Source organism: Culex pipiens, chromosome 3 (assembly GCF_016801865.2).
Source record: "Culex pipiens pallens isolate TS chromosome 3, TS_CPP_V2, whole genome shotgun sequence".
Taxonomy (NCBI): Eukaryota; Metazoa; Arthropoda; class Insecta; order Diptera; family Culicidae; genus Culex; species Culex pipiens.
Genome location: NC_068939.1, coordinates 91,921,984 through 92,165,776, shown reverse-complemented (window position 1 = coordinate 92,165,776; position 243,793 = coordinate 91,921,984). Strand labels below are relative to the sequence as shown.

Sequence of the window (243,793 nt, the reverse complement as noted above, 5' to 3'; positions counted from 1 at the left end):
TCACGCACACTAGCACACCATTTGATTTGCTGGTCGGTACAAAATTTAACCTCACTTTTTTTCGTGTACGTACACGCAATACATGCGCACGTAGATAACTCTATTTGTTTTGCTGGCTGGTACAAAATTTAACCTCACTTTTTTCGTGTACGTACACGCAATACATGCGCACGTAGATAACTCTATAGAGTTATCTACGTGCGCATGTATTGCGTGTACGTACACGAAAAAAAGTGAGGTTAAATTTTGTACCAGCCAGCAAAACAAATGGTGCGCTAGTGTGTGTGAGATCGGGCTTAGATAGCTCTATGGCGGCTTCCGATTTGCCCGCCTTTTGTTTCATTTGACAGTTTTGTCGTTTCTCTTCGCAGAGAGTGCGCAATTTCAAAAAAGCTGAAAAAACGGTTGTGCCGTGGCCATCGCGCTCTTTAATTTTGTTTCAGCGTGAATTTAAGTGAACTTTTCGTTTCTATTTTCGTGAAATTTGTGTGCTGGTCACTTGGTTGTAAAGTTTTCGTTGTTGATTGGGTGAAAGTTTCGCGTGTTGGGTTAAAGCTTGCTTACGGTTGGCAGTCCATGTGATTCGTCGGAACAAAGACCGTTGAAAAAGATTCAGTCCCAAACAATGGACTCGCGAGCGTCCGACGTTCTGAAGAAGCAGCGCTATTTGGCCGCTCAAACGCTGCAGAAAGCCAACGAAATGTTTGACCGCAGTCCGTTGCGGAATAGTAGCAGCAGCAGCAGTAGCCGGAAGTATTCCGCTCACACTCCGCCAACGCAGGACCAGCTTCGGTACGACGATGAATCGGGCGGTGAATCGATGCTGTCGGTGCAACCGCGTCAGTACCGGTCGATCAACATCACCGAGCTGGAGGAGGAACACACGATCCACATGCAGGCCACTCCGCAGAAGGTTTCGTTCGAACCGACGGAGATGACGGCGCGGTCAACGGGCGAGATGGACGCGCTCCGTCGGAGACTTACGGTGGACGCGTTGGCGCCGGACATTCAGCAGTTGCTGCACGCAAGTATTTCCGACGAGGTGCGGGAGTTTGCCGGTGGTAAACCGTCGATTGATTCCGCGGTGCACTTGCTTCAGCACGATGACCGGCCGGATTTGAGTCTGCCCCGGACGGCCGACATGAGCCGACTGTCGTCGATGCGGGATTCACTTAGTTCTAATCCGCGGCAACCCAAGACGCAGGACTTTTGGGACGTTTCCGCTGCGCCCGCGTTTGGTGAAAGCTGGATGAAGAAGGAACTGTCCCAGCTGGAGGACATTAGCTTTCGGCCGGCCGACGAGCAACAGTCCCGACTGATGGAAGACGAAATGGCCTGGGAGCAGGAGCAGGCGATTATTCCGGAGATGAATGCGGCCAAGGGTCATCCAGCTCCGAAAGGAGCGTCCCAAAAGCTGCCGAAAAATCTTAAGAACCACGTCGATTTCTCCTGCTTTTCGGGCTTTTTGGGGCAGGAGGCGACCCGCATCGAGGACAGCAGCTACTGCTCGGTGGGGGAGTACTTTAACAAAATGTCCGACGACCTGAAGGGGATGATTCCGGACGATGCGAGTCCGCCCCGGCGAACTCCGCTGCCGCTGGTGGACATGAGCAATCTGGGCACGCCCAACGAGACGACGACGGCACGTGGCGGTGCAAGCCCGGGAAAGCGACAGCACGGTGGACAGAAGGTGACGTCGGACAAGGAGAACAGTACGCTGAACATGTCGAGCATCATGAATGTTATCAGTAAGTTTTTCAAATTAAATGTAATCAGTTGTTTGAAAACAGTACATTTAATTTCAGACTCGATGGGCTCGGACGAATCTCCCTCCGCCTTCTACGAGAAAATCCGACAACTGCGTGCCGCCAAGGCTCCTCCCGCCACCACAGAAACAGCGCCCGCAAGATCAGCACGCTCCAGCGTTCCCGCCCCGGAGAAACGCCCGTCGGCCAAACCCATCCAAAAGACAACTTCGCTCAAAACCGACCTCAGCTCAGTCACCAAAACCCCCTCCTTTGTGCGAGACCTGAGCGAGGCCCAGTCGAAGCTTTCCGACACCGCAAGTTTCACCGAATCGCTCCTCGAATCATCGGCGTTCGTGCCAATCCGAGTCACCGGTCGAATCGCCACGTCAAGCCCGATGACGGCACCACCTTCAGCGGCGAAATCCCTCCAAAGTGAGGCCGAAGGAACGTACCGCATTTCCACCGCCAAGAAGCCCCTCCTCGAAACGTACCGCGTCTCGACGGCCACCAAAATGTCCGAGCACCAGCTCGATCTGCCGCCGATTCCGATGATCCCGCGCGGCGACCCCCCCAAGTGTCAAAAGCAGATGACCTTCCTGGACGTGCCTGGCGCCAAACCGAACCGCAAGCGGCGCTCGAGCTCGGCCACGCGCCAGGAACTGCTCGAGGCGCAGGAAAAGCACGCCGAAGTGGTGAACGAGGTGGCGGCCGCCGCTCAGAAGCGATCCCGTTCGCCGGCCAACGGCGCCGAGCTGCGGGTCGTGGCTGGTGGGCCGACGGTGGGCTACCACGAGACGCCCAAGAGTTCGATGGCGTTCGGGGGGAGGCCACAGGCGGCGGCACAGCAGGTGAACAAGTCGTACCTGTCGCCGGAACCGCGCTCGAGGGAATTCAAGGTTCGATCGCCGTACTCGTCGCCGAAGGGGGAGCAGGACCGGAACGAGCAGAGGTGAGGACTATTAGTTTTAGCAAATTTATTATTTTATTTTTCGTTGAAAGGGTGAAAAGGTGGATTCCAATCACCGACCGAATGTACTTGTTGAGGGTTAAGGGCCGTTTCTTCAACATCAGCATCATAAACGTGCAAAGCACACCCTCAGGAAGCGAAGATGAGCAGGACAAGGATGCTTTTTACGAGCAGCTGAACTGGACGTACAGAAGCTGCCCAAAACATGACGTCAAAATCGTCATCGGAGCATCTGAACGATCAGGTTGGCCAGGCTGAGGAAGTTCAGCGCCCCCACTTCCAAAATCATGGTCGTACGAAGTAAAACCTGTAAAGTTCACCTGGAGATCACCGCAAGGAAGCAACCTTGAACCGATTCTATCCTTGCTGAAACTCAAGGAGACGACACCTCGGTATTTTATTACGGGAAAGACGGTGCTTTGATTCAATGCCAGATAACCCAGGACTTGAAACTCCTTGACGACTACTTCCAAGCAAACCTGCTCTCCATGAACCTGTCCAAGACATAGTACATGTTGATTCGATCACCCCGGGGCCCGGAAGCAGCTTCTACCACGCCAACCCGTAGTTATCAACGGCCAACAGATTGAAGAAGTTAGCCAGTACCCATTCCGACTATCTGGTTACGACCTGGGGACTTGCTTATGCTGTACACCTCTATGACCAGCAAGTGATACAACACAGGAGTAGCAAAGCCGTCTTTCGCTAGCCGTACCTGTACCCAACTAGCCTCTTGTATTCCAACCCGGCCGAATCACGACTCACCTTCCTCTTTGAGCGGCTTTAAAAACCCCCAAACGCTGACCCACGTCCGAAAATGCCACCTGAACACCACCACCGCTTCAACGTTTCCAATAAGAGAGCAAACCTCAGAATAAGATCGAGCTACAAGACAACTAGGTGCCTGTCCTTACCGAGAACCGAGTTTGGTGTGAAAAGGGACTGTTTGCAAAAATGCGAGTCAGAGTGCTTTCAGCAAAAAATAATTGACTACCTTGTCTCAACCCCCGCCACTAATGTGGTTTCTGCTCCGGTCGCCACCGCCCACTTAATTTAAAAAAACGTGAGGAGTCCTGTTTGCACCGATTGATAGTCAGGATCTTGGAGTCAGAAAAGCTACCGGAAAGGGTGAAAAGTGGGAGTAATATGCCCGATCTGCAAGAAGGGAGACAAGTTGGAATGTAAAAACAATCGTGCCATCACTATTCTCAACGTCAGCCTGTCGCAGGGACGTACCAGTTTCGTGAAGGGGAAATCGACGACGGACCAAATCTTTTTGCTCCTCCAAAAATGTCGCGAGTACCAGCTCCCGACGCACCACCTGTTCATCGATTTCAAAGCCTCGTACGACTCGGTCGATCGCGATGAGCTTTGGCACGAGAACGGCTGATCCGGGAAGCTGATCAGAATGGTGAAATCAACCATGGATGGGGCACGGTGCAGCGTGAAGATTTCGGGGGCGATGTCGGACTCGATCGAAACGCGCAAGGGACTGCGACAAGGCGACAATTTTTCCGGCCTCTGTTTCAAGTTTCAACATTGGGCTTGAAGGTGTTATGAGGCGGGCGGGCTTGAACATGCTGGGCACGATTATCAACCGGTCCAGCCTGTTCATCTGCTATGCCGACGACCTGGACATTGTCGGCAGGACGTTCGAGGAGATGGCTAGGCGGTACATCGAATTGAAGCGGGAAGCCGTTAAGGTTGGATTGAAGGTGAATGTGGTGAAAACGAAGTATCTGCTGGCAGGAGGAACCGAGTCCCTTTGAGCTCGCTCTGGCTCAAGCGTTACGATCGTCGGAGACGGGAAATTCCGGCATTTTAAACCGGTTCCGTGTGCATCTCGAAGCCGATTTTAATTTTTGCCTTCCTCACCTTACTGAGGAAGGGCTATAAAATCACTCGGAAAATGAACTTTTTAATTAGACCTCCTAGACCTACCTTCATTTGTACATATCGACTCAGAATCACTAGCTGAGTAAATGTCTGTGTGTTTGGCTGTATGTAGACATGTGTACCAAATCAATGTCACTGGAATATCTCGTCACAGGCTCAACCGATTTTGGCCGGTTTTAATCGATCCGTCTTAACGTCCCCTAAGTTGCTATTTAAATTCATGCAGTTTTATCATGTATTTAAAAAGTTATGTTAAAAAAACTGTTTCATATTAAATTAAAATTATGGAAAAAGGTGGTTTTTTCATGAAACCCTCACATGTTATATATTTTTAGAAAGCATATGAGAAGATCTTTTAGGTGGAGTAAGAATTTTCAAGATCTGACTTACCTATCTTAAATTACAAGCAGTTTAAAAAAATGGTCTGAATTTACATAACCTCAACTGGCCGGGTCTGATCGCCACGAAAAAGCCGTGAAGAGGGATGCCATTTTCCTCAAAGGCCGTGTCTGTATAATCTTGACAATAAGTCTGTAGGTGGTCTGTTTCTTACTCATCACTTATTTTTATTAGGACTTCTTAGGTGCTGCGAACGTTAGGGGAGATCCATAAACATGTGGACACTTTAGGGGGATTGAAATCACTATAAATGAGAGGAAGGCACCAACCACCTAAAGGTGGATTAAGTGACGTTTTTCAATTGAATTCGAAAAAAAAAACAATATTTTTATGCTTTTCATGTAAAAAAATCGCCAATTTTTCATTTCTGTATTTTTTAAAATGCAAAATTTTCAAATCGGGCTCCGTCATGACACGGGATAGGTCCTGCTTGACAGCTCGTTTCAAGGGGACCACAGTTGATTAATCGAAAATCGTCTCTTAAGGTAAGAACAAGATTGTCCGTCAGACCTGGACGCAAACGCAAAATTTTGCGCCTGTCATCATAGCCTGCCAGTCATCGACCATTGAACAATGCAACCCCTGCAGATTGTTCGACTGACAGTTGATGGAAAAATCGAACTGGCACAGCGTTCTGCGTTCACCACTGCGTCCAACGGACAATCTTGTTCTTAGCTTTACTCAGTTTTAACATGAAATATCTTCATGAAACTTTCAGAAGTTATTGAAAATCATCGTTTAAGTAGGTTAAATAAATTTTCTGTATTATGAAATTTTGTGATTTTCTACATAAAGAAAGTATGTTTACATTTCAGCTGGAGGTTTGTTTGCATCAGGTTTTCTATCTCTTTCAAGCAAAAAAATGTTGTCAGGCGACTTCTAGCTGTTTTTTTACTGACCGCTTAATATGTCAGACAACATACTTCGCAGGGCTCTGACAACTCGAGCTCGATCATTTTTCGCATCAGGACACGAGAAGTTCGCCATTTTTGGGTTAAAATAATTTGTATTTCACTGGGCCTAGAAAACCTTATATATGTAACCCCTAAATTGATCTTCACACCTATTTTAACCATAAAAGTCGCTGTCATATACAGTTTTTTGCAAAATATTAATCAGAGCCAAGATCAGAACAGTTTTCTTTAAATAAAAAAATCAAATCAAAGTTAAAATGCGTAACCGGAAAAGAAGGTGTGCATGCCTGGCACGAACACTCAAAGCGTGTTCTAGCGTGCTGCTCGTACTGACTCAGAGCAAGGGTGAGATGTAGGTGTAAGGGCAGTGCGTGTTCGTCGGGAACCTAGTGCATAAGATCGGTCAAGGCCCGTTCTTACACTGAAAATTGCGAATTGCGAATTGCGAATAAAAAAATCAAATCAAATTATTCGCTCTACAGCATTGCCTTGGCGTTCTCGATTGCGAGAATCCTACTCGAAACTAGGTGTCCGAAGGCTTGATTGTTGAGGCAATTGCAAACCTCTTTTACACCATAGCTTCCATCCACCCCGGGATTCGAACTTTGGATTGTGAGTCCAACTACCTACCAGCGACTCCACCAGGACAGGACCCAGGGAGACGACTCCTGCACCTGGACTGAGAAAACGACCTAACATTTTTGGGTTAGTCCGGGGCCAACATTTACTTCCCGTCCGACGGAAGGCGTAAGCAGACAAATCTCGTCTCAAAATTTGCCACCGGGACCTTCTCGGATCGAACCCAGGCCGGCTGGGTGAGAGGCAATCACGCTTACACCTGCACCACGGTCCCGGCTTTTTTTTCTTTAAATTGGGTCCTTAAATGAAGCTAAGATTGCTTATATTATTGTTTACAGCGATGAAGCTCATTTTCATGAGTTCAATGACCTTTGGATTTTAAAGTAAATTTTGAAAAATTAACCTATTCAAGGACCTTGACAGAAAAGGTCCTACTTGACAGCTCGTTCCAAGGAGACCATAGTTGATCCATCGAAAAAATGTTTTCTTGTCAATTTATTTTTTACATTAAAATGACAAATAGTGACCAGAAATGGTTTTTAATCGTGTTCTTTACCGTTGTTTTTGATGATTTTGATTTGATGTGATAACCAACAGGGCCACAAGGATGTACTTTTTTGAAGCCGGATCTCAATTAAATGTATGCAAAAGATGTCCGGATACATCATCCGACCCATCGTTGATTAGGTAATCGAGAGACCTTTCCAACGATTCCACAACATTGAAGATCTGGCAACCCTGTCTCGAATTATGACCACTTAATTAATATCTGTGTACTTATTTTTTTGGATCTAAAAAAATAGCTGAAATATGTGTCCAAACCACTTATATTACCCAATGTAAAAAGTGAGAAAGGCATCAACTACGTATGTGGATTAAGTTAGTTTTTAAATTAATTTTGAAAAATTGACCTCGCGGTCCTTCTTGACAGATAACTTACCATCGAGAACTTACGATCGTAATTTGTAATACCATTTTTTTTATTTAACGAAACGAAACTATTGGCACTACGCCCCCCGGGGCATGGCCTTCCTCTAACGTGGGATTTCTGCTCCAGCGCCTCTGACGAGACAGGAGAAACCGGGACCGACGTTTTACTTCACCATCCGATAGAAGCTCAGTGGATAAGGCGGGAATCGAACCCGCGTCTCATAGCATCATCGGGATCGGCAGCCGAAGCCGCTACCCCTGCGCCACGAGACCCATTATTTAAACGGAATATAAAAAAATATAAGTTTTTTTTTTACTATGAACAAGTTACAAAATAAAAACAAATCTAAATCAATTTCAAAAATTTCAAAAAAAAAAATATAAAAATTTTAAAATTTCTAAAATTCTTGAAATTTTTAAAAAATTTAAAATTTTTGATATTTTTAAAAAAATTAAATTTTTTGAAGTTTTGGAAATTTTAACAAATTGTGCAAATTTTCAAAACTTTTAAAATTTTTGAAATTTTTATAATTCTTTGTAATTTTTGCATTTTTTTTAAATTTTTAAAATTTTTAAAAATTTTGAAATTTATGAAATTTTTTGAATTTTTTTAAAAAATTTAATTTTTTTAAAATTTTTAATTTTTTTAAAATTTTTAATTTTTTTAAATTTTTTTAAATTTTTTTAAATTTTTTATTTTTTTTTTAATTTTTAAAATTTTTAATTTTTTTGAAATTTTTGATTTTTTTTTAATTTTTGAAATTTTTAAAACTTTTGAAATTTTGTAAATTTTTATAAATTTTGGAAATTTTAAAAAATTTAGTTAGTTTTGAATATTTGAAATTTTTGAAACACTTATCGAGATTTTCTCGATCGTCCGTTGTAATTTGTCAATGGTAGATTGAGAAATTACAATCGAATGATCTCAATCTAATATCAACAAATTACGACTTACCATCGACAAATTACGATCAAATGCAATAATCACTACGATAATCTTCCTGTTTCCCGAGAAATTGGACGCTCTACTCGGATCGTTGGTAACGTCGGACATCAAACGCAGTAGGGAAATTCGAAGGCGCATCATCGCTGAAAGACTGGAAGAGGGACGGTCTCCACAAGGACCTAAGATCCTATCCTAAATAGATAGCAGCGCAATATTTTACCTGTTATCATTCGACGATCTTTTGTGACAGTTTGCTGAGCTCGGCATTCTTTCGTGTCAACTTCGTGTGTGTCAACTGACGGTCCCATCCAAATGACGATCATGACCGGACGCGGTCATAGCTGACTAACGAGCTCTTTCAAATATCGGATAATCACTCTCAGTGACTGATCCTTTTTCAAGCTCCGGTTTGGAGCCTCATTGCTAAGAAGTTTTTTATGAGGGGGCGTTTGGTACGGTATGTCCACGCATCCTTTCTCCCCTGTAGATTCTGTGAAATTTGATCCGTTCTGCAATATTTACAAGAAAAGTGCTTGGGGCGTGCTCTAATCACAAGACGTTCAAGCGGACTGATTGTGTTTGTGTTAGTTTAGATTAGACATTGCTAATAAGTATTTGTGCTTGTGGGATCTTCAAGGATTAGATATGGGACACCGTAATTCCATGAGTGGCCTGGTCACTAAAAGTTTCTTTTTAGTTTAATATATTATTTAAATATATTTTTCACATTTTCCTCCCCAGGTACACCTTCGGCTCGCCCAAATCGGTGGCGTCCAGCGTGGACTCGGGCATCCCGGAGTTTCCCAAATCACCGGTGTCGGACGCGGGCCGGTCAAACCTGCTCGCCTCGGCGGGTCGTTCCGCTTCGCAGTGTTCCGTCGCCGGCAGTGAGTACAGCCACAAGGACGGGGTGCTGCCGTTGAAGGCCACCCACACGGAGATATCGTGGGGCAGTACGAAGCTGCGGCAGAACGCGCGGAAGATCATGCAGATTAAGAATACATCTGGGAAGCGGTTGGTGATTCGGGCGTGTATTTCGGGGCCCGGGTTTCAGTTGGGGGGGATCGAGCAGAGTGAAATGTTGACGCTGCAGAGCCAGGAATGTCGTACGATTGTGGTGAACTTTTGTCCGACGGTGATTGGACCGGCGATTGGGTGTGTTTGTTTTCAGCCGCCGCACGATTGTCACTCCCAGCGGGTGGTTACGTTGTACGGGTACGGCGGGGAGGCGTCGATCAAGGTTGAGGGAATTCAGAAGGGACCGAGCGGACCGTTTTTGGAGCTTGGCCAGGCGCGCAACTTGGGACGTCCGTTGGAAAAGTCGTTTTCGTTGTACAACAAGGGAAGTTTGGCTGCGTTCGCCCGGATTGGGATCGACAAGAAGGGTCTAGATCAGGCGTTTCTGGCTACGGCGGTTTTCGTGCAGCCCCAGAAGGTCATCATCCCGGCGAACAGCTACGCTCACATCCGAGTCACGTTCAAGCCTCGTCGCCAGGACGTGGAGAAGATTCTGCAGAAGCAGGTCGATGTCCTCTCGATTACCAACCTGCACATCATGTGGGGTGACGAACCGACTCGGCATCGCACCCGCAAGATCATCACCACAATCAAACAGAACGAACTGCAAGACCGGAACAAGATCACCCCGTACGGCTCGGTCTGCGACACCTTTCCGGGCGAGCGCGAACTCGACGAGTTGGACAATTTCGCCGAACACATGTTCGAGACCATGCACGAGCTGTTCCTGACGTTCCGCGAGTACGAACTGGTCCTGACCGTGGATCGCGCCCTCGACGACAGCATGGTGCACGATCTGTCCCTCTCCGAAGACAGCAGCGCTCTGTTCAAAACCATGTACGCCACCAGCTCGGAAGCCGGCTCGCCTCGTCTCCCGGATGAAATCTCGCCGGGGATTCCAGCGACCTGGTCCGCCAAGCGAGACAGCGGCGAATCGTGGAGTGTCCGCCCAACCCGGCTGGACTACCGGACCAACGAGCGCACCAAACAGTTCGTGATCAAGAGCAACTTTTACACCACGCAGTTCTTCGAGCTCAACTCCAACTACCGGCCGTTCTTCAAGTTTTCCCCGATGGAGGGCCAGATCCGGCCCGGCCAGGAGGTGGTCGTGAACGTGAGCTTCCAAATGGGACCGCCGCAGGCGCAACAGCAGCACGAGCAGCCCATCGTCATTGTGGTGAGACTGGGAAATCTATTACGAATCCTGATTATTTCAATAATTTTCTTTTTCTTCCAGGTTTACATCGAGAACGAGAAAATCACCATTCCAGTGAACATCATCACCAGAAGCCGACCCGGCGTCGGATCGTACTGATAGCTGGCACCCTTAATTTTAATGTTTTGTGATTTGTTTTATTTATTAAATTGTATGCATTTTTGCCCCTATTTTATGACTGCTTATTATAAGAATCCTTTTTCCTCTCAATTACAATTAACAAATGCAGCTAAACAAAATGTCGTCTCTTTCTTTTGAAATCCGAATTTCTGCGCAATGTCGCACCGTGTGCGTCACGTGGTAACGCGGCGGCGCTTTGTTGTAACAAGTACCGACTAATTAGGTCAGTTTGTGGTTTATTCCCCTTTGTAGTCACGATGCGGTCAGATCGGGGTTGCGGGAGCAAAATGCAACACGTGACATTGTTAAAGCTGCTCACCTGCTGCGTGATTCGACCCAGCTTACCGTTAAGGGTGGGTTGTGGTGTCGTCCCTGTGCGGTATTTACTATTTCAATAAGTTAAATTTCAATCTCGCCATCGCGGTTGTTGGTCTAGCGTTCGCTCCTCGAATCGTCTCTTGATAATTCGTCGCTGGTGTGCTGACTTGTGACGCGTCTGCTGTGAAAAGATGGCGTGCGTAGTTTAGAGGTCATACTTAACCTCGACAATCACAAATTAGACAAGGATTTTTTTTTTAATTTTTTCAAAGTTTCGATTATCCGAAGTGAAATTTTCAAACAATTTAACAATAACTGTTACAAAAATCAAAAAAGGTGCAAAAAAAGTTTGTACACCTTTCGAAAAATTAACATAAATAAAGTTATTTGTTGACAAATCACCATAAATCCAGTCTCCCAACTCCAAATAGGCATCCTTGACTGATGGAAAAATTATTTGGATTGAATATAAAGTTTACTAACTACTTAGTATAAAAGTTTATATAACTCCGGAAAATCTAAATAAAACGAATCTAAACTTAATTTTATAATTCAACTAAATGTCAATATTTTACCATAGAATTGCTAAATAAATATTTTGGACTGGTATACTGCCGTTCTACGCATAATTGTCCCATGTTCAAAAAAGGGCACCTGAGAAAAACGCGATTGAAATTTTTCGATCGATTTCTGTGTTTCTACGCATAATTGTCCCGTAGGTCCCTATTCGCCCTATATGTCCCTAATTACCCCGGTTAACATTTTATCACCCTTATTTGTAATTCTCTTGCAGGTAAACAGGTAAGCAAGATGAAATGCTTCGTAAATCTCATGATTTCGTGATAGAAAATAATTGATGGGACAATTATGCGTAGAAGTTCAACGATGGGACAAACAGACTTGGTGTTGTTTTCAATGATTTTCTGAACAAAGTATTAGATTTTATGTGTTTTTCTGAAAGTATACGTAAAACTAAGCTTAAAAATGATAAAAAGTCGGAATCGTCCAAAAATGACATGGGACAATTATGCGTAGAACGGCAGTATAACACCGTTTTGGGGGTCTTTGTATCGATGGAATAGATTTTTCGTTGGAATTGGAATTACGTCGTCGGAAAATCCGCCGGCATCCGAACCTGTCTACGATTCACTAGTCAACCTATGTGGCATCGGAAAGGGCATAAAGTTTCCGATCTTTTGATACCCATACATCTAGGTGTTCTATAAAATCCACGTTTTAAAATCCGGAACCGTGGTGTAGGGGTAAGCGTGGTCGCGTCACCCAGTCGGCTTGGGTTCGATCCCAGACGGTCCCGGTGGCATTTTTCGAGACGAGATTTGTCTGACCACGCCTTCCGTCGGACGGGGAAGTAAATGTTGGCCCCGGTCTAGCCTAGAGGGTTATAGGTCGTTTTCTCAGTCCGGGTGTAGGAGTCGTCTCCCTGGGTCCTGCCTCGGTGGAGTCGCTTGTAGGCAGTTGGACTCACAATCCAAAGGTCGTCAGTTCGAATCACGGGGTGGATGGAAGCTAAGGTGTAAAAAGAGGTTTTGGATTATTTATTTTTTCTGTAAATTCAATTCAATTTGGTTTTATTTGTGAATAATCAAGATACAATGAGTTATTTTGAAGTGCATAACAGAGTTTTGGAGTTCCTTACAGCTGTGTGTTGCATCATAATCCATTTAGGAACAATTATTTCTTTAACTAAAGCACTAGCAAGAGTAAGAAAAAACTATAAAAAACTTACAGAAATTGCAAAGGAAAGGGGATAGAGGAAGAGAAAGCTTATATCTAGATCACAGGTAATTTATCCTTTGTAGATGTGTTTGATCATCAGTTCCCCAAGGGCCAGGAATTGTTCTGCCTTGTTCCGGCAGCTCCGAAACCGCGTCATCATCTCCCCCGCGAGAGCAAAGAATTCCGGCAGGGTGAAGAGATCTTCCCCGGTGACTTCTTGCTGGGCCGTACTGCCGCTACCGGCAGCGACAACACTGGCGAACGAACGCCCCCAACCAGGAGGGAACGCTGAGTTTTCCGCTGGAACCGTAAGCTGTCCAGCTGCAGGAACGGCTGCGCTCGTACTTCGCTGAGGAGAGTGGGACGCTGCTGCTTTCTTCTTTCTCTTTTCCTGCTCCTCGAGGTAGGCCTTGCGCGCGATGCATCCGCGGTAATTGCCGGTATGGTTGCTGTCACAGTTCGCGCACTTTACGCGCGGCTTGGTTTGTTCTGCCTTGTCCCCCAAGTCCGCCTTTCGTGGCAGTGCGCACGCCTCCGAGAGGTGTGACTCACCGCACTTCACGCAGCGGGGCCGGAGGTTGCAGTTCCGCGAGCCGTGGCCGAATTTCTGGCAACGTCCGTCGGGTTCTTGGTGTAAAACCGCCAGTTTACCCAAAAACCGTCCAACGTTTTAGTCCGCCGAAGGTCTTGGACCTTGACGGTGCCGCGGTCGAAGTACAACAGGTACAGTGTGTGTGTACCTGTTACCGTTGTCTAGCGCGAGAGCACTTTAATCTCCCGCGGTTTTATTCCGGCGTCCGAGAGGTGACCCTTCAGGTCGGAGATCGGACGGTCTTGATAATCCTGTAAGACGACCTTAACAGGGGGCTTCTCGGGGTTGAATGTGTAGAAGTTGAAGTTGCTACGCTTCAATTCTTCAAACACCAGGTCGAAGCTCTTTTTATTCAGTGTGATCACTTGCACTGCTGACTTACCGATTTTCAGACAATATCCGAGGCCTTCAAGCAACTCGTCAACATCTTCCGCCAACGTGTCCAAAACAAAAATTGGAGGTGGTCTTCGTTCCGTTGGAGAATTATTCTTTTTTGGCGTCGGCACTTTTTTCCGTGCACGACCATCGTCGTCGTCGTCGTCGGTAGTGGTGCTACCGTCGGTGTTGCTGTTTTCTTCGTCGTCGCTCAGCATCTGGAACTCGTTCCTGATGGGAATGTTGGCGGATGTTGATGTGCCACTGGTCGTGGCACCGGAGGTACCCGAACGGGCTCGCACTGGTGATCTTGGAACATATCCGGGGTGTAGTAACTTTTTGTCGATTCCTTCTGCGCTCACGCTCCCGTGCGCGATGGCGGCCGACACGGCGTTGGTTTGTTTACCTTTTTGCACAGGGCCGGTAGACGAACTTCGCGGGTTTTTCGAGGCCGCACTCGAACTGCCACGGCCACGGCCGGCCTTTGGCATGCTGCAGGAGCAAACTCGCGGGTATTCACAATCAACTACGGCGAAAAAATCCGAAAAAAAACGATGGAGCACTGAGCACTAGCTGCATGCTCTCGTGCGTACACGGAGGGAGCTGATTTTTTCTGTAAAAAAAAAACTAAATTTATGATTTATTCATTTTTTTTGCGAAGCGGTGAGTCTCGACGCGCAAATCCTGGATTTTTTTTTGAAAATTTGAAGGATGACCTCTAGGTTTTTTTTAAAAGATCCTTCAAAAATGTGAAACACAATAGCTTATACGACCTAAAAAAGACTATAGACCTATACTTTGTTTTTGTTTTTTTTTTAATTTTTGCGTATTATAAGTTTTTAACTCACCTTTTTGAATATAAGGCAAACAATGTTAAACTCTAAACATTTTTTTATAAGCCCAGTCAATCAAATTACTTCCAATAGAATTAAAGTCGGAGCTATGATTTTTTAAAACATAGGTATGTTATGTTTTTTTGCGAAAATTGACGAAAATTACCATTTTATGGACCACTCTTACAAGACGTAGATCACCATAATGGCTTAACAAAAAAAATTGGCTCTAATTATTTCGGCCAAGGAACTTCCACTCCATTTTTTCAAATCTTTTTTTTTCGTGTGAATTGGGCCCTAAAATTAAGCTTAAATTTGTGATATTATTGTTCACAACAATAAAGCTTATTTTTATGAGTACTACGACCCTTTGTACGATCGCAAAGGATTTAAAATGGATTTTAAAAACAAATTGAAAAAAAAAACTTCGTGGCCCTTCTTGACAGAAAATAAAAAATGAAATAAAATATTGAAAATCTAGATTTACCAGAGTACAAAATAAAACAATTGTCTCGGTTTCAGCAGTTCAACTAAACCTATCAATAAAAATTAAGATTGACTAACTATTTCTATTTATGCTTAGTCCTTTATTTCAAGTACTTACCAGGTCACTAAAATTATAAATATTGGGAATTTCGCAAATTATCAGTGCGTAATTTGATGTTGCATGGTACATCGTTAGGAGGATTCAGATATGTTTCAGGTACAAAAAAAGGAAGCTCAACAACAAAACGTTACATTTCAAGTGTAAGTTTTTTTTTTTATTTCAATTATACCCTCATCATAGGCTAGTGCTGGTTGACTCCACTTACAGAATAATAATGTTTGTTCTGAACAGTAAACATTAAATCCCTACACGGTGTTCAACGAACGATACAAATATAATATTTTATTCCAATTTCATTTGCAATCTTTTTTTCTAATGCATAAGTTAACTCTCTTCCGCTCGATCCCGACGGCATTTCTTTCCCTACGTACGATGTTTCATTTCCAGCAGTAATGTATAATTTTTCATCAAATATTTGAGCAAGCTCTAAATAATGTTTTCCTCCCGCCACGTGCTCCGCGATTGATTTTCTTCCCTGCTCTGAAACGCAAAAGTGAACTGCTAGAGAACAACCCTCTAGAGAAAACCCCTCAAATTTAAGGAAACAAAAATCTACGAAATTTCTTTTCTAGGAAACGAGTCCTAATCTAATCGGTGTAGGTAATCATTTACTTTCTCTTTTATTCTTTTTTCCCCTTTTTACTCCGGACGTAATTATTTGATTTTTGCTTTCGACAACGAAAATTTTGGCAATAAAACCCGGAAGGAAACGTTCAGCTCAAATGCGGATTTTTTCCCTCTTTTTCAGGAGGACGCAGCATCGGATGGTTTCCTGTTTTATTCTTCTTTTTTTCTTACTATCTCGTTGTTTGTGACCACGTTCAATATAATGGATACTTTTTTTTATTTTGCTTTATTTGTTTATTATCTATAAACGGTGTTGGATGTATATCAAATGGTTAGTTACGATTGGTGCATACATTTTCTTGTTTTGTCACTTGTTTACTTTTAATTACTTTATTTTTTGTTTAACACTTTAGGTGTGGACCATTTTTAAGAAGAATACTGGATTTAACAATTTATGGGGCAGCAAATAATTGATTTTTGTAAAATAGCCAAATAATAATTTTCTCAAAGTGTATTTTTGAAATTTTTTCTGAAACAAAAAGAACTATTTGAAAAATAAGGCTACACTTTTTAACGGGCAATTTCAATTGAAAATTTGTTCGGACACATAGATTGTAGAGATAACATTCAAACAAGAGGAAACATGAGGTATTACATTTGTGTAAGTTGTTGGTGCACGAGGGCTGCCACCATATCATATCATGGTGAGTTTTTTTTCCGTATTTGAGGTTGAGGCGTGTTGTGGTGTGTCTGTGTCTGTGTTAAAGGTTATCAAATTGCTTAACTATTCTATACTTTCTATTTATGCTCTAAAATGGATTGTGTCTTAGCTTTGGAAATAAGGGGACATTTTTCGAAACGTTCATGCCTGCACAGTTTTATTTATTTGTGATAATACTGGATCTTTCTGATTGACCCTAGCCTGTTCCAAAATACACCCTAAAAATGATTGAAAACCCATACTAGGCACACCTGATATCATTATGGGAACAATACTACACATTAAATATGAATCGATGCTTTGCTTCAAAGTGGCCAATGCGTTGATGGTTTCAAGAATTGCGACTGTCAGTGTATTGTGCCAACATTTTCCATCAAGCACCGAAAAAAATTAAACCAAAGCGGTTCAGCACCTAACCGAGAGGAAAAAACTCAGAATCAGAAAATAAATTGATTCACTCCTTAAAAAGTTTAGTCTCACCACATCTACCGAAATTCCGATCACTTGGCTCATGACTGCATTCAAACGATTGCTGTCACCACATCTACTCGCACAAGCAAATCGCCAGGCTGTTGAGCTCGGCATTCATTCGTGTCAACTTCGTGTGTAGCAATCATTAGCGGCGCATTCAATAAACATTCAACGATCGGGTCGATGATGATAGCAGACTCCCAAGCTCTGTCGAATATCAGCACTTCAGCAGTTTCTGTCAGTGACGGAATCTTTTTGAAGCTGTGGCTTTTTTGCAAAGGGGGGGGGGGGGGGGTTCCAGATTACCAAAAAAAGTGTCCACGTGGTAGACTGGAACAATGCGGGTGGATTTTTTTTTTTGCTAATTCAGCGGTATTTTTGCAGGACACCTCAATTATTATAATGTTTTTTTGCGAGTTTGGGTAACCTAAACAATAAAAAAAATTAGCATTTTTTGTATGACCCAATCATAACCTCCAGATCCAATGTCATCCCTGATGACGGACCTGGAAGCTTTGACAGACGAAAACATGATAAATATCTGTAAAATTAAATAAATACACTCCATTTTTTTCAGTAAAATATCACAGAATTTTTAACAACTGAAGTTAACAATTCAGCAATTTATATTACATTGAACTCTCAGCTAATTGTTATGAAGCTTTCTAGACAGAAATTTGCCAGCAGATTCAAATTCTGTTTACATAGCGGCTGCGGGGTTGTTTGCATCAGATTTGCTTAATCTTTCTAGCAAAAGTTTGTTTTTGTCTTGCGACTGCTTTTTCAGCCGATATTTGGGCCAACATATGCCAACATTGTTTGCATCATGACACTGTAACGAGGAGTTCGCCATTTTTGAGTTAAATTATATTTTTTCACTGGGCCTAGAAAGCCATATTTGTCATTTTGACAGATGATTGACTGAAATTTCAGTAAAACTGTTGTCAAAACACCTGAAATTTTATCAAAAAAAAATGTCAGTTTGTTTTGCTGAAAATTAAGTAACATTCTTTTGTCAGTTTGACAGATCATTTGCTAATGATTCAGCAATCGATACTGGTTTTTCAGTTATCATGATTTCTAGATTACTTAAACAGTCCAAACTTATGAGTCAGTTTGACAGATTTACTGTTTACTGTTTACTGATTTTTCACCAATGATTTTGTTTCATTTCCGAATTTCAACAGAAGTGATGGTTACTGAATCGAATTCATTCATTTATTTTGCTGAAATTGTAACCCAAAATTTTGTGTGTATGTTTTGCAAAGTTTGTAAAAAAAGGTTCTTCTTCACACTGCGGTTTCTCACTAAGTTTTTGTTTACTTACGCGATGGTATTGTTGATATTTTTGATTAATCAGCACTATGTAAACATTCAAATTAGTGATCAATTCCATTGCACTACCACTTCACTACACAAATTATGCTTTTCAGTTTCAAAAACTTGTTGAGTTACGACAGTAAACTCTGAGATGAGAACGGCAACTCACATTTCTGCAGCTTCCACTTACAGTAGAATTTGTGCCAGAGTAGCAGAGAATCACGCTTAAACAGCCAAAAAAAAGTTAGATTTTTGCCTTCCTCACCTCAATGAGGAAAGGCTATAAAATCACTCGAAAAATGAACTTCTCTATTCGACCTCGTAGACCCACCTTCACGTATCGACTCAGAATCAAATTCTGAACAAATGTCTGTGCGTGTGTCTGGATGTGAGTCCGTGCACCGAAAAATATGCACACGATTATCTCCGGACTGGCTTAACCGATTTGAACCGTTTTGGTCTCATTCGATCCGTCTTGGGGTCCCAAAAGACCCTAGTTAATATTGTGAAGTTTAGAAAAGTACTTCAAAAGTTATGCTAAAAAAACGATTTTAGCTAAACTTCGAAAGATTGTAAAAAGGGTGGTATTTGTAAGAAAACTCGCCATGCTAAATATTGTTAGAAAGGTGTTTGAAAGACCTTTCCAACGCGTTCAAAACATTGAAAATCTGACCACCCCATCAAAAGTTATGAGCACTTAAGTGTCATTTATACACTTTTTTGAAGCCGGATCTCAAATACTTTGAAGAAAATGTTGTCCGGATCTATAATGCGACCCATCGTTGGATAGGTAATCAAACCTTTCCAACGAGCCTAAGAGATTGAAGATCTGACAACCCTATCTAAAGTTATGAGTACTTTAGTGTTTTTGATACATTTTTTTTGAGGCCAGATCTCAGATATTTTGATAAAAATTAATGTGTTATTTAGTGTATTCACTTAATGAATGCGAGGAAGGCACAAACTACCTAAAGGTGGATTAAGTAACGTTTTTTTTTTGCTGTCAGATATTTTATGCAGTTATTTTATTGAAAATAAACCAGCAGAAGTTTCTGGTTTTAGTAAAAAATTACGCTGGATTAACCAATTTATTGGCAGGTCAAATCGATTTTTTCTGCTGACATTTTCGCTGTAAAATCGATTTTTAATGCTGTTTTAAACATTTTTTTAAATCTCCTAACATCAGGGATGGAATAATCGTATACAAATCTTTTTCGCTTGCGAACTTTTTTCACCCGCGAAAGAGAGAGGAGGCAAATCACGCAAAAGAAAATCGCTCCCGATTTTCTCCAAGAAAATCAATCTATTTATGATTTTTTTGTGATTTTCCATGTCAGCACAACTTAAAATTATTTATTTCGCTTTGTTTACACACATTGTTTATCTACAAATAGTGACAGTTCTTTTTTCGACGTGTAACGTTACAGTTGCAAGTGTATTAGTGAAAAAGATGTTCCGCCGAATAATCAAGATGATGATTTTTTTGCTTCTTTTTACCGATCTTTCGTGCACGAGAGAGGAGAGTCAGGTTCCTTTTAGGATTTTTCTTTTGATGAACGTTCAAAGATTTTCTTTTGATGATGATTCTTCCATCGCTGCTTAACACTGGAACGCCCAACGCATGCCCTACTTACTCGGGCCTAACTCAACCAATCAAGATGATTCTTCTTTCCAGTGATTTGTTAGGATTTCTAGATGATTCTAGAACTTTGCAGAACTTAATTTGAACAAATCTGTAATTTCTGCGACCGAAAACATCGTTCCACCTTTTTTAAAAAGACTGCCTCCGAAGATTTTTTGGCGAATTGTTTTTTACACGCGAAAAAAAAAAGTTGGAACGATCTTTTTGATCACAAAAATTACAGATTTGATCAAATCAAGTTCTGCAAAGTTCTAGAATCATCTAGACATCCTAACAAATCACTGGAAAGAAGAATCATCTTGATTGGTTGAGTAAGGCTCGAGAACCATTGAGTTGAAGTTACCGTTCCAACTTTTTTGGAGCCTTGGGCGTTGGAATGTTAACATGTTTAGAAAAAAATAATAAATTTATTGGTAGTACAACTGTAAACATGTATAAATTATTTTGTGATACTTTATGTTTCAAAATTTCAAACATCAGGGATGAAATGTCGTTTTTTTTAAAAAATATTAAAGACACATTTTTTTGAAAACTTAACAAAAAAAATAACAGAGGCATAGAAAATTCCATCAATCCTACCGTGCCATTTCAACAAGTCGCAATTCTTGAAAGAAAAGCGAGCTTTCCTGTATTCTTTGAGTGATTTTTTCGAGTGGCAAACAAAACACGACAAAAATCTGACTTGCGCTTAATTATCTTACCGTCTGGTCGGAAACCATTTTGGAGGCAAGTCCACGGATGCTGCTGCGGCTGCGGTTTCATTTTGCAACGTTTGAATAAGCCATGTTTGAGTGGCATTTTTTTTGCTGTTGCTGTCTCTGTTTGTTTGGGAGGACAAACCTTAATCTGGTTTTCTCGTTGCATGACTCTCGTGACATTATAAATACAGTTAAGCGAGAGGGGGGTTCTCGCGCACCGCACATTCCTTCTCCAGTGTGGCTTTGCTCACTTCCGGTGCATACCTTAAAACAAATGTTGCATTTTTGCATATTTCTCGAGGTTGTTTATTTTTGTGTAGTAATACTATGTGTATCGTATAAATATACGCGATAGGGCTACAGAAACCGATTGTTTGAACAAGCACACTCTAAGTATGAGGGGGGAAAAAGAGACAACAAAACTGTCAACCTAAGCTAAAGCACAAAAATTCTAGCATCAGAACTTGAAGAAGATCAGAACAAACTAAGTGTATTTTGTAAGTTTGTGTGCGCGCGAACTCGTCGTCGTTTCTAGTCGTTGGCCGGAACGGAACGAAACACGGCCCTGCTCTCCTCCCATCCCCCTCGGGTTAGGTAGTGCAGATCGCCGACTCCTAGCCCTAGTGGTGCAGCAGCCGGGAGCTGTCCGGGGACTTGCAGTGCGGCACCATCGACGCGATCTCCTCCCACTTGCAGTGCTTCTCGGGCGTCAGATGGGTGATCTGGACGTGGATCGCTTGCGTCTTCTCGAACTTGGGCGGGATGAAGCAAAGGCGGTAGCTGACCTCGTCGCCGGGCAGGGGCACGTACTCGCCTTCGACGCTGGGTGAGAAAGAGGAAAGATACATAAAAGAAGCATTAATACCAGCGAAACGAAAGCGTCATTGCTGAATAACTCATTAGTTGACTCAAAGTGAGGAATGAACCAATCGTTCTCAAACTTTGGGGAGTTGTTTAGGACCCCAAAATGAACTGAAAAATTGCTGTGCTGGAAAATCGTTGTTACATCCTAATGGGTCATTTGGCTTCAACTGTACATAAAAAAGTACAAATTCGAAATCGACTTTTTCTGATCAAGCTCAAATTTGGTGGAGCTATTGATACTATCAAAAAATGTAAAAATCCTGATTTTGGATCAAATTGGCCCACCCCTTCTTTTGGCACCGCTCCAAAGTTTTGCGATTTTCGCCATTTTTTTTTCAAAAAACCTCTTTTTTCAAATGACCATATCTCAGAAACAAAAATAAAACTTTGTTGCATTTTGCGCAATTGAAAACTTCACACGCAATTTTCTCAATATGTTCCCCAGCCGATTTTACGATTATGGTGATTCATGGTCACTATTTTTATAAATCGAAAAACTGCAAATATTTCGCTAAAATAAATCTTTCGGTGGTTATATCTTGAAAACGGAGCCCTTTATCAAAAAATCTGTAGAGTACTTTTCGATTGCAAATTCAATTTTACATAAACAAATTATGTCAAATTTTGTTTTGTATTAAATTTCTATTTTTTTTTCAAAAATCATATTTTTTTCAAAAAATCATAACTAGGCGGCAGATTTTTTACCATACCTCCCTGACTCAAAAGTTGCGGATTTTTGTCCCCTAAAACATATCAAAAAATCTCGAAAATAAAAAAAATACGTATTTCGGGAAATTGAGTTTTTTTGAAAAAAAAAGTTAATAAAAAATCGGCATTTTTTTGTTTTCGTGTACCTATTTTTTTCTCAATAGTCCTCAATAGAGCGTCTAATTTCCCGGGGTTACAGAATTCCCGGGAAACGGGAAATCTTTTAACAAATTTCCCGGGAAATCCCGGGAATTCGCGGGACATTTTAAATTTATCGAAAATTGTTCTGATCTATACTCTTCAACAAAATTGTATAAAAGAGCAATTTAATGATCAAAACTAGTGCGAGGATCAATTAATGCCTAAACCACTTGCAGAAAAAAAATCAAGAAAATATATAAATATTCTAAATTTATAGGCTTGCAATTCGTACAACAGTGTTGTCAATAAAATAATCATTAGTATTTTTTGTGCAGTTTTATTTTTCTAATCACAGTGTTTAGACAGCGTGTGAAATGAATCCATGCTTCAAAACCATAAAATTGCAATTAATTATGGAGTTGTGAACAGTTTGAGAGAACATGATAAAGAATAATATTGAGATGACGTTGAAACACGAAGAAAATATGGATTTGTTGACAAATCTTTTTTTCCATAACAAATCTTACGCATTGAATTCACCTCAAAACTGTCTTTTCACAAAAAAATATATCTTTTGTGAAATCACAACTCAAAGTTTTTAAATATTTGGAGCAATAACAGTAGTTTAGACGCTGTTTCATATTAATTCCGCTTACGCTCTGTTTGCTCAAGTGTAAATTCTTTATATTAAAGTGTAAACACTTTTAAACAAATTTACCAAATTCTTCTTGAACAACCCTCTTTGAAACATCAAATGATATTTTTTTTTCAATTTTCATCCAATTTGGCCATTGTAAACATAATCGTGAAAAAAATAAACTTAATTTTGATCTTGGCAAAAAGAGGTACCATATTTTCAGATGATATAACAACAATTTTCGTTTGAAAAACTAACCAGAATTATAATAGTTAATTTTCATTCCAAAATATCGTAATTTTTGTTGCTTTACGAATAAACAAGATCCCAGTTGTGAAAGCTTCAGAAACCAAGTCAGAAACTAATATTATCTGAAACCCCTTGACGTGAAATTTTCAGACGAACTGATAAGTTATAAGTACATGAAATTGAATTAAATCAAATAAAATTGAGTGTTTTCATTATTTTTGTAAATTAAAAAAAATGTGCCAAGAAGTTAGGAAAATGTATACTTCCGCTTGAATTTCGGGAATTCCCGGGAAATTTACAAATTTCCCGGGAAACGGGAAATTTTTTTTTCAGGAAATCCCGGGAATACCCGGTATTTTTTTCCCGGGACGGGAAATTGGACGCTCTAGTCCTCAACAATACCTACAACTTTGCCGAAGACACCAAATTGATCAGAAAATTCACTCTAAAGTTACAGTTGTTTGAATATTTACGTACCATTTTTGTATGGACAGCTGCCAAAATTGTATGGAGACTTTTGTTGCTGAACCAATGACGCAAAATAGCTTCTTTGGTCATAGGGAAGGCCCCCACAAAGTTTGAGCCAAATAAAAAAAAATACAAAGAAAATCCATTTCTGGTTTTGGTAGAGAAATGCTCCATAGTAGAATCAAAGAGTACTGAAAAAAATAATCAAATTTGAAGGTGAGCCAACGATTTATTTTCGTTTCAATTTCAAAAACTTATTGCGAGAATTGATCCTCCAGGCAATTTTACATAAAAGTCTCCATATTGACCTGGGTGCTAAATAGTGGTTCGCAAAACGGCCTCAATTTCGAACTGTCAAAGTGGAACCAATTTACTGTTCGCCAAAAGTAGAAAGTCGTCGCCATCGTGCTAACTTGTCGTACGTGCATTTTGGGCCAAATTGAGTTAAGAACGCCATTTTGTGCAGCTCACAATGCCTCATTTTTTTACCTTCACAGATCCCCAAAATTCGATTTCAATCCTGAGATATTCAACAAAAACCGAAAAAACTCCGTGCATTTTTGTCACTTTATATATGAAAGTAGTTTCAATCTTGTCGTGCTATCTTGTCACTCCATGAAAATTGATGTAAGTGCGACAAAAGGCCAAAGGGATTTCAGGCCAGGAAAGTCAGGATGCGTTTGTCGCACGTACAAGCTAGACTACCGTAAACATTTGTAATTATAACTCGGGACTCCAGCAACCAACTTCAACCAAACTTCGGGACAATGCACAGAATGAAAAAAAAAAACGAAGGCGATTTTGTTATAATTATTAATTATAAATGGAATTTGTTTATGGAGTCGATGCGGTTGTATCCATCCAGAAGCTGTCTTTATTGTTTGATTCCGTTTGAAAACCTACTGGTTTCGTGAAAATCTTCGCTGCTTGTTGCTTCGCTAGAATTTGCGATGTTTTTTTTTACTGGACAGAAAGAGCTGCAGGATTCCAGAATCAGCCAGGGAATTTATCTGCGACATCGCAGAATGAAACTCTAGCCGCAGTTCTTCGTCACCCGTAAAAAAACCTCTTATAATCGATCGAAACATGAAAACACACACAAAAACTAGACAAAATAAAACACACACTACTGATTATAAAACAGCTCATTTACCAATAAGAAGAAGTCATGATTGTGCTTGAACAGTCTGCTACTTTGTAGATGTAAACAATGTGGGATCATTCGAAAATCACGTTACGCATTCTCTCTATTCATCACCCAGATATTGACCTGGGTGCCCCTATTGCTCCCCACTAATACAACTGCACTACAGCTGTAAACACAAACAAAGTAGAAGGCTATGTTCAAGCTCAAGCGTGACATATTTTAAGCTGCTAAAGTGACTTGTTTTGAAACATTTTGGATCTGTTGATCTTTTCGCTCAGAAATTAAGTGCTTCGCGCGTGTTTTGTTCATAGACTAAACGATGGGCGGCTTTTTGGTTTCCACGTGACGAAAAATAGCGTCAGAAGTGGGTGGAATTTAGTAAATCATAATGGATGTTTCGAGTCTATGAGTCTTTGAAGCGCAGTGGCAATATTGGAGTAAGATTATTCTATATTATGTTGCAGGTGCCATTTATAGTTATTTATAATTTGTCGTTAATATTTCAAAATGCATCATAAACATGGGATTTGCGTGAGATAAAGCGCTAACTGAAATGTAAGTGACGAATTATGCCAATCTTGATTTTAACCCTCTTAACCCCATCGACTTTTATTTATTTCAGACAAAATAAATTATTGATCGATTGCAATACCTGCTACTTCTTGGAAGCATTTTGCAAACAGTAAATTGGTTCCACTTTGACAGATCTAAATTGAGGCTACTTTGCGAACCACTATTCAGCACCCAGATATTGACAATTGTCCTAGGCCCAATCCTTGTGAAGATACATTGGTTTAAAAAAAGCTTGAAAAACAGCAATTTGGTCATATTTTGGTGGTTTTCGGCAATTTGTGTAGGGACCATCCATAAACCACGTGGACACTTTAGGGGGGGGGGGGGGGTATGGCGATTGTCCACGCTCCATACAAAAAAAGTTTTTTTTTGTATGGACAATTGTCCACAAGGGGGGGGAGGGAGGGCGTTGAGATTTGTGATTTTAGCGGATTGCAGACTGGATTTCGCCATGTGAAGTGATGATTGTCTAAGTCCATGTTGCCTAGGAAAAGATAGCTGGGAAAAGAATCAATTCCACCTGAACCAGATTTTCACCACCATTTTTTTGGAAAACGCGAAAAAAAATCTTGTTTGTATGGGAATTATGTCCTTGTGGCACTTGTATCTTGTGACATTTATTACATTTTTCACTTTCAAGACACACTTGTGACACGTGATTATCTGATTTTTGTTTGCATTGTTTACTGTATCTTTGAACTGGCGTTATAAGGGCCACATAAGTTGAAACTTTGAGTGTTTGTTTAGCAATAGCATACAAACCGTTTGCTCTAAAAAGTTTGACTCCATCATTCATAGTTCTGAAAATATTTACCATCAAACTTTAAAAATCGATTTTCTCATTTAGTACTTAATGGTTGTTGGGTAATTCTCCGCCAACTCACACAGCAGTTGCCCCGACCCCTCTTCGATTTGCGTGAAACTTTGTCCTAAGGGGTAACTTTTGTCCCTGATCACGAATCCGAGGTCCGTTTTTTGATATCTCGTGACGGAGGGGCGGTACGACCCCTTCCATTTTTGAACATGCGAAAAAAGAGGTGTTTTTCAATAATTTGTAGCCTGAAACGGTGATGAGATAGAAATTTGGTGTCAAAGGGACTTTTATGTAAAATTAGACGCCCGATTTGATGGCGTACTCAGAATTCCGAAAAAAACGTATTTTTCATCGAAAAAAACACTAAAAAAGTTTTAAAAATTCTCCCATTTTCCGTTACTCGACTGTAAAATTTTTTGGAACATGTCATTTTATGGGAAATTTAATGTACTTTTCGAATCTACATTGACCCAGAAGGGTCATTTTTTCATTTAGAACAAAAATTTTCATTTTAAAATTTCGTGTTTTTTTAACTTTGCAGGGTTAATTTTTAGAGTGTAACAATGTTCTACAAAGTTGTAGAGCAGACAATTACAAAAATTTTGATATATAGACATAAGGGGTTTGCTTATAAACATCACGAGTTATCGCGATTTTACGAAAAAAAGTTTTGAAAAAGTTGGTCGTCATCGATCATGGCCGTTCATAGTCACCCGCGACAGACACGGACGACGAAACGAAGAAAAACGCAAAAAGTAACTTTTTCAAAACTTTTTTTTTCGTAAAATCGCGATAACTCGTGATGTTTATAAGCAAACCACTTATGTCTATATATCATTTTTTTTTTAATTGTCTGCTCTACAACTTTGTAGAACATTGTTACACTCTAAAATAAAAAATAACCCTGCAAAGTTAGAAAAAACACGAAATTTTAAAATGAAAATTTTTGTTCTAAATGAAAAAATGACCCTTCTGGGTCAATGTAGATTCGAAAAGTACATTAAATTTCCCATAAAATGACACGTTCTAAAAATTTTTATAGTCGAGTAACGAAAAATGGGAGAATTTTTAAAACTTTTTTAGTGTTTTTTTCAATGAAAAATACGTTTTTCGGAATTCTGAGTACGCCATCAAATCGGGCGTCTAATTTTACATAAAAGTCCCTTTGACACCAAATTTCTATCTCATCACCGTTTCAGGCTACAAATTATTGAAAAACACCTCTTTTTTCGCATGTTCAAAAATGTAAGGGGTCGTACCGCCCCTCCGTCACGAGATATCAAAAAACGGACCTCGGATTCGTGATCAGGGACAAAAGTTACCCCTTAGGACAAAGTTTCACGCAAATCGAAGAGGGGTCGGGGCAACTTTTCCCGATTTCGTGTGAGTTGGTAGAGAATTACCCTGTTGTAACAAGATAGCATACAGGCAACGATTTTTTACATTCTTTTTATTCAAACAACAAATACAAACATTAACCGTTTCTGAAGTCAGAGATAATTTTTGTATACTTAATTAGCAATTGGTTTAGACGATGTTTAAATTATGATATGCATAATTGAAAAATCTGGCTTGGAATTTTACTTTTCAAATGAAATCTGGCCCGCTCGGATAAAAGGTTTCTAAAGTAAACAAATATGAATATGTATCAATTTCAAATCCCTCTCTACGAAAATCATAGAAAAGATTTGCTAAAATATGATACGGCAACGACCCATTGTGCCCTCGACTGTTTTTTTACCGACCTCTTGCCCGCGTGGGTGCGGCAAACTAATAACATAAAATATGACACTTTTCACCACTCTTCGTCCCGTCGCCTATTTGGGAGGACAAAAAAAAACTTACTCCGAAATGTGCACGAAAATGTCGTCGCCTCCGCTGGCGGGCTCGATGAAGCCGTGTCCTTTGCTCCGGCTGAACGACCTCACTTTTCCCTCCTCGATGGGGTTACGCATGGCCCGGTCAGATCTGGCGGGGGAGGAATGAAAAAGAAGAAAATAAGATGAAATAAGTTATGTAGGTCGGCTCTTTTTTTTTTGGAAGGGGAGGCTGGCGAATAATAGATCCTAATTGAGTACCATTATTTGGGATCATTTAATTTCGGTTAGTCGCGTAGAAGAAAAAGCAGTGTTTGCAACTTTTTGCTCTCTTATCGCAGAGTTCTCTTATCTGAGGCAAAAAAAGAAACAGATACACAGAAGTTATTAGCAATGGTGTTGTTTTGATGAGGGTTTGCCATGAATAGAACAGCAAATGCAATTAGCAATTCGTCATAAACATTGGAACGTATAGCTAGCTGGAAGTGTGATTTGGTCATGTGAACAGTGTTCATTTGTGATGCTTGTTTGTTCAGATACCCATGCTGCATTTATAGTTATGTTTGTGGACAATTGTGACTAGAATGCGAAATAAGCTTGGGAATAATGTATAATATTAATTACTGGTATACAAGGCTTTTGGTTGGATATGTTGAAATATGCTTTGAGCACTATCATTAATTTGTTTTGACTTACACAGTCCAAACTCTCAAAATTTGTCAAAATTTCACCTCCGATAAGGCCAACGCAAATATTTTTCAAAGTTTTTTTTTTATCTCGGCTCTGGCCAGGGTCGAGGGGAGGAGAAAAAAATAAATAAAAATTTAAATAACAAGCCATAGTTTTAACATTTGAATGAAAAATTAAATGCATTTTACACTAGTGAGCAACTCTCTACGAAATCGGTCTTTTCTGCCTTTGGTGCCTTCGGTATGCCCAAAGAAGCCATTTTGCATCAGAGCAATTCTCTACCAAAACCGGAAATGGATTTTTTTGTATTTTTTGATTAGGCTCAAACTTTGTGGGGGCCTTTCCTATGACCTAATAAGCTATTTTGTGTGATTGGTTCATCCATATGTGGTATGTAAATATTCAAACAGCTGTAACTTTTGAATGAATTTTTTGATCAAGACACCAAGTCTTCGGCAAAATTGTAGGTATTGTTGAGGACTTTTGAGAAAAAATAGGTACACGGAAAAAAATTGCAGATTTTTTAATCAACTTTTTTTTCACTAAAACTCAATTTCCCAAAATACGTATTTTTTGATTTTCGAGATTTTTTGATGTTTTTAAGGGGACGAAAATCCGCAACTTTTGAGCCCTAGAGAAATATGGTCAAAAAATCTGCCGCCGAGTTATGATTTTTTGAAAAAATAGTGGTTTTTGGAAATAAATCGAAGTTTCATGCAAAAACAAATTTGACGTTATTTTTTAATGCAAAATTGAATTTGCAATCGAAAAGTACTCTACAGATTTTTTGATAAAGGGCTCCGTTTTCAAGATATAGCCACCGAAAGTTTGATTTTAGCGAAATATTTGCAGTTTTTCAATTTTTAAAAATAGTGACCGTTTCTAAAAATATTTTTTTTTGAAAAGTTCAGAAAATTTGCAAAAAAAATGTCTAAAAGACATTGAAGATTGGACCTCGGGATGCTGAGATAGAGCCGCTTTAAGAAAAAGAATCATGAAAATTGAAGTTTTCTTAATCTCACCAAAACAACCCACCATTTTCTAATGACCATATCTCAGCAAATAATGGCCCTATTTTCAATTTTAATACGTAAAAAATCGTAAAATTTTCCGATCTTTTCGAAAAAAATATTTTGAAATTTCTTAAATCAAGACTAGCATTTTGAATGGACGTAATATTCAATGTTTGGCCCTTTTAAAGTGTTAGTCCTGATTTAAAAATTTTCAAAATATTTTTTTCGAAAAGATCGGAAAATTTCACGAATGTTTCATGTATTAACATTGATAATCGGACCATTAGCTGCTGAGATATCGTCATTAGAAAATGGTGGGTTATTTTGGTGAGATTAAGAAAACTTCAATTTTCGTGTTTCTTTTTCATAAAGCGGCTCTATCTCAGCAACCCGAGGTCCAATCTTCAATGTCTCTTAGACAATTTTATAGCAAATTTTCTGAACTTCTCAAAAAAAATATATTTAGGAATGGTCTCTATTTTCAAAAATGAAAAACTGCAAATATTTCGCTAAAATAAAACTTTCGGTGAATATATCTTGAAAACGGAGCCCTTTATCAAAAAATCTGTAGAGTACTTTTTGATTGCAAATTCAATTTTGCATTAAAAAATAACGTCAAATTTGTTTTTGCATGAAACTTCGATTTTTTTCCAAAAATCACAAATTTTTTAAAAATTCATAACTCGGCCGCAGATTTTTTGACCATGTTTCTCTATGGCTCAAAAGTTGCGGATTTTCGTCCCCTAGAACATATCAAAAAACTGAGTTTTAGTGAAAAAAAAGTTGATAAAAAAATTTGCAATTTTTTTTAAGTGCACCTATTTTTTTCTCAAAAGTCCTCAACAATACCTACAACTTTGCCGAAGACACCAAATTGATCAGAAAATTTACTCAAAAGTTTCAGCTGTTTGAATATTTACATACCATATTTGTATGGACAGCAGCCAAAATTGTATGGAGACTTGTATGGATGAACCAATGACGCAAAACAGCTTATTTGGTCATAGGGAAGGCCCCCACAAAGTTTAAGTCAAATCAAAAAATACAAAAAATAAAAATGGTCGAAATCGGCCGATTTCGTAGAGAGTTGCTCATCATTAGTTTGTGCATATAATTTTCCATAGCAGCTGTCCATAAAAAATGTATGAATGTATGAAAATTTAAAAATGTGTAACTTTTCAAGTAATTTTTTGATCGATTGCGTGTCTTCGGAAAAGTTGTAGTTCTGGATAAGGACTACACTGAAAAAAATAATACTTGGTAATTTTTTTTGGTGATTTATAATTTCCCTTTTTGTCACTAAAACTTGATTTGCAAAAAAACACTATTTTTTCTGATATGTTTTAGGGGACATCAAATTCATACTCTTCAGAAATTTCAAAAACGGGCAAAAAATCTTTGACCGAGTTATGAATTTTTGAATCAGTACTGATTTTTTGGAAAAATCGAAATATTGGTCGCAAACATTTTTCAGCTTCATTTTTTTTTCGATGTAAAATCGAATTTACAATCAAAAAGTACATTATCGAAATTTTTATAAAGTGCACCGTTTTCAAGTAACATCCATTTCTAGGTATCTTTTTTGAAAATAGTCGCAGCTATTCATTTTTTCAAATAAATGCCCATGTTTGCCCACTTTTGGAAAAAAAATTATTCGAAGGATGAGAAAATTCTCAATATTTTGCTTTTTGAATTTTGTTGATACGACCTTAGTTGCTGAGATATTGCAAAACAAAAATTTAAAAACAATAAAATTGATGTTTTCTAAGACTCACTCAAATAACAAACCATTTTTAAAAGTCGATATCTCAGCAACTAATACTCCGATTTTTAATGTTTAAATATAAAACATTCGTGAAATTTTCCGATCTTTTCAAAAAGAATATTTTCAATTATTTTAAATCAAGACTTACATTAAAAGGGCGTAATATTGTTTGACCTTCTGAAAAGTTGGCATTTGATGTCCCCCAAAACATATCAAAAAATGAAAAAAATAAAAATAGTGTTTTTTTGAAAATCAAGTTCTAGTAACAAAAAGTTAAATTAAAAATCACCAAAAAGTTAATCCCTCAAAAGATACAGATTTTTGAATTTTCATGCATCATTTTCGTTGGACAGCTGCCAAATTTATATGGAAAATTATAAGGACAAACTAATGATGCATAATGGCTTCTTTGGGCATACCAAAGGCACCAAAAAAGTGTCAGCCTGATTAAAAAAAAAAAAAAAATCGAATGACCAAAATCTCAGAAAATTGCTCTAGTTCAGTTGTTTTGCAATGAAAAGTTTAAAAAAATGTAAGATATGAAAAAAAAACATTTCTTTAGCGAAAAACAACTGTTTGCGGTACTGTAAATCAATTTTTGAATAAACTCCAACATTCAAACCATGATTCTAAGCGCAAGATAATACATTTCAAAATAATTTCAGAGCAATTCCATGTCAAATAGGGAATCGGTTGTCCCGGACCCTCTCCGATTTCAATGAAACTTTGAAGACATGTTATCCTAGGCATATATAAGGCATTTTTGTGTACATGAGGCCAGTTTCACTCGATATTGACATTTGAGAAGAGCGTAAATGTTTAAAATATTTTTGTGTTTCGTAATTTCAATATAGCTGTACTGCCGTTCTACGCATAATTGTCCCATGTCAGTTTTTGACGATTTTGACTTTATGCCATTTTTAAGTTTAGTCTGATGTGTACTTTAAGAAAAACACATAAAATCTGGTACTTTGTTCGGAAACTCATCAAAAACAACACCAAGTCTGTTTGTCCCATCGTTGAACTTCTACGCATAATTGTCCCTCCAAGTATTTTCATACACGGAATCATTAGTTTTACTAAGCATTATTCCTTGTTTACCTGTTGTACATCAAGAGGATCACAAATAAGGGTGATAAACTGCTAACTGGGGCGATTAGGGACACATAGGGTGAATAGGAACCCACGGGACAATTATGCGTAGAAACACAGAAATCGATCGAAAAATTTCAATCGCGTTTTTCTCAGTTGCACTTTTTTGAACATGGGATAATTATGCGTAGAACGGCAGTGTATCTCGAAGCAGTTGCATCGTATCAAAAAGTTGTCAAAGACAAACTTGTAGGAAATTTAACGGGCTTTCCGAAAAAAATACACTGAAAGAAAAAAACAAGCGACTTTTATAAGATTTTTTTTGTTCAAAATTTTTGTGAAAATAGTCCAAAATGCGAAAATTGTTTGCAGACCTGATGCCTATTTGGGATGCTACGTACATTTCTCGTTGGATTAAAGTATTAATTTCAAGGAATTCTTCAGAAGAGAAGAAGGTCTAAATCCACTGTCATTTTCACGTTTCCCGAGAAAAATCTCCAGCCTTGACTTTGTTATGGTAGGTTAGCAGCAAAAAAGGAGATTCAAACCAATTTTAAGCAGATTTTTGCCTTGCTCAAGGCACAATCAGATATAGAGCTGAAAACTCGTGTTGATGGCACTTCTTTGTTCGGGATTTTGGGACTCTTTCCTCGTACTGTTCATATGTATAGATTAGGATGTAACAAAATTGACTTTTTGGCGGGCATTCAAGGGTTTGTTCCGGTGGGCATACTAAGCCCAAATCCAAAATGTGAGCTTGATTGGACGTAACAGGAGCTGGCGCTCCGCCCTTCAATTTTAAATGGGATTTAACCAGTAAAAAAAGATTTTTTCAAAAATGTCACTTTTTGAGGCATTTTGGCCACCAATGCGTTTACCAAAAACATCACTGGCGTGTAGGCCAGATCCTTGCGCATCTTTTGGTATATATAACATTGACATTTGGAGCACCCTGGAGCTCGGTACAGGCCTTCAAAGTTTGGCATTTTTTCGAAAAATCGGTCCCGGCAAAAAAGATATGCGTCGCGCCTCGCGACGCCCTAGACGCCATTTGATTTTGCCAGGGCCGATTTTTCGAAAAAATGCCAAACTTTGAAGGCCTGTACCGAGCTCCAGGGTGCTCCAAATGTCAATGTTATATATACCAAAAGATGCGCAAGGATCTGGCCTACACGCCAGTGATGTTTTTGGTAAACGCATTGGTGGCCAAAATGCCTCAAAAAGTGACATTTTTGAAGAAATCTTTTTTTACTGGTTAAATCCCATTTAAAATTGAAGGGCGGAGCGCCAGCTCCTGTTACGTCCAATCAAGCTCATATTTTGGATTTGGGCTTAGTATGCCCACCGGAACAAACCCTTGAATGCCCGCCAAAAAGTCATTTTTGTTACACTCTAGTATAGATGTAAACCAGGCGCGAGCGAAAGGTCTCTTTAAGTTCACTCCACCCGGGATTGCGTGAGCGACGTTATCACAAATCCTTGACGTAATATGAATTAATTTGTTTCTCTGTGCGCTAGGTTTGGTTCGGATGTTCGGGAAAAGGTCTCGAATTCTGCTTGCAAAAGCAGAAACCCTTGTCAGTAAGAGATTCAGCAGATTTTTTTCTTCTGTTTTTCAATTAAAGGATATGAGTTTTGGTAAATTGTTTTGAAAGTTGGTTTTTTATGATTTTTTCCACTGTTAAGTGGATTTATTTTCTACCATGAAACACTCAAAGTGCTTTCAAATTTCCTTTAGACTCATCACAAATGCGACGTGATAAATCTGCAAAATGTAAACGCACACACAAAGTAACGCCACTTTCACGGACCCCAGGAGCCCCACACTGGCTGACTTTCGGCCACGCGCGTCATGGATGGTTCCCAAATTTAGTGTCAAATTAAGCAGGGAAGCAAATAGGATTAGCGTTATGATTTATTCACGGAACGTGCCACGGCCACGCTGCTTGGAGCGCCTTCGTCACGCCATCACCGAGGCCGGGATTTGACCTTTGGACCTAGCCCCCCTGCCTCCTTTCGGAACGGGTCATGAAGGCGAGGCGGGCTGGGTGGTAAAAGCTAAATTTAATTATCAACTTGTATGAGCGACGGCCATTGTCTCTGAGGGCGGCACCGGGCAGCTGACAGCTGCTAATGTAAACAAAATCATCGGGGAAGCTCATGGAGGGATTGTGTATGTGTGGAAATCGTGACACGTTAATTGATGGTGGACACGGGAGTTGGAAATTAACAGTGATTTAGAACATTCACGTTGATTAAAACTACACCCAAAACTGGCAGCGCTAGAATGATGGTCTCGAGTCGAGAGAATAGTGGTACCATTCACGGACGCAGAGAACACAGCTCGAGATGGGCGATAGAACTATTCTCTCGAGGTTCATTTGCAAAAAAAGTTCATCCGTCAAACAAAAAACCAAAAGTGTCGACAATGGGAATCGAACCAGAGACCTTTGACAAACCAATCCAATGACTTAGCTGCCTCGGCCACCACAGCTTGGTGACCAAGGAGAAGTCAGAAGTCAATGTATGACACTTGTTGGAGATTTATTGATTCAACTAACGAATGAACTCATTTGTTATGATGGTGTGAGTTGGTACCATTATTCTATCGATTTTGGCACTGAGCCCTCAATAAATTTTGAGAGAACGATTATCTCGACTCTGAATTTACACTGCTTTGGAGGAACTGTAAACTGATACAACCAGAAAGCTTTATAAGATGAAGATGTCCTGATTTTTTCAACCATTTTCCATCTTCCTAAAAAAAAATATTTTGGAAGCTACCTACCTCTTGAATTTTTTTTTAAAACGGTATCAAAACCGTAATAGTTTGAGTAAAGCTAAATAACTGCTCAACTGAAAAAAGCTTACAATTTTAGGCTTATGCACAATAAGCTACATTTTCTCAAATCGACTTTCCATTCAAAAAAGTGATTTAGTGCACCGTTTTCAAATAAAAAAAAGTATTTTTCACATACTAGAAATAGTGTCTATTTCCGTCAATCTTTGAAAGAATGTATTTTTTTAATTTTCTCTTATTTTCTTTTTTATACGTGCTTGATCCGACCTCTGGTTGCTGCCTTAAATATTTCTGTTTATCATAAATGTTTTCGTTCTTTAAAAAAAATCAAGCTAGTCAAATTAACCTTAACATTTGAAAAGGACGTAAACCACTTGAGCAAATCTCTTCGAAATCGGCTGATTCGGCTATTTTTATTTTTTGTATTTTTTTTAATTGGCTCAAACTTTGTGGGGGCCTTTACACTATGAAGTTTTTTGTGCCATTGGTTTACACATGAGCAACTCTCTACGAAATCGGCCGATTTCGACCATTTTTATTTTTTGTATTTTTTGATTTGACTTAAACTTTGTGGGGGCCTTCCCTATGACCAAATAAGCTATTTTGCGTAATTGGTTCACCCATACAAGTCTCCATACAATTTTGGCTGCTGTCCATACAAAAATGGTATGTAAAGATTCAAACAGCTGTAACTTTTGAGTGAATTTTCTGATCAATTTGGTGTCTTGGGCAAAGTTGTAGGTATTGTTGAGGACTTTTGATAAAAAATAGGTACACGGAAAAAAAATTGCAGATTTTTTTTATCAACTTTTTTTTCACTAAAACTCAATTTCCCAAAATACGTATTTTTTTATTTTCGAGATTTTTTAATATATTTTAGGGGACAAAAATCCGCAACTTTTGAGCCATAGAGAAACATGGTCAAAAAATCTGCCGCCGAGTTATGAATTTTCGTTTTTCTTTTTCTTAAAGCGGCTCTATCTCAGCAACCCGAGGTCCAATATTCAATGTCTCTTAGACAATTTTATAGCAAATTTTTTGAACTTTTCAAAAAAAATGTTTTTCGAAACGGTCACTCATGGTCACTATTTTTAAAAATTGAAAAACTGCAAATATTTCGCAAAAATCGAACTTTCTATGGCTATAGCTTGAAAACGGAGCCTTTTATCAAAAAATCTGTAGTGTACTTTTCGATTGCAAATTCAATTTTGCATTAAAAAATAATGCCAAATTTGGTTTTGCATGAAACTTCGATATTTTTCAAAAATCACTATTTTTTTAAGACTCCCTTGTGGACCACCGATCAGTGAGGTACTCCTAGATATTAGCTCCTGAAAAGTGCTAAAAAATTGCAAAAAATGCCTCACGGCAAGAAAAAGAGGCGGTCCTCACCAGCAGGATCGGCAGATTTGAAGAAGCTAAAGAATGCCGAAGCGCTACCTGCAAAGCAAGGCAGTTTGAGCAAGGACGCTCAAAATTCGTCTGGAAACCAGTTCGCTACCCTCCCTGTGGGCGTGAGCGAGAAGGAAGAATTTGAACGACGGGAAAAGTTGCCACCCATTTTTGTGAAAACATCGTCATCGGATTCCGGTGCGTAAGTGGCTGACCGGGTTTATCAAATCTGGTGATTTACGAGCTTCCATTCGCTTGTGTGCTGATGGACTCAAAATTCTGCTACCTACCAGAAAGGATTACAACTACGTTCGGGATTTCCTGAACAACACAAAGATTGAATACTACAGCCATGACGATCCAGGTAAACGCCCCATGAAACAGGTCCTCCGAGGCCTGTACGACATGGATGTGAGTGTGCTGAAAGAAGAGCTCAAAACTCTGAAGTTGAACGTACCGTAAACCGGGGTGACTTTGATAGGATTTCAATTTGTTTTTAGAATATTTTCCAACAGGTATGGTTTTTCTCAAGATTATTATTTTTAAAACATGTACTGGGGTAGACTACACAAAGTCCATGCACTATTTCGGAAAATAGTTTTTTCAATAATGTTTAGAAAAATAGTTACGTTAAAAATTCTTAGTTTAAATTCCGGGGTGACTTTGATAGTCATAGTTTTTTCTTGATAAAATCATATTTAAGATGTTCAAACTTTATTTGTATGCTAAATGTACCATCACTAAAGTAGCTGATATAGTTTTTAAGAAAAATCAATGTTTATATTTAGTTAACTAAGTGTATAATCTTTTTAGCAAAATACATATAAATTTTAGGTAAAATTGTTAAAAAGTCGGAATTTTGCCTAAAATTTGTTAAAACTAGTTTTGTTTATAAAATTATCGATTTATATTGCATTCTATACTGAATTCAAAGCACGAATCACAAGTTTTCACATTTTACATGAAATTTGTTCAACTGAAATTGCCTATAAATTTGGAGATTTTTTTATGTTGTGTTTTAAAAACACATATTATTTATTATTTACAAACTTTTTAAACCTTCTCCTAGTGGAAAATTGTCAAAAGAATCCGAAAATGCATTCCGTTTTCCGATTAAAAATCATTTTCATTGAGAAAATCATGACACTTTGAGAAGTTTAAAATAATGACTTTCATCAACATTTTCTTAACTATAGTTAACTAACTTTTTAAACTTTTCAAAATTTTATGAAAAGTTCTGCTTAAGGTAGTTTGAACACTTCTCTACCACGGTCAGTATGTTTCTAAACCATTCCTTACGTATTTTAATTGTACTCTTCATTTTGTGGAAAAATCGCAAACCTATCAAAGTCACCGTGTTTTACGGTAATCGAAGTCTTCAAGATGACGAGACACAACAAGGACATCAAGTATCGTGATCAACTGTACCTGGTTCATCTCGAGAAAGGATCGACAACGCCGTCTGAGCTGAAGGCAGTTCGGGCAATTTTCAACATCATCGTGACTTGGGAACGTTATCGTCCAGTACACCGTGACGTGACACAGTGTTCGAACTGCTTGCAGTTTGGACATGGTGGAAGGAACTGTTTCATCAAGAGTCGTTGTGCAACCTGCGGAGGTGAGCACAAAACTCAAGCATGCGAAACAATCAACGAGAACATCGAAGCGAAATGCTTCAATTGCGGCGGCGACCATTCTACCAAGAATCGAAGCTGCCCAAAACGAGCTGAGTTTGTAAAAATTCGGCAGCAAGCGACGACGAGGCACCAACCAAATCGTCGCAAAACACCACCAGCATACACGGACGTGGATTTTCCTGCTTTGGCGTCACCAGGAGCAGGATCTGTTCGAGTGGTTCCAAATCTGCAGCCATTGCCGTTGAATCAGCGACAAAAAGTTGCAGAGAACACAACACCTCCTGGCTTCAGGCAGCAACCGAGGGAAAACCAACCAGCATTAACGGATGAAGGCAGTAGTGACTTGTTTTCACCACAAGAGCTTCTGAACATTTTCATCGAGATGACAACAACACTGCGTTGGTGCAAAACTCGCCAGGAACAAGTAAGAACGCTTGGAGCATTCATCTTAAAATACAGTTCATAGTTTACTCGTTCTAATGATTTTGAATAATTCAAAGAATTTTTATTTTAGTTTTAAGTTAGGATTAGTTGTTAAAGTGATTTTTTCTTGCTTATCTTTTTTTTACCCAAATGTATTCGATTAAATGCAAAAATGTAAAACAATTTGAAGTAAATAAAATAAATGTTATCAGTTAATAATAAAATGAAAAATACAACAAAGACGAAGAGCATTAGGCCATACCACTTAGCATGTTTCTATATGGCTCAAAAGTTGCGAATTTTTGTCCCCTAAAACATATCGAAAAATCTCGAAAATCAAAAAACACCTATTTTGGGAAATTGAGTTTTAGTAAAAAAAAAATGATTAAAAAATCTGCAAATTTTTTTTTCCTTGTACCTATTTTTTTCTCAAAAGTCCTCAACAATACCTACAACTTTGCCGAAGACACAAAATTGATCAAAACATTCACTCAAAAGTTACAGCTGTTTGAATATTTACGTACCATTACGTACCATGGACAACTGTCAAAATTGTATGGAGTCTTGTATGGATGAACCAATCACACAAAATAGTTTATTTGGTCATAGGAAAGGCCCCCACAAAGTTTGAGCCAAATAAAAAAATACAAAGAAAATCCATTTCCGGTTTTGGTAGAGAATTGCTCACTTACTTCTACAAGTAAAAAAATAGTGCTAAGCAAAGTCACTCATACAGTCATAGACATTCTCTTTTTTTTAATTTATATTTATTCAGTTTTCTTTTCCATGTACATTCATTTAGTTAAAATATTTTTGAGTGTCCAATCACAATCGATGACTTTTCACCTCAATCTTAAATACTAGCAATTTTCATTTATTCATGAAATCATAGACTTTCTCTAGAAATCACTTCGCTCAGAGAACGGTCGTTTGACATTCTACCGGGATTTCGATCGTCTCTCCCATGATCGCATTCAAATGACTTCTGTCACCACGCAGCAAACACAAGAAAGAGAGAGAGAGACGAAAAACGAGAGAAAGAGAAAAAGCACGTTGTCTCGTTCGGGCGGCTGCTGAGTGGTGCTCATCCTGTCCCCAAATAAGTTTCGCTTGTAGTTGAACGGTCTAAGTCTAGCCGGGAACCTTGGTGTAGGGGTAAGCGTGGTTGCCTCTCACCCAGTCGGCCTGGTTAAGATTCCAGAAGGTCCCGGTGGCATTCTTCGAGACGAGATTTTTATGATCACGCCTTCCGTCGGACGGGGAAGTAAATGTTGGCCCCGGTCTAACCAGGTGTAGAAGTCGTCTCCCTGGGTCCTGCCTCGGTGGAGTCGCTGGTAGGCATTTGGACTCACAATCCAAAGATCGTCAGTACGAATCCCGGGGTGGAAGGAAGCTAAGGTGTAAAAAGAGGTTTGCAATTGCCTCAACAATCAAGCCTTCGGACACCTAGTTTCGAGTAGGAATCTCGCAATCGAGAACGCCTAGGCAATGCTGTGGAGCGAACAATTTCATTTATTTTAAAAAAGGACTGGGCTCGTTAAAAAAGATAACGGCAACCACCGCCTTCTTCTCAAAAACCAGTCGAGCGCGACACTTTAGCCTGCGTCACTTTCGTGAGACTTACACGTGCCGTTTGAGGTGTGGATAGATATCACTGTACATTAACGGAAGTTAACACTTGACAGCTTAAAGCACTTTCTACAACGGGTGCCACTAGTACAACACGATGAAACGCGCTGGGGCTAGGGTGTTTCCAAATCATTGAACAATGTTGTAAAAAAAAATATAGATATCTTGAAAGGCATCTGCTCATCACAGATACGTTCATCCTGCCGAAGACAGTTGATTGATGACGTCGAAATGTTCTCCGCGCACATTGAGATAACCTTTGGACTTGTTCGCAGAGCTATAAAGGACAGCTTTCTGACCTCAAGCACTTCGATCTTCCTTTTTAATAGCTGAACAGAGCGGTTCGCCCAGCTGAAGTATCCCGTCGAAGAGGATTACAGCTGACAACTTTCCTTCTAGCTTTCTTTTTTTTCTAACCCTTGTCTATTTTAGTCTGATATGTTATGTCGTTCACTATAGCGGACGGAGGAGCCACCAGGAAATGAATGCTTTTTATCACCATCACCAATTGGCGCTTTGCACCCTGGAAAGAGGAGCATTCTTTTTTGTTTTGTTACGGCATTTTTCCACCGGTACAGTCGGAGCACGACGAAGAGAATCTAGTGACCCTTGAATTTATGTGTTATGTGAACTAATAGCGATTCAGCACAAACGGTGCCAACCGAGCAGCGATGTTATGAGAAGGACTTGTTTGATCCTGCCGTACACAACTTTTTCACCCCAAACGAAGAACGGTTCGTGCCAAGGGTCTCAATCGAGTCGACAGGCCATTGTCATGGTTTGGAGGGGGGAAAGAAGTGGATGTGCGTGAAGAGTGTGAGTATCGTGTCCCTTGGCTTCAGCAGCGTGCGCGCTTCTATCGTGAATTGATGAAGAGGATTGGGATCGGATCCCCGGGACCGTTGACGGCAGCATCCTGACACACAGCTGACTGTCGGACGTCATGTATGAAGTCAGAGTGTGGGGACAAATGAGAGGGCGTGGGAAAATCATCAGACTGCAAGCCTCCAAGTCAAAGTTTGTTATGGTCCCATTAGTGTTCGTCTGTGTATATACCGACAGTATGTTTTGTGTCAATGTGTTTTTTCTCTTTCTCGCTCTCTTATATATATGTACAAACTTGAGTAATTATATAAACGGATGGGACAATAGAAAGCCCACAAACAATTCTAGAGAGCGAAACGCACACTTCTGGGTTGCAATTTCTGATAAAAGAGCAATTTTTCGTTCCGGCAGGGTGCTCGAGGGTTTCGTTATAGCGATGGAGCATGCTTTTTAGTTTTGCTTTATTTTTTTCTGCAGCTTCCAGCTGCTGGGATATAAAAATAGAGCATTTATGATCCACTGTATACAGCAACGGTTGCCAACGAAGAATTGTAGCGAGTCTTTTCCACAATAAGTAGGTCGAGAACGTAAGTCACTTGAGATCTACCGTTCTAGATGAGATTCTTGTCATTTTACCGAAAAAAGACTTATTCAAAGCTTAGCTTAGTTGACCGTACAGATACTAGCTGAGCATTAGCTCTCAATAGCTAGGTATTTAACATAACAAAAAGTTGAAAAGAGCTAAAGTTGTTTTTTACATATTTATAAATTTTGTAAGTTTTTTTTATAACATTTCCAATTGCTCAAAAACTAATTATGATGCAAAACACAGCTGAAATGAACTCAAACTCTATAATGTATGTAAAACTAACCTGTTGTAACTTGATTATTCACCAATAAAACTGAATTAAAATTGACATACATAATTAAATTTTAAAGACACTTTTTATTTTTGTGTCATGATTTCTGACATCTAGGAATGTTTACAGATTTTGCGTCAGAAAAAAATGTGTCATATTACCTCTAAACTAGAGCGTCCAATTTCCCGCGGTTAAACAATTCCCGGGAAACGGGAAATATTTAACAAATTTCCCGGGAAATTTTAAATTTATCGAAAATTATTCTGAACGTGCTTCTGATTTATATCTTGCAACAAAATTGTATAGAACAGCCACTTTAATGATCAAAATGAGTGTAAAGGTCAATTAATGGCTTGACCGCTTTTAAAAATCATACAACTTTATAAAAATATTAAAATTTTCTAATTTTATATGCTGTCTTTCAAATTGTACCAAATCAAAAAATATCAAGTGTATTTTTTTTAAAGTGTTATTTTCTAAATCAAATTTTGAATCACTGAGTAAAATCCATGCTTCTCAACCAGAAAAATGCTTTTGAATTTTTCTCTGTTATTATTTCAAGGGAATATGTTTAAGAATAATATTGACTCATAAAGTAAAAAAAATAATATCATGCAGAAATTATGTTTTTCATGGCAAATAACTAGTTCTAGACCGTAATTTTTTCAACAAAACTAATTTTAACGAATTTATGCAAAATTTTGACTTTTTAACAATTTCTCCATAAATTTATGTGTATTTTGTAAAAAATCTTATAAATTTATAAACTGAATTTACACATTGATTTTTTCTTCTTAAAAACATATCAGTAACCTTAGTAATTGTACATTTGACGTAAACATAAAATTTGAACACCTTAAATCTGATTTTAACAACAAAAACTTTGTCCACCAAAGTCACCCCAGAATTCTAAATAAAATTTTCAACGCCACTACTTTTAGATACTGTTGAAAAACATTTTTTTCCAACAATAGTGCATGGACCTTCTGTGGCCTACAATAGTACATGTTTTAAAAATTATAATCTTGTGACAAACCTTACCAGTTGGAAAAAAAATATTAAAATAGAATGAAATCCTTCATTGTACGATAAATATTATCTGAAATAAACCTGAAATGGACCTGATTTTTGAAATGAATAAAATCAAGTAGGGTTTTCTCTTTATATTTTTGTGAATTTTCAAAAGTTGGGACAAAAAAGAAAGGAAAATATATACCGTAAAACGGGGTGACTTTGATAGCCGGGATGACTTCGATAGGTTTGCGATTTTTCCGCAAAATGAAGAGTACAATTAAAATACGTAAGGAATGGTTCAGAAACATACTGACCGTGGTAGAGAAGTGTTCAAAGTACCTCATGAAGAACTTTTCATAAATTTTTGAAAAGTTTATAAAGTTAGTTAACTATAGTTAAGAAAATGTGGATGAAAGTCATTATTTTAAACTTCTCAAAGTGTCATGATTTTCTCATCCAAATTTATAGGCAAATTCAGTTGAACAAATTTCATGTACCTAGAATGTGAAAACTTGTGATTCGGGCTTCGAATTCAGTATAAAATGCAATATAAATCGATAATTTTATAAACAAAACTATTTTTAACAAATTTGAGGCAAAATTCCGACTTTTTAACAATTTTACCTAAAATTTATATGTATTTTGTTAAAAAGCTTATTAATTTAGTTAACTTAATATAAACATTGATTTTTTTTTCTTACAAACTATATCAGCTAATTTAGTGATGGTACATTTAACGTACAAATAAAATTTGAGCATCTTAAATATGATTTTAACAAGAAAAACTATGACTATCAAAGTCACCCCGGAATTAAAACCAAGAATATTTAACGTAACTATTTTTCTAAACACTATTGAAAAAACTTTTTTTCCAAAATAGTGCATGGACTTTGTGTGGCCTACCCCAGTACATGTTTTAAAAATAATAATTTTGAGAAAAACCTTACCTGTTGGAAAATATTCTAAAAACAAATTGAAATCCTATCAAAGTCACCTCGGTTTACGGTACTTTTGCTTGAATTTCGGAAATTCTCGGGAAATTTACAAATTTCCCGAGAAACGGGAAATATTATTTTCCGGGAATTCCCGGGACGGGAAATTGGACGCTCTACTCTAAACATGTGTAAATTTACATCATTTATGTGTAATTTAAGTTATCCACATAAATTGAGGTAAAATTAGACGATTCCCAGATATTTAATCTACTCTACAGTTCATCACTATACAGGACTACAGGCGCCGCTCTGACCAATTTTACTACAATAGAAAACTGTCATCAGCATCAACCAGCCCGTAAGTCCAGCACACAATTCTATTATGGGCTATTGTTAGGGGTTCGCCCTGGTTAACCGAGCCCAATTCAATCGCGCCCTTTTGAGTTCCAAAATTGGTCGCCAGCAACACGAACATTAAAGGAAACGCCGACCGTGAACTAATATTTCAACAACATTTTTTCTTCAACATGAAAATCGATTTCCTTCGCCTATTAAATTTTCTCAGCCACCTCCTCCCACGCCGCTCCAAATAACTCTGTTTACGTTTTGAGTGGTCCGCCGCAAAAGGTAAACAATCGGCAAATCATGACGGGCGAAGAAGCGTTCAATCACATATTTTACGGGTGCTCGATTTCTCTGGAGTGTGTGCAGGATTCCGAGCCATAACGACGGTTTCTGCTTTTCCAGCTTCCAGCCAATGTACCGTAAAAGATGTAAACAACAACCCCCCGTATCACAGACCATCAGCAACTCGAACATCTGCAATGCATCCTGAGCTCGTTAGTGTGTTTTATCCCTCTCGAACTCGGGGTTCGACTTTCGCTTTGGCTTCGTTTTGCCGATCTGAATCAATGGTTTAATAATCCATCAGTAATTCGAAGGTATTCAGGACAGAGAGGCAAAAAAATTCGGTATGTAAATGCTCAAGCTCAAAGATCTGGACATAATTTCCATAGTACAATTTATTAAATCTTTGAATATCAAGTGCACAGAAAACTCTGCTCTTTGTTTGGGACCAACAAGACCGTGCCCACCAGGGTGACTCGATATGCAGAAGAGCAATTATCTGAGATTTCGGTCATTCAATGTTTTGCATTTTTTAATTCGGCTGAAACTTTTTTAGTTCCATGCGGTATGCCCAAAGAAGCCATTTTGCATCATTAGTTTGTCCATATAGTTTTCCTTACAAATTTGATAGCTGTTCATACAAAAATGATATACGGAAATTCAAAAATCTGTTTCTTTTGAAGGAATTTTTTGATCGATTTGGTGTCTTCGGCAAAGTTGTGGGTATGGATAAGGACTACACTGAAAAAAAAAACGATACACGGTAAAACATTTTTTGGTGATTTTTAATTTCGCTTATTGTCACTTAAACTTGATTTGCAAATAAACACTATTTTTATTTTATTTTCTGATATGTTTTAGGAGACGTCAAATGCCAACTTTTCAGCAATTTCCAGAACGGGCAAAAAATCTTTGATCGAATTATGAATTTTTGAATCAACACTGATTTTTCCAAAAAATGTAAATATTGATCGCAAAATTTTTTCAACTTAATTTTTTAATGTAAAATCTAATTAGCAATCGAAAAGTACTTCAGTGAAATTTTCATAAAGAGCACCGTTTTCAAGGTATAGCTATTTTTAGGTACCGTAAAACGGGGTGACTTTGATAGCCGCGGTGACTTTGATAGGTTCGCAATTTTTCCGCAAAATGAAGAGTACAATTAAAATACTAACGTTTAGAATCATACTGACTGTGGTAGAGAAGTGTTCAAAGTACCTCAAGAAGAACTTTTCATAAAATTTTGAAAAGTTTAAAAAGTTAGTTAACTATAGTTAAGAAAATGTTTATGTAAGTAACTGTTTTAAACTTCTCAAAGTGTCATGATTTTCCCAATGAACATGATTTTGAATCGGAAAATGGAATACATTTTCGGATTATTTGGACAATTTTCCACTAGAAGAAGGTTAAATAAGTTTTTAAATAATCAATAATATGTGTTTTCGAATCACAATTTCAAAAAATCACAAAATGTATAGGCAATTTCAGTTGAACAAACTTCATGTAAAATGTGAAAACTCGTGCTTCAAGTTTAGTATAAAATGCAATGTAAATCGATAATTTTATAAACAAAACTAGGTTTAACAAATTTCAGGCAAAATTCCGACTTTTTAACAATATTTTATCTAAAATTTATAAGTATTTAGTTAAAAAGCTTATAAACTTAGTTAACTAAATAAAAACATTGATTTTTTTTCTTAAAAACTATATCACGCTACTTTAGTGATGGTACATTTGAAGTACAAATAAAGTTTGAACATCTTAAATATGATTTTAACCAGAAAAACTATGACCATCAAAGTCACTCCGGAATTTAAACTAAGAATTTTTAACGTAACTAGTTTTCTAAACACTATTGAAAAAAACTTTTTTTCAAAATATTGCATGGATTTTGCGTGGCCTACCCCAATACATAATTTAAAAATAAAAATCTTGAGAAAACCCCTACCTGTTGGAAAATATTCCAATTTCCAAAAACAAATTGAAATCCTATCAAAGTTACCCCGGTTTACGGTAACTTTTGGAAAAAATATTTTTGAAAAGCTGAGAAAATTTTCTATTTTTTTCTTTTTTGAACTTAGTTGATACGACCCTTAGTTGCTGAGATATTGCCATGCAAAGAAAATGCAGGAAAATTGATGTTTTCTAAGTCTCACCCAAACAACCCACCATTTTCCAATGTCGATATCTCAGCAACGAATGGTCCGATTTTCAATGTTAATATATGAAACATTCGTAAAATTGTTTTTTCAAAAACAATATTTTCAATTTTTTTATCAAGACTTACATTTCAATAGGGCCAAAAATTCAATATTTGATGTGAGTTCAAATTAAAAGTTTTTAAAATCTTAAAATCCTCTAATTTATTTAAAAAGTACGCCAATTAACGTAATTATATTATAAATAGTTTACAACTGATTGTTCAAGTTTTTTTTATATACATGTTTTTTTTGCCCCTTCAATTTTTGAGGAAATTTTGACATAAAATTTGGAATAGTCTAATCGATTCTAAAAAATATTAATTTAAAATAAAAAAAGAATTTATGGCAAACAAAAAACATCAATATTTGATTGAACGAGAAACAGAAATATTTATAAAGGCGTAAGTAAAATCCAAATAACAAGTTTGATTAGCAACATAAAATTTCAATGCGCAAAAAACAAAAAAAAACTTATTTAATTTTTGTTGTCGAATGTAAATTTTTCATCTCAAGCATTTTTACCCGGGCAGACGGTAATAACAACATTCATGCCATTTCAATAACAAAAACTGTTAAAATAACAGAAAGTATTATGGAATATTCTTGCAAAATCCATTTTTGCATAAGGGTTGAATAACAGTTCTGGAGTTTTTTTTTGGAAAGGTTCAATAAACCAAATTTTCAGTTTTTGCTTTTTGAGTGTTTTTTAATACCCATGACTCAAGGCAGTTTCAAAAACACCTAAAAAGCAAAAACTTCTAAATTTGGTTTACTGGACCTTTTCAAAAAAACTCCAGAGTTTATGTTATCATAACACATTTTGTTATTGGTCTGATATTGGTTGAAATCCAAAACAACTTGGGAATAACATTTTTTGTTATGGAAGAATAACTCCAACTGTTATTGGGATGATCAGATTAGTTGTTGAAATAACAAAAAAACTGAAACTGTTATACGTCTGTTATTACAATAGGGTAATTCTCTACCAACTCACACGAAATCGGGAAAAGTTGCCCCGACCCCTCTTCGATTTGCGTGAAACTTTGTCCTAAGGGGTAACTTTTGTCCCTGATCACGAATCCGAGGTCCGTTTTTTTATATCTCGTGACGGAGGGGCGGTACGACCCCTTCCATTTTTGAACATGCGAAAAAAGAGGTGTTTTTCAATAATTTGCAGCCTGAAACGGTGATGAGATAGAAATTTGGTGTCAAAGGGACTTTTATGTAAAATTAGACGCCCGATTTGATGGCGTACTCAGAATTCCGAAAAAACGTATTTTTCATCGAAAAAAACACTAAAAAAGTTTTAAAAATTTTCCCATTTTCCGTTACTTGACTGTAAAAAATTTTGGAACATGTCATTTTATGGGAAATTTAATGTACTTTTCGAATCTTCATTGTCCCAGAAGGGTCATTTTTTCGTTTAGAACAAAATTTTTCATTTTAAAATTTCGTGTTTTTTCTAACTTTGCAGGGTTATTTTTTAGAGTGTAACAATGTTCTACAAAGTTGTAGAGCAGACAATTACAAAAATTTTGATATATAGACATAAGTGGTTTGCTTATAAACATCACGAGTTATCGCGATTTTACGAAAAAATGTTTTGAAAAAGTTACTTTTTGCGTTTCTCTTTGTTTCGTCGTCCGTGTCTGTCGCGGGTGACCATGAATGGCCATGATCGATGACGACCAACTTTTTCAAAACTTTTTTTTTCGTAAAATCGCGATAACTCGTGATGTTTATAAGCAAACCACTTATGTCTATATATCAAAATTTTTGTAATTGTCTGCTCTACAACTTTGTAGAACATTGTTACACTCTAAAAAATAACCCTGCAAAGTTAGAAAAAACACGAAATTTTAAAATGAAAATTTTGTTCTAAATGAAAAAATGACCCTTCTGGGTCAATGTAGATTCGAAAAGTACATTAAATTTCCCATAAAATGACATGTTCCAAAAATTTTTACAGTCAAGTAACGGAAAATGGGAGAATTTTTAAAACTTTTTTAGTGTTTTTTTCGATGAAAAATACGTTTTTTCGGAATTCTGAGTACGCCATCAAATCGGGCGTCTAATTTTACATAAAAGTCCCTTTGACACCAAATTTCTATCTCATTACCGTTTCAGGCTGCAAATTATTGAAAAACACCTCTTTTCTCGCATGTTCAAAAATGGAAGGGGTCGTACCGCCCCTCCGTCACAAGATATAAAAAAACGGACCTCGGATTCGTGATCAGGGACAAAAGTTACCCCTCAGGACACAGTTTCACGCAAATCGAAGAGGGGTCGGGGCAACTGCTGTGTGAGTTGGCGGAGAATTACCCAATAACAATCCAATAACAAAAATTTCATAACGATTAATAACAAATCTTGTTATAAATAACATAAAATGTTATTGGCTTAGTATTTTTAAATATCAAAAAAAAATTATTCTCAAGTTATTTCCGTCTGCTCGGGTAGAATCGGCCTAAAGGGACAGTCATTGAGAATTTTTCAAAAATCGTCGCGGAATGGATGAAATGAGTACCCCTGGTTTAGAGTCTACCTTGGTCAAGATTATCGTTGCGAATCCAATGTAGTTTGGCCCAGACTTAAGACCGAGGCTTCCCGTAAGAAGGGGCTCTCATTTTATTTTTAATTTATGATACTTAAAAATAAATGAAACATCAATAAACACACAAAAAATCACTGCTTTTACTTTGCTCCATCAAACGCATCAACCTTGAGCCATGTGTCTACAAATTTCACAGACTGTATGATAAACGCATTTTTGCTGACTGATTGCGCCAAGATAAGCCAAGTCAATTCTGCTGAGTCAGAGCCCAATCACACTTTCCAACGCTGCTCGCTTGCGGACTGATGAAATTGCTGCTGACTGCGCGCGTTCTGTATTTCATCCTGGTGAGACTATTATATTAGCACCACATCTCTCTGTGATGGTTGAAGGTGACTGATTGTGCAATATCTCACCGCAAAACTGGACTGGACTACTATCGAATCTAAACGGCGTTGTTTCAAGCTTAGATGTATTAGTTCGGACATTTGTTGTGAATTAAGTTTTGCGAATATTAGGCGATTAGTACCTCTGTCAAATATGACACAAAAGAATTTTGCGATATTATTGGCTTCAAAAACGACAAGCATGTTTGTTCAAGTGCCTGCAGCGAATTCTTCCAGTTATTTTGCAAAGCATTACCATGGACAAGACGTTCTATCCCGTAACACATGCCATTCAAAGGAGGTTACTTTACGGGGAACGACAACATTGAGCAATTTGAAATATTTTGCGCGATACACATCGTTTCAGCGTGGCAAACCAGCAGCGTGTCAGGTTGACTTAACCGGGGAGGACTCAGTTGCTGGCATGAAGGAGAACCAGAGAGGGATCTTTCATTGTTCCACATAAATGCACTCATAACTAATTCATGGAATCCACATGACGAAGGAAACAGCCAGCGCCGCCACCCAGAACCCAAAGCACATGGGGCTCCGACGAAATGGTGCTTGCCTTCACTTTCGGACGACGACGAGGTGTAGTACATTTTATATGCTTGGTTGCTGTCTGCAGGTGACGTATGCTCGAGTGGGGTACTTCATATTTATGAACTCTGTAGAAATAAAAAATCATTCTCACCCGTGCTAAATGCTAGGTTGCAGAATTACAAAGTTTACAAGTTTTGAACGATTTTGCTTGGCTTTAAACTGAAAATTTGCTGCTTCTCAACTTTCAATTGAATTTGCGCATTCCAAAAAACTCGACATCACTTACAAATATCGATTCACCTCTCTCTCTCTCCCACCGTCGAATCAATCCCCCAATCCCTGGGCCAATCAGTTTTATCTTTTTAAGTGCTGTTTACCAAACACACAGAGAGGGAGAGGGCATTTATCCGTTCAAACATGCAAATCCCTACAACACTAACCGGATGCGGAAATGTAAGTATTGCAGCCGGTGCTTTATTATGCGGAACGTAAATCTGGCAATCAGAGAGCAGAGGATAGCTTGACTGTAGGTTGGAGTTGGTTTGGATAAGTTCTGAACATGATTACAGAACTCTTTAACTCTTTTTTATAAGTTCACATAATGAATGACAAAACTGTGTTATTCGATTAATTCTAACATCAACTTTCATTTAAAGTTTGTTTGAACGCTGTAGTCAATGTCAAAACAATTAAATAAAATGAAAATTGTTTGTGTGTGTGTGCAACCAACCAAACGGGACCACGCGGCCACTTCTTACAAATTGAGTTGTTTGTACACCCAAAGGAAATATATAGATCAAAATCTGCAACAGTGGATTTGCTACAGAAAATGTTACGTTTTATAGCAGTTTTTGCAGCAAGATCATAGCTCAATTTTGCCCGCGTGCAAACATGTCAGCGATCTGCAGTTCTCACCAACACATGAGCAATTCTCTACCAAAACCGGAAATGGATTTTATTTGTATTTTTTGATTTGGCTCAAACTTTGTGGGGGCCTTCCCTATACCCAAATATGCTATTTTGTGTCATTGGTTCACCCATACAAGTCTCCATACAATTTTGGCAGCTGTCCATACAAAAATGGTATGTAAATATTCAAACAGCTGTAACTTTTGAGTGAATTTTTTGATCAATTTGGTGTCTTCGGCAAAGTTGTAGGTATTGTTGAGGACCTTTGAGAAAAAAATAGGTACACGGTAAAAAAATTTGAGGATTTTTTAATCAACTTTTTTTTACTAAAACTCAATTTCCCAAAATACGTACTTTTTTGATTTTCGAGATTTTTTGATATGTTTTAGGGGACAAAAATCCGCAACTTTTGAGCCATAGAGAAACATGGTCAAAAAATCTGCCGCCGAGTTATGATTTTTTGAAAAAATAGTGATTTTTGGAAAAAAGTTTCATGCAAAAACAAGTTTGACATTATTCTTTAATGCAAAATTGAATTTACAATCCAAAAGTACTCAACAGATTTTTTGATAAAGGGCTCCGTTTTCTAGATATAGCCACCGAAAGTTTGATTTTAGCGAAATATTTGCAGTTTTTCAATTTTTAAAAATAGTGACCATGAGTGACCATTTCTAAAAAATATATTTTTTGAAAAGTTCAGAAAATTTGCTATAAAATTGTCTAGGAGTCATTGAAGATTGGACCTTTGGTTGCTGAGATACAGCGGCTTAAAGAAAAAGAAACACGAAAATTGAAGTTTTCTAAGTCTCACCCAAACAGCCCACCATTTTCTAATGACGATATCTCAGCAATTAATGGTCCGATTTTCAATGTTAATACATGAAACAATAGTGAAATTTTCCGATCTCTTCGAAAAAAATATTTTGAAAATTTTAAAATCAAGACTAACATTTTAAAAGGGCCAAACATTGAATATTACGCCAAAAATCAAAAAAATACGTATTTTGGGAAATTGAGTTTAAGTGAAAAAAAAGTTGATAAAAAAATCCTCAATTTTTTTTTCCGTGTACCTATTTTTTTCTCAATAGTCCTCAACAATACCTACAACTTTGCCGAAGACACCAAATTGATCAAAAAACTCACTCAGAAGTTACAGCTGTTTGAATATTTACATACCATTTTTGTATGGACAGCTGCCAAAATTGTATGGAGACTTGTATGGGTGAACCAATGACACAAAATAGCATATTTGGTCATAGGGAAGGCCCCCACAAAGTTTGAGTCAAATCAAAAAATACAAAAAATAAAAATGGTCGAAATCGGCCGATTTCGTAGAGAGTTGCTCACATATAATGCTGGCGCGTCTCCGAGCAACACTCCCGAGAGAACATTATGTTCACGCTCTGTCACTCACAATTCAACAAGCGTCCATAGGGACGTGGCGTTACATCGTGCTGCCACCTGGTTTTTTTAAGCGCAAGAGTGTAAAAGTGCTGAGTCATCGTCTAAAAATAGACGGCGTCCTATCTCGCCCAGCAAAATTAGGTCGATAAAGTAGTCGGTTTCGATGAGCAAAAGTGGGAAAAGTGGTCTAAAAATAGTGACGCCATCTCCCTATGGTGCGGTGGTGGCGTGTCGGATCAGCAACCTAGAAGTTGATGGTTCAATCCTCGTTCTGTTAAGTTTTTTTTTCTGCAATACAATCAATCAGCCGTCGGTAATGTCGATAATTGTCGGTAACGGGCAAAAATGTCATACCCCTATATCGCAAAAAATGCATGAGGACAGATTTCATGCAGATTCTGATATACTTTCATGCCGCCATGTATCACAATCATGCGACCGATTGATTTCTTTAAATTCTAGCAAATTTTTGAATAAAATATCGATTGTTTTGATGTTAACAGCTTAGTTGAGACCTAAAGAATGCCATTCACTAACATTTCAGTCCAAAAGTGTCCGGATTTCGAATTAGCTTTTATCAGCGCCGAGATTCGAAACACAACAAGTCATTTTAATTTTCAAATTGTGATGAAAAATTGTTAGAGAAGACGTATTTTGCATGCATTTTCTTAAAACTGACTGTTTATAATACATCCTGATGAAATTTCTACATTTCAAACTCATTACATGATTTTTTGTCAGCTATAACAAAAATGAAATGCTACTAAGTGTACGGATTTCGAAACATAACGTTATTGCATCTGAATCTCTTTTTTTATTTTTTATTATTTTTTTTTTGTTTTTTGGGTGTGTATTTGAGACATATTCCGAGTTACGAAATTTATTCTTCTTATTTTAAAATAAAAATTATGATTTTTCATTGACGGGATTTGTGCAATTATAAATCTTTAAAAAACATAAATTGTTAAAAGGTATAACTTTTCGAAAAAAGAAATAAATCCTGAATATAGTAATTTTTGACAAGTTATATAATATTTTTTTAAACTCATTTAAACTAACATAAGCATAAACATAGCATAGGTGCCCACCCGCAGTTGCTACTCCGTTATTGACCAGGACCTCCAGAAGTTACATCCACGAGCCGTGGAAGATAAGTGGGAGCTATCTTTCCTCGCTTCGCATCTTCTCAAAGGCCCCTATCATGCTGATCAATACCGGCGCCGGCAACGACCAGTGGTAGGGTCACGGGGAAGTGCATGGGAATGTTAGTCCGATACTTGAGTGATAGAGACCGCCCAATCGACTGCTTCTCCGACAAAGTATCACATGAGTTTTGAGGGGGTTGAGTAGATGGGTATGAGGTCAGGATTCACGAGTGGCAGTGACCATGAGCATTTTGTTTATCGGTTGAAAATATTAAATCTTAGGCAGCACGCTCCATACAAAAAGATTTGTTTTGTATTAAATATTCCACGAAAGGGAAAGGGGGTCTGAGATTTCAAAAAAAAATTCCACGTGGTTTATGGATGATCCCTTTGACTAACTGATGTTTTTGTAATAAAAAGTTGTTTTAGAATATGAGCATTTTTATTTTTCAAGAATGTATTTTTTTCTGAATAGTCCCAACCTACTTTTTCAAAGACACCAAATCATCAGAAAATCTCTTCTCAAGGTATATGAATTGTATGTTTTCATAGCACTTTTTATGGACAGCTCCCTAGTTTGCATCGGGAAACTATAGTTATCATTATATAATGATGCAAAATAGCTCAACAAAGGCATTAAGGACATAGAAATCGAAAAAATACAAAGATAAAAATCAGTATTTTTTGTTAACTTTTTTTCTAGAAGTTGTATATTTCTTACATGCAGTCAAGCCATTTATTGATTCTTGATTCTTTTTACCATTACAGTTGCCGTCCCATACAATTCGTAGCAAAATAATAAATAGAATCATAATCAGGACAATTTAAAAAAAAATCAAGTTTCTCGGGAAATTATTGAAAATTTCCCGTTCCCCGGGTACAAAAACCCCGGGATTTTTTTTAAATGTTTCGATTATTTTTGTCCTCATGCAAACTCAAAAAAAAATGGTCTCCCAAAAAATCAGAAGGCAAAAAATACTTCTTTACTGCAAAAAACTTGCACATCAAATGTAGATATGTTGTTCATATTTGTAAAACATGAGTAGTATTTAAGTAAAATAAATAAGTTTATTTTAAGTTATAATATTTGTAACACTCGCTTCAATTTGTCATTTCAACCACAAATTACGGTAAGCTCGCTGGCTGATCCGCAATCGATTTGCATTGCAGACAGTGTGGCATTTCCGGTTGGGGCTCCCACGAACGTGCACGGAGGGAAATGCAACTCCCACATTCCAGTTGTGCGATTGAGATGCTTTGCCGAGCTCAATACATCAAACGCAACCACAGACTTCCAGGTACAAAACATCATCGAATCAATTTGCTTTAAATGTGTATTTTTGTTCGATGATGGCAACTGTCCGAAAAAGCTTGAGCAAACTTTGCACAAGTTGCAGTTTCCGGTTCCGGAAAATGTCGTATGATACGTTCTACCAGCTGTGGAGCAAATAGAAGGACCATCCCCCAACCCGTCAATTTGTGGTAATTGGTTTAGTCGCATTTAATTAGATATCTCTACATACGACGGGGCACACACAGAAAGAGACTCCACGCCGGAAGTGTGTCTCGTTACCAGCTTGAATTTCAGCTGGTACGGTAAGTGTGTTAGCAATTAATTGGAGTACGCGATAAAGTGTTTTTGTTTTCTTGAAACGTGCTTTGGCGTTTGGATAGAGTTAGGCTTTGATGAACAAAATTAAGCAATTTAATGGAATTAAATTCTCGTTAGTGAGCTCAAAGGAATCCTCAGCATTTGGACTTTTTGAAACTAATTCAAAACTTTTTTTGTTTTTCTTGAAAGTCTGTCAACTGTAAAGAACCACACGCACTCGCACTTCAATTTTTTGTGCAGTTCTCCGGGGATGAATTCAATTTCAACTTGACGTTTTGGTACTTCTGTTTACATAAGTTAGCAAAAAACAACCTTTTTTTCGACGAACGCTCTTTTTCAGCTGAGAAAACGAAATTTCCATAAAGCAAAGCCAAACTTTTGGTCGCCTTTTGCGGAAGTTCGCTACGCAATATGAGTGAAAAGTTGATGCTCGCTTGTCTACTTTTCACTTCCGTTGTTTTCCCATGAAACTCACTCTGCCCACACTGCTTGTGCTGCTGTATTGTTCAACTTTCGGAATAAAAGGACTCCGACGAAGGAGTTGTGCGAAGTTAATGATAAATTGATACGCGGATTACGCTCGGGGAACGGGGAAAGATGGAAAATGTGGAAAAGTTTGAGAAGGAAAAAAAAGGTTCCGCGGGAACACATTGTGATGAGAAATTAAGAGGTTTAAAAGAATGTTATGAAAAGGAAAAATCATTTTTAAATGAGGTATAATTAAATGAAAAAGTCAAGCAAAGAATATCCTTGAGGAAAACAATAATAATTATATTAACAATATTCAGCAATTTCACGCAAGACCAGCACTGGTAAAAATCAAATCGGATCGAACCCGAAATTGGACATTAGGTAATAAGTTTTTTTTGTCTACGCCGAGTTAGGGTGGTCCTAAAATTACTATTTTCGTCCACTTTCGTAAAGGTGCCACTACGTCGCAAAAAAATCCTGAATTTAATTTTTCAAATGGACTAAAAATCTGAAAATATATTTTTTTCAGAAAATTCTAGACTTTTTAACCAAGTTTCACTTTTTTAACATTAAATATATGATCAATGGTTTCCAAGATATCATCGATTGAAAATCGACTGGGCACAACTCATTTATGATAATTTTCATCAATGTTCCCACCAGCAAGTTGTTGAGAATTTTCAAAGCTTTTCGAGTGCTTTTTTTAAGTTCAAAGATGGACAAAGATGGATGGACACTTTTTTTTATTTTTTAAAGGTAATTTTGATGAATAATTTAACCAAAAAATGACTAAAATAAAAAAAAACGGTCCCCTTTTTTAAATTAGAAAACGTAATTTTCGATTGCAAATTCCAAATTTTTTAAAATATTTTTTTGTTTTTTTTTTTGTGTGAACTTTCAATACTCTTAAAAAACACTTCAAAATTGACACTTGGACAAAAGCAAAATGATTGCCATGCCCTATAGATCAAAAGTTGGCTATTTTTTATACTAAAATAAATCAAAATATGAAAAACGGGTAAGGGACTATCCATAAACCACGTGGAAACATTGCACAGTGGTCCGAAACCGAAATCTAGCGTGACAAAATTGATACCGGCTACACGTTAAAATTTAGAGCTTTGGTGTCTTCGGGACAAATGATCAGGGTCAATAGGGTCATCTTTTGGTATGGTGGACATTAGGGTGGTCCAAATTTCAGGGTGGTTCAGAATTTTTATTTTTATTTGATGACGAGATAGCGCTTTGGTGTCTTAAGAAAAGTTGTAGAGAACACCATTCTGAGCAACTTTGCTGAAGAACACAAAGCTCTATCTTCAAACGGGAAGTTTCTAGAGCCATTTTTGTAATTTAGGTTTAGGTGTTTATGAAAAAATGAATTTTTTGAATTTATCAACTCAGGCTTGTGTCGTAGCGAGAAGCATCTGAAAGTACACATTTTAGAGTACATTTGCTGAAAATATCGCGGGGGTCTTTTTTGTTTAACTTATTTAATCTCAATTTGAAAATGAGCATTTTTCAATCGTTTTTTGCCCATAACTTTTGATAGAATTGACTAAAAATCATTTTTCAAGAATAAAAATGTTCATTTTGACAAGCTCTACAATTGTCTAGAAGGGCTCAAAAATGTACAAAATGATCTAGTGGTTGTAATAGAAGAAACAAGTTTTGGCTGAAATATTTCAGGAATCAACAAAATAATTAAATTTATTCCTGAAATATTTCAGACAAAACTTGTTTCTTCTTGTGGTTTGTGGATGGTCCCTAATTGTATTTTTTTTTCTCTCTGAGTAGTCCAAATCATAACCTGCAACTTTACTGAAGACGCCAAATTGATCTGAAAATCTCTTCTTGAGATGCAGATTTTTGAATGTTTTCATTAGCATTTGACAGCCTCCAAAATTGTATGAGGAAACTTTTTTTTTTATTAAGGCCGTTGCAAAAAATTTGTTTTTTTTTTTAAGTTTATGTCCCTCAGCTCTGGCCAAAGTCGCAAATTTAAAACACTTTTTTCATTCAATAGTTGAAACCGTGGCCTGTAATTTATCATTTAACCGTAAGATTATCGTTTTAACCCAAAATATGACCAAAAATCGTTTTTTTGACATTTTGGCTCAACTCTGAGGACAGATTCAGATTCAGCGGGCAAAAAAACACGGAAAAACATATATTTGGACAATTTTCGAATTTCGTAAACACGTTTTTTCAGCGTTTGTAGTGCTGGATCTCCTCTTTCAAATGCTCCGATGCTCTCTACAAAATTTGGTCGTAGAAGGCGTAGATTACGAGATAAATTTATGGTGTTTTGGACAAAATTGCTTGGATTGGCAAGGTCAAAAAATTTTTAGAAGACAAAAAAATATCCCAAACATATTGCTGAAAAGTTAGATTCCCCTTTTCATTTACATCAATTTGCTGAAGACACCAATGCTCCAAAACTTCAATTTTTTTTTGGAATACATATCTATTTTCCACCTAATTTTGCGATCTGAAACAAAAATCGTGATGACTGTTGATGGCTGGCACTTTTTCAGTGTTTTTTTTTTGATGAAAAATACGTTTTTCCGGAATTCTGAGTACGCCATCAAATCGGGCATCTAATTTTACATAAAAGTCCTTTTGACACCAAATTTCTATCTCATCACCATTTCAGGCTACAAATTATTGAAAAACACCTCTTTTTACGCATGGTCAAAAATGGAAGGGGTCGTACCGCCTCTCCGTCACGAGATATCAAAAAACGGATCGGATTCGTGATCAGGGACAAAAGTTACCCCTTTGGACAAAGTTACACGCAAATCGAAGAGGGGTCGGGGCAACTTTTTCCGATTTTGTGTGAGTTGGCGGAGAATTACCCTTGTCTTTCAGTTTCAGTCACTATCCATTAAATTTTTGTGGATTTTCTGGAAAAATTTCATCGCACGATGTCTGTAAAATTAGTGGTTAATATTTAAAAGATTTCTACGATTTTGGTAGCATAATCCCAGACATAAAACAACCAAAAAAACGATTCAATTTACAAAGTGGCTGCGAAAGGCAGAACTTGGTGTAGGTGGTTAAGCACCACGCAAAGCTGGCTTACACACATTCGCTGTTTATGTAAATATATCACATTTTTTTGGGTGGTGTATGCTGTATTTACCTATGCAAACCTCCCCTCGCTCTTTCCCCCTCCCAAACTGAAGCATTTGTAACGCTAATTCCTTTTCAGAGGATGTTTGGGCACGCTTTTGATACTTTCAACCTGCCAAACACGAAAATTATCTGAGCTTCTATCATTTATCCTGCTTGTATGCCCTCGCACAGTGGGTTAGATTTTTCTTAGATTTTTTTGGAACAGATTTAATCAACAATATATTTTTGGATGAACGTCAGACCAAGGAAGCCTCTACCACAACAACACAAATAAATCAAAGATAATTGTGAAGATTTGCCAATGTTTACCCAATCTTCTGAGATTACTTCAGCACTGTGTGCAAGCTATCACTTTCGTCAACGGTATCAAAATTTAAACAAGTTCCAGGAATCCTGATACAAGTACACCTAGGTCTAGCTGCTAGGCCTTCATCCCCGCTTCAAGCTTTGGGACAAATTAAATTGTCGTTCGAGGAGAATCCTCGAATCTATTTTTCTGTTTTCATCCTGTCGTTCATCATACCGCTCTGACGTAGACGACCCTTCAGCGAGCTTAACATGTTTATTTCGGGGGAGCCTGCCGTCACGGAGAGATCGAGTATGACGAAGTAGCATCTCTCACATTAAATGTACATCCCACGGGGGTGATTACGTCTAGACAGCACACAGGTCTACATAGTGGCGAATGTTGTTGTTGTTTTTAGCTCCAAAAAAAGGGACTAAGACATATTTGATGGGCTCGTGTAATTTCAGGGGAGGAGCAATTTGCCAATTTTGTTTTTTTTTGTGCTGACGAAGAATGCTTTTAAAATGAGCTGTTTGTCTAACGAAATAACGAGGGAATTCGATTTTGTTTCTGAATCGTCCCTCCATGATTAGTTTATTGAGTTATTTTTAGAATTGTTCAATAAACTCAATTTGAAAAGGGATAAAAAAGTTGAATAACCCGCTAAAGTAAACGTAATCCGGTTTATGTTCCTTTTCGACACAAACTTTAAAGTTCACCGGAAGCGTCCAACAATAGCCGATATTGATTGATCCCTGAATATTCATGAACTCGGCGCTCCTCCTGACCATCAACACTCCTCCCTTTTTTCCAAACCCATCCAAGTGTTATGAACAAGGCTGGGCTGCGTGGGAATCGATGAATATTAACACTGGGTTCGATTTTCCACATCCCTGGGCATTCCAGGGATAGAAACACACTTGACGTTTCTACCTCCACCCTTTAATACGTCAAAGTCCCTTCACTTGTTGTTATCAGTTCGAGCCCAGGCCAAGCACGCATGTTGTTGCTGGTCTCAACCCCTGTTTTGACCAGTCGAGCGAACTTTATTGTCGATTATTCATTGTGTTGCTGTCGGAGGCTTGTTCACTCTGTGGTAAATGTTACGACCATAAACTAGACGATTATCAACCTCCAGAACATGGGTTAGAAGTGTGTAACGTTCGACAGACTTCTTCGACACCTGGCGACATGCCTTCCTAGCTTTGAAGCTGTTGAAGGGATATAAAAAAGTAAATTAGTTAAAAATTACAAAAAAAAATATTACATTTGAGTTCACCATGAACTGCAGAGTCTTCAGAACAGTAATGCTCGAAGCAATTCTTCATGTAAACTAATGTCAAAAACATAAACAATGACTTTTATATCCCGCCGTTTGACTTGTGGGTTGGGGTCATCCCGCCAAACAAATCCTAGTAAACTTGGGGTTGCGATGGGAAAAATCATGTCAAATATTTTCGGTTTGTTGTTTTAGACAGAGTTTGGGAAAACTTCCTTCGAAAATGATTCTAGAAATCCCTCTCGGTTTAAATTGTGGCATTGGAATATCGGCGGATCATTTCCTCTCCTGAACACAGAACACGAAGGAACTGCTCCGTTTCAGAAACGGACTTGGCTGCCGAAGACACGCAACCAGCGGAAAGTAGCGGAGCGGAACGGAAGGGGTGCTACCGATTAAGAAATTGATCAACGATGAGCCACGGGTGGCGCTGGTGGCAAGCTTGTGTACATTTTAGCCTTGGAAAACATGGAGCTGGTTGTCCATTCCCGATTTTTCTGAGGATTTTATCTATGTCCCAAAAAGACCAACGCCATGTAGTAAACCCTGATAGTGAAAGTGCGTCAAGCTCCATTAAGACACAAGAAAAACTCTTTTAGATTAACAAAAATCATGGGAATACAAGAAGCTCGAGCCTGTTGCAGAAATCAAAGCTGGTTCTAAGATTCCAACGGAGGAATCATCACGGTCAGAATTCTCCAGCAGCAGAAACTTATTAGCAGATGGAAATCTGCATTTGGTACACTTCCACGGGCAACGGGTGGGTCCGTCGTCAACGTCGGCTGTTTCAAGATTGGCGATGGAGGTTTAGCGGATCGCAAGTTTAACAAATCGGACACCCGAAATTCAAATGAAGCTTGTCTTGAAGATATTATTATTCGGTGAGCCCGTTCTTTTTATATAAAACAGAAAACCCTCTCACTAATATTCTAACATTCGCTCACACCAATTAAGACATCCATCCAAAACAAACATAAAAATAAAAATCTGCTTACTAAATACGCGCTGATTTCTTATCCACAGATAAGACATCGGAAGTTCTAAATAACGTTTGTATCCAATTGATGCAAACGTTCTTTAGAGCGGGGCTTGTCGGTTCAAGCTGAGGTACCTCGCGTACGGCTAGCCTACGTAGAAATGGGTCACCGAAGCTCGGCAGAGCTAACACCCTCCAAATGCCTATGCGAGTTATTTGCATGTATAGAATGGAAATCTAAAATACATGGAAACAACTCAATTTGTAAGATGCGACCGCGTGGTCCCGTTTGGTTGGTTGCACACACACACACACACACAAAAATCATGGGAATACAAATAAAATCCTTTACCAAAAAAGAAACATCTTTTTTTTTGTTCACGATTTTTCAGTAATTATTAAAAAAAAACTTTATTCGTAAATAATCATTAGGAATCGCATAATTCCAGTTTTCTTTTCTTGATTAAAAATTTCTTCAATTCGGCTTGAATTAACTAATCTACGGCAGCAGGCAAATCCGTAACGGCCATCCTTTAGCGTGATGACGGGCAGTTGACATGCTTACGTTTATAAAGCTTCAGTGTTTTGTAAATATTAGACCCCCGTCCAACGTTGGCCAAACACGTATGTTTTAGGACAAACTAATGATTCGAGGGCTGTGTTTCAGTTGAGTGGTTCTGGTGACCTAGCTGACAGGATAACGTTTCCCTGTGCAGTTTCACGCGTTCCATTGTGATCAAACACGTAGTTGATCTTCCGATAGGCCGTGTTGGACTTATCGTTATACACTCGAGCCAAATTTTCGGCAGAAATGCCGCAACCGAACCGTACTTCCAGTTCCTTAATCTGAAAATAATAATCCGTCCAAAACAATAAACTGAACATGTTTGGCATGATTTTTCCCATCGCAACCCCAAGTTTACTAAGATTTGTTTGGCGGGATGACCCCAGCCCACAAGTCAAACGGCGGGATATAAAAGTCATTGTTTTTGTTTTTGACATTAGTTTACATGAAGAATTCCCTGTCGTTGTCTACTGGCATCCCAGTTGCCATGAAACAAATCAATTTCCATGGAGACGTGTGGTACTTCAAATCCTGAATGAGCTTTCTGAATATTTACCCTCGACGCACCGGTAAACCGATTCCTGTTTCCACAATGCAATCATCCGAATACAGTGCATACAGATCAAATTGGTCGGAAAACTTTCATCCAGCTCTATAGCCGGCAGCGAAATTATGGTAAAGTATAGTTTGCATCAGACTTACAAATAGCTGATGCAGCTTACCTCAATTCTCGCGCTGCTTTTAATGACTTATTTCAGAATGGTTTGGAAGCCAAATTCCGAGGCCATTAAACCTTGTGTATTGATTTTTTTACTCAGATATCAATAAATAAAATTCTTTGATATTTGTTGGCATCAATTAATCCCATTTTCTCATGTTTTGAACAAAAGCTCCCAAGAACCCCTGCCATCCAGAGCAGTTCGAGTCGTGTGTCGATCGCGTGCGTAATGAACTTTGAGAAATTGAATCACGGCGGGAAGCCAGCAAACATCACGCACTCGCCGTACTCGCAAATATATGTCTGGTTTGGGGGTGGGGGCGCGGTGGAAATCGAAAACAAATCTTTTTTCCAGTCTGGCCAAAACAGCCGGAAATCAGCTGGCAGCTGGTGACTGTGTGTGTGTGTTTGTGGTTGTGCGCCGACAACCTCGCTACAGCTTTTGAGATTTTCTAGCCTTCAGCTTTATTCCTTGTTCAGTCATGTGTTGGTACCGTCAAAGTTGGAAGGTTGGGTAGGAAAAGAGAACATTCGTCTTCCGCGCTACCGGCAAGGTCTCGTAAATTTAGACAAATCGAATGAAAGCCCACAAAACTACGCCTTGAGCTTGCACAGCACGAAAGCGTGCCCCTCGACATGGTGTCTACAAGTTGTTAAAAAAATTGATAGAAAAATTTTGTACAATTGCTAATTTATCGTTAAAATCAAGCTATTCGTTTGCATTCTCGAATTTTCAGCTAAAAATTCAAATGAACTAAAAATATTAGTCACGCTTTCAAATTTGCCGCAAATAATGATTTTATCATATGTGGCAACACTGCTTTTAGTCCTGCTATAATTGTTTTCTGAATTAAGTCAACTTTTAAGAAGGAAAAAAACTAACTTAAACCACCTATGTGGTTGGAGCCTTCCTCACTCATTACCAACAGTAGCTGTACACAAATTTCATCTATTTTTTAGATCTGGAATAAAAAAGTATTTAAATATCACTTAAGTGGTCAAATCTCGAGACAGAGTTGCCAGATCATCAATGTTTTGGACTCGTTTGAAAGGTCTTTTGATAACCTAACTAACGATGGGTCGGATGGTGGATCCGGACATAGTTTACATACATTTAAGTGAGATCCGGATATATGTGAAAGGTGAAGCCGTTGATCATTTTCGAAGAAAATTAATCATCACTATAAAAAATTGTGCATTAAATTCCATTTTACGAATTTCAGCACCAAAAGGAATCAGCATGTGCCGGTTGTTGCCTTCTTGAAGCCACTGAAGGAATTTTTGATCTAAATCAATTGTGCTTCAAAATTTATATAATTTTTTGGCACAGTCATTGACGTCCTAGTTAGCAATCATTGATTAATGACGATTTCCATAACTTAACAAGGAATGGAATAATCGTTACCAAAAGGAATCAGCATGTGTAGGGCACTATTCTAAACAACTTGTTGAAGGAATTTTGTCAAAATATTGAAAGCGACGTAAAATTTATATCTTTGAAGGAAAAATCATGACAATGATGGAAGTCTTCTCGTGAAAACATTGTCATTTTTTTACATAACTTTTAAACTACTTATCGAAACTTCAATCTGTATAAAACTCGATCTATGGGACCCTAAACCAAGTAGAATGCAACAGGTTCGGGCCACAAAATACAAAATTGTATCAAAAGGGTATTGCAAACATGCGAGCATTTTCTGAAACATAAATTTTTTTGGACTGTTGACATAGGACTATGTCTCTACTTACTATATTGGGGGGCCAGTTCAGAAATTCGATCCAAAGTGTCACTTTAAGCGTTAAAAAAGGGGACATTTTGAACGCTTATATCTATTTTCCCTGTGAATCAATCCAAATCCAGGTTGGACCACCAATCGAAAGAGGAAGACTTCAGTTATCGTTTAACTACATAGATAGTTTGACTAAACATAGTTAAAGCACTTAAAACATGCAATCAAAATGAGTAATTTTTCAGTACAAATCGGACAGATGACCAATCAGAGCGAGCGTATGCATTCGAGACCGCGCCCCTTTTGTGCCGTTCTGCGGCTGTGCCGCTATTTAAGCAGAAAATTTCGCAAAAGCAAGTCACTTTGGAACGAGCACTCGAACTGTGCACGTCGAGCCGGCGCGGAGCAGCAGCAGCAGCGGCCAATAGAAGAAGAGGACCAGCAACCAGAAGGAAGAACCACCGGCAGCAGAAGGAGGAAATTCGAGCGAAGCGGACCGCGTTGAAGTCACTATGATGCGGCGGTTCTCATGAAAAATGGCCAATTAGACTGTGGTGGAAAAAACCTGGAGTGGCCGGTGCAGGTTCCTTCGGGGCCTGGGGGGACATTTACAGAACCATACTAGTTGTAGCAATAAAATTCATGGTTTTTGATACTGTACATGAAAATTGACATTCCGACCGTAGTGGCCACAACCTGGAGTTGCCGGTGCCCTCATGGAAGGTTCACCTTGGGAGAACATTTATGACAGTTTTGCCGACAAATCTATGAAACAAAATAAAATAATCTTATTCCATATTTCACTAGCAATCCAAAAACACATTCAAATTGTTTTGTCCTATGTCTTTCGGTTATGTCTCTGACATACCATCTTGAACTTTTTTTTTGTAGTTTTGTATTTTTGTATTTATGTATTTATGTATTGATGTATTTTTGTATTTGTTTATTTTTGTATTTTTTTTTTTGTATTTTTTATTTTTGTATTTTTGTATTTTTTTTTGTATTTTTGTATTTTTGTATTTTTGTATTTTTGTATTTTTGTATTTTTGTATTTTTGTATTTTTGTATTTTTGTATTTTTGTATTTTTGTATTTCTGTATTTTTGTATTTTTGTATTTTTGTATTTTTGTATTTTTGTATTTTTGTATTTTTGTATTTTTGTATTTTTGTATTTTTGTATTTTTGTATTTTTGTATTTTTGTATTTTTGTATTTTTTTATTTTTGTATTTTTGTATTTTTGTATTTTTGTATTTTTGTATTTTTGTATTTTTGTATTTTTGTATTTTTGTATTTTTGTATTTTTGTATTTTTGTATTTTTGTATTTTTGTATTTTTGTATTTTTGGATTTTTGTATTTTTGTATTTTTGTATTTTTGTATTTTTGTATTTTTGTATTTTTGTATTTTTGTATTTTTGTATTTTTGTATTTTTGTATTTTTGTATTTTTGTATTTTTGTATTTTTGTATTTTTGTATTTTTGTATTTTTGTATTTTTGTATTTTTGTATTTTTGTATTTTTGTATTTTTGTATTTTTGTATTTTTGTATTTTTGTATTTTTGTATTTTTGTATTTTTGTATTTTTGTATTTTTGTATTTTTGTATTTTTGTATTTTTGTATTTTTGTATTTTTGTATTTTTGTATTTTTGTATTTTTGTATTTTTGTATTTTTGTATTTTTGTATTTTTGTATTTTTGTATTTTTGTATTTTTGTATTTTTGTATTTTTGTATTTTTGTATTTTTGTATTTTTGTATTTTTGTATTTTTGTATTTTTGTATTTTTGTATTTTTGTATTTTTGTATTTTTGTATTTTTGTATTTTTGTATTTTTGTATTTTTGTATTTTTGTATTTTTGTGTTTTTGTATTTTTGTATATTTGTATATTTGTATTTTTTATTTTTGTATTTTTGTATTTTTACAGCAAGTCAGTTAAATAGAACCAGCTTTTAAGGCACAATCGGAAATAAGAAAAAACTTGATAAAATTATTGAAAAATTGCCTAAACTAACAAAAAAAACTTTAAAGAATGGCAGAAAACGGATCTTTGAAGGCAGCAATGGAATGTTATGAAAATAATTCAAAAAAGAATAGTTAAAATAGTCCAAAAACTAGCTGGAATAACAAGAAAAAAGCTATCACTATCATAAAATCTAGCTAATCTACAAAATTATTATTTTTTGTTCCTTTCTGAGCGTAAGTTTCCACCATGTCCCAAAGGTGAAGTCTATTTCTAAAGAAGTCGAACATATGTGCAATCTACGGGCGTGATACCAGAGTTGTAGCACAATGTTGTTTATCGTTGTAGGGGCTATATTTTTGAGCTGCGCTGTTTATTTGTGTTTGTATATGGCGATATGGGATACACATCCCATCAGTTTTCGTCTATTTAAAGCCTTTTCTGTCTGACGCTTTTTAAAATAAGTCGAGACGTAACCCTTTTCCGTGCGTCTTTTGTTTAGGTGGTGACGCATTTGGTTAAATTTTGTAGACTTTTTTTTAATGGAACCAACATTGCTGATGCTACCTTAAACGGTTCTAGCAATTGATTGCATTGTTTCAATTTGTAGACTACATTTGGTTCGACCTTTCGCTCGCGTGGGCTATTTATAATTAGAACCGTAGAAATTAATCGCTCCTCACGGTACAGGCATTGGCGATACTTCGCAGCATGATTCCTTTCAGGGATACAGAATTCGAGAGTGAGACGGACTGGCCACGGAACCACTTAATATATTACCACCGAAAACCAATTCCCTGTCAGCAAGCCAAACACGATAATACGATTTCCGAGTAGTACCACTCAATCAGCATGCCAGCGACGACCCAATCAAATTGTTCCCGCACCCCCCAACTTCTTGTCCAAGAAGCCATACCGGAACAGAACAAACGTGGGCCAGGAAACCGGGAGGCATTGGTAATGGCATTTTATTACGTTTTCTGCGTGCCCCCGGAACTGTGCAAATGTAAATAATGTAATTTTCCCTTTTCCCCAATTTACCCATTTCCCACTGGTGAAGCTCCAAAATCAAAGGAAATGTGTCCTGCTGGCTAATCCACGTGGTCTCGCCGGGTGTGAAGCTCAACAGTTGAGTCGGTGGTGGGAAATGTGCGGGATTTCATTCGAAAGGAGCCGCATGGTGAGTTCCCTTTCCCAACACTGAACTCTGTAAGCTCTGCAAAGTGTCAGTGCGTGACGAGATTGCCATGTACTGAAACCGGCCACCCCTCCCGGGGTGAGATCATTTCACTAAAAGTAATGTCGACTGCGCGAGAGCTCATAAAATATGGAACAACACAGCCAGCAGGTTAACTGGGCCGTGAAGGAGAAACTCATGAAGTGTCAGCTGGAGGTCCTCCGCCGGAACCAACAAACGAACGGAAACGGAATATGGATCCTGGCATGGGTGGTGCGTTTTATGGCGAGCTGCTTTTTAATTTACACAGTTGTGCTCAGGTTAGCTGGCTTGCACTATTTACCATCGTTCTAGTTTTGTTTCAGCTGCGAGGTTTATTCAAGGTTTGCTACTTCTAGAACAAGCAACAAGCACTATTTTTGAAGAAGAGTTAACTAAACTGATAACTGAAAAAATTAAAAAACACTTTTTGTTATTTTAACAGTATTTGTTATTGAAATGGTATGAATTTAGTTAGAACCGTCTGTTGGGGATCGTACATGAATCACGTGGCCAGCATTTTTTTTTTATTTTAACAAAAAATAGCATAATTAGCTCGCCTTTACAAAGCTCCATACAATTTTGTTGGCTGAGCCATTCTCTATGATTTTTTTTTTATTTTTAATGCTATTTTTGCAAAAAAAATATTTACCTGAAACTGTGACTAAAGAAGACATTTTTTGTCATCGATTCGTCCATAAGTTTTCCATAAAAATTAGACAGTTGTCCATACAAAAATGGCATGTAAATATTCGAAATCTATATTTATCCAGAAAACGATTATGGTCTTGATTTGGTAATTAGTATCTTCGTACAAGTCTCCATACAAATTTGGGGACTCCATCGAAAAGTGCTAGGAAAACATTCAAAGCATTGTATCTTAAGAAGGAATTCTCTGATCGATTTGATGTCCTTAGCTCCCAACGAGAAAATTCTGAACTCATTGAATTAGAAAAGAATGAAAAACATGCAGCTCACGTTGGGGTTCGATCCCCTGCCCTTTGGGTTGGCAAGCAAAAATGCGTTCCGTTTGACCGTGGAGCATTGGTAGCTCAAGGAGGACTGAATATACAGCAATTCCCCACGAAATCAGCATGATTCGAAAAAAAAGTTCTCCGATCGGGCCCAAAATTTTTCTGGCCGAAATAATTAGACCCGTATCTTTTGTTTGGCCATTGCGCCTAACATACGCCGTGTTAGAGTGGTCCGAAAAATGGCAATTTTCGTCATTTTTCGCAAAAACCGCATTTTTCAAAAAAAAAATCATTACTACGCGCCATTTCATCCGATTTTAGCTGTCTTAGACGCAAAAGAAAGGTGATTAGTTTGGCTATTTAGGAAAAATAGTAAGAAGTTTCAAAAATCTAGCTTAACATTTGAAAAGGTCGTATGAAAACTTAAAATGCTGTTTTGAAGGTCTTGGGACCAAAGAGCCTTTGTCTGAAAATATTTTTATCGGATTCCTCGGAAAATTTTACATTAGATATCAAAAAATGGTTAAGTAATGAGCAGTTCTCCCAGATTTCGGTCATTCGATTTTTTTGTATTTTTTAATTCGACTGAAACTTTTTTGTTGCCTTCGGTATGCCCAAAGAAGCCATTTTGCATCATTAGTTTGTCCAAATAATTTTCCATCAAATACCAACTTTTCAGAAATTTCCAGGTTGTACAAAAAATCTTTGAGCGAGTTATGAATTTTGAATCAATACTGATTTTTTCAATAATCGAAAAATTGGTCGCAAAAATTTTCGATGTAAAATCAAATTTGCAATCAAAAAGTACTTTAGTGAAATTTTGATAAAGTGCACCGTTTTCAAGTTAAATCCATTTTTAGGTGACTTTTTTGAAAATTGCCGCAGTTTATCATTTTTTTTTTAAATTAGTGCATATGTTTGCCCACTTTTGAAAAAAAATATTTTTGAAAAGCTGAGAAAATTCTCTATATTTTGTACTTTTGAACTTTGTTGATACTACCCTTAGTTGCTGAGATATTGCCATGCAAAGGTTTAAAAACAGGAAAATGGATGTTTTCTAAGTCTCACCCAAACAACCCACCATTTTCTAATATCGATATCTCAGCAACTATAGGTCCGATTTACAATGTTAAAACATGAAACATTCGTGAAGTTTTCCGATCTTTTCGAAAACAATATTTTCAAATTTTTTAAAACCAAGACTAACATTTCAAAAGGACCAAACGTTCTATATTACGCCCAATTTTTTAAAACCAAGACTAACATTTCAAAAGGACCAAACATTCTATATTACGCCCTTTTAAAATGTTAGTCATGGTTTAAAAAATTTAAAAATATTTTTTTCGAAAGAACGGAAAATTTCACGAATGTTTCATAGTTTAACATTGAAAATCGGACCATTAGTTGCTGAGATATCGACATTAGAAAATGGTGTGTTGTGTGGATGGGACTTGGAAAACATCCATTTTCCTGTTGTTAAACCTTTGCATGGCAATATCTCAGCAACTAAGGGTCGTATCAACAAAGTTCAAAAGTACAAAATATAGAGAATTTTCTCAGCTTTTCAAAAATATTTTTTTCAAAGGTGGGCAAACATGTGCACTAATTTAAAAAAAATTAAAAACTGCGACAATTTTCAAAAAAGTCACCTAAAAATGGATTTAACTTGAAAACGGTGCACTTTATCAAAATTTCACTAAAATACTCTTTGATTGGAAATTTGATTTTACATCGAAAATTTTTGCGACCAATTTTTCGATTTTTGAAAAAAATCCGTATTGATTCAAAAATTCATAACTCGCTCAAAGATTTTTTGCACAACCTGGAAATTTCTGAAAAGTTGGCATTTGATGTCCTCTAAAACATATCAAAAAATAAAAAAAAATAAAAATAGTGTTTTTTTTTTGCAAATCAAGTTTTAGGGATAAAAAGTTAAATAAAAAAATCACCAATTTTTTTTTACCCTGTATCATTTTTTTCCAGTGTAGTCCGTATCCATACCTACAACTTTGCCGAAGACACCAAATCGATCAAAAAATTCCTTCAAAAGATGCAGATTTTTGAATTTTCATACATAATTTTTGTATGGACAGCTGCCAAATTTGTATGGAAAATTATATGGACAAACCAATGATGCAAAAGGCACCAAAAAAGTTTCAGTCAGATTAAAAAATACAAAAATTAAAATTGAAGAAAAAAAAGACCGATTTCGTAGAGAATTGCTCATTTTTCAAAAAAATCATAACTCCGCGCCATTTCATCCGATTTTAGCTGTCTTAGACGCAAAAGAAAGGTGATTAGTTTGGTTATTTAGGAAAAATAGTGAGAAGTTTCAAAAATCTAGCTTAACATTCGAAAAGGTCGTATGAAAACTTAAAATGCTGTTTTGAAGGTCATGAGACCAAAGAGCCTTTGTCTGAAAATATTTTGATCGGATTCCTCGGAAAATTTTACATTATATATCAAAAAATGGTGAAGTTATGTTTTCGATACTCTGAGACACGATTTTTTGAAAATAAAAACTGGGTTTTTCGATGCGCCACGCGCAAAAATGGGAAAATGACGAAAACGGGAAAAAATCGACTTTTTCCACTAAAACTGCGATAACTTGAACATTTCAGCGATGACGAATACGCAACTTTTGGTACCCTAACATGTACACAGCTAAAATCGGATGAAATGGCGCGGAGTTATGATTTTTTGGTTCCTGCCTCGGTGGAGTCGCTGGTAGGCAGTTGGACTAACAATCCAAAGGTCGTCAGTTCGAATCCCGGGGTGGATGGAAGCTAAGGTGTAAAAAGAGGTTTGCAATTGCCTCAACAATCAAGCCTTCGAACACCTAGTTTCGAGTAGGAATCTCGTAATCGAGAACGGCAAGACAATGCTGTAGAGCGAATAATTTGATTTTTTGCCTTCCTCACTGAGGTAAGGCTATAATCCTGCTCTAAAAATGAACTTTGTATTAAAACGTCGTAGACCCACCTTCATGTATACATATCGACTCAGAATCGAAAACTGAACAAATGTCTGTGTGTGTATGTATGTATGTGACCAACAAACTAGCTCATGTTTCTCGGCACTGGCTGAACCGATTTAACCCGAACTTGTTGCATTCGACTTGGTTTAGGGTCCCATAGATCGAGTTTTATACAGATTGAAGTTTCAATAAGTAGTTCAAAAGTTATGTATAAAAATGTGTTTTCACATATATTTGGATCTCACTTAACTGTATGTAAACTATGTTCGGATCCACCATCCGACCCATCGTTGGTTAGGTTATCAAAAGACCTTTTCAACGAGTCCACAACATTGAAGATCTGGCAACCCTGTCTCGAGATATGGCCTCTTAAGTAATATTGATGTACTTTTTTGAAGCCGGATCTCACTTAAATGTATGTAAACTTTGACCGGATCCATAATCCGACCCATCGTTGGTTAGGTTATCAAAAGACCTTTCCAACGAGCCCAAAACATTGAAGATCTGGCAACCCTGTCTCGAGATATGGCCACTTAAGTGATATCGATGTACTTTTTGGAAGCCGGATCTAAAAAATAGATGAAACTTGTGTGCAGCCATTGTTGTGAGGAAGGCTCCAACCACATAGGTGGATTAAGTCAGTTTTTTTTTTGAAATTTTGATATTTTGCAGCGTTTCTGTGTTATAGTATACACTTTTAGGGTAAATTCAAAAATCGACATTTTGTGTAGTTGTGTAAGTGATCAATTATTTGCTCTTTATTATTTGATTTAGTTTGACCAGTTCGTTGAGCAGACAAACAAAAATTCTCTCAAGATGATAACAGACCAACAACAAATCAAATACATTCCATCTGAATGGTTATCCGAACCGCATTCTCCTAGAGCGATGTGTTCCTCTGTAAGTTTCCCACAGCTAATTGAAAGATTCCAAACGCCTTTTTCACCCAACTCTGTTCTTCCACACCCACAGATTGGCACAGATTGCCCTCGCTACATCTTGGGCTCGAGGCAAAGCATGAATCAATAAAGTTATGTGTTCTTCTCTATTGGTAAACGAATTTCCAATTTAGCGACCAGCTACTCTTTTTTGCTGCTGCTGCTGCTGCTCTAGGGGTTGACCATCACAGCGCTCTGCTCTATATTGAACCCAATCTAGTGCCTCGCTGGACCAAAAAGAGTGTGTTTACCAACGAATCAATTTTGATTGGACGGAATGGGGGAGGCGGGTGCTTCAAAACGCTTTGACCTTGCTAATATCCCAGAGACGCCGAGAAGCGCTTGGCCAGAACTTGGTTGGTTTGAGACGAAGTCCCCCGAAAACGCAACAAGTGGACACTGATTGCGACACTGGCCCTAATTAAACCCATTTTTCATGGCTTTTGTATGTTTGGTCCTCACACGTCCTGTCGGGATTACGTCGAGTAAAGGCCAAAGGGGCAAACCGAGCACCGTTTCTATCTGTCTCTTTTGCCGGGTGTAAATCAAGAGTGAGACTAAAACAACAACCAGAAGTCAACGTGGGGAAAGGTATGCGGAACGCGACGACTCTTCCTTTCAACCTAACTTTTCTCATCCTTCTGCGAGTCATCTAGGGATGCGAGCTGGTTTTGTTGCTTGGGGGCGCAAACCACAATCTAGGCGACGAAATATTCCTGTAAAAGGATTCCAAGGAGCACGTTCCACTCGAGCTTCACACATTCCATTGTCGCCCGGTTTCATAATCTTTGGCGAGAGACGACGGGGGACGAACAGTGGGAAAATGTGTAAAACATCAAGAAAGCTTTAAAGAAGCTCCTGAAAAAAAATCAGGTAAATAATTAAAGCATGAAACAAATTATGCATTTGTTTTATTTGTTAAATTATTGAAAAAAAAATCGGAAATCATCAGTGATTTTATTGGGTTTCAGACTTAGCTTCGTCATGTTTTTATGAAAGCAAAATAGCAAAGCAATCCACTTAAACGACCCCCGGGTCTTTTGTGGTCTCTGTTGCAAGTTTCTGTCCATTTCCAGGCGTCCGAAGGTTTTGAGTAGTGAGTCATAAAAGCAATTCCAGCCCAAAACAGGATTTTTAAAGAACTTTTTTATTTTATTAAAATTTGAGTACTTTTGAAAAAATACGCTATTTTGTGAAACTCTTAGTGTTTCCAAAAAAAAAATGGCCCGTTTAAATTAAAAAAAAAATGCAATTTTTTTTTCAATATTTTATAACCGCTATTTCTAAATCACTTTAGAGCAGTTTATGGGTCATACTTTATCTCAACAATCAAAAATAGGACAGCGAAAAAATATATTTTTTTTGTGTTTTGATTACCATCATGTGGGTCGAATCGGGACTACAATATGAATAGGGACAGCACGTTTTAAAGCAGTTAAAAGTTTTAAATTTGGAAATGGATGTACACTAGGGTGCCCAGGATATGGGACTTATATTCGAAACCTCGCTCCACAAGCTGAATATTGTTCCTTGACCTTTTTAGGACTCTCGCAAAATCGTTGATACTCGATGGTGAGGTTTGTATGTAAAAAAATCCCAAATGTGAGGTTCTTATTAGAAATTTAATGCTTTGCAACTTTGTAGAACATATCAAAGCTGCAAAACTTGATCCTGAAAAGTTATAAGAGATTTAAAAAAGTCATTTTTGTATGAAAAACATTTTTTTCGCCAACTTCAAGATCGGGTATCAATAGGCTAATCTCAACCAAAATTTGCACAGATTCTTAAAATGACCCAAAAACCGATTTCCGCTTGTGGAGCAGGAAGTAATTTTTTTCTGGGCACCCTAATGTACACATTTTGTTGGTATGATCAGACCCGAAACCACTCAAAAATATCAAATCAGCTGTCCCAATTCACCCCTTGTGTCCCGATTCGCCCCAGATGACGGTATCCGAAGTTTCGATTATCCGAAGTGAAATTTCGCCAAGGCCTTCGGATAATCGAGTCTGGACTGTACTTTCAAAAAATACGGTATTTTGTGAAAATTCGAGAATTTTATTTAAAAATAACTCTGATAATGTGAGAATGCATAACAAATTTTGCTTCGTTTGAACCCATATGAGCAATTCTCCACAAAATCGGTATTTTTTTTAGAATTTTCATTTTTGTATTTTTTTATCCGACTGAAACTTTTTTGGCGCCTTCGGTATGCCCAAAGAAGCCATTTTGCATCAGGTGTCCATACAAAAATGATGTATGAAAATTCAAAAATCTGTATGTTTGAAGGAATTTTTTGATCGATTTGGTGTTTTCGGCAAAGCTGTAGGTATATCCAATATGGACTACACTGAAAAAAATAATACACGGTAAAAAAACAATGGTGATTTTTTATTTAACTTTTTGTCACTAAAACTTGATTTTCAAAAAAACACCATTTTTATTTTTTTTTATTTTTTGATAGTTTTTAGAGAACATCAAATGTAAACTTTTCAGAAATGTCCAGGTTGTGCAAAAAATCTTTGACCGAGTTATGAATTTCTTTAACCAATACCATTTTTTTTTCAAATGGCGTCTCGGGCGTCGCGAGGTGCGACGCATATCTTTTTTGCCGGGGCCGATTTTTCGAAAAAAATGCCAAACTTTGAAGGTCTGTACCGAGCTCCAGGGTGCTCCAAACTTCGATGTTATATATACCAAAAGATGCGCAAGGATCTGGCCTACACGCCAGTGATGTTTTTGGTAAACGCATTAGTGGCCAAAATGCCTCAAAAAGTGACATTTTTGAAAAAATCTTTTTTTACGGGTTAAATCCCATTTAAAATTGAAGGGCGGAGCGCCAGCTCCTGTTACGTCCAATCAAGCTCATATTTGGGATTTAGGCTCAGTATGCCCACCGGAACAAACCCCTGAATGTCCGCCAAAAAGTCATTTTTGTTACATCCTAATAAATATTTAAATAACATGCCATAGTTTCAACATTTGCATGGAAAAAGTGTTTTAAAATGTATTTTACACTAGTTCAATTGTTTTGCAATAAAAGTTTTCAAAAAATGTTAAATTTGACGAAAACAAAAATTTTAGCGAAAAAAAAACTTTAGCGATAGTAGACATCGAAAATTTTCAAAAATTCAAATGATTTTTAAATCAACCCAAACATGCTAGAATTGGTTTTAACTAATTGCACTTAAATATTCATAAAAATAAAATAAAATTTGTACCAGCCTTAGTGACAAAAAGTTAAATAAAAAATCACCAAAAAATTTTTTACCGTGTATAATTTTTTTTTTAAATGTAGTCCATATCCATACCTACAACTTTGCCGAAGACACCAAATCGATCAAAAAATTCCTTAAAAAGGTACAGATTTTTGAATTTTCATACATCATTTTTGTATTGACAGCTGCCAAATTTGTATGGAAAATTATATGGCGAATCTAATGATACAAAATGGCTTCTTTGGGCATACCGAATGCACCAAAAAAGTTTCAGTCGGATTAAAAAATATAAAAAAATCGAATGACCGACATCTGAAAGAACTGCTCATATTGCAAATTATGAAGTTTTGTATATTTTCTTAGAAACACAACATTTTGTGAACATTTTAGTTTTTTTTACAAAAAACTCAATGTTGAAAAAACAGAGGTGATTTATGTGCTTGCCATTTTCGGCAACTTATATAATGTGAGACTTGATTTTTTTGTGATTTTTCATATTTTTAAACAAGCTATCAACGTGCCTCCCGAGCAACGGTGCTATGAAAAGGATTTCTTTTTAGGATACAATTCAGGATTCTTGCCACTAAAATCGACATTTTAAAGTAATGGGTAATTTTAAGCAACCCTCAATTTATTTTAAGAACAAAAATAATTTAACCGTATCACTTAGCATTGTCGCTTATTGAAAATAAAAAGCTTCTTCGCTTCATAACTCCACTGTGTTTATTCTACTCCAGCATCTTAAAAGTCCCTGTCGATCATCCCTCTCAGGTGGGTCGAAGAAAACCGCAGCGTGCGATATTTTCCACCATAAATTGCTCCCCTGCCGTGGCCCACGTGGTTCAAGTTATCCACCAGTCGCCATCCCAACACCTCCCCACCTCTTCCTTGGTTTTAATTATAGCTTGCAGGTCGTTAAAGAGTAATGGGAAAACGATTTATTAAAAACCCCTTCAGGGAGGCACTTCTCTCACCGGCATCGCTGATAGATTGGAGCCGTTGTTGATGGCTTTGCTCGGCTTTCAGTGCGATTGACGTGGTACATGGTTTGGAAATTAGTTTCAAAGCTGATTCCGATTACCGATCGCCGACGTGCCAACGGAGCTACGACGCTATGGAAAGAACTGTTTACATCAAAGTTAGGGTGACTCGTCAATGGCCAAGATTTGGTAGAAAATATAAAATAATGATAAAAATTTTCAAATAATACTGTTCAACTCAAGAAACTAACTTTTTTCGACTATCCCAGAAAATCGGAACAATGTAGAACATCCAATTCTCCCTCCATACCATCTATCTTAGTTTCACCATCCAATCAGTCCAAAAAACATACCAGAGAAGAGAATTAAAGCCAATGAACACCTGCGCTACCTGGCGTGCTGCAAATGATCCCGACTACAACTCGGCCAAATCCAATATTGGCTTCAGGACTCCGGGGCCCGGGACCCGTTATCACCCTTTGCTTCTGTTGGCTCAGGCCAAGGAATATCACATCGACATCGGCAAACATTGTTACACAAAGAGACATATAGAAAGCAGAAGAACGAAAGTCAAGTCAAGTCACTGCCGTCGTCGTCGTCGTCCTCCCTGAAGGCGTGTGTAAATATTTTATCATAACAAACAAGAACGGACGCTGACGACAAACGAACATTTGCTGGCTGTTGATGATGATGATGATGGTGACTATTGGAATGTACAAAGGAGTCCTGCCAGGGTTGTAAATAGTAAGGTTAGAATGGCACGCGTGGTTGGAAAGGAAAGCCCACATGAACAATTTGAGGGATAGGAGAAATCGTGAAGGAGTTGCGTGAATATGGTCAAATCTGTTGATTTATTTTATTGTTATAACTGTGCAATAACAATATAATCAGGTTATCAGAGCCTTGGCTTGGCAGTGCCAGCACAGATTCAACTGACCTGGGGCTTGTAACTTGCAAGGACAATTGCAACTAGTATGACTTTCTTACCTTTGGGGCAGAACAAGATACCAACGACACTTTATTGTTCTTTGGTGATTCCTTAAAAATAAATAAATAAATAGGCTTAACAGACCGAACAAGTGTTTTGCCTCTAATTTTTAATTGCACAATCATTATGGAGTGGTACTTTTTGTTGCTATTTATAATTCTTATTAGCATTAAGTGATTGTTATTTTTGTACGACAATGGATTTCTGATGACTCCCGATCAGCGACACTATGGTACACGGCTAAGGTAATAACGATACACAAAAAATACACAAAGTGACCGAGCTGCCCCACTGCTGGCACTAGATTTTTAAGCAATGTCAAAATAAGAATAAGGTTTTTTATTGGTATTCTGTATTTTAGAAAGAAATTTTCTTATCGGTATCTGGTGTCTTCGGCAAAGTTGCTGGTTATGATTAGAACTTTTCAGAAAAAAATCTGCATTTTTTTATTTATTTTTTTATGACAAAAGTTGAATTCTCAAAATACGTATTTTTCTATATTCGATTTTTTTATATGTTTAAGAGGTACTAAAAAGGCATCTTTGAGCAATATTGTACTGTTTTCAAGTTATAGCTTCTTTTAGGTATAGATTTACCATTTAAAAAAAAAGATTTTTGAGTTTAAAAAAATAATTCTTGAAGGAAAGGAACCTCTGAAAAACTTTTTTTTTTGTAAAGCTGAGAAAACTTCCAATAATTTTCTCTCTGGAACTATAAGTTTCTGAGATACAGCAACACAAAGGAATCGAATGGATGAAAATGAATTTCTCTAAGTGTCACTCAATAATCCTGTGATTTTCAACTGACGATATCTCGCAAACTCGAATTTTAATGTCAAAAATTTAAACTTTTGTGAAATTTTATGATATTTTCAGTATCACCATGAATTTCCCATCAATTGAATAATTTGATAGACTTTTTTTTATTTTTTAGGTTTTGTTACTTTTTTTTACAGGAATATGGGATTAATTAAGGTAGAATATAGGAATACTTGTGATCATTTCAAAATATTTTGAAAATGTATTACAATGAGATAAATATTATTAAAAATTTAGCAACTTTGTCCAATATAACTATTAATTTGTTTTTTTTTAGAATTTTATTTTTTGTATTTTTTAATCCAGCTGAAACTTTTGTGGTGCTTTTGGTATGCCATTTTGCATCATTAGTTTGTTCATATGATTTTCCTTACTAATTTGGAAGCTGTCCATACAAAAATGATGTATGAAAATTCAAAAATCTGTATCTTTTGAAGGAATTTTTTGATCGGTTTGGTGTCTTCGGCAAAGTTGTAGGTGGATAGGGACCATCCATAAACCACGTGGACACTTTTTTGGGAATCTGTTACCCCCCCCCCCCCCCTTCGTGGACAATTGTCCATACAAAAAAATTTTTTTGTATGGATCGTGGACAATCGCCATACCCCCCCCCCCCCCCCCTAAAGTGTCCACGTGGTTTATGGATGGTCCCATAAGGACTACACTGAAAAAAATAGTACGCGTTACAATTTTTTCATTAAACTTTTTTTTACTAAAACTTTGTTATTTGTTATTTTATTTTTTGATATGTTTTAGGGGACATCAAATGCCAACTTTTCAGAAATTTCCAATTTGTGCAAAAAATCTTTGACCGAGTTGTGAATTTTTTAATCAATGCTATTTTTTTCAAAAAATCGTAATATTGGTCGCAAAAACATCATTTTTCGATGTAAAATCAATATTGCAATAAAAAATACTTTAGTGAGATTATGATATAGTTCACCGTTTTCAAGTTAAAGCCATTTTTAAGTAACTTTTTTGAACATATTCTCAGTTTTTCATTTTTTAAATTAGTGCACATGATTGCCCACTTTTGAACTAAATATTTTCAAAAATCTGAGAAAATCCTATATGTTTTGCTTTATTGAACTTCGTTGATACGACCCTTAGTTGCTGGGATATTGCCATGCAAAGGTTTAAAAACAGGAAAATTGATATTTTCTAAGTCTCACCCAAACAACCCACCATTTTCTAACGTCGATATCTCAGCAACTAATGGTCTGATTTAAAATGTTAAAGTATGAAATATTCGGGAAATTTTCCGATCTTTTCGAAAAAAATATTTTTTTGAATTTTTAAATCAAGACTAACATTTTTAAAGGGCCAAACATTCAGTTTTACGCCCCTTTAAAATATAAGTCTTGGTTTTAAAAAAAATGAAAATAGACACATACCTTTACTTTCAGTCGTAAGTTCTTTAAGACTTGGCAACCCTGATGTTGATTAGTTTGGATGAGAGTAACATCTTGTTTCAATTTTATATAACCTTCTACAGTCTAACTTTTTGAAAGCTTTATTTTTTCTCCTGAAGAGGAGGTCATTTTGAGCAAATTTTGTTTAACAAACAGGTGGACATTTTCTAAAATTCCCAGACCCCCTTTTCTCCCCATGTGGACCATTGGTTTATGGATAACCCTTATGCATTTTTGTATTGTTTAGTGGCGTAATCAGCAAACTCTGAGATTTTTTATATATTTTATTTTTTATATTTTTACATATTTTGCTATGAAATTAATTCTTTAGCTTTTAAGTTGCAACAATAAATCTCGTTTAATTTTTCAAAAGGTCTTATGTACATAGAAAACACATGTTGGCAAGGGTTCAATCCTAGTCGACCCCGGATTGCATTTCGTGAAACGAGAAATATATGATAACGTCCTACGTAGGATGTCAATGTATGTAGATTATTAATAAGGTAAGGCGGGTTTTCCAGCTGTCAAAAAAGTTAGTTAGCACGAAACCCAGATTTTATATGGAGATTTTCAGAAAAGTGAAAATTTTACCATTTTACGGGCAAATTTCACCGCATTTTTTCTGTAGGGTTGTTAAGCATGCCAAACTAAACCGAATACGCTCTTAGAATAAAAATATTTTTTTCAAAACAATAAATTCAACTAAACGCGTGTTTCGTTTCAGTCCCTTTGACTGTCAGTCATTTTCAGGCTGTGTTAAGATAGCACGATCAGATCGAAACTTTTTCCACATTAATAGTCACAACAAGGCACGAAGTAGGGCTCCTCGGTGTAAAATTAAGTTTGAGTGCCCTACCCCAAAGTGACACAATTTGAAAACATGGATTTTCATTCAATGTTTTAAATTGTACTTTGTCTTTAGACCAAGTTGGTTTGTAGATCAAAAGATGAAAGTTATTCTGGCATGCTGGTAACATTGCCAAGAGATAACAATCAATATCTGAGCAATTCTCTACGAAATCGGTCTTTTTTCTTCAATTTTAATTTTTGTATTTTTTAATCCGACTGAAACTTTTTTGGTGCCTTCGGTATGCCCAAAGAAGCCATTTTGCATCATTAGTTTGTCCATATAATTTTCCATACAAATTTGGCAGCTGTCCATACAAAAATGATGTATGAAAATTCAAAAATCTGTATCTTTTGAAGGAATTTTTTTATCGATTTGGTGTCTTCGGCAAAGTTGTAGGTATGGATACGGACTACACTGGAAAAAAATAATACACGGTAAAAAAAAATTGGTGATTTTTTTATTTAACTTTTTATCACTAAAACTTGATTTACAAAAAAACACTATTTTTAATTTTTTTAATTTTTTGATATGTTTTAGAGGACATAAAATGCCAACTTTTCAGAAATTTCCAGGTTGTGCAAAAAATCATTGACCGAGTTATGAATTTTTTAATCAATACTGATTTTTTCAAAAAATCGAAATTTTGGTCTTAAAATTTTTCAACTTCATTTTTCGATGTAAAATCAAATTTGCAATCAAAAAGTACTTTAGTGAAATTTTGATAAAGTGCACCGTTTTCAAGTTATAGCCATATTTAAGTGACTTTTTTGAAAATAGTCGCAGTTTTTTATTTTTTAAAATTAGTGCACATGTTTGCCCAGTTTTGAAAAAAATATTTTTGAAAAGCTGAGAAAATTCTCTATATTTTGCTTATTCGGACTTTGTTGATACGACCTTTAGTTGCTGAGATATTGCAATGCAAAGGTTTAAAAACAGGAAAATTGATGTTTTCTAAGTTTCACCCAAACAACCCACCATTTTCTATCGTCAATATCTCAGCAACTAATGGTCCGATTTTCAATGTTAATATATGAAACAATTGTGAAATTTTCCGATCTTTTCGAAAAAAATATTTTCAAAATTTTCAAATCAAGACTAACATTTTAAAAGGGCGTAATATTGAATGTTTGGCCTTTTTGAAATGTTAGTCTTGATTTGAAAATTTTGAAAATATTTTTTTCGAAAAGATCGGAAAATTTCACAAATGTTTCATATATTAACATTGAAAATCGGACCATTAGTTGCTAAGATATTGACGATAGAAAATGGTGGGTTGTTTGGGTGAGACTTAGAAATCATCAATTTTCCTGTTTTTAAACCTTTGCATTGCAATATCTCAGCAACTAAAGGTCGTATCAACAAAGTCCGAATAAGCAAAATATTTTTTTCAAAACTGGGCAAACATGTGCACTAATTTTAAAAAATGAAAAACTGCGACTATTTTCAAAAAAGTCACTTAAATATGGCTATAACTTGAAAACGGTGCACTTTATCAAAATTTCACTAAAGTACTTTTTGATTGCAAATTTAATTTTACATCGAAAAATGAAGTTGAAAAATTTTTACGACCAAAATTTCGATTTTTTGAAAAAATCAGTATTGATTAAAAAAATCATAACTCGGTCAATGATTTTTTGCACAACCTGGAAATTTCTGAAAAGTTGGCATTTGATGTCCTCTAAAACATATAAAAAAATAAATAAATAAATAAAAATAGTGTTTTTTAGCAAATCAAGTTTTAGTGACAAAAAGTTAAATAAAAAAATCACCAAATTTTTTTTACCGTGTATTATTTTTTTCTAGTGTAGTCCGTATCCATACCTACAACTTTGCCGAAGACACCAAATCGATCAAAAAATTCCTTCAAAAGATACAGATTTTTGAATTTTCATACATCATTTTTGTATGGACAGCTGCCAAATTTGTATGGAAAATTATATGGACAAACTAATGATGCAAAATGGCTTCTTTGGGCATACCGAAGGCACCAAAAAAGTTTCAGTCGGATTAAAAAATACAAAAAAAAATCGAATGACCGAAATCCTAGAGAACTGCTCATCTGAAAAAAAACGTCTCTGGACACATTTTTTTTTAATTTCAACATGCAAACAAACTGTATTGAGAGCAACTACAGACTTAACAAACACAGACGGGGTTAAGTCCGAGGTAAATAAAATTTTAATTTCTTTTATCGCTGTGCACGTTTAGTTTTTTCACATGCTCAGTTTGTGCAATTTGCCAAAAGCAGAAGTGAGATGACCTAAACCGCAAAAAAAACGCAATAATTTGCATCATCTTTTGCGCGCTTCATTCGCCAATTTCGTGGTTTCTTTTATGACAAAGTCAACGAGGAGGGGAACCCCGGGAGTACCGGCACATGCACTGCGCCATCATCATTGACCCTGTGGCGTTGCCGGCTTTTCAACCGGAGACGAGTGGGTATTGAAAAGAAAGGTAAAGCAACTCACGTGGAAGCGGTCCTGGTGCGCCGGGTGATGATCGGCGACGGAAGCTGCAAATGGGACGGGCTCGACGGAATGCTGGCCACCGGCTTTGGCGGCGTCGTAATGCCCGTCGATGGCTTGTCGTCTGCCGTTATCTGGATGTTGCTGGACATGATGGTTACGGCGCTGTTGCTGCTAATACTGGCCAGGGCTGAAGCGTGTTTTCTCCGGTGATATTCCGTTTATCTGTGCCGTTGAACTCTGACCCAAAACCGGGATATTTGCTATCGATTTGCTACCTCTCGAGGGCAAGCTGACCAATTTACACTTAATTAAGCCTTTACACCTGGCGGCTTTCCGCACTCACACAGCAAACCGCGACAATTTCCACGGAACTTTCCGGAACCACGAAACAACCAATCAGATTATAATTGCACAAAAATAACCGGAATTCTTCCCTTCTTTTCACTTCACACAAACCTGACGGAAAGATGAAGGAATTATTTTCCGAGAAACACTGTCACAAACACCGGATGGACTTGGATAGACCGGAACACGCGCGCGGAACAATCCTTCAACGAGAACACTCCGAAGAACAAACAGGACTAACCGTTTCGAACCGAGGATGATCGAAGACTGACGCAAAAGAGCGAAGGAATTTTGAAAGAACGCGACGCCGAAGAATGACAGGTGGTGAAACGACGATGAAGGCCTCGACTGTGTGGTTTGTTTTGACTTTTGCGAGCGCGCGCAACGTCCGATTTATCGGTAAAGTATATTTTGCAGACTTTTCAATAAAATCATTACAGATTATTGTTCCGAAGAAATCTGTAGATAAAAATGTTCATTTATTTGAACAGATTGGACTCGCTAATTTGACTGTGTTATTCAAGGTGTTTTTTTTTCATAAAATTCTTTTTATTAGGTCCTTTTCGGTCAGCCGTCCCCTAACATGACAGTTTTCGTGAGTTGCGCATATCCACGGACAGGTGGACCTCGTCGGAGTCCGCCCATTAAAAACGCAACTCAAAATTTGCATGGGAAACTTTTTTTTCGTGACGGCTTTCGCGGCACGCTCCCTCCAACTGTTCGAGACTAATATTTTAACGTGGCGTATCTTAAAACACGTTTTTCAAGAAAATGATTCCAGAATGCTTATTATGTCGTTTTAAACCGAAACAAGACAAAAACTATATTAATTTAAACTATTCGCCATTTTCAAATGTTTGGCTAGATGATAGCAAAGGCCGCCATCTTAGGCCCACTGGGCCCACAAAAAGGGGTACGCTCAGTTTGTATGGGAGCTGTCAACATGCTCCCGGGTTGTTTTCGGTGCTGGGACCTGGTTAGGACCAAGTCGGCTTTTGTTATGACATTTTTCTTAAAGCTAAGAGTAATCACAGAGGATCTTGTGTGTAAATGTTAAAGGGAGGGGAGCCGATTACCCGCGGCCTACTCGGGGTTAGTAGGGAAGGGATTGATGTTAAAAGACAAAAAATTCAAGGTGTTATTCGTATGCATTGGAACCGAGGGGTGAGACACAAGCCCTAATTGATTAAAAATAATTGTTTAGTTAATTAGAATTTACGATTAGTTGATTAGGATTATCGCCAATCAATTAGCGTATTCCTACCCTTCAAATTTTATCTTGGATTGACGGACAAACGTCAAAACATCAAAACAAAACAAACGTAAAGTAAACGTTTGCAAATTTAAGTGGCCAACCTGGTTCGGAACGAAGTCTACGTGTGGTCTTCTTCCGGCCGACCGCAGTCACGGCTTCGAGAAATCAGGGGATACTTGCCCCGTCAGGAACTGGAAGGAGGAGGAGGAGGAGGGCCCGAGCTGAAAAAAAGCATCATAAAAACGGAGTCGCCGGTACAGATTCCGCGGGCAACGGTGTATCGTCGTCGGTGTTTGGTGCGTTCAAGGGATTTGCCGGAGTGACGTAGACACCGGCGTTGAAACCGGCCGAGGAAGGAGCCAGTCCATTTTCGCTTTCGCGGTGGCCACGATGTCCGCGCTTGGAGCCAGCATCTTTGTCACGACCAACCCGAGCAAGCAGGTCTTTTTCGGGGTTGGAAGCCCTCCGGAGGAGGACACACAGGCTCCACCCGCAAGGGCACCGGGGATGAGGAGTATACCTGCCAACGTGAAGGCGTTCAACCTGGCCGTGGCCACTAGGATTTCGGAGAAGGTCAAGGAGACTCCGGTGTGCAAGTTGACGCCGATCTTCAAAATCACGAAAAGTATCTGGATGAGATCGAGGCCAAGGAGAGTAGCAGCAAGGTGGACACAAAGGAGTCAACGACCACAAAGGCGACGCACCAGCGACGACGACAAACACGACCGTGGCACCGACTCCCGTGGCAGCCAAACCATTCAGCTTCGGGATTGGATCGACAAGTTCCATGACCGGAACCGTCCTCAGCTTCCCCAACGTGGGCAAACCCACCGAAGACAGTAAACCGGACGAAAAGGCCACCGCCAATGACGACGTGGACGAACCATCCAAGGTAGAGTTCACGCCAGTCATGGACAAGGACAGCATCTTCCCTAAGCCGTGCAAACTGTTCGTCAAAGCCGACGGCAACAACTCGGACCGTGGCATCGGAACGCTGCACATCCAAAAGGTGGACCCTGGTACGGGCTGACACCAGCATCGGCCAGATTTTGCTTATCATTCTTAACAAGGCGGTGCCGGTGCAGGGGATTGGCAAGAACAACGTCACGATGGTGTGCATTCCGGAGATGAAACCACCGCCGACGTCGGTGTTGCTGCGGGTCAAGACCAGCGAGGAGGCCGACGAGCTGATCAAGCAAAACCCCAACTAAGGGTTGGAAATTTGTTTAATGTTTTACTAAATAGGAATTAATCTTAATTTAAAAAAAAACAAGAAAAATGTTCTCATGCAAAAGGCATTATTGGGACGTAGAGCCCGATGTCATGCTAAATACTGTGTCATGTGATCCCACATTCACTTCTACGACAACCATCACAACCGCAGAATCTTCTCCACCAAACCTTCACAGAAAAGACCATCTTGTACCTCAGCTCGGCCGTAACCCATGATCTACGTGCAGATCCGCTTTCATCCGGCGCGTCAACGCTTGGACGATTTCTAGAAAAAAAAAACATCGAAACGCAAACGATGACCTTGCAGACGATGTCACCTCCACCACACCAGCACCACGCTGCGGTACATCCGCCGGCCTTTTGATCAAGGGCGAGGGCAAAAAGTATGTTGTCACCGGAACAAAATCGCAGCAGTAGAACTTGAAAATTCAGGATGATGAGGACGATGAGACGCGAAAGACAAACCGACATCGGTGGCTGGGAGAATGCCAAACATGTCGGTATTCCGACGTCGAAAAAGGCGTCCATTTCGGCGCCGGAGTTCTCATTACTCCGTCAATGAAGCCCTTCTTGAACAAGGGATCGCTTGTGGAAGAGAGACAGGCGGGAGTTTGGCCGCGGTAGTAGATGTTGCACACTTGATCTGTTTGTCCTAGGTCAGCTTTGTTGGTCCCTACAACATCATGGGCGTGTCCTGCCTCCAGCTTCCGCATCTAGCAGGCCTGCTGCATCTATCCGCGCTCCTCCTGCTCTCGTTTGGCCAAAATCTTCCGATCTTTCGCCGACAGCTTCTTGTCATTGGTCTCCTTCTTCTGCAGCACCAAGTTGGCCGGATTCAGCAGGCCTCCAATGAGAGTTTGCTACTGGTTGAGGTCACGCCGAAATCCATGCTCCGGCTGTGCCTGGAACCTGCCTGCACCGAATAAAACCGCACAACAGATTAGTTTTAAAGTTTGGTGTTTTCCTGCAGTTCAGATCAAAGATAGAGACATTTTCAAGCTGTCAAAATGACTTTTCTCAACGCCAAGATAACTCAACATGAGATGGGAATGAAATGTCAAATCAGCGCTAATCAATTAGCTAGTTGACGAAAATCAGCGCTAATTAATTAGTGTAAACATGATTGATTAACTGTGTCCTGCCCTTCGATTGGAACTTTAAATTTGTTTTTCAAAAGTCCCACAAACTACAGCAATTGGGTTCTGAAATGAAATTTAAATTGCTGATATAATTGTTCACAACGATAAAGCTTATTTGTCTGCGTATGCGACCGCAAAGGATTAAAAATGGATTTTAGATTTTATTTGCCAAAAATAACTTTGACAGAAAGCATAAGAACTGAAAATTCAAAAATACAAAACACAAAAAGAAAACAAAAATACAAAAACACAAAAATACAAAAATACAAAAAAACAAAAATACAAAAATACAAAAAAAACAAAAATACAAAAATACAAAAAATACAAAAATACAAAAATTCAAAAAAAAAAAAACAAAAATACAAAAATACAAAAATACCAAAATACCAAAATACAAAAATACAAAAATACAAAAATATAAAAATACAAAAATACAAAAATACAAAAATACAAAAATACAAAAATCAGTTCAAAATGCATTCCCCTGTGTTTAGAATCATTTTTAGCATGTTTGGGTTTATTAAAAAATCTCTTGAATTTCTGAAATTTTCGATGTGCAGTACAGCAAAAAGTTTTATTTTCGATGAAATTTTTGTTTTCGTCAAATCTTCCATTTTTGAAAACTAATGATTGCAAAACAACTGGTTCAGAACCAGTGTAAAATGCATTTTAAATCACTTTTTTTTTCAAATTTTGAGACTGTGGCTTGTTCTTTTAATTTTTTTTTGAAGAGAACCTATAAGCTATTGTCTTTCATATAGAACCTCTGGATTTTTTACTGTTCCCCACCCCCCTCCACTCCACCAACATTTCATTATTACACCGCTACGTCCTCTGCGCACGACCCCTTCACAGCCAGCCCTCTGTCATTCAGTTCAATGTTCTTTGTTTACGAACTTCGTCCGAGCCAGCAGCAGCAGCATAAAATCGTTTCAAGCAACATTACGGGACAGTGCACAGTGGAAGTGGCAGCATCAAAATCAGAAGTGCGTTTTAATTGTAACAAGGATTCCTAAATAGAACCTGGTCGCCGTAGCCGTTACGGTCCCACCAAGGTAAGTGAGTTCTCCTTACCCGGAGACATCGCGGATTCCGTTGAACTTCCTCGAGTTGGGGTTGCGAGATTTCTGTGTGTGTTATTTTGCTGAGTCGCTTTTCCTCCTCCCCCAGGTGAAGCAGCTGATTTCTGTGTCGTAGCATCGCAAAAGCATACACAAAACAAGCGCCAGCCCACGGAGAAAGTGCGTCTCGGTTAAGAGATCGCTGGATGGGGGGAAGAACCCGCGGGTCGACGTCGGTCCAGCGTGATGGAATCGGCTACGGAAGGTGATCACAATTTGTCCAGCGAGTCGGACCAGCTGTTTGGTGAGGACCAGGAGGAACCTGTGCTGGTTGAAGTGGCCACCAACACGGAGATGGACGAAGAAGCCCTCGTTCCGGAAGGCGGAGAATCGAGGGACGACGACGAGGAAGAGGTGGAGTATGGTGATGAGGAAATACTGCTTGAGGAAGAGAGCGAGGACGAGCAGCTTTACCACCCCGCAAATTTGGTCCCAGTCGCGGAGACATCGGATCCTGCAGAGTCCGCGAATGCGCTGGTGATCGAGCAACCAACGGTCAACATGGAGATTGACCTTGCCCGCATCCAACAGCCCGGATTTCTCTCCCCGGTCATAATCTTGAACAACAGTATGCTCATGGATCCCGTTCCGGAAGCGCAGGCCACAATTGAAATCGTAGAGGACGACGGGGGAGCAACGGAAGAAGCGACGGCGAACGATGAGCAGAGAACGGAAGAACCTACGGCGACGGCGGCTGATGAAGCGATTAGAGCCATCACGGCGGAGCTGAGAGCCACCAGGGAGGGGCCAATTGTACTGATAGAGGACACGTTACGAATGCAGGGAGGTGCACCGGGGCAGCAGGACGTGGCGCTAGCGGGCCCGTCATCGTCGTCGGTGGTGCAAGTGATCTCCGAGTCGCCCCGGAATCGTGAGTAATGATTAATGTTTTTGTCGATTCAATGTTTAAAATTCAAATTGAAAATTGTTCAAACTCGTCAAACTTGTCATTCTTTCCAGGCAAACGTCGCCGAACTCTCACCCCACCCAAACCTCCGCCCGTGTCGTCCTCCGGCGGTGGCCAACAGGCGCCGGACGACGACGATGACGACGGGACGATCTGTTCGATTTGTCTGGACAGCTGGACGTTGACCGGCGAACATCGGCTGATCTCGCTCAAGTGTGGCCACCTGTTTGGGTACATGTGCATCAAGCGCTGGCTGCAGGACAATCCGGTGCAGAGTCGTTGCTGTGCGACGTGCAAGACGAAGGCTAGCCTGCGCGACATCCGTCCGCTGTACGCGAGGGCCGTGCGGGCGGTTGACAACTCGGAGGAGATTCGACTTAGGCAGCAGGTCGACGAGGAGAAGCTGAAGGTTAGCAAGCTTGCGGGTGAACTGCAGGTGTCTCGGATGGAGCTGGAGGTGCAACGGACGGTGGCGAGCGAGTTGCGGGCCAGGTTGAAGGATTACGAGCAGCGAGGGGTTGCGGGCGAGTTGCGCACGAACGCGTCGTTGATGGGCGAAGTGTCGAGTATTGCACGTATGGTGAAGAATTACCGGATAGCGTTGGACAAGACCATTGAGCTGTGTCGAGAGCCGGGCTGTCGCGTGATGGCTTACGGCAGTAAACGGCAGCACTTGCTGGTGTCGCAAAAGTCTACGCAGAACCTGTTTCCGGGATATTCGATCAAGTTTCTTGACATTCCATCGTTCCAGTTTTCGTCGGTGCTGCACATCTCGGGGAAGATGATCCGAGACATTACCATTGATCTCGAGGACGAACTGTTCACGGCGGCCACCAGCGAACGGTGCGTGAAGATGTTTACGTTCAACAGCCGGTCCGTGATGACGTTCACTCCGCCCGACTCGAACGTGTGGTCATGTGCCTTTGACCGAGAGCGTAGCAAGTTCCTCTACCTGGGCACCCAGTCCGGCGGGACGTACGTGTACGATATTCGGAATAATCAGCAGCACGTGGAGGAGTTCCGCACTGAGGGCGACTGTTCACCGATCATCAACATCTGCCCGGTGTCGCCGACCAGTTCAATCCCATTTGGAGGCTTTCTCGTCTGTAAGCTGACGTCGTGTTGGTTCTTTGAGTACACTGCCGCGCAACGGGTTGAATCCACCCGCCTGAACGTGGACGGGCCCTTCACGGCGATGAACTTTTGCGAAAAGACTGGCTACATCATGCTGACGACCCGGCCCAGCAGTAGACACCCGCGTGCCCGTTACATCCTCGCCAGTCTCGTCAAACTGGACTCGATCTGCGCGCTTCACATCGTACACACGATCGCCGGCTCAAAGGTCGAACCCAACATGATCCGCAGTGCCCAGGTCAGCGTGGACGACAACAATACCCTGGTCGCGGCCTACCTGCAGGACGATCGCCAGCTGGCCACGTGGAGCGCCAGCAAGGGCAACCAAAGACTGCAGAGCTTGCCCGTTTCGGACGTGCTGTGGGACATCTGTCCCGTGTACACCGACAACCAGGCCTTCCTGGCGGCGCTGTCCGACACCAAGTGCCGCGTGTACCGGGCCTACACCGAGTAGCGAGGCCCGGCGCGACCCATTGTTGAGCGTAAGTACGTTTTGTTGACAGAGAGTTGATGATGATAGTTTCCAAAGGTACCGTGTATTAGGTTGACCATGTTGCTCCTGCTAGGGATTAAGTTGCGTGCGTGAGAAAGTGGATCTTTTTTTACCACCACATTCGTACAAATAAAGCCATACAGATGTACGTTTGTGGCGTTGCGTGCTTTATTGGGATGACAGCCTTTTACGGATCGAACTGCGAAGTGAGAAGCCAGGAGATGTGGAGAAGTATTTCCCTTTGTGTTGATTTGTAACGGTTTTTCAGACTAATGGTACGTTCGTTTGATGGCTAGTTTCACACTGAGTGTCACACTCAGAGCTGTCAAAGTGTCAAAGTGTGCCTGCGAGCCGACATGTGCAGGGACAGCGGGAGAAACCTGATTGTAAACAAAAGTGGGGTGTTGGGTAGGTGGATCAGTACCTTGGTGCATCGACAGGTGACGGTAAAATAAGAGATTAGGTACCGAAACAGAGAACAACAGAGCTGCCATTAAGGATCGGTTACCCGGTGAGCTTTTCAAATATGGAAGAGAGAAACGAAACGTGATTTCTAAGATCTGGTAGGAGGAGAAGCTACTGGAGCAGTGGCGTGTCGTAGTGGTGTCGTTCATCCTATCTACAAAAAGGGCTCTCCCAGATCAAGTTATGTAGATTAGATAAGTTAAGGCGGGATTTCCCAGCTGTCAAAATAGTTACCACGAAACCCGGATTTTATATGGAGATTTTCCTCACCTCCGTGTACGCACGAAAACAAACAGCAGTCAAGAGTCTGAGATCAGCAGAGAAGCGAGTCAGACGTGCGTCCCTCACAAACCAAAAAAGTGCAAAAATGCCTCACGGCAAGAAAAAGAGGCGGTCCTTCCCAGCAGGATCGGCAGATTTGAAGAAGCTAAAGAATGCCGTAGCGCTACCTGCAAAGCCAGGCAGTTTGAGCAAGGACGCTCAAAATTCGTCTGGAAACCAGTTCGCTACCCTCCCTGTGGACGTGAGCGAGAAGGAAGAATTTGAACGACGGGAAAAGTTGCCACCCATTTTTGTGAAAACATCGTCATCGGATTCGGTGCGAAAGTGGCTGACCGGGTTTATCAAATCTGGTGCTTTACGAGCTTCCATTCGCTTGTATGCTGATGGACTCAAAATTCTGCTACCTACCAGAAAGGATTACAACTACGTTCGGGATTTCCTGAACAACACAAAGATTGAATACTACAGCCATGACGATCCAGGTAAACGCCCCATGAAACAGGTCCTCCGAGGCCTGTACGACATGGATGTGAGTGTGCTGAAAGAAGAGCTAAAAACTCTTAAGTTGAACGTCATCGAAGTCTTCAAGATGACGAGACACAACAAGGACATCAAGTATCGTGATCAACTGTACCTGGTTCATCTCGGGAAAGGATCGACAACGCCGTCTGAGCTGAAAGCAGTTCGGGCAATTTTCAACATCATCGTGTCTTGGGAACGTTATCGTCCAGTGCACCGTGACGTGACACAGTGTTCGAACTGCTTGCAGTTTGGGCATGGTGGAAGGAATTGTTTCATCAAGAGTCGTTGTGCAACCTGCGGAAGTGAGCACAAAACTCAAGCTTGCGAAACAATCAACGAGAACATTGAAGCCAAATGCTTCAATTGCGGCGGCGACCATTCGACCAAGAATCGAAGCTGCCCAAAACGTGCTGAGTTTGTGAAAATTCGGCAGCAAGCGACGACGAGGCACCAACCAAATCGTCGCAAAACACCGCCAATTTTCACGGACGTGGATTTTCCTGCTTTGGCGTCACCTGGAGCGGGATCTGTTCGAGTGGTTCCAAATCTGCAGCCATTGCCGTTGAATCAGCGGCAAAAAGTTGCAGAGAATACAACACCTCCTGGCTTCAGTCAGCAACCGAGGGAAAACCAACCAGCAACGGATGAAGGCAGCAGTGACCTGTTTTCACCACAAGAACTTCTGAACATTTTCATCGAGATGACAACAACACTGCGTGGTTGCAAAACTCGTGCGGAACTAGTAAGAACGCTTGGAGGATTTATCTTAAGATACAGTTCGTAGTTTACTCGTTCTAATGATTTTGAATATTTCAATGAATTTGCTTTTTTAGTTTTAAGTTAGGATTAGTTGTTAAAGTGATTTTTTTTCTTTTTTACTCAAATGTATTCGATTCAATGCAAAAATGTAAAACAATTAAAAGTTAATAAATGAATGTGAACAGTTAATAAGAAAACGAAAAATATAACAAAGATGAAGAGCATGTAGCCATACCACTTAGAATGTAAATGAAATGTAATTATTATAAGAAAGTTCAATAAAGACATATTTAATCTCAAAAAAAAAAAAAAAAAAAACAGCAGTCAAGCGCTCAGTGCTCCATCGTTTTTTTCGATTTTTTTTTCGCCGTAATTGATTGTGATTACCCGCGAGTTTGCTTCTCCAGCATGCCAAAGGCCGGCCGTGGCCGTGGCAGTTCGAGTGCGGCCTCGAAAAACCCGCGAAGTTCGTCTACCGGCCGTGTGCAAGAAGGTAAACAAACCTACGCCGTGTCGACCGCCATCGCGCAGGGGAACGTGAGCGCAGAAGGAATTGACAAAAAGTTACTACATCCCGGATATGTTCCAAGATCACCATTGCGAACCCGTTCAGGTACTTCCGGTCCCACAACCATTAGCACATCAACATCCGCCAACATTCCCATCAGGAACGAGTTCCTGATGCTGAGCGACGATGACGACGACGATGGTCGTGCACGGAAAAAAGTGTCGACGTCAAAAAAGAATAATTCTCCAACGGAACGAAGACCACCTCCATTTTTTGTTTGGGACACGTTGACGGACGATGTTGACGAGTTGCTGGAAGGCCTCGGATATTGTCTGAAAATGGGTTAGTCGTCAGTGCAAGTGGTTACACTGAGCAAAAAGGATTTCGACCTGGTGTTTGAAGAATTGAAGCGTAGCAACTTCCACTTCTATATATTCAACCCCGGGAAACCCATTGTTAAGGTTGTCTTGCAGGGCTACCAAGACCGTCCGGTTTCTGACCTGAAGAAACACCTTTCGGACGCTGGAATAAAACTGTGGGAGATAAAAGTGCTCTCGCGCAAGACAACGGTCATGGGTATGCACACCCTGTACCTGTTGTACTTTGACCGCGGCACCATCAAGACCCAGACATGCTACGGACTAAGACGCTGGACGATTTTTGAGTAAACTGGCGGTTTTACTCCAAGAACCCGACGGGCGCAGCGCAATGCCAAAAATTCGGCATTAGTAACTCAACAAGACGGGATAATTTGGCGGACACAGAACAGCTACCAGAGGAGTGGAAAGAGGGAGTCATATGACCGATCTACAAGAAGGGGGACAATGTGCGAACCACCGAGCCCTAACCAGACATGCATTGGCACGCTCTGCACTGGCACTTCAAATTAGCACTTGTCGTGACTTTCACCCGATTTATTCCACGATTTACCAATATTTCGGATTCAAATAACAAGACGCGTCTTTTCATGCCCAAGCAAAACACACGACTGATTTATTTCTCGTTTTCTCACGCACACATTCTCAACATCTCTCTCGGCTGACCTGCTCTCTCATTACGCTACATGAACGCTCTCTCTTCTCACTCTCTCTCTCTTCCCTGCCACACTCATTCACTACATCCTCGTTCTTTCCTACTCTAAAAATTCAATCATTTATTCAGATTAACATCAGCTTGGTGATCCTTTTATGCGGAAAATTCAGCTCATCTCAGAATTCGGCTTCAGCAGATGCTTCTCCGGTATCCTTGATCGTGACACATATCAGCCAGAACCCCAACGTCAACGTGGTTACCTGCAATTAAAGAAATAAAAAACGACAACTTGGAAAGCTATCGTGTAATTAATTGATTGAATAATACAACTGGAAATATACCCTACAATCTTCCCAGAAATTCTATTAGGAGCTCTGATTCAAGTCGTGTAGGTTACAGCCTATCGTTTCTTAAATCATCACTTCAAAAAGATTGAAAATCTAAACAATTCCTATAAAATTCCTAAAATTGTTTTGCTTCATCTTCCCTGAATCCAATCATAACCTTACATTTAAGTTTTGCAAGTGATGCCTATCGATTCTTAAACCATCACTTTAACAATATTGAAATTTGAAAACAATTTTCCAACTTCCTAAACATCGATAAAATTTACCTCTTATTAAATCTTCCCTGAATTCCAATCATGAGCACGAATTTAAACCTGTCTATTCATAAATCATTTCTCAAAGATATCTAAAAAAAAGTCTTCTCAAACTTTTCTAACAATCGATAATATTTATCTATTAACAGATCTTCCCTGAATCCAATTATAAACTCAAATTTTAGTCGTGTAGGTTACAAGCCTATTGTCTGTTAAATCATCACTTCAGCTTGTTCAGCAATCGATAATATAACAATATACGAATTCCAATCATTGTCGAGCCCAATTTTCCATGAATTTTGAATATTTCGGACACAAAATTAAGCTCTAAATTAGGTCGTGTAGGTTATGAGCCTATCGATTCTTAAACCATAACTTTAACAATATTAAAATCTGAAAATTTCATTCCTAACTTCCCCAACAATCGATATTTATATTTTAAAATCCAAACATGAGCTCAAATTTAAGCCGTGTAGGTTATAAGCCTATCGATTCTTAAATCATCACTTCAAAAGATTGAAACTTCGTTAAAAATTACATACTTTTCCAACAATCGATTATATTTATCTTTCAATATAACTCCCCGAATCAAATCATTAACTCAAGTTTAAGTTTTAGCCTATCGCAATCACCACTTCAATAGATTGGAAATCTTAACAATTCCTTACCCAGCTTGTTCAACAACCGATAATATACCAATATATGAATTCCAATCATTGTCGTGACTTTCACCCGATTTTCTATTTATTTTGAATATTTTGGACAAAAAAAATTAGCTCAAATTTAGGTAGTAAAGGTTATGAGTCAATCGATTTCAATTTATTTCTCCAACAATATTGAAAATCAGATTTTTTTTAATTCCAACTTCTCCAACAATCGATAAAATTTATCTTTTACTAAATCTTCTCTGAAATCCAATCATAAAGTCAATTTAAATCGTACAGGTTATGAGCCTATCTATTCTTTAACCATCACTTCAACAGTATTGAAAATTTGAAGAAAGAAAAAAAAACTTTTCCAACAATCGAAAATATTTATTTCTACTATACCTTCCTTGAATCCAATCATGAGCTCAAATTTAAGTAATGTAGGTTATGAGCCTATCATTTCTAAAACTATCACGTTAAAAGATTGAAGATGTGAAAAATCTTTTACCAACTTTAATAAATCGATATCATTTATGTTATACTATCTTCCCGGAAATCCAATCATGAGCTCTAATTTAAGTCATGAAGGTGATTTAAAATTCTACCCTCTAATGGAATTCACGCTAAAAGACTCCCACATCGAAGCTTTATAATCACAAAAACTCAAGCCAAAAGCTCAAACATCCACGCGCTTCCCTATAGGGTACTCAAGCTCAGAGATTTGTCCTTCACGCTCTAACCTCTCATGGGACTCAAGGTAAAAAATATATCATCTTCCATGCTCTACCCTCGCAGGGGATTCAAGCCCACAAACTCAAAAAATTACGCTCTACCCTCACAGGGGACTCAAGCTAAAAAAAAACTACAGCAATCACGCTTTACCCTCTCAGAGGACTTAAGCTCACAAACTCCAATAGTCATGCTCTACCCTCACAAGGGACTCAAGCTCAAAACTCCAGCAAATACACTCTACCCTCACAGGAGACTCAAGCTAAAAAAAAGTCATCATCCAGGCTCTACCCTCGCAGGGGACTCAAAGCTCAAAGATTCATCTACCAGGCTCTAACCTCGCAGGAGACTAAAGCTAAAACATTCAATATCAATATTATATTATTCAATATATCACTCTACCCTCACAGGGGACTCAAGCTAAAAAAAAAATCATTTTCCATGCTCTACCCTCGCTGGGGGCTCAAGTTTAAATATTTATGATCCACGCTCTACCCTCACAGGGGACTCAAGCTCAAAACTCAAAATATCACGCTCTACCTTCACAGGGGATTCAAGCCCAAAAACTCTAACAATCACAATCATCTTCCATGCTCTACCCTCACAGGGGACTCAAGCTCAAAGTTTTTATAATCACGCTCTACCCTCTCAGGGGACTCAAGCTCAAAAACTCCAACAATCACGCTCTACCCTCACAGGGGACTCAAGCTCAAAACTCCAAAAATCACGCTCTACCCTCACAGGGGACTCAAGCTCAAAACTCCAGCAATCACGCTCTACCCTCAAAGGGGACTCAAGTTCAAAACTTCAACAATCACGCTCTACCCTCACAGGGGACTCAAGCTCAAAACTCAAAATATCACGCTCTACCTTCACAGGGGATTCAAGCCCAAAAACTCTAACAATCACAATCGTCTTCCATGCTCTACCCTCACAGGGGACTCAAGCTCAAAGTTTTTATAATCACGCTCTACCCTCTCAGGGGACTCAAGCTCAAAACTCCAACAATCACGCTCTACCCTCACAGGGGACTCAAGCTCAAAAACTCCAAAAATCACGCTCTACCCTCACAGGGGACTCAAGCTCAAAACTCCAACAATCACGCTCTACCCTCACAGGGGACTCAAGCTCAAAACTCAAAATATCATGCTCTACCCTCACAGGGGACTCAAGCTCAAAACTCCAACAATCACGCTCTACCCTCACAGGGGACTCAAGCTCAAAACTCCAGCAATCACGCTCTACCCTCAAAGGGGACTCAAGTTCAAAACTTCAACAATCATGCTCTACCCTCACGGGGGCTCAAGCTCAAAACTCAAAATATCACGCTCTACCTTCACAGGGGATTCAAGCCCAAAAACTCTAACAATCACAATCGTCTTCCATGCTCTACCCTCTCAGGGGACTCAAGCTCAAAACTCCAACAATCACGCTCTACCCTCACAGGTGACTCAAGCTCAAAAACTCAAAAAATCACGCTCTACCCTCACAGGGGACTCAAGCTCAAAACTCCAACAATCACGCTCTACCCTCACAGGGGACTCAAGCTCAAAACTCCAGCAATCACGCTCTACCCTCTCAGGGGACTCAAGCTCAAAAACTCCAACATTCACGCTCTACCCTCACAGGGGACTCAAGCTCAAAACTCAAAATATCACGCTCTACCCTCACAGGGGACTCAAGCTCAAAACTCCAGCAATCACGCTCTACCCTCACAGGGGACTCAAGCTCAAAACTCCAACATTCACGCTCTACCCTCACAGGGGACTCAAGCTCAAAACTCCTACAATCACGCTCTACCCTCACAGGGGACTCAAGCTCAAAACTCCAGCAATCACGCTCTACCCTCAAAGGGGACTCAAGTTCAAAACTTCAACAATCATGCTCTACCCTCACGGGGGCTCAAGCTCAAAACTCAAAATATCACGCTCTACCTTCACAGGGGATTCAAGCCCAAAAACTCTAACAATCACAATCGTCTTCCATGCTCTACCCTCACAGGGGACTCAAGCTCAAAGTTTTTATAATCACGCTCTACCCTCTCAGGGGACTCAAGCTCAAAACTCCAACAATCACGCTCTACCCTCACAGGGGACTCAAGCTCAAAAACTCAAAAAATCACGCTCTACCCTCACAGGGGACTCAAGCTCAAAACTCCAACAATCACGCTCTACCCTCACAGGGGACTCAAGCTCAAAACTCCAGCAATCACGCTCTACCCTCTCAGGGGACTCAAGCTCAAAAACTCCAACAATCACGCTCTACCCTCACAGGGGACTCAAGCTCAAAACTCAAAATATCACGCTCTACCCTCACAGGGGACTCAAGCTCAAAACTCCAGCAATCACGCTCTACCCTCACAGGGGACTCAAGCTCAAAAACTCCAACATTCACGCTCTACCCTCACAGGGGACTCAAGCTCAAAACTCAAAATATCACGCTCTACCCTCACAGGGGACTCAAGCTCAAAACTCCAACAATCACGCTCTACCCTCACAGGGGACTCAAGCTCAAAACTCAAAATATCACGCTCTATCCTCACAGGGGACTCAAGTTCAATAACTTCAACAATCTATCCTCGCATACTCAAGCACTCAAGCACAAAAAACAACGACATTGCTGTTTTCAAGGTTCAACGTGATAATGTTCAGGCAAGTTTAACACGAGTCTTCCAGCCCAATGACCGGCAAACAGATCGTTCACATTTTTCTGCTGAACGATAAAACAAGGAAACCTTAAAATCGCATACAAAATGTTGTAAACTTTTATACAGCCTTTCAATTATTAAACAATTTTAACCGCAAAACTAACCCGAACCAATCCGGGCCTCTCACAAGAAGCAGTCCAAACATTATGCATTTAAATTACCCATGATTAAATCTCAACAACGTTTATCTTGTTGTTAAACAACAACACTCGAGAAAAGTATTAGTCGTACATAACTCTTCAATTCCAGCACCGGTACTACAAAAATCGAAAAATCGTGATTACTACACAAAAACCTTCGTGAAAGGCCGGCCCACATTTATCTGTACTTTGTTCGTCTTACCTTAGCGGGGGAAACGCATCCACATAGATGTCATCTTTTTTTTTCTCCTTTTCACTTTTTTTCTTTCGGGGGCTACTGTAAACTTTCATCAAAAAAGAACCACCCAAACACAGCACACAAAAAAACAAAAATCGCCACTATGTCTTTCCCCACAACACAGTTCCTTTGTAACCTCTCTGCTGCCACCAAGGTCACAGGCGTCAGATTTTCAACACTGCTACAACTTCAAGAAAAAAAAAAAACACAGACGCCATCATGGCGGCTGCTCAAAACCGCACGCCAAACAATCTCACAAACACAGCTGCTGTAAATTTTCTTCTTCAACCATCCAAACACAACTGAAGGAAGTGAAAAATCGCCACTCCGTCATTCCAAACAATAAAGCTCGGCTGCAAATCTTCTGCTACCACCATGGTCAAACAAAAACCGACGCCATCATGGCTGCTGCTGCTGCTGCTGCACTGCAAATACGTTTCGCCTAGCAAAAACGCAAAATTCACTTAATTTTCACAAAATTACTCTACGCACTCGCGATGGGAGCAATTGCTGCGCCATTGTCGTGACTTTCACCCGATTTATTCCACGATTTACCAATATTTCGGATTCAAATAACAAGACGCGTCTTTTCATGCCCAAGCAAAACACACGACTGATTTATTTCTCGTTTTCTCACGCACACATTCTCAACATCTCTCTCGGCTGACCTGCTCTCTCATTACGCTACATGAACGCTCTCTCTTCTCACTCTCTCTCTCTTCCCTGCCACACTCATTCACTACAGCACTTACCGTAAAACGGGGTGACTTTGATAGCCGGGGTGACTTTGATAGGTTTGAGATTTTTCCGCAAAATGAAGAGTACAATTAAAATACGTACGGAATTGTTTAGAATCATACTGACCGTGGTAGAGAAGTGTTCAAAGTACCTCGAGAAGAAGTTTTCATAAAATTTTGAGAAGTTTAAATTGTTAGTTAACTATAATTTAAAAAAGGTTGATGAAAGTCATTATTTTAAACTTATCACAGTGTCTTGATTTTCTCAATGAACATGATTTCGAATCGGAAAACGGAATGCATTTTCGGATTCTTTGGACAATTTTCCACTAGGAGAAGGTTAAATAAGTTTGTAAATAATAAATAATGTGTGTTTTTGGAACACAATTAAAAAAAATCCAAATTTATAGGCAATTTCAGTTGAACAAATTTCATGTAAAATGTGAAAACTTGTGATTCGTGCTTTGAATTCAGTATAAAATGCAATATAAATCGATAATTTTGTAAAAGAACTAGTTTTAACACATTTCAGGAAAAGTTCCGACTTTTAAATAATTTTACCCAAAATTTATATGTATTTTGCTAAAAAGCTTATAAACATAGTTAACTAAGTATAAACATTGATTTTTTTTCCTGAAAACTTTATCAACTACTTTAGTGATGATATATTTAACGTACAAATGAAGTTTAAACATCTTAAATATGATTTTAACAAGAAAAACTATGACTATCAAAGTCACCCCGGAATTTAAACCAAGAATTTTTAACGTAACTATTTGTCTTAACACTATTGAAAAAACTTTGTTTCCAAAATAGTGCATGGACTTTGTGTGGCCTACCCCAGTACATGTTTTAAAAATAATAATCTTGAGAATAACCTTACCTGCTGGAAAATATTCAAAAATCAAATTGAAATCCTATCAAAGTCACCCCGGTTTACGGTACCTCAAGTTCTACGCATACTGCGCATTGCACAGTGCTAGTGCTATTTTTTAGCACTCCCTTATAGCACGCCCAAGAAATTTCAAAAAAATAATTGGTTAGCACTAGCCTTGGCGGTCAATTGGGTACATTTCAATAAACTGGATTAATTTTTGCGAGCTTCTAAGGCTACAGGCGGTTGATCCATTCACGCAAGTGGTCAACATCTAACCAATTTTCAGTTTCTCTTGTCATTCCGATTCCAATAATCTAAAAGAAAAAAGCTGGTACTTTTATTACACCAACATAAAAAAAAACTTTACCTTGTAGAGAATAGATCCATGAACCTTTCAATACCAAGTCTTGAATGCAAGCACTACACCAAACTTTCAGATGAAAGTTGATGAAATTATTTGCATAACTTTCGAGTGGTCGACGTCACTCAAATCCAGATAAACAAATAAAAAAAAACGTCTTAGTTACCAGTTTAGTTAGAGTGCAAGGGCCAGGCTATGATTGAAAACGCAGTGCTATTCGCTAAAATAGCACGCGTGCTAACCGCGCGCAGTGCCAATGCATGTCTGCCCCTAACTATTCTTAACGCGGTCTATAATGTTCTGACACAGATCATCTTCTGTCATGCACCAAATATTTTTGCTACACCAAATCCCCCAAAAATGTCGCGAGTTTTAGATCCCCACGTCCAACCTGTTCATCGATTTTAAAGCTAAAAAAATGTGAAAAATGCCTGAAAAAGTTACAAGAATACCGAATAGACAGGATGAAACGTTGTTCGATGTGGTGACACACCAAACTGAAAGTTGAGCAGTTAGCAGTTAGTGCATTTCTTTCAACGTTAAAAATCAAAACAAAGTTTGTACAATCCCAAAAAGACGAATGTATATTTCTAGCTTTTTCTTGACCTTCTTTACACATTGCATTCCTATCATATAATGCGAATTTCTATCAGTGTTGTGTGTTTTTGTTGTTGTTTCATTCTTATTTGTCGCAAAATGTGTTTTTTATGTAGGGGATTACATGGAATCATCATTACCTTTTACTGAGTTGAGTATTTTGTTTTTCTTTTTCTTACGGAACAAAAAAGTGCACGAATGTTTTTTTGAGGGTGGCATTTGTCGCAATCAAATCATCGGTTGTACTGTTACAGTTAAAAAAAATCTTCGTTTTCGACTTGCTAAAATAGTTGCATGTGTGTCTGTCTATGTGTGTGTGTGTATTTGTAAAACTTATATCCTCTCTTTTGCTGTGATGAATTATTCGCGCACTTTGCGAATTCTAAAACTATTTTTCACTTAAACTGCATCTTCATCTTCTTCTACTGCTCAGGAGGGACAAATTGAAGTTGCCTTACTTAAAAGATCACTAAATTGTCATGGAACTAAAAAAAAGCGAAAAATAGTACATAATAATTACATATTACATATTAGGTATAAATTACAACAATATGCGTTACCGGCTAAAATTATGATTTTAGCGTGTCGTTTTATTTGTTCATTCTATCGTCGTTTTCACTTCTTCTTTTCTTTTTTTCCGTTGAACTTGTTCACGTTTCTTCTCTTTCTCTCTTCTTATGCTCATTTTCTGCTATAAATTAGTGAGATTTGTTTTAATATATTACGGCTCCCAATACGATACTTAGTTATTTTTTAATATTTAGAAGCTATAACTTTTTACAGCCTTTTCATTATTATTAATGTTTTTTTGCTTTATTCATTTGTTTTTCTTCAATAAAAAGGGACTAACTATAATGACGCGCGCACGCACGCGCAGCTTCACGTTCTTCTTACTTTCTTATGCGATGATGGATTCATGTGGATTAAAAATGCGTTTCAAAGCGGGCTCGTCACTACGCGATGGGGTTTGTTTTAGTGAAATCTACGTGTGATCGATCGGGGGTGTGTTTGTGAGTGTGTATTTGGTCAAAACTGTTCTGAAACGAACCTCCTCATTTTAAGGTTTAATATTTGCTTAATACTGGAAGAGATGACCGGCGGTTAAGAGGGGGAAAAGGGTTCGTCCCGCCAAAAAAGAAACCGGGCGCGAATCCCCCAAAAAACGTGTTCGTATCAAAAGGCTTTCGAGGAAAAATGTCTATACTCTGAGGAAAGAGAGAGAGCTACATTAAATATAACTGGTTCTGTTCTTGGCGCTTGGCGTTTAATACCTAGAACAATGCACACGCTCGTACACACGCACACAGCTTAGTCGAGTCGCGCGTACCGCGGGACGACGTCGTTCTTGATCCAGAAGTCGCAGTTGTCCGAGTTGTACGTGGGCAGCGCGTCCTGGCCGATATCGAGCAGCTTTCGTCGCAGCTCGGACTTGATTTCGCCGTGGGAGACGTAGTGGTAGAACAGCTGCTGGATCGCGGACACGTACCGGCGTTGTTCCGGGGTTTTGGGCTCGTAGCGGCCGAGGATGGCCTGGATGTCGGAGTCGACGTCGGCAATGTTGAACTCACCGCCGGTTTGGCTGACGACGTAGAACTGGGACGTGAGCAGCTTCTGGGACAGGGTGTAGAGTGGGCAGACTGTTCGGATGTCCGAGATCATGGCGGCCAGTCCCTTGTAGGTGGCGTTGTATCGCTTGATGGCTTCCTCGGTCAGTCCCAACTCGCCAATCTTGCTCTCGTTGACGTGCTTGGTGACCAGTTCGGGCGTCCATTCGGTGTGCTTGAGATACAGCTTGCTCGAGTGACTCTCGTGGATCGTCGAACCGACCACGTACTTGATCTTTCCAGTTTCGGTGTTCCACACATCGGCCGGGTGCTGCTGCAGAATGTGTCCATCCAGGACGAGCCACTCGTGGTTAGCAGTGGCATTCTCTTCGCTCGTCGGCAGATCCGGCAAGATACGTCTCCAGGTGTCCGGGACGGCATCCAAAACATCCTCATCCTCCTTTTCACGCAGACATTCAGCGTTCTCGCACTTGATGCGACCCAAGTAAGCACTGTTCTCAGCTTCCGAATCGGCCAGCGGATTCCCTGGGAAGATCGAAGACGCAGAAGAGATCCACGAGCGCGCAAACAACTTGGAGGTCTTGTTCGACGAAGCCAACGCAGCCACAATCGATCCACCGGCACGATGTCCAAACAGCGTCACCGACTTCGGATCACCACCAAAGTGAGCAATGTTCAGCTGAATCCACTTCAAAGCCGCAATAATGTCCGACAGTCCGTAGTTGCCCGAGGTCGGCGGATGCACGCTCTTCGTCAGCTGATCCAACGCCAAGAACCCAAACACGTTCAACCTGAAGTTCGGTCGCACAAAGATCACATCCCGAGCCCGGGCGTAACGCGTCGAAGGGCGCAGCTTTCCAGGCGAGTCCCCAGTGAAAGACTCCGCCCCGATCAGCACCACAACCGGCAGCGGATTGTCGTAACGCACGTGCGGCGTAATCACATCCAGCGTCAAGCAGTCCTCACTGCCATCGACCTTCCCATCAGCGTAAAACTGCCAGCAAACCGGCGTCGAGTTGTGCGCCTTCAGCGTATCGTTCCAGCAGTAGTTGATGTTCTCGATCGGTTGAGCCGCCTTCCAGCGCAGCGGTCCCACCGGTGGAACCGCGTACGGAATTCCGCGGAACGCGAACGCACCGTCCTCCAGGATACCTTCGACCTTGCCGCACGACGTAACCGTTTCGATGTACTTGCCGTCGCGAACTGGCGCCGTTGCCGGTTCGCCCCGCCCGATGAAGGTAAACGCGATGATGAGCGCGAGCAGCAGCAGGAAGATCACGATGCCGGCGATGATGGCGATGTCGTCTGTGCAGGAAAAGAAAGGGGAAAGTTGGTATTAGCACAAGATTTGTCAGATAGTCGTAGGTTTGGTCAAATTAATTCCTTTGAAACACTTTTAAGTTGTTGTTGCTATCCATGATTGCAGTTAACTTTACGCAGTATGCCTGGCCAACGAAAAATTACCTTTCCCACACGAAACGGTATGGAAAATGATTTTTGCTTGGGATGCTGGAGTTCTCGTCAAATCGAGCTTATATTCGGGATTTAGTCAAATATAAATCACTTTCAAGGAGCTATTACATTACGACAAATAAACAAACTAGCACTTTTTGACAGTTTGCAAGTTTGCCTGCTTTGCTTGTTTGCCTGAATTTGTTTGTACAAACGCGAGCCTGCATACATTTTCCCTTGTTTGCGAGTTTGGCAAACTGTCAAACACGAAAAAGTGCGAGTTTGTTTGTTTGCGGTAGTGTAATGGCTTCTTCAGTGTTTTTCGATATAGATTTAGATTTTTTTTGAAACCTAGGCTTGGTTGTGAAATCTTGAAAAAACTTTCACTTGAGAGATCAGAAAGATCAGATCAGGGACTTCAGCAACCAGAACTTCAACTTTTAAAGTTTTTGAAAAAAACATAGAAATTTTTCTTATCCTTTCGAGTCGACTTTGGAAGCGTTCTTTTATTATGTAACGGAAAAAAAAAAACATTTATAGATCTTATTTATAATTTTATAATTAGGAATTTTCCGAATTTTCAGAAAAAAATACGAACACAAAAAAACTGTTTTTTTATTCTCAAATAAATTTATGAACAAAAATTTTTTTTAAGAATATCGAAAATCTGGACAAAACATTGTTAAACATAATTTTTTGAAGCAAATTCGAATTTGAAATCGAATTTTTTTTTGATAAGAAGTACCGCTCTCATGTTATAGCCACTAATTAAATATTTAATTTCTTTTTTGCAATTTAAAATTACTTTTTGAAAGAAAAGCACATCTGAGTTTTTTGAAAGGCTTACAAAATGTCCTATAATTTTCTCTCTGGAAATTTGCAAATCGATAAAACTATTTAAAAAATGTATAAGAAATAAGAAAATTATCTGTTTTAAGACCATTTGAAACGTTAAGCTTGATTTTAAAATTTGGAAATTATTGTCAACCAAATAAAAAAAATAAAAATTTGCGAATCGCGAATTTTTTTCGAAATTGTAGAGAAGTACAGAGCGGATTTGTTACAGTCGTTCCTATGGAGTAATCTACGTGCGCATGTATTGCGTGTACGTACACGAAAAAAGTGAGGTTAAATTTTGTCCGGCCAGCAAAATCCAATGGTGCGCTAGTGTGCGTACGCGAAACGTCATAAAGCTCTATAAGCGAGTTTGGATTTTGTATAGATGATTCTAATTTATGAAGGTCAAAATTAAAAGTAAAAAAAAAATGGCGTTGTTAAAAAGAGGATTACTCACCAACAGAGCACTTGTACGTCCGGAAGCGCTCCCAGCACGGGTACTTGGACGGCGTCGGCTCCTCCCCGTCCTCTCCCTTCTCCGCGTCCTTCTTCTCGTCCGGCTTGACTAGAGCTTCCGAGTCGGTTCCGTTGGCTGCCGCCGCGGCCGGCTTATCGACGGTATCCTTCGTCTCCGTATCCTTCAGCGAGTCGTCCAGCGTTTCCATCGAAGCCAGACCGGCGCGGTTCTTTGGTCTCTTGCCGAGCTCGAGGTCGTCCTCGCCGCCTTCACCTCCTCCGGATTTGAATCGCTTGGGGATGATGCTGGCGAGGGGGACTTTCAGGGCGTCGAGGAGACCCTTTTTGGGTGCGGCTACGCCGGCTTCCTCTTCCTTGGTGGTCGCTTCGGTGGCGGGCGTTTCCTCGTCGGGTTTCTTGTCCGTGGCTTCGGCGGTCACTTCGTCGTTTTCTTCCTCTTCGGGTTTGGTTTTGGTATCGTCGGCGGCGGCAGTGTCGGGTTGCTTCTTGGCGAACGGGTTCCGGAGTCGCAGGTTGGCGAAGAATCCGGCCCGTTTGGGTTTCTCTTCGGCGGCGGCTTCGACGGCTTTGGGTTCCTTTTCGGTGTCCTGCTTCTCGAGCAGCTCGTTGTCGGCGCCGTCCGCTTCCTTGGCTTTGCTCTTGTTGAAGAAGCCGGGCAGCTTGAACGCACCTGCGGGTACTTTTTTCGGCTTGACCTCGCGCTCTTCGGCTTGCACCTTGTTCGGTTTGTCTGTGGGCTTTTTCTCGTCGTCCGCTTTGGCCGTTTCGGTGGAGGTTTCGTCCGGGATGTTGATGATCTCTTCGCCGTTCGTGGTTCCGTTGACGTTTTCGCTGCTGCTCTTTTTCTTCTCTTCTACGGTGGGCTTTTCCGTTTCTTTGTCGTCAGTCTTTTCCTCGCTGTTGGCCAGCAGTTTTTCCGTTTCCTTTGCGTCCGGCTCCGGCTCCTGGACCTCTGTGATGGCGGCGGGCGTCTCGACGGTTCCCTTTTCCGTTGCCGTTGGTGGCGCTGTATCCTTGTCGTCGGTTTCACCCATGGCTGCTGCTCTAGTGTCGAAGCTTACGTTCGGCAAATCTGGAAATAAGAAGATAAGGAGATCGTTATTGAATCACGTCGTTGATCGATATCGCGGTTTAATTTCGCGGATTAAGTGTGCGCGAATTGCCTAGATTGGAAGCATGCCCATGTTCGGGTGTAACTTGGCGCGCAGTTAGAGACAGCTACGAGAGATAAAGGGGAGTCAGATAACAGTACTCTTTCTCTGCCATTACAGAGCCGGATAAATTGAAGTTTGTGCTGCTCCCATTTCCCGAGTTTCTAGTGCAGAGGTTCCTCCGTACAAGGTAGTGCATGCAACTACCACGTGCACTCCGGAGTTGCAATGTTTCTTTTCTCTTTAGTACTTTCTTTTGCTGCACCCGGGAATGGATGGTTCGTTGGAAGGTTCAATTTAAATTTATTTCAACCTCGCGTCATTCGTGCCGGATTGGACGTGTGGACTTCTGGACGATCGGGAAGGAGTTGAACAGCTGGGCCCAACAACCGTAATCCCTTCATTGAAGCAAACTGGGTAATAAGCGCTCATAATCTGCGCTACTTGAGACCATGTGTCATAAGGGAGCGTTCTTTTATTACGTAACGCGAAAAATCGGACTTTTAGACCCCCTCCCCCCCCTCGTAACAAAATTTCCATACAAATTTTAAAAATTTTGTATGGAGCGTAACACGGCCTCCGACCCCCCCTCCCCCCCTACTGCGTTACGTAATAAAAGAACGCTCCCTAAGGTCTATTCCCGTACTGCAGAATTCTGCAATTCTGCACAAAAACGGCAGCAGAGCGTTCCCGTACTTTTCTGCAACAAAAGTAACTTTTCTCTCAGGCAGAACTTCTGCAATGAGAGAGGTAGAAGTTGCAGCAAAACCGTTCCCGTACTTTTCTGCAAGCTCTCTCTTCTCTTTCTTGTTGAAAAGTTACTGCAATTTGGTGTGATGGAAGTTGAGTACACGCTTACATAAAATTTGCAAGTTGGGTGAAATCAAGCATTTTATTATTATTTGTAATAATAAATGATTTTGGGGTTGTTTTTTTTTGTCTGTTTTTATTGAGAACGATTTTTTTAGGTTAACGATTTCAGGCTTAGCTCATTCATGTACACTCAACCCCCGGTGGTTGGTCACTTTTTCGTTTGACACTTTTTTAGTGTGTACCCCGTTGGTTGGTCAAAGTCAAACTAAAAAGTGACGAACTGTCACTTTTTACACGGCGCTCACTTACACTATCAAATCAAACGTTTGGTAGTGTGTGTGAACCCCGTGTAAAAGGGGTGTCAAACTAAAAAGTGATCCCGTTCGTTTGACAACAGTTGGTGTCAAACCATCGGGGTTTGAGTGTAAATGATAAAGCGATTTTTTTAGTGTTAATATTTTTACCTGATAAAACTTAAGCCATAGTGTTACAGCACGGCTAATACCCCAACAAAAATGTACTTTAAAAACAAATAGTTTTTAAAAACTTTTAAAAGACGCATTTCTTTTGAGTTTAATAATTTCAAATAAATATTTGTTTAGGAATTATTTTTGATCATAAATTGATTTTGAAGATACTCAATATGTGTGTTGAAATAATAGGTAAATTTAATTGGCAAATCATAAATTGTACCTTTAACGGCGCTACCAATTTGTATTCTTATATGAACCAAAAAAAATAATGTAATTTTGTCGAAATTAAAATTCTGAAATTCTGAAACTCTGAAATTCTTCAATTCTTCAATTTTTAAATTCCTAAATTATTAAATTCTTAGTTTCTTCGCCATCTTGAATCATAAAAAATACACATTTTTTGGAGTCATATTTAAGGTTAGAAACACAAATTTAGACGATTTAGAGATTGGAAATTTTGACTGTTTCTATTTTATTTATATTTCTGTTTTAAAATTTTTGATTGACAGAATTTTTTAATTTTACTTATTTTTGAAGTTATAATTTCTTTAATTTTCTATCTTATTATTTTTAAGGGTGCACAGCAACGAAGGAAGTTGTTGTCTTGTTATTCCAAAATTGTCAAACATACGGACCCAATCCTGCAACAAAAGAATTGTAAAATTAGTCAAACTTTGTTGTAAATTACTTTGTGGACAGTACTTTAGGGGATGAATAAAAAAAAATTTTCGGTAGTACACTCAACCCCCGGTGGTTGGTCACTTTTTCGTTTGACACTTTTTTAGTTTGTACCCCGTTGGTTGGTCAAAGTCAAACTAAATAGTGACGAACTGTCACTTTTTACACGGCGCTCACGCACACTATCAAAACAAACGTTTGGTAGTGTGTGTGAACTCCGTGTAAAAGGGGTGTCAAACTAAAACGTGACCCCGTTCGTTTGACAACAGTTGGTGTCAAACCATCGGGGTTTGAGTGTACCCGTAATTTTGAAGATACTAAAATGTCTGTAATAAAAATCTGGGTGCAAAAGCTGTGGTTGATGTGCACCGTTAAATATAGCTTTTGAATTTTTGGTGTTCTGCACACATAAATATTCAAACTATTGTTTTTTTATTTCGATTTTTTTCGACCTTTATTATATTTATTTTGAAATTTTAAAATTAAGATTTTTTTGAAATATTAAACACATAAATATTTCAAAATGTTTAAAAAAAATTAATTATCTGAATTTTTAAATTTTGGGTTTGTGATTTTTTTTTCTGATATAATTATTTGCATTTTTAAAATTCTCAAATATCTGATTTGTGTTTTTTTAAAGTTTCTCAATTTGAATATATGAGTTGTTTTATATTTTTAATTATGGATTTCTTAATTTCCAGATTTTTTAATTTATGTGTTTTAATTTTTTTGAGTATGTGATTCATTTTTTTTGCCAATTTCGCTGCGACACCGTTGTTCTCTCATGTGACATCCAGTCATTATTTATTTATTTTATCCTGAATAATCTTTCAAACATTCTGCTATTAAAACATGTATTTTTGGTCCCTTCTATATTAATCCTTTGTTTGTCTTTTTCTAAATCATATTTATTAAACGTACCTGCCACTCTCATTTGTAAAATTGTTTACCTATTGTAAAAGTTTTGAGTTGTTTCTAATATATAATTTCTACCTAAGCATAATTAATTTCTAGTTACTTAATAAATAATACAAAAAAAAAATCAAACCATCCACATTAACGACCCCCGGGTCTTTTGTGGTCTCTATTGCTTGAATGGGGAGAGCGCCCAAACCTCTTTTACTCCAAGGAACCTTCCACCCCAGTGTTTGGACTGACGACCTTTGGATTGCGAGTCCAACCGCCGCCAGCGATTCCACCGGAGTAGGCTTGGTTTGGTGTGTTGTTTGTACTTATGGCATGGAGATGACTCCTACACCTGGAATGACTTAACGGCCTAACAACAACCAAGGCCGGGACCGACATTTTACTTCCTCATCCGATGGAAGGTTGGAGCAGATGGGAATCGAACCCAGAATCATCCGTTTACAAAGCGAACACCGTAACCATTCGGCCACGCACTGCCACATCCTTGATTTTTTAAATAAAATGTTGTGCTGCATAAAAAAATAATTTCCCTTTCCTAGAGGCGTGTTGTTTCAATTACTTTTTTGGCAACCATTTTTTTTAATATTTTGAAATAATTAAAAAACTTTAATACCCAATTTGAGTGATTCCACTCAACTGTGTACAATATTGCAGAAAAAGTACTGGAACGCGCTACCCAGGCAAAAGTTTTGCCGCTTCTCTCCTTGCAGAACTTCTGCAAAAGAGAGAGATGAAGAGAGCGAGCTGAAAAGTACGGGAACGTGCTGCAAAAAAGTGACTTATGCTGGCTGCAGAATTCTGCAGATCCTGCAGAAATTCTGCAATTCTGCAAGTACGGGAATAGACCTATAGACAAGTGGGCAAGAATATCAGGGTGACATCTGTTGACCATTTTTAGAACTCAAATTGTGGTGCGTCAAAACTAGAAATGTCAAATAGCTGATAACAAGCGTAGGGCGTCGACTTTAGATTCAAAATGACCGTTGACGACGAATCAAAATCAAGTTTCACGTGTCTTTATCTGTGATTAAGGTTGGTGAAGGAAGTGTTCATTCGTGCTCACCTCTCCTTTAACGGGGAGGGCGGCTCGCACCATTAATCCAATCTCTTGTTTTGCTACTCTTTCGTGCGCTGATTGTATGAACTCGTGCCTCGCGGTCTTGTTAGCAGTTATAGGTTAGGTTCGCCACGAGCGTTGCGATTTTTTTCTCTTCATTTCCACAGTTGCCGACACTAAATAATGTGCTGCCCATGATGAGGTTGTAACGAATATCTCCTCGGAGCCAAAACAAAATCATGTCTCCTCTATTTCCAGCAGCATTTCAAAAGTAGCTACTTTTTATTGCTCTCATTAAAAAATATCACTGTCACGAAGCGATTTTTGTTATGATTGAGATGCAGATTTCTGGCGAATTTGGAGTGGAAGAAGTGAAAGGAAATGGCACGTGGTGATTTAAATTTACACCGGATTTTCATACTGAGTGACAGGCCCCTCGCACCCCGAAGGGTGCTTGTACGACGTGTGGAACGTAAACAATTTGCTGCTGTGAAATTGACAACATTAGTTAAGTGGATTTGCATGAAATGATATACGAATGAAGAAAGTCGAGTGTTATTCTGTTGAGGAATGGTTGGAAATGAAGAAAAACATATTTGCATTCTAATAAACAAAACCGAATTCGTTAAATGTAACGAATGACAGCTGTCAAATGCACGAAACCACGTGCTTGGAAATCTATGAACAAAAGAGTGTAAACATTATTTTGATCATTCAATTTTGACGTGTGAGTGCTTTTTAATTCGAATACCTTCGAATTAGCAGACATTCGAAGTGGCGAAATTCGAATTAACGAATCCGCTCTGTAGTGATGACACTTTTCCTAAAGGTGGTAAAACTTCCTCCAAGGGAGTGATGACACTTCCTCCAAGGGAGTGATGACACTTCCTCCAAGGGAGTGATGACACTTCCTCCAAGGGAGTGATGACACTTCTGTCAATAACATGACAGTAAAATGTATGGTAGCGAAGGTCTGAAGATATGCGATCGAGGGGCGTGACAAAGGCCTTAATATATTTATTTTCGGTATTTAATACATTAAGGAATTAAATTCCTCATGTCATTTGAGATTTGACAGCGCCACACCTGCTTTGAAAACATTGGTTTGCTTCGTATCTCTTTCGCGCGCTCGTCTGTCAAGTTTGTTTTGGTTTCGCGCTTGTCAAAAAAATGGACTTGTTAATTATTGTACTATCGAATATTTCAATAAACCGCTGAGTTCTAGACTTTCCTGATCGCGTTGAATAAAAAAGAAAGATGCGGAGAAGATTCTGGAGCAGGAAGGTGTAAACGTGCCAAGGCGGAGAAGAGTTGGAGCCGGCAGAATTTGATTACATTGGCCAGTAGCAAATCAAAAAGCTGCGAAAGTGTGGTTTCATCGATGCGCCTTGCAGGGTTGCAGGATGCAATTCAAGTTTAAAAATAACAATCAGACGTCGAACACTACCAATATTTCGTTGCAGCTGGTGGTGGCTTGTGACAGCGATGCCTTCAACAAGCCGGCACCGGGGGAAATGAAATCCTGTGCATTTACGCTCGGTTGCTGGAGTCATTCATCCGGCAAATGATTCAGGTAGCTGGCCACTTTAACGCTCGCAGGTTCAGGACCGTGGGCCAAGGAAGAGCAAACATTACCAGGGTTAGTTTCTTGGAGTGGCATCTAGTTAGGTGATGACTTTTTGGTAGATTTGATGGAAAATGTTGGTTGGTCATTTCTTGAAATGTCTGGAACAGCAGCGCCGAGTTTCAACTGAGCATGGGGAGGGGGAGGCAAATTGGAGGGCAGCCTATCTCGTCAAGGAAAAGGTCAAAAAGGGGGGGGAAGGGCCCGTGCCCCCCCCCCTCCCTACTAAGTCAACCCCCTGGGTCTGGAACAAAAATGCCACATTGCCGATCGCTAAGGACTTTGGTTCATAAGCTGGATGTGAACAAATACACAACATTCTGTTCCCGGAAAGAGTCCTCATTACTTTCAACCGGCGATTGATTTTCCGCCGGGTGATGGAGGTTGTCACGGGTCTAATGGAGGTCGAAAACTCGATAGTGATGTGGTTGGCAACGGCCGGCAACATCAGGGGAAACCACTTCTGGTGGGCCGCGTAGGACCTTTTTCTCCGAAATATGTGGCCCATGGCACATCCGTGGAACTCTGAACAAATTTCTGCTCAAAAAGTGTGACGAGAAATCAGTTCATTAGTGTTCTACGATAAATTTGTCCTGGATGATTTCTCAGCACACTACGATCTCATAAAAGAAAATGTATACCAGTTAGACTGACATTCGTGGCAACGAATCAAAACAAACAAGCTCATCACGATTTGCACCTTTTTATCAACTAAAAATTGAGTGAAAATGTGTTTCCGTTAAACTGGCCATCACACGCAATGTTAAGCGTTTTGCGTCTTCCATAAACAACCATCTTAACAAGAGTACAGATTGAAAGTTAAAAAAAAAACTTGGCCTGGTGACATCAACTAAGACAACAGAAGTGATCACTTGGAGGCACATTTAAAATTGCTTCATTGAACCACTTGTTTTCAAATAACTACCGTACCTTTCAAGCGTAATGTTTATTTCAGTTCAACTTATGTCTTCTTTGTACAAGATTCATAAAAATAATGCTCGTAACAAATCCAACTATCCCCAACCACCGGAAAATAATCCATTCAGATGGCACTTCTCTGGTTCTCGATCAAGTGATGTTCACACTAATCATTTTTCATCACATTTTTTTTATGGAAATCCGTTTCTTTTAGGAAGCAATGGAATATGAACGAAAATGGTCCCAGAAGATGGACGGATATTTGTAAACATTAGAAAATTGTTTTTTTGCATGGCCAGCTACGATGTTGTTTTCTTTTATGTGTATAACAGTTTATGCCAGTTTTTATCAGTCAAGGGGTTCTAAAGTTGTGTTTCGAGTTATTTGCTCAGGCTGGAGAAAAAATCGTGCTGTTGATCAACCCCTCGGTTAAATCTATTATAAAATCTGTTATAAAAGTTGGAGCTCTCCACCGCTAGAGGCAGCACTGTATAAATCCGTCTTTTTGAATCTCAAGTTCTACCAATGTGCCCATGGGAAGAATTGGAGTCGAGGATCCGTTTCAGCAAACGCAGCATCCAGGTGCGTCTCAATGTGCCACATGATGGCCTTCTCCAATGAATCTTCCGCCTGGGCCAGCTTCGATATCGTCCAGCACGTCCTGTTTACCACCTTGGATGGCGCTGCGTACTTTTCCGGTTCGCCTGTGCTGCGATTGCACTTTGCTGCTCGACCTGCTCTTCGAGAACGCAAATTTTGCACCAAAAACAACAACAAACACGCGCGGTGTCAAACTGTCAAATCAATGTAGTGTAAGGAGAGGTAGCGATGTTTTGACCGTAAACAATCGTTAATGTATTTAATTTCTGCCGTTAATTAATTAAATAATTTAATTTCTTACTTTTGTCGCGCCCCTCGTATGCGATATTAAATACAAAGTAGAGACCTCGACATTGATTTTTCATGAAAGTTCACATCAAAATCACCTACTCGCTAATTGATTGATTACTACCCAGCACTCTGCAGTTGATTAAGTGCTTCCAAAACATCGCACTCTCGTGCTCCTGGAATGGAAATGTCGTGTCTCACGCGCTCGTTCCGGCAAAGAAGCCGGCAGCGGCGGCTGTTCCCTTCAATCCAACATTCCTGTGAATTAAACTTTACACACCTCTTTCCTTCTAAGCGTTCTTGCCGTGTTTCAAGAATGGAAAAATGACACATATTAGCGGCACACTACTAAAAGGCCGAGAGTTAATTTACACTCACGCCAAAGAAGTCGTCGCGGCATTCCTGGACCTCCCCCACCTCCGGACTGTTTAATGCTTATGCTGGGAGTGCGCGCATATTTGTGTTTTAAATTTAGAGCATAGCTTGCACACGTGTGCCGCGCACAGAAGGGCATTCAATCAGCCCATTGTTGAGGGAAAGAATGACAAGCTTTCCACAGCCCTGCGCACAGCTAATAAGGAGAGGTGTGAATAGATCATCTCTTAAATGGGCAAGGTGACCCGCGACTCGACAGTTTCTCACCACTTTCAGTGAAACTCCATCTAAGTGCAGAATTGAGCCGTCTCTGTCGCGTTATTTATGGTCATAGCTGAGAGTTACCGTCAAGCCCAGGAGGAGGTGGCCCCAGCTTGAACTTATCCGGCCCCGAAGATCTCGGTCATGTTCTCTGTCGTTCACACCTCGGGCGAAAACAAGGTGCGACCGTATTTACAATGCAGCAGCAGGGCGAACGAAAATAAACAAATGGATCCGTTGTAACCGAATTTGAGGGGTCGTGAGATAGACCCGCGCGGCTTATCCAGCGGGGTCGCGACAGCGCGGTTAACCCGGGATCATCGCGTAAGAATGATGGGTTGGATCGAAGATTAGATACTAGCATGACAGGGTTGAAGTTGGTTCGGTTCTGAGTTCAGCGAAATTAATTCTTTCGCGATGTCAGAAATTTCCATTGCTGACTGACAGTTGATTCGTTTGATGTTTTCCACCTCTGGAACTCCACAAAATTAACGAGTGATTCATTAAACTCTGAGTTAAATAGAATCGCCAACAAATCGCGAGGATACTCGCGAACGAGTGATCCCTCGCGATGCCGAATATTTCCACCACTGACCGACAATTGGTTGCTGCGATGTTTCCATCCCTGGAACCCCACAAAACGAGCACTATCTAACATTACCCGAAAGGTAATTAAGGTTACACGGGTGTCAACCCGTGCATCATTACCGCGGGTACGTCTCGAGGATCTGGCCTGGAGAACCGGCAGGAACCAAGAGCGAGGAGGAGGAGAAGGGTGTCGTCAGCCCACGCGCCGTAAACAAGTCTCGGAATGTCTGCGGTCCTTCTTTCTACGAGTATCTCTCCCTGTGTGAAGAGGGTCCACACAACCCGAGAAGAAGGTAGACATCGTCGTCTCGGAGACGTGTTTGTAGTGGGAGGATGTTGAAGAAGAACAAGAACGACGAAAATCTACGCTTTTAGGAGCGTCGTCTCAAGCGGGGCGCATAAATTACCCTCGACTTAAATGCGAGGTTCTGGTTGGGAGTATCTCTCTTTTGGAGATTTTCCTTTTTTCCATGAGCTGCTGCTAATCGATTGAGTTATGGTCGATGTTTATTGACAGTAATGGACGGTGTTGCCGCGCCGTGGGGACATTAACGACCATACCACAGAAGATCCGGACAGCGGTTTCGTTCGCTCTGTTTGATTAGTAACGACGGTTTTAGGTCGGATTAATGAGTTCGAGCGTAGCTCCGTCCTCCTCCTCCTCCACAACTTCCGGACGGTCGAGGCGCGTAATTCAATTATGACGCAGCGATGCTAAACAGAGTATCAAGAGTTCACACTTTCGCTTCGCGATCCCGTGAGAAATGCCTCGCCTTTTGTTCGGAATTCATACACAGAAATTCCTTATGGCTCGGGTCACAATGAAGCCATTATTTTCAACCATTTAGCTGCGTTTTGTACCCCTTTCGAGAGTGAGAGAGGCCTCCCCAAAGGCCACTTGAAAGAATCTCTGAAGAAGAAAATGTGCTAACGAGCGTAATTGCTCAACCCGACCCGAAACCTATGCTGGGGAAGCATCACAAGAACCGATGCCAGGAGGCTGCACCAAAAGTGCTTCAAGTTTTAGACACAGTAGAACTTTACTGACTTGATTTTCACTTGTTTTGTTCCATTTTGCTAGACATTGTTCCGATTTTCGTCAATGTCGACAACAAAACATGCAAATTTCTTACCGGGTTGTTTAGACCAAGCTGTCAAAAAGTGACTTTGTCAAATCAACTTGAATGTCAAACCACCGGAGTTCCACTGTACTTCCTCAGCAGACGCCGTTTAGATAACTTATGAATATTCATAAGGTTGACTTCCAAACTGCAGATCAGCTGATGACCAACGACTCGGAACCTGCCTCGGTGCCGATTTTCCCATGGGGGCATTCAGATTAGCCAACGATTATAATCCAATTGAAGGCGGTGACCGTTCGGTGGGTCCCCCGATGAAAGACGGCCCCACAATAATTGAACCATAAAAGATTGTGTCGTTTCAAGTACTCCGAAGTCGACAATAGGGTCATCTCAACGCACACCACAGGCTAATGCAATTTGAATTGATTTTTATGACCGGAGGTCGTCGTCGTCGGGGAGAAGAGATCCTTCGATGGCGGTGGTGTCGATAGATGTCGGACATTCTTGTAAAGTGCCGATTTTGCTCTGGAACAGTAGCGGTAGATGGAGTCATAAGGGCGTCCGCTCGATTGATTAATCTGTTTTTTATTCAATCAGAGCGTGATAAGTTAGATTGGAAGCTGAAAGGGCACGGCTTCTTCGTAGATCAGTGATTAATTCGGGGATGGTTATGCGGGAACATTGAAGCGTACTTGATTTTAATTGATAAACAATTTCTGATTTGATGAAGCGTTATTGTAGGCAACATTTCGGTAATTGACACTTCGGCAAACTGAACAAAATTTTTTGACGGTTATTCAAGGTTTCAACTTCAAAATGCCTTGGCGTCACAACAACGCAGTGTCCAGCATTCAGAATTTCAAAATTTTGACGTGAAACACTTTTATGCCTGAGCATCTCATCGTTCAACATCTAAGCGTCTCATTTTTTAATGTACCAGCGCCTTAATATCACATTCTCTCATAATTATCGCAGACATAATTTCAGCGACACAATTGATAACTAAACAGTATCTGAACGTCTTAGAATATCAACATCCAGCGTCTCAACGACATAACATCTAAACGTCTCAGCATCATCTTTGCGTTCAAGAATTTAATCGTCTTTTTTCAACATTTTTGCGTCTCAGCGTCTCAACTTCACAACATCTCAAAAACTAAGCTCAACGTCACAACTTTTCGGCGCTTCAATTCTAATTCTTCTACGCCTAGACGTCTCAAGTGGCTTGATGTTATTCATTGCAGCGTCTCAATGTAGCACCACATGAACTGCGTCTCAGCTGTACGATATGTCAGCAAACTCAGTAATTTAGCGTCTCAAAATTTCAAGTCACAATGTCTTGTCGTCTTATCGTGTCAAAGCCTTTAGTTCTTAGCGTCTCAACTTTTTGTTAGGCGTCTCAGTGGAACTACATCTCAGCCTCACAACGTCCAATCGTCTGAAGCGTTTTAGCGTCTCAACGACTCAAAGTATCAATATCTTAGCGTCTCAATTTCTTGACGCATTAATATCTCAGCGATTTAGCGTCTCAGTTACGCTTCAACTTAGCCTTTCAGCTTCTTAGCGTCTCAACAACAGGTTTGTAAGAAGTTCTTGCATGAAAGGTTAGAAAACAACACAGATTGTCACAATTTCTCCAGATTTGTTGACCATGATGGTTACTGAAATCCCCCAAACACCACTCAACTATGGAGAATCAATTTAAAAAATTTAATCTCTCCAAAACACGACACGACCTCCCCATCCAACTCCGAGCCGAACTTCCCGCTCAACAACCGTCCGATCGTCAGTCGTTACGATTGGGCGACTGTATCGCGTTCCTCCCCTGCTTGTCCAGTGTTCAGTCTGATCTGACCTCTTCGCCGCGGTAAATTACCCTGTCAGGGTCTCCTGTTGCGCTTGGCCTATCGAATAAATCTTGTGTATCGAAAACTTTGGAAGAAAGTATAGCGAGGGAGAGAGGAAACAATTTTGTTTAATTTTATACATAAACAATCCGCGCTCGCAAGGGAGGAATTCCATGTGCGAGGTTCACTAGACCAGAGAACCCTATTGAACTTGGGTCGGCCCGTAGCGATTAAAGTTATGATTTAGGAACATTTCTCCGTCCCTTTAGGGGGCCACGCGATATACTGTCCAGAGGGGGACACACACATAATGATTCACGGAAGTGACAAATAAAAGCGTTTTCTTCTTCGGAGGGCGTAGAACTCGTAGGTGGGCCTTGAAAAATGATCGTCGTTGGTCCGGTGGAGGTCATTGGACGATGTTGGTGGGTAGCTATGCGTGCGGCGAGAGAAATGGTTGACATAGCTGAAGGTTTCCCTGAGTCAGCACTCCGAGTGGCGTGGTTATCGCAGATTTAGATTGGTTTTAGTACCGCCGTAGAAGCCTAATTTAACTGGTCGGTTCTCGGAATCGGAACAATGCAACTCCCTAGCAGCGCAACTCATCTTTTCTCAAGTCGGCTTCTAGAGATGCTATCGAAGGAGGACAATCTCTGCCAACCAAAGTTTCTCACGTAAAACCAACGCGTTACAAAACTCACGCGACTCCAGAGTTCCCAGAACCGCCCAAGTATGCTTCATTACCGCGCGAAACCTCTCAATTGGCCATCAAAGCTTGTCGTCAACGCTGTCAACCGTTCCCGTCGCCACCGCTAATGAGCATTGATTTGTTGTGTGTGAAACGTTATGCCACAAAGAACTCGCACGGCCGTTTGATGTGGTCACCAAACCACGAGGTTCACAGTCAGTGAGTCAGTAAACCACCGGCGTGAACCGCTAAGTAGTACAAATAGTCTCACCTAGTTCGACGATTCCCGGTAACGCGTCCTGTTCCGAGGAACCTGCGAAGCAGGAAGTATACCAACCGGGCGTCATATTTCATACATCGCTACAACGCCACGACGGCAATATTGCCCCGTTTTACGGGGCTATTAAAATCCCCACGACACTTGTATCGGGAACCGATACCCGTTGCACCGTATCAAGTGTCCCAACGTTCCAGCTCTTCGAGCACCTGCTGTCTCACTTTTTGCGCTCATCTCCCCGGCCTGTGCACCATAGCGGTAATGAATACTAATCGTCGCTATCCCTTTTTCTTGCGGTGTTGTTCAAACTATCATTAACCATTTGTCGGAACCGATCGGTGACGTTTGAAACCCCGTTGAAGGGAGCGCGTGCCGGGTTTGTCTGGATGCGGGTGGGACGTCTACACCTCAAGAGATGATGGTAATTTGATAGGGTTTTGACTGCAGGATGAGTCAGTGTGTATGGGAGTTGTTGACATTTCGTTGACAAGACTCATAAAAAGTGGAGAACAACAGTTTTCTATTCAGCAGTTACACTCCACCGATGAAAGTTGGAGTAAAAGCTCGGTGTTCTACACTCAACCCCCGGTGGTTGGCCACTTTTTCGTTTGACACTTTTTAGTTTATACCCCGTTGGTTTGGCAAAGTCAAACTGAAAAGTGACAAACTGTCACTTTTTACGCGGAGCTAACGCACACTACCAAAACAAACGTTTGATAGTGTGTGTGAACTCCGTGTAAAAGAGGTGTCAAACTAAAAAGTGGAGCCTAACATTTCAAAAAGGCCAAAAACTTTTGTAAACTATAGTGTATCCCTTTCACTCAAATGACAGTTTTCATAAGGTGTGAGAGGGATACACTCTTGTTTACAAAAGTTTTATGCCCTAAAGAAATGGAAAGCACGAAGTGACCCCGTTCGTTTGACAGCAGTTGGTGTCAAACCATCGGGGTTTGAGTGAACTTCAGAATCAAAAAACAATCAAACCATCCGCTTTAACGATCTCCTGGTCTTTTGTAGTCTTATTGCAAGTTTCTGCTCGAACCTAGGAGCGCCTCATCGTCTATACGTTTCAATGTCTCAAAATCGCAGTACCAGTACCTATGCGTCTTACTTCCAACGTCTCATTGACACTATATTTCGTAAACTTTGTGTCTTAGCGTCTCATAATATCAAAGTGTCCGTATCTCAGCGTCTCAATGTCTTAGCACTTGAACGTCTCAACGTCTCAGCAACTCAGTGTTTCAAGGTCTCAGAATCTCAAAGTTTTTGTTCCTTTGCGTCTGAACGTTTGAATATCTCAGAGTCTTGGCATCACAGCAAATAAGCAACTAAGCATCTCAAAATCTCAGTATTTTTAAGCCTCATTGACACAATATCGCAGCTAGCTTAGCGTTTTAGAATCTCAAATCACCTCATCACCTCAGGGTCTCAACGTCACCATTCTATATGTATAAACATCAGTGTTGGTAGAATCATCATGAAAGTTTTTTTTTTTTTGAGATAAAAAACGCCATCAAGAGAAAAAACGCACAGTAACATGGCTCTTCTCTCTCTCGCACGAAAAATCGGTAAAAGGAGTCTCAAAATATCATCATCTGAATTATTCGGCGGAACATCTATTTCACTACTACACTTGCAGGTGTTACGTCACACGTCGAAAAATGTCCTGTCACTTTTTGTATATGGGCAATGTGTGTAAACAAAACTAAATAAATAATTTTAAGTGGGGCCAACAAGGATATTTACAAAACATCTTCAACTGATTGATTTTCCCAGAGAAGTTCGGGAGCGATTTTCATTTGCGTGTTTCGCCTCCTCTCTCTTTCGGGGGTGAAGAAAGTTCACATGAGAAACTGCTTTTTTCGATTACTCCATTCCTGCTAAACATCTTTAGGTCGTCCCAAAAAAATTAAAAGTTGTCAAATCTTTGGTGCTCACCCCTAGAATGATAGATTAGGATGTCAGGAACTATGTTTCCATACAACAACAAAATCCCAAAAATGGTTTACAACTCGCGCGCGGAGCTTGAATGAAAAAAAGTGCATTTTTCGAGTATTTTTGAGACAATCATAATAAAGTCATTCAAATTTGGTCGCCTTGGGCTTCAAGTTATAGTTTAATGTCCCCTGAACAAATTCCTGTACAGACATGGTCCATAAAAGCTTGTGTTTGGGTATGGCAGGGAGTTTTAGAGAAAAAAACTAACTTAATCCACCTATGTGGTTGGAGCCTTCCTCACAACAATGGCTGTACACAAGTTTCATCTATTTTTTAGATCCGGCTTCCAAAAAGTACATCGATATCACTTAAGTGGCCATATCTCGAGACAGGGTTGCCAGATCTTCAATGTTTTGGACTCGTTGGAAAGGTATTTTGATAACCTAACCAACGTCGGGTCGGATAGTGGAGCCGGACATAGTTTACATACATTTAAGTGAGATCCGGCTTCAAAAAAGTACATCAATATCACTTAAGTGGCCATATCTCGAGACAGGGTTGCCAGATCTTTAATGTTTTAGACTCGTTGGAAAGGTCTTTTGATAAACTAACCAACAATGGGTCGTATAGTGGATCCGGACATAGTTTACATACATTTAAGTGAGATCCGGCTTCAAAAAAGTACATCAATATCACTTAAGGGGCCATATCGCGAGACAGGGTTGCCACATCTTCAATGTTTTGGACTCATTGGAAAGGTCTTTTGATAATCTAACCAACGATGGGTCGGATGATGGACCCGGACATAGTTTACATACATCTAAGTGAGATCCGGCTTCCAAAAAGTACATCAATATCACTTAAGTGGCCATATCTCGAGACAGGGTTGCCAGGTCTTCAATGTTTTGGACTCGTTGGAAAGGTCTTTTGATAACCTAACCAACGATGTGTCGGATGATGGACCCGGACATAGTTTACATACAGTTAAGTGAGATCCAAATATATGTGAAAATACATTTTTATACATAACTTTTGAACTACTTATCGAAACTTCAATCTGTATAAAACTCAATCTATTGGACCCTAAACCAAGTCGAATGCAACAAGTTCGGGTCAAATCAGTTCAGCCAGTGCCGAGAAACATGAGCTAGTTTGCTGGTCACATACATACATACAAACACACATACACACACACATACACACAGACATTTGTTCAGTTTTCGATTCTGAGTCGATATGTTTACATGAAGGTGGGTCTACGACGTTTTTATACGAAGTTCATTTTTAGAGCAGGATTATAGCCTTACCTCAGTGAGGAAGGCAAAATGTATTTTCTGGCTAAAAAAAATGAAAAATCACTTCCCAAAACGAGCCAAAACTAAGAATTGTAAGTATGTTTGTTCCATGAAAACAAAAATTACGAAATTCCATACATTTTAAATACTTTTTTACATACTGTAGTGTCTCATAAGACTAGCGTCTCAGCATCTTAACGTTTTAGCGTGTCAAAGTCGTAGTATTTAGCGTCTCAAGCTGGTGTAACACCAATCAAACAAACTCGCACTTTTACGTGTTTGACATTTTGCCAAACCTGCAAACTTCTTTGCGGAAAACACAAGGCAAAATGCATGCAGAAAAACCTACAAAGCAGACAAACTGCCAAACTGTCAACTGTTATTTGTTTTGTTGTAGTCTAATAGCTCCTTCAGTTTTCAACGTTTTATTGGTTCAATTGTTCAACATTTCAACCGGGATTAGTGATCTGATTTTGAAGGGAGGAGTTCGTTTTCAGCTTTTCTTCCAAAATGTTCAAGATAAGGTTTATGCAGCGATCCATTTCTGGCCAAAAAAACAAGGCATATTGCACATCAGCTCGCTTGTGTCACTTTGCCTCGGTGAGATCAAGTCATTTGTCTCGGGCCAAACACATGTTCCCCGGTATCGTTGTCTGACATTCCGCCACTCGGGGGGTTAATTAATAAACGTTGCGTGACCTTTTTGTCCTCCTTGCTTCCATAAAAATGCTGCAACTTAAGCCGTTGCTTTCCCTCCAAAACGATACACAAACTTGGGAGATAATTATCTTCTCTCTGGCGAGATGAAAGCCGTGCGCATATTTTTGGAACTGGGCCTGCCCTTTTTGAGTGTTGTTTTACGTTTGTGTTATGATTTATGCAAAAAAATAAAAAAAAAATGTAAAAAGAATGACGGGTTGCGTTGCACAACTGCTGCGCAATCTTGAGCCCCGAAGTTCGGGAAGTGTCTTTCAAGTCGGATTTTTGCGCGACATAATAAAAGCCAACAAGATGAGTGCACACACGTCACTGCAAATTTAAGCAGAAGGAAGAAAAATTACGAACGCTCATGAATGGGAAGGAAATAACCTGGCTTTGTGGGATCGGGGAGGAGGCCGGGGGTAAACGGGTTAAGACACGTCGCCGTAATCAGAATCAATTGAGACTGACTCAACTGGGCCATTCAGCGCAGAACGGAACTGAAGGAAGCTTATAAAAGGCGGGACAGGACGTACGGGATGGGCTCTGAGCGCTTGTGAGAGGTTATTAATCTTTGGAGAGCGATTCTGGAAGTATCGCCAGTCGTGCAATTGAACAGTGGGAGAATGTTGCTATTCATGCTGAATGTCTCAATGTATAAGCGTCTTGGAACTTATCAACGTCTCAACGTTTCAGCGACACAATATATAAGTAAACATTGCCTGAGCGTCTCAGAATCTTATCATCTCAGCGTCTCAACGTCACAACGTCTAATGGCCTATCTACAATCACTTTACTTAGAAAATTGTACTTAGCGTAGGAATTTGAATCCATGCAAAGGAATCTGATCTTCCACAATGATAAAGTAAGCAAATTGGTGACTTGACGTATGGTTTGGAAAATTTCAAAACCTACGGCAAGTTGACGTTTCTATATCAAAGGTAAACAAACAAGTGCATAGCAACGTATAACAGCCCAGCAAGTTTGCTAAGTTGATTGTAGATGACGACAGTAAGTTACGTACTATTTCTAAGCAATTTATCTGTTCTACGCAACTTAACTATTCTAAGTAAAGTGATTGTAGATAGGCCATAAATGTCTCAATGTCTCAGCGTCTTGGTGTTATTCATCTCAGCGTTTCAATATCTCAGCAACTCAGTGTCTCAGCGTCTCAAAATCTGAACCTCACAACACCTCAATGAATCATCGTCTTTGCGTCTCAGCAACTCAGCGTTCAGGCGTAACAAATTGAATTGAAATCTAAGCGAATCAACTTCACAATGTTTTAATATCTATGCGTTTAAGCGTCCAGCGACGCAACATCTCAACCTTACAACATTCAACCGACTAAGAATTTTAGCATTTTATCGTCTGAACGTCTCAACGCCTTAAAATCTTAGCGTCTCAACTATTCAACGTTTCAATATATGTATTAAGATCTCAGAGTCTCAGCGATGGATTTGTGAGAATTTCTGACATAAAAAAAGTTGTAAAACGACTCATTGTCAACACAATCTTGCCAGAGTTTTTGACCGTGATGGTTATATTGAATGGGTTAAAATAGATGAAAATAGCATTTTGAAGAATTTTTTATATAATTTGAAACATTTAACAATACAACCTTAACTCACTGTGTACACGTTGAGGACCCCTGGAGTGTCAAAGTCAACACGCGTCTTGTTATTATTGCTCACCGCGCACCAGTTTTGAAGGAAATCGTACAATCTCCTTCTCCGGTGCATCAACTGCAGAAGAAGGTCCCGGATGACTGACTGGCCGAACCGGTTCCCCCCGGAGCCGGAGGAGCAGCAGTGGGCCAATTGAGACGATAATAATTGCATAAATGTATACGCGATGAGGATGACGAAGATTTAAGTTGGGGAAGAAGACGAAGAAGCAGTAGTACACGCTTCAACGAATGCTGACAAAACGCACGCGAGCATTGGAAGTTTGTATGGTGAGGGAATGCAACATAGTGTTACAAAATCTTGGCCTCACGAAATTATGTGAAGAACAAACATCCCAAACATAAGTCAAATCTCACTTGTGCTAGATATTATGTATGAGAAAGAAGAAGACAAAAAAAACAGTCGTCTTGGGTTTCATCTTTCATTTTTGTTCTCAATCTTTTTTTGTCGAGCCGAGAAGAGTAACAAATTTCTGGGACGTGGCACATAAATAATAGTGGTATAATTCATATATGATTGCCCATAATTATGCGAGCGCTATTTTAGGCCTGGAATAAAACGAGCGATGAAAATGCTAGAAGGCGGCGGGTTTCGGTGAAAGAAATCTCCGCCGAATCGTTTTATGAGGTCGTGTCCGATTGTGGGGCCGATTTTTGTCCCAATAGTGGAAAGCATTTACGCTAGTATTTTATGGGCTCTCGGAAGAAAACAGTGAGGCCTTTGTCGGAAGGCTTGTTTTGATGATGTTCACTGAAACAAACATAAATATGTTTCTTATTCACTTAGAAGAACATGTAAATACGCCTCAAGTTCTTTTTCTTGTTAATTTTAATGATTGTAGTACGTTCGAATATCAACAAAAAGGCCAAGTTTACTGTTTTGCATCAACCGCAGAGAGGATTCTGTGAACAGATCACATTTTACAGAATTTGTATAGGAGGAAGGATGCGTGGACATACCGTACCAAACGCTCCAGAGAGCACCTAATTAATTTCAAAACTGTTCAGGAACATACGAAGACAACATTGTAGTTATCGGGTTTGTAACAGAATTTCTACCCATGTGATGAATCGTTCGACACTTTTTTAGTTTTTACCCCGTTGATTGGTCAAAGTTAAACTAAGAAGCAGTGATGTCAACCATGTTTGGTTCGCGGCACATTTTTTGTTTGTAGTGCTTTTCAGTTACGGAATTTGACAAAGTTGTGTATGAAGGACTTGTAGAACACACCGAATCGTACAACTTTGCTGAACATAGAGTTAATTTTTGATGAATACAAAAAAGTTACAACCAAAAATGCGTTAGGCAAACAAAAGCATCGCGAACCATTGGTCCTGAGGTCTGAAATCTTCTTGTAACTTTTTGCGTAAGAATTTTACAGCTATACAATGTTCTGAAGAAATGTTGCTGTTGGTGAGTTCTACAAATGCTTCGAACACCATTTTGTCGAATTCCGTAACTGAAAAGCACCACAAACGAAAAATGAGCCGCGAACCAAAAATGAGCGCCGCGATGGTTGACATCACTGCTAAGAAGTGACGAACTGTCACTTATTACACGGCGCTTACGCACACTACCAAAACAAACGTTTGGTTGTGTGTGTGAGCTCCGTGTAAAAGGGGTGTCAAACTAAAAAGTGACCCCGTTTGTTTGACAACAGCTGGTGTCAAACCATCGGGGTTTGAGTGTATATATAAAAAATATTGTTCTCTACGGAAATTAATCAGTAAAAAAAAACTTGAGTTTTTTTAATTCAGGAAAAAGCACGTGAATTCAGTGGAATGTTTGCATCAACAATTCTTCCAAAAAAAGTGTTCACCCTTCTCGAAATCCTTCCCCCCATCCACGTCGGAAAAACAACCAACGTCGACCACAGCCGAGATTGTATTTCGCTGGAATTGCAAAAATATGACGCGCGATTCTCCGCAAAACATAACCATAACATAGAGCTGCAGCAGCACGCATATGTTGACGATGGTGGTGCTGGTGGTAGCACACGACGACGTGCAAAAGCAACAGTTATGCTGCTGATGTTGGCATGTTTCAGTACCACCCATTCGCCGTTAAAATTCCACCATTCGAAACCTCGGTGTTCTAAGCGATATCCTGAACACAGCAAACAAAGTTTAAAAATTTTGTGATCAGATTTTTTTCAATCTAAAAAAATTGAACAAGTTTGCTACCATCATTTTTTTTACAGTGCACAGTACATGGAATCATATTCATATATGTGATACAATTCGCGCTATCGCAGGGGAAGGCCCCCCTCTTCAAATCGCTTGACTCAGCAACTTTTTCTTCCCTCGCGAGAGAAGAACCCCGCTTTTTGAGCCTGGTTCTGGTGGGCGCACCGCGAAATAAATCATTGTAATTATGTTTTAATAGCCCCTTGGGGGGACGTGCACTTAGCGGGTCTCAAGGCGCAGGGGTAGCGGCTTCGGCTGCCGATCCCGATGATGCTATGAGACGCGGGTTCGATTCCCGCCTTATCCACTGAGCTTCTATCGGATGGTGAAGTAAAACGTCGGTCCCGGTTTCTCCTGTCTCGTCAGAGGCGCTGGAGCAGAAATCCCACGTTAGAGGAAGGCCATGCCCCGGGGGGCGTAGCGCCAATAGTTTCGTTTTTTTCGGGGACGTGCACTGCATGTGTTACAAGCCAGCGCTTTCTCTCGCAGTGTGTTATCACACGTGGTGTGAGGGGATTAGGTACCTACTGAGAAACTTCATGAGGTCGCTACGGATGCGTTCAACAACACATGGACACGTGGAGTTGCACGGTGGACAGGGTGGGGACACATTTTTTTTTCAAATTTAGTTGTTTGGGGAAAATTTACCAAAAAATAACTCAAATAAGACAACTTTTAATTCAAGTTTAGCCCTTCTGGTCTTGGTCGAGGTTCAAATGAGTGAAAAACCTTACTTCAAGTTCAATCAAAATTCTCAAAATGTGGGACCAAAAAGAATCACAATATGCACAAGGATACATTTATACCTTGTTGCTCCAAGAAATTGCAAAATATTTTATATTTCATGAAAACAATGTTTAACTAGTTTGACGTCTTTTCCAATTTGTTACACGCAATGGTTTTGAAGATCCCGAATTCCGGTTCAAATAGCATAAAACACTCGCTCAGTACCGATCAAACGCGTGACCAATCGTGGGCTACCACGATTCGCAAGCAGTGAGTGATTTGTTCGATAACTTTGCTGATTTTGAATCAGTTTGGAGCGATAAAGCGCGATCTGATCTAATCGTAGAACTCTCGATCAGAAAAAGAGCGAAAGAGAGCGGAAGAGAGATTTTTCAGAAGTGATCAACCATAGCAGTTTTCGTCGCGTCCGATTTGTGCTGGCGATTTCCTCTTTCCCAAACCAAAATAGGTTACATGATGGGAGCTGGAGAACATTTTTATAAAAACTGCTAAGAATCAGTATACATCTGAAGTTTTTCTTTTTTCGCAATAAAAAAATTGAGAGGTGTATGGTGTAATACTTCCTACAGGTGATGGTGTAATACTTCCTATTTTATTTTGTAGTATTACCTCGACTCAAGTTGAAAAAAGTGACCATACTCCGAAAAGGTGGTAAATTTACACATTTTTTGAGGTATTTGTTTTTTAATGTGTTTTTCAAAGGAGCTTTAGATACATGATACATTTATCAATATTGTTTAGTTTTTAGTTAAAAAACTAACTTAATCCATCTATGTGGTTGGAGCCTTCCTCACTTATTACCAACAATGGCTGATATGAAATTTCATCTCTTTCAGATACAAAAATTTCATCTCTTTTTTAGATCCGGAGTAAAAAAGTACATCAATATCACTTAAGTGGCCATATCTCGAGACAGGGTTGCCAGATCTCCAATGTTTTGAACTCGTTGCAAAGGTTTTTTGATAAACTAACCAACGATGGGTTGGATGGTGGATCCGGACATAGTTTACATACATTTAGGTGAGATCCGGTTTCCAAAAAGTACATAAATATCACTTAAGTGGCCATATCTCGAGACAGGGTTGCCAGATCTTCAATGTTTTGAACTCGTTGGAAAGGTCTTTTGATAAACTAACCTACGATGGGTTGGATGGTGGATCCGGATATAGTTTACATATATTTAAGTGAGATCCGGCTTCCAAAAAGTACATCAATATCACTTAAGTGGCCATATCTCGAGACAGGGTTGCCAGATCTTCAATGTTTTGGACACGTTGAAAAGGTCTTTTGATAACATAACCAACGATGGGTCGGATGATGGACCCGGACATAGTTTACATACATTTAAGTGAGATCCGAATATATAGCAGTGCTTCTTGGGACGCGCAGTCCTGTTTTTTCGTGATAATTTTCGTCTCTTTTGTGTCGCTCTTTGTGTGCATGGGGTGATTGGGCATAATAATTGAATAATGCATTCAAAAGTGCAGTGCAGTTTTATTTGGTGAGATCAATCCGATAATGTATCCTAATCAAAATAAACCATTTCATATTTAATATGCACTGGGTCTTTGTGAGATGATCTTGTCATCCCATCAATTGAAATCTTGTGTTTATAAGAGTTTTATTAATGTTCTTTCTGTCACCAACAGTGGGCGAGTTGTGGCGCTATAACCACGGCAAATAGTGTCCAGGGCATTCGTGGAAATACAGTGTCCCATCCTCGAGGGTCCCGGAGCACCAAAACTTCTTAGCTGGTGGCTCCCAACGATTTATTGCTTCTACAAACAGGAACGTGAGCGGGGGATCCCCACGTTTCTTCCTCCCCTGTCGATTCAGAAATGTGTTGTTGTTTGAACATTCGTGTTCAAACTCAATCCAATTCAAAGAATCATCTTTGCGGTAAACTTTACGCAGTTGGCCTGGCCGCTTTAACGTTTGTGATGTTTCAAAGCAATTTATTGCATTGGGCACTGCAATTGTTAATAATGACAAGAGGATGCTAGGCGTTAATCAACCTAAGGCATTTTCCAGGATGCCCTCGAAAGACTGGCTGCGCTAGGGTTAGATTAGATTAGATTAGATTAGATTTAAGTGAGATCCGAATATATGTGAAAACACATTTTTATACATAACTTTTGAACTACTTATCAAAACTTCAATCTGTATAAAACTCGATCTATGGGACCCTAAACCAAGTCGAATGCAACAGGTTCGGGTCAAATCGGTTCAGCCAGTGCCGAGAAACATGAGCTAGTTTGTTGGTCACATACATACATACACACACACATACACACAGACATTTGTTCAGTTTTCGATTCTGAGTCGATATGTATACATGAAGGTGGGTCTACGACGTTTTGATTCAAAGTTCATTTTTATAGCAGGATTATAGCCTTACCTCAGTGAGGAAGGCAAAATCATGGTGATATTACATTATACCTCTAAAAATGCATAAATTCATCACTATTTCAATATTTTGGAATTTATTCAGTTTAAATTGATGTGATATTACATCATAGAAGAGGTAATATTAAACTTTCAAATATCAAACCTTCGAAATTTACACATTTTTTACTGTTTACTCTACAACTTCCGATCTCTTACCTATTTAAGCTAAGAACAAGATTGTCCGTTCGACGCAGTGGTGAACGCAGAACGCTGTGCCAGTTCGATTTTTCCATCAACTGTCAGTCGAACAATCTGCAGGGGTTGCTTTGTTCAATGGTCGATGACTGGCAGGCTATGATGACAGGCGCAAAATTTTGCGTTTGCGTTCAGGCCTGACGGACAATCTTGTTCTTACCTTAACTGTTTTTCATGATTTTTCAGTAACGTTTTCGTATTTTTACAGTTTTCACATTTTTCGGGTTGATTGTAACTTTTTTTTAAAGTCTAAATTGAGGTAAAATTACGTCATGAAAGAGGTAATATTCAGCCTTACAACATTACACCTTCCAAATATAAACAGTTTTTTTGGAACAACTTTCCGACAACATTGAAACAAAATACTTCTAAAAATAATTTCAAGCAGAGTTTAGTCGCAACCTCCACATGAACCATTAGTTAAATAAGAGAATCAAATATAATTTTATTTATTTAGTTAGTTAATTTAAATTGAAGCAGAACTCAGTAGAACACACACTGTAACAAAAAAAAAAAAAAGACTATGTCTTAAGTACTATATGGAACAAAAAAAATATGCTGCATTCGAAATCTTTCAAAAGACGCCTTTAAAGCTACACAGAAAAAAAAAATAATCGTAATATTCATCAGAAAATGGTGACAGATTTTGTGGCAAAAAAATGTATTATATTACATCAGAAAATGATGAATTTTGATCAGTTTCTGGGGAATTATCATAAGGTTTACATTTTTACATATTTTTTATGTAATATTGCTCAAAAAAGAGGTAATATTCAGCCTACCAAATTTTCAACATTCCAAAATTCAACTTTTTTCTGCTGTGTATGGCCACAAGTCGGGTACACAGCAAAAAAAAAGTTGAATTTTGGAATGTTGAAAATTTGGTATTTTTTTGAAATATTCAACCACTTTTTTGAGCAGGTTATATTAAAATGTGTAAAATTGTGAACCTAATGAATATTTACCAGAAAGTGATGAAAATTCATCTTTTTCGGATGTAAAATTAAATTGTTTTTTGACACAAAATCTATCATTTTTTGTGTAGTTGCAGCATTTCGTCGCTTGCATGCTATCTTGTGACAAGTCTTACTTTCTACAGCAGACGTGTCACAAGAAATGACACAAGACGCAGTGTCTGGGTCTCTTCTGGAATAAGTCTGTATTAATTATGTTGCTAAACACATCATTTTGTCTCGACAAAGATTTACACGAACTTTAACTGAAATATACAATTCAAAAGACATTGTTTACTAAGACTGGGGGGACAGCATGCAATTCCATCGTGCACCTAATGTTGACATATCAGCACTTTTAAATTCAATTACAGCCCCCCTTTCTCCTTTATTTTGGAGAGTTGGAAAAAAGGATTGTAAATTGGTCTGGTAAAAAATGAAAAAAAAAAAAATAAAAAAAACTTAAATTAATTTGTAAAAACAACCTAACATACAACATAATGTGAGGAAGGCACCAATCACCTCAAGGTGGATTAAGTAACGTTTTTTGTCAATTTACCGTCAAGTCGCCACCCTGCACTACCGGTCAGTGCGGCCTCCACTGCCCCACCGCCGAGAGGTGTGAAATTTAACGTTGAATAGGGAAATTTCGTATGCAACGGGGCAGTGTTGCCTTCTTCCCGTTATTAGGGCAATGTTCAACATACATTATGCAGCCAGTAATTGCCCGGTTGTAGACTGGATTGTTAGGAAGAATAAAAATACTACCAGTCACACGCGGAGCTCATTGATGCAAGACAGATGTTCAGCAAGTTAGTTTTTCCCTTCGCGCTACCATTTATAGTCCCTTAGAACAGTGCGTGCACTGCGGTTGCGGTTTGTCAACATTGCTTTGAATTCACTGTGCAACCACCGGCACTTTCTAAACAATATTCAAATTTTTAACCGGGGGACCATTAAAAGTCCGCTCGACCGTTAACAAAAATTGCTTGAGGGGGTTCACGTGCGCGGTATGTCCGTGGAATTCAATGGAACAGTTCCAAAAGTATAACGACTTTTCCGTTTAAAAACGAATAAAAATGCTTACCTTTTGAGTTTTGCGTGCGGGGGCGCGCGTTTACTTTGCGCGGAACCTCGAACTGGTCCGCTCTGTTATGATTTGCCCGGTAACCTGGAATTTAGATGAAAGGGGAAAAATAATCTAATTAGAGGCGGGTCGGTTTTTGCCGTTAAAAGTTTGATTTTGTGTGTGTGTTTTTTGTTCTCCTAAGCTGATGGGTTGAATGAGGTGAAAATGGGCTTTGAATGGGGTAATTGCTCAGTGTGCTAGAAAGAGTTTTTATGTTTAAAGTTTTTTTTATGAGCACGAGTTTCGATTTTATAGCGCAATTGATTAGAAGTTTTCATTTGATAACATCAGTTGAGTAGACTTTCAATTTTATTTAGTTTTTAGCGAGTTTAATGTTGAACAATTCCTTACAAAATAGGTCTTTTTTTAGCTGAAACTTTTTTGGTGCCTTTAGTATGCCCAAAGAAGTCATTTTGCATCATCAGTTTGTCCATAAAATTTTCCATGCAAATTTGGCAGCTGTCCAAACAAAATTGATATACACTCAACCCGCGGTGATTGGTCATGTTGTAACTTTACCGTTGGGGGGACGTTCCTGGACCGGGGGCAGTAATAAGTAGCAAGCGGATAACTTAAGACATACTTTTATTAACTAATTAGATATAAGAACTAAGATGTTGAACTGCATGGCTTGGCTGCTTATCGGGGAGTGACGTTGTTGTTGTTGTGCTGTTTGCGCTGCATCTCAGCTGTCAGCGCGCACGGCCAAGGTGGTGTAATCAAGGTGCAGACTGTTAAGCTGGTGCAGTGATGCCAGGATACAACAGCTCTCCCCTCCGTAGGTGATAGTTTCTTGATCTGTATGGCAACGCCACAAATCGCCTACTTCCCTGGCAAGTCAGTTGAATCCGGATGATCTTTGTTTGTTGAACTCGGCATTCGAAGTAGTCGCAGCAGGAATGAGGATCGTTTCGTCGGGCAGTCCGATGGCATAAAGTTGAAGCATGTCCGGGCACATCCGGTCGTGTTGGCTCCATGAGCCCTGGAGGAAAGCAGTCTCCGCAAGTACCGGGAACATCGGCGTAGACTCGTAAGTCCGGTGGAGATGCCTTTTGAGCTTTCGCAGGTGCTGGGCAATCCGGTGGAAGTTGCTATCCGAGCAGTAGCAGGTGCTGGGTACCTCCAGCGGAAGTTGCTCCGTATGCAGTGGAGTCTTGTAGTAGTTGCAGCAGTAGCTGGGCACGTCCAGCGCAAGTTCGCTCCTTGAGCGGTTGGAGATTGGTTGGCGCAGCTGCCTCTCCGCAGAAAGAATTACCGGGCACGTCCGGCAGAAGTTGATCCGTGAGCACTTGAAGGGTTTAGTATAACCTTCGCAGTTGCTGGGCACGTCCAGCGCAGGTTCGCTCCGTGAGCGGTTGAAGGTTAACTTCGCAAATTGCTGGGCAAGTCCAGCGCAGATTGCTCCTCGAGCGTTTGGAGATGGCGCAGCTGCCACTCCGCAGAATGCTGGGAAAGTCCAGCGAAAGTTGCTCCTCGAGCGATTAAAGTTGGCGCAGGTGCCACTTTGCATTTGCCGGGAAAGTCCAGCGGAAATTGCTCCTCGAGCAAGTAGAGTAGGTGTAGGTTCGCCTCCGCAATTTGGTCCTGTTGACCGCACACGACATTTTTCGATAGCAGTGACGTAACAGAAATGTGAACTGATCACCACTTGTGACGAAATCCGTCCGAATCTTACCGCAGTAGCAGCGACGCGCCACCCGCACACGTGTGCACGTTCGCCGGAGCAGCAACTCGTCCGCATCTTCGAACGCGAAGAATCCTGATGACGTCTTCTGTTTGCAGCGCCTTCGCCTCCGGAAAGCACAGAAGATTGTAAGGTGCACTCCCCGCGCACAGTCCTGCTTGTCCGCAGCAGCATCTTCCGGCAAACCAAAGGCAGCAGCAAGGATGTCCAGATCGCATTCGGACGGCAGGTTCTTGTTCAGCAGGCACGGCATTCCGGGTAACAGCAGGAGGAACTTTCGAATTTGAGGTTACCTCTTGCGCAGGAACGAACACCCAGAATTGCGCCGGCCATCCACTTCCTCGTCGCCAATTGTTGTAACTTTACCGTTGGGGGGACGTTCCTGGACCGGGGGCAGTAATAAGTAGCAAGCGGATAACTTAAGACATACTTTTATTAACTAATTAGATATAAGAACTAAGATGTTGAACTGCATGGCTTGGCTGCTTATCGGGGAGTGACGTTGTTGTTGTTGTGCTGTTTGCGCTGCATCTCAGCTGTCAGCGCGCACGGCCAAGGTGGTGTAATCAAGGTGCAGACTGTTAAGCTGGTGCAGTGATGCCAGGATACAACAGGTCACTTTTTCGTTTGACATATTTTTATGGTACGTTCGTTTGATGGCTAGTGCCACACTGAGTGCCGCACTCAGAGCTGTCAAAGTGTTTCTTTGAAGAAACTTGCGCTAGTTCCGCACGAGTTTCGCCGCCATCTTGGAACTGAAACTCTAGTGCCGCACTCGATATTTTTTCAGTTTCATGCGAGTTCCACGCGCACTGACAAATGACGTTCGATTGAACCAAAACTGACACCGACGAGTGCGGCACCGGTTCTTCAAACGAACGTACCATTAGTTTGTACCCCGTTGGTTGGTCAAAGTCAAACTAAAAAGTGACGAACTTACACTTTTACACGGTGCTCACGCACACTATCAAAACAATCGTTTTGTAGTGTGTGTGAACACCGTGTGAAACTAAAAAGTGACCCCGCTCGTTTGACAACAGTGTATGAAAATTTATAAATCTGTATCTTTTGAAGGATTGTTTTGATCGATTTTGTGTCTTCGGCAAAGTTGTAGGTTTGGATAAGGACTGCACTGAAAAAAATTATAAACGGTAAAAAATGATGATTTTAAATTTAAATTTTTGTCACTAAAACTTGATTTGCAAAAAACCACTATATTATTTTTTAAATTTTTTGATATTTTTTAGAGGACATTAATAGCCAAATTTTCGGAAATTTCCAGGATGTGCAAAAAAACTTTGACCGAGTTATGAATTGTTGAATCAAAACTGATGTTTTAAACAAAAATCGAAATATTGGTCTCACAAATTTTTCAACTTCATTTTTCTTTGTAAAATCGAATTCAACGAATGCATCAAATGAAATTGCGTGAACACACGCATTCGACTGCATTATTATCCCGGTGGTAGCGCAAACCTCTCAAAAAAAATCGAGGCCATTTTGCTCTCGTTTGGAAGATCGGCTTGAAGTTTTTACAATTGCTAGTCAGTAAAAAATATATTGTATAACAAGCCACAACCGCAAGAACTAGATTCGCAGCTGATGCTAGTGTGTACTAAATCACGACCCGTAGCACCAAAAATGGCCGCATTCATCGCCACAGAACAATAAACTCGCGCACAGGAACGCCATATTCGGCCCCAAAATCGCTCATCCAATCGCGCATCAGGTCGACCCATCACGTGTGGCAATCTGCCAGCACGTTACATAATTACGATAATGAGAGTCGTTCTAAAGTTTTACAACGCTTTCAACGCGAAACCTCCGAAAAAAAAACGAACTAACCCAGTAGAATTACCGCATCGCTAAAGGAAGTCGGTGCTTGGGTAAACAACCATTAAGTTCCAAACAGAGCCAAACGGTGGACCGGTGTAGTAATCGTGATGATCATGTTTTGAGGGTAGGGTGACCAAATCGAAATCTTTAACACGATAAATGAGACTTTCTTGATCAGCGTGCACACTTTTTGTGTAGTATACAAACAGCTGTCACTTTTGATTGTTCGACGTCAAGCTTATTTTGGTTGATGTCGGTCCTGTAAGCAAAAATCTATCAGATTTCTTACGGGGTACTACTTCGTACATCAACATTCAAAGAACTTGGTCACCCTGCGCGCAGCGATCATCGCTTGGAAGCGTCCAAAGTCTACCCATACGTGAACCCACGGGACCCAGGGGTCCGATTCTTCACCGGCACAAAAAACGTGGAGCTGTTCATGTTCTACCCCTGCTGTAATGAGTCACAGATGGGGCTTACATTTGTCACGGTTCACGGTCTGGCGGAGTGCCGAGCAAATCTGGCGCGCGTGCCCGCTTTCATAATGACGGATTAGCCGCCACGACGGGGGACCTACCAGAAGAACTGCTGAACAACGGGCGAGAATCTGATTGATCGTGGGTCGAGCCCGCGTCACGTGGGGACGAGTACCTTGGCGGTGAGAATGCTGCGATTGTTTGAGTAATTATTCCTGACATCTTTGAACCATCACGTCAATGTCTTTGTTCCGAGCGGAGATCTCAATTATGAGCGTTCCGTTAGGGCCATCAATTGTGCGCGGCTCATGCTGGCTCATGAAGCTAGGAGGAGTTGAAGAGAACAATGCGCTCCCACTTGGAAGAATTGACCCAGGAGAACCTCAGGAGAGGGAACGATCAGTTGTGAAAGCAAATTTGAGTGAATTACAAACTAAAACTGTCACCAACTCTCTCTCTCTGTCTCTCGGTTACATTATAACTCATCAAAATATTTCAATACTTGGTTATTTTAAAACATTTACGGTTGATGACGTAAAGACTAGAAGACATAAAGATTTGAAGACTTGAAGACTTTGAGACGTTAAGACTTGATGGCTTATAGACTTAAATACTTGAAGTATGACTTCAAGTCTTAATAGCTTAATGTCTTAATGTCTGGATGTCTTAATGTCTTAATTCTTAATGTCTTAATGTCTTAATGTCTCAATGTCTCAATGTCTTAATGTCTTAATGTCTTAATGTCTTAATGTCTTAATTTCTTAATGTCTTAATGTCTTAATGTCTTAATGTCTTAATGTCTCTATGTCTTAATGTTTTAATGTCGTTATATCCTAATGTTTTAATGTCGTAATGTCTTAATGTCTTGATGTCTTAATGTCTTAATTTCTTAATATCTTAATGTTTTGATAATCATTTTAAATTAAAAATGTAATATTTTAAATTGAATACTATCCTGAAACTACTTCTGAATGCATTTTTTGCTCCCTCCAAACTAAATGCACATGGCAGAACGCTCAAACCTTGCACCTTCCCTACTCGGGGAGTCCTCTTTTTTTGTGTTTTGTTTCCCGCCATGCAGACACCCTCGCTCGACACAACAGTGGCAGAGGACGAGACAAATGCGCGTGCAGTAAAACATGCAACTTTAGTTTTAATGTGAGTTTAGCACGAGCTACCAACTTGCACCGATAAACAACATCGATTATTGCCCGGGGTTCGCAGGGTTCGCCGGGCTATGTTTGACCCAGCAACTTGGTAATCATTTTCTAGGACTTCAAACGAACTTCCGAATTAAATAATCCGTAAGTTCTCAACAAAGCTGATAAAAAATGTCAATTTAACTAAAATTTTAGCCATCTTAGCAAAATTTTAGTAAACTCGACCATTTGGTCTAAGTTTTCCGCAAATCTACCAAATCCGATCCAAATATAGGACAGCTAACCCCAAACATGTACCCCGACGCCTAAAAACAAATCGCCCAACCTTAGTACAAACGTTCACAGGCACCCATACAACACACCCGAGCAGACCACAAATGCAAATTTTACCTCGCCAATGTACATGTATTGCTAGTTTTTCCCCCCTCTATCCAGCAACCAAGTTGAAGTAGGTTCGGGACGCGGGACGCGCGATTGCCTGCGGCGTAATTATTCTGACGGGACCGGAAAAGTGGGAAAACTAATGGCCAAGTTCAATGTGAGGAATGGCAAATACAAAAAAAAAAAAAATGGCCGGTATTGTCTGCGAGCGTCAGTGTATGTGATTTGACACGGAAAAAGGGGTAAGGGTCGATTGAAAATTTGTGAGGTTAGGTTGTAACGTTGATTGAGTTGAACAAATTGAAAATTTTGTTGTTGTTGTTTATGATGCCAAACTTGCCAAAATTAAACATCTCCACTGTTCAAAACCTTTTAAAACAATCTCCAATGAATCATCTCTGCGGTATACTTGACGCAGTGGGCCTGACCGTTTTGACGTTTATGATGTTCCAATGTATTGTACTTTCAAATTTTGACAGCTTTGCCGTTCTTTAGTTAACGAAAAGTTAGTACAGCTCGCTTACAATTGACCACCATCCCCTACGATTGAAAATTTTGCCCAAAGCCAGACGGAAACGCACACGATTTGCCGTCTGACATAGAACTTGAATTAGTTTATGGCAGTGGCGTTGCATTTCCAAGAGGGGGTGTGGGGTGGTCATGAAAGGGTTTGAAATTGAATTGTGGGTGTGGGAGTGGGCGGTCTGATGGGTCCCGTCATCAGCACACACACACACAGTTGCACTGAAGACCAGTCGTCTGACCGGCAAATTGGCAAAGCGCCGTGAGCGATTTCAGAAGGGTGCGGAGAGCGAGGGAAACTTCTGGGTAGCATCATCATCAGCACCATCAACAGCATTCGATTAGACTGACTAGTTTTGATTGGCTATTGGCAGCTGGAGGTGGAATTTTATGGCAAATAGCCTGTAAACTCGATGAGGGCTGTTAACGAGCGTTAGATTGGATATTCGCGGAGTGGTTTGCCGCAACAGATGAGATTTGATGGTGCATTGTTGCGGAAATGTTTGGCAATTGATTTGAGCTTTCAAAGGTTGAAATTTACTGGTTAAAATATTCTGCGATTAGAATTTATCCTAAATGTATCTTCAACACATTTTAGAAGATGAGAGTTTGTTGTAAGATAAGTTTTCAACAATCTTAATGGTGTTGAGAGTAAAAAGGCCTCGGATTTGTCTGAGAGAATAATGGTGTTCGCAAGAGGAAAAAGATCTCGAAGTTCGGCCGCCAGGTTGCTTGCCACTCAGAAACGTCATTTGAAGCAGCGCGAGGGCTATCACCACCTAAATCCCTGGAATGAGATGATTTGTATCAGCGCAATCCAAGTCTGGTACAAATTACACTTTCCCATAGTTTCGCTGCCGGTCAGCAACAATTGGACCGATGAGGGTTTGTAAACAAACATTACACGTTAGGCTCCATTAAATGCGGTTACTGCCTAAGATTATGTAGTTAAAAATGATTTTGAGTTGTATCTGGATATGGTGACAGACTTTGTGTGAAAATAATTAATTTTTATAAGTTTCTGTTGAATTTTACATTTTTACACAAAATTTAGATAAAATTGTAAAGGAGGTAATATTCGACCAACCAAACTTTCAACCTTCGAAATTCAACCAAAATTCAACTATTTTTTACTGCTTCGCTTCGCTTGGAGATAGTGATTTCAGCGAATTGCAGACTGGATTTCGCCATGTCTAAGCCAAAGCTCAACCAATTCCACCTGAACCAGATTCACATAACCATGGCAGCCATCCATTGCCGGCTGCTCCTTTCTCAACACTTCTCCTTGGGAAGTGTTGATGTTCCACTTATTTAAGGGGATAAGGAAAAATCTCCCAAATAAGTTTCGCTTGGAGTTGGAAGGTCGAGAACCTTCTTAACATGACAACCGGACGTTTAAACTTTGGTGGGACTCAAAAATTCAACTATTTTCTACTGCGTAGGCAAAACTGAAACATTTGAAGCAATTTCTATTAAGGCAGATTGTTCAACAATTGGAAATATGATTTAACAAAAAAGGCAATAAACAACTGGTTATCTAATCCGAATCAAACCGAACCGGTCAAATCGTAATCTGGGCAAGATTAATGTTGACCCTCGCGCGGCCACATAAATCACGACGGGGCGTTGAAAAGAGTTAATTATTTTCCGTTTAACCCTCCCGACTGGGAACCACCGTCAGATGATGGGCTTGTGGCTCAAATAAATCAATGGTTCAAACTGGATCTGGGCCTTTGTTTTTTGTTATAATTTGAAAAGGTGCTGAACTGAGAAAATTGGTGGTTTCACGTTTCAGGTGGATGACCATCTCGGCACACCCACATAAATCATCGGAAGATGCTTCGACCTGGCGAGATTTGAGGTTCTTGAACTTGGCCATATCGCTAGACTCGAGTTCATCGAGCGACCATTCATTACGACTTCATTTGTATAGCTTCCTTCTTGCAGAGACAGGGAGAAAGAATGGTTTTGCATGTCGGCTTTTACTGTGGAGATTTTTGAATGGTCCATTCTGTAGCTTTTTGTAACAATGGAGTTCTTTGGTTGGCACAAGAAAGCGAAGGGAGGCCTAGCTATTCATAATGGTCGCAATAAATCACGTGGCCATTTGGTTTGCGAGAGAGGGAGAGAGGGAAAAACTTCAACTTTTCCAATAAGTGGGCGGAAATCGCAGTACTAAATTGAGTCGTCGGAATCGCTTAGATTTATCAGCCCAGATATAGCGCGATGGGGAACGCGATGAATTCTTTATTTTCACTATTCCAAACTGTTTGTGTTTGTTTTGCTCTTCCACCTGCTACGCCAACTTTAGTACTCCCATAATGGGCAAAGTTTCCAACTCCAACTCTCCCCGGCAGAAGCGGCAGAGAAAGAAGTAGAAAGTTTTTCCGTTTTCCTCATTTTTCACATCTGGCAGCAGTGGTGGTGTGGCAGGCAGGAAAATATGTAGTCCAATAGCCGCCAAGGCGCACATAGTTTCGCGTCCCAGGGAAAGAAAACTACTTGAACAGCTGAGCTCCACTTCCACCGCGACTTCAGAGTCCGGGATTGTTTGGTTATCTTTTCCCGCCCCGGGGGCTGCGCTGAAATGGCACAGAGGAGAAGCATAAAAGCAGCATAGATTGCACTGTTTATGCTGCTGCTGATGTAGCCAGTCAGTCGGTAGCAGTAGCGGCTAATGGGGTTCCTGTTTTTACTCCGGAGTTTATTGACCGGATTGAGCGCGGTTGTTGGGAGTTTGTTGTTTTTAAAACACGGCAGCACACTATTTTTCCATGTGGACGGTCTGAAGAATGGGCGAGTGTCGGGCGGAAGATCGGTGTTTTGTGTTTGGTTACCGGTTGCGGATTTGTTAGCTTTGCGGACATCATTAGGGTTATGGTGGTGCCCCTTGTAACGAGCTGAAATTGGGTTGGAGTTGAAGACCTTAGCGCTTTTTGCAGCATTAAATGGATTGCTCAAAATACTTTAAGAGATATAAATATTGATAATCTGACAGCACAGTTCCCAAAATCGTGTACAAGCGTTCATGACTTCGGGAATCAAGAACAAACTGTTCATGGCCGTTTTTAAAAACGTAACATGAAATTCGAACAGTTTGTTCTCCGATTGTTCTCCGTGTAAATTGTAATTTAAGTGTGAGGGAGCTTACAGCCATTAAGCGACTTTCATTCTAATTTCCCTCAAGTAAAAAATTAAATTTGAGCGTCAGTAAATACCGTGAAACACCGCAATTTCCGTTTTGTTTGATGTCAGTTTGAAAAGCCCCACTCCACAACGCCAGACAACTCCCTTGGCGGCCCCCTTCTCCCAGGACGCCCTTCGCTAGCATTCAATCCAAGGATTCAATGAACCCTAACCGGGCCACCATGGTGCTGCCAACGCCGTGCCGGCAGCCGGCACAATTTTTCCGGCTTTTCCGCAAATAACTCTCCACTCCACCCTCCTCCTACCCTTCAGACTGTTTTTGCCTTTATTACTTTGGAAGGTTCGTATCATGTTCTGGCCTGCTTCCTCCTTTGACCACGTGGTCGTCGTTATTCTCCCCCACCGAAAGTGGCTGCCATTCACCTCAAGAATTTCGATTTAACAATCCATTTTGGTTTTTTTGAGTCCAGATTCTTTGAATAGGCACAGTAAAAAAATGATTCGATCTCACCCTTGTACTCTATGTATTTGACAGTTCGCGAATCTGAATTTACGTTACCTCCATGTTGATTCACATTGAACCACCTTGAGTTAAGGCGCTACCAAGATCAATCTTCCTTGAGGTAACATGACTAGAAGTGCAAACAAAGATCGAGCTCGAACTGTCACTTTCCCTGTGAAATTTGCCAGCTATAAGGTTTTACGCCGACTCGATTTGGAGGTTAGAAAGGAGTGCACTGTTTACAAGACTATGTAAATAGAGCACACGAGCTGTCAAATGACGCCACGGCGTAAAACCTAATAAGTCACATGACAAACAACGTTTGCAAGAAAGAGAAAGCAGATTGTGATGCAATCAAACCAACGTCTGTGGCATTCAGAGCTGTGAATGTGTTAGTAAATGTTCGACTAGAAAGCCTTCTAATGAATTAGCTTTCTAACTGTGTCACCAACTTCAGTCCAACAACTTCTACTGCAGACCATCTGTCTGCGATAGAATTGATTGTGAGTTGGTTCTAAACAGTGCACGAACCTTCACCCGCCAATTCTACGTGACGACACACATCCAATGCGGAAAGAACCAAACCTTTGCCAGGGTTTTCCTGGCATTCAACTTCCGTCTATCCTAATACGGTTCGGAATTCTTCAACAAAACAAGCCACAAATAAATTGAACTTCCTCATTACTGGGCAAGACGCTTCCGCTGTTGGACTTTCTCATTCTTTACATGGTCGAGTCCGGCGCGGGGAGTACAATAGAAAGAAAAATTGAAGACCCCAAACCCCTGACAATTCCCTGCGGAGCTCTTGCCCTTAACGACGATCGATGGCGTCCAGTGTCAAACGTATCGTTGGTGGCGTGCTTGCTTGTCATATTGTGTTATTTATTGGGTTTTGAGATAAACTCTGGAGTTTTTTTGAAAAGGTCCAATAAACAAAATTTTCAGTTTTTGCTTTTTGGGTGTTTTTAATACCCCTGACTCTAGGCGGTTTCAAAAACCCCCAAAAAGCAAAAACTGGAAATTTGGTTTATTGGACCTTTAAAAAAAAAAACTCCAGAACTTAATGTTGGGAATAAGTACAGTAAACCATTCTTGCTTGACAACACTAAGTGTGACGCTTCAAACTAAATAGTAAAGCTCTGCCAATTATCACTATACTTCTATTTTGATGATCGCACGATAGCCAATTTATCTTAGTCAGTTTGTAAACAAACAGTGCATTCTGATCATTCTGTTCCTTTCATCGTCATCTGTCAAATCGTCTTACCAAGGTTCATCAACAAAAGGGTAGTGCGTGGTGAGATATTTTGGGTTGCACTCTAAACAAATGTCAGCCAAGAAAAGTGTAATACTGAAGTGTAAAGGTACAGTTTGAATGACCAAAATGACGTTTACGACAAGTCAGCACTACACCGACGATTTCTAGCAAACCAGGAGGGGAACAGGGAGGATTGAATGGGACCGATAATCACTCAAGCGAGTAGTCGTCGAACTCCTCGGCAACTCCGGGTGACGTCGGCGGTGTGGTCGATTCCGGTGTCGATGGTTTTAATCGAGGGCACACACAACACAAAGAACCCAAACAACACCCGGCCAACGCCGGTAGGGGGGAGGAACAGTAGAACCCATTCTGAAGGAAATGCACTCGACCTGGCAGTCCCGATGGGGACTGCCGCTAATGCAAGTGTGAACTACTGAACTGTACTGCTGCTGGTGCAGCAGCACCTTTATGAAGTGGAACTTGGTAGCGTGTCCCCGCTGCCAACGGGAACAACAGGAAAGGGCGCAAGAGTGCAAGTCATGGGACCGTGTCGGTTGGATGGGTTCGTCTGGAACCAACAACGAGAGCGGGAGTTTTAAACTGGTTGGGCTTCCAGGGAGTTGAGGGTGGTATTCAGCTAACATTTCAAACATTTAACAGTTGTTTAAAACTTGACTCAAGGTCAATCAACCATCAGGTTTACAAGAGTTTTTAACTGAAACTGTCAAATCCAAGTACGTGAAAACACGTGTTCGTAATTATGCAAGCAAATTTCTACCATCTTCACTGTTTCAAGCATCTCTTTAATGAAAACAGTCTCAGCTTGATATACTTTGGCAAGTCCCAACCTCCGAGTTGATGTCTTTACCACAGCGTGTACAACATTAGGATGCTTTTTACGACCTCTTTGCCGGTCACAGAACTCCACACAGTTTGGTCCATAAAACGCCACATAACGATGCTGAACTCCACTTTGCTGATGTAACCGCGGCAAAGATCGGCATCTCGCCAAGTCATCGCTCCAAAAAGTTATCTCAAACGAGCTGGCACACTGTCCTGCTGGTTTGGACACCAAAAAATGGGGGTCAGTAAATGGGTCAAAGCTCGTAAAATTAATCTTGGACGGGAGTTGTTAATATGTATCTCGTGGGCACCCACGTGCGTCCATCAGTCATACTGGAAGGCCTCTTCCCCCTATTTTCTTTCATAAACTCCACCACGTGGTGCCGCTGCTCCCGCGCCCTTTTCCAATAAGTTATTGAACCCGTTCGTCTTCATCATCGTAAACGATCCTACATGTCATCGCGTCCATTAGGAGATTTCGGCTTCCAACGCGCGGGGCATATTAGATCCACGCGTCTCATCGCGGTCCACCATCATTGGAGGTCCATTTAGTTTGATTAGAAATTTAATTGAATACAAATTTTGGTCTATTGGGGCGTGTTGCGGTTGAAATCTTACTCATATAAAATGAGTTGGATGCGAAGGGAGATAAGTTGGGAGATTCCTCAATGTAGACGCCCTTGTTTGCCCGTCAAGAGCGAATCGCCCTTGATTTCTATTATAGGCGATAGTCTCTCTTCTGTGTTATCACGTATATTTGGGAGCAATCTTACTCAATTAAACTGAGCTGGATGTGAAGGAAGATACTTTGGGAGATTCGTCAATGTAGACGCCCTTGTTTGCCAACCCAGAGCGAATCGCCCTCATGAATGTTTGAGAGCATTCTTATCGAATTCTGCAATCGCTAATGTCATATTGGTTTGACTTTGGTGTAAAGTCATGATTAAAGTTGACTTATTGAAACAATTTTGAGTAGGGTTGTGAAGTTGCCGAGCTGGTGTTGGAATCGGTGAAGTCAAAAATCAACAAGTTGTGCGCAACTTTCCAAGAGCCTTAACTTGAAAAACCTCCCATTTCGCAGCACAAAAGAACCCCCCACCTGGATCGAATCGGACCGCGCCCCAGAATTGATTGGCCGGCGTGGATTCGTTTCCCCCAATTTCCAGCGTTCCGTCGGATTTCCACACTTTGCGATTACCACGCCAGACTGCTCGGTTTTTTGGCGGGCAACAACAGCTTCCGAGATGGAAAAAAAAATCGCCAATCATCCTCCAAGAACCTGCCTGCAGGCCCAGATTCTTCTTAGAAAGATAGTGCGTTTGCGGAGAGCATTGCTCCGAAGCTTACGGGAAATCTAATCGATCTAACAGCACTGAACAAACAAAAATCTCGGGGAAAATCTCGATCTGCTTCGGATGTTGAGATGAGGCGAAAGCAATGGAAGAGGCCCGGCGAGCTCTCGGGGTTCTTTTTTTCTGGTAATTTTAAACTAATTATTAAAAACATGATTAATGACGTGTTTATTAAGCTGGGCCTAGCCAAAACGTACGAAAGAGGGGGAAAGAGTTGAACTGACAGACGGTCAGTCTGAAATTGATTGAAGGAATGGGGGATTCGGAATTATGCTCTCTGTTGCTGACTGCGAAGTTGAAATGTTCTGGAAGATGATGAACAGAACGTATTTTTTACGTGTAAGATCCAACGATAAACGCTGGGAGCTGTGGGGTGAAGTAGTCTGCTGAGCATATTGGTGAGAGTAGCCGACTAACTACACCACGAAAGGGCACGAGAATGACAGTTCCTCCTGAGTAACTCATTTCATAGTACACGAGATGGGTTCCTCAATTCAAAAGAGTGCGGGATTTGCGTAAATCATCTCAAGAGTGTTTGAGAATTGTATTAGTCGATGACTAACTTTATATCTAAACTGCTCAAGACTGACCATAACTTTTGAGTTAATTCAGAGTAACTCATTTCAAAAGTGTGCGAGAGTGACAGTTGGATATTCAGCAACTTATTTGAAAAGTAACTCACCTCGTGATACGTTTTCAAGAGTCCATTTAACCCCAACAAGAACAGTAGAGCAAAAAAACATTGCTTTAAATTACTATATCTTCAAATTGTACATCCATACAGGTACATCGACATACGATCGAAAGAGTGAAAAGGAGTTGAAAAGTAGCACAAAAACAAAACTCAAATAATGACACAACAAAAAAGGAGGAAAGAACACTGAAAAAGAGGCAAAATATGACCAACGGAAATGTGCTGTTATGCAACCTGGCAACGCTATGTTCTCGTGCTGTTTCAGCAACATCATCATCATCAACCGAGAGTCTGCTGCAGGCTCTTTAAACTGCGCAACGAGATCCACGTTTCGTGACGTTGAGGGGTTCTCCTGCGAAATAATCCACGCTTGGCAGTTTTGGACCTTTTTGATCGCTGAACTGGTTTTTATTGCCTCGACGACTTGAATCGCGCGCCCGCGCCAAATTTATTGACCTTTGGGGACACCCAAAAGCGCGCTACAAACTCGAAAACATCAAAAAAGGAGAAAAGGGTTTAGGCCTGGGAGTTTGTTCAACATGTCGTTTTGGGAAAACTGCCATGTTTGGGAAAATCCCCTGTTTCTCCTCGTTTAAAAAAATCAACAAACCGTTATATGTTCTGAACTTGGTTCAGACACGCCACCCTCGGAACGACTGTTTAATCGTTCCTAATTTACCCGCTAATCCGACGAATTAGTCGGGCGATGGAGTTTGGAGCAAGGCGTGTGTGACCTACTAATTTGTTCCCCTTGTTTAAAATTCAATTTTTCTTTTTGGGCGAAATTTGGTCGCCATCAAGTGGCACCCATCTTGCATCATTTAGAGGCGTCACTTTTCGATGGTGAGATGACGATCATAAGTTCGGGATTGTTTATTTTTCTTCTAAATCCATCCAGGCATGATCGGGTTACATTTGGGAAAATCTGATTCAAGTGATCCACTTCGATGTGGGTCGTTTTCCTTTACAGAGCGGATTCGTTAATTCGAATCCACTAAATCCACTAAATCGAATGCTCGCTAATTCGAACGCATTCGAATCAAAAAGTAATCAAACGTCAAAACGACATGTCAAAATGATGTTGACAATTCAGTCCGATTGTTCGACGATTTCCGAGCACGTGGTTTCAAGCTTTTTGACAGCTGTCAGTTGTCAATCTGTACTGTAAAACCCCAATAGTTTTAAAATAAATGTTGTCAAATTGAAGTTGACACTTTTAAATTCAATAACAAAAATTTCACTGCGTGTATCCTTGGATAAAAACAAGGAACTCGTCCAACTAATACTCAATGATAATCACTCAGACTGAGGAGGGGGCAAGGGAGAGGCGCTCTTACATCTAGAATAACTGAAGTTATGGCTGTAAACTCTTCAATCGATATCAGAGCAAGATTTGCGGTGTGGCGTTACTTGCTAGAACGTAAATACAACCATTTTAAAGGGTAAAAGGCAATGTAAACATTTCACGCTGTCAATGGTCTTTTGCAAGCAGTCACATAACCCCACTTTTTCGACACCACTCTCAAACGTCAAACTATACAAATTTGTTGCCAGGTCTTTTCCAGAGACCCGGCAACGAATTAGCATGGTTTGATGTTTGATGGTGGAGTAGAAAAAATGTAAACAAATCACTCACTTAGTGAGAAATCAAAAATGCAATGCATTGCCATTTGTTTATTTATCCTATATAAACGAGTTTGCTTATAACCTTTTAGGAGGACTAAATTTTGTAGGTCAGATTGGACTAAACTGTATCCAGATTTTTAAGCAAAGATGGCGCTAAAAATCTGGATACATAGACTCAAAAGTGCCTTTGCCAAATTAGTTCGAAAACACGGTCAAAATTAGCTAAGACAACGTAAACAATTGCCGCGAGTTGTCAAATTGGGCATTGCTGGCAAGTGAGTGAAACTATTTAAGGTATGGTAGATTATTTAACTGTTAAAAAAGATCCAGTGGAAGATTTTTATGAAGAATTTTTAAAAAGGATTTTTTTTGACAATTTTCCGGCAAAAATTTCATTTGAATGTTTTATGTTTGTTTGCTTATTTTATCATTACAAGATTTGTGGAACTGATTAAAGCTTTTTCTGTTCCACATTTGATGGTATATTCTGGCGTCTTTGCTTAAGATAAACACTTAGCCAGTGATTAGTTCGCCAAAGTTCGACCTACCCAAGTGAGATGCCCACTTGATATGCATCTAGGGAGCAGACTTTCTAAACCAGTTCCAATTTCTCCATGATTGATGGGCTCGAGAAAATTGGAATAATTTTCAGAAGCCACACATGGCATCGGGATAGTTTCCAGAATAACCGATGACTTTCGCGAGGCGCCCAATCTGTCCAACAAGCTATTATTAAAAGCCCATTATTCCTTCTTTGGCGGGGACACACACCAAAGTCCTATCTAGCAGCGTAGCAAAAAAGAAAAACAACCTTTTTTCCTTGAAGCGATTTTAGCTCCCTCCGATTACATCATTATACCAACTGCTGTTATCTGGCCTGCTGGCGAAGAGGAGATTCTAGAATCAAGTCTCCAACCAGGCCGCGGCAATCATCAGCCGCAACATCTTCCTCTTCTCGTAGACTCCTCCGTACACCGAGTGGAGTCATAGCTTATCACCGGCCAGGAATCTTCCTCTCTGTGATGCCAAAGACCGCGCAGTGTAATTTGTGGCTCCCTTTCCCGCTCCGGGATTGCCTGAAGTTCGCGCTGAACCTTTCGGGAGGCTCCTGGCCTCAGAAACCTCAACTAGGAGGTGTGCATGAAGGAGGCGAAAGAGTTTATTTTGGGTCTTTTTAGAGAGCTCGCACTATTTTTGGGATGTTCTTCGAAAAACATTTGCAGAAACTGCTACCGAAATGGGTTTGAATGTAATTTAGAATCAAACAGTGTTATTTGGATTGTTTGCGGCCCTAATTCTTGGCATTTTGTACTTTAAACTTGAGAGTACAGAGGAGATTCTGCCTTATCCTCTTAAAAAAGGAAATTCTGACCGCAAATTCTCCAGTGAACACCAACTCCATCTACCTTCAGGTTCGCTGAACTAATTCTCTCTTTCACTCATGTTTTCGATATTGCGACTATTACATCAATTTGTAATCTGCGTCGTTTCAAAAAAGGATGCGCTCAGAACGATTTTAGAGCGCGTTGTTCGTTTCGGCGAAAGCGTGTGTCAGTTAATGCTGACTTCAACAATACATTGCATGTAAACATTGGCGCGAAGCGAGAGAAGAGAGCTAGTAAGAGAGAAAAATCGGTTGACAGATTGTTCGCTAGAAGCCAAACTTGTCTTGCCAAACAAGAAGAAGACAGCTGCGGTCAAAAGTGGTTTGCGCGTGGTACGTCAGTTCGTCAGTGGTTTAATTGTTTTTGAGAGAAAGATTTTATGACTCAAAAAGGGACATTCGTACAATTTTCCGGCAAAGATTACAGGAAATCAATCTTATATCGATTGAAGTGAAGTAGATTTGTACACGACATTGTATAGCAATTTGTTATATCGTCTACATTGGTGAATGAACTAAGTTTGTTTGTTTGTTTGTCATAGTGTAATAGCTCCTTAAGTGATGCTGATTATCAATAGGCTATGATCACTAGCCGAAGATCAATACGTTTTCTTACAACTTTTATTGTCAGTTCTGGTCATAGTTCTAGTTGTTCTTCGAGCCAATTAGCCCCTCTCTGACGTAGGTTCTCCAATCTCAACGACTGTTTCTTTTTCCCGCAGTTCAGTGAACTTCTCGCACCGAAGAGAAATTATATAGTGCTTCTCGGGAATCGTCCACGGCCAGGTAGCTCTCGTCATCCTAGAAGCACTTCTCCTAAAGTAGGATTTTACGACGCACCCCGGAGAGTGTTTTTTACCTGGTGAGATCCTACAATCAAGAAAGAAATAGACACCGCGCGGGAAGACAAATGTCTCAAAAATAAAAAAAAGGGTTGCAACTGTTACCTTCAATTTGGGCTTCATTCGTTACACAGAAACAGGGGAAGGATTCCAGGATCGTTGGAGGTAGTCGTAATGCGTCATAGTCACGTGCAGGTAGTTGGATCGCTATTAACAGCCTGACGCGAAACGAATCCGTACGTGTCGTTGCTGGCACATTTTCAAAAATGTAATTTCCTTGTCAAATACACTCGTGGGACGGCCGGGAGCACTTCATTCCGGAGGTAGAGATTTGCGCTATGATCCAGTTTAAGTCTGAACGCAAGCTCACGATTGAAGAGCACCCCTCGGTCAAGATTTATGGCGGTGGGAAAATCCACCGTATAAAGACGCTCTCTAAATAATGCAGCCATGTAATAATCGTTTGCCCAATTTCAATTCCCGTCCCAGACGCGGAAGCACCCCTCTGATTAAAAATAAATTTTCATTGGTTTCCTCACTGCAGGGACGAAACCGTTCACCCTAGTGCCACATCCTGGCGATTCGCTCTAAGGGGGAAGTTTGCAGCAGACAGGGCCAAACCTATGAGTAATCATGGATTCGCACATACAAACACCAATACCAATCAAGGGATAAAAGGATATGCATGCACATTTTGTAGTTTGTTCGATGGTTCGGAAATAATCGTACCAATCGTCGGGAAACCTTTTTTTATTAACTACACTGCCGGCCCAACGTTTCCGACCATGCGGCAATCACTACTAAGGATTCATCAAACGTCCCCGAATTCGTTTTTTTTGGCTTCCCGACCACTTCTTCACCACAACCGCCAATAACTTCCTCCCTCGAAGGCTTAACAACGGCAACGATAAAAAACAAGGCGCTCTTAGCAACGCTAAGCTCCGGGTTAGTTCAAGTTTAGAATTAACGGGAAGAGAGGTTATCCCTGGTGTGGGAAAGTCGTTGTCTGTCGGCGGGATGAGTCAACCATCGTCGCCGGATACGCGTGCCTTATGGAGCTACTACAGTTGAACCTCGTTAGTTTGACAGCGGAGGTTCATATGTTTTCAAATAAAAAGAGAAGCATTGAAACTTGTCAAACTAGCGGGGTTGTACAGTACCGGGATTGGTGGCACCGATCTGGAAAATGGAATCGCTTGGGTCACAAACACGTTGTGAATAGCAAGTGTGGTGTCCTGGTTATAGAAGAAAAGAGGTCCTTGCATCATCGTTTGGGGCGACTCCTTTTAAAGATAATGAGAAGAAATGTTGATGGTGATGCAGGACGACTAGTGAGATGACTTTGAAGGGTTACGCTTGCGGAATGATAATTTGGCGCGGGTTGAAATTTTATATATGTGTTGTAAAAAAACGTTATCCACTTCTTTGGTATTGAAAATTTGTTTCATTTTTTTAAATGTTGAACAAAAATGATGAGGTTTTGGGTTGTTATTTATATACAATTTTTCTATAGATTTAAACGATTTTAAGAGTTTTTTTTTCAATTTTTTGTCCTCCCTTCAAAATTTCCCAAAAAAGTGAGGGGCAAAAAAATGACATTGACATCATTGAAAAACTTCTTATACCGATTTTCAATTAATCTGAGTACATTGTATTACGATTATTGATGCATTTTAAATCAAATAAAGACTTTTTATATATTTCTAAAATTCCGAATTTTGTACAATTTTGGTACAATTCGTATCTGTAGGTATTTTTATAAATTAATTGACATTTTGCAATTACTTGAAAGTAGCACAGTTGTAGTGACATGACATTTAAAGTTACAAAATTTCGAAATTTCGGCTTGAAGTTTGATTTTTTTATTTTGCCAACCTATTCCCCCGGTCATCATCGAAAAAAAAAAAAACATTTGATTTAAGGTGAAGCCGTTGATCATTTTCGAAGAAAATTGATCATCACTATGAAATATTCTGTTCTAAATTCAATTTAACGAATTTCTGCACCAAAATGAATCAGCATGTGCCGGTTGTTGCCTTCTTGAAACCACTGAAGGAATTTTTGATCTAAAGCAATTGTGTTTGAAAATTTGTATAATTTTGTGGTACAATCATTGACGTCCTAGTTGGCAATCATTGATTAATGACGATTTCCATAACTTTACAAGGAATGGGATAATCGTTACCAAAAGGAATCAGGCACTATTCTAAACAACTTGTTGAAGGAATTTTGTCAAAATATTGAAAGCGACGCAAAATTTATATCTTTGAACGAAAAATCATGACAATGATAAAAGTCTTCACGTTAAATTGCAATCTAATACAGATTAAATTCAATCGTTTCTTCAATTCTTATTTATCATTTTTTGATAATTTTTGATTTTTTTTAAAATTATTGTGGCAAAGCACTTTGTGAGTAAGAATCAAATAGTTTGATTGATATTAACTTCACAGCTTATTTTTTTATTACAGTCCAGACTTGCTTATCCGAAGCCTCGTTCATCCGAAGTTTCGATTATCCGAAGGTTTATATGGGACTTTGGATAATCGAATCATGAACCAAAAATATTTTTTCCAAATTTTAAATTTGAACATTTTTGAATGTTTTGGCACTTTTGTTTATCAAACAAAATTTCTTTAAGAAATTTCGGCGTGTTACTTCGATAATAAGTATTCAATGTTTGTTTATTGTAATGTATTTAATTTTTGCAAATTAAAAGCAGTTAGATCAATTTTACAGAGCAAATATGCAAAGAACAAACGAAAAATATTTGAAGCTCCAAATTAGGTGTAGATTGAAGAAACAAGAAAAACAACTGTTGTCAAACGAACGGGGTCACTTTTTAGATTGACACCCATTTTACACGGAGTTTACACACACTATCAAACGTTTGTTTGGATAGTGTGCGTGATCGCAGTGTAAAAAGTGACAGTTGAAATCAATGACAGGTCTTATCTCTGGACCACATTGTTGATCTCAATTGCAGTTTCCTTTCAAACCGCATGACTTTGAGGTTATATCTGAGGCAACAAGTGCTTTAGCTAAGATATGACATACATAAATTAAGTATACATTCGTATTAGATGTTACTGTTAAGTATTTGTAAATATATATGGTCTATTTGGAAACAATATTTCAAGAATAATGCATAAATAATTAAATAAATACACGCTTGGATTTTAAAAGTTGAAAAATTCTTAGATTCAAGTCGGACTACCACTTGTTAAGAACAAAGATTTTGTTTTCAAAATCGCTAATAATTTCTCAAAATCGCTAACATTTTCTCAAACTCAATTTCAATGTAAAATGGTACCAATTACATAAAGAATACGTGATTTTGATTTTTTCTGTATTGATTTTACGAATCGTGAAAAGATTTCAATTCGTGTACAAAAATGGTACCATTATACCAAATTCAATTAAAAATTTCAGTGTACAATAACAAAATTTATACGTTTGATTACCCTCAACTCTCAACCGGACCAGGTACACTCTATTCCCATATCCGTTCCAATAAGCCCTCCACGATAGAAGACACACTCCGGTGCAACAAATTCTAGCACCGAGATTCTGGTTTGTCTCAAATCACACGTCCAGGATCAGGCAGCGAGAACCATTCCAGCGTGTGCAGCATAGCACGTTGTCGAAGCAGCATCAATACTGCAACCGAGAAGAGGATTCCAACGAACAAAAAAAAACGAGGCAAAAGCATAACACGGCATAGTCGTCGAAAGCTGCCTGTCCAAAGCCGTTGTCGATGGTCGATTGGTGGTAGTGTGGCAACCCAATAAAATTTAATGCCCTGCCTGGCTCTCTTTCTTTTTTTTCCTAAGGGAGGATTTGGGCCGGGGGAAAAGCCGGCGTGAAGGGATACAACACAGCCGTCGACACAGGACTATTGGGAGTCCGGAGGTAGAGGCAGCTCGAATAGGGACAACAACAGAACACAGGAGAAGAGAGAAAAAAAAATCGAATAAATTTCATAGAGACGAACTGGGAAAATTAGAAATGGCGCTCACACAGGCCTGGAAGGCCTGGAGTAGTTGGAATTCGTCCGGGTGTTCCTTGGAAAGGAATCGTTTCGGAAGATTTTTATCAAAACTCCAGAAAGAAACCCAGCAAAGGAGGAGCAATTAACAACGCAGCTCAAATCTCATTAAAAACGTTTAATCCAACTCTTTATGGTACCTCCGGCCCTGATTTGTGGGTTACGGGGAGGAATGAAAGACGAATATTTGATTTGTACGCTGTTGCCTATTTATAGCAGCGCGATGAATAGTAAGAAAACTAGATCGAATCTGGTGAGATTCGGACGAATTGCTGGCGGCAGTACGTGCTTGCATTCAGTAGGACGATATGTAGCCAATTCGCGCTCAATTTTAGTTTGGTTTTCCCACCGCACCGCGTCGAACGGCAGCTCCTAATCAGGGTTTGTTGGTGAGGGTAGTAAGGGTGTTTGGTGCGATGTTGGACTGTTTTACGACGATTTTTGTTTCGAAATTTTCTTATTAGATTAGAATTGAATTCAGGCAAGCCGAGGTGTGTAATTTTTCAGTTTGAAAGAACCCATGTTCTGACAACGGAATAATCTTCACAGCTGTAACAGTCTTAGTGAGGTGCTATTTTGCAGATTATTCATTACATACACGGAGAAAAAAGAGTTCCCAAAATCGTGAACAAGCGTTCATGAAAATGGGAACCACGAACAATGTGTTCAAATGCCATGTTACGTATTTCAAAATTGTTCCATGGTATAATCAAACAAGTAACTATTAGGCTTATTTCAAATTTAAATTGTTAAGACCGCAGATCGGAAAAAAGGCCATAAAACTTTAGGGATATTTGATATTTTGTAAATGTTTGCTAGAGAACCCAATTTTAAGTTAAAAAAACAATAACATTTTGAAATATAAGCTAAATTGAGTTATGTTTGTAAGTTTGTTACATTACTATTAGGGATAGTGAATTTTCACGATTTCGCGGAAAGGGAAATCCCGTGAAATTCTAGAATTTTCTGAAATAATTGTCAATCATAAAAAAATATTTTATCCACAAAGGTTTTAAATTTTAATTTGGTAAAAAATATGTTTGCTTAAATCATATATTTTCATAGAAAAAAATATTATTTTATTTCGATTATTTCAGCAATATAAAAGAAATTTGGCATTTTTAAGAATTTTCCGAATTTTGAGCTTCGAGACCACAGATTGGATATATACCCGTAGAATTCCGGGATTTTTTTTAGAAAACTTCATTGATATTTCGTATTTTTATCCAGTGTATTATGTTACTTGAAAGTATAGAAAGCATTTAAGTATTATTTTGGTTTCAATCAAAATAAATTCAATTAAGTAAATCCAGAAATTTAACATCTACATAATTGAAAAAATATCGTTGATATGCAATTATCATCATTTTTTTCGCCGTTTATTCAAACTCGGTTTATTAAATAACTTGGACTTTATAATATTATATGTATTGATTTAAAAAAAACAGCAATTTTCTGAAACATTGTTGTTTTTTCTTAATCCCGTAAAATTTCCACGAAACTTGATGGTCTCGTGAAACTGAAAATTTCCAGCTTGCAAAATCACTTAGCTTATTTGCTTAATTAATAATTAAATGCACAAAAATCTTTCCGGTTGTTTAACCTAAGATTGTATAGGTTATTACCGCATTTTTCACGTTCCGTGAAATTTTCGTGAAATTTTGTGTTTGCGAAGATTGGTCGCCGTAAAAATAGCATTTTTTTAGCGTGAAAAATCACTAAGCCTAATTATTATAATTGCATGAAAAAAAATGTTGGGATTTTTTGTTGATAATTTTTGTTTATTTCAGCAGACAAAAGACACAAAAATCAGCTTTCAAAAATACCCGCATGGATTTTTTTAAAAACAAATTGAAAGATGTACTCATGCACAGTAAAAATAATGTCAATTTGGAAGGTAGAATTTTGGATGGTTGAATATTACCACTACACCATAAAGTATTTTTCCACAATTAGGACCAAAAAAGTGGAAGTGGAATGAAAAATTGCACCAGATAACCTATTATCTTTTTCGTAAAAATATGATTCATTTAAAAAAAACTTAGAATGTACAAAAAAAACTTGATTTAACTTTCAATTAGTTGAATACTGAGTGAGCTTTAAATTTATGTTTCTTGTTTTTTGAAAATGAATAAAATTTATTTTTTTAGGAATTTGTTAACTAAAAGATTTTTGTAAATTTAATTTATTTTTTAAATAAATTTTCATTATAAAATTTTGCTTGAAATAAGCTTTACATCCTTTGTTTTGAAAATAAAGATAGTTTCAAATAATTTTCAGAGATTACAAATTTTTTTCAAAGTCAGGAAGCAAAAATGTGTGCAAGTTACCGAAGATTTTTTTAAATGTTTTTTCAGTTAATGTTAACAGGCATTTTCATTGCTATCCACAAAAAAGATCAATATTGAAATAAACCGATGAACTATTTTTTCAGAGTTTATTTTTTCTTCTTTTTTCTTATCATTAAAAATACATGAATCTTTTTTGCAACATTTGTTCATTGATTAGTTTTATTTGAAAAAGATCCTACTAAGCAAACTTGTAAATCATAAAACCATTAAAAACCTGGACTAGTAAAGATAGCTCGATAGCTGTAGTTTGACTCTCGAATATCAAAACAAATTTTGTTCCGATTTCATTTGATTTGGAAACGATTGGTTTTTTGTATGACTCAAGAATTGATTAGAAGTAATTTCAGGTAAAATCATCAAAATTATTCTTTAGGTAGAACATCTGTGCATTTACCCTACTGAAAAGAAGATTGTTTACGCCAACTTGTCCGATCGATACGTGCATTTTCGCATCAACTTGTGCACTCTGTGCCAACTTTTTCTCAAACCACACTCTCTTGACAGCTACGTACTTTTATCATTCATTTCGCGCGTACCACGCGCTTATCAATTGCGCAGCCCTTCCAACTTCTTATTTCCTTATTTTTCCCGGCAATTTTTCCGCTCGCTTAGCAACGACCTGGAAATACTGGAACCGCTTGCCTTTGTGCGTTACTTACCGGCAGGAATAAAATCTCCGTCACTAGTTCGTCGAGGTAATCCTTGTTGGTGCAATAGCACTCTTCCAGATGGTCGTCTTTGTTGGCTTGGTTTCTTCTACGCACTACGCAAAAAAAATGCAGTAAATTCGTTCCAAATTGTTTCACTACAAATATCACACGGTGACAAAATTCACTTTTGAGCACTGCTTGAAACCCCTCTTGGTGAGAAAATTCCCCTCGAGTGGCACACCACCACGTAAAACGATCCTCCTAATTTCACTTCAAAGATTCACACTCGCACAAGAAAATCTGTGAGCCAAGCTGCGTTTCTCCTTTCCAAAAAAGGATCCGTCAAAGCGACGCTGCTTTCCCTTGTGATCCTTGCAGCAGGCAGGACCATCAACCAAAAGTGTATTCAGGAAAAAAGGAGGGAGAGCAGCCCTCCGCTAGTTCCGTCTCGTTCTCTCTCACGTTCTCACAAAGCAGGCAGGCAGGCAGGCACCCCTCTTAACACTACACTAGCGTTGTCGCAAAAGCTTCTGAAGCCAGGATCTCTCGGCATGGACACCGCCGTGTTCCGCCGTAAACAACGTTCAAACATAAACTAAAGCCGCTCGTCGGGACGCCGCCCGTTGTCTATGCTCGAGGTTCAGGTCAGGCAGAACAGGCTTGGTTCTCACTCAGGCGCTCTCTCCTCACATGCGGGAGTTGTTGCTCTCTTCTACGCGCTCTCGATTTTTATGCTGGCTTCTGTTGAGAGACTATGTTTTGCCGGTTTATGCTAAGGGTATCAGGTTCGGTGGGTTATGTTGATCTGGGCGAAGGGGAACTGGAGATTTGAGTGACTCATCGGGGTCATACCGAGGAGTAGAAGAAGCTGATTCTGGCCTATCATTGATGATAACGATTACTTGATCCATATGGTGGTAGTGTTCATCAGTAAGTGTTCGGGGCTGGCCGATTGTGGGTAGTGGACTGTATTTCGGGTTAGGTGGCGGATTTGCAGCGGGACCGCAGGAGGGACGAAAACACCGGGAAACTTGGATTTTCTTGTTTTATTTTCTCCTTCTTCTTCCTCTCCTACTTCTCACTACACTACACTTCTTCTTCTTCTTCACTCACAGCTGCGACGATTGCGTGTTGTCGCTTCGATGGTCGGACGTGTTCTGACGCGAGCGCGTTTCGTGGTTGACGTTTCGTTTGACGTTTTGACGTTGGCAGCTGCTGTCACTTCACAGTGGGCGCAGGGGTGTGCGCGCGATGGGGTTAGCACTTCGGTGACACCGAACATACTCCCCCCGGTTGAGGATGCTCAACAAATCCCTTCTCGTTCGGTGGAGGACTCTCAGGTGGAACGGTTGGATGCCAGCCTTGACGCCGACACTGGATCAGCGGCTCAGAGCGGTCGGGTTGACCACTCCGAATAGTTCGTGTGGACTCACCTGGGACGTCCTTGTCCGGCGGAACAGTTGGAAACCAGCCTTTGCGCTGGTGTTCGTGAGCTGGGCGACAGCAGCCCGGTTGGCGATCCTGGTGAGCGCCGTCATCCGGATGGATGCGGCAGGAACGAGGTTGACTGCGCTTGGCAGGGGCTTTAACCGTCGGCAGCAGCATCGGTGTATGCTCCGTGACGATTCTCACTTCTTGGCCGTTGTCCGGATGGACACGACCTGGACGGGTTCGAATCTTGGCTTCGGGTTCATGTGCTGGATCTGGATCAGATTTCCACTCGGATCTAGCTTCCAGGTGGCCAAAGCACTGGACCACTGCTGGCAGCAGCTGGTCGATGACGTCTTTCGGGCTTCCGACAGACGCTGGATGGTCCTCCGGATCAACCGCCTCGGCTGGTTCTTGTGGCCCGTGGTTGGCCACTTCGAGAGCGTCGGACGTGGTGTCCGCACGCGCGTTCTTGGCAGGCTTCTCCCTCGGCCGGGAGTCGCTTGTGCTCGGTTGGTTCGAGGCGGTCGGTGGAGCGTAGTCTCGGGGAACTGCCTCCTCGTAATCAAGGGTTTGAGACCTGGTCTTCTGGGTTTCGACGGTTTGCTCCGGGATGTCCGCTTGGATGGACTCCCAAGCACTGTACTGCTGAATCAGCCATTCTTCGGCGGCGATCTGGTCCGCCTCGCCGGGTGGTTGAGCTGATCTCCTTTTGGCGGCAGCGTACTTCTTGGCCATAGCGTACTGCACTTCGTTGTACAGCTCATCAAAATCTTCGTAGTCCATCTCATGTTGTTTGAGATCTTCTTCCGGGAACATTCCGACGGTTTCGAGATTCTCGCTGTACGCGTTTCGCTGGAAGTTTCGAAGCACCGCTACTTGCGCCAGCGTCGGCTCCTGCAGGGACAGAATCGTTGCCTGGACGAAAACGACCTTCTGCTCCGCCTGCTGGAACTGTCGGATCGCATCCTTAACGTTTCGGGTTGGGGACATGGCCACTGGTCTGGGAAAGTCCACGTTTGACACCTGGCACCGGTTGGGCAGGTTCTGCTGCTTGGCTGCAGCACTGGTGGGTGGATTGCTCGTCGGCCGGTTGGACGACGACGCTTTGTTGCTGTCACTTCTGGCGTCTGTGACACACGCTCACACACACGCACACAGGTTGTTGCGCGGTGTTTCTCCGGGAAAACACGTCCGGACACGCAATTGACGGGCAGAGGGGAACAATTGAACGGGAATTCAACTCACCTGCTCTCCACAGCCCAAAAGTAGTTCGGTTGAACCACTTGGTGGAAGCTCCTGGAGCGGACACTTCCGGAATCCGGCTTCCGACGGCGTAAGTCCGCGGCTGGACAAACGCTCGGAATCGGTTGGCTGAAGAGGTAGCGGAGGGTGACGTTGAACTGCAGCGCTTGATCTGGAAAGTTCCGGCGGTTTCCGGCAACTTCAGATCCTGGCCTTGAGCGGGAACGGCGTTCACGCATCCGGTTCGGTACGGACCATGTTCGGGGCTGGCCGATTGTGGGTAGTGGACTGTATTTCGGGTTAGGTGGCGGATTTGCAGCGGGACCGCAGGAGGGACGAAAACACCGGGAAACTTGGATTTTCTTGTTTTATTTTCTCCTTCTGCTTCCTTTCCTACTTCTCACTACACTACACTTCTTCTTCTTCTTTACTCACAGCTGCGACGATTGCGTGTTGTCGCTTCGATGGTCGGACGTGTTCTGACGCGAGCGCCTTGCGCGCGCGTTTCGTGGATGACGTTTCGTTTGACGTTTTGACGTTGGCAGCTGCTGTCACTTCATAGTGGGCGCAGGGGTGTGAGCGCGATGGGGTTAGCACTTCGGTGACACCGAACAGTAAGTGTGCATTTGTTATGTGAAATCATATATTCAGTATTTTTTTTTATTATCACAGACTATGCATATACGCATTATTTTTCAATTTAAATGATAATGATATCACTCTGTCGTAAAAAAATATAATGTTAATGACGCAAATGAAACTAAAATAAAAAAAATGTGGAAAAGTAAAATCGCAACATTTGATTAAATTTTTAAACCAAACTTTATCAATTTTTATTCTTTATATACACTGCCGTACCCGAGCAGACGGAAATAACTTGGGAAGGTTAGTTTTTGATATTGTGAGAAGATCGAAATATGTTATTGGGATAATTGGATTAGTTGTTAAAATAACAAAAATCAATAACAAAGATTTGTTCGAAGAATAACTTAAACTGTTATATGTTGTTATTGCAATAACAAACCAATGACACAGAAGGAATCATGAAAGAATAACAAGATTTGTTATTTTGTGCGGAGAGGTGGAGCAGCATAATAACAAAAAATGTTATTGAACTGGTATGTTTCCATAACAAAAAAAGTTATTGTTTTGGTATATTTGTAATTTGCAAATAAACCTGCAGTTGCCATAACTCCTCTGTACTAGTCAGGGCTGCAGAGTCGGGTACCTCCAAGCGACTTTGAATCCATACTTTGAAGACAACTCCGACTGTGGATGCAGGATATGACGTCAACGACGACTTCAGCTCTCCAAAAATACCCGACTTCACAGATTCCGACTCCAAGTAAAAGTTGCTGAAAATTTGCTGAATCTGATGCAGTCTCCGAGGTCTCACTCCAGCTTGAACTTCAACGTCAGCTCCGACTTCCTGGCTCTGTGAAAATAATAACAGTTTTTGTTCACACTTCAAAAATTCTCAATAAATAAATCAATTCCGTTAGGGAACATAACAAAATTAAAAAAATGAACTCTAAAAAGTTAATTTTATCGGATTAATTTAAGCTTGATACCCCATTTCATGGTGAAATAACTGACCCCGATGAAATTGGTCAAAATTATTTCATAGTTTTAGCCAATTTTAGTAAAATCCCTTAGGAGGTATATCAAATAATTCAAAAATCAAGAATCAATTTAGAATAATTTTGGCTTAAGGACCCCATTTCATGGCCAAAATAATGACCCTGACGAAATTGGTCAAAATTATCCCATAGTTCTAGCCAATTTTAGCAGAGTCCCTTGGGGGTATCAATCAAACCATCCACATTAACGACCCCCGGGTCTTTTGTGGTCTCTATTGCAAGTTTCTGCTCGAACCTAGAAGTCCGAAGGCTTGAATGGGGAGAGCACCCAAACCTCTTTCTACTCCAAGGAACCTTCCACCCCAGTGTTTGAACTGACGACCTTTGGATTGCGAGTCCAACCGCCGCCAGCGATTCCACCGGAGTAGGCTTGGTTTGGTGTGTTGTTTGTACTTATGGCATGGAGACAACTCCTACACCTGGAATGACTTAACGGCCTAACAACCAAGGCCGGGACCGACATTTTACTTCCTCATCCGATGGAAGGTTGCAGCAGATGGGAATCGAACCCAGCATCATCCGCTTACAAAGCGGACAGCGTAACCATTCGGCCACGCACTGATATACCTTGGGGGTATTCCAATTAAAAAAAAAAACTTTCAAAATTTCAACTTTTTAGGATAATTATAGCTTAAGGAAACCCATTTCATGGCCAAAATAATGACCCTGACGAAATTGGGCAAAATTATCACATAGTTCTAACCATTTTAAACAAAGTCCTTTAGGGGGTATATCAAATAATTAAAAAAATCAACTTTAAAAATTTCAACTTTTTAAAATAATTTTAGCTTATGGACCCCATTTCATGGCCAAAATAATGACCCCGACGAAATTAAACAAAATTATCCCAAAGATCTAAACATATTTAACAAAAGAAAAAATAATAACAGATTGTGTTATGGACACCTAAAAACTGTTCCATTTGTGCGATTTATGGTAATTTTATTTTTTTTAAGTCAGTATACCGAACGAATAACAAATTTTTGTTATTAGGAGAGTTTTTGAAATGTATAATATTTCCTCTTATTAGCGTGTTATTAAACATTTTCAATATAATGTCACTTCAATACCAAATTTTGTTATTTTATCAGAAACTGTTATTATTTTTTCTTCTTGAAGTTGAACTTCAAGATAAAATAATAACACTTTTTGTTATTTTAACAGGATTTGTTATTGAAATATTATTAATTTTTTTATTACCGTCTGCGCGGGTAGAAGGACAAAATCTTCAAATATATATTTTTTAACTTATCAAAATAAAAAAAAATCAATTTACTAAATTGAGTTTAGTTTATAAGGTAGGTTTGATTCAATTTTGCCATTCTTAAAAAAACAAAAAAAAAGTTCTTGACAGAACAAAAATACTTCGAATACATTTCAAACAACAATACAATACAATACAACAATACAATACATTACAATACAATACAATCATTATGATTCTTCTCTGAATTTAACAAAGTAAAAAGATAAATTATAATCAATAAGCTGAAACAAACAATGCTTTAATAAAGATTTTTAGTTTTTAAGTGTCACTCTATGCGAAAATATAATTTCAGATGAAAATTTCACATTAACATTAAATTGAATACTAACGCAATTTTTTGTTGTGCTCTCTCCTCCCTGCACATATTCAAAAACACAGGGAGCAAAAATAATATTCATTGATTACAAACTTTAAAACGATTTTATTAATTTTGAAGAAAAAAGATTTTTGTAATTTTCAAATTGTAATCTTAAAACGTCGTAACTGATTTTGACATTTGAATGGAAAAAGAGTTTTTTTGTTTTGCACTAATTAGTTTTCCAAATATCTAAGCACTAATCATATCTCTGATTTACCTTAAATGCAATTCACATTGTTTCAGTTGATTACAATTCGACTTCCTTTTAAATTTTGATTTGTTCCAAACTGTTAAATTGTTAAGTTTGATATCTGTGAAAAGAAGAAGAGATCAAAGTCTGTGTGGATCAATCTGACCGCGCACTGGATTCACAATCCAGAGGAGGACGCAAAAAATTCTAAGTGTAAATAAAGGTTTTCGGTGCAGAGCAATTCTCTACGAAATCGGTCTTTTTTCTTCAATTTTAATTTTTGTATTTTTTAATCCGGCTGAAACTTTTTTGGTGCCTTCGGTATGCCCAAAGAAGCCATTTTGCATCATTAGTTTGTCCATATAATTTTCCATACAAATTCGGCAGCTGTCCATACAAAAATGATGTATGAAAATTCAAAAATCTGTATCTTTTGAAGGAATTTTTTGATCGATTTGGTGTCTTCGGCAAAGTTGTAGGTATGGATACGGACTACACTGGAAAAAATAATACACGGTAAAAAAAAATTTGGTGATTTTTTTATTTAACTTTTTATCACTAAAACTTGATTTACAAAAAAACACTATTTTTAATTTTTTTTATTTTTTGATATGTTTTAGAAGACATAAAATGCCAACTTTTCAGAAATTTCCAGGTTGTGCAAAAAATCACTGACCGAGTTATGAATTTTTTAATCAATACTGATTTTTTCAAAAAATCGAAATTTTGGTCGTAAAAATTTTTCAACTTCATTTTTCGATGTAAAATCAAATTTGCAATCAAAAAGTACTTTACTAAAATTTTGATAAAGTGCACCGTTTTCAAGTTATAGCCATATTTAAGTGACTTTTTTGAAAATAGTCGCAGTTTTTCATTTTTTTAAATTAGTGCACATGTTTGCCCAGTTTTGAAAAAAATATTTTTGAAAAGCTGAGAAAATTCTCTATATTTTGCTTATTCGGACTATGTTGATACGACCTTTAGTTGCTGAGATATTGCAATGCAAAGGTTTAAAAACAGGAAAATTGATGTTTTCTAAGTTTCACCCAAACAACCCACCATTTTCTATCGTCAATATCTCAGCAACTAATGGTCCGATTTTCAATGTTAATATATGAAACAATTGTGAAATTTTCCGATCTTTTCGAAAAAAATATTTTTGGAATTTTCAAATCAAGACAAACATTTTAAAAGGGCGTAATATTGAATGTTTGGCCTTTGTGAAATGTTAGTCTTGATTTGAAAATTCCAAAAATATTTTTTTCGAAGAGATCGGAAAATTTCACAAATGTTTCATATATTAACATTGAAAATCGGACCATTAGTTGCTGAGATATTGACGATAGAAAATGGTGGGTTGTTTGGGTGAAACTTAGAAAACATCAATTTTCCTGTTTTTAAACCTTTGCATTGCAATATCTCAGCAACTAAAGGTCGTATCAACAAAGTCCAAATAAGCAAAATATAGAGAATTTTCTCAGCTTTTCAAAAATATTTTTTTCAAAACTGGGCAAACATGTGCACTAATTTAAAAAAATGAAAAACTGCGACTATTTTCAAAAAAGTCACTTAAATATGGCTATAACTTGAAAACGGTGCACTTTATCAAAATTTCAGTAAAGTACTTTTTGATTGCAAATTTGATTTTACATCGAAAAATGAAGTTGAAAAATTTTTACGACCAAAATTTCGATTTTTTGAAAAAATCAGTATTGATTAAAAAATTCATAACTCGGTCAGTGATTTTTTGCACAACCTGGAAATTTCTGAAAAGTTGGCATTTTATGCCTTCTAAAACATATCAAAAAATAAAAAAAATTAAAAATAGTGTTTTTTTGTAAATCAAGTTTTAGTGATAAAAAGTTAAATAAAAAAATCACCAAATTTTTTTTACCGTGTATTATTTTTTTCCAGTGTAGTCCGTATCCATACCTACAACTTTGCCGAAGACACCAAATCGATCAAAAAATTCCTTCAAAAGATACAGATTTTTGAATTTTCATACATCATTTTTGTATGGACAGCTGCCGAATTTGTATGGAAAATTATATGGACAAACTAATGATGCAAAATGGATTCTTTGGGCATACCGAAGGCACCAAAAAAGTTTCAGTCGGATTAAAAAATACAAAAAAAATCGAATGACCGAAATCCTAGAGAACTGCTCTGCAGTCTCGTTCCTCAGCTTGACAGAAGAAGACGTGTTTTGATTTTTATTGCGCGGCAAAGTGCTTACGGATGGAGGTGGAAGAATCCTCCGATGGGGACGAGTTTCGTTCTGTAAACGGAACGCGGAAGCGGAAGAAGATCAGCGACGGAGTCGTTGGCGGAAATGGCCAAGAGGAGCATCTTCTCAACAACAACAAGTTCAGCCCGCTGGTGAAGAACAACAACAACAATGGTAAACAAGCCGGGAAAGGAGACGTCCCAACGGTACCAGTTGTTCAAGTGGCCAAGAAACCACCACCTCTGGTGGTAAAGAATACGAGCTACGCCAAGCTGAGGAGTGTAATGTCGCCGTGCACAACCAAGCCAAGTTACAAGCTAACTCCGTTTGGGATCAAATTGCTGTGTTCCTCCGAGGAGCGTTTTGAGACCGCGCGGGCCCATTTGATTGCGAACAAAGTGGAGTTCTACACCCACGAGAAACGAAGCGAGCGGCAACTCCGCGTCGTCGTCAGAGGACTTCCACCGGCTTCACCTGAATTCGTCAAGAAGAACCTCAAGGAATCGCAAAACCTGGATGCTGTGGAGGTGCACGCCATCAAGAGAAAGGGAGAGTCCGCCTCGTCAGAGGAAACCCCGTACATTGTTACGTTCCCCAAGGGGTACACCAACTTGAAGCAGCTGAGTGAGATCAAGCGCTTGAGGAGATTTCACATCCGGTGGGAGGCCTACCGGAACAAGCGACCGAACGTGACCCAGTGCAGGAACTGCTTGCAGCTGGGTCATGGAACCAGGAACTGTCACCTCAAGGGGAGGTGCAACAACTGTGGGGGTCCCCACAAGACGGACGAGTGCGAAGTCCAGGAAGCCCAGCCAAAGCGGTGTGCCAACTGCTCTGGAGCCCACGAAGCTACGGACCGCAGCTGCCCCAAGCGTGCGGATTTCATCCAGCGGCGCCAGCAAGCGTCGAAACCGAAACCGCCGGCAAGGAAGGCGGAGAAGCAGAATCCAGCAGTTCCGGCGTTCACGCCAGCGGAGTTTCCTCCGCTGCCGGGCGCAGTTCCGGACGGAAAATCGAAGGATCGCCCTCGACCCGCAGAAAGCAGCCAAGGTGGCTCCCGAGACGGTGGAGCCACGGAGGAGGAAGCCGGGGAGGTGCTCTACAGTTCGGCTGAGCTGTGGGGCATTTTCTCCGAGTACATCGGCAGGTTCAAGACCTGCAAGACCCGCTTGGACCAAGTAACCCTAGTCAGTTACATGATCTCCAAGTATGGAATGTAAGGAGTTGTTTTTGTTGTGTATATTTAATATGTTGATCGATCCTCGGTCCTAACCTGGTCTTAGCACCTAAGAGGACCTAATAAAAATAAGTTTAGAATAAAAAAAAAAAAAAGGTTTACGGTGCCCTCTCCCCGTGCCATACTTTCACACTTAGGAGACCCGGGAGGCGGAGTCTTGTCGCAAAAAGAACGATAACGCCTGTGAATCCGTTGACGAAACCGCAAGGTTTTAAGAGGGCCACTAGTGCGTCCATCCCGGGAATTCCCGGGATTTTTCCAAAACCGGGAATTTCTGAATCCCGGGATTTTTTTATAATTTGTCCCGGGAATTCCCGAAAATTAAAAAAAATCAAATTTTGGTCTAGAAATTCAGATTTGTTTGTGGAAATAGATGAATAGATGAATACCTCATAATCGAGATTAATTTTAAAGCATTATAATTTGTATTCAGCATATATCAACATTAATTTGGTTCATCAGGGAAAACTGTTAAAATTTTAGCTGACCGATCTGCAAATTGTCTTGCGCTTTAAATATTTCTTATTTGATTATATATATTTTTAAAAGATTGAGGTTTCTACGTATATTTCTGATTTAAAATTTGGAAAAAGTCAAATCAAATTATTTTTAAGTAATCCACTTTAACGACTCCCGGGTCTGTTGCAAGTTTCTGCTCATTTCTAGGCGTCCGAAGGTTATGTGTGGTGAGTCACCCATAACCTCTTTTACGCAAAATGGACCGACGTTTTACTTCCCCATCCGATAGAAGGCGTGGTCTGGCAAATATCGTCTCGAAAAATGCCACCGAGTCCGTCTGGGATTGAACCCAGGCCTTACTGGGATGAGAGGCTACCACGCTAGCCACTACACCACCGGACCTCGGCTCAAACACCGGCATGTGGGACAAATCAGGACAAATGAAACGAATTAAGACAGTAAGATATTTTAAATGACTTTGGTTAAAATAGGATCTATATATAATAAGAAATATTTAAAGTGCTAGACATTTTGCAGATAGGTCAACTAAAATTTTAATAGTATTCAAAATGTATTCCTGTTTTTTTCCTAGTTGGAGGTAGTAACTTTAAGATAATTTGTAAAATATGTTTTTGTGCAAAAGTTTTTTGTTGTGAAAGTGGAACTTTTCAGCACTAGTACTTTTTTATTTCATCGGTGAATTTATTTAACATATCTGGAGTTTTTTTTGAAAAGGTCCAATAAACCAATTTTTCAGTTTTTGCTTTTTGGGTGTTTTTTAATACCCCTGACTAAAGGCGGTTTGAAAAACACCCAAAAAGCATAAACTGGAAATTTGGTTTATTGGACCTTTTCAAAAAAAAAACTCCAGATATGCACCAAGACATTCATATGTACATAGGACATTTTGAAAAGTAATCGAGATTCATCCGATAAATGTACGACTCGTGCTGAAAAAACTTTCAAAACATATCTTAAATTTTACATTGACTGGTGTCATTTTATTTCTTGTTTTTTTAAAGATATTCTCAAAGAAATTTATCAAGCTTTTCTGGTCATGTCATATAAAAAATAAAAATATTTATATAAGATTTAAAAGAACAAATAAAACTAATTTGAATTTCATTTAAGCTATTCAAAAACTGTCGTTCTTGTTTAGATTGAAGTTTAGATTATCAATAGGGTTAGTGAAATTTCACGATTTCGCAGACAGCGTTAAATCCGTGAAATTTGGCTTTCTTCCGCGAAATCCCGTAAAATTTTATGTTTGGGTGAAACTGTAACGATTTTTTTCCAAATGATTTATCAAACTCAAATAGGAATGAAAATAATCTTATGAAATACTGTAGAATTAAGCGAGTGAATATCCTTGTTTAATTACTAACATAGGGTTAGTGATTTTTGACGATTTCGTGGACGGCGTAAGATTCGTGAAATTTATCAATTTTTAATTTTTTTCGCAATAATAACATAATAAATATTTTATCCATTCAGACTATTAAAGTATATTTTATTAGTTTACAATTAAAAAAACTTGATATGAACCAGTTGAAGGATTGTTCAGATTTTTCAGTTTTTTTAGAATCTTAGTTTTGTAATATTGTATAGTATAGTATAGTTATAAGAAATCAAAAGCGTTTTGTTATTCAAATTAAAATAAAAGGTATTTTTTATCTTTGAAATCAATATTTATAAACATTTCAGATTCCTGAGTTCTGTTTGATTTCAACAATATTTGATTATTTGAGTGGATAATTTCCGTGAAGGTTTAAAAAATACTTTTTTTTGTTTTCATTTTGAATAATACTTTTGATTTCATTACAAATATATTATGTTTGCCTATTGATTAAAATTTTTTAATAGAGAGATAAAAACATTGAAAAATATTTTTAATGTGCTTAATTTCGCAAAAAAAATCCAATTATTTTACTCATTTACGCTGGACAAGATTGTTAAATCTTGCTTTGATATGAAATTCAATAAATGAAGCAAATCCGGGAAAACTTGTTGTGTCTAATCTAAAAAAGTAATTCAATTAGAGCGTCCAATTTCCCGGGGTTACAAAATTCCCGGGAAACGGGAAATTTTCAACAAATTTCCCGGGAATTCCCGGAAAATTTTAAATTTATCAAAAATTGTTCTGAACCGGGTTCTGATTAATATTTTGCACTTTTTTTTGTAAATTTGCAACTTAAATGGTCCAAATAAGTATAAGGATCAATTAATACCTTGACTGCTTGTAAAAAAAATATAACTTCATGAAAATACATAAATTTTCTAAATTAAACAAGTATTTTCTTATAGGAAATCATTTATATTTTTTAAATCACAGTGTGTGGACAGTGAACAAAATCAACCCATGCTACAAAACCACAAAATTGCTTCCAAATTTGTCTCTGTGACTGTGATTGTTAAGTCTAAACTTAAAAAATAATGCAGAAAATATGATTTTTATGAAAAAATCTTTCTGAAAATCTTTCTAAAAATCTGTTTTTTCTCTTGAAATACTATTTTTATGCAATCACAAGTTTTCAAATATTTTGAGCGAGTTTCTGAAATATGTTTGCTTTTTTGTTGTTGGTACCTTATTACACGAAGTAGTTTTTTAATGATTTTTTGTATGATTCAGCCTAAGAAATGACTCCAACAAAAGAATTTTCATAGTCAAAAAAAGGAGTTAAAAAGTATCATATTTAAACCTCTTACGCCCCTGGTAGCTCTACTGCCCATAATTTCGGATATTATCTAAGACATGTTTATTGTTTATTCGTCAAGCTTATGTAGACTACTTACAATTTTCTTACATACTAGATATTATTTCTATTGTACAGATTTACAGTACAGTATTATCTAAGAAAATGGGTTTTAGTGTTCACCGTAATTCTTTTTTCGCATCGACAGCCAAAAATAACCTTTTTTAGTTAAATTCATGTTTCAGAAGATTGGATCATCCCTTACTATTCAATTCAATTTTCACCAAAAACGTACACAAATCTCAATTTTGATCTTGGCGGGAAGGGATACTATATTTTCAAATGATATAACATCATTTCATAACATTCGTTTAAAAACGTACCAAAAATATAACAGTATATTTTCATTCCAAAAAATCATAATTTGTGTTACCCAACAAATAAACAAGATTTATTTCTAGTTATAATTGCTTCAGAAATTAACATCATCTAAAAAAACCCTTGTCATGAAAATTTCAGACAAACTGATAAGTTCAATATAAACAGTAAATTGAAATGAATAAAATAAAATATAGTTCTTTAACAATTTTTTATTAAAATAAAAAAAAATGTGCCAAAAAGTTAAAAAAATCTATACTTTTGCTTGAATTTCGGGAATTCCCGGGAAAATAACAAATTTCCCGGGAAACGGGAAATATTTTTTTCGGGAAATCCCGAGAATTCCCGGGAAATTTTTTCCCGGGACAGGAAATTGGACGCTCTAAATTCAATAAATGAGAATACGCATGCCCTATATTTTGTTTCAAAATATATATAGAGCCCATCCATAAACCAGGTGAAATCTTTTTGAAAATTAGGAGAATTTTTTGTATCACGTTCAAATTATTGAAATTGTTTTAAGTTTATTACAATAATATATAATGAAGCATAAAATGAGTTTCTGTAATTTAAACATAAGTTTTTCAGAGCTATTATATACCATTTTTCACGTTCTTCGAAATTTGCGTGAAATTTGGTGTTTTAAAATTGAGGTCCCCGTGAAATTTGCAATTTTTGAGCGTGAAATATCACTAAGCCTATTATCACCAATGAATATGATTGAGCTAATTCTATGGTTTAAAGAAAAATATAACAAATATAATGAAAACATATATTTAATGGCAGTTTAAAAATTTTCCCGGGATCCCGGAAATTCCCGGGATTTCAAAAATATTTTTCCCGTTTCCCGGGAAATTCAAAACCCGGGAGATTAGGGTGTTAGTACGATTCCGTTTTTGAGATCAAAGTTAACCATTAAATTGAAACCTTAGAGTTTTTGTTAATTTGAATATTTTTTTGAATTTGATCTGTTGTATTATAAGGCTCTAATAATAGAACGATTTTTTATTGATAGAATAAGTATTCTGTGACGTTATGATTTATTTTTGTGTAAAGTTGACTAAAATAAACTAAACACGTGCCATAATTTATCTCAACGATGAAAAACTCTGAAAACGAAGCCTTTTCTTCAAGTCACTCACGAGAAAAATTTCAGCACCTCTCTTATGCTCATCTCTCGTTTTCCCTTCAATCTCTCTCTACTTTTCTCTCCCGAGAAGTTCCACTAACCGGCTTTCGATTCCGTTCGCGTTTGTGTTTGTGTCCGCGTGGTTGCTCTTGGTTGCTGTTTGCGCCCGTACAAAACATACAGCTCAGCATAACGGACAATCAGCGGAAAAAGGACTCACCAACACAGTTACGCAGCATGCACGTACCACTACCTGCGAGCATAAGCATAATGAGCATATTTTGTGTAGTAGGGAAAATGTGTATATGTGCGATGGAAAAAACGGAGGCATTCTTTTATTTTCTATTTGGATTCTCTCGGGTGCTCGGGTAGGCAAGAATCTCACCCTCCATTTTTTGTGTTTGAGTCGGAGTAATGTTTTGGCACAGGGTGCCTCGAAAACTTGGAAATGTCCAATGAGAAGCATAACTCACGGGTGGAAGAGCGTTGGGATGAGGTTTGAAAAATCGTTGTCCTGTCGCTGGAGAATGGGAATATTTTGACGGATTTGGTTGGGTTCACCAGACGGTTTTTAGACAAACTCTACTCTTCAGGCTAGACGCCGTTGAACTTTGGGTTTGATTTTTTTTGCCAATGGACTCTTTTAAAAAGAGAGAGAATCTTGTGTTTGTTGTGCTTAACTGCTTCCAAAAACATAAAGCATGATCCCACACACTCTCTTTCTCTTACTGTGGGTATCACTTTCAATGCAGTTGGATCTCTTCAGTGATGAGCTGTTTTTCAATCTTCTTTCTAATATGCAAAGTAGAGTTTTCTTCGCTGTGAATCACCATCAAAGGCAGAATTGCCTGATGCCGGCATGTAGTTTTATTTTACATATTTTTTTCACTCCGCGGTACAGATGGTATCGCACAGAGTAATATCGATTTTTACTTGGTTTGTTTTTGAACGCGGGGTTTTTTTTCTCTATTTAAATTTTAAAGAGCCAGCAGAATGTGAGTGCAGAAGGTGGGAGTTTGAGGTGCTGCTGCTGTGAAATATGCGGATGAATGGGGAAATATGAAATCGCTAATCATGCAGATTGAGGGTTGCTGATTGATTTCAGTGAAGCGGGAACGAATTGTGGAATGAGGTGCAGGTAACTGACTGCATTTTAAACTGATTTTTTAAAAAGTTTGTAACATAGAATATCAGACAAGAAATTCATCTTAAGAATTTTAAAATACTATTAAAAAATCAGATTTTGAAATAATTTGTTCTATACTTAAGTCCTGAGCAACAAAAATTGTTATCAAATATATTTTGTAAGAAGTCTATTTCTGAATTAGTTAGTTTATTTTATTCTATGCTTGTTAAAAATTCTAAAACTATCAAAATCCGTTGCAGCCCATTGACATCGATGGGATCTTTCCCCCGAAGGCCACCAATAGACAGTCCGGCAGAGTGTTCCGTTTGAAACCGGTTGACTGCTCAGCTCGACCGGCAGAACGTTCTAAGCTGCCCCGGATGATATTGTTCTTGATCAATGAAGCGTGCTGTGGACTGTGTTTTCAGTTTGGTGCGGTTTGGATGGACGTTCTTTTTTGTTCTCTCCTTGGCGGATGTTACACTTTCGTGTTACCTTTTCCGTTCGAGTGGGAAATTTTAACTCAATAGTGGAGGTGGTAGAGCAGAAGAGTTGAAGAAGACGATGTTTGTTTTGGGACCTGTGACAGTTGATTGAACTTTGAATTTGTAGTTTGTGAGGCCCTTTGGATTGGGATTAGCATTCAAGATATTGAGATGATTTTTTTATATTATAAACCTCCTTTAAAGGTTCATGTTCTGCTTACCTTTTTTTATCATTTCGGTCATATTTCTTCACACGTTCTGACGAAAGCTCAACACCACGTAACGATGCTCAAGCTGACACTGATTTGTTGGAATATAGAGTGTGATACCTCCTAGTTGTCTACAATTCCGTCAACTTTGGTTGAGGGGGAGTTTGCCTCCGAGCTTTGAGTCTTTTCACGTAGGATAACGACGATGATGGTAATGACGGCTGTGAACAAATTGTACCCTCGTTTTTCAAAGTGTTGACCGTGAAACTTGTCACCCATCCCGGCTGCGAGTGGTGCATTCGTCCGTTTAAACATGGTGGAACTTTGTTATAGGGGACACAAATCCGGTTTAACATCACACATTAGGCCATTGGTCATTGTTCGGGAGGAAATTTGTCAACCAGAACGATGAAGAGGGGAACGAGGTAACAGTAATCCAGAACTCGGTTGAAACAGTAGCAATGAACTGTAATGGAGATTCGATAATCTCAGGTCGAACTCAATATTGCAAGAAAAATGTACAGACGATGTAGCAGATAAAATAATTATTTTAACCGATCATTGCCCCTGGGTAGAGTGCCAATGACATTGCACATAAAAGTACTTCCACACGAGAGAGTAAAGAACTGCAATTATTGTCACCCGTAGACCCGTACCACTCCGGGTATAGAGTATAAAAAAGTACCACCATCATCCAGCACATTTAAAGCCAATGAGACTTAAGCCCAGTAACGACGGTCCATTCCCCAGTAGTGACCTCCTAGGGATCGTATCGAATCTATTACCGATGGCTAGGCCCGTAAATTGCATATTGACACGTACGGGCGAACCAGACCTGAAATGTTTTGATTCCCTTTTCCAATTCATATTCTTCTTCTGTGGACCGATTCCGATGGATTTCTATGAAACTACGTGGATCGATAACGTGACATTTGTATGATGCGGTGGAACGCGCCATTGATATTCCACATCCATGATGATCCATTGTCAACTATTCGAGCTCGATTCATCGAATCGGATCGGAAATCTGCACTTTGATGTTTCGAGCTAAATCAAAATAATAATACGTTTATTTGCGCAGATTGTTATCTGTGGAACTTGGCTGAATCGTAAATGAGCCGAATAGAGGTAAGATTTCCGGTGTTTAAAAATTGAATGGATTGTTTGAATGCAACAGTTTGTTGAATTGCTAGAATGAAATAAAACATAATCATTAAAAAAATGTGAAGAAAATTTTAGCATAATTTTTAATCGACTGGTAATGCCTCAGAACTTTGATAAATGGTGAGTGTTTTATTATTATTTTTATTTTGTTCAAACAAGTTCTGCTAATTTGAGAAAAGGTCATTCAATAATGCGTGTATCTCGAGGAGAAATTTTCTGAATGATTTAATGTATTCGACAAAGTTGTAAGTGCAGTCCAGATTCGATAATCCAAAGTCCACGGAAAAAAAGTAACTTGGGATATTATGACTCGACATTTTTAAATTGATGTCGGTTTACACTTCAGTTTTGACAAGGTATGATGGATTTGGACTCCCTGAAAACGCTTCTTTCGCCAGGAATTGAATTTAAGAGGATTCTCTGCCAATAAGTAAAATTGAACAATTCTCTGAGATTTCGGTCATTCGATTTTTTTGTATTATTTAATCCGGCTGAAACTTTTTTGGTGCCTTTGGTATGCCCAAAGAACCAATTTTGCATTATTAGTTTGTCCATATAATTTTCCATACAATTTTGGCAGCTGTCCATACAAAAATGATATGTGAAAATTCAACAATCTGTATCTTTTGAAGAAATTTTATGATCGATTTGGTATCTGAGTAATTCTCACTGAAAGTGGACCACTATTTACACAAGGTGCTCAAAAATCAAAAGCAATGTACTTTTCCAATAGCCCCCACCAAGTTATGAAAGAAACCATGTTTGGTTGGTTGAATTTGTCCTCACCTCGGCGCCACGAAGCTAAAACATTTTTTTTAATTGGTAATTTTTTGACTTAGGCGCGTCTACAAAATTGCTAATAACTTTGCAAAACTTCAACGAACCCTTGATGTTTAGGGGTGTTTTGGAAAGGAAATGAGCAGAGCTTTCGAATGCATTTGTCAGAAAAATACCGTTCCATACATTTTTTAGCCATAAAACAACAATGTATTTTTAAAAGTAATTTTTGAAGGCCGGCGCCCCGCTTTATCGAAAAACTGACAAATCCATTCGAAAGCTGAGACGATTTCACATAAAGGACCAATAAATCTAAGGTGTATGTTCCTCCTATCTTTTTTAAGCTTATTTTGATTCTGAGAGCGCAGCGCTCCGTTCGTATTTCGGGCGCCCAAAATGTTGCATTAGCTTGCCCCAATTTAAGGTTTTGTCAAACAATATAGGTGCTCACTTTTTAAATGATAGTTTATTATCCAAGGATCAAGATGCACTATCGATAATTGACCAATATTTAAGGTTTTGGGTTCTGCCAGGCAATTTAATGTTGAAAAGTTGTTTTTGTTTACTTTTTTTGTTGTTAAATACTTATTTACAATTGGGTGGACATTTTTACAGTAAAACTAATGAATGTAGCATGTAGGAAATTTGACTACGAACATTTTTCTAGAGGAGAAAACGTAATTTCGAAACTCCAACGCAAAGATATTTGAGTTTTAGTGAGAAAAAAAGTGCCAATTTTACAAATTTCCCAGAATTAACCAGCACGAACTATTATTTACATGTGGCATATGTTTTGGAACCCAAAGTATGGTTTCTTATAGTTATTTAGGTCGCTGAATTTGGATTTGCAATCAAATTTCAGATAAACAGTGAACAGTGATATTTGAGCCACGCCAAAATGTTATTTGCATGTTCACCCAAAACTGGCAGCGCTAGTCCGAGAGAATGATGGTCTCGGTTTGAGAGAATAGTGGTACCATTAACGGACACAGAGAACACAGCTCGAGATGGGCGATAGAACTATTCTCTCGAGGTTCATTTGCAAAAAAAGTTCATCCGTCAAACAAAAAATCAAAAGTGTCGACTACGGGAATCGAACCAGAGACCTTTGACAGACCAACCCAATAACTTAGCTGCCTCGGCCACCACAGCTTGGTGACCATGGAGAGGTCAGAAGTCGATGTATGACACTTGTTGGAGATTTATTGATTCAACTGACGAATGAACTCATTTGTTATGATGGTGTGAGTTGGTACCATTATTCTATCGATTTTGGCACTGAGCTCTTAATTAATTTTGAGAGAACGATTATCTCGATTCTGAATTTTGGGTGTAGCGATTAAAATTACAGCATATTACCGCAAATAACTTTTGGGTGTGGCTCGAAATTTCACTGTTTATCTGAAATTTGATTGCAAATCCAAATTCAGCGACCTAAATAACTATAAGAAACCATACTTTGGGTTCCAAAACATATGCCGCATGTAAATAATAGTTCGTGCTGGTTAATTCTGGGAAATTTGTAAAATTGGCACTTTTTTTCTCACTAAAACTCAAATATCTTTGCGTTGGAGTATCGAAATTACGTTTTCTCCCCTAGAAAAATGTTCGTAGTCAAATTTCCTACATGCTACATTCATAAGTTTTACTGTAAAAATGTCCACCCAATTGTAAATAAGTATTTAACAACAAAAAAAGTAAACAAAAACAACTTTTCAACATTAAATTGCCTGGCAGAACCCAAAACCTTAAATATTGGTCAATTATCGATAGTGCATCTTGATCCTTGGATAATAAACTATCATTTAAAAAGTGAGCACCTATATTGTTTGACAAAACCTTAAATTGGGGCAAGCTAATGCAACATTTTGGGCGCCCGAAATACGAACGGAGCGCTGCGCTCTCAGAATCAAAATAAGCTTAAAAAAGATAGGAGGAACATACACCTTAGATTTATTGGTCCTTTATGTGAAATCGTCTCAGCTTTCGAATGGATTTGTCAGTTTTTCGATAAAGCGGGGCGCCGGCCTTCAAAAATTACTTTTAAAAATACATTGTTGTTTTATGGCTAAAAAATGTATGGAACGGTATTTTTCTGACAAGTGCATTCGAAAGCTCTGCTCATTTCCTTTCCAAAACACCCCTAATCATCAAGGGTTCGTTGAAGTTTTGCAAAGTTATTAGCAATTTTGTAGACGCGCCTAAGTCAAAAAATTACCAATTAAAAAAATGTTTTAGCTTCGTGGCGCCGAGGTGAGGACAAATTCAACCAACCAAACATGGTTTCTTTCATAACTTGGTGGGGGCTATTGGAAAAGTACATTGCTTTTGATTTTTGAGCACCTTGTGTAAATAGTGGTCCACTTTCAGCGAGAATTACTCATCTTCGACAATGTTGTAATAAGGATTACAGTGAAAAAAAAAAAATGACACGGTAAATTTTTTTTGGTGATTTTTAATTTCACTTTTTGTTACTAAAACTTGATTTGCAAAAAAACACTATTTTTATTTTTTTAAATGCCAACTTTTCAGAAACTTCCAGAATGGGCAAAAAATTTTCGACCGGGTAATGAATTGTTGAATCAATATTGTTTTTTTTTAATCGAAATACAGGTCGCAATAGTCTAGTTTTGATATTCTGAAAAGAATTAAAAAAACATATCTGAATGTATGTGTGTCCAATCCAATACCCGCTAACTGGTAGCGATATTATGGGAAAGTATAATTTGTATCAGACTTTGTATATGCCGAATGCTGATAGGGGAGAGTGGGGAGACTTGCAAAATGTTTCTTATTATCCAAACTTTTAATTTTCTATAAGTTACAGCAATTTCACATTAAACATGTACTCATGCAAAATATTTAAAAACTTAAAATTTTCTTTTTTAGACAAAAATTGGGCATGTTTACAAAAGCTGGTAATTTTTGTTTACAAAACTTTTGAAAAATGGTTCAAACTGCAGTAAGTTATGTATAACTATACTAAAGGAAACTATGTACGAAAACCCAACCCAATTATTTAATCTTGAGGCTGATTCCAGTGACTGTAAAAATGCAGGGATCAAGTCTCTCTAAACGCACTTTTCTAAACAATTGATTGTAAAAATAGTATGACGATAAATTTAACGTCATATGCGTAAGGGTTTTGGAGTTGATATGTTTATCAAACAATTCATGTATAAACAATATTTTTTTGAATAATTTTTGAGTGTTTTCTACACATACAAAAACAAAGAAAAAAGATCTCTTGGAAGTTTTATGCAGCACTTTTTAGAAAAATGTGTGTTACTCAATCTAAACATTTTTAATTTTTTTTCTTTGTTTTCTACAATGAGTTTTACTCAATTTCGCTCAACTTTCTAGAACAAAGCTAATTGTTTTACCCACATCCAACGGCGCCTGACGTTTGACTCGCGAATGAGATCAACAATCTTCAAGACAATCTCTGGAGTTTTTTTTTATAAAGTCTAATATACAATTAACAATTAAGTAATTTAGGCTTAGGATCAAGTCTCCCCGGGGATCAAATCTCCCCACTCTCCCCTACAACTTACCTCAGTCCCGGGTATTAGGTGGTGATAGCCCTCGCGCTGCTTCCAACGACCCATTTCAGAATGACAGAGCTCCTTGCGGTCCAATAGGGGGATGGCGTCGCTATTTTTAGACCACGTTTTCCACTTTTTCTCATCGAAACCGACTACTTTATCGACTTCATTTTGCTGGGCGAGATAGGACACCGTCTATTTTTAGACGATGACTCAGCACTTTTAAACTCTTGCACTTAAAATAACCAGATGGCAGCACGATGTAACGCCACGTCCCTATTGGTCGGCCCCGCCTAAAAATAGAAGCAAGCATCTGAAGGAAACTCGATCTATATTTAGACTTCCAATCCCCTCAGGCAAATCAGGGACCAGCGCGTATTTAAATATGAGAAGATAACATGTTTCAACACTACGGATCAATTCACTGCTAGAGTGTAAACCTTCTGATGGCCGACTGCTTAGCGTTCCAGACTACCAATCCAAAGTTGTGAGAGTTCAAATCCCACCTAATTCGTTTTTTGTGCTCATATTCAAAGTTCAAATTCCTGTTTCCAAATTTCAAAGGTACCGACTGGGATTTGATCCCTGAAACTTCTGCTTGTGAGACAGAAGCCGTAACCATTAAGCCACGGAGCCGGTTGCAGAATTTTCAAAAAACATTTCTTGGGCAAAAAGAACATGTTAATGATAAATGTAATAGCCGTAGTAAAATTTGGCTATTTCTACATTGTTTACAAACATTGGTCGTGTGTGATAAGTGAAAAAAAAAAAAATCCAACGGCGCCTGACGTTTGACTCGCGAATGAGATCAACAATCTTCAAGACAATCTCTGGAGTTTTTTTTTATAAAGTCTAATATACAATTAACAATTAAGTAATTTATCAAATATTTATTTCAAGGACCTTTTCTGTTCAGTTGTATGCCCTGAATTTCGGATAATAAAAATCTCATTTTTCTCAATGAAATTGCATCCAAATGCATTTAATTTTTAGGGCATAGAGACGCATGGTGACGCGGATTCCGTTGAAATAAAAATCTCATAGAATCGCATAAACAGCCTAACGATGTAACGATAGTACCAACCGTTGACAACCCAAAAGTTTCTACAAGCCTTGACATTGGCCTGAACAAAAAAAGCAAATCCTCCAAGTCAAAGTGCACTTCTGAAGGTTGGAAAAGGGGTGTCAAAAGCGCAGGGTTCATTGTTTATTCAGATATTCAAGAGGAATGCTCGTTTGAAAATTGTATAATATGTTGCAAAAGGAGTCACAATTTGAGGTTCGATTGTGTAACGTGGGAAGGATGCCTTCGAATTGTAGGCTGAAGAAATGATTTTATTCCTTGTAACATTTTCAAATAATAATTCGCCAGATTCCCGACCCCCGGGCCAGGTTGTATGTTTGTTGAATCATATTTATTTGCGGCACCGGTGTCAAATTGATATGGCTCACGGTAGCAGCAGATGTTTTTTTTGAGTTCACTCTCTCTCTCTCTTTGTGCCGCAAAAGGAAGTTTCAACAAAGTAATGTGCGAGGGGAGGAGAGGGAAAGGATCAGATGTGCCGTGTGCCAAAGGCTAGACAAAAAAAAACATGCTCATGAAAGGATCAGGGAATGATGCGATGACGAGTCGCCGCATGCAGCCTGGATTGCGCTTGTTAGTTGTGTGTGGTGTGCGATGTCAAAGTGTTTGATTGGCAAAATTATTATTCTTGTTTAGGTTTCATAGAATTTTTGGTATGTCAATCGGTGGTCATCACGTCAAAACATTTCAACGTTACATAGTTGCCTCGTTTTTAAACAAAAAGTAATTGGGAATGATTTATTACCTTGAAAAACATAAAACTATAACGATTTAATTTATTCTGATACATTGTCATTAAAAAACAGATTTTAAAAGAAAGATAGAACAAGTGAGACAGATTGATAGAGATAGAGTAAAGTGAGAAAATGGAGATAATATTACTGTCTACTTTTGTATGTTTTTACGTGAGTAATATTAACCTTTTTTCATTATTTTCAATAGATGCAAAATAAATTCCAAATTAACATGATGTTGCTCAATGATTAAGAGCGAGTCCACGAACAGGGCATACCCCTTTGTATGGGACGTCGTATGGACCTCACCAATCTACCTGAAATTTTCAGGGGTTGTTTGTACATATAAAACTAGCATCTGGCCAAAATATGAGCACTCTAGGTCAACGGGAAGTGGGGCAAATCGGGACACAAAGTTTGAAGGTTCAAAAACGTAAAAAATCTTAAAAAGGCTATAACTTAGGCAAAATTCAATTTATTTTCAAAATTTAAAATGCATCTTGAAGGGCCTCAAAAATGCAACAAAATGCAGGGTAGAGCATCCCAATTGGTTAATTCTAAAGGGAGTTATTGGCATTTTAGTGAAAAAATAGCATAATTTTCAAACTGAAATAAAAAAGTGTTCCATCCAGATATCAACTCGCTTCGACCTGCAGCTTGTAGGGGACATCTGGGACTACCACCTGAAACTGAGACCGCTTTGGGTAAGGCAGTTTAACATATTAAATAGACACTTTTACTTTTAGTGAATTTTTTGGTAGTAAATTTTTGCTCGGTGGACCCCTTAGATCCCATTTTCTGGTGATAATTTTATCATAATCGTGTTCCTGAGACAATTTCACATTAGAAACATGCATAAAAATGTTTGTTTTCATCCATTTTAACCCTTTAAAAAATGAAAGATAAAAAAATTAAGAAGCTGCTTTTTTTCTGGTGTCATCTAGTATCCTTGGAAACGAACTTGATTTTCAATAAATGTGAATCAAAGTTTTTTTTAGCTTTCATTTTTTTGAGGGTTAAAATGGATGAAAACAAACATTTTTATGCATGTTTCTAATGTGAAATTGTCTCAGGAACACGATTATGATGAAATTATCACCAGAAAATGGGATCTAAGGGGTCCACCGAGCAAAAATTTACTACCAAAAAATTCACTAAAAGCAAAAGTGTCTATTCAATATGTTAAACTGCCTTACCCAAAGCGGTCTCAGTTTCAGGTGGTAGTCCCAGATGTCCCCTACAAGCTGCAGGTCGAAGCGCCTTTAGAATTAACCAATTGGAATGCTCTACCCTGCATTTTGTTGCATTTTTGAGGCCCTTCAAGATGCATTTTGAATTTTGAAATTAAATTGAATTTTGCCTAAGTTATAGCCTTTTTAAGATTTTTTACGTTTTTGAACCTTCAAACTTTGTGTCCCGATTTGCCCCACTTCCCGTTGACCTAGAGTGCTCATATTTTGACCAGATGCTATTTTTATATGTACAAACAACCCCTGAAAATTTCAGGCAGATTGGTGAGGTCGATGCGAGATGGGTATGCTTTGCTCGTGGACTCGCTCTTAAAAGCATATAAATATTTTTAAATTGCAGAAAAAGCTTTGTAATTGAAAAAAAAATTGATTACATGTGAAGAATATGAATTTAATTATTATTTTGATCATTTTATTATTTTAAGATTTTTTGAAAAAAACTTTATATTGTTATTTTGTTATTAAAGTCTAAATTTAAAAGTGTCCACTTTATAGCGTTCCTTCAAGTCAAACGCTTAACTAACGCATAACACCGCCACAGTTTACGTTGCCAGCATAACACGTTCCTATCGCAAACGCTTACCTTTGTTGCATGCAACATATCTTTCCTGCTGGTGCTAATACGTTGCACGACGATAGGATTATGCGTGTGCGACAAACTTGAAAATGTATCCCGGAAAAGTGGCGCACGATGTGAAAGGACTGCCGGCAGCGTTAGTCTCCTGAATGAATACGTTTGAATAAATCCCCAACAGGTTCTGGCCAGGTGTGAGTTCTGAGCGTAAGGAACGGAAACGATCTAGATGATGCAATCTTTATTGCATCTTTCGTCAGTTTGCTCAATTGAAGTGGCCGTAATTGCTAAATTTGAAGTGGGGTCAAATCAGAACAGAAGGAAATGTCCTTTTGAGTATTTTTCACTCCCAAATCAATGTCTTCGACAGGTAGACGATATAATTTGAACCTTTTTGTCAATCTTATTTATTTATTGACCAGTGACGGTGCATTTCAATTAACTTCTGGTACAACGCCGCTAATCGTCGCCCTGATGCAATTATAATTTATTATAACACCGACAAAGGAGAGCGAAGGGGGCATTTTGAGGCAGGTGTAACGGGTACTTAAAATGTTTGCCCCCCGTTGCTCATGCCGTGAAGGTGTAGTACCGGTCGTGATGTTTTGATACAGATTTGCGGGAGGAATGGGGTGATTATATTGATTGAGCTCCGGTTAAAGTTTGATGAATTTTGGGCCATAAAAGCGGAAGCAGGGAACTTGTGAAATGTTATGTTATGTTTTTCTTCTTATAAATTGTATCTTGCATATTTATATTTTTACTTTTTATTACAAAAAGTTCAGATTTCTAATGAATTACTTTTCTATTTGCTAAATTGATTTTTATTCAGTTATTGTATTTATTTATGGGATTAAATATTAGAAAAAAAACATCAAAGCTAATAACGTTATAAAATGATATTTCAAACCCCATCAAACCCCACTCCCAGTTTATCGATGATCATTACTGAATATGGGATCCGTCTGGTGACGGTGTGGCACGCTCAGTGCAGGTCAACGGGCGTGTTGATGCATATCGAATTAAAAGTCCAGTAAACTTTTATGTAACGCAGATGCAGAGCACGGGTAATGACTTGTCTGATTACATTTTTAAGTGAGTTCGTGTGACGCGGTTGTTCCACGAACTAGAATATTCATTACGGGATGGAGCTGGTATCTTATTTCTAGTTATTTAATTTAAAGTGATTTATAATAATTGATATAATATTATTGAACAAAATAACAATAAAAAAATAGAAAGCTCATGACATTCTCTTTCACCATAAACAAATATTTAACGATGCAATTGAAAATATAAAAGGTAATGAATCAGACAACCGCCTTTGATCTGCAGATTAAACATTTGGTGATATCACGTACTTCTTTCATCGAGATTTATATTTATCCCAGAAATCCCGTGTGAACAACCCGTGGGATAATCGCAAAAATCCCCGCATTGTCAAAAGTTTACAATTGATTCTTTCTGGTCTTCACTTTTTATGCTTAAGCATGAGGCCCAAGCCCAACGTCAGCATCCTTGCTCCGGAATCGTCAAGATCAAAAGCTTTTAAACCATAATAAATCACAGTACCGCGAATATTTAGACCCGCCGACGCAGTGACGTCATTCAGGTAGAATCGTGTCCAATTTTTTTTTCTCTCACTAAAATTTCGCGGTTTGACGCTCGCTTCCCGAAAATTAAATGTTCTTTGATCGCCATCTGATACACGTGCCACCGACGATATGGGCAGTTGAACCCGAAAGAATCAAGATTATCTGCAAGAATAAATCGCGAATTCTAGGTGAGGCTCCAGACTTATGGCTCAACTGTACGGTTTGTTTGGGCAAATATTTGATATTGATTTGTTGGCTTCGAATTGTCAGATGAACCAGTTATTTTTAGGTAATCTTTGTTTGAGTGCCGTGAAGCTATTAAATCAATGATGAAAATTTATTATGCTTGTCAACATTGATCTAATCGTTTCAATGAGTTATGTTTGGATTTATCAGCAATTATAACTGCTCTTTCTTGAGATTCAGTGACTCTGACTTCACTCCACTGAACTCTACAGACTCCAACTCCAAAAACAAATTTTGTATAAAGGTTTCTGAAAATTTAGCGACTTCAACTCTGACTCCAGCTACTCAAAATTGATCAATTCCTATTCCTACTCCGAGACCTCAAGAAGAAGCGACTTTTCTGACTCGAATTCCATAGGTCTGGTCAAAGCAAAAGTATATCTTAAACTATTCATTCATAAAAGTTTCTGAAAGCAAAAAAATAAAAAAATCTTTAGACGCAGATATACATTTTTTTCTTGAAACGTCATAAATTTAGATTTCAAGTCATTAACCAAGACCACCCTGAATGTGTAAAAAACATATCATGTGCACTCAAACCCCGTTGGTTTGACACCAACTGTTGTCAAACGAATGGGGTCACTTTTTAGTTTGGCACCCCTTTTACAAAGGAGTTCACACATACTACCAAACGTTTGTTTTGATAGTATGCGTGAGCGCCGTGAAAAAGTGACAGTTCGTCACTTTTTAGTTTAACTTTGACCAACCAACGGGGTACTAACTAAAAAAGTGTCAAACGAAACAGTGACCAATCACCGGGGGTTGAGTGTACTGCATTTGCTACCACAACAAATTCTATCGAGAACAAAACAGAATTCAGTCTGCTCCAGGAACTTTAACATTCGCTCGGATTTTATGTGAATTTTACGGTCGAACTTAATTTGATTCAAGTCACTTTCATTTTCCAGCAAATAATATTCATATCGAGAGCAAACTGCTATAAATAATCATGTTAATTATCAAATCCAAGTGTTAAGGGTGTGAACATGCTTTGTCGACAAAAATAATCACTCTGTTTATGGCATGCAACAAAAAACCATCAATTCTTGACCAGCTTGGGGGTTCGTCGCTTTGTTTTGGTTTTACCTTTTGGGTAGGTCTCCCCAGACTTGAGCTCTCAACGACAATCTTGTTTTGAACCGGTTATTCTTAACGACGGTAATTAGACTTTTTCGCCCCTCTTCCAGTGAAATAATTACAATTGCTCAATTTTTGTTCCCGACGCTCTTTGGCGGAAATGTCCGAACGGGTTTCGCGCGTTTGAATCTTTTTGTCCGTTTTTGTGCACTTTGTTGGTGGTGGCCTTCACTAAACGCGATGAGCTTGTACTAACTAAGTCCAATCAATGTGACTTGAGCCACAACAAACTACGCCGAGTGCTAGGGTTCAGCTACCTCCCCGAGGTTTGTTTTGTCCCGGCTTTGGCGAAGATAATTGCGGGATCGAGATTTCTAAATTTACGACTATGATACGCATTGTCGTTGGTTCTCTGATCGCGTTGGTTCTGGGACTTGATCTGCTTTTTTGCCGGTCACACTTTGGCGGGTAATAATTTTATTTGCGATTTTGCCTAGCCCGCGCCAGCTTCTCGAAGTCGTCCTTGGAAGGTACGCCGGAGATGACTGTCATGGTTGAGAAACTTGTTATGCCTAAGTAGAAGATAATTTTAAATGAACAGGTATGGTGCAGGATTGTTGCACTGCGGCCAGGAATTACACTGTCCAACAATAATGGGGAAAATGTATTTAATTCTTTGGGTGGCATTAAGGTTGTTGGGAACTAGACGGATTTACGCATGAATGTCCTAAAAGCACAAACAGCAAGCTGAGAAAAAAGCAAGCCAAATTTGTTCGTATACATAAGCTGCGCGTTGACAGAATGGTAATTAGAACTGTTGGTAAACATGCGCAAAAATTTTGCTGATCCGTGTAATTCCAAGCCCTGACAATTGGCGCACTTTACAGGTGAAGGACCTCGTGTGGTGTGTTTTTGATAGGAGGTTCGTGGTGGTAAAGTAACAATTTAATCATGTCGATCTCGCTGATCATAACATCGATAGTCTATTAGGAGTCTACGATTGCGGCTGGTGATAAACTTATAATTTAGAATTTAGGCAAATCATGATATTCAATTGACATTATATTTTTTATTCGTAGGCGTTTAGTAGAACCCGTCTTATGAATGTTTGATCTTAACATAAGTTCAAGATCGGTTGGTGTATGTTGAATGATCAATGATCACTGATCATGCAGGTCACCATGGAAAAAAACATGTTAGAACAAGTTCTCATAAAATCAAAAACGTTCAGAGAAAAACAACATTTGGTCGTAAGAACTGATCAAATAAATCAATTTTTTGATTGGAAAATTGATTATTCACTTGAAGACATTCGCCTCTAAAAACAAGTTTTCCGTCCCTCTGGCCTGAAAGTGCTAGTCAGAATGATCAGTGACACCAAGAAGACGTTACGTGCTGGCTGAGGTGTAGAACGAATCCAAGCATATCCTTCTGTGTTGTTGCGTTTGAGTGCAGAGTTGTGATGAGTAACGATGATGAAAACGGGTTCGCTCTATGTTGTGGGTTGGTCCAAATGTTCCCAAGAATAAAAGGAAAAATCAAAAGCTTTTGTAACATTTTTGGTTTATAGTAGATTTAAAATTCAATAAAACAATTGCTACAGGCTACAGGAACTCGGTCAATATTTGCCAAAAATTTCGTTAAATCAGCGATTTTGCCTTCCTCACTGAGGTAAGGCTATAATCCTGCTCTAAAATTGAACTTTTTATTTAAAGCTCTAAAACCCACCTTGATGTATACATGTCGTCTCAGAATCGAAAACTGAACAAATGTCTGTGTGTATGTGTGTGTGCATGTGACCAATAATGTCACGCAGTTTTCTCAGCACTGGCTAAACCGATTTTGACCAAACCAGTTGCATTCGACTTGGTTTAGGGTCCCATACGGTGTTATTGAATTGTTTGAATTTTCGATAAGTAGTTCAAAAGTTATGTATAAAAATGTGTTTTAGCATATTTTCGGAAGTTGAATAAATGGCAGTAAACTGAACCAAACATCATCATGTTATACATCGTTAGTTAGGTAATTGAAAGACCTTTCCAACGAGTCCAAAACATTGATAATCTGGCAACCCTGTCTCGAGTTATAACCACTTAAGTGATAATTATGTACTTATTTTTAGCCGGATCTCACTTAAATGTATGTAAACAATGTCCGGATCCATCATCCGACCCATCGGTAATCGAAAGACCTTTCCAACGTGTCAAAAACATTGAAGATCTAGCAACCCTGTCTCAAGCTATGACCACTTAAGATGCCACTAATGCGCCCTTGAGTGATATGTGTGTTTTTTGTATTCCGGAACTTAACGAAGTCAGACGAAATTTGTGTCCAAACCCATCATATCACATATCACCCATTGTTGGAAAAGAGTGAAAAAGGCACCAACCACATAGGTGGATTAAGTTAGTTTTTTTTTCCTTAAATCAGTGGCTGCCCAGAAAACAAAACCAGCAGCATTATTTTGGAACTCGGCAACTCTTTCTTATCCAACGGAAAAAATCGCTGGTTCTAGTGAAACTGATCCCCTAAAGTAGCGCAAAATTTGACCATACCTTCAGATGTCATTTTTATGTTTTGATTCTGAACCGAGTTATTCTCTATTGTGGTTTGGTTGAGCGTTTTAGCAGAATGCATTACTGTGAATACAAAGAGACGAGTTGTTCCTTTTAATTCCGCTATATATTTTTAATATCTTGACAGATACGTATTTCGTCTACTACTTGCAGACTTCATCAGTGTTCTGTTCTCGACTGAAGGTTCATCGCTGGTGTATCCGTATTTGTAGTTACTGTAGGTACTACCTCCTCGTTCTTCTTTTGTGCCTGTATAGGTAACAGCTTAAACAGCCACGTTGAGCCGTTACCTGAATCCTTGTTGAGTAAACGTTTGTTGCCTGCCTTGAAGATTTCCAAACTTTCGGCGACAGCCAGCTTCGATGGGTTTGTTATGTGTCTTAAGATGACCGCGTCGCTAGTTGTGATGTTATGTTTTTCCTCGATGATGTGTTCGGTTACTGCTGACTTGAAATGGGGGACAAATCCTTTCCGTATTTCCTCCTTGGCAATTCTGACATATGTGTTTATATGCTCATCCAACCTGGTTTGCAGCAATCTCTTAGTTTGTCCAATGTAGCTCATATCACAGTGGCCGCAGGATACCTCGTAGATGCCGGGTTTGCCTAAAGTCGGTATGGGGTCTTTCGTTGAACCTAAGATGGATTCCAACTGGCTGTTTCTACTGCTGAACACTAAATCGATGCCAAATTTAGCCAGTTTTTGTCGTAATGGGCGTGTTATCCTGTAGTCGAATTCTACTGCTGCTCTTCGTAGTGGCTCTACTGATGGCGTAAGGGTTGTGAGTGAGGTTCTGTGGAGTTTTCTTTCCTTCTTATCGATGATTGCTTGGATAGTTGTTCTGCTGTAACCGTTGATTTTTGACACCGAGTTACACCAACTAGCCACAGGATTAGGACGAAGGGTCATACGGACAGCAAGATCATCCGGAGGGTGGAGTTAGAGCTTGTCAAAGAGAGCATCAAAAAACTCTACGGTAGACTGAGTATAAAAACTCTCGAATGCTATTCACTCCATCTGAAACTAGCCAAAGAATTCCCCATCGAGTTCGAAGCCTTTTTGACGAAAGTGAAGGTAGCCGAGAAGTGCGAATCGGAAAGGAAACGCAAGATACTGGACAACAAATTCCGACAACTGATTTCCCACATTGCCCCAACAACAAAACCAGTAGTTAAACCCTTAGAAGAGTTCGTTGTTAATCGTTCTTCTGAAACTTTTTCAGAAGAACAGTTAACTTTACTCAACAAAGGTCTTAAGTACGCGGTATCATCAAAACCAAACCTGGAAAACATTGTTATCGACATCGAAACTGTTATCAATGCTAAAAGCATCGACGAAAAACAGACAAAACCTCCACCGCTCCTTCCAGCACAAATCAACAGCGTCAGGATGACGGTATCCAAATTAATACGAGAAGCAACAACAAAACACCAGGACAACGCCGAAGTACGAGTAGTAAAGGAACTCAAGGAGAAACCCGTGTACTACCTAAAAGCGGACAAGGGAAACCGGGTAGTAATCATGGACCGGGACGAATACGACAAGGAACTTCTTGAGAAACTCGGAAACAGGGAAAAATATTCACTACAACGAGGATACCAGCTAAAAGATATGGTCAACAAAGTAGAGAACACCATCAAAGAATGTGCAGGCTTTTTGAAATCGGTTGGAAAAACTGCAAAATCGTTGAGAGTACCGAACCCAACTCTACCAAGGATTAAAGCACTACCTAAAGTGCATAAACCAGGCAACGAGATGCGAGAAATCATTTCAGCAGTGGATGCCCCAACCAGTCGGATCGCAAAGTGGCTTGTCGAGGAATTCAAGAGTATGCCGAAACCCTTCCCGAGCCGTTCGATCATCAGTTCGCAGATGTTCACAAAGGAGCTCTTAGAGTCGGGACCGATAGCTGAGGATGAAATAATGGTTTCCTTCGACGTAACAGCATTGTTCCCAAGCATACCAGTAAACAACGCAATAGGAATTTTACGGGATTGGCTGCAATCACAATACGAGGGAGAACCATGGAGACAAAAAACGATCCAGTATATAACATTCGTCAAATTATGCATGGAACAGAGCTACTTCCAGTTCAGGGATTGCATCTATCAACAGAAGATGGGAGCATCGATGGGAAACCCACTGTCACCGTTCCTGAGCGATGTTTATATGGCAGCTTTGGAACACGAACTACAAACCAAAAACCTACTACCAGAACGTTGGTGGAGATACGTAGATGACGTCTTCTGCATCATCAAAAAGGATTCACTAACAACGGTACTGGACACCATAAACAGTGCACGCAGGAGCATCAAGTTCACTTACGAAATGGAAGTCGAAGGAAAGTTACCTTTCTTAGACATCCTGATCTTAAGAGAACCAGGTTGCCCATCTTCGTTTTCTTTCGAGATCTACAGGAAGCCAACAAACACCAGAAGAACAATCCCAGCCACGTCAAACCATTCATTCCAACATAAGATGGCAGCATATCATTATTTCATACATAGGATGACAACTTTACCCCTCAGCGAAGCAGGAAAACAGAAAGAATTGGAGTACATATTTGAAACAGCGGAAATCAACGGTTACAGCAGAACAACTATCCAAGCAATCATCGATAAGAAGGAAAGAAAACTCCACAGAACCTCACTCACAACCCTTACGCCATCAGTAGAGCCACTACGAAGAGCAGCAGTAGAATTCGACTACAGGATAACACGCCCATTACGACAAAAACTGGCTAAATTTGGCATCGATTTAGTGTTCAGCAGTAGAAACAGCCAGTTGGAATCCATCTTAGGTTCAACGAAAGACCCCATACCGACTTTAGGCAAACCCGGCATCTACGAGGTATCCTGCGGCCACTGTGATATGAGCTACATTGGACAAACTAAGAGATTGCTGCAAACCAGGTTGGATGAGCATATAAACACATATGTCAGAATTGCCAAGGAGGAAATACGGAAAGGATTTGTCCCCCATTTCAAGTCAGCAGTAACCGAACACATCATCGAGGAAAAACATAACATCACAACTAGCGACGCGGTCATCTTAAGACACATAACAAACCCATCGAAGCTGGCTGTCGCCGAAAGTTTGGAAATCTTCAAGGCAGGCAACAAACGTTTACTCAACAAGGATTCAGGTAACGGCTCAACGTGGCTGTTTAAGCTGTTACCTATACAGGCACAAAAGAAGAACGAGGAGGTAGTACCTACAGTAACTACAAATACGGATACACCAGCGATGAACCTTCAGTCGAGAACAGAACACTGATGAAGTCTGCAAGTAGTAGACGAAATACGTATCTGTCAAGATATTAAAAATATATAGCGGAATTAAAAGGAACAACTCGTCTCTTTGTATTCACAGTTATTCTCTATAATTTTTTTTGAGATCCATAAAGAAGTGAACCATAATGTTTCAAACTAGATGGTGTCAATTCACCGAGTGTTTGTGTACAATTAAAATGAGAAAGAGGGACCAGATTTTTGAGATTAATATCTCGTTTGCCCAAAATTGGCTCAAACACCTATTTTCAAAACTAGGGGACTTACATAGGTTTTATAAAATCAGTAACTCTTCAATTATTTTTTTTATCTCGGATTGATAATTTTCCATTTGAAAATATTGTTTTGAAAAATTATAAAATACCCGACCCCTCTTCGATTTGCGTGCAACTTTGTCTTACGGGGTAACTTTTGTCCCTGATCACGAATCCGAGGTCCGTTTTTTGATATCTCGTGACGGAGGGACGGAAATCCCTTTGGGTAATTGTTGCACTTACAATTTTCAGGCTGTGTCAGGATAGCACGACAAGATTGACTCTATTGAATATCTCAGGATTCAAATCGAATTTTGGGGATCTGTGAAGGTCAAAAGGTGAGGCATTGTGAGCTGCAAAAAATGGCGTTCTTAACTCAATTTGACCCAAAATGCATGTACGACAAGATAGCACGACGGCGACGAAATGTTTTCATTTTAAAATTTCGTGTGTTTTTGTAACTTTGCAGGGTTATTTTTTAGAGTGTAACAATATTCCACAAAGTTGTAGAGCAGACAATTACAAAAAAATTGATATAACAAATAATCTTTTGTTGCACAATGGGCATTGGGTTAAGTTCACTGCCGTGGTGTAGGGGTAAGCGTGGTTGCCTCTCACCCAGTCGGCTTGGGTTCGATCCCAGACGGTCCAGGTGGCATTTTTCGAGACGAGATTTGTCTGACCACGCCTTCCGTCGGATGGGGAAGTAAATGTTGGCCCCGGTCTAACCTAGAGGTTAGGTCGTTAGCTCAATCCAGGTGTAGGAGTCGTCTCCCTGGGCCCTGCCTCGGTGGAGTCGCTGGTAGGCAGTTGGACTAACAATTAAAAGGTCGTCAGTTCGAATCCCGGGGTGGATGGAAGCTATGGTGTAAAAAGAGGTTTGCAATTGCCTCAACAATCAAGCCTTCGGACACTTAGTTTCGAGTAGGAATCTCGCAATCGAGAACGACAAGGCAATGCTGAAGAGCGAATAATTTGTTTTTTTTGCTTGTTTTTACGAAAACAAGTTTGGAAAAGTTGGTCGTTATTGATCATAGCCGTTAATGATTTAGAACTCTAAAGTATATCCCTGCAAATTTACAAAAAAACACGATATTTTTAAATGAAAAAGATCGTTCTAAATTAAAAACGACCCTTCTGGCTTAATGTAGATTCAAAAAGTACATTAAATTTCCCTTAAAATGACATGTTCAATAAAAAAATATGGTTAAGTAACTGAAAGTGGCAGAGTTTTAAAAACTTGTTTAAGTGTTTTTTTTTCAATGAAAATTACGGTGAATACAAAGAGACGAGTTGTTCCTTTTAATTCCGCTATATATTTTAATATCTTGACAGATACGTATTTCGTCTACTACTTGCAGACTTCATCAGTGTTCTGTTCTCGACTGAAGGTTCATCGCTGGTGTATCCATATTTGTAGTTACTGTAGGTACTACCTCCTCGTTCTTCTTTTGTGCCTGTATAGGTAACAGCTTAAATAGCCACGTTGAGCCGTTACCTGAATCCTTGTTGAGTAAACGTTTGTTGCCTGCCTTGAAGATTTCCAAACTTTCAGCGACAGCCAGCTTCGATGGGTTAGTGATGTGTCTTAAGATGACCGCGTCGCTAGCTGTGATGTTATGTTTTTCCTCGATGATGTGTTCGGTTACTGCTGACTTGAAATGGGGGACAAATCCTTTCCGTTTTTCCTCCATGGCAATTTTGACATATGTGTGTATATGCTCATCCAACCTGGTTTGCAGCAATCTCTTAGTTTGTCCAATGTAGCTCATATCACAGTGGCCGCAGGATACCTCGTAGATGCCGGGTTTGCCTAAAGTCGGTATGGGGTCTTTCGTTGAACCTAAGATGGATTCCAACTGGCTGTTTCTACTGCTGAACACTAAATCGATGCCAAATTTAGCCAGTTTTTGTCGTAATGGGCGTGTTATCCTGTAGTCGAATTCTACTGCTGCTCTTCGCAGTGGCTCTGCTGATGGCGTAAGGGTTGTGAGTGAAGTTCTGTGCAGTTTTCTTTCCTTCTTATCGATGATTGCTTGGATAGTTGTTCTGCTGTAACCGTTGATTTCCGCTGTTTCAAATATGTACTCCAATTCTTTCTGTTTTCCTGCTTCGCTGAGGGGTAAAGTTGTCATCCTATGTATAAAATAATGATATGCTGCCATCTTATGTTGGAATGAATGGTTTGACGTGGCTGGGATTGTTCTTCTGGTGTTTGTTGGCTTCCTGTAGATCTCGAAAGAAAACGAAGATGGGCAACCTGGTTCTCTTAGGATCAGGATGTCTAAGAAAGGTAACTTTCCTTCGACTTCCATTTCGTAAGTGAACTTGATGCTCCTGCGTGCACTGTTTATGGTGTCCAGTACCGTTGTTAGTGAGTCCCTTTTGATGATGCAGAAGATGTCATCTACGTACCTCCACCAACGTTCTGGTAGTAGGTTTTTGGTTTGTAGTTCGTGTTCCAAAGCTGCCATATAAACATCGCTCATGAACGGTGACAGTGGGTTACACAGTCCAACAAGATTTTGTCTCTGAGACGAGTATATGTGTTCCTAGTAGAATTTTGCCTGCTGAATCCGAATCCGGGCCCAGAATTGCTCCAAATGGTCCCAATTTTGAGATACACCCGTTTGAAATGTTAGTTTAGGCCAAAATTAGCTACTTTGTTGACTATTTTACAAAAGAACTATTGAATAAACAACTAAACCAATACATGTATCTTAAAGTTCACGTTTTCCCCTTTCTGAAACACCCCTGGTTTTTAAAATGTGATTGTTTCTACGCATATTTATAGCCATTTCAAAATTATATTTTCAGTTGGTTCTCATTCAAGTTTTTCCAACTTGCATGCCAGTCAAATTCTAATTTTAAAATGGCTATACATATGCGTAGAAACAATCAAATTTTAAAAACCAGGGGTGTTTCAGAAAGGGGAAAACGTGAACTTTAAGATACATGTATTGGTTTAGTTGTTTATTCAATAGTTCTTTTGTAAAATAGTCGACAAAGTAGCTAATTTTGACCTAAACTAACATTTCAAACGGGTGTATCTCAAAATTGGGACCATTTGGAGCAATTCGGGACCTGGATTCGGATTCAGCAGGCAAAAATCTACTAGAAACACATATTCTCGTCTCAGAGACAAGAAACATTTGATTTTTTGTTGAACTGTGTTACCCATCGATGCTCCCATCCTCTGTTGGTAGATGCAATCCCTGAACTGGAAGTAGCTCTGTTCCATGCATAATTTGACGAATGTTATATACTGGATCGTTTTTTGTCTCCATGGTTCTCCCTCGTATTGTGATTGCAGCCAATCCCGTAGAGTTCCTATTGCGTTTTTTACTGGTATGCTTGGGAACAGTGCTGTTACGTCGAAGGAAACCATTATTTCATCCTCAGCTATCGGTCCCGACTCTAAGAGCTCCCTTGTGAACACCTGCGAACTGATGATCGAACGGCTCGGGAAGGGTTTCGGCATACTCTTGAATTCCTCGACAAGCCACTTTGCGATCCGACTGGTTGGGGCATCCACTGCTGAAATGATTTCTCGCATCTCGTTGCCTGGTTTATGCACTTTAGGTAGTGCTTTAATCCTTGGTAGAGTTGGGTTCGGTACTCTCAACGATTTTGCAGTTTTCCCAACCGATTTCAAAAGGCCTGCACATTCTTTGATGGTGTTCTCTACTTTTTTGACCATATCGATTAGCGTGTATCCTCGTTGTAGTGAATATTTTTCCCTGTTTCCCAGTTTCTCAAGAAGTTCCTTGTCGTATTCGTCCCGGTCCATGATTACTACCCGGTTTCCCTTGTCCGCTTTTAGGTAGTACACGGGTTTTTCCTTGAGTTCCTTCACTACTCGTACTTCGGCGTTGTCCTGGTGTTTTGTTGTTGCTTCTCGTATTAATTTGGATACCGTCATCCTGACGCTGTTGATTTGTGCTGGAAGGAGCGGGGGAGGTTTTGTCTGTTTTTCGTCGATGCTGTTAGCATTGATAACAGTTTCGATGTCGATAACAATGTTTTCCAGGTTTGGTTTTGATGATACCGCGTACTTAAGACCTTTGTTGAGTAAAGTTAACTGTTCTTCTGAAAAAGTTTCAGAAGAACGATTAACAACGAACTCTTCTAAGGGTTTAACTACTGGTTTCATTGTAGGGGCAATGTGGGAAATCAGTTGTCGGAATTTGTTGTCCAGTATCTTGCGTTTCCTTTCTGATTCGCACTGGTCATTTCAGCAGTGGATGCCCCAACCAGTCGGATCGCAAAGTGGCTTGTCGAGGAATTCAAGAGTATGCCGAAACCCTTCCCGAGCCGTTCGATCATCAGTTCGCAGGTGTTCACAAGGGAGCTCTTAGAGTCGGGACCGATAGCTGAGGATGAAATAATGGTTTCCTTCGACGTAACAGCACTGTTCCCAAGCATACCAGTAAAAAACGCAATAGGAACTCTACGGGATTGGCTGCAATCACAATACGAGGGAGAACCATGGAGACAAAAAACGATCCAGTATATAACATTCGTCAAATTATGCATGGAACAGAGCTACTTCCAGTTCAGGGATTGCATCTACCAACAGAGGATGGGAGCATCGATGGGTAACCCACTGTCACCGTTCATGAGCGATGTTTATATGGCAGCTTTGGAACACGAACTACAAACCAAAAACCTACTACCAGAACGTTGGTGGAGGTACGTAGATGACATCTTCTGCATCATCAAAAGGGACTCACTAACAACGGTACTGGACACCATAAACAGTGCACGCAGGAGCATCAAGTTCACTTACGAAATGGAAGTCGAAGGAAAGTTACCTTTCTTAGACATCCTGATCCTAAGAGAACCAGGTTGCCCATCTTCGTTTTCTTTCGAGATCTACAGGAAGCCAACAAACACCAGAAGAACAATCCCAGCCACGTCAAACCATTCATTCCAACATAAGATGGCAGCATATCATTATTTTATACATAGGATGACAACTTTACCCCTCAGCGAAGCAGGAAAACAGAAAGAATTGGAGTACATATTTGAAACAGCGGAAATCAACGGTTACAGCAGAACAACTATCCAAGCAATCATCGATAAGAAGGAAAGAAAACTGCACAGAACTTCACTCACAACCCTTACGCCATCAGCAGAGCCACTGCGAAGAGCAGCAGTAGAATTCGACTACAGGATAACACGCCCATTACGACAAAAACTGGCTAAATTTGGCATCGATTTAGTGTTCAGCAGTAGAAACAGCCAGTTGGAATCCATCTTAGGTTCAACGAAAGACCCCATACCGACTTTAGGCAAACCCGGCATCTACGAGGTATCCTGCGGCCACTGTGATATGAGCTACATTGGACAAACTAAGAGATTGCTGCAAACCAGGTTGGATGAGCATATACACACATATGTCAAAATTGCCATGGAGGAAAAACGGAAAGGATTTGTCCCCCATTTCAAGTCAGCAGTAACCGAACACATCATCGAGGAAAAACATAACATCACAGCTAGCGACGCGGTCATCTTAAGACACATCACTAACCCATCGAAGCTGGCTGTCGCTGAAAGTTTGGAAATCTTCAAGGCAGGCAACAAACGTTTACTCAACAAGGATTCAGGTAACGGCTCAACGTGGCTATTTAAGCTGTTACCTATACAGGCACAAAAGAAGAACGAGGAGGTAGTACCTACAGTAACTACAAATATGGATACACCAGCGATGAACCTTCAGTCGAGAACAGAACACTGATGAAGTCTGCAAGTAGTAGACGAAATACGTATCTGTCAAGATATTAAAATATATAGCGGAATTAAAAGGAACAACTCGTCTCTTTGTATTCACAGTAATGCATTCTGCTAAAACGCTCAACCAAACCACAATGAAAATTACGTTGTTTTTTGGAATTTTGAGTACGCCATCAAATCGGGCGTCCTATTTTACATAAAAATCTCTTTGACACCAAATTTCTATCGCATGACCGTTTCAGACTGCAAATTATTGAAAAACACCTCTTTTTTCGCATGTTCAAAAATTAAAGGGGTCGTACCGTCCCTTCGTCACGAGATATCAAAAAATGGACCTTGGATTCGTGATTAGGGACAAAAGTTACGCTTTAAAACAAAGTTTCACGCAAATCGAAAAGGAGATTTCGTGTGAGTTGGTAGAGAATTACCCCATTACATTATCAATAGTTTAAAACTTGCATCTGCATTAGATTTATGAAAAACTCACATAAAAAAGAATATACTGATTTACATGACCTAAAGATATGGTAGTATGTAGTATCTATTAAAAGCAATAAGTTGGCAAAAAAGGTTAATTGATTAGATAAACGCCAACATTATTAAATAACCTCAACATAAAAGCATCGAGGCATGCAAGTTAGTAATAAATTCATACTTTCCTAACTTTTATCGAGTACACAAGTGTACGATCTAATCTGGTTCGCTATGGAAGACTTCTCCTCATTATCATCTGACGCTCGCACGAACAGATCAGGGAATTCCCTGATGTCTGGAAATTTTCTTTCTGACCTGCTTAACACAATGTGAATATCTTGAGCTTAAAACAGAAGAAATCCTTTTTGAAAATGCATATTTCAGAAACGCTTTTTTCATAACAGCTTACCAGCACATTTGGATCACTTTGTTGATCAACAGAACTCAATATTTCACCGGTTTTTATACGCAGTTAACTTTGTATCGATCAAAATAAACACCGTCAGTACCAGTACCTTACGGATCTAGAATGTCTCAGAATAACCGGAAAACTGTACCAACCCCTTTCGACGAATCCACCTATCAGCCCGTTTGGAGCCTAAACTTGTCTCCTCACCAAGCCCGAAATTCCCACGCCCAAAAAAGTAACGCTGCACGAGAAGCCTCCGAATCGTCAACACGTCTTCGCGGAGTTCGCGCCGACGATCTGCAGGGAGGCTGCCCGAATGGGCTCGCCGCAGTATAAAACCCCGACCACGACGGGCAGCAGCGTTTAGTTCATCAGAGATCGACCTGTCGACAGCTGTTGCTGTTGTTGAACAGGTGCTTGCTGACGAGGGTTTGCGGGTCGTGAATTTCGGGAGCTTTCTGGTGTTCGCGGTCTATTTTTTCGTGCGTGACTTGATTACGATTACGACCTGCGGTGTGTGAAATTTCAAGGTTTAATCCGTATCAATCGAATGGGCGGAAACTTTGCAGGTGTGAGCTTGCTGAGTAATGTGTGAACGAGTGTTATACAACTCAATTGAAGAAGTGGTTGCAACCGACTAAGATATTCAGCGTTCGTGCACCAAATCCAGGGTGTGAATAACATTAGAACCAGTGAAGAGCCAACCATGAAAAGCTCAATGAAGTGCGTGGTCAAACGTCAACGTCAGAGGTCGACAGACTTTCGATCAACATCAACTAGGGTGACGATCAGCAGCAGCAGTGACACGATGTGAGTAACGAGACTGGTTCGCAAGTTTCGCATTGAACTTGGTGTAATCGAGCACACATGCCAGCATAAAACTCGCTCCGGGGTTGGTGATCGATGGCTCTGCTTACGGATGCCCGCGAGAACCGCTGGACTTGGCCTAGTGGCGCGACTAGCAGATACAGTGTTGTGTGCATGGGGTTGAATGGTTAAGCGGCAGTGATTAACGTGTGTGAATGAGCTATTAAATAACCAATTGGTCGTGAACTTGAAGCGCTGAGTGGAAGTTGGTCGGGTTCGGGCAGGTCGTGTTTACGTTGTTTGTTTTGATGGTGATCATCAGGGGATGATGCGTGACACACTATCGAGTTTCGGTGATCAGTGATTTCCCGTGGGTTGTAGCTGAACAGGTTGCGCTGGGATTTCCATGTCGCAATGCGCATTTCGGTTGATGCGTTGCGATAGAGGTGTAAGATTTCAAGTTGGGTGCTTTGTTTTGAGTCAAAATGTGTCAGGGTTAATACTTGGTAGCCGCGAGTGAAGTGTTATTTCTTGAAGTGGGGAAATCTATTCTTTTTACCATTAGGGTGGAAAAAAATAAAGTTTTCCAAATTTAGTGAGCACAGCAACTTATCAGTTCCTTTTGGGGTCCTAAGCAACTCCCCAAAGTTTGGGAACGATTTGGGTAGTCCTCATTTTGCGCAAAGCAATTCAATTTGCTATGGGAATTTGTATGGGAAAACATTTTTTTATTTTGAAATTTAGAAAATTCACGTTTAACGCTATATAAAACATCACGTTTTAGACCAGTTTTGAGGACGCTATATCTTTTTTTAGGGGCAAGCTAGCACGATGCTCTCTTCGGGAAAGTTGTAGAGCAACTTCCGGAGTACCTGAATATGAATCCGGTTTCAGTATAGCTTCAAACGTGATTTTTTTTTTTAAATAAAATAAAATGGGTTTTCCCATACAAATTCCCATAGAAAATTTAATCGCTTTTTGTATCTTTTGATGGATTTTTTTGATCGATTTAGTGTCTTAACTTTTTGTCACTAAAATTTGATTTGCAAAAAAAAATATAATTTTTATTTTTTTGACATAGGACTATGTCTCTACTTACTATATTGGGGGGGCAGTTCAGAAATTCGATCCAAAGCGTCACATTTAAGCGTTAAAAAAGGGGACATTTTGAACGCTTATATCTTTTTTCCCTGTGAATCAATACGGACGGTTGGACCACCAATCGAAAGAGGAAGTCTTCAGCTATTGTTTAACTACATAGATAGTTTGACTAAACATAGTTAAAGCACTTAAAACATGCAATCAAAATGAGTAATTTTTCAGTACAAATCGGACAGATGACCAATCAGAGCGAGCGTATGCATTCGAGACCGCGCCCCTTTTGTGCCGTTCTCCGGCTCTGCCGCTATTTAAGCAGAAAATTTCGCAAAAGCAAGTCACTTTGGAACGAGCACTCGAACTGTGCACGTCGGGCAGGCGCGGAGCAGCAGCAGCAGCAGCGGCCAATAGAAGAAGAGGACCAGCAACCAGAAGGAAGAACCACCAGCAGCAGAAGGAGGAAATTCGAGCGAAGCGGACCGCGTTGAAGCCACTATGATGCGGCGGTTCTCATGAAAAATTTCGAATTGGTGGTGGAAAAAACCTGGAGTGGCCGGTACCCTCGAAGTAGGTTCCCCCGGGGCCTGGGGGAACTTTTACAGAACCATACGAGTTGTGGCAATATGGGTATCAAAACTCATGCTTTTTGATACTGAACATAATAATGGCCATTTCGACAGTGTGGCCGGTGCCCTCAAAGAAGGTTCCCTCGGGGCCCGGGGGGACATTTACAGAACCTTACGAGTTGTGGCAATATGGGTATCAAAATTCATGGTTTTTGATACTGAACATAATAATGGCCATTTCAACAGTAGTGGCCACAACCTGGAGTGGCCGGTGCCCTCAAAGAAGGTTCCCTCGGGGCCCGGGGAGACATTTACAGAAACATACGAGTTGTGGCAATATGGGTATCAAAATTCATGCTTTTTGATACTGAACATAATAATGGCCATTTCGACAGTAGTGGCCACAACCTGGAGTGGCCGGTACCCTCAAAGAAGTTTCCCCCGGGGCCTGGGGGGACATTTACAGAACCATACGAGTTGTGGCAATATGGGTATCAAAACTCATGCTTTTTGATACTGAACATAATAATGGCCATTTCGACAGTAGTGGCCACAACCTGGAGTGGCCGGTGCCCTCAAAGAAGGTTCCCTCGGGGCCCGGGGGGACATTTACAGAACCATACGAGTTGTGGCAATATGGGTATCAAAATTCATCCTTTTTGATACAGAACATAATAATGGCCATTTCGAAAGTAGTGGCCACAAACTGGAGTGGCCGGTGCCCTCAAAGAAGGTTCCCCCGGGGCTTGGGGGGGACATTTACAGAAACATACGAGTTGTGGCAATATGGGTATCAAAATTCATGCTTTTTGATACTGAACATAATAATGGCCATTTCGACAGTAGTGGCCACAACCTGGTGTGGCCGGTGCCCTCAAAGAAGGTTCCCTCGGGGCCCGGGGGGACATTTATTTATTTTATTTATTTATTTGTTTTATTCCATATAGTAACTTAAGACATAGTCTTTTTTATGTTACAGTGTGTGTTCTGCTGAGTTCTGCTTCAATTTAAATTAACTAACTTTAATTTATTTGGTTCTCTTATTTTACTAGTGGTTAATGTTGAGGTTGGCGAGTAAACTCTGCTTGAAATTATATTTGGAAGTATTTTGTTTCAATGTTGTCGGAAGGCTGTTCCAATTTACAATGCCCCTAGCAAAAAAACGATTGACTGTAATAAAATGAGCTATGGTTGGGTATTAGAAAGCTGTAAGTTCTGGTGTTACGAAACGGTACTAATTTTTCATAAAGGTATGTGGGTTTTTTGGTGTTAATAATTCTGTGTAAGACAACACATGATCTAAATTTATAGAAGTTTGAAAAACTACATCCAATAAGGTGTTTTTGTAAATGCGAAACCCTAGACATTCTATTTAAGTTGAAAACATATCTTACACAAGCATTCAAAGCAATACGTAGCCTATCAATATGCATACCGTTGGCATTAGAGTAAATAAAATCGGCATAGATAAAGTGTGGAAAAATCAGCGATCTAAATAAGTTTAGTATTAACATCAAGATGTTTCGTTGTTAGAGTAAGTTGCTTCAAAGATATGTATATTTTTCGGCATTGAGATTTGATTTGAAGATCCCATTCTAAATTATCTCTGAAAATCAGGCCAAGATTGTTTGCTTCGTTGACGAAACAGATTTGTGCGCCATTCATGATCAAGTTAGGAAAATCAGGTTTCGTTTTAAGTTTAGTAATTAGTAACGCTTTAGTTTTAGCAGGATTTATTGATAATAAATTAGACTCAGACCAAGTATAAATTTGATTCAAGTCGAAATTTATCTTCGAACAAATATCAGGAATGTTAAAGTTTTGATCAGAACAGAAATAAATTTGCACATCATCCGCAAAAAGATGTACTGAGCAATATTTTAAAACGTTTGGCAAATCATTTATAAACAGAGAAAATAGTAATGGTCCAAGAATAGAGCCCTGTGGAACTCCAGACTCACAAAGGATAAATGATGATAAAATACCGTTCAAAAAAACTGCCTGGTAACGTTCTGTTAAGTAACTTTTTAACAATTTCGTAGCAGCATTTGAGAAATTGTACAAAGAAATAAGTTTATTCAAAAGCTTAACATGAGAAACGCGATCGAATGCTTTGGCAAAATCAATCAGCAGAAGAACAGCGACACATTTTTTATCAACAGATAACGCAATATCATCGTGAACTTTCATTAGTGCTGTTTCTGTGCTATGATTTTTTCTAAACCCAGATTGCAAGGCATGTAAGAAATTCATTTCAGTAATGTAATGTGAAATTTGGTCTTTTATTACTTTTTCGAAAATTTTTGAGAGGGTGCATAGCAAACTTGTTGGTCTTAAATTGGTAATTTCTGAAGATCCACTCTTTTTGTATATTGGAATCACTTTAACACGTTTCCAAAGTGCTGGAAAATTGGATGTTTTTACGATAGTATTAAAGAGATGTTCAAAAAATGGCAGTAGAAAGGGAAGAACAACTTTTAGAAATGAAATCGGAAGATTGTCAAGACCAGCAGCATTAGACTTGATTGAGTAAACTGCATCTACTATTTCATAACTGTGGATTTGCCTAAAATGGAAACTATCTGTTGAATGAGAATAGTGAATACTAGACGATCTTCTTTCACTATAATTAGACGCAAAATAATTGTTAACTTCTTCCGCTGAATGGGTGCTATCAATGTTATTGTTTTTACTTTTAGAGACTCCTATTTTTTTATGTTTTTCCACATTTGTCTAACTGGAACATTTAAGTTGATACGTTGTCGATCGTGATCACGTTTGGCAGTTTTAGTTAAATAATTCACAACATTTCTAAGACGGTTGTAATTGGTGCGATGTTCTGGTGATTTTGATCTTTTGTAAGCATTATAAGCAATGTCTCTGTTGATTATAGCTCTTTCAATATCTGGGTTAAACCAAGATTTATAAAATGACTTCTTGAATTTTACTGGAAAAGCTTGTTCATGTAAGATAAACATATGATTGTTCAAAGTATTGAGAAGAATGTCAGAATCATCGATGCTAAGAAATTCATTAATGCTAAGACGCGATAATGCATTTTCGAAAGCATGATTGTTAAAATTATTGTAATCACGATACCAATAACCGTCTAGGTCAACACGTTTTTCAAAATCCAAAGTAGCAAACACTAGATCATGAGCCGATATTCCGGGCATGGATACTTGATTAAATTTGAGTATCAATTCTGGTGAATTTGTCAATAAAAGATCAAGAAGAAAGCAACCATCATTGTAGAAAAAAGTAGGTTCAAAATTGACACAAGAAAACGACATGCTAGCGATTGTATCTATAAAATCATTAGTTTTGACGTAGACTTACGTCTTTGTCGAAGGTACTGGGGTGTCATTCCAAAAAACCCGGGCCGAAGGCCCTGGAATATTACGTCATCCGTCAATCGCTTATATCTTCCTTCCCTCACATCGAATCGGCACGATTTTGGTTCCATTCGATTCGAAAATTATTCAGCAATTTGCTATAAAACTTTCATTGTTGGCAAAATAGTTTTACTATTGAAACAATTGAATGTTTTAAAATGTTTTCAAAAAGCAGAGATTTTGCAAGCAAAATGAGCGCTTCCCACTCACGGACGGGAATGTCAAGTACCTATTTTGAGGGGAAAATCATCCGAACAACGCGACCGAGTGTCGGTCGCGAAAAAGGAGGGGAAGTAGCAGACCGGAATCATATATAAGAACGCGCGCTCAGCCCATTCTATCATTCACGTCTCAGACGTCGGACCGGCAGCAGCAGCAGGAAAGCTCAGCCCAGAGCAGCAGCAGCAGGAGAGAGACCAGAGCAGCAGCAGCAGGAGAGAGAGGGACCAGAACTGCAAAAGAAGTGCGCATCGCCTTCTCGTCGTCACCGTCAGCCAGTTGCCTCTCGATGGCCGGACCGTTTGGATCGTCCCACCCGGGACGAGGCAGCAACAAGATGGGGCGCGCGCTTGCTCCTTCTCGCCGAAAAGTTGCCTCTCGTGGGTCAAGCCGTGGCTGTGAAACTTCCATATTCTAGTTGTTAAACTTTCCAACTCTTCGGAGTTCCCTCACTTCCCATCCCTCGTCCCACCCGGGGCGAGGCAGCGCAATGAATAATTACAGTTTAAATTTCAGGAACAAATTTTGGTTTTCGGGGGCGACGGTCTGCACAGCTTTCTGAGGCTGCTCTCGCCCCCAACTCCTAAAAACCCGGGCCGAAGGCCCTGGAATACTGCGTCATCCGTCAAACGCTTATATCTTCCTTCCCTCTAATTGAATTGACACGATTTACTTCTGGGGTGACGGATTGCACAGCTTTCTGAGGCTGCCCTCCCCCTCATTCTGCTACCAAACATTTACTCGGTTCGCGAAAAAATCGTTTTTCGTTCTTCTCTTTCCTTCCTCCATTCGATGTTGTCTAGTCAAAGATTTATCAACACATTAAAAGTATGTTTACATGGTAGCTGCGGTTTTGTTCGCATTAGATTTGCCATCTCTTTCTAGTAAAAGTCAATTCGAATCGTATATAAATTCTGTTTCAACAACCGGTACGTACATGGTCCGACTGAATTTACCGATCGCATTCACGATCTTATTCCGTTAATGTATTTCAAGTGTCTAGCTAATTCATCAAAATTAAGAAATGGTTCACATATCAAAACTTTACGTAGTCTACGCCATTCCGGTTATGTCTGTGACATAACTACTTTGACTTTTTCTAGTATTTTTCCGAATATCAGTGTTAAAATCGCCAATAAAAAATGAATTTTCATATTTTAAACAAAATTGTTCAATGTGGGTGCGAAGTAGGTAAGAACAATCACTTTGTGGCGGGTTGTAGTACACAGCTAAAACAAAACGATTTCCATTAAATTGCATTTCAAGTAACAGAAAATCAGTTTCATAACGACCATTGGTAGAAATTGCACCAAGAGATTTCTTAAGAATTTTACAGCTAATATTTTGCTTAAAGTATACACATACACCCCCACCGTGCCGATTACGGTTTTGTCTAACTAAGTTGTAACCTTGTATTTCAATAGTTGCATCAGTTATGGAATCATCCAACCAGGTTTCTGTTAAACAGATAATATCCACTTTGCTTGTAATAAAGTTTAGTTTGAGTTCTTCAAATTTGGAAAAACGGCGAGCACAGAGGCTCTGAACGTTGATATGGCATATATTCAGCTTGTCATTCACCAAACAAGCATTCATTACAGCTCTTGGAATCAAGTAATTTGCAGAGGCGTCGTCATTAGAAGAATCAAACATTATTAGTGGGGAACGCGCTAAATTTCAAACAAAAGCCGCCCACCAAACCTACACCAATTGAACCATAGCTTAATAAAGAGAACCATAACTTAAAACTAACTAAATAGGTTTTAGAAAACTTTTTTGTACGAGCCATAATATAGGAAAAAAAGGTGCAGGTGGTTATGTTACACATGACCAGTATGACAAAGAACTTTGCAAGATGGTTGTTGAAATTTTCGATTACATTGTCTAGTCCAAATTTCCCAAGATTTACTAGATTCATAATTACCATAAAGTTTGATACCCATATTGCCCCTACTCTTATGGTTCGGCAAATGTCCCCCCATCGGAACATCCCCGGGGCCTCCGGCCACTTCGGATTGTGGCCACTGCTGCTGAAATGTCAAATTTCATATCCAGTATCAAAAATCATAAAGTTTGGTACCCATATTGCCCCTACTCTTACTGGCGAAATGTCAAATTTCATATTCAGTATCAAAAACCATAAAGTTTAGACCTTGATGTTCTCTATCCTATCTATCAGTTCCTCTCAGATTCCAAAATATCTATTTAGTTTTCTTCCAGTTAGTTTTCCTTCAGTTAGTTTTCCTCCAGTTAGTATAACTCGCCTTCACACAAAGCCGTCGTTTCTGGTTGCACCGGAAGCAAAGCAAGATCGCCCCAGCAGCTGGACACCGAGTTGCGGCTGAGGACAAAACGCAAAGGCCAGCAGAGCCAACCAAGACCCCTACACAATCCCCCTTCCCACCCCATGCCTTGTCTTTAACATAAATCCCTTCCCTACTAACCCCGAGTAGGCCGCGGGTAATCGGCTCCCCTCCCACTAACATTTACACACAAGATCCTCTGTAATTATTAAGTTTTTTGTAATTACAAAAGCCGACTCGGTCCTAACCAGGTCCCAGTACCGAAAAGGACCTAATAAAAATAATTTTATGAAAAAAAAAAAAAAAAAAAAACATAAAGTTTGATACCCATATTGCCCCTACTCTTATGGTTCGGCAAATGTCCCCCCATCGGAACATCCCCGGGTCCTCCGGCCACTCCGGATTGTGGCCACTACTGCCGAAATGTCAAATTTCATATCCAGTATCAAAAACCATAAAGTTTAATACCCTTATTGCCCCAACTCTTACGGTCCGGCTAATGTCCCCCCATCGGAACATCCCCGGGGCCTCCGGCCACTCCGGTTTGTGGCCACTACTGCCGAAATGTCAAATTTCATATCCAGTATCAAAAACCATAAAGTTTGATACCCATATTGCCCCTACTCTTACGGTCCGACAAATGTCCCCCCATCGGAACATCCGTGGGGCCTCCGGCCGCTCCAGATTGTGGCCACTACTGCCGAAATGTCAAATTTCATATCCAGTATCAAAAACCATAAAGTTTGATACCCATATTGCCCCAACTCTGATGGTTCGGCATATATCCCCCCATCGGAACATCCCCGGGGCCTCCGGATTGTGGCCACTACTGCCGAAATGTCAAATTTCATATTCAGTATCAAAAACCATAAAGTTTGATACCCATATTGCCCCTACTCTTATGGTTCGGCAAATGTCCCCCCATCGGAACATCCCCGGGTCCTCCGGCCACTCCGGATTGTGGACAATACTGCCGAAATGTCAAATTTCATATCCAGTATCAAAAACCATAAAGTTTGATACCCATATTGCCCCAACTCTGATGGTTCGGCAAATGTCCCCCCATCGGAACATCCGCGGGGCCTCCGGCCACTCCGGATTGTGGCCACTACTGCCGAAATGTCAAATTTCATATCCAGTATCAAAAACCCTAAAGTTTGATACCCATATTGCCCCTACTCTTATGGTTCGGCAAATGTCCCCCCATCGGAACATCCCCGGGGCCTCCGGCCACTCCGGATTGTGGCCACTACTGCCGAAATGTCAAATTTCATATCCAGTATCAAAAACCATAAAGTTTGATACCCATATTGCCCCAACTCTTACGGTCCAGCAAATGTCCCCCCATCGGAACATCCGCGGGGCCTCCGGCCACTCCGGATTGTGGCCACTACTGCCGAAATGTCAAATTTCATATCCAATATCAAAAACCATAAAGTTTGATACCCATATTGCCCCAACTCTTACGGTCCAGCAAATGTCCCCCCATCGGAACATCCGCGGGGCCTCCGGCCACTCCGGATTGTGGCCACTACTGCCAAAATGTCAAATTTCATGTCCAGTATCAAAAACCATAAAGTTTGATACCCATATTGCCCCAACTCTTACGGTCCAGCAAATGTCCCCCCATCGGAACATCCGCGGGGCCTCCGGCCACTCCGGATTGTGGCCACTACTGCCGAAATGTCAAATTTCATATCCAATATCAAAAACCATAAAGTTTGATACCCATATTGCCCCAACTCTTACGGTCCAGCAAATGTCCCCCCATCGGAACATCCGCGGGGCCTCCGGCCACTCCGGATTGTGGCCACTACTGCCGAAATGTCAAATTTCATATCCAATATCAAAAACCATAAAGTTTGATACCCATATTGCCCCAACTCTTACGGTCCGGCAAATGTCCCCCCATCGGAACATCTCTGGGGCCTCCGGCCACTCCAGTCCAGGTGGTGGCCAGTTCCAATGATCGACTCCCGCGACTGCCATGTCTTAGCTGGTCCTTGCCTCCAAGCCATCTGCTCCCAGACCTCCAGGCCGTCTGCTACCGGGCCAACAGGCCATCAGCTTCTGATGTGTTCTCGTCGACGTCCAGCAATAGAATGAATTTTCGGGACCGACCGAGCCGAGTTTTGTTGGCTCGTCGACGATCCGAAAATTATGAGGTGGAGTGGGGGTGCTTTTAGATACATCAATCTCACGTCTCTCGATTGACTGATTGAGAAATGTTCGTTCATCCAACCATGCACCAAAAAGAGGGGAAATTTGCCGAGAGGGGAATTCGTCACGTAACGTTTTCGCTTCGCGAAAATTTTGGATTGACACCACGTATAGAAACCTTAGGACAAAGTTCTTTGTCAAAAAAAAAAATCATAATTTGATCAAAACAAATATCGGCAGCAGTAAAGTTAGCAAGCACACACGTTTCTATTTGTACCATGTTCCAGTCTCGACCTGACCACTGCCATCCCATGGCACGAACAGCACCAACAGCATTTCCATAACAGCAACTTCAGCAACCAAATCAGCATCGACAGCGTTACAGTCCAGCAGAAGGCATCATCGACACGAACCAGCATGACTTTCAGGACGGATGGAGGAGACACAGGATCGAAAGGGATCGGAATCAAAGGATGATCGTGGAGGGATAAAGAATAACTTTTTGGAAAGGGTTTATCTTTGATGTTGTTGACTTTCAGGAGGGGAAGGAATCAAAGGAGAAAAGGAATGGAATCAAAGGATAAGCTTGGGAAGGAGATGAAGAACTTTGAGGAAAGGGTTTACTTTTGCAGCGACAATTGTTGAACACACTGCACCAGCTCCGATGTTGGTTGACCCTGGCGTTTCACGTACACAGCACCATTCCTTGTGAACACTTGAGCAAAGATTCCAGCTTTTTTCATCCTCAGAGCTTGACTGTGTAACCGATGGCAGTTCCTTACCCGATCGTTACTGTGACTCTGTTTGTATCGCGTTAAATAGCATGCAGGAAAATACTTGAGTTATTGGGCAGAGCTTCACTACTCCCACTGGCTAGGGCAAACAAAAGCCAAGACACCCTAGCAGTACGCAGCCAGTTCCATACCCACACGATTGCTACCCACAAGAAGGAGTCTTCAAAGGAAACCGACGTTGGTAACTGGATGGTAGCCGATTGGTAGCAAGGATTGACAGAAGTCTGGTTGGCGGCAATACCGTAGATGACTTGCGAAGTCAAGAACCGGGAATCGGTCTATTTGCCCGAAGGACCCGTAACCAGACAGACCGGCCTAGAAGTCTGTCGGACAGCAGGTAATTGCCGCCGTAAAACAAAGTGTGACCCAGTACTAATGTGTCCTGTGAAAAGGACCCCTCAATGTTTGACCCTTAGTGTCATCCTTGGCCGACGGAGTGCCGTCGGAGCCGGACGTTTCGGACGCTTCCGTGATGTCCCTGTGGAACCCAACAACCTCGATGAGTCCACGTCCTTGGTGCTCGATTACGGGCAATGTTCCGGCCAACAGTCAACACCGGCCGAAGTCCCAATCCGTCACCATATTGGGAGGAGCACAGGACGTTCGGACGGGTCCACCAGAAGCCGCGCACATCAACCGCTACCGAGTTCCAGGATCGGGAACCGTGATCCGTGTAAGCGACCGGAGGTCGCGTAACCGTCATCCGGAGGAGATTGCCGAAAGAAGGAGAAGCTGGAAGATCGTCGAGCTGCTGGGGCCCCAAGAAACCAGAAGGAACAGGTCAGATAGACAATAAGAAAGTGGGAAAATTGAGGTTAGGAAAGGTGAAGGAAGTTAGTAGGAAGAAGTGGGAGAATAAAAGTGTGCACAAAAGATAATAAAAGTGGTGTTTCGTTTGGTAGCTCAAGTGTTTTTCCTGTGTCCGATTAGTCTAGTGTGGATAAGCGTGCCGACCTTGAGGTATTTTTGTAGAGTCCCTGCATCGAGAAAGGTCTCGGCTAACCAGTAGTTACAACTGCGAATCTCCCGGGCCAGCTTCGTGAGGTTCTCGTTCATGAAAATCCTTTTGTCAGCATCAAAACCAATGTGTCGTAACGTCAGGTCCCGGTTGGTCATGTAGCGACGGTAGAAATCGTTACGTACGTTTCGCAGTGCAAATTGGCACAGTATTGGTGGAGCAGATCCGGCTGCAATGGGTAACTTGGCCAGTCGTTGCAGGTCAACAATCGGAGGTTGGTCATAACCGAGCACAGTAGCAATGTTTTGGAAGAACTGAGGAAGGTTCTCGGTCTGTTGATAAGGAATCCCAGAGATTATTAGCTTCGACGCCCGTTCCAGCCTAGCAACATCTTCAGCAGTTTGTTGTAATCCGAACTCGACGGAGTTCACCCGGTGGTGAACAGCCTCCATTTGCTCACCACATTCCTTCCTGAGAGCGACGAATTCCTCTTCCAAATCATCAATACTCGTTTTGCACGCATCGATTTTTCCTTCCAGACGTGAGTTCGAATTAAACAGCAGCTTCTTCATGTTGCGCCACAGGTCGGTAATGTTCTCCACTTCGTCCGGATAATCTACAACAGTAAGATCCTCTCTCGAGCGCTTCAGAGTCTGGCCATCACCGTCCACTGCAGAGGCAGAGCGTGTTTTTGTTTTGTTTGACATCGTAAACAAACCTGACGTTTCCAGGTGTTTGACTGCCAAGAATAGTGGGAAGCAACGGTAGATTGGACGATACTGAAGGGTGCGATGGAAGCCGTGGCAATGTGCAGAAAGCCAAATTATTTCTCCAGTTTAGTGGCTTGAAAACAGGTGCACTCAAAAAGCTTGATTATCCTCAGGTTGAAACACTTTTGGCGGACCGAATGCACAACTTTTAGCGAAACGCGCAGCTCTTAGCAAGAAAAAAGGCCGATTTGTTTATGACCACGCGACACCGTTTACTCGTCACTTGCCATCCCTTCAGAATCAATCCATACGAGTTGTGGCAATATTGGTATCAAAATTCATGCTTTTTGAAACAGAACATAATAATGGCCATTTCGACATTTCGACAGTAGTGGCCACAACCTGGAGTGGCCGGTGCCCTCAAAGAAGGTTCCCCCGGGGCCTGGGGGGACATTTACAGAACCATACGAGTTGTGGCAATATGGGTATCAAAATTCATGGTTTTTGATACTGAACATAATAATGGCCATTTCGACAGTAGTGGCCACAACCTGGAGTGGCCGGTGCCCTCAAAGAAGGTTCCCCCGGGGCTTGGGGGGACATTTACAGAAACATACGAGTTGTGGCAATATGGGTATCAAAATTCATGGTTTTTGATACTGAACATAATAATGGCCATTTCGACAGTGTGGCCGGTGCCCTCAAAGAAGGTTCCCTCGGGGCCCGGGGGGACATTTACAGAACCATACGAGTTGTGGCAATATGGGTATCAAAATTCATGCTTTTTGATACTGAACATAATAATGGCCATTTCGACAGTAGTGGCCACAACCTGGAGTGGCCGGTGCCCTCAAAGAAGGTTCCCTCGGGGCCTGGGGGGACATTTACAGAACGAGTTGTTGCAATATGGGTATCAAAATGCATGATTTTTGACACTGTACATGAAAATTGACATTCCGAGAGTAGTGGCCACAACCTGGAGTGGCCGGTGATCTCAAAGCAGGTTCCCCCGGGGCCGCGAGGGTCTTTTACAGAACCATACGAGTTGTGGCAATATGGGTATCAAAATTCATGGTTTTTGATACTGAACATGAAAATTGACATTTCGACAGTAGTGGCCACAACCTGGAGTTGCCGGTGCCCTCATGGAAGGTTCACCTTGGGAGAACATTTATGACAATTTTGCCGACAAATCTATGAAACAAAATAAAATAATCTTATTCCAGATTTCACTAGCAATCCAACAACACATTCAAATTGTTTGGTCCTATGTCTTTCGGTTATGTCTCTGACATACCATCTTGAACTTTTTCATTTTCTGATATGTTTTAGAGGACATCAAATGCCAACTTTTCAGAAATTTCCAGGTTGTGCAAAAAATCTTTGACCTTGTTATGATTTTTGAATCAATACTGATTTTTTCAAAAAATCGAAATATAGGTCGCAAAAAATTTTCAACTTCATTTTTCGATGTAAAATCTAATTTGCAATCAAAAAGTACATCAGTGAAATTTTGATAAAGTGCATCGTTTTCAAGTTAAACCTATTTTTAGGTGGCTTTATGAACAATAGTCGCAGTTTTTCTTTTTTCTTTTTTTAAATAAGTGCACATGTTTGCCCACCTTTGAAAAAATATTTTTGAAGAGCTGAGAAAATTCTCTATATGTTGCTTTTTTGAACTCTGTTGATACGACCCTAAGTTGCTGAGATAGTGCCATGCAGAACAGGAAAATTTATGTTTTCTTAGTCTCACCTAAACAACCCACCATTTTCTAATGTCGATATCTCAGCAACTAACGGTCCGATTTACAATGTTAAAATATGAAACATTTGTAAAATTTCCGATTTCCGATCTTTTCGAAAAAAATATTTTCAAAATTTTTAAATCAAGACTAACATTTTAAAAGAACGTGATAATGAATATTTAGCCCTTTTGAAATGTTAGTCTTGATTAAAAAAAAATGTTTTCGGAGCGGAAAATTTCACGAATGTTTCATATTTTAACATTGTAAATCGAACCATTAGTTGCTGAGATATCGACATTAGAAAATGGTTGGTTGTTTAGGTGAGACTTAGAAAACATAAATTTTCCTGTTTTTAAACCTTTGCATGGCATTATCTAAGCAATTAAGGGTCGTATCAACAAAGTTCAAAAAAGCAAAATATAGATAATTTTCTCAGCTCTTCAAAAATATTTTTTTTAAAAGTAGGCAAACATGGGCACTAGTTTAAAAAATGAATAACTGAGACTATTTTCAAAAAAGTTACCTAAAATGGCTTCAACTTGAAAACGGTGCACATCGAAAAATGAAGTTGAAAAATTTTGCGACCAAATTTCGATTTTTTGAAAAAATCGTGTTAATTCGAAAATTCATAACTCGGTCAAAGATTTTTTGCACAACCTAAAGGTTTCTGAAAAGTTGGCATTTGATGTCCTCTAAAATATATATAAAAAAAGTCTTTTTTTTACAAATCAAGTTTTAGTGTCTTTAAGTTAAATAAAAAATCACCAAAAAATTTTTACCGTGCATAATATTTTTCTAGTGTAGTCCGTATCCATACCTACAACTTTGCCCAAGACACCAAATCGATCAAAAAAATCCTTCAAAAGATACAGATTTTTGAATTTTTATAAATCATTTTTGTATAGACAGCAACAGAAATTTGTATAGAAAAATATATGGACAAACTAATGATGCAAAATGGCTTCATTGGACATACCGAAGGCATCAAAAAAGTTTCAGTCGGATTAAAAAGTACAGAAAAAAATCGAATGACCGAAATCTGAGAGAACTGCTCAGGTATCCCTTTTCCCTTTTATTAATGTACTGCATTTGAAATCATTGAATAGCGAAGGCTACAATGTTTGTAATAAATTGAAATTGCTAGTATTTATGATTTGTGATTGGACACCCAAGAATATGTTTAACTGAACTTTAACTGTCTACTGTGTAATCATGTGAATTTGCTTCTGTTGTCATATAAAGACCCAACTTTCAGTTCTCTCGAAAAATAATTAATTTATCAATTGATTAATTTTGCATGTGTTTCTTGAACATTGTTTTTAAAACATGACTTATTTATGAATGATAGAAATTATCCCTCAATTGTATTTGGAGAAAGCCAAGGCCAATCAATCTAGTTTGTTTTGTGCTGTAATAAACTCATCGCAACAAATGCTGAAATCTGTAATAAAATGTCTCACTTACATGAAAGAATTGATTGAATTTATTACAAACTTGAATTCGTTGTGCACCTTCATAAATCTTAGCAATTACCATTGAGATTTATTTCCAGCAGATAACCGCATGGGAACTTCATAAATTCACAACCTTCCAACGCGTGCTGCTGCGTGCACCAATTAATTGCCCATGCAAATATATTAAATATGGATATTTTTCTTAGTATTTCATATTCCTGGTTTCACTCGTGATTAAATTAATATATTACTCGGTGGCGCACCGCTGCTGTTTCAACACCTGTACCAGTCCCACCTGGTGGTCGTCGATAAGGTTGTGGATATTTCAAATTTGCACTATGTATGTCATAATTGGCTGACCGGTGTGCGCCCAGGTGCAATAAATTTGAAATTTGACCGGTACTTCCGGGTAATGTGTCAATTGCGGAACACATTTGTGGTAGGTTGTGATTGATTTGATATGAATTTGATTAATGTATGTGAACTTTAAAACGACGTTTGACAAATAAGTGCACAACATGACTTACCCTACTAAATATCCCCGGAGGCTAACTCTACATGAAGTTGTCACTTCGTAGATAATTGCGGTAGCTGGTAGCTAACTAAATGCAGATTTTCCACTAGAACTTGTCCCATTAAAGATTGTTGACTTAAGTGATCCCCGCTGCGGCCGGATGTTTGTTCTGTAGATTGTGGTTGATTGATTCTGAAGGAGTGTCCCCTTGATTTTCGTTACAGATTGCTCTCACTAGCGGTGCTCCTCCTGGTGGCGAGTAGCAGCGGAGTGAGCGGACAGAATACGCGGCGCTTTCCGACGGACTTTCGCTTCGGTGTTGGCTCGTCCGCGTACCAGATCGAGGGTGGCTGGAACGAGGGTGGCAAGGGCGAGTCCATCTGGGATCGTATGACCCACCGGCACCCGGAGAAGATCGCCGACGGTAGCAATGGCGATGTCAGCTCGGATAGTTATCACAATGTGAGTTGAAGTGAAGTGCGGAGATACTTGGTTACCTTGGCCGTTTATCTAGTGGCGATGCACGCACACGATGCTTAATTAGGTGCTTAATTAAATTAGTTTATTCTTGGTTTATCAACAATTTCCAGTGGTTACGTGACGTCGAGATGATACGAGAGCTCGGTGTTGATGTGTACCGATTCTCGCTGTCTTGGCCTCGGATTTTGCCGAGTGGCTTTGTGAACAGTGCCAGTAAGACCGGCATCCGGTACTACAGCAGGTTGATCGATGAGCTGTTGAGGTACAACATTACGCCGATGGTGACGCTGTACCACTGGGATCTACCACAGCGCCTGCAAGACCTGGGTGGTTGGACAAATCCTGAGCTGATCGAGTACTTCAAAGATTACGCGCGGGTCGCGTTCGAGCAGTTTGGTGATCGTGTTCACATTTGGACCACCTTCAACGAGCCGTGGCACGTGTGTGAGCAAGCGTACGGAATAGATTTTATGGCACCGGCGCTGGATTACCCCGGCATTGCGAGCTATCTTTGTGGGCATAATTTACTTAAGGCTCACGCTGAAGTAGTGCACATGTACCGGAGAAGGTTCCAGCCGAAGCAGCACGGGTCGATTGGGATTACAACGGACATCTCGTGGCCGGAACCAATGACTAGCAGTGAGGATGATCGGGCGGCGTCGGAGCTGAGCTTGCAGTTTTATGTAAGTTCTGGCTCAAGACTATGTTATTTTTTTATTCCATACAATAACTGATTCTTAAAACATCTTCCAGATTGGCTGGTTCGCGCATCCCATCTTCTCCGAGAGTGGAAACTACCCCCAGGCCATGATCGATCGCGTCGCAGCGCTAAGCAAACAGCAAGGATACTCCAGATCGCGACTGCCCACGTTCAGCCCGGCCGAGGTCGAAATGATCAAAGGGACGTCCGATTTCTTCGGCATCAACTCGTACACGTCGGTGCTGGTGCGCAAGAACGACCGGAACAACTCGGTCGGCTATCCGGTGCCGTCGTTTAACCATGACATGGGGGTGATCGAATCGAGCGATCCCGACTGGCCGACGAGCGGTTCCGTGTGGTTACACGTAAGTGTAGGAGGTTGGTGGGGACAAGATAGCTAATGGGATGTTGAACTTGTCTCGTTATTAACTCGTTCGAGGTTGAAGTTTATTTGAATAAAGCTTAAATTAATTTCACTTGCACTTTAATGTGAGCGCGAGATTAATCGACTTCCGTACTCGTTCTAGGTTGTGCCAAAAGGTATGAACAAGCTGCTGAACTGGATCCGCAAGGAGTACAACAACCCGCCAGTCTACGTTACGGAAAATGGCGTCAGCGATCGCGGAGGCACCAACGACGTCAAGCGGATCGACTACTTCAACTCGTACCTGGAGGCCGTCCTGGATGCCATCGAAGACGGATGCAACGTGCAGATGTACATCGCCTGGAGCCTGATGGACAGCTACGAGTGGAAGGCCGGGTTCACGTGAGATTAAAAACTTCCTCCAATAATCAAATCAACTAACCTCACCCCTTCTTCCAGTGAAAAGTTCGGCCTGTACCACGTGGACTTTACCTCCCCGAACCGGACCCGCACGCCAAAGGCCTCCGCCAAGGTGTACGCCAACATCGTCAAGACGCACCGGATCGACTGGAGCTATCGACCGGCGCCGGAGAAGATGATCAAACCGCCGGCACCGTACCGGTCCGACAGCAGCGTGCGCCTGCCCGTAACGTACCTGTTTGTGGCGGCGCTGGCGATTGTGCTCAAGCTGGTCTACAGCAGCTGAAGCCAGGCAGAGCTGTCTTCCCCAGCCGGAGGGAAACAGATTTTGCTCAGTGATCAGTGAATCTCAATGTGCCGTTAAAGTATTTAATGTGTTTTAAAAGAAAATGTGTGAATTAGGATAAGAGCGTATTGTAAATATAATTTGAACATGTGATTAATGAACTTTGATCAGTATTTATGTTGTTAATGTCAAAAGAACACTTCTTATACAAATAATGTACACTCAACCCCCGGTGATTGGTCACTTTTTCGTTTGACACTAATTTAGTTTGTACCCCGTTGGTTGGTCAAGGTTAAACTAAAAAGTGACGAACTGTCACTTTTTACACGGCGTTCAAGTACACTATCAAAACAAACGTTTGGTAATGAGTGTGAACTCCGTGTAAAAGGGGTGTCAAACTAAAATGTGACCCCGTTCGTTTGACAACAGTTGGTATCAAACCATCGGGGTTTGAGTATATCAGTAAATTATAAAACACACAGAAAAATATTTTGTAGAATCAGCCTGTATGAGGTTTGATTCAACAAAAATTTTGTTGAATATAATCAACGCCGATTTTGCGTTGAAACAAACCTTGATTTTCTCAATTCTACAAAAATATTTTGTTGTTTTGAAAAAGTTGCATTGACGTTGATTCAACAAAATTCTTGTTGTTCAAATCAACAAAACGTTTTGTTGATTCAAATATGCCTTATTTTTCTGCGTGAACATAGCAAATAGGCTTAATACCATTTTTACTTCAATTCAAATGCTGTCTTGCCGCATGTACATTGCTAAATTGGGTTCAGGACCCCATTTTGTGTAGTCCCAATTTGTTTTACCTTCAAAGATCACCAAAATTTAATTACAATTCTGAGATAGTCAACAAATAAATAATTTAAAACTCCGTGCAATTTTGACACGCCCCATATGAAATGTACTGTCACCAATACCAACCCTCAGGCCCAATGTCACCCCTGATGACGATAGTTTCGAACAGATTGTGCTAACGTCATGATTCGAATTCCCGGACGCTTCGGAACCCGGACACTTCAACTTGTTTCATCAATTATTTGGAAAAAAGTTCGCATTAATTAAATTAAATTAAATTATTAGTCACCAAAAATGCGAAACATTTCAACGGAAATATTTCATAGGCGTCCGAAGCACCGGGAAGGCAAAGCAAAAATTTATGTTTTTGATTTTCTTAAATTCTATTTTTTATATAAACTATTGATTGTTTTGATGTTAACAGCTTATTTGAGACCTAAAGAATGCCATTCACTAACATTTCAGTCCAAATTTGTGCGATTCATAAGCAAAATCGAGTGTCCGGAATTCGAAGCAAAGTGTCCAGATTTCGAATCAGCTTTTAACAGTGTCTGGGATTTGAAGCAGTTTACAGATCGGCCAATGTTCAAAAAATCATAGAAAATCGATAATTGAACTTAATGATTCGCATTTACATTCATATGAAAGCTTTTCTTGCGATCTTTCGAGTGCTGTATCGAACAACTGCAAATTTTAACTTTTATATCAAGTTTTTGTAGAAATCTTGAAATCCGCAAATTCGGAACACTTTTTTTTATTACGGATGTAAACAAACTTTGATTCTCTCCAGGAGTACATATTTTCTACAAAATAATGACTTCACACATTGGAACCAATGAAACTCAAGCTTAATAATGTTTTATAAATGGTCTGATAATTTGTTTTGTGAAAATATCTGTTAAATTTAGGTGTTCCACAATTGTGGGAGACACAATAACATCCCACAATTACGGAACAGGAAATTTGGAGGCAGTGTTTTGCAGCTCTGAAGAAAACAGTCTCGAAATGCAGTTTTTTATTCAAAAAGAACTCTTTTTGCTAGTGAAATAGCAAGAGAATGTCCAAATAAAGGTCCTAAAAATAGAAGGGTCGCCAGATAAGATTCATTTGGCATGACAATTGACAAATTATCACAAAAGTGTTCCAATTTTGTGGGTGTTCCGAATATGTGGGATGACTGTACCCCATTATCGATTTTTCCGCACAGTTGAAGTGGAACATGTCATGTTGACAAATGTGCAATAAAACTTAACTTTTGCTGATTTTAAACTTTTTGGAAACTGTTGGAGAACCGTTTTCCAAGATAATGATGATTTGAAATGAATTTATTTTATCTTAATTTTTGTTTGATTTTCAGTTGACCGCAAACACCACTGATCCTAGAACAAATTTCTCAGCAGCATAGCCATTGCCACCGCGATCAACGAAGCGGTGGGCAGAACCGACGCTCCCGCATCCGGATCCGGGGGCGAATACGGCGTGTACTCCTCCGGTTCCGGCATCAGCTCCATATCGATCTTGCGCGTCTTAATCACGCTGGCGTAGAACTTGGCCGAAGATTTTTGCACCCGCGTCTTGTTCGGATGGTTGTAGTCCACGTAGTACAGTCCGAATCGTTCGGTGAGTCCCGCTCGCCACTCGAAGTTGTCCATCAGACTCCACGCGATGTAACCCTTCACGTTGCAACCCTCATTAACGGCATCCAGCACGTTGCTCATGTAGTCCTTGAAGTACTGTACGCGACCTTCGTCCTTGGTGCCCCCGCGGTCCGAGTAGCCATTCTCGGTGATGTACACCTCGGGGTTGTTGTACTCGTTCTTGATCCACATCAGGAGGTTGTAGATACCTTTGGGGTACACCCGGAACCAGCTGGAGCCGGTTTCTGGCCAGGTTTCGTCCTGATACTCGACGACGCCACGATCGTGATCGAAGGAGGGCACCGGGAAGCCTTGCGAGTTTTGATCGTCATTCTTGCGCACCATGTACGTCGTGTACGTGTTGAAACCGAAGAAATCGGACGAGCCGCGGAGTTTGTTGATTTCTTCTGCGGTGAACGTGGGGAGGCGTGACTTGGCGAATCCTTGCTGCTGACTGAAACGGTCGACCCGTTCGATCATCTCCGCGGGGTAGTTTCCGATGTAGATGGGGTGCATGTACCAACCGATCTAGGGGGTTGAAAGATGTTTAAACATTTGAGCATAGTAGTAAGATAATAACTTACGAAGAATCGTAGATTCACATTGGAAGCTTCGATGTCATCCGCCGATTGACTGCGTGGTTCAGCCCAGGACGAATCGACCGTTATTCCGATCTTGCCCTGTTGAAGGGTTTGAAACTGTTGACGATACACCTCAACAGCTTCAGCGTGCGATAGCAGAAGGTGGTGGGCACACAGATAGCTCGGAATTCCTGGAAAATCGGTTCCCGGAGCCATGGCGTCCCATTCGTATGACTGCCGGCAGGTCTGCAGAGGTTCGTTGAACGTAGTCCACCACTTGACACGATCGCCGAACGTTTCAAACGCAAACTTGGCGTACTCGCGGAAGTGCCCGACGATTTCCCGGTTGGTCCAACCTCCCATTTCCTGCAGCCGTTGGGGCAAATCCCAGTGGTAAAGGACCACAATTGGCGTGATACCATTTTCGAGAAGTGCGTCGATCAGATTGTTGTAGTACTCAACACCCTTTTGGTTTATCTGGTTGCTGAGTCCAGTGGGCATGATGCGAGTCCACGCGATTGAGAACCGATAGATGTCCACACCCAGCTCCTTCAGCATCTCTACATCTCGACGCCACTGGAAATATTCGCATTGTAATACCAGTTGTATAAAAAAACAGCTTTGTGCCTTACAAGTCGATAGCTGTCACATGCCACATCACCATTCGTTTTATCGGCAATCTTCTCGGGGTGATTGTGCACCAGATAATCCCATATGGATTCCCCCTTTCCATCCTCGTTCCATGCACCCTCGATCTGGTAGGCGGACGTACCTACGCCAAACTTAAAGTCTGCTGGGAACTCGTTCTGGCCGTTCACCAAGCTGTATGGACTTAAATTTATTCAAACTTTGTATAAAAAATCAATTTAAACTCACCTAACTGCGAAAAGCAGTACTACGACTATAAAGCACTTCATTCTGCTGAAGAGCACTCCTGCCCCGACGAGATCTCGGGTAATACTGATGATCAATACTTTGGACAACCACCCATTCCTCACCATAACTTATCGAAACGGTTATCTATCGACCCATAATCCTATTCACACATGCATTATCTTATACCTGACTCTCACATGACGCCTCTGCGCCCACGGTGACTGATTGCTTAATTGGTTCTATAAATCCGTTGAATTGTTTGTGGTTACCGGGGGTCGTTTATCTCAGCTCCGATGATAATGGGCGCGTTTGAAATGTCCAAACATATTTATCAAAATGAATGCTTTTGGGACTCACAATGTGTGCCTTTTGGACGGGATTTTGCAATGCAAAATCAAACGTGAGTCAGATGGGTTGCATTTTGATAACAGGGCTTACTCGTTGGTCATGCGGTTAATTAGTTTGACAGGGGAAGTGAGGATGAATATATATTTTCATGACGTTTCTGCTCCGAAGGCATCCCGATGGGACAACTTTCAGTAATTATGGCTTTTTGTGATGTTGGAACCACCACGTAGACGTGTTGACTTTTCAGGCGGACATAATACATATAATATGTAACTTCTGCCATTCTTTTAAATCTGGATAATCAAGTGTTAGTACGTTGGACTCCTATACACCTTTTTCTGAGAGAAAGAAATCAAATTTTTGAAAGAAATCAGATTTTTTTATTGAAATGCACAAATAATCTTTAAAGCAAACAGAAATACCTAATATTTGAAAATTTATTACAGTTGTTCACAGGCAATTCTCAGAAACGGCGCCACTGCCTTAGCTGCAACAGAGCAAATTGAATCATTTTGACGAACGTTCTCAGCGGGACCCGGGATCAGCAAATCTGGCTCAGGCAAGTAGTCCGGATCAATCGTCCTGGTCTTGATGATATTCGCAAACACCTTGGCAGAGCTCTTGGCGATCCTGGTCCTCTTCGAATCTTCATAGTCTACGTAGTACATTCCGAAGCGTTCCGTCAGCCCAGCTCTCCACTCGAAATTGTCCATCAAACTCCACGCCACATAGCCTCGTACGTCACATCCGTCTTCCATGGCGTCCAAAACGGCATTCAGATAGGAATTGTAGAACTCCACACGTGCTACATCCTTCGTTCCACCCAGATCGCTGACTCCATTCTCCGTAACGTAGATCGGAGGACTGTCGTACTCTTCACGAATCCAGTTTAGCAGGTAATACAGACCCTTCGGGTACACCTTTAACCAACCTGATCCAGACGCGGGCCAGCTCGGATCCTGATATCCCAGCGTGTTGCGATCGTGATCGAAGGAAGGCACTCTCAGATTGGCCGAGTTTTCCGCGTCATTCTTGTACACGATGTTGGTCGTGTAAGCGTTGATACCGAAAAAGTCCGATGAACCTTTGAGTTTTTCGATTTCTTCCTCGGTGAACACCGGCAGGCGTGAGTTGGCGAAACCTTGCTCCTGACTGAGGGCGTTGATCCGGTCGATCATAACTTGTGGGTAGTTTCCAGTTTTGGAGTAAATCGGATGCATGTACCAGCCAATCTGTAACGAGTGAAGGTGAAATACAACGAGTCTTGATGTCTTGAAAGTATTATCTTACGTGGAACTGCATCACAAGTTCGGAAGCCTCCTGATCTTCGGCTGAATCACTTCTTGGTAGTGCCCATGAAGAATCAACAGTGATTCCAATGATACCTTGCTGAGCTGGTTGGTATTGCTTCCGGTACAGTTCAACGGCTTCAGCGTGGGACAGCAGCACATTATGGGTACACAAATAGCACGGCACTCCAGGGAAGTCGTATCCGGGGGCCATTTGGTCGTACTCGTACGAGAGCAGGCAGGTTTGGATGGGTTCGTTGAAGGTGGTCCACCACTTGACGCGATCTCCGAATGCTTCGTAAACGACCCGCGCGTACTCTCGGAAGTGTCCGACTACCTCACGGTTCGTCCAGCCTCCGATTTCTTGCAGCCGCTGGGGTAGATCCCAGTGGTACAACGTGACCATTGGCTCAATGTTGTACTTCAGCAACCCGTTGATCAAGTTGTTGTAGTAGTCGATTCCGGCTTGGTTTACATCGTTGCTGATTCCCGAGGGCATGATTCGACTCCACGACAGGGAGAATCGATACATGTCAACTCCCAGCTCGCGGATCATCTCAACATCGCGCTCCCACTGAAAATTTGAGGTAATGAATTTTCACGGCTAAACTCTGACGTATCAATTTCTTACGTTATTGTAGCTATCGCAAGCGACGTCTCCATTCGTTCTGTCAGCGATCTTTTCCGGATAGTTATGCGTCAGATGATCCCAGATCGATTCTCCCTTGCCGTCTGCATCCCATCCTCCTTCGATCTGATAAGCGGAAGTACCAACACCGAATTTGAATCCTGGCGGGAAACTCCGATCCTTGGCAAAAATCACCGAGAGGCTTGAAGTGAGATATTGTTAGATAGAGAAGGTAACATTATTTTGTAAAGAATACTTACAGGCAACACGATAAAAGTATCGCAAAAGTTCTTCTACCCATTTTGAGAGCTGAAAGTCGACTGATTGTATGCAGTAGATATTGCTTTTTATAATAAGGACCATCTGGAAGCTCAGTTGATATCCCGGGGACAATAAGGTTAAAAATAGATTCCAGCATCTCATATCATCATATTTGAGATAAGAATTTGGTTATTCTACTTTCTCTTATTCAATTTGGTGGAAAACAGATAGCATTACAGCATCGTTCCATTCAATTGATAACAATGGTCCCCTGTAGATTAAAATTATACTAATTTGTTGTATTGATTGGGTAATTTTTAACGTGGCCCACAAAAAAGTTGTTGAGGCAGATCTTACATAAAAATTTTGTCAATGTTTAAATTGTTTTTATGTTTTCTTCAAATTAATGTTGATATGATTTCTTTCAGAAGTAATGTAAGCTTAAGTTTTAGTGAAAAAATACAGTATGTAAAAAAAGTATTTACACCCCTCAAAAGATCGGAAATTTCATGCCCTTTCTGATGCCACATAGGTTGACTTGTGAATTGTGGACCGGTTCAGATGCCGGCGGATTTTCCGACGACGTAATTCCGGGTTGGTACGAAATTCCAACGAAAAATCTATTCTATCGATACAAATACCCCCAAAACGGTGTTATACCCACCCCAAAATGTTTATTTAGCAATTCTATGGTAATATATTGACATTTAGTTGAATTAAAAGTTTGCAAAATTAAGTTTAGATAACTTTTATATAGAATTTCCAGAGTTATATAAACTTTTATACTAAGTAGTTAGTAAACTTTATATTCAATCCAAATTATTTTTTTAATCAGTCAATGATGCCTGTGAGGTACTAGATTACCATAATGAGATAGACCCTTTGTAATGTCTGTCGCTGTAATGGTTGGGGCTGAACATAGGGCTGAACACACTGCGCACAAAGCTTGGTCTAGCTGTCAGCACAGTAAACAACCGAGCAGCGGCAAGTCCATTTCCGCAGTCGCAGCGTGCGGATGCAACTCCCGTGTTGGGGATTCTCTCTGGTGGCTGGCTAAATCCCACATTGGCGATCCTGCCAGGATTATCTCCGGGACCCCGGCGATAAAGTACGGAACCTGCTTCAACCTACGGTTTTTATTATTTTTGCATCAGGGAGGAAACGGAGAGTTTTCTGTCGTCGTCTTGGTGGTGGTAAGTTTGTGGGTGTTGTGTTCTGGTGGTGTTGGTGTTCTGCATCGACGAAAAGTTTGGAGCGGACTGGGAAAAGACGAGGGAGGCAGGTCCACAATGGATATTTCTTATCGAATATTCCAAAAAGGCACAGCTAACCCTGGATGGCTCACGATATTTTTTGACATAGGACTATGTCTCTACTTACTATATTGGGGGGGCAGTTCAGAAATTCGATCCAAAGCGTCACATTTAAGCGTTAAAAAAGGGGACATTTTGAACGCTTATATCTTTTTTCCCTGTGAATCAATACGGACGGTTGGACCACCAATCGAAAGAGGAAGTCTTCAGCTATTGTTTAACTACATAGATAGTTTGACTAAACATAGTTAAAGCACTTAAAACATGCAATCAAAATGAGTAATTTTTCAGTACAAATCGGACAGATGACCAATCAGAGCGAGCGTATGCATTCGAGACCGCGCCCCTTTTGTGCCGTTCTCCGGCTCTGCCGCTATTTAAGCAGAAAATTTCGCAAAAGCAAGTCACTTTGGAACGAGCACTCGAACTGTGCACGTCGGGCAGGCGCGGAGCAGCAGCAGCAGCAGCGGCCAATAGAAGAAGAGGACCAGCAACCAGAAGGAAGAACCACCAGCAGCAGAAGGAGGAAATTCGAGCGAAGCGGACCGCGTTGAAGCCACTATGATGCGGCGGTTCTCATGAAAAATTTCGAATTGGTGGTGGAAAAAACCTGGAGTGGCCGGTACCCTCGAAGTAGGTTCCCCCGGGGCCTGGGGGAACTTTTACAGAACCATACGAGTTGTGGCAATATGGGTATCAAAACTCATGCTTTTTGATACTGAACATAATAATGGCCATTTCGACAGTGTGGCCGGTGCCCTCAAAGAAGGTTCCCTCGGGGCCCGGGGGGACATTTACAGAACCTTACGAGTTGTGGCAATATGGGTATCAAAATTCATGGTTTTTGATACTGAACATAATAATGGCCATTTCAACAGTAGTGGCCACAACCTGGAGTGGCCGGTGCCCTCAAAGAAGGTTCCCTCGGGGCCCGGGGGGACATTTACAGAAACATACGAGTTGTGGCAATATGGGTATCAAAATTCATGCTTTTTGATACTGAACATAATAATGGCCATTTCGACAGTAGTGGCCACAACCTGGAGTGGCCGGTACCCTCAAAGAAGTTTCCCCCGGGGCCTGGGGGGACATTTACAGAACCATACGAGTTGTGGCAATATGGGTATCAAAACTCATGCTTTTTGATACTGAACATAATAATGGCCATTTCGACAGTAGTGGCCACAACCTGGAGTGGCCGGTGCCCTCAAAGAAGGTTCCCTCGGGGCCCGGGGGGACATTTACAGAACCATACGAGTTGTGGCAATATGGGTATCAAAATTCATCCTTTTTGATACAGAACATAATAATGGCCATTTCGAAAGTAGTGGCCACAAACTGGAGTGGCCGGTGCCCTCAAAGAAGGTTCCCCCGGGGCTTGGGGGGGACATTTACAGAAACATACGAGTTGTGGCAATATGGGTATCAAAATTCATGCTTTTTGATACTGAACATAATAATGGCCATTTCGACAGTAGTGGCCACAACCTGGTGTGGCCGGTGCCCTCAAAGAAGGTTCCCTCGGGGCCCGGGGGGACATTTATTTATTTTATTTATTTATTTGTTTTATTCCATATAGTAACTTAAGACATAGTCTTTTTTATGTTACAGTGTGTGTTCTGCTGAGTTCTGCTTCAATTTAAATTAACTAACTTTAATTTATTTGGTTCTCTTATTTTACTAGTGGTTAATGTTGAGGTTGGCGAGTAAACTCTGCTTGAAATTATATTTGGAAGTATTTTGTTTCAATGTTGTCGGAAGGCTGTTCCAATTTACAATGCCCCTAGCAAAAAAACGATTGACTGTAATAAAATGAGCTATGGTTGGGTATTAGAAAGCTGTAAGTTCTGGTGTTACGAAACGGTACTAATTTTTCATAAAGGTATGTGGGTTTTTTGGTGTTAATAATTCTGTGTAAGACAACACATGATCTAAATTTATAGAAGTTTGAAAAACTACATCCAATAAGGTGTTTTTGTAAATGCGAAACCCTAGACATTCTATTTAAGTTGAAAACATATCTTACACAAGCATTCAAAGCAATACGTAGCCTATCAATATGCATACCGTTGGCATTAGAGTAAATAAAATCGGCATAGATAAAGTGTGGAAAAATCAGCGATCTAAATAAGTTTAGTATTAACATCAAGATGTTTCGTTGTTAGAGTAAGTTGCTTCAAAGATATGTATATTTTTCGGCATTGAGATTTGATTTGAAGATCCCATTCTAAATTATCTCTGAAAATCAGGCCAAGATTGTTTGCTTCGTTGACGAAACAGATTTGTGCGCCATTCATGATCAAGTTAGGAAAATCAGGTTTCGTTTTAAGTTTAGTAATTAGTAACGCTTTAGTTTTAGCAGGATTTATTGATAATAAATTAGACTCAGACCAAGTATAAATTTGATTCAAGTCGAAATTTATCTTCGAACAAATATCAGGAATGTTAAAGTTTTGATCAGAACAGAAATAAATTTGCACATCATCCGCAAAAAGATGTACTGAGCAATATTTTAAAACGTTTGGCAAATCATTTATAAACAGAGAAAATAGTAATGGTCCAAGAATAGAGCCCTGTGGAACTCCAGACTCACAAAGGATAAATGATGATAAAATACCGTTCAAAAAAACTGCCTGGTAACGTTCTGTTAAGTAACTTTTTAACAATTTCGTAGCAGCATTTGAGAAATTGTACAAAGAAATAAGTTTATTCAAAAGCTTAACATGAGAAACGCGATCGAATGCTTTGGCAAAATCAATCAGCAGAAGAACAGCGACACATTTTTTATCAACAGATAACGCAATATCATCGTGAACTTTCATTAGTGCTGTTTCTGTGCTATGATTTTTTCTAAACCCAGATTGCAAGGCATGTAAGAAATTCATTTCAGTAATGTAATGTGAAATTTGGTCTTTTATTACTTTTTCGAAAATTTTTGAGAGGGTGCATAGCAAACTTGTTGGTCTTAAATTGGTAATTTCTGAAGATCCACTCTTTTTGTATATTGGAATCACTTTAACACGTTTCCAAAGTGCTGGAAAATTGGATGTTTTTACGATAGTATTAAAGAGATGTTCAAAAAATGGCAGTAGAAAGGGAAGAACAACTTTTAGAAATGAAATCGGAAGATTGTCAAGACCAGCAGCATTAGACTTGATTGAGTAAACTGCATCTACTATTTCATAACTGTGGATTTGCCTAAAATGGAAACTATCTGTTGAATGAGAATAGTGAATACTAGACGATCTTCTTTCACTATAATTAGACGCAAAATAATTGTTAACTTCTTCCGCTGAATGGGTGCTATCAATGTTATTGTTTTTACTTTTAGAGACTCCTATTTTTTTATGTTTTTCCACATTTGTCTAACTGGAACATTTAAGTTGATACGTTGTCGATCGTGATCACGTTTGGCAGTTTTAGTTAAATAATTCACAACATTTCTAAGACGGTTGTAATTGGTGCGATGTTCTGGTGATTTTGATCTTTTGTAAGCATTATAAGCAATGTCTCTGTTGATTATAGCTCTTTCAATATCTGGGTTAAACCAAGATTTATAAAATGACTTCTTGAATTTTACTGGAAAAGCTTGTTCATGTAAGATAAACATATGATTGTTCAAAGTATTGAGAAGAATGTCAGAATCATCGATGCTAAGAAATTCATTAATGCTAAGACGCGATAATGCATTTTCGAAAGCATGATTGTTAAAATTATTGTAATCACGATACCAATAACCGTCTAGGTCAACACGTTTTTCAAAATCCAAAGTAGCAAACACTAGATCATGAGCCGATATTCCGGGCATGGATACTTGATTAAATTTGAGTATCAATTCTGGTGAATTTGTCAATAAAAGATCAAGAAGAAAGCAACCATCATTGTAGAAAAAAGTAGGTTCAAAATTGACACAAGAAAACGACATGCTAGCGATTGTATCTATAAAATCATTAGTTTTGACGTAGACTTACGTCTTTGTCGAAGGTACTGGGGTGTCATTCCAAAAAACCCGGGCCGAAGGCCCTGGAATATTACGTCATCCGTCAATCGCTTATATCTTCCTTCCCTCACATCGAATCGGCACGATTTTGGTTCCATTCGATTCGAAAATTATTCAGCAATTTGCTATAAAACTTTCATTGTTGGCAAAATAGTTTTACTATTGAAACAATTGAATGTTTTAAAATGTTTTCAAAAAGCAGAGATTTTGCAAGCAAAATGAGCGCTTCCCACTCACGGACGGGAATGTCAAGTACCTATTTTGAGGGGAAAATCATCCGAACAACGCGACCGAGTGTCGGTCGCGAAAAAGGAGGGGAAGTAGCAGACCGGAATCATATATAAGAACGCGCGCTCAGCCCATTCTATCATTCACGTCTCAGACGTCGGACCGGCAGCAGCAGCAGGAAAGCTCAGCCCAGAGCAGCAGCAGCAGGAGAGAGACCAGAGCAGCAGCAGCAGGAGAGAGAGGGACCAGAACTGCAAAAGAAGTGCGCATCGCCTTCTCGTCGTCACCGTCAGCCAGTTGCCTCTCGATGGCCGGACCGTTTGGATCGTCCCACCCGGGACGAGGCAGCAACAAGATGGGGCGCGCGCTTGCTCCTTCTCGCCGAAAAGTTGCCTCTCGTGGGTCAAGCCGTGGCTGTGAAACTTCCATATTCTAGTTGTTAAACTTTCCAACTCTTCGGAGTTCCCTCACTTCCCATCCCTCGTCCCACCCGGGGCGAGGCAGCGCAATGAATAATTACAGTTTAAATTTCAGGAACAAATTTTGGTTTTCGGGGGCGACGGTCTGCACAGCTTTCTGAGGCTGCTCTCGCCCCCAACTCCTAAAAACCCGGGCCGAAGGCCCTGGAATACTGCGTCATCCGTCAAACGCTTATATCTTCCTTCCCTCTAATTGAATTGACACGATTTACTTCTGGGGTGACGGATTGCACAGCTTTCTGAGGCTGCCCTCCCCCTCATTCTGCTACCAAACATTTACTCGGTTCGCGAAAAAATCGTTTTTCGTTCTTCTCTTTCCTTCCTCCATTCGATGTTGTCTAGTCAAAGATTTATCAACACATTAAAAGTATGTTTACATGGTAGCTGCGGTTTTGTTCGCATTAGATTTGCCATCTCTTTCTAGTAAAAGTCAATTCGAATCGTATATAAATTCTGTTTCAACAACCGGTACGTACATGGTCCGACTGAATTTACCGATCGCATTCACGATCTTATTCCGTTAATGTATTTCAAGTGTCTAGCTAATTCATCAAAATTAAGAAATGGTTCACATATCAAAACTTTACGTAGTCTACGCCATTCCGGTTATGTCTGTGACATAACTACTTTGACTTTTTCTAGTATTTTTCCGAATATCAGTGTTAAAATCGCCAATAAAAAATGAATTTTCATATTTTAAACAAAATTGTTCAATGTGGGTGCGAAGTAGGTAAGAACAATCACTTTGTGGCGGGTTGTAGTACACAGCTAAAACAAAACGATTTCCATTAAATTGCATTTCAAGTAACAGAAAATCAGTTTCATAACGACCATTGGTAGAAATTGCACCAAGAGATTTCTTAAGAATTTTACAGCTAATATTTTGCTTAAAGTATACACATACACCCCCACCGTGCCGATTACGGTTTTGTCTAACTAAGTTGTAACCTTGTATTTCAATAGTTGCATCAGTTATGGAATCATCCAACCAGGTTTCTGTTAAACAGATAATATCCACTTTGCTTGTAATAAAGTTTAGTTTGAGTTCTTCAAATTTGGAAAAACGGCGAGCACAGAGGCTCTGAACGTTGATATGGCATATATTCAGCTTGTCATTCACCAAACAAGCATTCATTACAGCTCTTGGAATCAAGTAATTTGCAGAGGCGTCGTCATTAGAAGAATCAAACATTATTAGTGGGGAACGCGCTAAATTTCAAACAAAAGCCGCCCACCAAACCTACACCAATTGAACCATAGCTTAATAAAGAGAACCATAACTTAAAACTAACTAAATAGGTTTTAGAAAACTTTTTTGTACGAGCCATAATATAGGAAAAAAAGGTGCAGGTGGTTATGTTACACATGACCAGTATGACAAAGAACTTTGCAAGATGGTTGTTGAAATTTTCGATTACATTGTCTAGTCCAAATTTCCCAAGATTTACTAGATTCATAATTACCATAAAGTTTGATACCCATATTGCCCCTACTCTTATGGTTCGGCAAATGTCCCCCCATCGGAACATCCCCGGGGCCTCCGGCCACTTCGGATTGTGGCCACTGCTGCTGAAATGTCAAATTTCATATCCAGTATCAAAAATCATAAAGTTTGGTACCCATATTGCCCCTACTCTTACTGGCGAAATGTCAAATTTCATATTCAGTATCAAAAACCATAAAGTTTAGACCTTGATGTTCTCTATCCTATCTATCAGTTCCTCTCAGATTCCAAAATATCTATTTAGTTTTCTTCCAGTTAGTTTTCCTTCAGTTAGTTTTCCTCCAGTTAGTATAACTCGCCTTCACACAAAGCCGTCGTTTCTGGTTGCACCGGAAGCAAAGCAAGATCGCCCCAGCAGCTGGACACCGAGTTGCGGCTGAGGACAAAACGCAAAGGCCAGCAGAGCCAACCAAGACCCCTACACAATCCCCCTTCCCACCCCATGCCTTGTCTTTAACATAAATCCCTTCCCTACTAACCCCGAGTAGGCCGCGGGTAATCGGCTCCCCTCCCACTAACATTTACACACAAGATCCTCTGTAATTATTAAGTTTTTTGTAATTACAAAAGCCGACTCGGTCCTAACCAGGTCCCAGTACCGAAAAGGACCTAATAAAAATAATTTTATGAAAAAAAAAAAAAAAAAAAAACATAAAGTTTGATACCCATATTGCCCCTACTCTTATGGTTCGGCAAATGTCCCCCCATCGGAACATCCCCGGGTCCTCCGGCCACTCCGGATTGTGGCCACTACTGCCGAAATGTCAAATTTCATATCCAGTATCAAAAACCATAAAGTTTAATACCCTTATTGCCCCAACTCTTACGGTCCGGCTAATGTCCCCCCATCGGAACATCCCCGGGGCCTCCGGCCACTCCGGTTTGTGGCCACTACTGCCGAAATGTCAAATTTCATATCCAGTATCAAAAACCATAAAGTTTGATACCCATATTGCCCCTACTCTTACGGTCCGACAAATGTCCCCCCATCGGAACATCCGTGGGGCCTCCGGCCGCTCCAGATTGTGGCCACTACTGCCGAAATGTCAAATTTCATATCCAGTATCAAAAACCATAAAGTTTGATACCCATATTGCCCCAACTCTGATGGTTCGGCATATATCCCCCCATCGGAACATCCCCGGGGCCTCCGGATTGTGGCCACTACTGCCGAAATGTCAAATTTCATATTCAGTATCAAAAACCATAAAGTTTGATACCCATATTGCCCCTACTCTTATGGTTCGGCAAATGTCCCCCCATCGGAACATCCCCGGGTCCTCCGGCCACTCCGGATTGTGGACAATACTGCCGAAATGTCAAATTTCATATCCAGTATCAAAAACCATAAAGTTTGATACCCATATTGCCCCAACTCTGATGGTTCGGCAAATGTCCCCCCATCGGAACATCCGCGGGGCCTCCGGCCACTCCGGATTGTGGCCACTACTGCCGAAATGTCAAATTTCATATCCAGTATCAAAAACCCTAAAGTTTGATACCCATATTGCCCCTACTCTTATGGTTCGGCAAATGTCCCCCCATCGGAACATCCCCGGGGCCTCCGGCCACTCCGGATTGTGGCCACTACTGCCGAAATGTCAAATTTCATATCCAGTATCAAAAACCATAAAGTTTGATACCCATATTGCCCCAACTCTTACGGTCCAGCAAATGTCCCCCCATCGGAACATCCGCGGGGCCTCCGGCCACTCCGGATTGTGGCCACTACTGCCGAAATGTCAAATTTCATATCCAATATCAAAAACCATAAAGTTTGATACCCATATTGCCCCAACTCTTACGGTCCAGCAAATGTCCCCCCATCGGAACATCCGCGGGGCCTCCGGCCACTCCGGATTGTGGCCACTACTGCCAAAATGTCAAATTTCATGTCCAGTATCAAAAACCATAAAGTTTGATACCCATATTGCCCCAACTCTTACGGTCCAGCAAATGTCCCCCCATCGGAACATCCGCGGGGCCTCCGGCCACTCCGGATTGTGGCCACTACTGCCGAAATGTCAAATTTCATATCCAATATCAAAAACCATAAAGTTTGATACCCATATTGCCCCAACTCTTACGGTCCAGCAAATGTCCCCCCATCGGAACATCCGCGGGGCCTCCGGCCACTCCGGATTGTGGCCACTACTGCCGAAATGTCAAATTTCATATCCAATATCAAAAACCATAAAGTTTGATACCCATATTGCCCCAACTCTTACGGTCCGGCAAATGTCCCCCCATCGGAACATCTCTGGGGCCTCCGGCCACTCCAGTCCAGGTGGTGGCCAGTTCCAATGATCGACTCCCGCGACTGCCATGTCTTAGCTGGTCCTTGCCTCCAAGCCATCTGCTCCCAGACCTCCAGGCCGTCTGCTACCGGGCCAACAGGCCATCAGCTTCTGATGTGTTCTCGTCGACGTCCAGCAATAGAATGAATTTTCGGGACCGACCGAGCCGAGTTTTGTTGGCTCGTCGACGATCCGAAAATTATGAGGTGGAGTGGGGGTGCTTTTAGATACATCAATCTCACGTCTCTCGATTGACTGATTGAGAAATGTTCGTTCATCCAACCATGCACCAAAAAGAGGGGAAATTTGCCGAGAGGGGAATTCGTCACGTAACGTTTTCGCTTCGCGAAAATTTTGGATTGACACCACGTATAGAAACCTTAGGACAAAGTTCTTTGTCAAAAAAAAAAATCATAATTTGATCAAAACAAATATCGGCAGCAGTAAAGTTAGCAAGCACACACGTTTCTATTTGTACCATGTTCCAGTCTCGACCTGACCACTGCCATCCCATGGCACGAACAGCACCAACAGCATTTCCATAACAGCAACTTCAGCAACCAAATCAGCATCGACAGCGTTACAGTCCAGCAGAAGGCATCATCGACACGAACCAGCATGACTTTCAGGACGGATGGAGGAGACACAGGATCGAAAGGGATCGGAATCAAAGGATGATCGTGGAGGGATAAAGAATAACTTTTTGGAAAGGGTTTATCTTTGATGTTGTTGACTTTCAGGAGGGGAAGGAATCAAAGGAGAAAAGGAATGGAATCAAAGGATAAGCTTGGGAAGGAGATGAAGAACTTTGAGGAAAGGGTTTACTTTTGCAGCGACAATTGTTGAACACACTGCACCAGCTCCGATGTTGGTTGACCCTGGCGTTTCACGTACACAGCACCATTCCTTGTGAACACTTGAGCAAAGATTCCAGCTTTTTTCATCCTCAGAGCTTGACTGTGTAACCGATGGCAGTTCCTTACCCGATCGTTACTGTGACTCTGTTTGTATCGCGTTAAATAGCATGCAGGAAAATACTTGAGTTATTGGGCAGAGCTTCACTACTCCCACTGGCTAGGGCAAACAAAAGCCAAGACACCCTAGCAGTACGCAGCCAGTTCCATACCCACACGATTGCTACCCACAAGAAGGAGTCTTCAAAGGAAACCGACGTTGGTAACTGGATGGTAGCCGATTGGTAGCAAGGATTGACAGAAGTCTGGTTGGCGGCAATACCGTAGATGACTTGCGAAGTCAAGAACCGGGAATCGGTCTATTTGCCCGAAGGACCCGTAACCAGACAGACCGGCCTAGAAGTCTGTCGGACAGCAGGTAATTGCCGCCGTAAAACAAAGTGTGACCCAGTACTAATGTGTCCTGTGAAAAGGACCCCTCAATGTTTGACCCTTAGTGTCATCCTTGGCCGACGGAGTGCCGTCGGAGCCGGACGTTTCGGACGCTTCCGTGATGTCCCTGTGGAACCCAACAACCTCGATGAGTCCACGTCCTTGGTGCTCGATTACGGGCAATGTTCCGGCCAACAGTCAACACCGGCCGAAGTCCCAATCCGTCACCATATTGGGAGGAGCACAGGACGTTCGGACGGGTCCACCAGAAGCCGCGCACATCAACCGCTACCGAGTTCCAGGATCGGGAACCGTGATCCGTGTAAGCGACCGGAGGTCGCGTAACCGTCATCCGGAGGAGATTGCCGAAAGAAGGAGAAGCTGGAAGATCGTCGAGCTGCTGGGGCCCCAAGAAACCAGAAGGAACAGGTCAGATAGACAATAAGAAAGTGGGAAAATTGAGGTTAGGAAAGGTGAAGGAAGTTAGTAGGAAGAAGTGGGAGAATAAAAGTGTGCACAAAAGATAATAAAAGTGGTGTTTCGTTTGGTAGCTCAAGTGTTTTTCCTGTGTCCGATTAGTCTAGTGTGGATAAGCGTGCCGACCTTGAGGTATTTTTGTAGAGTCCCTGCATCGAGAAAGGTCTCGGCTAACCAGTAGTTACAACTGCGAATCTCCCGGGCCAGCTTCGTGAGGTTCTCGTTCATGAAAATCCTTTTGTCAGCATCAAAACCAATGTGTCGTAACGTCAGGTCCCGGTTGGTCATGTAGCGACGGTAGAAATCGTTACGTACGTTTCGCAGTGCAAATTGGCACAGTATTGGTGGAGCAGATCCGGCTGCAATGGGTAACTTGGCCAGTCGTTGCAGGTCAACAATCGGAGGTTGGTCATAACCGAGCACAGTAGCAATGTTTTGGAAGAACTGAGGAAGGTTCTCGGTCTGTTGATAAGGAATCCCAGAGATTATTAGCTTCGACGCCCGTTCCAGCCTAGCAACATCTTCAGCAGTTTGTTGTAATCCGAACTCGACGGAGTTCACCCGGTGGTGAACAGCCTCCATTTGCTCACCACATTCCTTCCTGAGAGCGACGAATTCCTCTTCCAAATCATCAATACTCGTTTTGCACGCATCGATTTTTCCTTCCAGACGTGAGTTCGAATTAAACAGCAGCTTCTTCATGTTGCGCCACAGGTCGGTAATGTTCTCCACTTCGTCCGGATAATCTACAACAGTAAGATCCTCTCTCGAGCGCTTCAGAGTCTGGCCATCACCGTCCACTGCAGAGGCAGAGCGTGTTTTTGTTTTGTTTGACATCGTAAACAAACCTGACGTTTCCAGGTGTTTGACTGCCAAGAATAGTGGGAAGCAACGGTAGATTGGACGATACTGAAGGGTGCGATGGAAGCCGTGGCAATGTGCAGAAAGCCAAATTATTTCTCCAGTTTAGTGGCTTGAAAACAGGTGCACTCAAAAAGCTTGATTATCCTCAGGTTGAAACACTTTTGGCGGACCGAATGCACAACTTTTAGCGAAACGCGCAGCTCTTAGCAAGAAAAAAGGCCGATTTGTTTATGACCACGCGACACCGTTTACTCGTCACTTGCCATCCCTTCAGAATCAATCCATACGAGTTGTGGCAATATTGGTATCAAAATTCATGCTTTTTGAAACAGAACATAATAATGGCCATTTCGACATTTCGACAGTAGTGGCCACAACCTGGAGTGGCCGGTGCCCTCAAAGAAGGTTCCCCCGGGGCCTGGGGGGACATTTACAGAACCATACGAGTTGTGGCAATATGGGTATCAAAATTCATGGTTTTTGATACTGAACATAATAATGGCCATTTCGACAGTAGTGGCCACAACCTGGAGTGGCCGGTGCCCTCAAAGAAGGTTCCCCCGGGGCTTGGGGGGACATTTACAGAAACATACGAGTTGTGGCAATATGGGTATCAAAATTCATGGTTTTTGATACTGAACATAATAATGGCCATTTCGACAGTGTGGCCGGTGCCCTCAAAGAAGGTTCCCTCGGGGCCCGGGGGGACATTTACAGAACCATACGAGTTGTGGCAATATGGGTATCAAAATTCATGCTTTTTGATACTGAACATAATAATGGCCATTTCGACAGTAGTGGCCACAACCTGGAGTGGCCGGTGCCCTCAAAGAAGGTTCCCTCGGGGCCTGGGGGGACATTTACAGAACGAGTTGTTGCAATATGGGTATCAAAATGCATGATTTTTGACACTGTACATGAAAATTGACATTCCGAGAGTAGTGGCCACAACCTGGAGTGGCCGGTGATCTCAAAGCAGGTTCCCCCGGGGCCGCGAGGGTCTTTTACAGAACCATACGAGTTGTGGCAATATGGGTATCAAAATTCATGGTTTTTGATACTGAACATGAAAATTGACATTTCGACAGTAGTGGCCACAACCTGGAGTTGCCGGTGCCCTCATGGAAGGTTCACCTTGGGAGAACATTTATGACAATTTTGCCGACAAATCTATGAAACAAAATAAAATAATCTTATTCCAGATTTCACTAGCAATCCAACAACACATTCAAATTGTTTGGTCCTATGTCTTTCGGTTATGTCTCTGACATACCATCTTGAACTTTTTTATAAAATATCTGGCTAATCCTTGACGATCCAGCAGGTTGAAATCGATCATTTTTTGAAGATCTTGTTTGAATTTGCGAAGCATGAGATTAAAATTTTGTTTTTATTTTCTAAACATGGGCTTGCAAGAAAGGGGGATCTGGGTAAGGCCATGTGCTGAATAAAAATGGTGAAATGACAGAGTACTTTAAAGGTAAATGTTTTTTTGCGTGAAGGGACCCCCGCAGGGGGTTAGCAAGTACTGTCAGTGTCATTCGTTGAACTTTGTAGTGGTGCGCCCATTGAAAAATGAGGAAAATTACTGCGAGGTGTGACGGAAGGAGGAAGTACTTTCAGTGTCGCCCGTTGAGTGCACCAACGTTGTCGTCTACTTCGGTAGCATCAGCGCGTACTCGCCATTCGAGTGTGCACAGTACTTACAGAGGAGATAGGTTGGTCAGTCGAAATCGTCATACCGAGCAAGCGTGCGGCAGGTTCGCCTATGTCCGAATACAAACACGCTTTGCTGCCACCGGTTTGCGAGACCTTTGCACTCACGCACGGTCGACTAGCACTCCTACCATTCTCCTTCGATCACATGTGAAAGGTCCGAAGGATTGTAGCGTGGAATGTTCGTTTACGAATCGATCTGGGACGGCCTCTAGGAAATGTCTGTTTACGAATCAGACTGGCAGCGGATCAGAATGGCTGCATGGAAATGTTCGTTTGCGAGTCGAACTAGGACGGCCACTAGGAAATGTCTGTTTACGAATCAGACGGAAATGTTCGTTAACGAATCGAACTGGGACGGCCACTAGGAAATGTCTGTTTACGAATCAGACGGGCAGCGGATCAGAATGGCTGCATGGAAATGTTCGTTTGCGAATCGAACTGGGACGGCCACTAGGAAATGTCTGTTTACGAATCAGACTGGCAGCGGATCAGAATGGCTGCATGGAAATGTTCGTTTGCGAGTCGAACTAGGACGGCCACTAGGAAATGTCTGTTTACGAATCAGACGGGCAGCGGATCAGAATGGCTGCATGGAAATGTTCGTTTGCGAGTCGAACTAGGACGGCCTCTAGGAAATGTCTGTTTACGAATCAGACGGAAATGTTCGTTAACGAATCGAACTGGGACGGCCACTAGGAAATGTCTGTTTACGAATCAGACTGGCAGCGGATCAGAATGGCTGCTAGAAATGTTCGTTTGCGAGTCGAACTAGGACGGCCACTAGGAAATGTCTGTTTACGAATCAGACGGAAATGTTCGTTAACGAATCGAACTGGGACGGCCACTAGGAAATGTCTGTTTACGAATCAGACGGGCAGCGGATCAGAATGGCTGCATGGAAATGTTCGTTTGCGAATCGAACTGGGACGGCCACTAGGAAATGTCTGTTTACGAATCAGACGGGCAGCGGATCAGAATGGCTGCATGGAAATGTTCGTTTGCGAATCGAACTGGGACGGCCACTAGGAAATGTCTGTTTACGAATCAGACGGAAATGTTCGTTAACGAATCGAACTGGGACGGCCACTAGGAAATGTCTGTTTACGAATCAGACGGAAATGTTCGTTAACGAATCGAACTGGGACGGCCACTAGGAAATGTCTGTTTACGAATCAGACGGAAATGTTCGATGACGAATCGAACTGGGACGGCCACTAGAATATGTCTGTTTAAGAATCGAACTGATTGTGGAATGGAGAGGTTGCAAGGAAGTGTTCGTTTACGAATCAAACTGGGAAGGCCACTTGTAAATGTTCGTTTATGAGACGAACTGGGACGACAGCTAAGAAATGTGTGTTTACGAATCAGACTGGTTGCGGGCCGGAACTGCCGCTATGAGAATGTTTGAACCGAACTGTTATTGTGGATTTAGCTCGTAGCTGGATTTTCTGGCATCTTCTCACGGTCATTGGAAACGGTCGTGTATAGGACCTAGGGGTTCCCAGTTGGAGTGAAAAAAATCAATTTATAGAAAAATTTTGGATTAAAATTTTGCTTTTTTATCACTTCTCCGACATCAGGAATAATTGTTTGAGCATGCTCGCAATTTATTTATTCGGTCGGAAAAATATTATTTTTCTTGAAAAAACTTGCATTCTTAATCACATGATCACCCCTAATTCTGGCTCGATGCCGCCATCATGCGACCGCGTACTCCGTTTGTTTGTCAACAAAGCTGCAGCTGGATGGTGAGACGAAGTGAGGGGGGAAGAGATTTTGACATTTTTATGCCCGCATCTGACCCGCCGCCTATTTCGTCGGTCACTGAGTCGCCGGTCGTTTCCAGTGACCGAGTCCAGCTAGGAACTGATCGCAATTCGCAATTTCGCAATTTTCAGTGTAAGAACGGGCCTTGACCGATCTTATGCACTAGGTTCCCGACGAACACGCACTGCCCTTACACCTACATCTCACCCTTGCTCTGAGTCAGTACGAGCAGCACGCTAGAACACGCTTTGAGTGTTCGTGCCAGGCATGCACACCTTCTTTTCCGGTTACGCATTTTAACTCGGCCGGGGGTGGTACATTACGTAGGGTTTGATGTAAGTATAAGCGCCTAACCATTTATAGTGTGCCTAACAACTTTCATTAAAGCAAAAACTGTTTTATTTTTAGTTTGAATTCAAAAACTAGTTGTTATTTTACTGTGTTTTGTTTTCTCCTGAAATCTTTCCTAGTGTTGAGTCGTGTTTTTATGTTGCTATTTCTTTTGTCGCGGTGTTTTGTTACAATTTTGGTCCTAAGCATTTTATAAAAGTTTGTCAAAAGTACAATAGTAATATTTGTGTTAATTCTTTGATCACTCCAAAAAATGAGTAAGGGCTCGAACCTCATTTGTTTGAAGAAAAGGGTAAAGATTGAAAACAATGGACAGTGAAAGAAATATACTATTTGAAGAATCAATAGTAAAAGAAAGATAGTAATTTATGAAGTAGATAAAGAAATTAACAATAATTAATAAATAGAGGTAAAAAAACAAGCTTAGATTGTATTGAGGGCAATTTATAGGCCCAAATTTGAATATTGGCCCAAAAAGAATATTGAATTATTCAAATAGACAAATAAAGAAAAGGCACATGATAAACAAAATTGACTGCCAAATTAAGGATTGATTGATTGATTGATTGGGAAGGGGGAAAGCAGGGAAAGCAGAAAGTATGTTACAGCAGCATCAATTGGTAAAATAGAGTGAAAAAGCGTTGAGAAATAAGAGAATCAAATGAGTAAAATCGAAATCAAATGGAGGAATGGAGGATAGTAAACAGAGCCGCGTAAGAAAATCAGTGAAACAAAATAAACAGAAGATAGGTGGTAACTGGAAATGGAAAGGAGAGAGGAAACCCCGTTCTGCAACGTTCAGGTACATCCACAGCAGTTGACTCAACATACTGCGAATCAAAACAATACCGTCTACAATCACAAATTACTTCCCTTTCCCACATTGTCGCGCCCCTTTCTTTTAGCCGTCTCGACTTTGACCCACGGTGGTCAAAGGTTTACGATCCGTTTCCACAGGCCACCAGCTAGGTCATCATGAAAACCAAGCCAACGTGGAGGTAAGAAAATAGGACACTTGCAAGGAACCAGAGCTATACTGTCTTGATCAAGTATGATCTAACAGGACTACGGACGTAGTCAGTGACGCTCCTTCCAGGATGTTCCTCGCCTGAGCGTCAACTGAAGAGGTATCATCAGCATCATTCGCACTTGGCCTGCGAGTCCAGCTAGGAACTGATCGTACAATAAATGCCAAGTTACGTTACGAGTTTGACTGATTGTGTAGTTAAAGTTTATGTTGGCAAATTCAATGTTCGTTAACAAATCGATCGGAAAGGTCACTTGAAAATGTCTGTTTGCGAATCGGACCGGAAAATTGCGTTGTGTCCAATATGTAGAAAAGAAATTTCGAAATTTCAGGGTTTTTTAAAAGTCTTGGGTGGAAAATTACTGTATTAACCAGTTGCAGGACAACATGAATGAGGTGAATACGACGTGAACTCCCGCAAGTAGGCACCGACATAAAAGCCGTTACGTGATAGCTGTCGGAACTGTGTCAGCATGGTTCTTACTAACCACAAAAAATATTGCGTGCTCGGCGGTGGGTTGAATACGTCAGGTTGGACAAAGGTTCTGGTGATATGTCCGCAAAAAAACACAGCACAGGCTGTGCACAGTCTTCGAGTTTGTCACCAGCGTTGCTACAGTTAGCTGTTTTGGTATGAGTCCGAATAAAAGAATTGAGAAGCGATGAATGGCTTGAGAGAACGGTGTCCTAGTGCCAAGGTGACTTATTATACCTCGTAGGATGCATTTGGTATAATTTCTCGAGCCTTCCGGAATTCGCACTGTTACACATAATGCAACATTTGTATGGTCATTTGTAAGATAGGTTTTTTTTTATAAAAAAAAATCACAGGATAAAAGAAAGTATTATCGCGGGCGTCAATAATTAGAGTCCAGGCGCGCTGATATTACCGCAGAAGAATGGCCGCATGCCAGCCGCAGAACAAATTTTCGGCTGTTGTCAAAGGTTGCCTTGAGTTTTCAGCTCGCTTTTTAGAAAATATTGAAAACAAATCAACTTGACAGCCAAATCAGCGCGGAATTTCAGTTCAACTTGCCGATTTTTACACCGCGGTAGTTCGGCGTCTTTAACCTCCTGTCACTCACAGAGAAGGAGAAATGCGATTTTATCTCGCAATAAGCAATACAATAACATTAGTAATAGTAATTTTATTTGGTAACGATATCTGTTAGTTAGACCTTATATCAGGGACACTGTTTTGAGTGTTAAGTTGGGAGATAAAAAGAAAAGATAGAAAGATGATAGATAGGTGTGTCATGGATTTTAAAAGAATGCTATTTCGGGGTGTGCTCTTTTGTACTAATCTTGCTGGGTTAGTACACGGGTATCAATTTGTCTAGATAGCAGGTTCACTTATTAAATTGTGAAATGAGTGAGTTTGTGTTCATTTCAATCATGGTGCCCGTTTCCAACCGTTAAATTCTTTCGGTGGGGTTCTTAAAGTTTGTTTACGGGTTGAGCTGTACTTGATTCTCGAGAATGCTAGTTTAAACTTGACGTTGGTTCCTTCTACTTTTTTTCATCTAATACATTAGTAAATCTCCTAAGTGGTAGTTTTAAGAGAGGAAGGAGGATGTGAGGTACTAGATTACCATAATGAGATAGACCCTTTGTAATGTCTGTCGCTGTAATGGTTGGGGCTGAACATAGGGCTGAACACACTGCGCACAACGCTTGGTCTAGCTGTCAGCACAGTAAACAACCGAGCAGCGGCAAGTCCATTTCCGCAGTCGCAGCGTGCGGATGCAACTCCCGTGTTGGGGATTCTCGCTGGTGGCTGGCTAAATCCCACAATGCCTATTTGGAGTTGGGAGACTGGATTTATGGTGATTTGTCAACAAATAACATTATTTATGTTAATTTTTCGAAAGGT

At 40.0% G+C, this 243,793-nt stretch overlaps 7 protein-coding genes and 1 pseudogene across 8 annotated transcripts; 4 read left to right on the top strand and 4 right to left on the bottom strand.

Moving 5' to 3' along the window:
- The first annotated feature begins 358 nt into the window (after positions 1 to 358).
- On the top strand, positions 359 to 10,846 carry LOC120420040 (uncharacterized). Its single transcript, XM_039582941.2, has 4 exons — positions 359 to 1,748; positions 1,806 to 2,697; positions 9,121 to 10,573; positions 10,634 to 10,846. The coding sequence occupies exons 1-4, from the start codon at positions 626 to 628 to the stop codon at positions 10,709 to 10,711; spliced, it is 3,546 nt and encodes a 1,181-aa protein (XP_039438875.1). The 5' UTR covers positions 359 to 625; the 3' UTR covers positions 10,712 to 10,846.
- A 4,475-nt stretch (positions 10,847 to 15,321) lies between these two features.
- Positions 15,322 to 84,066, bottom strand: LOC120420041 (cold shock domain-containing protein CG9705). The gene is made up of 3 exons (XM_039582943.2): positions 83,446 to 84,066; positions 28,060 to 28,182; positions 15,322 to 21,435 (listed from the first exon to the last, which is right to left on the bottom strand). The coding sequence occupies exons 1-3, from the start codon at positions 83,592 to 83,594 to the stop codon at positions 21,234 to 21,236; spliced, it is 474 nt and encodes a 157-aa protein (XP_039438877.1). The 5' UTR covers positions 83,595 to 84,066; the 3' UTR covers positions 15,322 to 21,233.
- A 1,058-nt stretch (positions 84,067 to 85,124) lies between these two features.
- Positions 85,125 to 86,256, top strand: LOC120420054 (nuclear pore complex protein Nup50-like; annotated as a pseudogene).
- A 2,058-nt stretch (positions 86,257 to 88,314) lies between these two features.
- On the top strand, positions 88,315 to 91,220 carry LOC120420039 (E3 ubiquitin-protein ligase RFWD3). 2 transcript variants are annotated; one of them, XM_039582940.1, is made up of 4 exons: positions 88,315 to 88,472; positions 88,588 to 89,409; positions 89,499 to 91,061; positions 91,109 to 91,220. In XM_039582940.1, exons 2-3 carry the CDS (start codon positions 88,725 to 88,727, stop codon positions 91,031 to 91,033), a joined length of 2,220 nt encoding a protein of 739 aa, XP_039438874.1. In that variant the 5' UTR covers positions 88,315 to 88,472; positions 88,588 to 88,724; the 3' UTR covers positions 91,034 to 91,061; positions 91,109 to 91,220. The 2 variants fall into 2 exon arrangements, with proteins under 2 accessions (XP_039438874.1, XP_039438873.1); XM_039582939.1 differs by having other exon boundaries at positions 89,499 to 91,220.
- Positions 91,221 to 102,234: 11,014 nt separating this feature from the next.
- Positions 102,235 to 158,899, bottom strand: LOC120420026 (neurotactin). The gene is made up of 4 exons (XM_039582925.2): positions 158,299 to 158,899; positions 133,489 to 133,572; positions 106,586 to 107,677; positions 102,235 to 105,144 (listed from the first exon to the last, which is right to left on the bottom strand). Exons 3-4 carry the CDS (start codon positions 107,637 to 107,639, stop codon positions 103,583 to 103,585), a joined length of 2,616 nt encoding a protein of 871 aa, XP_039438859.1. The 5' UTR covers positions 107,640 to 107,677; positions 133,489 to 133,572; positions 158,299 to 158,899; the 3' UTR covers positions 102,235 to 103,582.
- Positions 158,900 to 199,512: 40,613 nt separating this feature from the next.
- LOC120420032 (myrosinase 1) lies at positions 199,513 to 218,279 on the top strand. Its single transcript, XM_039582933.2, has 6 exons — positions 199,513 to 199,955; positions 216,093 to 216,330; positions 216,459 to 217,031; positions 217,102 to 217,413; positions 217,576 to 217,814; positions 217,872 to 218,279. Exons 1-6 carry the CDS (start codon positions 199,852 to 199,854, stop codon positions 218,116 to 218,118), a joined length of 1,713 nt encoding a protein of 570 aa, XP_039438867.1. The 5' UTR covers positions 199,513 to 199,851; the 3' UTR covers positions 218,119 to 218,279.
- Positions 218,280 to 220,235: 1,956 nt separating this feature from the next.
- LOC120420033 (myrosinase 1-like) lies at positions 220,236 to 222,174 on the bottom strand. The gene is made up of 4 exons (XM_039582934.2): positions 222,023 to 222,174; positions 221,779 to 221,968; positions 221,150 to 221,722; positions 220,236 to 221,093 (listed from the first exon to the last, which is right to left on the bottom strand). The coding sequence occupies exons 1-4, from the start codon at positions 222,145 to 222,147 to the stop codon at positions 220,308 to 220,310; spliced, it is 1,674 nt and encodes a 557-aa protein (XP_039438868.1). The 5' UTR covers positions 222,148 to 222,174; the 3' UTR covers positions 220,236 to 220,307.
- A 619-nt stretch (positions 222,175 to 222,793) lies between these two features.
- LOC120420035 (myrosinase 1-like) lies at positions 222,794 to 224,631 on the bottom strand. The gene is made up of 4 exons (XM_039582936.2): positions 224,548 to 224,631; positions 224,291 to 224,489; positions 223,661 to 224,233; positions 222,794 to 223,602 (listed from the first exon to the last, which is right to left on the bottom strand). Exons 1-4 carry the CDS (start codon positions 224,586 to 224,588, stop codon positions 222,811 to 222,813), a joined length of 1,605 nt encoding a protein of 534 aa, XP_039438870.2. The 5' UTR covers positions 224,589 to 224,631; the 3' UTR covers positions 222,794 to 222,810.
- Positions 224,632 to 243,793: the final 19,162 nt, after the last annotated feature.

Bases quoted from the DNA above. Each gene is read 5' to 3' on its own strand.
- LOC120420039 (XM_039582940.1), top strand. From the start codon at position 88,725: ATGGAATCGGCTACGGAAGGTGATCACAATTTGTCCAGCGAGTCGGAC. The intron at 89,410-89,498 runs GTGAGTAATGAT...CATTCTTTCCAG, and splicing joins CTCCGAGTCGCCCCGGAATC to GCAAACGTCGCCGAACTCTC.
- LOC120420035 (XM_039582936.2), bottom strand. From the start codon at position 224,588: ATGGGTAGAAGAACTTTTGCGATACTTTTATCGTGTTGCCT. The intron at 224,490-224,547 runs GTAAGTATTCTT...TCTCACTTCAAG, and splicing joins ATACTTTTATCGTGTTGCCT to CCTCTCGGTGATTTTTGCCA. The intron at 224,234-224,290 runs GTAAGAAATTGA...TCAAATTTTCAG, and splicing joins CTTGCGATAGCTACAATAAC to TGGGAGCGCGATGTTGAGAT.
- LOC120420040 (XM_039582941.2), top strand. From the start codon at position 626: ATGGACTCGCGAGCGTCCGACGTTCTGAAGAAGCAGCGCTATTTGGCC. The intron at 2,698-9,120 runs GTGAGGACTATT...TTTCCTCCCCAG, and splicing joins CAGGACCGGAACGAGCAGAG to GTACACCTTCGGCTCGCCCA. The intron at 10,574-10,633 runs GTGAGACTGGGA...TTTTTCTTCCAG, and splicing joins AGCAGCCCATCGTCATTGTG to GTTTACATCGAGAACGAGAA.
- LOC120420041 (XM_039582943.2), bottom strand. From the start codon at position 83,594: ATGTCCAGCAACATCCAGATAACGGCAGACGACAAGCCATCGACGGGC. The intron at 28,183-83,445 runs GTGAGTTGCTTT...CTCCCCCGCCAG, and splicing joins CGCACCAGGACCGCTTCCAC to ATCTGACCGGGCCATGCGTA. The intron at 21,436-28,059 runs GTAAGTTTTTTT...TTTCTCACCCAG, and splicing joins ATTTTCGTGCACATTTCGGA to CGTCGAAGGCGAGTACGTGC.
- LOC120420026 (XM_039582925.2), bottom strand. From the start codon at position 107,639: ATGGGTGAAACCGACGACAAGGATACAGCGCCACCAACGGCAACGGAA. The intron at 105,145-106,585 runs GTGAGTAATCCT...TTTCCTGCACAG, and splicing joins GACGTACAAGTGCTCTGTTG to ACGACATCGCCATCATCGCC.
- LOC120420033 (XM_039582934.2), bottom strand. From the start codon at position 222,147: ATGGTGAGGAATGGGTGGTTGTCCAAAGTATTGATCATCAGTATTACC. The intron at 221,969-222,022 runs GTGAGTTTAAAT...AAGTCCATACAG, and splicing joins GTACTGCTTTTCGCAGTTAG to CTTGGTGAACGGCCAGAACG. The intron at 221,094-221,149 runs GTAAGTTATTAT...TCAACCCCCTAG, and splicing joins ATGTGAATCTACGATTCTTC to ATCGGTTGGTACATGCACCC.
- LOC120420032 (XM_039582933.2), top strand. From the start codon at position 199,852: ATGAAAAGCTCAATGAAGTGCGTGGTCAAACGTCAACGTCAGAGGTCG. The intron at 217,032-217,101 runs GTAAGTTCTGGC...AACATCTTCCAG, and splicing joins AGCTGAGCTTGCAGTTTTAT to ATTGGCTGGTTCGCGCATCC. The intron at 217,815-217,871 runs GTGAGATTAAAA...CCCTTCTTCCAG, and splicing joins GAGTGGAAGGCCGGGTTCAC to TGAAAAGTTCGGCCTGTACC.